At 40.2% G+C, this 243,565-nt stretch overlaps 2 protein-coding genes, 2 long non-coding RNA genes and 1 other non-coding gene across 5 annotated transcripts; 3 read left to right on the plus strand and 2 right to left on the minus strand.

The window, feature by feature from the left end:
• Positions 1 to 40,890: 40,890 nt before the first annotated feature.
• Positions 40,891 to 43,558, minus strand: LOC125013671. Its single transcript, XR_007113395.1, has 2 exons — positions 41,817 to 43,558; positions 40,891 to 41,738 (listed from the first exon to the last, which is right to left on the minus strand). It is a non-coding gene; the product is annotated as an uncharacterized LOC125013671 (long non-coding RNA).
• Positions 43,559 to 55,384: 11,826 nt separating this feature from the next.
• On the minus strand, positions 55,385 to 188,086 carry LOC125014065. The gene is made up of 4 exons (XR_007113430.1): positions 185,066 to 188,086; positions 113,872 to 113,937; positions 59,062 to 59,214; positions 55,385 to 58,186 (listed from the first exon to the last, which is right to left on the minus strand). It is a non-coding gene; the product is annotated as an uncharacterized LOC125014065 (long non-coding RNA).
• A 3,290-nt stretch (positions 188,087 to 191,376) lies between these two features.
• On the plus strand, positions 191,377 to 208,732 carry scn2b (sodium channel, voltage-gated, type II, beta). The gene is made up of 6 exons (XM_047594261.1): positions 191,377 to 191,628; positions 201,514 to 201,674; positions 201,756 to 201,972; positions 202,757 to 202,949; positions 204,188 to 204,255; positions 204,748 to 208,732. The coding sequence occupies exons 1-5, from the start codon at positions 191,553 to 191,555 to the stop codon at positions 204,195 to 204,197; spliced, it is 657 nt and encodes a 218-aa protein (XP_047450217.1). The 5' UTR covers positions 191,377 to 191,552; the 3' UTR covers positions 204,198 to 204,255; positions 204,748 to 208,732.
• Positions 195,781 to 195,854, plus strand: trnat-agu. Its single transcript has one exon. It is a non-coding gene; the product is annotated as a tRNA-Thr (tRNA).
• Positions 208,733 to 213,544: 4,812 nt separating the features above from the next.
• On the plus strand, positions 213,545 to 232,066 carry scn4ba (sodium channel, voltage-gated, type IV, beta a). Its single transcript, XM_047594475.1, has 5 exons — positions 213,545 to 214,287; positions 223,717 to 223,880; positions 224,114 to 224,333; positions 224,421 to 224,550; positions 225,406 to 232,066. Exons 1-5 carry the CDS (start codon positions 214,200 to 214,202, stop codon positions 225,497 to 225,499), a joined length of 696 nt encoding a protein of 231 aa, XP_047450431.1. The 5' UTR covers positions 213,545 to 214,199; the 3' UTR covers positions 225,500 to 232,066.
• Positions 232,067 to 243,565: the final 11,499 nt, after the last annotated feature.

Genomic DNA, 243,565 nt, shown 5'->3' on the forward strand with positions numbered 1-243,565 from the left:
TGCTTCGGTGCATAACTGCTCGAAACAAAACCCAAAGTTACTGCCAGAGATTGTCTGTGAACATAACATTAGCTTGCCCTAATGCTCCCAATTGGTCAGCATTGCACAGCTACATTAAATTTCACTGGTCAGTCTGGCTCAGTGGGAACTATGGTGAAAAGGGACCCAGGCGGAAACCCTTCAAAAGCTACACAGATGGAATCTGTGTAAAAAAATAAAAAATAAAATAAATAAGTGTCTCAAGAATTCTAAAAGTCTTGAGACCAGTAAACTGGTAGATTTCCAAATTCCAAATTCCAAAGTTTTCTTGCAGCTTTTGAAAGCTGAAATTGTGATATGCACTGTACTTTTAAGACACACTGCATGACCAGTAGAGCTTCCAGCAGAGCATGTCCCCACACAGTGCCTTTTTCATCCTTAGTTCTTGAACAGTGCTCTCACATGTGCTCAGTGACAAACTTTATGTCATTTTGCCTCTCAATTCAAAGGTAATGTTTAGGTTACACAAGGCCTGTCTTTTATTAATGCATGACAAGATAGGAGCTTTTAAACTGGGCTTTGTAAGACTGAATCTGTTTGCAAAAGCGTTGAGGAAACCCCAGTACCAGTGTGGCTGGGATTTTTCTGCTAGGCATCTCATCCTAAAAACTTCTACCTTCCTTAACCAAACAAACACAAATGGAACCCAAGAATTGATGTGATATGAGTCTCTCTTTTTTTTTTTTTTTACATAGTTTTACAACGTTTAGACCACCTTCTTAATAATGCCTTGTCCTTCCAAAACAGCTGTGACTCACCAGAGGATGGACATGGGTCTTCTGAGTGTGTCCTGTGGTGTCTGGTAACAGAATGATGGTAGTCGCGGTCTTTAGGTCCTACGGGGTGAGGGGAGGAGCCTCTGTGGATCATCCCACAGATACTCGATCAGTTCGGGATCTAGTGAATTTGGAGGCTACAAACTAGAAGGTTAACACATCAAACACATCGAAGTGTCCTTGACCAAGACGCTGAACCCGCCATGGAGCCCCAGTTGATCTCAGTGATCAGCATCTACATGTGAATGTGTGTGTGCGTGTGTGAGTGATGGGTGGATGTTTCATTGTGACTGTAAAGTCTTTGAGTACCAATTGGGAGAGAAGCACTATGTAAAACAAAAACATTTATAGTGTAATTTTGCTTACTTGGCTTACTTTCCACAGGGTCTTTCGCCTTTGATTTGGTTCAAATACATATAGCTGGAGCCTAAAATTATACCCTACCTGCATTCCTCTTTTCCAAGGTTTAGTTCCAATCTCAAAGTCATCTCCTGCCACCATCGCATGTTGTCGTTCTTCTTGAGAAACTCACATAATTATTATGACACCCTTTATTATGAATGATGGTTATCCACAGAGTCAGACAGAGGGGATGTTTGTTGTTGAGCCAGCAGCAGGATCCACCTTAAAAACTTCTTGCACCTTTAAATTTAAGAGCTAAAGTAAATCTGCAAGTTGCCAGTATAGTGGGCATTCCTTTTGCACAGTCCAGCTTAATCAGTACCCCATCACCAAAGCCAAAATGTTGGCAGGCGTACTAAAACGGCAGGAAGGTGTTACAATAACTTTAACCCAACGTGATTGATGAGGTCTAGGTGCCAGCTGTTTTGAACTCAACATCCCTCTAAATCTTCACCTATTCCTCCATCCACAAGATTCATGTTGAACTTTTCTAATGCGAGACAAGGGTGCCCTTGATGTATGTCTGTTGTAATGACATATTGGTGCTGACCAGTGATGTAATGTTACTGGCCTAATCATTAAGAAATGGAGAAGCAGAAAATCTAAGGGACTAGATAAGTACTATGAATAAGTAAATAAAATGTAGAAATTTCAATTATGACAGTTACCTTGCACTGAATTCTTTATTTTAAGACCACAAGAAACCGAGTTTCCCTAACATCAGCTGGGAGCTAATTCCAAGGAAGGGGGACACAGTAGGACCAGGCTCCATTTTCGCAGGGTGCTGTCTTAGTTCCTGAGTTAATGAGGGTTGCCTGCTGAGATATGAAGCCACATGGAGGAGGAATGTAAGTTAAGGAGGCTGGGCCATGAAATGTTTTACAGAAAAAACCTTCCAGCCAGAACTTGCGCAAACTAGCCAGTGTGGGGAAGCCCAGGCTGGAGGTATGTGGTCAAATCCATGAGTCCTTGTTAGAATGCAACCCACAGTGTTTCCAATGAGGCAAGTTAACTGGAATAGACCGCATCGAGCAGCTACAGCTGGATGTCACTTTTTCAAAGGAAGTCAATGTCTGCAACTTAACAAGTAAAAGTTAAAAGAAATGTCTTAAAAACAAAGAAAATGGTCTGATATATATATATATATATATATATATATATATATATATATACATATAAAGTGGTTGAGAGACTCATTTATTTGCATTTCATTGGAGAATAATCTGTTATTTCATATTTCGTTTTTGGAGCTGGGTAGGTGTTAGGGTAGCATGCCCTGCAAATTTAAAAACCTAAGCATAATACAATGTTTCAACTACATTGTTGGTGCAAGCCTACGCTATTCACAAATAAGCCCAATGGACAGGATAATTATATGGCAATAAAACCATCTATTGAAACTTTACAATGCTTTATGTACAGACTTTAAGTTTCTGTGGGTTAGCAGTGGCAGTTTTCCTTTCACTGCTCGTGTTGACTCAGCGGCAGGGGGGCAAAGAATGTTTACTTATTGCCTGGATCCAATTTCACACTTAATATCCAACATTATAGCTGCCTGTGCTTTTTAATTAATGTGATTTTTACATAGTTTTTAAAATTATTGTGTTCTTTGTTTGCAATGAATCGGCAAGCATCTAGCATGTAATCATTTTTGTTTGCCTCTCAGGGCATTAATTCAAGTTCATTTGTTGTCACAAATAGGATAATTAGAGCACATGGAGATTATAAGGGATCCTTGGAATCACTTTAGATGCTTGATATGCAAAAGGAAAATTATGATAACTGTCGTTTATGATGACAGAGAACAAAAGCTGCCCATAATGTTTCTCATCTGTGTGTAAATAATTTTCACACCACACATAAGGTTTCAATGAATTTTTGTCACACCTAAAATTTAGACATGACTTCCAGCAGTTATTCATAGGACACCGATTTGGCCGTACATCTACGGAAACGCCACAACTACATGGTTTTAAGCTTGGCAACCTGGATTGTTGTAGGACTGTATGTGTCAATGTTTTTGTGATTTCATGTACTAAATCTGCCTGCCCCACCAGGTGTCCTCACTAGAGATAACAATGTGAGTCAAGTTTGTATTTGTGTCAGTGGAAAAGGATGTCATCACCTGACTGCAAAACAAATCTACCTACGGGTACAAATAGAGGAACCTGAACCTGAGTTAAAAACACATGTCCCATAAATAAGATTCTGGGTTTGAATGCACTGGACCGATGGACCATAACCTTTCGAAAAGACATTCATGGTCCCCAAAAGCAGCTGTTGAATGGACTTCCATGTGACTTCCTCAGTGGATGTCAGGAAAGATATCATGGTCTCAGTGGGTTTATCTTAGCTTGTTTAGCTTCGCTATTATGATCTGCTATTTTGGATGGATTTCACTGGAATTCCTAACGTCACATCTTTTTATTCCGTGATCATTATTTAGTGCTAACTCTTGAGCATCTATCCCTAATAGATGCTTCTTCCATGACGCAGGAAGCCATTGTGTTATCTCATCTCATCTTCCGTACCACATCCTGCACTAGGGTCGCGGGGCCATTGTGTTATGAGCCTATGAAATTTGTATGGACACAAAAATGTATGTTTAACATAAATTTGGGCATAAATATATATTTATAAACATTGATGTTTGCAAAAGGACATATTTTTTTTGACAGGAAACATTTTATATAGACATTCAAAGCAACTGAGGGAAAATACTGTACAGCCAGCTCTCGTTGTCAAGGAGAATAATTATATTGTGGGCATTGTTGAGCTCTAGCTGAAATGAAGAGCTTCCTGACTTGTTGCTGAGGTGAGGTGGTTTGAATCAAATGCATAATGTGCATTTCGAATGTAAATGCACATCTGCTTGTTGAGGTGTTTTAACATGTGCAGACTCATATGCACGTGAAATTACTTTTATCTCCATATTCCTCCATATATATTTCGTAAATGTGTGTGTGATGACTGTGTGTTTTCTCCTGCTAAGCCACCAGCTAATTCCATCCTTCTCTACGGTCTGTGGCCCAAAAGCAGCAGCACTGGAATTATTGATGAGGTCCTCTTATCAATAATTCAGCCATACATCTGATTAGCCAATAGGATTGATGATAGGGCTCTGCGCTGAATCCTTACACATCAATCCCTTACTTGGCCCTGGGCTGTTGTTATCTCACCCTGCCTGTCTCTGTCATTCTGGCTGTTGCTGACTTTCTCTCTCCACTTTTACGCTTGTTTTGTTTTCCATATTAGTATATTGTTTTACCTGCCATCTTCTTTATCCTCCATCATTTCCCTCTTTTCTGTCCGATTTCCCCCCAACCACACTTTACTGTCGGAGTGTGTTTTACAAGTCAAGTGTGACTGGCTGCCACTTTAACCTGACAGAGCTCCACTTACACCAACGGGTGTCAAATGTCACTCTAGCCAGGAGACAAGTGGGAACAGCAGAAGAAGGATAGGGGTGACACTGCAGGGGTAGAGTGTGGGATTTAGAGTATGTGTTTGTGTCACGCTAGAGACAGAGAAGAGTGAATAAGGACAGGAGAGAGTAGAGAGAGTTGAGGCAGTGAGTATTCGAATGGAACAGAGAGCCTTTTTCCAGGACAGCTAGGATCGATACCTGCGCTGCCTGTGCTCACAACCCCCGTGACCACAGTAGAGGCCCGAGAAGTAAAGTGTGTGTAAATTTGTGCATGGGTGAATCTCTCTTTCTACCCCCTCCCTACGGCCAGTGGTTTTGTGCTCGTGTACTTGATGTTGTGCAAGCGAGTGTTTCTTGGTCTGTGTCTGCAGGGCAGCAACAGAGAAAATAAGAAAGGCGGGAAGAGAACTTGCCAGCAAAGAGCCAAAGTGTTAATTACTTATTGATCCAATTTGGTGGATGACTCCCTAAAAGGCGGAGGGCAGCTCAGTGCACAGCTCAAAAGGAGGGAGAGGAGACAATCTACTGTTCAAAAGTTCCTCGGACTCTCATCTCCGCCTCACTAAATGTTTACTACCAATTCCTGGCCTCTGGGCCGTGCCAAGCTGCACTGCCTGCCGCCTTCTTATCACTTTCCAGCTCCCTCGCCTCTTCTCTCTGTTTTGCTCTCTTTCCACATTGCCTGCTTTTGTTGTACCCTTCACATCTCGTCCATGTCATCTCACCTTTCACTTTATCCTCTGTGCTTTCTCTCCATTCCCGGATCCCGAGTGAATCTTTGACTTTATTAATGTTGCCTATGCTGCAGCATTTCTGACTTGAATCTCTTTGTAGTGTTTCCATCTCGATCTCTTTCTCTCCCTGTTTCTGTCTTGTTTTCTCCCTCTGCTGCTTTCAAGAAATAGCTCTCCACTGTAAAGGTTGGGTACAACAGCACCCTGCTGTGGACTGTTTGCTCTATTCTTGTGTTTTGTCGCAGAGTTAAAACCATTTTCTCCAGGAATACTGTTTGTGTAGGTACTCAATACTCCAGCGAACAAGTCTGAATTTGCAATTTCACTTTAGACACTGCAAATTTTTTTAAATTCTCTTGAAAATGCGTTAAGTTTTGTAGAAGTGCACCACCTTTTGTAAATAGATAGTGGGAGAATTAAAGAAGGAGAGATAGGAAATATGTTGGCCCAATCTATAGGACTGGTGCGAGGTATGAAGTTAGAGGTGCATGACGTGACCATACCTCTTCCACCTCTTTTTTCATCTCTGCTTATTTTTCCCCTCATACTCAGCAGTTTTCTGTCTTCCTCAACACATTTTACCCACTACATGAACCGGTGCTTCCGGGCCTCTGCTTCTTTTATGTCCAAGTCATGCACACCCAAACACAGTCGAACTCAAGCATGTTGCCCGTCCAGTGCAAACACTAACTGAGCTGCCTGGGTGGACAATACATTACAGTATGCCAGAACACTCCTCACTGTGCGCGTGCACACTCTGAAGCCCACACATGGTTTACACAACCGAAAAATGGTTGGGAATGTTATTTATCTCAACTATGGCTTTCCTTTTATTTCACCCTGTCCTCAAATGAAACGGCCACTTACAGATTTGCCCTTTCTGTGCATCTTTGTTTCTTTTGTACCCCTGCATTTATGTGTCTGAAATACACACCTGTGTGCTTACACGCTTTCCTTGTGCGGTCTGTTGGCAGTCAGGTGCATTACGCTGTCAGAGCGCAGAGCCTGGCTCATATCTTACCTCTAACAGCCAGATAGGAAAACCACTCCACTTTTGATTTGAGGCAAGAAAAGTAGTTTAGCACACCTCTCTCATATATCTCACCTTCCCTTTCTCCCCTTCCCCACCCCTTTTTTTCACTTTTATTTGTCAATTTCCTCTCATCCTGGCTGGGTTGGGTAGTCTGACCAACCCGTGGCTCAGGCTTCATTTCAGCTCTCAACAGAAACTGAAAGATTTGCTTTTGTTTTGTTTGGGGTTTTACTCCAGCACCATCTCTAATTTTCATATGACAGTATGCTAGGTTAACTGTGTTTTGTCAGATGAATATTTGAAAGTATTGCCCAAAGACTGTATAATAATATGGACAACGTCTTGCCAATTCTTTGCATTGGCCAAACTGACACTATTTTCCCAGGGAAATGGGCAGTGCCATCTTCCAAGTGTAGTATGATATATCGATGACCCATCCACACTTCCTCCGGACTTGCTTTAATTAAGCATGGCAACTGGTAGTCACCATTATGTCAAATCCTGCTTTTATGTGTCAAATAACTTATCTATAAAAGTAACACTTGAACACGCATCAACATTATATTACCTATGTAAAATGTCAGAAACCATCCGGAACAAAAAAATCTTGACATGTATTTTAGCGTTTGGCCCAAGCCAGCCACCAATGGGAGGTCTACATGCTTTGGCTCCACTTTGAGGAGTTTTTCTGTAGTCCATCTTTATATAGTCTGTTATTTTCTCAACAGAATTTTGCTGAAATTTCCTTTTTGTCTTTTTCATAAAAAAAACTGATAGTCCAAACGAGTTCTTATGTGCAGATCATCTAACTCACAGAACTAATGAGCTCTTTTTGGGGTATGGTGTCCATCATTGCTTGTGTGTTCACAGTAATAATGTTGCTGCCTCTTGGTCTTCTTTAATTCATTCACAGTACAGAAAAATCCAGAGTGCCAATTTCTACTTCTCTTTCAAAAGGTGTCCAAGGTGAAAGTTTTTTTTTCCTTTACCTTCAAGTTTTTCTTAGAGAGAGACTATCACATTCTGACAACACTATGGAGCCTCATTTATTTGTTCCAAACCACTTAATGGAAATGCAATTAATTTGCTACAAGTTTGCGTCACATTCTCTCAAATTTGATCATTACACACCCATGGCAAGTACCATTATTCAGCCGTCTCTCCCGGAATGGTTATTTGCATAATTCTAATTGGCAATATGTTTAGAGAAAAATACTAAATCAACCAAATTTTCCCTCTTTTAAATCAACATAATAAGGAACATGTCTGGAAAATGCTCAATGACAACATTTTTTTGTTATTTCTTCATACTATATGTGCTGTATGAGCTCAAAACCTTTAGATATTCCTTGGTATGTGAGGCCATAATGACAAAATATGTACAATAATGTGTATAACTTCAGTCTGGTTATGATACAAAATGCTTGTTACCTTTGAGTAAGCAGAAGAAGAAGAAGAAGAAAAAAACTTTGCCCTTTCTGTCACCCTATCACACTCCCTGTCATTTTGTAGTCGCAGAGCGTGGAATTAATATTATTGTAGAAGGATAAACATGACATGGTTCCATCAAACGAATGGCTTATCCATTGACTGTAGAGCCCAATGAGTCACTTCTATTCCCTGCTTTTTATGTAATTGGATTTAAATGTGCACAAAGGACGAGTGTTTCCAAACAAATAATTATTATGTTGCATTGGAATAAAGAGTGGTACTCAAACTCTAATGATAATGAGACTCTCGTAAATAATGTGTTTATATAGCATCCAGTAATTGTATCCGTATAAAGCACAACAAACAGACCTCTAGTGAGCATACAGTAATGATTCTCTGCAGACACAATATATGATTGCGGTTTTGTGTACTTTTTGGATTCAACTTGCATGTATTTTGTATTGTTTTTCTGCGGGAGGAAGTCCTGATTGCTTTGATATGTTTCACACTTGGGTTTTTGCTTCTTTTGGTAGGTGGTGGTTCAGAACACCTTCAACAGACTAACACAATTAATACTTCTGGCCTAGAAGTTTCTGTAAAATCATTGGATCAAACACCCAATTAGATGTATTCTACCCAAAAGAAGAGCAGTTACTTCATTATTTGACGGTGTCACAACAACTCACACTCCTGCCTTCTACCAAAAACAACAGTAAAAAGTGAAAAGCCCCTTAAAACTCCCCACACATCAATTTGCAGCATCTCTTTTAAATGAATTAAACATATTAAACTTCACCACTTGAAAGTGGGCTGGATCATAAAAATTAACATTCTGTTTAATAGCAAATGGATTACAGGTGGGTGAAATAATAGCCTAAATCATTAATAAGGACAATTTTAAATGTGAATTTTCGTCAGAAACAGCTTCGCAGATGAGGATACGTTTACTTTGAAGGAATCAAAGGAGCCACCTCATTGTCAGGCTATTGTGGAAATACCTGTAAAAAAAAGATCTCAGACATGATAGATTGTATATGCTGGTAAGCATATTTCAATGGACTGTTTTGGCAAGAATGGATGAGGAATATTCAGAGAATATACTAATACACTGACACACATTAAAAAGTTGACTCTGACTGATGGGACTACATTCACCTAGTCCTACACTCTCACTCACTGGTTGGACAATTTGACCAAAGGAGGAAGTCTGGTCTGTTTTGTCAAGTGAAGTGAAGTGCCAAGTGTCATGTGAAGCCAATACCATAGCCCTACCTTGACCATATTTAACTGACACAAATATTCATTTCAATAACATGGAATATTTGCTAACACAAAACAAAATCAATCACACTGTCCTGGTGACCCTTTAAATAAAATAAATTGATTGTCTCACTCCAATCCTTTTGTTTAATCACCAAATCTAAACCAAAGTTGGCAGTGGCTGGTATGTGATAAAACTTAAAGTTAGTGTTTTTGATTTTTCAGTTTTGGCAGCCATATGTCCAGCGAAACGACATTTTCAAAAAGTCATCTTGCTGAAAGTGACAGTGTTTGCCTCAAGCTTTCCTTTTACGGATACTTATATTTGTTAAACTGAATTGTACTAAATTTGTTTTAGTATTACTTGCTGACAAGTAATGTGCACTGTCATTTATTTATTTATTTTACAAATGTTTTCACAAAATACATGTAAAAATCCTCTTTCACTTTCCACCACAGCCTAAAAGTACTTGTACAATGATGGCAGTCAAAGCAAACAATTAATTAAACAAGATGTGAATAAGAAAATTAAAAATGAAATGACTAAAGTAATAAATCTTATTAACTGAGTCTTTGAAAAAAATCATTTTTGAGTGTTTTAAAATGAATGCAGAATTTGTACTTCACCTTCAGCTAAACATTTAAAAATCTAATTTGAGAGACTACTTTTCCACAATTCAGCTGCTTACTCTTATCCTATCTTAAATGTCACTTCAAGTGCAACTTTTCATGGATATGTTAAACCTTGTCTGTAAAAGCTGCTTCAAAAGACACTGAAGCTGTCACGTCCATTGCTACACTTCAGTAAATTATTATCCACATAGTAAAAAAATAAATAAAATAAAATAAAATAAAAATGTTCATGATCTGTCAGGTTATTAAATGTCAATATTTGTAACAGCATTATCAGGGAAGCGTAGAAAGTTTGCCAGTTGATAAGGATGATTTTGTAAACCCTTCACGCTATCAGACACCAGGAATGAGTGCTGATTTTCTGCCTGGGCTAAGTGTAGTGTAAATCTACCTTATTATCCTCCGATGTGTTACTAGCTTTTCTTTGTCGTGCCCATCGACAGTGTGTCGAGTTGGGCATTCTGCCATGGTCGGCTTGATGAACACCCTGTGAAGCACTCTCTGTTGTCTCTACTCACTGCATGAAAAGTTCAAAGTATTTCACTTGTCCACCAATTTTCATTATCAGTTGGGTGGACATGTTTTTTGCGAGGGGATTGTTGTCATCTCCCAGTCCACTCCTGGATCGATGCCTGAGTCATCACGCCGTCGTGGAGCCATTCTTTGGCAGAACACTGACAAATGATACATCTAATACATAAATTCATGAACCTGTGTCATGTGTAGTGTGGCTAATCAGAACCGGCAGAATGTTCTCCTGTCTCCTGATTGTTTTGTGGAACGAGATGATGTTTGTTTTTCTGGAGTCGCATTGTTTGCCTGCGGCACATGCGACAGGCTGTGAGTCTATGGAGCCTCAAACCTCCACGTTTCAGGCCCGTGTAAATAATCATCCAGGAGTGCCCTTCTCATACATGTTAGATGTATGAGATGTGTTGGCCTCGGCCAGCAGTCTTCATTAGTGTTACCACGGCATGCTTTCACCAGCCAACTCTCGATTTTGCTCTTTCCCGCTCATCTGTGTCTCAATTCCATCTACCCAGTGTAGACATGGCGCTCAGTAACAAATTGCTGTAATAAAAGCGATTATTAAAGGGTGCTCTATGTTTTGGAATATAGGACTGTGCTATTTTTCTAGGAAATAATCTCTTATTCTCCTCCCTTTTGGCTTACTCTGCCTTCTTTCTTTGTCTTGCCATTGGCTTTCCTCTCTCCACTTCGCTCCATTTCTCATTGCCATTACAAGCTTTATGGGTCTGAATGTTGATGACAGTCGGGAGTGTGGCGGACGGCCAAGAGCAGGGAGGGGATGAAGAGATGGAGGAGAGGAGGTAGAGATGGAGGGAGGGGCGGTGGGTGGAGAGGGGGACGGAGATTTGCAAACAAATTTAATAACTAGCCTGCAGAATGGAATCACTTTGCTAGCTCCGGAATTGCTCACCTCCCTGAAAGTGTGAGTGAGAATCGGGATATTGAAAAGAGAGAGGGGGCGGCCGGCATGGGGAAGGGCAGATGCTGTATTAAGGGCTGGAGAAAATTTGAAACGTGTCACATCAATTTCAGCCAACGCAGTTATCGGGGGTGGTGTTTGCTTTACACCTGAATACTTGGGTGAAAGGGAGAGAAAAAGACAAGGAGCAGGGATGAGGGAAGGAGAGATTGAAAGTGAGAACTGGAGAAAGGTAGGAGCTAAGTAAAGACAGAGCTAAAGAAAGAGGAAAGGGGGAGATGGAAGCTGACAATTCAAGCTTTGGAGCAGATCTATAAAACTAGAACATGCACATATTCTCATCAGACTATAATGAATGTAATTTGAGCCACTGGATTCTGCTCACTTGGAAAGACCAACATTCTTGAATAAAATAAAACAAATAATCAGTCAACATCTTGTTCAAAGGCCTAAATAAGCCTCATTGTCTGATCAGTGAATTCTCAAAATCATAATCGTCATTGCAGTCACTGCAGCATCAAAGAAAGGAGGTTCTAATCAGTGCTTAAAAAAAAGTATTTATTTTAAATTACTGCCATTCAATAAACCACAGTGACTGAAAAACACTATATGCTCAATGAACAAAATTGTGCTATTTAACAGTCAGATTTTTACCATCATTTCACATAAAAAATCTGGTTCGAGTCCGGCTCAAGCCTTTCTGGATGGAATTTGTATGTTCTCCCTGTGTCTGCTGGGGGGAGTACTCCGGTTTCCTCCCACCTCCAAAGACATCCTGGTTAGGTTTATTTGTGACTCTAAATTGACCCTGAGTGTGAGTGTGAATGGTTGTTGGTCTCTGTGTTCTACCTGTGATAGACTGGTGACCTGCCCAGGGTGTACCCCGCCTCTCGCCCAATGACAGCTGAGACAGGCTCCAGCAACCCCTGTGACCCTAGTGAGGATAAACGGTATGGAAGATGAGATTTAAAATGTCCTGAAAGACATGTTATGCAGTTACACAGTTACATACATCAAGCCCAGCCCTACATCATACAGGGTTTTCCATGAGCATATCTCACTTCATATTACATCCCACGCTCTCACTTTTAAACCTGACTCAGGTTACTGTACACCATCAAAAGATTTTTTTCTTACTAGCTTCTCAGGAGCTCAGATGACTGTTGTTACAAAAGTAGTAATGATCCCGCGCGGCACATATTTATGAAGGGTTGGATGGAGTCAGAATTAAATAAATAAAGGTTTTCTGAACCGGCCTAATTTCCATTTCAAAAGAGACAGAGTGGCTAAATTATTCTCTCACCTCTTTTTGAAAAACTGTAAAAAAAATAAAATAAAACAAAATAAATAAAAAAATGGGGGGGCGGGGGAGGTTCTTAATTATAATGTCCAGGTAAAAGCTTTATCGTTTTGTGTTCTGATGGCTCAAGGCATACATAATGTTTTTTGGAACGTGTTATTTTACCAACATCTGACTGAATTTCTGTATTATTTATGCCCTGTTTCGATGGTCTCTTGGATTCATGGCTGTAATAAATCGGTCGTAGTGTTAAAATCACAAGAAAATGTTGCTTAACCCCAGTCGTTTAACCTCTTGCCTTTCAGCAGTGATGTAGTAGTGTGCGTAGTGGTTTGTCAGTACACTGAAACATTATTATTAAGTGTTGCTAGAGGTATAATACAGCACGCTTCTAATAATTATCATTATTTAGAGCTAGTTTAACACTTTAAAAGCAGTGTGCAGGGTGTAGGCATTAAATATAGAGATGGAAAAACCATCTATGTGGAACTTTGTGAAGGGTGGCTGTGGCTCAGTAGGTAGGTAGAGTGGGTTGTCCACGAACCATTTACCATTTTAGTGTGTGGGGGGGTGTGGTCATTGCTATTTTGGCGGTGCCAAGTTGTGAGAATTTTAACAAATGGTGTCTGAATAGATTTTGTTTAAAGTGGCTCCTTACTTTTGCAGCATTGGCCCAAATGCTAAGTTACATTCACCACAAATGGGATTGCTTTCTATTTCTGTACAGAGAATAAATTAATAATTACACATTCTTGTCAAGAGTGATTCACAAATAAATTAGATATGATATGATAAATGTGCAAGCTCTCACGGCCCATTAATGTGCAGGCTGGTCAAATTAGCATATTCCAAAGACAATTTATTTTTGTTCACAACTAACATACTGTATGGAGCAGAAATCCCATTAGTAATAATGGGACATTTGGGTTGAAAATATAATCAAAGTCAATAATAAAAGTGCACACATATCTTTATTGCAGCTCTCCACAACTTCTTCTCAGTGGCAGATGTTTTGATTCATTCTTTTTTTGGACCCTCTGACCTGCATGTATGTGAATTTTGTTTTGTCAAAACTATCTATGCAATCAGCCGTGTCTGGTTTTATATTTATGGGCTGTTACATTGTGTCAGAGGTTTTCATTTATAAAGTCCGTGCAAATTCAATATAATGATATGATCAATCATAAACAAATAAAATTCTCATTGTTTTACTTCAACAAGTGCCAGGTATATATGCCAGTATATCGTATTTTCATATGCTCTAAAGTGGGCCTTCAATGAATCTGGACACTTTGGCTACATCCTGTGTGGACTCCTGGGCTACATACGGCCCATAATTACTCTGAATTCTCTGTAATTATTTCCCAGCCTGCTTAATAACTCCCTCCCGTGTAACCATGAATAAAGATTATTTTACTGGCGCGGCATTGTGGCCATTTCATTGGTTGGTAATCGCGATAGTGTCGCCAGTCTGGTTAATTGCTCCTCTAAAATCATTTTAATAAGAACAAATGCCCTTGGTGGGTTTGTTCTCTCTCCCTTACTCATCTTCACATGCTCTCTCTCTCTCCCTCTCTCTCTCTCTCTCTCTCTCTCTCTCTCTCTCATTCTCTTACTCTCTCTCTCCTCCTGCAGACACAGTGACTGAAGGGAAATAGATTGAAATGTTCCTATTAATAAGATATTAAAGTGTTCCCTCTTTCTAATTATTCTCGCTGATTACATGCAAAAGTCATGGGTTTTCCGAGGTTACCAAAAGTCTATTTACTATCCAACATGGGTGAGAGAGAGAGAGTGAGCAGCAACGGACGAGCTGCTCCTCTGGGGTACTTGCCAGACCTTCTGTCACTTTAATGAACAGATAATCTATGCACGATGTATACATTAAAGATTACTGTCTGGCACATGCAGATAAACATCGGTTTCTATAACTAATGGGCAATCGATATTGGAATTGCAAGAGTAACTTTTTATAGTTCCATTGGGGGTAGATATACAGTACGTGTACATACCATGCATGTTTGTCTTTCAGCATCTTGTATTTCATCAAGTTGTTTGCTAAGCCACAACAGCCAACAGCCTTTGAGACAGCAGTTATGTGTAGAAATAATTCTGTCGATCTAAATAAATATGCGATATCTTATCTTAAAATAGTTTTATGTCATACCATATTCAGGTCCTGATCAAACATGTTTTTGCTAAGACATTAGTTACAATGGTAGCTTCTACTAATGACACAGTCATTTATAATTTAAATTATGTTTCTGTCCTAAATTGTTCCATCATTTTGCTGTCATGGACATGAGTCATTCATGACTATGCACGTACACACTATAAAATCACAAAGTCAAAGTAACATGTTAATTATTTTAATGTGCACATTCACCCACGCTGAAAAGGGAACACTTGTGTTACATTTCTAAAACAGAAAGCACTTGAGGGTGGACTGCCGAATTATGCTAATTTCCTTTTTTATTTTCTTCTGACTGCTTTGTGTGTGTTTTTGTCAACTGTATGTTACATTAAAGCTTCATTCATCAATACTTTGGCCCTAATATTAAATTAAAATGCCCCTTGTAGAAATGAGACCAATCTCTTTGAGAACCGACTGTGTTTGCTGGCCCAGAATTTCATTACACTCAACACCAATTTAGCCTCATGAAACAATTTGAAAGCCCTTGAAACACAAGAACAAAGCTGCTACTGCTAAACTAGCAGCTCAACATTGTTGACAAAATACAGACAGAAAAATAAGTCCTTTGAGCAGGCTAAGAAGAAGAACCTAATTCCTATGAGGTGACCAGGTTGCTTAGTGTTTGTAATGTGCATGTGGTATGTAAATTTTGTTCAAACACATTTACTTTACTTCTGGCCTCAGCTTTAAATAACTTCTTTACTTTACTGAATAAGTGATTAGTTTACCTCTCACTTTAACAGAGATCATCTTGTCTTGCCTTTGACGTTTTTCTTTAGTCTCTTATTTAACACAAACACACCTCTTACTGTGCATTAATTCTTACTGAGCTTTCATTTGAATCGATAAAGCAGCAGTTTACATTTTCTGCCCCATCACTTCCTCTCTTTGTTCCTTTTTATTACCGTTTCACTCTGTGTAAAGATCAATAACATATGGACCTTTTAATGGCACAGCACTATTGCTAGTTTTGCCATGTAAGAAAGCGGTTTGTGTGTGTGTGTGTGTGTGTGTGTGCGCGCGCGCGCGCGCGTGTGTGTGTGTGTGTGTGTGTGTGTGTGTGTGTGACCTTGTGCAGGACTCTGTCTGGACTCTGGAGTTTATTGATGGTATCCGATAATGTTGCTTGCCTCTGCTTTGTCAAAGAGGATGAGCAAAGACAAAGAGCAAAAATGAGAGTGGAAAAAGGACCTAATAGATTGTGAGCAGGACAGAAAAAAAACTGTGAGATCTCTTTTGATGCCAGAAGCTCTGACTAAATCAAATATATGTGTATCCAATAACAAAATAGTAAAAACAAAAACAAAAAACAAACAAAAAAAACAACAGCAACAAAACAAAACAAACAAAAAAAATGAAATTGTAAAACCACCATGTGCAGTCATGTAGTTCAGAAAGTAGTAGTGTTTGTCTTCAATTCAACTGCAGTTACTGCGTCTTTTACTGTCCAGTTTGTGCAAGGACCACATACTTACTTCTTGACTGTGCATGCTATTGATTAAATTGCTGTACAGACATGAATAGGCCCTGAATTAGTATTTTCACTTTACTTCACCTTCAATTGCTTCATTTATTCAAGATATCTTAACAACCAATGCCAAGTTTGCATGTCTATCAAAAATTATCAATAAATGTGTTGCATAGTTTAATATCGTGCTAATGTCAGCTTTGTTTCAATCTGCATTCATTTCATGTCATACAGAAACGATGTCCCACAGGGCACAGAGCTGGGTGCTCTCATTTTCAGCTTTATTTAGCATTAAAATTGCATTTTCTACCCACGTTATGTCTAGCTGCACTCATTACCATTTCACTCTTCACAAATTCAAAAGTTATTTCTTAGTTTAAATGTGAAAAATCCATAGTCCTCCCATACCAACAAATTTGCAGTAATATTCCAAATTTGGAGGTACTGTCCTGGCCGCTAGTCTATTGCAGGGCTAATACAGAGACAAACACCCATTCACACTCACACTTAGGGTCAATTCAGAATCACCAATCAGCCTAACAAGCATGTCTTTGGAGGTGGGAGGAAACCCACGCAGACACAGGGAGAACATGCAAACTCCATCTACAAAGGCCAAAGCCTTACTTGAACTCGGACCTTCTTGTTTGAAGGCATCAGTGCAAACCACTGATCCACTGTGCCACCCCACATAAAATATACAGAATGAAAATCTAAATGAACAAAATGTCACAGAATAAGTTCAAAACAGATACAAAATAAACATTCTGGATTGAGAGTAAAATAAATAAAGTCATCCGGTTTACTTCGCCTATTGCCTATTTACCCTAACAGTCTGGTGGACGAAGCTGTTCAGCAGTCTGGTGGAGCGGGCCCAGGATGGCAAAAGACTGAAGAGGGGATGTAAGGGGTGGTTAGTGTCACTGGCTGAAGGTTCTGTGAGTGAGGCGGGTATGGAAAATGTCTGTGAGGGCAGAGGGGCACTGATGATCTCGCTGGCTGTGTTCATTATGCATTGCAGTGTCTTTCAGCAGGAGGCATTGCAGCCTCTGTACCACACTCCGTGCCCCATTAGAATGAACACACGATGAAGGATGGGACTTGTGCTCTTCGCAGTTTGAGAGGCGTTTTTGAACCCTCTTGGCTATTGATGTTATGTTGTTAGTCTTCGGAGATGTGCACCCTCAGGAACTTGGTACTACTAACCCTTTCCACAGCAGCACCTTTAATGATCAGTGGGGATGCTGGGGTAACCTCTCCTAAAGTCAACAACAATGTCTTTGGTTTTCTCCACAATGAAGATGAGATTGCTGTCTTTACACCACTGCACCAGTGGACTCACCTCCCTTCTATAGGTGGTTGTTCAGGGTTGTTGGTGAAGAGGCCTACCAAAGTTGTGTCATCCACAAACTTGATGATGTGCTTGGTGCTGTACAATGGAGCACAGCTGTGGGTCAGCAGGGTAAAGAGCAGCTGACTGAGCACACACCCTTGTAGGGCCCCTGTGCTCAGCATGATGACCTTTCAGGTGATGCTGCCAACCAGCACAGTTTGTGGCCACTCTGTGAGAAAGTCTAGCACCCAGTTGCAGAGGGAGATTTTGAGTCTGAGGTGGACTAGTTTTGGTATCAGTTTCTGGAGAGTGATTGTGTTAAATGGTGAACTACATGTGAGTTTTTTGAGTAGGTGGGTGAGTGCTGGGTGGTGAACAGTGGAGATAGCATCCTCTGTGGACATGTTTGACCTGTACGCAAACTGATTCGGGTCATGGGATGGATCTGATGTTGTGCTCAAAGCACTTCATGATGGTGGTCAGAGCTATAAGTTGCAAATAGTCATTGTAGCTGGATAAGTGATGGGTCTTTGGGACTGGAATTATAGTAGCAGCTTTGAAGCACTTGGGGACAATGGCTTGGCTCAGAGAGATGTTAAAGATATCATTGAGGACATCTCTGAGTTCCAGTCCCTTAAAACTCAGCCAGGAATGTTGTCTGGTCCAGCTGCCTTTCGTAGGTTGATCCTGGAAAGCGTCCTCTCTGGCCTGCTCATCTAGTTGGAGGGTGAACTTCTGTGCTGTTGTGCTTGTCAAAGCAATCGTAGAAGCCATTGAGGCTGTTCAGCAGTGTGATGTTGCTCACTCAGGTCTGTGGTGGAGAATTATTGTGAGGGTTTGAATGCTGCACCAGAGAGACTGAGCATCTCTTGTGCGGCTGAAGTGTTCAGATATTTTCCTGCTATACTGTCATTTAGCTTCCCTGATTCCGTGGGACTGGTAGACTGTGGCTGTTGCTATGTCTGAGGGGTTCACTGGCCCTAAAGGCTGCATCTCGAGTCTGCAGGGAGACTATGAACCTCTCCTGTCAGTTATGGCTTATGGTTAGCGGTTAGCATGAATCGTGATGGTTTTGTTTACAGTGACGTCATCTATGTATTTTGCAATGTGTGCTGTGACATTCTCTGTGTCTTTCAAGCTGCTTGCTTTAAAATGTCCCAGTATGTTATGTTGAAGCAGTCCTTGATAGCACTACACTGAAGTGTACAGTACATCCCAAACACTGCTTACTCTCTCTGGCACTAAGCAAAACAACTGACAGAGTGTCATCAGGTTTAAGTGTAAACGTTAACTGCACACACATTTTGACAACTTGTCTCTCTACATTTGCCTTTGCGTATGTTTGTGTGGTCAAACACAGTAAATGTGATATAAAATGACAAGAAATATCTACATTTTATGTCTTCAATTGTCAATTGCAAATATGCATATCTCTGTATATGTGGATGTGTATGTGTTTGTATGCATGCCTCTGTTTGCTTGTGAGAATAAACTGTACTGATTGACTGAACAAATCCTTGTTGAGACCAAGGCGACATGACTAATCAGTCCTCCTGAGTGTAAGCTCACCGAGCGCTTTAGACTGCATAAACTTATAGACTAAATCAACATGGTGGATTGGACATGGACCCTTGCCTTGGTACAAGTCATTAATATGCCCTCCACCACACACACACACATACACACACACACACACACACACACACACACACAGAAAGACACACAAATTATTTTAGAATTCATCATATCATATTTGAACCTAAATTAGAACTGATACAGGTCTCAATCTCAGTTTATATTTTGTGCTTTGTTTGAGACATCATCAGCATCCTGGTGAGCATATAAAATTGTTTCATTTTTTTTCTCCTCATTTCCCACTATGGTTTATCTTAATCAACACTCCAAAGTCATGAGGTGAATCTAGCTGTAAGTGATGACATTAATCACATTACTGAGCGCTATGATGACACACAAACTGCATATACAAATAATAAGCAAAGTGATACACTGTTCGCTTGGTAAACTCACTCAGCATTGAGGATCTTGATTATATATCACTACCAGATAATAAGCACTGTGTGTAAATTATACCATTTATCACTGAGATCGGTCTGACATTGATATTGATATTGTGTGCCTGCATACATTCCCGCTCTCCTGGAGTCTTGGGTTTATTGGATTATTCTAAGTGATCTATCGAAAGCCAGTGGTAATGCAGCTTCCTGATTTGAGGGTCTACAAATGGCTATTAACAATATCAGAGCGGTGAAATGCAATTTTTCATGAACCGTCCTTCACAAGTGAAGCACACAAGTGCTATTGTAATTCCGTTTTCTCATGTTTCAACTCGAGTAAACCCCATACCTTCTACTTGGTCTTTCGAGTGACCAGTCAATTCCTTGTTGCTGAAACAAGGATCCGTCCCACCTTGCTCTCTGGATTTCAAGGAGATTGATCTGCATCAGTCGTCTGTCTGACAGCTCCAGAATTAAACTTTGTTTAGTGGACTCGACAATTTGACAATTTGAACTGATTGAAAAACAAATGAGAAAGGCAGAAGGAAGGAGGCTGTGAGAGATAAAGTGCATGAATGAAAAGGACAAAAAAACAAAAGACAGAAGAAGAAAGACACATCGTTCAGTCAGGATAGCTTGGGTAAAGCAGAATGACTGTATGGACTTCCCGGTGTCTGATACTGATATAATCTCTCATCAAGACAAATCAAATAGACATTTACTTAAAATAACTATAAATCATTTTTTTTATAATGGAATAAATAACAGTATGTGTACAATGTAAGTGTTGAATTATGATCTGAATCCTTAAAAATAGATTCATATTCATTTAGTTCTCATTCTCACAGTAGTTTTCACGAAAAATTATAATGTTTACTGGTTGGTCAGCGCAAAAGAGCAGAGAGACACACAGCTCTTAAATCTGTTGAACTCAACAGCCAGTTATTTCCCTCAGCTGGTAAAGACTAAAATTGGAGGTAAAAATATTGCAATCATCAAGTACCTATAACTGCCACATATAACTGTCCATTTTTCCTCAAGCTCTGAAAATTAACACTATAATGATAATGTCAACAAGTGATAACAAAATAGGAACCCTACTGCCTGCTATGTTCACCTGTGTGTGTGCCAAAAAGTTGCACTCAAACATACCATGATGACTACAGCACAATGGCCAGCTGGCACATATGTTTTAAGCCTAAGAGAAAGACCGTGAAACCTCAAGAGCTACTGTTGGCTGGGAGGGTAGGAAGCTAAGAGGAACTTTACAGTTGTACAGAGCTGGTCATTGATGATTAATCCTGATCAACAGGTCGACAGTTTATTCATCCTACATGAATATTGTTGTGAAAAGCTGCTTTTTAATACATGATCTGACCTAAGCCCAGTACATAGACCTTCTGGTTGTAATGGGTTAATATTAACCTCAGTTAACTTTCTTTTTGCAGACTAATTGAGAGTTTGAGCAGAGAGACAGCAAATGCATAATAAATGATCTCATTGAAAATGGTGGGACACTTGGAAAGGTTGAATTAACCCTAGAGTGTATGATGTAAAAAGATTAAATTACCATATATGGTTCCTCGCCCCATAGTAGAGGGTTATGTGATTTTCATCTCGCCTTCCGAATAAAAAGTGGCCATTGTTTTTGTTTGTTTGTTTGATTGTTTTTGTTTTTTTTACTTTATTCACACAACAATTTGTTGGCATTTTGCAAGATGATCATGATTACCAGATGTTAGCACACTGACCTATCCTTATTCTCTAACTAACGACAAATGAGTAGGTCTGCTGTGTATCATAGAAAAGGTTGAAACAAATGAAAAGTGGCCTGCTTGTGTGTTTGTGGTACTTCTTTGCACATTTGGATAGCTCCAATGAAATCTGACATCGGTTAAAAGCAGCATAGAGCATTTCTAAATTCACATGAGAAACTGGATAACATTAATATGGTGGTTGCTTTGGGCTGTTTTGAAAGTCCTGTGTACACTGTCAAGTAAACTGTGTTATTTGGGTCAGTTTGTCCTGAAGCATAAAACATCAGGGAATATCAATGTCTTCCATTCATCCCTTGGTCTTTTTTTATTTATAATAGCACATTTGCTAACCCTGTTTGTCCTTTTCACAAAAAATACCATCACTTTTTTATTTCCCCTCTTTCCCTTTTCCCCCACCTACACACCAATAGGTTGGTAATAGGGGATGCTTTCAGACAGGCCTTTGGACTAAGTACTAGCCAGATGGGAGTTTGGAGACTGTGTGCGCATGCTGCTTTGTCGTTTAGCCAGTACGTTTACTGCAGCAAAACGTCATCTCTGCAAAAACACCCCTCTCCGAGAATTAATTTAACAACGCTTCCAAGTTAGTCCCAAGCTGTGGGGCTGTTTACGGCTCAGACAGTCCGTGTGTGTGTGTGTGTGCTCGTCATTGGCCTGCATCAGCTCAGGTCCCTTTGAATTGTTCATTAGTCCTGTCTGTGCGGTTTAATTTAGTCCTGGCACTCATGACTCACCGAGCACACATACACTACCACACGACCACAAATAGTCAGAAACTTCATGGAGTTTTGAAGTCGCTGGGCAACAGGCAGCTCACCGGCCATCTCTCTCAGTAAAGTGGCGAACCCCTGCTGGGCCACTAGAGCATGCTGGGAGACTGAGCTGGCTCTGTAGAGGAGCCAGAGCAAGAAATTATGAAAAAAAACAAAAAAAAAAACCCAACAACAACAAAAAAAACAACAACACTGCTATAAGGGAGCATCTCGGTCTTTAAAAAAAAAAATACAAATAGGTTTAACCCATGAGGTGCAGCATTAACATCAGAGATAAATAATTAGTGAACTCATCATACTCTGATTTACTGATTATTAAAATGCCTTACTTAAGGCTCTGTTACAGTCTGTGTGTGCTTTGTTGAACTGATTTCCTTTGGGTAATATTAACATTAATAAAGTAAGGTCTTACAGTGCTTTGCACAATTTAATTGTGATCTCACTTCTAAATAACAGTTTTAATTAAGGCAAACAAAGCCTCTAAAATGGTTTATGTGTACAGCCTCAAGCATAAGTAAGACATCCTCTCAATTTGTTCTTTGTACTCATATATCAGCATGTTAACAGCGTGTCACAGAGTCACAAGTCTCTGCTGTAAATCTAAAAAAACAAAAAAACAAAAACAAGCAAAAGGCTGCATGACAAAATCTAAAAAAAAAAAACTAAAGGCTCAGACTGTCTTTTACTGTACTCAATAACTAAGAGACCCAAGTCCCCTCCCCTCCCCTCCCCTGTAAGCATGTAACTGTGTCTCCATATGTGATTCTCCTGGCCGGTGCCTCCGCTGGTCTGGAATGATTTTCTTGTGTGAAGTGGGCCAGTTCAGTGATCCATTTTCCAGCTCACAAAGCGAGTGTGGCAGATCGGCACATCTGCTCTCTTTACAGCTACAATGTGTCACTGTGTGACACTACAGTTTATGGTTCCTGTTAAATAATTAATTAGAAGCATTAACTTGTCCCAACGTCTTGTAAAAAAATCCACTTAGGAGGCAGGGACACATGTGGCCTCAGGATTTGTAAATACAGATCCGTGCACCGGCATATGTATGTGCCACTCCCCAGTCCAAACAAATCTGTAGTAGGGTAGATAGAAAGGGCTGTTAGGGGAATTTGTGTACTTGGTTTATGGTTGTGATTGTCAAATATTCCAAAATGTGGTCATCTTTCTCATTTTTTACCCAAAACAGGTTTTCCTGTCATGACAGAGATTTAATTGTCCTTTCTCCTCCTCTGAGCATTCGAAGCTGTGCTCCCTCTCTTTTGGTGCTCTTACACCCGCCCCATAGGTGTAGGGACTGTAGCTAATGACAGATAGAGGTAATCAATGCACTGCACGACTCCCTCTAAGCCCCTCTATCCTATTCTCATGCATTACTGGCTGGTCTCCTTCATTACCTATTCAACTTCTCTGGTTTGCTGCATGGCTAATCCTTTCTTTAGCTTTCCATCCGTCTCTCCCTCGGCCCATACCTCACGTTATCTCACTATCCATTCCCTCATTCCACTTCACTCCGCCTCTATTATACTGTAATACCCTACACACACCTTGCTGCTCTTTGCAACGTTCCACCCACAGCAGTTTTTCACCCCATCATCCGTAAGCTGTACCTGTATTTTTATGACACTGATTTCAAAAAGGTCACATTGGGGGGCACTTTTAATCTAGATTCCTCACTAATTGTGAGAATCATTAAAAAATATTATCCTCATTTTGGGAGTGCTTCCACTGTTCTCTGCATATGGATGTGGATGCAGTATCGGATCCATGTAAAAGAGCCCATTGTTCTTATCTGTCTGGTGCTGAATTTGAATATCTTATCTCCTTAACAGTAGTCTAATGAAGTTCCACACAAGGCTGAAGAAAGGAAATATTCACCCTAGATTCCCTTAACCAGTTTTTCTCTGTGTGCCTCATTAGATACTTATTTCAATGCCATCTCTATCAACAGTGTGTGTGTGCGTGCGTGCACCCCCGTGTGAGTTAGCACTTGTTTGGATGCTCATAAACTAAAGCTGTGCATCTTTTATGCATGACTTATATGCTTGCACCTACCCCATCCATTTATACTGTGTGTCCAAATATACATTCTCAAAAGCATGGATAATATATGTGTGTGGGTTTTATTTCATGAGGAGGTTATACAATATGTCGTCTCTAATTATAATAACATGATATCATCCCTAAGGGAGAAATAAGCTACTGTGGTTTTATTGTACATCACAACCTGTTTCAATGATTGACATCGTAATTGTTCTGCATCTATTTTCATTTCAGTTTTTATTATTATTTTATGATTGTATTATTTTGTTCTAGTGAACCTATTGCCCAAAGTAAAGGTTGATCATCATTATCATGGGTTCACTTTGGGTCACTCAAGACGTAATCTTTGTTTAGCCGTACATATGTTGACTCTTAACGTGATTGTATGACCTTCTTTAGTTCACTAGGTGTAAAATATATGTGTTTCCCCATTGCATTGTGTGTACATACAACACTGTGTAGTAACAAAATAAGAATTCAAAGTACTGCAGTTTATGTCACGTAAAAACTATTTATTTACAGTCACTTTAAATAGGTGCTAAATATAGCACAGTATTCTACAGATTACCCGAAAGGATGTGTATAGAATTCGAAATATAAAATAATTACAGCTATAATTTATAAAGTTGGTATTCAGAATACAGTTATACTCTTAAAATGTTTTATTACATGAATGGCATTTTAATAGTAATTTACATTATTTGCTCTGGAACTCAAAAGGCTTCCTAACCTAAACGAAACTTCCAATATATTTGTGCACCTTAGCAGGTAATGCAGACAGTGTAAGCAACCTGTCAACACATGACACGAGAGGATGGAGACGACAAATTAAGGGACCAATTTATGCTTATAGAAGGGGAAACAGTAACAGTCACAATAACAGTACAGTGTGGCATCTCTTTACCATGAAAAAAATGCTTACTTCTTAAAAACAAAAATCTTTGCTGAATTGCTCAGCATAGTAGCTAAGTTGCTAATGTAGTCAGCTAACAAACCCACCTCTGGGTGTAGAGTACTTCACATTTATTCACACTGGTGTGCAATAAAACAGAAATCCTAAGTACTGCAATCCACAATACAATCATTTTAAAAGCAACTCTCCTAACACTTTTTTTTTTTTGATGTAAAGCTCATTTCATTTCCATTTAATTTGTACTATGTAAACAAAATGAAATGCCTTTTGGATTACCATGACCTGGATGACTGAGAACCTTCACAGATACTTGACTTGTATTCCTGGTTTCAAGATGACGCCGTTTTATTTTTGCATCAAAAGTATTTCTCACTTAGCTTTATTTATCAGGAAAATCTCACACAGAGCAATAATGCCAGTGTTCTAGAACAGGCGGTCACACTGAGTCACACGGCAGCCTGCTACTCACCAGTCACAAACAACAGCTCCCAGCAGCCTTACTGCTTAAGTCTTGGGCTGGAGGATTTAAGTGCTTGCTTCCTCCTCTATATACTACTATAATCAACTGTGTGCTTTGAGTATTTTAGGCGTTGGATATTTTAAAGCATACTACCCTGATATTCCGGAAGTGATGTGGGTGTTAAATAAAATCCTTAGTCAGCCATGCAAAGCCTTAACTCTAGGCTACAGTAAACTGATAAATCACCAAATCAATAAGTGTTTTTACGTAAATTAGAATGTCAATGTATTCGAAACCTGCACATTATTTTTACAGTAAATGAGCACAATAGCTTTATCAATTTGCAATAGGCTCTCTTTAGCTAATGTCTGCAGGTAGCCGGAATCAGCAGTAATATTTGCAAGTTAGCAAGCTAACAGACCAAGCCCTTATTCTACTGCCTGACATGGGTACATTAAAGGCCTGTGCTACCTTTTTCACATCCAATGTAATAAGTAATAAGCATTAATTCATTTTCTGTTCTCACTGAATGAGTCCCTGTACAAACATTCACAGGAGAAAAGTGCACTGCTAAAGTTAGTTTGTTGGTTAAATAGCTAATTTGTTTCCCAGCTGTACACCTGCAAATGTCAGTTCAGTTAGATGCTGATGTGGTCCTTACTCTTCAGTGCCACTAACAAAACACTGCCTGCATGGCATACAGGCTACTGTACAAGTTTGTTGCATTGTCTTTCACCCCCTGCAGTGTAACACAGATACACTGGCAGCTAGAATACCAAAAGAAATGGCTAAATGTAATTTCAGTAAGACTTTATTTCTCATTATGAGAGCTCATCTCCACATGTCCTTTCTCACAGAGGCTCACAGACCGGTTCAAACTCAGTGAATACAATTATGACCGTTCTCTCTCCTGCAATGCTACCTCCATCTGGCATTTCTTGAAAAGGAATTGACATATGAATACACATGTGTCTCCTAAAAACACACACATTTTGGAACATTATCTCTGCAGCTTCAACATGCTGTGTCCACAATTTGTTTATTGTTTCAGGATTCCTACCTAACTTTTACCCAGCATTTAGAAAATACTCCACATGACAGCAAGGACCTGTGCAAATATGCAAGCAAAGCACAGGCTAAACAAAGATGTTTGGAAGCCAAGACAGATAATTGACCAAGCACGTCATGATAACATGTTCCTCAGCTAAGAATATAGGAAATCCTATACAGTAATCAGGGAGCTTCCATCCATCAGTGAGTAGTGAGTAGTCGTTCGTGCCAGTTTGAATGTGCCACATGCTGAAGTATCCTTGAGCAAGACACTGAACCCCCAGTTGCTCCCATTGTGTGGCAGTGCTGTGTGAATGTGTGTGTGCGTGTGTGTGTGTGTGTGTGTGTGTGTGTGTGTGTGCGTGTGTGTGAGCGATTGGCTAGATGCATCTGTGACTCTAAAAGTGCTTGGAGTACTAATAGGTAGAAAAGTGTGATATGAAAGCAAGACCGTAAACAAAGACATCAACTTCCAACCGTTGCAGCCAAGAATTCTGAGGTTGCAGTTTTACTACACCTAGACACATTTAGACAGATCATCATGGAGCTTGATGTAAACAGACTCTCAAAAACAAAAGAATCTAACTGAAAACACTACTTGCGCATTAGCCATTCTCAACATAGTAAAGTACAGGTAGAGGATACTCTTATGGGAAGGTATTTGATGCAATTGCATTATTTACCTTTAACAAATGGCAAGGTGCTGTTAATGTGTTTTGATACTTCCAACTGTTGCTATTTTGGGTCATAAAGTAGAATAATGATTTGAAATGTTTCTTCAAACAAAGGTAAGGTAAAAAAAAAAACAAAAAACAAAAAAACAACTGTTTACAAAACTATTCTTGTCAAACAAAGTAGTTTTCTTTTGAAACTTGAGAGGACAATGCTGTACTCAGTTGCCAGCACCACATTCTGCATATAGCTTCAAAACCAAAACCAACTTTGATTTATTTATTTTATTTATTTATTTATTTATTTTGGTCATCGGAAAACTCTAAATGTATACACCTTGTTTGTTAAGGGGTTTACACTTGAAATTTGTCTAAGTGAATAGGAATGTTGCAGACTGATTTCCCAAATTTGAGACACTTCAGCTTTTATGGCTATCTAGAATCCACTGAGACATGTCCATAGGTGTCAGTTTGTGTAGATTTGGTTTACTGACATAAATACATATGAGAAGTTAACTGAGGGCAGGCTCCACAGTGTGCTCCAACTTCCTAACTCAGCAGTTAGTATTGTTCCTTGTTCATCTGTTGTTCTCTTTTTTTACAGACATGACATAAAGCACAAACTGTTGTTTAAGGCTGTGTGTTTGTATTTTCACAGCAACATGTTTTCAAGCAGTTGCTTCAAGGTGAGTTTTGCCATTTCTGGTAAAGTGTTATTCCAGTAAATCCAGTTTGCTTCATGTTTTTCTTTTCCAAACTTGACACCAGCTGGTATATAGGTTGACATTTGTTTAAATTGTTGAATATAAGTAAAATGATTTATTTTATGAATAATTACACAACAGTTATGTTCATATTCATATGAGGTACTTACACTTAACGTGGTTTTGTTGGCTCAGCACAATTAATTCATGTAACTATATTATTTTAAAAATTAGTTGCAACTACTCTAATTAAGTAACTCCTTATCATATAAATGCCCAACAGAATGATGTAAGTATGTTACATTCACCCTAACAAACCTAGTTGGACTTAATCCTAGTAATTAAGTAACAGTAATGCAAGTACCTCAAGTTGATCCAATATATTTACATTTAGGTCACTCAACAAAATTGTTTCTTGCTAAATTAAAGCATTTTATTTAGGTGGAAATTATTTCCATAATTTTATTGCTTTCTGCAATAAGGTTATTTTTTTGAGTGTGGTTGGGAGTCCCTTCATCCACAATTTATCTATCTTATTCTAATAGACTAAGATCGTTGAGTTCAATGTATGAACTTGCAGCAGACAAGTCTGGAATGTCAACATGGACTAGAATCTCCAAGGAACTTTTCCAACATCAAGGGAATCTCCGTGTTTGAACAGTGTTATATACAACTGCTTAGAGTTTGGCTAACACCCAAAACGACTGTGGAAGGCTGCGTGGGAAGTTGCTGGGAGAGTTTTAAGGGAACTACAGAAGGTCATTACAAAGTATGTGGTTGGAAGATACTGGGTTACTGTAATTGCCACAAGAACCCAGTACCAGACAATGGTGAATGAGGCAACAGTCACTTGGTGTCAGTAACAGGAAGGGGAGAAAACTGTTGGGGAAACTGTCTGGGAAAAATGGCTGAATGGGTAATTTGTTACACATTTCCGGTAACATTACTTGGCAGTAACCAATTAAGTTCAACCCAGCGCCTTACATAGGAAGTTGAGTTTACTGAGATATCAGTGCCAGAAATTCCATTAGATATACTTGAAATGGGAAATGTTAGTGTTGGTGAATTATGGATGGTGCAAACCTGGTATCCTGGTGCAAACAAGGTGTTGTTTAGGTACAAACCAAGTGCTAATGGCATTCAGATACAGGAAGTAGTGAGAAAAACAGGTAATTGTTTCAATGAGATAGAATCGAGGCTCTCAGGAGGCTGACTTACATCTGTTTGGACGAGAAATGATTGTTTGGGTATGTTAGCAAATAGAACTCAAATGTGTATTGTTACTGCTTTGGGAGAGAATTAACAATTCCCCTTTGTAAGTGGCCCCTTTTCCGTCAGTCTTTTGAGACTATAGGTCAACAGCAGTCCAAAAAAAGACTAAAGTGATCCTTGTAGGGCTGGCTTAGCTGGTCAGCTAAGTCAAAAACTGGAAATGGTGTATGTCAGTATTAATTATTGATGGTAACTTAAGATTGCAGAAAATTTTATGTGCATGTTTAGAAAACAAAGACACATTGGAATCCAGGTGAGGATGGCTTTTATATGTACTGTATTAGTATATGACATGAAGAAAAGTGTTTGAGGTGTGGTGCTTCCCTTAAATGTCAGGTAAAATCATTCCTCAGTTATTCATGTACACAGATGATGGATACACGGGATGGCTGAATGTGGCAGATACACCTTTAAAAGGTTAGATTAAAAACATTTTCCAAAATCTCCTCTCAAAATATAGATGCATAACTTAGCAGTGTAAGGATATCATGTTTGTATTTTTAACTAAGCAGTCCTGATTTTAAAAAGGCAGACCTGTCCTCCACTCCGAGCTCTATTTCCATCTTTCCAGCTGCAGAATCCACCTCCATCTGTACTCAGGTTAATTGTATTAGACTGCATGCTGTAAAAAACAAATAAGAGGGATAAGGAGTAGCAAAAAATAAGTCAGAAAACAGCCTAAAGTGGTTTTAATTATTCTGTCTGGGTATGGCAATGTTGGCTTAAGATGACGTTCAGTTTGTGTTTATATTTATAAAGATATATTTTATTTGCCTCTGCTGGCAATTAAGGGCAGATGGTGCTTTATTGAGAAAGTAGTTTGTCCCAGGATCAGGAGTCAATTTTATGCATGAGCAAATTAAATCCTGTTTGCAAGAAATTGCACTTATGGCTTTCACTCTTGTCAGAGATATTTGTGCTGATTTAAAGCATTGCTATAAAATGAGAGCTTTACGAATCAGCATGGTTAAATTCACATCTTTCTATGATGCTCATATACATTCATTTATAAGGGGCTTGGAAAGGCAGGCAATTTCTAGGATTGTCAACTGAAAAAAATAAATAAATAAAAGCGGCAGGTGGCTTATCAAAACATGGACCTTTTTGGAAGGAAATCAGCTGTTTGTTTTATACCTTGAGTCAGCAGAAACAACATACTGACTGCATGAAAACATGTTCCCTGCCTATTGTTTCTGTAAAGAAAATACATTATAGGTTCATGTACACATCATCACCATCTTCCTTTTAAATGTCAACATGCAAATACACATTTTCTTGTGATTGGTACTGTGCCTTAACACAGCAATGACATGAAACTCTAGGCATGTCTACACGTTTTTGCTTTCATACCATTTGGATGACTGTCTTATTAAAAATACAGTGTCAAAACTCTTTGACACTGTATGCCATACATGTCAAACTCATTTTGCGTACACGTGAATGATACTGCAAATCCCAGGCTATTAATCTCACAATTTCTTATTAAAAATCATATGGGTCCCAGTTGGTAAAACAGTGCAGGGAGAAATATTTAGAACACAGCCACAAGTTTTCTTCTAAATTCTTTATTGTGGCTTGGAAAACGTTACATTCCTATTTCTGTATAAATGATTTCTGATACATCTGAAAAGACAAATTGCATCTCATTTTCAGTAAATATCCTTCTGGTAGGCATGTTGGAGTCAGTAATTAACTATTATTTTTGCCCCCTCTCTGATCCGTATGACACCACTGTTCTATACCTTATACCAATTACTTTCCTTAAGATTTTTTGTTGTTGTTGTTGTGTCCAGAACAAGCTCACCCTAAACAACAAAAGTCAACAGTTATAACTACACTGAGCTTAGTCAAAGCTGTGCATTGGTATTGGTGCATCTCTGAGTGAGATAAAACCAAAAGATCCTGCTGTTCTGTTATCAGTTCAAAGGGCTTTACAACTGCTTGCTTCAGTGGCTTAGAGCTCAGTTTAGTCTATGAGCAACACGAGGACATAACCATTTCAGATTTGCTTCTTGCCACTATCTTTTACTAGTGAGTCCCAATTCCATGGAAAGAAAGCAGGTAGACACCCAATGAACAGAATAAAACTGATCAGCCACATCTTGCGACAATTCAGTTTTCTACTGGGAAACTTTTGGACCAGGCATTAATGTGGATGTTACTTAGACATGTACCACCTACCTAGACCAGGCACCCACCCCGTAGCAATGACACTCCTTGACGGCAGCAGCCATCCCTGGCAGGATGCAAACTGACACAGACACACAAAAATGGTTTAGGAACAAGTCAAAAAACATGACCTGGCCTCCAAATTCACCATTCACAATTGGAAAAAACTGCAACTGCACACTGCAAAAATAAAAAAGTGTACAACTGGATATGAAAAATATTTTTTTATTAGTTTTAGTGTTTACAGCTATTTTAATTCCTCCCTTCATGACATGGTACAGGTGTGAATTTTTACTCACCTCAATGATTTACATTATATCATGGCTTAAATTTGAGAACTCTCTCAAAACCAGGGAGGCACACTGAGACCCCACTTATCAGCCACTTGCAACAGAGTCTGCTCCCAAAAAGCTCATCATTTACAGGTTAATCTGGACAACGTCCTCTAATTACAGTTGAGTATTGGGTTAACAGACCCTAGTCACCACTCGCAGATGTTTCTAATTAAAACATAAACTCCCCACACACCATTTAGAACTGAAGAAACTACTTGGATGAGTGATGAATTGTACTGTTTTATCTTTGAATATTAGTTTTACAGATAGAGTACATCAGTACAATAAGAATCACCCGATGATATAACAGGGCTTAAAGTTATGCACAGTTAGAGGAGTGAGTCTTTGAGGGAGCAGGTAGATTGGTCTCTGCCAACTTGCCAACATGACAGCAGGTTTGTTTGTCTTTGTCTACAGTGATCTTTGAAAATGATGCATCAGTGAAAGGATAATCAGTCAATGGGAGGTTCTTGCATGCTGGTCTAGTAGGTGCATCATATTCTTCACAAAGTGCAGCTTTTGGCTAAATGTAAAACAAATTTTTATCCTTACATTTCCCATGATGTTAAAGAATCACACCAGCATTTTTAAGCATGTTATACTGTAAATCCATTTACTTCATTTCATGTTGGAAAAAAACATGAAGTCAGTTGGGAATCGGCTGCCTACAAGCACCATAAAACATGTTACTGAATTAAAAACAGCCTTCTAGCAATGAAATTTTAATACTGTTTTTTGTTTTATGCGTAATCAATGAACAATTTAATGAATGCTGTATGTTTTTGTCAGCTCTCACATTCAGCTGATGGAGTGAGTGACCCAAACTATGGATTTACTATCCCACTATAGCTGTCAGAGACAATGCAGACGGATGCAGAGAAATCTTCTGGGGTTCTTTCCTGCAAACCCAGTACAACATCTACATTTCCCAGAATGCAATACTTGAAAGTCATTGCAAAGCTCTTAAATCTTATCAAATTAATGTATAAATGAGGACATTAACTGTGCCGCTGAAACACAGCTGACAGGATAGCTGAAGACAATAGCTATAGAATAAAACCTGCTATATACAGTATACACATAATTATTCTCTTGATGCATGCCCCATGTCTAACACGACAACCAAGGGTCTGTTATATTTATCACTATTAAATATAAGGCAGTGCGTTCAGACATCTCTCCCACAGAGACCCATGAAGTCTCACCGAGATGTATGCAATGCTTCTCCATCTCTCTGCACATATTTGAATGTCATGAGCTTGTGGGGTGGGATGGTGTGGGATGGGTCTTTATTAAGTCATCACATAAAGAATGAGCGATTTAGATAATGGGAAAAGACTCTACATTGTGTATGTGGTGATCAAGCTTTGGTTTAATACGGGATTAAAGCCTTTTGCTGTGCATGATATTAAACATATGTACAATGAGATATTGAGGATGACACTACTGACTTGTGTGTCATAGAGCTAATGAAAAACTAAATTTTGCATTTAAATGAAGCCTGGTCCTTATAATGTCATTATTTCATCATTATTATTTTTTAATGTGTAAGATGCAGTATAATTGGAAAGAAAACAACTCGTATCAGTAAGATTTGCTATGTACCGACCAAATTATTACAAACATGCAATATAGTCTTTCATGAAAAATTAACAAAACAAATACAATGTTGGGAACATATAGAGCAGCTGACATAACTTATGTGGTAACATCTTATCATTAGCAATGTGGAGAATTATGAAGCTTCGGACCTCTTCTGTTCATGAAAAACACGGTTGAACGTGCTGAAGTAATTTTAAAATGCTGAATGCACAAACTCCTCTCTACCCATTTTCTTAAAAGCTTCAGTTAATCAAAAGGTTAATAAAACATAAAACAAAAGTTTTTGATGTAAAGTCAATATCTATAATTGTGTTTTTGTTAAACACATGTTTTAACGACAGCCTTTTCAACGGGAAAGTGTCAAACTGCATCTACTCTTTTTGAAAAGAAAGCTCTTGTCCCTATGACCCTGAAAAGAAATAAGTGGGTCTAATAAATTCATTAATAAATGAAAACATTGATTGGTAGATTAAGGTTATTTAGCAAGGGGATATTATAAATTGCATTCCTTTTTTCAAGGGCTTCTTGGATTTTTTATTTATTTATTTATTTTATTTTTTTACTCTGCACTGATTTATTCATTCCATGTATTTTCACCCCAAGCGCCACAATAAAAACATACTGTATACATACAGTATGTACTGACAAGATAGCTATGCCTGAGAAAATACAAGAATAATAAACTCAACTATGCAGCATTGGCTTTTCCAAGAACATAGTCACACAAACACACACTGGAGAAATGTGATTTTTTTTAACTGACTGGCAAAATACAACCTTAAGATCGAATAAAGAGAAGAAATGTAACAAACATCCCACAATAATACTTTAAAACTTAATACAAAATAAGGGTGACCATTACTCCTTTTCTCTGTCACAGACATTTGCTGTGTGTGCAAAAGCTGTATGTTCAAACAGCATCCAATATGTGTATCCGTGCATGTCACCATCTGTACACAACAGTTTTTTTTTTCTTTTTTGTGTATGTTCATACACAGAATATGTCATGGTGATACCGCAATACTCCAGTTTCATTAATTTGTCCTTTGACCTCAATATGAAGCTCTTATGATGTCCATCAGCAAAATCAATATGGGTGAAAGATTCGATCATTACATGTTCGCCCTTTGGTGACCATATCATTATCTCGTCACCTTTTGTCTTTTGCTTTTCAATTTTCTTATATACGCACTCTTTGTCCTGCTTCTCTGATCTCCTCCTTTAGTCAGCCTCTTCATTTCTTTCTCTTTCCTGTTGTTTGTTCAGGTTTCTTCCATTCCCTCGCCCACCTCCTCTTCTCACTGTATGCTATAATGGAAGTAATTGTGCCTAAGGCTGTTGGCATGCTGTTCTTCAGTCTCGGCCTAACATTTCATACTATTTTCTGTCTTTCTTCTCTCACAGAACAGACTAGTTGGTGATGAGTTACTTGCAGAGAAAAACTGTGAAACAACTATTATGGGTCCCCAGACATGATTGGTTCAATTAAGCTGAAGCTGCACCTTCCATTCCACGTGAGACTTAGTGTTTCACGTGTTAAGTCACTGTACATCAAATGTGTTAGCTGTTTTTTGACAAGAAACATCAGTGGATAGAGCGCACGAAACCTAAAACCACTAAAATGATATAGTGCTCAACCAGTTAGTATGCTAATGGACAACATTGACCAATTTACTTAAACCTTGAAACCATGCTGTAGTTCACTCTCGTCAGCTAAGTACAAGATAAGGATTCAACGGCCTTACGTTGAATACAATTGACAGGTTTAAGTAAACCTGAACAATCATGAAGAGATATTTTTATGTGCCCATTGTAGTTGCACCTCATGACATATGAGAAAAATGGTGTTCAAAATTAAATTGAATACATCAGACTCTCAGAGTATCTCTGAATCCACGGAACTCCCATATTCTAACTCCATGACAGTCCAGAAGTTATGTATAGGCCACTGAAAACAAAATAATGTGGAGGAAAAACATAAAAAGTGGCAAAATTGCAGGTTTTCTTTGTTTTTCCTTTCCTCTGTGAAATGTTCCTTAGGTTAGTAATGCTTCTGTTCTTTCTAATCCCATTGTATATATGACATAGAAGTCACTGGTACATGTAATGTTAAATATGTCTCAAGGGCTCCAGAGATACATTACATTTCCAGGTTCCATTTCCATACTCCTTGTTCCCCTTGGAAGAAAAACACAGTTGTATGACTTTATGTTTATCCCAGTGGTCACAACATACGCCTCTCCTTCCTCTTCACACAACAGAAATTATGTAATTCAACCCCACTATCTCGTTCCCTGCACCTCAGGAAGCTCAACAGAGCACTATAGGATCTCATGTAAATCCCTGTAGGGTTGCCATAACACATATACCTGCACTCTATCAGAACTAATGTCATATTATTATTGACCACCTGAGAGATGATTCCTGATGGGTAATTATCTGCATGTATCACAAGCACGACTATTGCAGAAACCGGGGGACAGCTCATAAAACTACACAACGTAATAAACAGGCAAAAGGTCTTCCAACGGGGCCATTTAATGACACCATGAATGTAGAGACAATTTGGAGGAACAAAGTACGTGCAGTGCTACCACCACAGCATGAATGCAAAGGGAGGGTAGTTCATAACAGCAGATGGATAGATTATGTGAATGAGTCACATTGGCCAGGGAACTGAACAACTGAATCTATTATTAGGGCAGCTAAAATCAATGGCAAGGCAAGCATCTCACAGTGTGCCTTTTTTAAGCGTCTTGTCATGACTAGCCCTTAACAATTCTGCCAAACATAAAAACAGACGTACAAAATAACAGCATTTTAAGACCAACAGACTCCCAGTATGACTGATAGATGGGCAGAACAATGCAAAAATCCATAAGTAGACAACCAAACGCAGAGCCAGACAGGTGGAGACGGAATCATCACAGGGTTGGAGCAAGGTTGTCAAACAGAGCGAATCATGGGCAGTAAAACAACGTGTGTTGTCATGTCCATAACTCAAGATTCCCCTGAGTTTTGTTCCTCTGAAATGAAAATCGGATGTTGTAGTTCCTCTGGTGCAGTGTCAGAGAAGAAAGGCTATTCCTCTTCCCGTCTCTTCTCCGATCCCTCCCTAAATCTCATCTGGTTTAATCATAAAAAAGGACAAGCTGTTTTGGTAAAGCATAGGGCTTATGTCAGCATGGGGTCTGGATGAGACAAAGGCAAGTGCATTACAAATAGAGTAAGCGTTATGTCAATTATGAAGCTTAGTTCCTGTATCTATAGCATCAAATAACTAACTAAAATGAAATGTATCAGAAACATTTACACTTGAGTATGCATCAGTATTATATTTACTATCGAAAATGGCAGTAAACACCCTTGAAAAAACTGTATTTGACGTCCTCCGCTAACATGGAGGAGGTGGAGTTTATGACCCATACTGCAGCCAGTCACCAGGGGGAGCTCTACTTGCTTTGACATCACTTCACTGAGCTGTTCCACCATCCATCTTTATACAGTCTGATCCAAACAGGTGACAGGTGCACAGACCATGTAGCCTTGGCCTGAATATATGGGTATTGGCCTATTACCTGATATCTGGAGGCATCAATACATCAATAGCCCCAAAACATGGGCTGATGCACCTGGAAGAATTCATCAGATGAAGCTGATGGCTTCCCAGATTGCCCCTGGGCTGGCTGGCCTAGAGTAGACAGTGAATTGTCTGCATAAGGTATATTTAATTGTCTCCTTACACTGACACAGTGATTTTCACAAACAGCTGAATTTGTCAATTACATTCTCACACGGCCACCCACATACTCAAAGAGCCCACTATTGGTGTCATGGTGTACACAGAGCAATGTTTAGAGCCATTTAAGAGTCCAGAAACATGCTGCAATCAACAAGTCCATGATTACTATGTTCCAAGGTAATGCAAGTCATATTAGCAAACATGCATCATGGCTCTGGATTATATGTCACTTTGGCATATCTCCATTAGTATGCAATTTAATAGAGCGCCTCCATTGAGAAATGTACTCCACCATAATGAGTTTCATTTACCACCACCCTATCTTCCACTAATGATTTACCATGGTAATCTGATTGTCTACACTTTCTCTTGGGAAACTTGTAGCACAATTTAATACACATTCATTGAGAGTTATGTTTACCGGGAGAATTATATTGCATAGAGGCCTTTAAAGGAGATGATAAAGGTCAAAACCAGCACAGCACAGAATTGAGCCGAGCTTTGTTCACAGCAGTATTTCACTAGCTTACCTATGTGTCTCTATCTATCTCTGTCTCTCTCTGTGTGTGTGTGTGTGTGTGTGTGTGTGTGTGTGTGTGTGTGTGTGTGTGTGTGTGTGTTCTTGGGGTTTACTGTCAATATTTGTAGGTCAATTATTACCTAATGCTGAATTTTATTTCATAATTAAAATAATTTTAAGGAAACTGATAGCAAGATGAACTTTTTGATGCTTTATAAACAGCTCCCATGAGGCATGAAGTAATCAACATACAGTTTTAGAATATATAATTTGGACTGCTTCTTTGAAAATAAGTGCACTTGTGGTTTGTTCCAGTTCTTACTCATATTCAAATGGCAAGGACCTCCCGTGGCTTTGTAGACCTCTCTTGATTGCCAATTTCCTAGAAGCAGTACACTGTGGTCTCTTTTTACATCACCACAAACCCTCCGTAGCCTTATCTAAATAGTTTCTTTTGTGTAAATGTAGTAATCCTAGTGGTGAAGTCACAGACAAACAATACTGAGCAGGACCAGACCAGAAAAGTGAAGCTACAGCATGCAATTTTGGATGTTTAGAACATTGCTACCCTATTAGTTTTGTCATTTTGCTGTAAGGCTTGGTGGTTTTTTGCTTTCCTGTCATAGGCTGTAGCTTCATGTTCTCCATTGTCATCATGTCCACTTTTTAACTGTATTTATTTTGTGCGTGCACATGTGTGCTCATCTGCTGCAGAGCAGCAGCAGTGAACCGGGGCCAACCTCACCAAAGGATTTATTTTTCTTTTTTTAATCCCACATAGTTCAGTGACCTATGACATATAGTAAATACATTTTTCATCCGCACTGTACCTTAAATAGACCCTTCTCAGTGAGACTCTTACATTAATAAAACACAGGGATGGAGAGAAAAGCTACTGTACAATATTTGCAGAACCTGAACCACTTGATTAATTGAGGATTTATTTCATGTAACTCAAATTGTGCCTACATATATGTGCCACTCCTGTTGACTTTGGATTCCCACAAGACTTTGGATTAACAAATAAAGTCAAATTAAAATTAAGCAAAGTCTTTTTCCATTGTCCCATCTTGTTTTGTTTTTTTTCACTAACATTAACTTAAATTGATTAGTCAGTCTCTGAATTGGAAATGATATTTCACAAACGTCTTCTGTCAGTGTGATATTTAGACTTTGAGAATGCGACTGCTGGTTTCCATGTGTATTTTGGGACTGGCAGTTTGCATCTTGGCCTGTCTATCTTCCTGCTTATGGAGGCAGTTCATTAACTTTTACAACTACAGCATTAAATCCTTTACAAATGTCCCGCCAGCCATCCAGTGTTATATCACTTCTTATTATGCTCATTGACACTGATGTTAGTATTGACATATATAGTGATTACATTTCACTGTATAAGTCCTGTAGAGACAAGTCTTACTTTTCCACGATGGCTCCAGTCTGTTCTACTGTAAACCCAATCCTGTTGCATTGACACATACTGTATTTTACTGCAAGTTTTATAGCAAATCTTTTTTAGAACTAACAACAGTTCTCCACACCCTGTTTTGCTTTTCTGCTTTGATTTTTCCTCTAGAGATGGCAGTGTGGTAAGGGCAGAGGTTGAGGCAGATGGAAAAAGCAGCACAAAGACAGAGCTTAGGTGGCTTTTTTAGGGGTGCTAGTTGTTGAAACTGTTGTGCAGTGACCTCCCTACTATCTCTCTATCCCCGTTTCTTTTACAGCCTGCTATTCTCTGCTACCTCGCCTTCTTTTTACCATCTCCCCATCTGTCTGCCTACTGCCTTATCTCCCAAGCAACCCTATTGACTTCAGGCCGACTGCGCAAAATGTGTTCTCACACAGTGGTGACGGAGGTCTAAGATGGACAGCCAGGACTGTGGCTTATAATCTCCTGCTGTTTTGCATTTTAAACCAAGTGCACAGGGGAAAATGACAGCCAAAAAAAGGAAAACACACATTCTCTGTGTGAATGTGTGTGTGTGTATGTGTCAGACAGAAAGCGAAAATGACAGAGAGCTATCCTTGACCTCAAAGACCAGACACAGAGTACTTACTAATCCCCTTCACCAGTTGCCAAGGGAACATAGACAATCCAAATAAAATCTCAACAAATGAGAGCTTTCCTCAGTGGTTATTTACTCACAGTATTTGCCCCGCACATATACACAACATCAGCCGAACCGTACAGACTTTCTTATCGACGAAGTCTATAAACGTGCACATATGACAAATACACGTGGACGTTTTCTGTCTCAATCCAACACCATCTGCTATAGTTTCAGTGTCTGCATATATAAATATGTCACAGGCAGGAGCAAATAAGCAATTTTGGCAATTAGGTGGCAGATGTGGATTAGTGGCTTGAGAAGCAGGCCTGAGACTGGAGTTCGATTCCCAGAGCTAAAAGGAAGAAATGTGTGAGGGTGGAGGGAGGGGGAGGATAAGCATTGATTTCCCCTTGGCATTGATGGCTGAAGTTCCCTTCAGCAAGGCACCCAACCCCCCCTGCAAATGAGGCCATTCACTCCTCCGTTTGTGTTCACTACCCGGTATTTGTACGAAAGGATGGGTAAAATGCAGAGAAAAAATGTCCATGTCTGTAAAAGTATATAAGACCATAGGATATATTTAGAAGTTGGAGCTCACATGTGTTCTGCATAGTCATAAGGCCGTTTTCCGCATTTTCTCTCTTTCTCTTTAAACATGGTAAACAGAAATCATGTGTCATCAAAGATTGATGATTATGGGTGTCAGCTTTTATGGCTGGACATTGGCATAGTAGCTTTGTCCAGATAAGCTGTTTGGAAACTAAAAGACAGACATAAAGGGCTATAGAGGAATGCCAGCTAAATTAACAACTGAGCAGATAACAGGTCATCTTAGTAGAGGTTTTTACATCCATTTTAGGAAAACATTAGATTTAGCAGATTCCTGAGTGGATAGGTGCATTATCCCCAAAAAAGTGCATGCACCAGTTTTGCTGACCTGACCAGACTACACGCTGTTTAACATAATATTTTTCTGATAACAAAGATCTCAGGAGCCTACTTATTTGTAAGAAAAAGAGCTTTGGAAGATTTGCTATAATCACAAAGACAAACTTCGGACTCAGTCAAGACTGAAGTAAGGTCATCTTATGATCTTGCTCATGATACATATTAGATTTCTTTCATTAGGGATGTACATGTGGCGGGGCGGTAGGGCTAATAAATTGTACTTAGTTATTTTACACTGAAATCAGTATACTTGTTGCCAGACAACGCCACCTCACGTACTCACCCTAAGGACATTACTATTACCAGATCTTCGGTTTTACACAATACAGGTCCGTTGCTCGGCAAGCAAGAGACGTGGCCCATGAAATTAGTCACAATAATATTTTATTAATACAAAGGATCCAAACAAAAGAAAATGCAAAAACAAAAGTTAATCAAGGGCTTCGGCCTAAAAGTAGCTAGGGCAAGCGAAAGGAGGGGTCCCCAAAGTAAAAGTTCCCCCAGACACACGTGAAAAGAGCACACCCGTGAACGACCCACATCCCTGGAAACGGCACAGCAGACAGGAGGATCTCCTACGATCACCCACACCACTACAGGCCGTCAGCCCCTGAAACAAAAAGAAAAGCACCAAATATAATCAGCAAATATACAAAGTTAAAATATCACCAGATGAAATGATAAAACTGCTAATACAAATCAAATCGCCAGCATCAATTAAACACAATCGGAATTGAATGAAAAACGAAATCCGAAAGTGTGAACCAGATAAAAGGGGTCACGAAACCCTCACTAAAAAAAGAGCGGACGCTGGCAGCCGAGAACGGGCTGCTACGAGCCGTGGCGAAGGCGAACGACCCAACCACAGGTGGGCGACCAGCGCAATAGGACGGACGGCAGCAAAGCACCGCAGCACGCCGGAGCCAGCCAAACCCGAGCCGGGAAACAGCTGCACGGACGGACAGGAACTTGAAGCAGGACAAAGCAGCAGAGGTCATGCAGACGGAAGGGAGCCAATGGAGGTGATGGACTTGATCCTTATGGTACAGCACCTGTTCATGCAACCAGTGAGACGAGGCAAGAGCAGCGAGCCGCTACCAGCATTTACCTGTGACCACACTACATTAAACTACTGATAACGAGAGATCCAGCACAACGAGAGAGGATACGCACCAGACAAGGAGACCACATGGAGCCAGAATCCACCCACAGCCCCTTTGTCACAGCACAAGAAATAGTTAATACTCCCGCAAATACAAAACTGGCAAAAACGTACGCGGCCCCCGGAGTTACCTGTTGCAGCCACACAGGACGTCCCGGAAATTACGCCAGCGGGAGACAGAGGGAGGAGGCGTAGGAGGGGCCGCTCTTTTATCCACGACCCCATCATAATTGGCTCCTGGCCACGCCCAGCCGCATAATTATATGCTGCTACATTCAGATACCCATAACAGTATAGGGTACTTTTCTAATACGATACAACTACAAGTGATACAACTTGTTATCCTCTTATTAGCTGTGCAGATAGGTGGCGGTAGGTGTAAGTCTGTTAATGAATGTCTGTTATGAGGGTCTTTTAGTTGGGAAATTTAAAGCATTAGTCCTTGAAGCTCAGTTAGGGTACTATAGGACATAATAATTCAGTTTGATTTTATTCATATACGTATTTTTTTTTTCAAATATTAATTTCATATTTACCACTATTCATCTCAACTCTTTCTGTTACAGGCAGCAGGCCTGCTATTGCCACAATATGCTGCTTTTTCCCACCCACCTTTTTGTATTTCTTCTCTTGGTCTTTAATTTTATGTACAGCTCTTCGCCCTCTCTGGAACAAATAAAGTTTTTTTCCAATTCTAATTCTAATTCAGAATAGATGCCATAACCTACGCACGTAGCCGATGTTGGTGTGAGCCATTTATACTTGTGCTCTTGACAGTCTGGCTTTCTCCATTTTTGTTTCTACGTCCCGCGTCACTGTCCACTTCCTTCTTCTTTTACAACAATGGCACCTTAAACTTTTGCCGAACTTTTGCCACAATGTTTGTATCTCTGAAACCTTTCAGTTAACCTTTCCTCGATGTGTTCCGTCTTTATTGATTGATTTGAGGCACCTGTATCAACTGTAATTCCGAAACAGACAATGACCATGGCATGTAGACAAAGAGGAAACCTTTGCTGCAACTGACAAACCACACCAAAAAACACCCACTCCACCATACCACTGCACATTAGTCTGTGTTGATTAAGTATGTGAGAGAGAGAAAGAGAAGAAAAGAAAGAGCGTAGTCACACCAAACCTAAAGTCTCTTTGATGTTGGTTATAAAATTGATTTTATCTAGTCATTTAATGCACCATGCTGGCACTCTTACTGCCTTAATTCATCTACTTAGAAATTAAGGATGGTTTTTGTAATCAAAACACTGCTATAGAGGTGGTAACAGTACTTGGTGAGTATTAAAATGGAAGCGCTCTGACAAATACTGGTATTGGTGAAACCCTACATTTTAGTAGTTAATATTTTTATTTCTTTTTACCTTGAACATTTTTCCGCCTCAACTGCTGTATTAAAATTGAATTTATGAAATTAAATGAAATAAGGGATTTTATTTCGGTTGGCCATTATGAAAGGTAAACTCTATGCAGAAAGGAAGGGTTGGCAGTAACAATGGTGTTGTGGACCTGTGTGTATGAGACACGCGGATTCAGAAAGATGCTCGACACACGCAGGTGAGGAGAGGTAAGCAGTGTGTCTAGGGCATTACACTTAACAGGAAATGGCAGTCACGAAACAAGACGGGGGTTCCTATCTTTGACCTGCTCTTCCATCCCACCATTAATGCATAATGGGACATAAAACCTGAACACTCAGCAAATTCCTTCTGTCAAACTGTTTTAGGTGCCACTGTTGAAACATCGTCTCTTTAAACTGCAGTATTTTGTAGTAAAGATGACATTCCACCAGTCTGTTCTGAAAGACCAAAAATGTATTCACAGAGAGAGCAGTGATAATTATTATAATTATTTCCTCCATTCAAACAGTAAACCGAATGCAAAATGTTTTTAACAAGTTATTGGTAAAAGAAAAGTTATCTAAACAAAGGAATGACATATAAAATATGCAATTTGAGTCATGCCATGTAGATATCCTCACTATTGTCTATTTTCAAAAGTTTAGGTCACAAACTTTTTTATGCAGCTCCAGGGATTGGTGAGGTTGTGAATGGCACTGAGTTGACTGCCCCTTGTGAAATGGCAAATTGACATCAAAGTACAGTGCTTTGGACAAGTATGCAGCTTTGGCACGGCAGTCTCAGTTAACAGAAAAGCACACATATACTTGGAGGAGTGTGTATGTGTGTGCTTTTGTGTTTATCTGATAGACATCAGTTCCTGCGGGTGTACACCTGTCTAACTAAAAAAACTGTCTCACACACGTTTAGTATCTCAAAACACAAGTAATCCACAAACAAAAGAGTATATTGACTATAAAATACAGCACCAAGCTTTGGGCTGTAGAGCATTTTTTACACATGCACGCACACACAGGGCTGCCCTCTGCCCGTCATGGCAGCCTCATCTATCTTCTCAGTATTTCTTATTATTTGGTCTGTGGGTCACAGACCCTGCAGATTTCACGGGTCCCTGCTCCTTATCAAGATCAATTCCATTCAACTTCATAGGAGCTGAGGCCCCTTATTACATAATTGAATTTGGGTTGATAATGAGAGCAGAGCAGAGCAGAGTGCCAGCACCTGTGATCTGTGGGGATGAAGGGTGGACCACCTGCTGCAGCTGCTAACATAAGACAAACCAGAACAGAGAGGTACTCTCACATGAACTTCAGTCACACCGAGGACTTCCAGCTACTGGTGTGTGATACCGCTAGATTTGGTTCTGATCTGATACCAAGTGAATACAGGGCCAGTGTCACTGATAACGATATTGATACTTTATTAATAATTAAGGTGGACGCATCATCAATCTAAATCTGAATGAATTTTCATGACCTTCAAATGTTTTTGTGATTAGCCTTTTGGATTATTAATCAGTTAAAATCCAGAACCGAATTTAGGAACAGTTTATAAATAAATAGAACATACTTAACCCTAACCCTAACCCTAACCCTCTTATCGCCAAAAAAGTTTTTGTTCAGAAACAACATAAAATTATCACTTGAGAACAGATGAAATCTTGAAACTTTTTCAGGCAGAGTGTTCTGAAACTACAAGTTCTTTCTGTTTTTTCTTAAAGTGTACAAAATTATCACTTCACAATAAATGTTACACAAAATTTAAAACAAATTATTTTTTCCAGTAGTATGTATGTTTAGCAAGCACAATACAAACATAAGGCATAATTTCTCCACTTCGTTGCACTATTTTTCTGGATTCTTGCTTAAGTAAACAAAGTGTACAAACTTGTCACCCCAACAAAATGAAAGGCCTCTGCCAATGACCTCTACCTCTGGGTCGGGGGTCTGTTGGGGCCAGGGGGCCGGGGAACTTTCTCCTCCTCCCTCCGTTTGTGTAGCTTTCTGTTTTCTTTTCCATGTTTTTTTTTAATATATATATCATTAGCCTAATAGCATAATTGCAGTCATTTTTTGACTCACTGTTACGATATCACTAAAAAATGTAATAGGCTTGTTTATTTGTGTTTTTTTCTTGTTTTCTGAAAATGTTCAAATAATGCAATTAGCTCAAGTTTGTGTTGTTACCAGTTTATCTTACAGCATTTTTACAAATAATACAACTTGCTGTCAACTTTGTATAAGAGAGAAACTAAATCGATCAATATGGATAACAATGTTGGTATTAACCCTTTGGATCCCAGAGTCCGCCCTACTTTTTTTAAATGACTGGCATTTACAAACTATTTGTCCGATCTGAAAGCTTTAATATATCAGTATTTGTATTCATCCTCCCATTACTTCCAACCAAACTGATATGACATACCTATGAACAGAGGTAGTTGTAGCTTGTGAGGAGAAGTTAGTGGGGTTGTAATATGTTGTTAGTGGGGGTCCTATGGGTTGAGAGGAGGGACCTCCATGGAATATCCCACAGATACTTAACAGATCACTCAGTTTGTGATCTAGTGAATTCAGGGGCCAGGTCAACACCTTGTGCTGTTCGTCATGTTTTTTGAGATGTTCCTAAAACATTTTTGTGTGTTCTTGGTACATGGTGTCATTTCTATGGGGTGGGGTGCCTGGTCCAGTGGTGCAGGTATAAGTCATATCCACACGAATGAATGCTGGGTACAGAAGTTTCCCAGCACAACACTGAACTGCCACAAGATGATCAGTGTTAATTACTTCTCCTGTCAGTGCTCATAATGTTAGTTTATGCAAAAAGTCATGCATAAATGAGGAGCTGGCCTCTTTGCATGACAAGTGATGCCCTCAAAAGTTGGTAGCTGGAGCTAGGCTGATTCAGGCAATGCCAAGACAGCTGCCACTGACCTGAATCCTGTGTGTGACTTCACAAAGAATTTGTCCGTCTTTATATACTGTATAGTCAATGCTGATAACTCAGTTCTCCCAAATTACTTTGAACATAATGAAATAAATAAAACGCTGCACAAGACTCTTTGGGAAATGCTGTTGAGTTTGATCTTCAAAGGAAACCAGTTGTGTAAGGGTGCAGTATATATACATATGCACACACGTATGACTGTAAGATGATTACATATACTAAAGATGAAAATAGCTCTGATATTGAAACCAGATTTAGCTCTGCTTAGAAAATTGAGTCAATAGGAGATTTTGAATGCTCAGTATTTACATCAGCGACCCTCCAAGATGGAACTTTTATTATACCAGCTGATGTTCTGTCTTTTGTCAAAAAGTGAAGGGACATTATACATGTGTTTTCTCTCCACAGTGTTCTGGCCTCAGATGACAGAGCTATCATGCTGCTAATACAAATGAGCTGTCTTCTTTTTCTTGTGTGCAGAAGTACTCATTGTCCCCACTTATGAGCTAACAAATGAAACGGGGTAAAAAAATAGATGAATGTCTCTGTAAAGCAACCTTTCACTTGGAACGTTTGATTCACACTTAACAGTGACATTTACATGTTTATTAACAATAACCGTAAAAAAACAAGAATGTGTCCTTATCTTAAGCTCGGGAAATGTAATATTTTTTTCCACACAACTTGATGAAACTTGATTTATCTCTTTCCATCTCAGCAGTTGTACGGTACAGTCCTTTGGAGTCCTTCCTGGACCATAACTGTGCACCATTTGTTTGACATTTTGGTCCCTTTAACACAGGACACCTGGCTTTCTTCTACCTGAAATGAGTCCGGATGTGGCTTTAGGCTCAGTGAGGTGAGAAAAAGTTCATCCTAACAATAAATCCCATGTGGGTATATCAAGAATATTTTAGGCATGAAAATTCATTTCTTACTTGTACTCACTCCTCATCTGTGTCTGCTTTACTTTCATTTTGTGTCTCTTGCCTTTTCTCTCCCTCCTTTCTTTCTCTCTTCTTCTCTCTCTGTCTCTCTCCTTCTCTCTCACTTGCACCCTATTGAAACAAAAAACAAACAAGCATACATACAAATACACATACACATTCACACACGGCACACACAACTTTTCCCTTGTGGGTGAGTTACCCTCAAGTCATCCATTATCAGACACATTATGAACATTTTCTTTGCATGGGAAAGAGGACTTTTAGCCATGAAACTGAGGCAGTAAATCTGACTATGCACTGTATCGTCACAACATGGTCAATGTTATGTACTTCTGCTGTCAGTGGTCTTAATGTTATAATTTGTTTAAGTGGTCTGACTTGAACTTGTGAAACTTTTATACCTCATTACAGCATTTGACCTTCCTTTATGTAAGGTTTCCGAAATACCATAAAACCAAGCTTCTTTAACTTCTTTCCTCAATAATAATGTAACACTCCATTAATCCCAACTGGGAAATTGCCTTGTCACATTCCTCCCTAAGTTCAGTGCAGTCTGTTGGAGCATAGCAACGCCAGTTAAGATGTCAGGGTGTATATGCCTTGGAGGTCTTCTGTCTGAAGCATTTTTTTCTGAAGCAAACTTGAGAGACGCACTCTTTGGCAGAATGTTTTCTCCATCAAAAACAACTGTTAACTATTGTCTTTTGTGCTGCTTGTACAAATATGTCTAAACAGAGGAAATGACTGTAATAATAACATTAGTTTCACTGAATGGTAAGGTGGTGATGAAGACTGAAGTGTGGGTGTTTATTAAGGACGCAAGTCATGAAGGCTACCGGTTTTATATTAATCAGAGAAGATTCACATCCATTTAGTGTCTGTCACACTCAAATTGTTATTAATTACTTAATTAGAATCAAATGAATAAAAAGAAAAACATCCCAGTGTCCAGGTTCAAAGAGTCCTGGAAGATGTCCTTAGTCTTTCTTACATGATTAGCTTCAATTGCTTCAACAACTGCATGTGCTCTGTATCCATCAACTGTCAGTGAGCAGTTACATTTACATTACATTGCTCTCTTGAGTGCATGGATGTGTGCAACAGCAGAACATACAGTAAGGTGAAAAAATAATGAAGGTTCAGTAAAGAATGGAGGATGAATTACGCACCAAGACATTCTCAGATAAAATTCAGAGAGAAACAAAGAAAGAATCTTGTAGGGAAGTTTAAAGACGGATGGCAGCCTTTTTCATTGGTGCCACATTGCATGTTGTCTGTCAATGCATGTGTGTGCAAAAGTACGCATAAGAGTGTCTGAAGCAGAAGCTCTTGGTGCCCTACCGTATATGAAGCAGTGGAAATCACAGCTTAAGTATGTACGGTTCCTCCTGTGGGAGCCTCTGTTTAATTTTGCATGCCTGCAGAGAGTGTCATAACACATTCACATCACACAGCTCAACAAGCGCACAGGGTCACACTAGAGAGGAGAACTGCCTCTGTGCATCTACATTTGTGGATTCATTCAATGTGTCTCCATATGTGAATGTGGACAATGTATGTTGTGCAATTTTATGTACTTGCTTTTATGTTTATTGATGCGCAACCCCATATGTATCTCCTCTGCTGTTATACTGGCTAAGGTCATTCGTATTGTTGCACAAGCCTGAGTAAGACAAAACTGAATAAATCAGTTAAAAACATGTATAGTTAACAGAAAGACCAAACAAGACCCAAAACATTTAAAGATCTAGTTCAAACCAAAACATCAACCTAAGGCTAAACCCTCCAACACAAGACAAAACATGGAACAAACAGGTCTGTGTTTCTTTTTGTTTCATGCAAAACACATTAATATTAGAAGTTATTATGCTTCTAAATGCGAAAGCATGTTGATTTAATGTGGAGCTGCTAAGAGTTCGCATACATCTTAGCATGCAAGCAATTATATGAACACATCAGACCTTTAGTTTGACCTTTCACTTAACAAGAAAGTGGCACGATTTGTTTGCAATACAAGGCATAACAGTTTTAATGATTCCTCAAGAAAACATCCCACTTCTGACTTTGAAGATATTTTAGATAATAATTATAAATATGGTTAAGTTAGGCTTTATTATCAACAGTGTATACCAGCTTTGCAAATCATCATCCAAAAATAACAAGCAGAAATACATACAAACCTGCACAATGGTACACAACAGTGTACACATCCCCATGACGTGTCACCATCAAGGGAGGGATCATATTTTTGCTAATATGACCCTCTGCCCCTGAAAACCAGAGGACACTACAGTGAACAGACTTTTAAGTGGATGGTATCATGTGCTGCATTGTTGCCTAATATTAATATTTCTTTGTATGGCTTAATATATACAAAATAACGGGTCCAGTCTAGTTTCTAGAAATACTGCCTCCATTCTTCTTTAATATATATGTTTTTATACTGTTAAATAGTGTAATTGTGGGGGCCATGCAGAAAAATCTTATAATGCAATCCAGAAATTTCATAAGCAGTACCCTCTCAACAAAAACACAGGAGCAAGTGAGAGAGGGGACCACAGCACCTGAAAACAAACAGGTGACAACAAAATTGAAGCTGAATAATGCCATCACACAAAAAATGCCATTCTGACAACATATATTATCTTATCAATAGAATCACCAAACAGCAATGTTTTAGATCTCAGTATATCAGATACTCACGATCGAAACAATAATGTGACAACAATAAAAAACACAATGCACGGCTCACATCCAATACACAGCAATCAATATACAAAGTCACCACACACAATATACCACAGACAGCCATTTCAGCTCCACAGAGTCACTGTGAACAGCTCTGTGAGGATCCAAGGTTGTGTTCCCCACACACACATGCATCACCAGTTACATGACACAAATTCCTGCCCAAACCCAAAGTATGTGCAATACACGCACATGCACATGCATTAGTTCACTGGTCTACAACACTGCACACAATGGCCATCTCCTTCCCCACAAAGTGGAAACAGAGACGCAGCACCAAGCATAATGAACTATTCAAACACAACTACACTACAAAAAGTGTCTACGGACTGATGTGTGTTCGTCAAAGGGAAAACTACGGACATTTCATTAGGGACAAAGTTGAATTTATTTTTAACTTACACCGGAACACTTAAAAATTGTATAATCCTCCCCTGCACAGCAGCGCCCTCTGGCCTCTGCCCATGTTTTAATTGAAGTGGTCTTCACCATGAAGCACATGTATGTAAAAACAAAATACAGACCAGTCCAGACACATCCCTAAAGCACTTAGTGTCTCACTTAAACACTCCATTGCAGAGTTTGTTTAATTCATTAGACACTTCATGTGCCATGGTATTTTCTGCACATGCACCAAGTCATATTCTGTATATATAGCATGTGCATGGTCTTACACACAGGACAGAATGAGGCCAGTCTACTCTAAACTTTGGACTGCAAGGAGATAATTAACTGCTATTGTTCACATCTCTCACTATTCTTTTCGTTTATTCTGACAGTCCTTGGCTCTTAGTGTCATCCAGAGACATTGATAATATATAGAAACAATGAATACCTTTTTCATTTTCATTTTTGGGCGTGTGAGAGTGAGACTGTAGATGGTGGACATGTGAGTTGGCGCAGAGGTTTCCGCACATAATCTTCACAATCCCTTGTTTCCATTTTTTGTAGCTGACAGGTAGGCTATTCAATAGTTAGTTTTTTGCTCATTTGTTATTGCTTGGTTGGCTTTTTTATTTTTTTTGTTAAGTTGTTTTTGGGAGAGTGCAGTTCTCCTGAGATGCCACCTCCATCACTCCAGGAAGGAATAAAGATAGTCCCACTGTATAACAGCGTCAGCGTGGAGTAAGACACATTCAGCAGATAAGGTAGACTTGAGACTATGGCAAGAGTGGGCTTTTGTCCTTAGGCATGGTACAAATGTGAGTGACTGTTCTGTTTAGAATAGCTTCAAATGCGACTTTCCTGTTGTTATCTGAGATGGTCAAAGGGAGAAGCAGGAATTGAGAGTTCTGTATTCAGTATACTTGGGTGCAGGTAAATAGTTGGGTAAGTGCAGCAAAACTAGATTGAATATACATCTCCCAAAATCTTGGTTCTAGGTTAGGCTAGGCTAGTCTAGTACCATTAGTCCAGTTGGTTTTATTGACCATCACCTTGATCACTTCACCAGGGGAAAGTACTGGCACTTGAATAATAAACTACTTAAGACAGGAGATTTTGTCTAAGTTTTAAGATTTTCAGGGGGCAGTGGAGTAACAAAATAAATTATTTCAGCTCAGTGATGGATTACTGTTGGGTTGAAAGGCACGAAAAGAATTTTATTGCATTACGATATGAGTATATGAAGAGTGTATGAGAGTGTCATTGGGTGTACTCACTTGTGACTTTAACAAACTTAAACTATCAATGTTTACCTCAAGCTACAGTGCAGCTCTGTTGTGACTGGCTCAAAACTCAAGATAAGCCTGTGCATGTCCTTTGTAGGTTACAGAGAAATGTTTACAGAGCAATTTGAACTTTGCATGTTCTTTGGACAATACATTTTCTGCCTGCATTTTTCTGTTTTTAGGAGGTTTGGATGCTTTTACATTTGCCTGCCATAAATAGGGTATAATTTTCTGCCTGAATGAGGCGAATTGTGTTCTCTATTAGAAACTGCTGCAACATTGCCAGTCTGAAACATGTATATTTGAATGTGTGTAAATTTGAGGTAAATTTTGAGCATTGAACAATTGCAACATTGTGATGTTTGAGTAGCTCTCTCCATTTGTGTGTTTTCTGCATACAGTTTTGCAACAGTAGTGTAAAATCCGAATTATTTCATGTACCTATGCCCACTTTTTTTTTAGCCTCACTTGCCCTACTGTTTTTGTTTAAAGTCATATTAAAATGCCTTTGAAAGTACTTTCCTGCCATCTGTGGGAAGAGAGCACAGCTTTTTAAACATTATCGTCTAACACATAGGACTTGCTTGGTTGTGTGGCAAACAAAACATACAGTTTTTTCCTTTTGCATGCGTAATACCTGCTGCTAGATTTAGTTTGTTTTTAATTGGAATTGTTTTACCACAAATATATTTTAAAATTTAATATATTCATATTTGTTTTTTATAAAACTAGAATTTAAAGTGCATTTGACTTATAACAGTTCTGACTGTACTACTTTTAGTGTTCTTTTCTATTACCATTTAAATAATTTAACTGTATATAACTTATCGTATCATTATATTATGTTAAAATTCTTCTTATTGTATATTTATGTTGACTATACTTGAACAAATTAGTTTTCTCTACTGCCAATTACTAGTAGCAAATTATTTGAGGCAATCCCTCGACACAAATGGTTTAAGTACAATCAGCTTATCAGGGTTTACAGTGTATACCTCAAACTCAACTGCTAGGGTCAGAGCTGCTGTTGCAGAACTTGAGGAGAATATCAAGAGAATGGAACAGGATTTCAAGAGAGACTCTGGACTGAGATTGGGATGCCAGGCGAAGTGGCTCTCCAGACCTACACATACATACACATATGGACAGATATGCAATCACCCCCTACCCCCTACCCCCACATCCAACACCTTCGCCGCTTTTACTGCCAGTGTGACAAGCAGGTGCAGGTGGCAGTAGGAATGGATGGCCGCTTGCTTGCACTGGGTTACATGTACATCAAGTTTTCCTGGAATGTTTCAAAGCAGGAACTCTGCCTCTCTCCTGCTACCCCTCTTACCCAAGAAAGGAGTCCTGGCTTTACTGGAAGCCAGTGGTTGCTTTTTGTATAGACCAGGATTCTAAGGCCATATCTATCAGACTTAAACAATTCCTAGGACTTGCTGTGAATGCAGATCAAGGACAGTCATTGATAATATCTTTCTAATGTTTTGTTGTTTTTAAATATCATTATGTTAGTTTTGGCATTGTTTCACTAGATCAAGAAAAAGCTATTAATAGGGTATATCATTCTTATTCGCACTAAGGGCTTTTGGATTTGGTGATATTTTTTTTTTTGTTTTTTTTGGCTTGGGTTGACTTATTGTACAGTGGTGCCAAGTGCAAGATGGGTGGTGGGCTGGGTCGACCAATCCCTGTACAGCAGGGAATAAGACAAGGTTGTCTGATTTCAAGGCAATTTTATAGCCTAGGTATTCAGCCTCTGCTGTGTAGGTTAAGAAGTCCACTTAGTGGTGTCTCCCACTGCCAGGGTCCTCCAGTCTTTGTTGTTCATTAGTTGTGTGAGCTTATGCAGATGATGTAAATATCTTCACAATTATTCTAGGGGATATTCACTATCACTAGGAGATGTGAGCTCTTTACGAAAAGGCCTCTTCCACATGGGCAAAAATGGAACTGCAAAATGGAGGCCTTATTAGTGGGACCACTGGGAAATCAGGGAGTGCCTGATTTGCCAGGAGGACTTGAGTGGGGGAGGATGGGATTGAAAGTGTTCAGAGTGTCTCTGGGCTCCGAGGATTTTCAGAAAAAGAATTGGGAGGGAGTTAAGAAGACGGTGTCTGTTTGGTTGTCTAAATGGTAATGGTTGCTGCCCCAGAGGGGAACAGTCTGTTTGTCAATAACTTGGTTGCCTCAGCTCTGTAGCTCAGACTTATCACATTGACACCACCGAGAGGCCTGATGGAGGACATCCAGAGGGTTATTTTGGACTTTTTTTGTCTGGTCTCCACTGGATTAGAACCTTGTACATGCCTGTGGCAGGGGGAGGTCAGGGCCTGATTGTCATTTAGTCAAAAATAGCTTCTTTTAGGCTTCAGGCTGCAAGGAAGTTGCTCTACGGTTATGGTGCCTCCTGGATCAACACTGCTCAACTGCTGCTAAAGCAAGTTGGTAGTCTGGGCTACTATAAATAGCTTTTCATTTTAAAAACTGAAGAAGTGGACTTACTCCATTCTATAGTTCTGCAGGCTTGGCAGAACAATAAACCACCTGTGTAACTGACTCCAGGCATATGGCTGTTTGAAGAGCCCTTTAACATCATTATGACCGCCAGCCTACGTCTAGGGCTACATGATTATAGACAAAGTTTTTAGCAATATTGTAGTCATGACTATTAATCACGATTATTTGTCATGTTAGGGAAAATATCTGGATTTTTATTGTACCACTTATAAACAAACAATATTTGAACGGCAGCTAAAATCGTGATCATGATTAATCATTTTGCAGCCCTATAGGCAATAGCTATAAACAGATACAAAGCACAGTTAGATCCAAATCTGTGGGAGGAATGTCCTTTTTGTTTACAGAATGAAACTGGTACATTTATTTGGTAAAATGTCCCCATCTGACTTCACTTTTTGAATGATTAAAATGATTGTTCAAGGGTTTTTTCTTTTCATTTGTTTATTTTTGGCTACATGTTGTAGGCCAAAATGGTCCTTGCAGCACTGTGGGTGGAGCACTCTTATTACAGGATGGTAGATGATATCAAGGCCTTAAGTGATAAATGGGCGGTTCGTGTGTTTTCTTTGGGGCAAAACAAAGAGCTAGTTGTCAACCTCTGAATAATCTATGTTGGTAAGTTAAGAAACTTGATTCAGTTTTTTCCTTTTTCTTTTCTCTTTTTTGTTAGTTAAAAAAATCTTTTACTTAAAAGTGATTGTTTTTGGAGTGATTTGCGTTTTCCTGTAGTGGGTAAATAAAAGGATTTGAACCTCTAACCTCTCTTCTTCTCTTCTTTTTCCTTCTCCCTGTCTATCCCTGTGATTGTCTCACGTTAGGAGGTGTTTGTGTCATATTTTGTTGTGCCGCAGGCCTGTTCTCTAGCTGGCTTAAAAAAAAAAAAAAAAAAAAAAAAGTCCACGGGGGCTCCTTGCAAGCCTTGTTCTGATTTTCTGTGTCTCCAGCTATTCCCTACTCCCACACAATGACAGGGTCGAGACCCGCATTCGCCTGCCCCGAGAGCCACTGCAATACACACAACTGTGGAAGCGCACTCGGGCACACAAGACACGCGTTCACAAAGACCACACATACACTTGTAAACACTTTTTCACTCGGGAGTTTTACCCCGAAGGAAAGAACTAATTTACTCTTGCAGAGGGTTCAGAGGTGTCGCAGAGTGTTTATTTGACTGTGCGTGGGTCTGTGTGTGCGTTTGTGTAGGTGACCTAACACAAATACGTGTGCAAAGAGTAAAAGGTGGTGTGATTATTGATCTGGACTTTTCACAGGGTGTTTTGGAAAAGGCAGTTCTATAGAGACTCAGCATTTAATTACTATATTACTATTATTCTTCCTCCTCTCATTCTCACTCTCCACAATGCTTTTTCTATGTGTCAGTCAGTCAAAAAAAGAAATACTATAGGTTTGAGCATGCCTTGGGCCCAAACATACAGACTGCACAAGCAGAGGAAACCCACTTGAATAAATGGACCAGTCATAGGCCTTTTTGGTTTTCGTGTGGGGAATGCAGACTGGCTGAGCATTACCCAATAGCTATCAGAGTGAGGGCAATCAGTCACTCACAAAGACCAAATGGCAACGGACATTACATTTAGGGGTGTAGTTAAGGTGCTATTGATTTCTTGTGTTGTAAAACTGCAAAATTCCTTCTGAAATACACTGCACAGGCCCAGTCAAAAAAGGATTGTTATCTATGTGATAACTTCTTGAAGCCCCTAAGATCTTGAATGCTTAATTCTAAGTGATTTTCAGCTTGACACAAGGTCAATAACTCCATCCTGTCACCTGCGAGGCCATATGGATTAACGGCTAAATTGATTGTCCCCTTCACATCTTTTTCTGCATCTGGAAATCCCTTCATCAAACTAAATAAGTTCGGAATGGGGCGCTCAAGACATAATGGATATAGATGGACCCCCCCATTTCTCAAAGAAGGACAAAGTTATGTTACTGTAAACGCAGCTTTCATGTTGTATCAGGTTGGGAGAAGCTTCATGAGAGACAAGGAAGCTTGTGTGCGTCTGTGTGCGGAGGAAGGAATTAAACGTGACACCTGCTGGGCCTGTGGTAGATGTTCCTGTTGTAAAGCTTCTCTCAGGAGCTGAATCCATCATATAGTTGTCCACACCATACATGAACACACCCCCACAAATACATAGACTTGAACTCAACATAACACTTGCCCATCCCTCATCCTCTAAGTGTAGACATAAACAAAGAAAGAGCATTGATGCCAATTTTTTCCATTAAACTGTAAACGAACAAAAAAATAAATAAGCATTTTGAATCCAATCAAACAGCATAAGGACACGCCACACTTCTGCAGATTGTGGTTATTATATTTACGTCCTCCGTTATCGCAAACAAACACACGTGCATTTAGCGACCCGGAGATCTTCACGAAAGAAACACACGTGTCCTCCCCATTCACAGGTCAAAGTGGATTATTTCACATCACTTTGTCTCCCGTCATGCTATAAGATAGCAACATATCAGCGCAGCATAGATATTCCAAAAGAGTGAGGTTTGCGCTTCAACTAACACACACACAAGGAAGAAAAATAAATCACACACCCAAGATACCGCAGAGGCACAAAGGCACATTATTAAATTAGATGAGGAAACATGCGCCTTGTGCCTCAAAGACAAGACTCTTTCTCTTTTCACCTAATCCCAACAAAGGGATTCTTATTCCTTTGTTCTACACTCCCTCTCGTCTCCGTTCGGACAAGGAATGAGGGATCCAGGCAAGGGAGGAGTTCTTGCCAAGTCCAGGCGGAGAAGAAAAATCTTTCTGTTTCTTTGTTTGTTTAGTTTTCCACAGTTAATCTCAGCGCTGCTGATTAGCGGGTGGTACAGCACCCGGTCGTCTTCTCCTAGAGGAAGGGGAAGGAGAGGGGGGAAATAAGGGGTAGAGAATGAAAACAAACAAATACTTCCATCTCAAACCATCTCAGGAGATACAGGCCTTTGCCACACACATAAGCAAGCCTGTGCACAAATACACACGTTTTCTTGGCCAGAGAGAATACATGAAAGAAAGGAAATTAACAACAACATTAACAAGAAAATGGAAAAAAATAAATCTGCCACCCTGGGGACTGTCCATCACTTCAAACAACATAGGATTAATATTTCTAATCTGTTTTTGTATTTAATCACATCCACCAAGGCTAAGTAAGCGAAAACAAAAGTTACGGTAAAACCGTGTCCCAGTAAAGAAAGGGCCCTTAAAACTTGTAACACCCGGACCGTAAGAAAAGATGATCCTGGAGTGGAGACAGGTGAGACTTTTATTTGTCATGGTAATAATCACAGTTCTGAAACATAAGAATAACCTGATAAGTATTAACAGGACAAGATGCAGATGAGAAAACGAATAAAATGAACTGGGGATTCTGAAGAATTAATGAGGCTGGTAATAAACATAGTTAAGGACATGGGGGAAAACAAACTGCCAGAACGGGTGTAAAAAAAAAAAAAAAAAAAAACAACATCCCAGCTCTTATCAATATTCATGCATTAGTTAGAAAATGAAGAATTGATATGGGACATGTTGGGCCTGTTTTTATTCAACTCCGTTGTCCTGACTGTGACCTTGTAATCCAAAGTGCTTAATCAACCAACAATCTGGATGACTACCCTGCCTAAATTTGCACTGCTAGGTGGATGAGGCAAGAATACATTATCATTGAACATCCACTAGGAGCCTGGCCATTGATTCTCAGTCAATAGTGAACAGTAATATTTTGACGACCCATTAACCCGAGCCTTGTGATGTCATCGCTGTTTAAGATTGTCCCATGTTTTTAATCTTTTAAAACAACAGTGTTGTTGATAATTCTGCATATGTATCTAATCTAATTTGCACAATACTTTACATATAAGTGTATGTTCCAAAGTCAAATGTTACATTTATATTTTATAGTTGTATTTAGATTGTTATTGTTATATATTTATACTCATATATTGTAGCCCTTTCAATTCCAATCCATATTGACTTTGACTTATATTGACCTTTTTTATCTAACCAATTATACTGAGGATCTTGTATACTGAGCATTGTACAACCTGTGTTCTGCAACAACAATACAATAAAGGATATTCTGTTCTAATGGATGTTTTTACTAACAATAGACGCACAAAAGTATATTGGCTTACAGGACCTGAGGGAAATAGATGGAGGGAAGAGAGGGCTCAAAAGCAGAGATGGAGGATGGTCTCGAGACGCAGAGAAACCCAGACCATGAGTCTCAGGAAGCATTAGCTCCTCTCCCCATGGATCCTGTAATGATAGAGGGAAGAGGGAGCAGAGAAATGAGAGGGATGGTGTGCTGACTTCCAAAGCAGAAAGCACACATGTCTAGAAACATGAGGAAATAAAATCCACAATATTTACAGAACACTTTTTTTTTTTTTTTTTCTCGAACCTCTGTTGGCAGAGGAACAACAGTTCTGCGCAGGAGCCTTTCAGGCACAGTACTGAGTTTCTGCGTTGGTTTCAGAGTCCAGTACACAGCTGTTTACAGAAAATAGATTCAAGTGTAACCACATGCATTAGAGGCATATAATGCAAGCAAAGTGACAGCCGTTCCACTGCTTGTCTTGACAGCTGGCCTGATTAAAACACCAGCGTATCTGTTCCATTGGACGCAGATGAGACGTGGCAGAAATGCTTTCTGTGTAGACATGCCGTAAGATTTCAGTGAGCTGTAGAGTAAGTATTATTTGACAGGGGCAGAGACGCTGCTTCACTTTTTTCAATCTCTGAAGTGGCTGATCCGTATTTGTCATAGAGACAGAAGAGCAGTTCTCAATGTTTTGTCTCTCAGTAAAATTGAATTAATCTGCAGGTCATTGTAAAATGAAGATAAATATATGACATTAACAAAAAGATCAATGTACGCACAGTATTAGTACTTTTATAGTTTGGTCTTTTTGTAATCAGAGCCTGGATGTAGACTTTGCAGCTCTGCTCATTGACTTGTTTCACTCTCCAGACTGAAGACCTCCTTCATAACTGACAAAGGCTTGCTAGCTCGCCAATTGTCTCTCCCACAAAACTGATGCATGTCCTTGTGTGTCTATAGCTGCGATTCATTTTCCTGAAGCGTTTACACTGTCTACAGGACGCAGAGTGCTGCAGCAGCCTTGAATCACCTTTCTGTGATTGGTTTCTTGCTCTGGAGGGCTCCGCTGGTGAAAATCACTTCGGCCTGAGTCTCGCACATCCCATCGGTGGTATAAGTGGTATCTGGAGGACCGGGAGCGTGAGAAGAGCCATCTCTCAGTGCACTCTTGTTCCTCCTTCATCTGTGTAGCAGACACGTGACAGGTGTTAATGCAATCACCTTTCTTTGTCATCTTTGCCCATTTTGGTGAAAGGCAGTTATTGAAAGGTTACTTGTCACTAACTACGCATTCAAAGAAAGCGATAAATAAAAATAAAGATATCCACTTCATTTTTTACAGCATTACTGGGTTATATGTGAATTATAAAATTATATTAAGTTTTGTGAGAGGCTTCTGCCACTGTTCATTTGAGTAAAATTACATACACTCAATCCAGCTTTACAACAGATAACTCCATCCATGGCATTGCACCTTACCGTTCCTATACATATTTAATTTATCTCTTGTCAAATTGTACAAATGCAGGCAGTTTAAAATTTATTTTGCTAAGACTAGACATGTTATCTGAATCAGGCTACAGCCGATCAGTAGGCCTAGACTCAAAACATGGGACTCTTTAGAAATCCCCCAGAGCCATCGGGAAAGTTTGCACTGCTTGAATTTTAATTAGACCAAAGGATACTGTAGGTGACATGGCTCAGGAGAATTTGATGTAACAAACAGTGATAAAAATACAACTCAGCACCCCATACTTTGAATGTGTCACTCAAACATGTCACTCAGTTTTCAAACATAGCGGTAGGCCCACTAATCGCCAATCAGTCTTCTCTTTTTCTTTTTCTTAGATATTAATTAAGATGTACAGATGTATAACACCCAGTGTGTTACAGAAATTGCAACCCAGTGTCCTCCCCTCAGCAAAAATATTTCCTTTGTGTGCAGGTAAAATGACAACATTATTAGCAGCTAAAACTGAACGCCCTCCACACTCAACACGCTTCAGATCATTCTGAGGCGATTGGCTAGATCACAAATTGTGTTTTGTGACTGAGACTGTGTAGTGTCTGCTAGTGGAACAGTAGTGATAGCGTTTTTTAATGAAATCCAAATATGCCAGGAGAACAGTGCTGGGCATTTTCAGCAGTGCCATTTGCCAATAAAATTCTGTATGAATGCCAGTGAAATAACAAGGGCATAGCAATAGCCACTTCTCAGTCTTTGCACAGCTGTCATTTTGAGCTCCTCAACACTCCCCATAATACTGTATATTTTTTTAGCCATGGATGAAAAAATCTGTGCAATCATATCTAATACAAGAATAGCATAATCTAAAATGTATTAAAAAAAAGTTCATAAGAGCACAGTAAATGGACTTTTAAACACAATTGTAAAGCCCTGTCAGTTGGCTGCTGCTGCTGGGTGGTTGGGTGGGGTGGGGTGGGGTCTTCCACGCTCCTTTTGCCTTAATAATTTTCTTGCATCAAATGTAAATGTATGATTTCACCATATGTCAGTGGATAGATTGAGTTTAATTTGGTAACCACCAACTTCATGAAAGGTTAGACCAAGGTCTTCATAATCATCACAGTGATAAAAGGATTGGTCAGAAAATCCATAGTAAAGATATTAGAGCACATACTAAAGAATCAGATGGGAGGGTGGCCGGAGGTCACCATAGAGTCTTCAGTGTAGATGCTGTGGAGTGAGTGTGAGCACAGGTGAAACCCTGATTTTCTTGCAATGTTTTTTTTTTTTTTTTTTTGGAATCAAGGAAGCATTTATCATCCCGAGCCTATAGCAATGTCAGACTGAAGAGACTCCGCCCCTTGACTCTTTTTTGATCCCTTTTGTTACTGGAGACACTTCAGTTGGGCAGCTGCTGTCCTTTCCTTAATGCCGCTGCTTCGAGAGGAGAATACTCAGCAACACAACATCACACACATAGACTCACAGCAGCACACACACCAGTTACGGACAGACCACACACAAACACACACACACACACACACACACACAGCAGAGTGTGAAGGCCTGCAGTCAGTGACACTTCAAAGGCCCAGTGCTTGATTGGGCCACCTGAGGTTTGAGGGGAAAGACAGGACAAAGCTGCTCCTTTGAGAGGAGATTGGCTCACTTTTTTGCCCCACTTATGGCAGTCATCATGTTAAACAGAGTTTGAGGGTTCAGAAAATAAAACAAAAAAAGATAATGGTGTAAACATTATTGCTATTTATGAGATTTCTCTACATGACCTTTTTTCCAACTTTCCCATCACTTTGACTAATAATGTAAAGACTCTCCAGAGCCTCTTGAGGAAATTTTTGATGATACTAACTTGGGAGATCTTGACTTAACCATTTAAATGTTGCTCATGTTTGTTTATATTCTTGAGACGTGGGGAGTACACATGGGAAGTGATTAGCAACCATGTGTTGACAATATTGTAGCAATGATAGATGATAGAGACCTGACTGTAGCATTATTGTTGGACTCTGGACTGGACAGTTATTTATATCGGTAACTTGTCAATACCAAAATAAGAGATTTAATAATCAGCAAAGTCAGCCTGATTAGCTGCTTGCTACTTGTGTGAAAAATGGCATGAAAGAAAGGAAACACCACCTGTTTCAATTTCGTTCTACATATTAAATTAGTTGGATTTGAAACACATCATAACTCAATATACATAAAGATCAAATCAATGTGTCCCCTGTGATCTCTGGGGACCCCAGGTTGGGAACCACTGACCTAGGCAACAAGTTTCAGCACAACCACTGTTGATCAGCTGTTGTACCTTGGACTAACCAGACTCAGTTCTTATCAGAATAAGTTTATCTCAGTCAGTAAAGAGAGAAAAAAAATGAATGGAACACCATTTTGCTCGAGCAATTGGATATTCCCACAACCAATCAGCATCATTTTGTTGTAAACAAATTCAACTCCGTAGTGCTCAGATGACTCCAATGAGTACGTCACTGTTAATTTTCTGTCCATCCCCTCATAAAGCCCGCCCAAATAATTTCATTGGCCTGGCAGTTCCCAGTGGAAGGATTCCAGACCAGCTTTCTGTCAGCATGAATTTGTGGGCACAGAAGTTCTTCGGGCCTCCAGGCTTCAGCTGTCAGCTGCAAAGTGACGATCAAGCAAATCCTTTTATATGTGGACAGGGATTTAGAGGTGAAAAGTGGTCAAAGAAACGTGAGTGTGCCAAACATAACTTGAGTCATTTGGATCTCAGAGCTCATTAAAACAGTGATTAATCTGTCACTGTCTCCTGGCCTCTCACTGTCATGAGAACTTTGTGTCAATCTCTCCAAATGGCAACTAGATTTAATGAAAGGTAACATCTGCATGCGGACTCATGCATGTTGTCAAGGTTGTATGTGTGTGTGTACACACTGCTATGCGATGCTGCATGCTTACATCTGGCAGTGACTGACAGAAATGGCTGATGGCAGAAATGATAACTGATATGACTAATCTGTTTTAACGTGCTTGCGGTTTTCTGTTTTTCGAGATTTTTGGATTCTTATCACATCGAAAAACTATAGAGAGCTCTCACTCTTCCACATTGTGATTACTGACATTGCATTTCAAAGTAATCAGTAGCAATCACAAATATCTTATATAATCCTATATAAAAGGCATAGCATATGATTATAAGGTAGATGAATAAAGGGGGAATTAGAATAATAGACCGCCGACTGTGTTTTTTATGTGCTACTGATTTTACTTCAGTGTTCATTTTCTAGTAACGCTGATGAGGATATAATCAAATTGTTGTCTGTAAAGACAGACCAGCCTGCGTCCCTTCTGCAAGGTATGTTCATTGTAGACTTTCTGCCTCAAAGTGCATGTTAATGTGGTATTGGTAACAACATTTTTAAAACATACATTTTTTCCAGATCAGAATGGTTGCGTATCAATGAATCAGGGAGAATAAAGTCTCCGCTGCCACTGTAACACTCAAGACTTGGTGACTGGTGGTTGTGCATCTTGTCAGCTGGTCCACTGGTTTGGAACAAGCCGGGATAGTTTCTCCATTTGCATAAGGGAAGTTTAAATATAAAACTGGTGTAAGGCAGTGCAGGATTACACCACTCTGTCAGCAAGGAAAGATGTTAAGTACCTGTGGAAACTAAATCTCCAGTGGATGAAGTTGCAAATATGCACTCACAACTCAGAAATCACTCTTTTAATCCATAAAACTAATTTTGTGATGTGTAGCCAATATTTAAATGTATACTCTTAGAGCTGTAACTAAAATTAAACAAACAGTTCAAAACGAGGTCTGATTGCTAATGTTTAAAAGAATGAAAAACAACATAAAATCATATCTGTTGATTGTACCTGGGGATTGTTGCAATAAAAACAGTTCATTTCCACCTTTTATTTTTGTGGGAGTCCTCTGGGGCCTAAGCACTAGTTTTGAAGGCTAATGGCAACACAAACTGGAATGATGCCCCATAGTTTCTGAAAACCACAAAATGTATTTATAGCCATGGAGTTAAAGACTGTTCCAGGCAGTTATTGGTCCTGACAGGGCCATAAAAGGAAACTAAAACACTTGGTTCACAATGTGCTACTGCCTTAAAACTCTAAAGGTATATAAAGAGCACAATACTTCCTGCACCGCCACTACATAGTAGTATTGGATTAATTGGTGCCATGCATCCTGACGTGTCATTCTGGAAGATAATGGTCTGTGTAATGTTAAAAAAAGCATAGACCATGAATGTGCTGTATGTGTATGTGGTTTGAACAATATTCTTATTGAAGTAGAATGTTTCTACGAAGTGTGGCAACACGAGGGATAATTTACTCAGTTATGTCTCAAAACTCTTTTCTCTTTTGTATACAACCGACAACGCCACCTTGGGTTAGGGCCCAAGGACCCGTATTAAAGGTCAATTACCAACGATTACAAAAGGACACAGGTTCGTTCAATCAGGGAGAATAGGAGACGGAGTTCAATTATCACATACAAAAACTTTATTTTTGGCACTCTAAAATAAACAAGGCATGGGACAAAATGAAAATAATAAAAAAAACGGAGCCAACTGAGAAAAAGGATACGAGCTGGGGCTTACCGGCTGGAGGAGGAACCAACATGGGGAGTGACGTCCACAATAAAAATGAAAAGGGGGGCACCCCACTCACACAACCAAAAAAAAAACGTGAGGAGCGCACAAAATAAGCAGGGACCACCACACACACACACACAGGGGACCAACACCACCCGGGGAAGAACCACCACCACCGTCCACCTCCAGCTCTAGGGAAAATAAAGCACAGTCAACAGGGCTCACAATTAAAGGAAAACAAACAATATCCCACAATATAAACGAATTAAAGAATAATCAATTAATACACTAAGGAATAATACAATTAGATTAATCAAAAATCAAATTAACAAACAGATTAAAAAGTCTCTGGCCAGAGCTATCTACTCAACAGTAATCGTAACTAATCCATTTCTGACAAGTAACTGAGGGCTGAAATTAAGAAGTTTTCCCCCCAAATAGAACGTAAATAATTACAATAAACTCCCAAAATGACACCTTACTCAAGCAAAGCAAACCACTTAACCACAAAAATAAATAACCACAATAAACTTTACTATTAATCAGAAAAAAGAAACAAAATATAAATAAATGAATAAACAAAATTACACCACACCTTGAGAATTACATTTAAAACGCACACACCCGCAAACACTCACACACGCACGCAATCCAAACTAGGGGCTGGGGGTCCGGACTGGGCTCGTAATGTCCAGCACAAGCGGTAGCCACACACCCACGAACGCGCACCGCCACACGTGCAATAGCAGCAAAAAAACCCGGGCCAGCAGCGCGAAGCAGGCCGACCCAAAACGGCCGTCAAGAACCCAAAGTCAGGAGCAGCGAAATAACAGGAGCAGCGAAATAACAGGAACAAGGAAGTAGCAGTAGCAAGGTAGCAGTAGCGAAGTGGCGAGGCAGCCGTGGCTAATCAGCCGGAATTATTCAGTACCAGTCTTACTCTGCTTGGCGTCCAAACTACCGGCCTTTTATCCGGTCGGTTTCGGTCTCTACCAAAAAGGGAGAGGGGTGAAGAGGGTCGACGTAGCGGCGAGGGACAGCCACCACAACACCAACAATCCGCACTGTTAGAGGGAGAGGAGTGGAGAAAGGAGGAGGCTCAACACCTGGCCAAGACAATTAGCAGCAGCACACCACAACTCACCTAAACGCAAGTGATAGCGACCCCAGTGCCCTGCCAGGACCGCGTCAAGGATGCCGGATCTATCGGAAAGGTTATGTTTGAATTAACTGACACTAACAAGTGTGCACTTTTACCGGCATGCTGATGCGTGCCTACCTGTCCGATGCGGTGAGCAGCGGGGACAACCTGGAAGTGGGCGGGCCGACGAGGCAGGAAGCGAGAGGACGGGGGGAGAAACCTCTCCTACTTTTATCCTCTCTGTGTGACTAATGATTGGCCAGAGAGGGCAGGGTGAACCAGAAGTATTCAAGACAGTGGTGCCTCATACCACTACAATCCATCCCCCCCATTTTCATCGTTGACCCAACGATGCTGAAAAAAAAATCGACTCTAAGACCATGGTCTAAAGAAAGCAGACACAGAATTAGACTGAGCGGCTGAGGGCACGGCCTGGGCCGCCTCATTGGCAGGCCTGGGTAAATGATGGGGGTTTGAGTGTTGGCCAGCTGTAGATCGGGCCGTCCGTCGCCCAACAGGTTCACTCCTTGAAGGGGGACCTGCTGAGGACGTAGCCCTGACAGAAGACGGACACACCATCTGATGGGCAGGCAGTGTCAGGGGTAATGGTGCCATAAGTGGCACAAAAGTGTCATTGCTCCCAGAAGCAGGAGCGGCCAGAAGGGCCGAAGAAGCAGAGGACAACGGGACTGTCGAGTCAACAGGGATTGCAGATGCAGAGGCTGGTTGGACTGCACCAGCAGGATAACCCGCTGGCAGGGGAACAATGTCCCCTACCACAGCCATCAAGTCCTCGTCATCAGATGAACTCTCAGACGCTGCAGGCCGATCAAGTGAGATGCAAGGGGGAACAGGATCGTCACCTGAAGCAGCCATCCCAACTATGGCTTTAAGCAGTGTTCGATGTACCCGTCTGACCTTTACAAGGTCGTCCTCTGGTGCAACGGTATACACCGCACCATTGCCGTGGGGAGCTTTAATCACCCGATACACCACAGGTTTCCACCTGTCCTGGATCTTATGACGCCCCTTCCAGCCAAACTCCTTCAACCGAACTGCCTGGCCCACCACCAGCGGCTCTGACCGGACAGACTGATCATGATTTTCCTTCCGACGTTGGGCTACCTCCCTTAGCCTGTCCCGTACGCCTTCAAAAGCCAAGTGTAGCCGGGTCTGATGCTCCTGCACCCAATCATTTACTGTCCCCTCAACGGGGTCCTGCACCCTTCCCAGCAAGAAGTCGACAGGGAGCCTTGCCTCACGACCAAACATGAGGAAAAACGGAGACTCCCCAGTGGACTGATGCGGTGTGGTGTTGTAAGCGTACAATATCTGAGGTAAACAAGAGTGCCATTCACGCTTTCGAGAGCAAGGCAAAGTGCGGAGCAAATCATGAAGAGTGCGATTGAAACGCTCGCACTGACCGTTACCTGCAGGGTGGTACGGTGTAGTACGAGATTTTTCAATGTTGTAAAGACCACACAACTGCTGAATGAGTGCACTTTCAAAATTCCGACCCTGATCAGAATGAATGCGTGCTGGGACACCAAACTTTGAAAACCACTCTGTGACGAGCACCTGCGCCACTGTAGAGGCATGCTGGTCACGAGTGGGAATGGCAAGAGTGTATTTACTGAAAACATCAGTCAACACAAGAACGTTCTCCAGCCCATTATGGGTTGGTTCAAGCACAGTGAAATCCATCGCCAAGATTTCATTAGGCTCTGCAGCAAGCAAATGTCCCATAAAGCTACGAACCGGCGGCCCCGAGTCCTTAGCCACTTGGCACCGCTCACAAGTATGACACCAACGCCTCACGTCTGACGACATCCCCGGCCAATAACACCGCTGTCTAAGTACCTCCAAAGTCCTACCCACCCCCTGGTGGCCGTGATTTTGATGAACCTCCATGAGGACTTTATCCTTTAAAACAGCTGGCACAAGCACCTGGAGAACTGCTTCTCCTCCATCAGAGCGAGAGACTTGTCTGTACACCACCCCAGCCTGCTCAATCAAACGGCCCCACTGCTTGAGGAGCACCGAAGCTAGTGGGGACAACTGCTTGCGTTCCTTGTAGCTCGGATATCGTTTATGCTGCCAAAACACAAGGACTTCCCGGATCACCGGGTCGGCTCGCTGGAGTTCCCCGATGTCAGCAGGCAGATGCTGAGGCAAAGCCTGGACAGCAGCCTGATGTGCTACAGGCTCTCGAACCTGGAGAGCTTGTTTCAAGGGTGGTGGAAGCTGTGTCCCAGAGATGATCGTTTCAAGATCCACAGATCTGGATGGATGCAACCGAGACAGAGCATCTGCATTTGTGTTACTCCTGCCGGAGCGGTAACGGATCTCAAAATCAAATGACGCAAGTTGGGCTGCCCAACGCTGCTCGAGGGCTCCAAGTTTAGCCGACGAGAGGTGGGTAAGCGGATTATTGTCTGTAAAGACAATACATTTGTGGCCAAGCAAGTACTCACGAAATTTGTCTGACATAGCCCATTTTAGTGCCAGGAACTCGAGCTTCATAGAGCTATAGTTTGCTGGGTTGCGTTCAGTTGGCCTCAGACTTCGGCTGGCAAAGGCTATGGGCCGAACTTTTCCTCCCTGCTCTTGTGAGAGCACAGCGCCCAGGCCCCCATGGCTGGCGTCGACTTCCAAGACAAACGGAAGGGAGAAGTCAGCGTATGCCAATACGGGTGCAGTGGTGAGCTTAGATTTTAAAGCTTCAAAGCTCTGCTGATGTTCTCTAGTCCACTTCTCCAAAACCTGCCGCTCAGACCGTCGGGACTTTGATGCCACCAGCTCCGCAACAAGGCGATGTAAAGGGGCAGCCAACTTGGCGAAGCCCTCCACAAAGCGGCGATAGTAGCTCGCAAACCCAAGAAAAGACCGCAGCTCCAAGATGGTGATGGGAGGCTGCCAGTCGGCTACCACTGCGACCTTGCTGGGGTCGGTGGAAACACCTTCGGCCGAAATGATGTGGCCCAAGTAACGCACCTCTTGTTGGAAAAACGCACATTTAGACAACTTCGCCTTCAGACCTTCATGCTGTAACCGCTGCAGCACCAGTTCCAACCTCTCCAGATGTTGATGAAAGGTGGAGGAGAAGACCACAATGTCGTCCAGATACAAGAGCAACGACTGACACTGCTGATCCCCAAAAACCCGTTGCATGAGTCGTTGGAACGTGCTGGGTGCATTACACAACCCGAAAGGCATGCGGTTCCATTCAAAAAGCCCGAAAGGAGTACAAAATGCGGTCTTGGGCCGGTCGGCCTCTGCCACCGCAACCTGATGGTACCCGCTGGCTAAATCCATAGTGGAAAACCAGCGGGCTCCAGTGAGTGCATCCAGCGATTCCTCAATCCGAGGGAGAGGAAATGCGTCTTTTCTCGTTCTGCTGTTAAGTTGCCTGTAGTCTACGCACAAACGCAGACTTCCATCCTTCTTTTTAACTAGCACAATTGGTGAAGCAAACGGACTGCAGCTCTCCCGGATGACCTGCGCACCAAGCAGCTGGTTAATGTGCTCTCTGACCGTTTCATATTCCGATGGCGGAATACGCCGGTAGCGCTGACGGACTGGAGTTTCATCAAGAAGTGGGATTTCATGTGTTACCAGGTTGGTGTAACCCAGGTCACTGTCATGAGAAGAGAATACAGAAGCGTATTTCCACAGAAGAAGTCGAGCCTCTTTCTGCTCCTCAACGGACAAAGCAGACAAATCAACTGCATCAATTTGATCTCGCAGTGTAGGAGTCACAGCCTGGGACGCAACCGTAGCCAGGTAAGATGGAACTTCCTTAATCCCAGAAGGTGAGCTCACCACACAAACCTCACGTAAAGCGCCAACTTCTGTACGAGGGTAAAGCAACACATCAGAAGTGCCCACATTAACGACAGGTATGTACACAGTCCCTCTCTCAACTCGAACCAGTGCTGGAGATGTCAGCAGCCCAGCGGGGAGGCCCTGCTCAGAAGGTTCAAAGAGAACAGTAACCCCAGAATACTGGGTAGAACAAGTGGCTGGAACAAACTGCATAGTGCCACCAGCAATGCGGCAAGCTTTCTTGCCTCGCAGTTTGACTTTACCAATTACATCAGGAGGTGAAGTCAGAGAAGCTTGATGGCATCTCTGCAATGCCTGCACCACAGACTTTGGTGCTTCTGTGACAATGGGCAGATCGAACAGGGCGGAGCCATGTTGCCCAAACAAAGTGCTATAGCACCTACGCAAGATGTTCATCCCTAAGACACCTGGGGCAGGAGGAGATGCATCAGCTGGAGGATCCTTGACAACCAATAGTCCACACCCTGGCAAAATCCTACCACAGAGCTCGACTTCAAGCTCCAAGTAACCAAGGTATGGAATGGGCAATCCATTGGCCGCCTGAAGCTGAAGCCAATGGCAAGACTGGAGTTTCTCTTGGCCCCAAATTGCAAAGTGTTGCCGAAAAAAGCTTTCTCTGACAGTGGACACCATGGACCCAGTGTCCACTAAGCACGGGACCTTTACTCCCCCCATAACCACATCTACATGTGGGCATGCACTGATTAGCTTAGTCTCTTCCCCACCCCTTAGTCTGACTGGTGAGCCATTGGCTGCTCCCCTCGAACTTTGGCTCCGCAGTTCGACGGGCGCTAGTTTCCCGAATGCTGAGCTGGATCCCGCTGCGAGGCTGGCCGCAAAGAAGGAGGCAATGTAGGTGGAGGAGGAGCACGCCCCCCTCTGCACTCCCTGGCAAAATGGCCAGGCTGTTGACACCGCCGGCAGATTACCGGACCACGGTAAGGAGGATGATTACGCTGCTGATTGATCTGCAGCTGAGCAAGAGTTTCGGTGAGGCTGTTGAGCTGTTCCTGTTGGAGCTTCAGCATTTGTTTCACCTCCTGCAACTCTGAAGCCTGGGGCAGGCTAACCAAAGGAAGAGCAGTCTGAACACCACACTGCAAACCCATCATTGAAGGGACTGAGTGGCTTCGGCCCCGCACACCCCCTGGCAATCCCTCTCGCTCCCACCTAATTGCCTCTGCCCTAACATCCAGCAAGGAGATGGTAGGCTGCCTGCGTGTGAGCTGTTTTAATTCGCGACGAAGGGAACCATCAATTACATTTTCAATAAACTGGTCACGCAACAAGACGTCTGCATTTAGCATCTCACTTGGAGCTCTTTGTTTTACCGCAGACATCAAACTCATCAACGCGAGGGAGAACTCTTGAAGAGTCTCTCCATCTTGCTGTCGCCTTGAGAAGAACGCCTCCTGTAGGGCAACATACGAGTTGGAACAACCATACAGCTCTCGCAACACCGCAATAACTTTAGCTGGATCAGATCTATCTGTGGCCGGGCGATATTTTATTTCTTCACGTGCCTCTCCCTCTAAATGGTCAAACAAAAAGAATGCTTGATCGAATGTGGACAGGTAGCGAGCCCTCATACAGGCTTGAGCCTCCTCAATCCACTCCTCTACCCCTATACCTGATGTACCCCTAAACACTGGGCACTTCCTATCTCGGGGCACGAGGACCAATCGCTCTGCTACACGAGCGGTGGAAGTAGATGGTGCTGGAAGAGGTTCAGCAGAAATGGAAGGTGCAGCACTAGGGCCAGGCACGGCAGCAGCCTGCTCCTGCTGCAACCTATCATTGTCTGCTCTCAATTGTGCCACCAAATCCCTCAATTCCTGTAGCTCTACCTCCATGTCTTTAAAGCTACAACTTAGCTGTGAACACTAATGCTGAGTCTACAAAGTTACAATACATTCGCTGCTGGTTTTTCTTAAACTGCCATTCATTCACACTCACAACTAACAAACTGAAAAGAAAACAGGAAAGAAAAAAACATAGAACACACGTCTCCACCTCCACTGAATTGATCCTGCCGACAACGCCAAGTTTGTGGCAACACGAGGGATAATTTACTCAGTTATGTCTCAAAACTCTTTTCTCTTTTGTATACAACCGACAACGCCACCTTGGGTTAGGGCCCAAGGACCCGTATTAAAGGTCAATTACCAACGATTACAAAAGGACACAGGTTCGTTCAATCAGGGAGAATAGGAGACGGAGTTCAATTATCACATACAAAAACTTTATTTTTGGCACTCTAAAATAAACAAGGCATGGGACAAAATGAAAATAATAAAAAAACGGAGCCAACTGAGAAAAAGGATACGAGCTGGGGCTTACCGGCTGGAGGAGGAACCAACATGGGGAGTGACGTCCACAATAAAAATGAAAAGGGGGGCACCCCACTCACACAACCAAAAAAAAAACGTGAGGAGCGCACAAAATAAGCAGGGACCACCACACACACACACAGGGGACCAACACCACCCGGGGAAGAACCACCACCACCGTCCACCTCCAGCTCTAGGGAAAATAAAGCACAGTCAACAGGGCTCACAATTAAAGGAAAACAAACAATATCCCACAATATAAACGAATTAAAGAATAATCAATTAATACACTAAGGAATAATACAATTAGATTAATCAAAAATCAAATTAACAAACAGATTAAAAAGTCTCTGGCCAGAGCTATCTACTCAACAGTAATCGTAACTAATCCATTTCTGACAAGTAACTGAGGGCTGAAATTAAGAAGTTTTCCCCCCAAATAGAACGTAAATAATTACAATAAACTCCCAAAATGACACCTTACTCAAGCAAAGCAAACCACTTAACCACAAAAATAAATAACCACAATAAACTTTACTATTAATCAGAAAAAAGAAACAAAATATAAATAAATGAATAAACAAAATTACACCACACCTTGAGAATTACATTTAAAACGCACACACCCGCAAACACTCACACACGCACGCAATCCAAACTAGGGGCTGGGGGTCCGGACTGGGCTCGTAATGTCCAGCACAAGCGGTAGCCACACACCCACGAACGCGCACCGCCACACGTGCAATAGCAGCAAAAAAACCCGGGCCAGCAGCGCGAAGCAGGCCGACCCAAAACGGCCGTCAAGAACCCAAAGTCAGGAGCAGCGAAATAACAGGAGCAGCGAAATAACAGGAACAAGGAAGTAGCAGTAGCAAGGTAGCAGTAGCGAAGTGGCGAGGCAGCCGTGGCTAATCAGCCGGAATTATTCAGTACCAGTCTTACTCTGCTTGGCGTCCAAACTACCGGCCTTTTATCCGGTCGGTTTCGGTCTCTACCAAAAAGGGAGAGGGGTGAAGAGGGTCGACGTAGCGGCGAGGGACAGCCACCACAACACCAACAATCCGCACTGTTAGAGGGAGAGGAGTGGAGAAAGGAGGAGGCTCAACACCTGGCCAAGACAATTAGCAGCAGCACACCACAACTCACCTAAACGCAAGTGATAGCGACCCCAGTGCCCTGCCAGGACCGCGTCAAGGATGCCGGATCTATCGGAAAGGTTATGTTTGAATTAACTGACACTAACAAGTGTGCACTTTTACCGGCATGCTGATGCGTGCCTACCTGTCCGATGCGGTGAGCAGCGGGGACAACCTGGAAGTGGGCGGGCCGACGAGGCAGGAAGCGAGAGGACGGGGGGAGAAACCTCTCCTACTTTTATCCTCTCTGTGTGACTAATGATTGGCCAGAGAGGGCAGGGTGAACCAGAAGTATTCAAGACAGTGGTGCCTCATACCACTACAGAAGCAAAGCATTTAGTCATTAATTTAAGTTTTTAAAGTCTTACAGGGAAAAAAGAAGAAGAATGACAGAGTGTGTGACAGAAGGAAACATACTTTTGCCATCCTCAGTTTTCAGATTGCGTAGACCTCGAAGTAGTAGAAAAGATTGCTTGGATTACCATCCATCGCAACCAGCGCCATCCAGCATACTTTACAGATTGTCCATTTGTGCTCATTTGACTTCACTTACCCAAATCTTTCATTGGGCCAATTCACTTTTTTCAATACTGTTTGCACCGTCCACCCCACACTTACCAATAGCATTAGATAAATAACCCAAACAAGTTCAGCATTGGTCTGAGTGGACGTTCATGAAGTAAAAAAAAACAACAAAAAAAACAATTTTCTTCCTCAAAAACATGAGATGAGTTAAGTTTACTGCCACTGCTTACTTCTAAAGCCCTGAAAGCCCTTGCAACAATTTATATCCCTGACATTTTGTTATCCCAACTGTGATGATTGTGATGGAGTCTTCGAAGTTACAAGTCCTAGACGTACCCGAGGATATAAAGGGTGTAAATTCATTTTAGTTTTTAATATACCTTTAAAAATACATGGAGTTGTTTTTATGTGAATAATTTATTACTTCACTGATCTTTTATTCTGTTTTATTTTTGTGTTTTTACTTGTGCCGTCTTTTTCATTTTTAATATTTTATTGTAAAACTGCAATTGAAAATAGCATGCACCATAAAAAGGTTATTATTCTTATATTATGTGTAAAGAATCTAATAAACTTAAATGGCAACAAGTTCATCTAAGATTTAATGTAAGATGTTTTCCTTGCGCTATATCCATCATCAGGGGTTTTATATGGGCATATTAATGAAGGTGACATCGTTTCGAAGTGAGAAAAAAAAGATAACACGATTAAGAATAAGCAAAAAATAAGTACTATACAGTATGTGATGTAAGAACATCACAATGGAGCCCTATGCATTTTCCACCTAGGCTTTCAATGCCCTCCAGCTTTATTCAAAACACATCTTAATATGATGCTGCTATAGAAAACATCAACATCGGAGGATATGCAATAAAACAGGACGCTGCATGGTAGCCAGATATCTCCTACAGTGAGATGAATACCATTACAGAAGCAAGAAACTCAGAAGTCTCCTCTCCCTCACCGCATACGTCAAATCCAGCAGAAGCCTCAATGTCAACCAAGTAAAATGGGAAAAATATACATAAAATATGTAAATATCATTTAATTTGCTCACCAGAACTTAAGAAACAATTTAGAGTTTTCCTCTAAACATGTGAGCCAGTGGTACAGCTCATGGTTAGTGGACTGAAAGTGGATGACAAATCCTTATCTGGGACAGGTCAGGCCTGCTAGCAGGCCCTGGTGTCATCAGCTCAAAATCTGATTAGTTAAAACAACAGTCTGATCAACACTTATTTTATGCCATACCCTCCCAACATATCACTTCAATCTGAAAGTGCAGGGTTGGCGGTTCGAATCCCGCTCTGTCCCGGTTACTGCCGTAGTGTCCTTGGGCAAGACACCTTACCCAGCTTGCCCCGTGTGAATGTGTATGAATATGTATGAATGTGGTGGTGGTCGGAGGGGCCGTTAGGCACACATTGGCAGCCACGCTTCTGTCAGTCTGCCCCAGGGCAGCTGTGGCTACAAAAGTAGCTTACCACCACCAGTGAGAATGTGTATGAATGAATAATGGGTTCTGTAAAAGTGCTTTGGGTACCACTCTGTGCGTTGAAAAGCGCTATATAAATCCAATCCATTATTATTATTATTATTATTATTATTATTATTATTATCTATCCATTCAGCTCTGAGGCCTCTCTAGCATGGAACCAACTCCCAGTTTGGGTTCATTAGGTAGACACTCTCTCTAGGTGTGATAAAGCTTATAGTTCAACCCAGTGAAGCTGCTGTAGGCCTATGCTGTTAGAGGACGGTGCACTGAGCACATGTCCTCTACTCTCTTCTCTTTGGCACGAGCTTCTATCCTCTAATGTCTTCTCTAATTTTTACTACTCATGCATTTCTGTGCTACTACTGTACAGGATGTTAACTGCTGTATGTCCATTTCTCCATCCCCCCTCTTGTAGCTTGTATTCTGCTCCATCCATTTTCCCCTCAAAGCTTCACTCTGCTGCCTTCAGATGCTTGTCAATCCTTTTTCTGACAGACAAATCATTATACAGGTGCCCAGCTGGAAAAAACAAACACACATGCTCAATATTCTGCACTGTGTACAGTCAAGCAGTGCCTTGAAGAAGGAAAGCTTGAAGAAATTTCCTACACAATTCTGCATTAAGGCCACAAAAGACCGAATGGGATATTCAAGAAAATTACAGGGCGGATGTGAATTAGAAGAGGGACCTGTTTGTCTCACGTTGGAAGAAATGGATGGACTATATAATACCACGCAGGCCAGACTCAGCTAACCTTAGATAATACATCAGGTGTATTACCAGTGACTAAATCTCACTCCCTAAGTGTCCGTGTTCTTGTTAAGTTTGTTTGTTTTTCTTCCATATTTATGTTCTTTCTGTCTTAAAAGAAAAAGAAAATGGCATTCAAGACGATACCCTGTAATTATTAATTGAAGTTGATGCTCATAATACATTGATTGTTGAATGTCAATAAAAAGTCAATTAAAAAAAAGAAAGAAAATTACAGGGAGTGCTGAAAAAAATCCATTTGAGGCCAAATGGAAAGAAATGTATACAGACGCAGCGCCATCCAGACAATAGCTGAGACACAAAGGACGGCTGCTTCTCTAGGGAGAAAACGCAATAATTACAGCTGCAAAATCGCGATGGCTGGAGCGTCTTTCTTTACCAGACATTCACTAGATTGTGTGCTCACAGCGAAGTTATCCAGGTTTACTCATTGTAACGGAGCTCCTGCCCCCACAGGTCATGAAAAAAACAAGACTGATGTTTTGTTTATTTAATTCCACAAAGAAAATCAAGTTGTGTTGGGGATTCTCATATAAACTACAATGGCTCTTTTTTATATCTCATAATTTGTAACTGTTTGCTTGTGTGTACATGTGTGGTATACACTACTTTGTTTTTTCTAAGAGCCCCAGTGGATCTTATTGTGCTTCACATACACGCTCCCAAAAGGCACCAGTTCCTTGCAGCATTTATGATAAAGTGCCCACTTTACCACACTACACTGCTGCTCATCTGCCTCCATTTAATCTAACTTATATAGTTTTCTATAGAGTGTGTGTCACCCTCAGGGAGAGCTTTATGTTCTGAGATGTATGACCCTCTGTGACCTGGGTAATCATTACAGCCATAAGTCAGCCAGTGCATGTTCTGCTCTGTGATGATATTTGCTCATGTTATTAACGCCACATGAATTGTTCTAAACTGCTATAAGAGCTGATACACCTGTGTAAGCTACTGTCCATGAATGCAGACGTTTGGAGACCAGTGTTGGTGTGTGATTCTGTGTGTGTTTTGTCCGCCTGCTCAGGCTGTGAAGATTATAATGGCTCCAATATCTCCCTGCATGTTTATTGGCTAATTATGAAAAATGGCGAGGCTGTATTTCGCCCAAAGCCACCCCTGCACCCGTCACCGTTTCGGCCAAATCAAAGTTGCATACAAATACCCAAGTTCTGTTTTCTACTTTAAAAGTAAAAAAAAAAAAAAAATGAATCTCCCAAACAATCCCAAGCAAACAATTTACATCAGCCCAAACTAAACCTAAAACTATCCTTTGCTCCTTTTTTATAGTAGTGCTCCTTTTCTTTCTCTCTTTTACAATCAGTACATTCAATTTAGACTGCGACAGTCTGTGGGGTTGAAGCAGCCGAGCTGTCACAATGAATTTGTGTACCCTAAACAAGATTAACTACTGCTATTTGTATCCCCATATCTCTGAAAGGGTAATCAACGCAGGCGGTTTGGCTTGCTAATGTTCACCATGGTAACCACTTGCAAAAGCCCATCACAGCAAAGAGCCAACGGCATTTGTATTGTATGTGTGCTTTTTGCACATATGTGTGTGTGTTCTGACCGACTCCAGCCGTAACTTATGAAATCATCGGTCATTACTGAGTAGAGTATCTCACAGGTATTCCTGAAGTGCCACCAAAAGGGATCAAGCAGTAGCTCTGGTTGATGGTGGCACAAATTTGGACCTCTGCCGTCTTTTGGGATCCAGTCTGGATGCAAAGTAAAGAAAAGCAAACAAATGAACCATAAGGAGCAGAAAGAGACTTCAGCACAGTATGGCCGCAGTGAAGCTGGTACAGGGGGGCAGGCTTGTGGCAATGTGTGATTGCGTAGTCTTGTTTTAATCTTGTTCAAAAGCAGATAATCTGTGAAATTTCTTCTCATGTCAGGTGATGCAACCTGATTTTAGACCTGTGAGGACTTCAAACCCTTGTGAGTCCACCTTGATTACAGGTGCATGTTTGAAGGTATTCAGAGAGCCCTAACCACTATGAAGTGCTCGACAGTGCAAGGTGTCTGAAACAACCTTGCGGTTTGAGAATTGTGTTGCTGATATTTTCTGATGCAAGCATCAAGCCTTCTCTTTTGTATTATTAACTCTGCAAATGACCACAGTTTGTACTTGGCTAGAATGCAATTAACACTAGCTTTATATTTCAATTAATAAGAAAGAGAAGGTCACAACCCATATTTAAGAGCTAATTTAAGAGTTAGGATTTATTAAAAATATTTTCAGACATGCGTTAGATGATGACGTTAGGCAAAATAAAGTAAAATGAATAAACGGGTAAAGAGAATATAATGTAATATAAAAAAATATTTTATTTGATGTCCTATCATACCTTAGTTAATTCCATTATTGTGTATGAACATACTGTAATGGGCAAGGGAAGGTGTTTTTCTTTGTTGCATAGAATTCTGTTTTATTTTATCGTAGATTTCCTAAGGTACAGAAATATTTATGAGGCAAAGCAAAAACATCAGCTGGTATCATGAATGATGAAGTGTTTTCTGTCCACATTTCTGAATTAAGGCTACGGGTTAAGCAATGTATTCCAGACTTCTCCTTACCACATCTCCTGCATCCCCTTATTTGTAAGGGGGAGATAAAACACAGAAACATCTTTAAAAATAAATAGTTTAGCTGGACAGTTTGGAGCAATAAAATAATTTAATCCTGTTTATCTGTATAGTGTGTTTTTGTATGTAACGTTCTAAAGAATGAAAATGTCCTCACTTATAATGATGTGTTTATCACGAAATCAAGCCTTTCAAATCATTCGTTTTTGCCCAGGCCTCCTGCACTTTAATGTGTGCACATTTCCTTGCGGCTCATTTTTGTGAATGGGTAGCCATTAAACTTAATCACTGTTTGGACTGGAGTGAATAGAACAGAGTGGAGAGCTCGTGGTTTGACCTGCAGTAAATTGTAAAGCCATAACAGGAGAGAGGGACGGCTTTCAGCATAAGCCCTATTATTGTTTTGCCCTCTGAGAACTCAGGAGAAGTCTCTAAATGACCCACACTACGTGCTAAAAGCCCATTTGAGAGTATCAGTGTGATTTCCTGTGATGTGGCACAAGTGCAGAATTTCGAGGAAGACTATTTGCAGTTCATCTGTCTCTGTCTATGTCTCAGTCTCTCGCTCGGTCAGGATAAACGCTGCCATTCCGATGCCATTTTCAGGGAAAAATATAGTTTGCCTGTGGACATATTACACTGTTCAATCTGCAGAAAGTGAGTGCTTTGTACCAAGTGCCACTGAAACTGTGTGGTGATACGTTGGGAGCTTAAAAGTGTCTAAACTCTGTAAGAGTTGGCGGCTTTATACTCTAAAATACACACTCCACACAGAGGCAGGAACAGGAACAGTTTGGTTCCTATGAAATGGAGCTGGATGAGGTACTTACCAGTCAGTGTATTACCAACAGTAGCTGGTGTAATATGCTGTTATCTCAATCTATGCTCCATTGAAAGCTACCACTCCACTGAAAGAAAAATGTCATTTTACCTCACAGAACACATGGGTTTCTGCCTCGGCGCTGCCTCTATTGGTCACACAGCCGTGAACATTTCTGTGAGGTACAATTACTGTTTCTATCAGTGTCTAGTCATGCAATAGCTTCAGTTCCCTGTCAGAATATTCTAGGTAAAGGGGTGGTGATATTATAAATATAGCATACCCTTAAACTGATATTGACTTTTACACTGTAAAATAGTTATGTAAAATTTACATTAACTTACTGGCAACCATTATCCAGCAGATTACTGTAAATATGTTTTACAATACATCTACTGTAAAACATACAGTATTGATAAATAAAATACAATTAAATACTGTGATTTCAGTTGTTTTTTGCAGCAGTGTTGAACTGTAAAATAAAAACAATGAAATTATTATGATTTATGTTGTTTCTACAGTGCCAGTTTATTAACTGTACAAATAAAAACTGTTACGCACTGTTGTTTTATAATGTATTTGTATATGGCAATACAGTATTATTAACGGTAAGGTTGATCATAAATTCACACAATGTCACAATACAATTTAAATACAGTTTCACTGTTTTAATATTACCCATCAATTAGGGAATGACCCATATTCTAAAAAAACTACAGAAAACAACAAAGTTGTTGACCCAATTATTTATTTAATACATTACACGGGGGTTGTAATAGATTACACAGGGTTCATGTCTTAAACGTTTTTCAGACCAAGGACCCCCAAACTGATGGAGATATTAAGTAGGGACCTCCTACTTATAATATCACCGTGAAATGGTATGCTGTTCAGACAGCTCCTGTATCTCTGAATGAGTAAAGTACTGACTGAAATATTTATCCTTTACTAAAATTTAAACAATTTAAATTTGTGGGGTAAACTGTTGGGAACGTTTTAAAAAATATATAAAAATGTCTAATCAACCAAAGATTTTGCAACCCCTACAGTACCTCTGTGGACCCTAAGCAAATTTTTATTTTGGGGCCCTCTAGTTTTGTCAATAATATTGATTGTTGATCATGCACACGCCTACTATAAACTCATTGCAGCACTGATTTTCCAATTGTCAGTCTGTGTTATATGGTGAAATGATGCTGTCATTTCAGGAGTAATGAAGTTTATATCCGTTGCAACTTGACAGGGGGGACAGTCAAAACTACTCTGAAACTGTTAAAATATACAAACATTATACCGTATTTTCCGCACTATAAGGCGCACCTTCAATGAATGGCCTATTTTAAAACTTTGTTCATATATAAGGCGCACCGCATTACAAGGCGCATAGAATAGACGCTACAGTAGAGGCTGGGGTTACGTTATGCATCCATTAGATGGAGCTGCGCTAAAGGGAATGTCAACAAAACAGTCAGATAGGCCAGTCAAACTTTATTAATAGATTACAAACCAGCGTTCGAGTTAGCTTTGATGACGACGCCGGCTGGAAAGTTTTCTTTTGGCAAGGTCTTCCTCTTGAAAATAGCCATGGGAGAAAGTTTCTGGCCATTAGCCTGGCAAGCGAGAACTACAGTGAAGGACGACTTCTCATTCCCTGTGGTGCGAACATTTATCGTACGTGCTCCCGTTTTATCCACAGTGCGGTTCACAGGAATATCAAAGGTGAGTGGAACCTCGTCCATGTTGATGGTGTGCTCTGGCCGGATATTTTTTTCAGTAATCTTGTTTTTGCAATATGCGCGGAAAGTGGCCAGCTTTTCTTGGTAGTCTTTTGGCAGTTGCTGTGAAACAGTAGTTCGTGTGCGGATGGAGAGATTACGTCTTTTCATAAACCGAAAGCACCAAGAAGCACCGCCTTTAAATTCATTAATGTTAAGATCGCTTGCTAGCGCTGTTGCCTTCATTCGAATAGTGATTGTACTGACACTTCTACTTGCTGCTCTCTTGTTCAACAACCCACTGTTCGAGTTTGTCCTCCAACTGCAGCCATCTCGCTTTGTTCCCTCGGAAACTCTGTTTAGTCTTCTTTACTTGGCGCAGGTCATCTTGTTGCTTCCTCCACTTCCGCACCATTGATTCGTTAATGTTAAATTCTCTCGCTGCTGCTCTATTCCCGTGTTCTACTGCGTGACTGATCGCATTGAGTTTAAACTCTGCGTCGTAAGCGTGTCTCTTAATAGGAGCCATTTTGGGGTCTTTACATAAACACACAAATGGAAATGAAACGGCACGCCTCGCGCAGTCATATATCCCAGCATGCATCGCGCGCTTCTTCTTCTACGGGGAAAAATGAAGTCGGCGGTTGCTTACCGTAGTTGCGAGACCTGTTGTGGCTTAATATTGGTCTATATATAAGGCGCACCGGATTATAAGGCGCACTGTCAGCTTTTGAGAAAATTGGAGGTTTTTAGGTGCGCCTTATAGTGCGGAAAATACGGTAATGTTTAGTTTATTGCTTTTGGTTTCAAAAACTGCAATATGCAAAAATAATTTATAGTGTACTAACACTAATAAAATGCAATAACAAATACAATTACTTAGATATATAAAAATAATAAGAAATAATAAACACTAAATAATAAACAATGATGTAAATGAACAAGTCTCTGAAACAAGGTAACAAATGGTTTAAAAAACAATATAAAGCTGAGTAACTAGGTCTTAAAACTAAGCAAATGTATGTAATTATGAGCAAAAGCTTTAGTAAAGAAAAAAAATCAAAATAAACTACGTTAATCCACACGTTTGCCTTTTTTCAGTGTTACTATGTTCCTATGTTCTTCCTCAACACTCCACCCACTCATTACAACCTCAGCTTCCTGGCTATTCTGGAGGCAAAGCCAATTTTGTTGTTAATACTAATCACTGCCAGTCCACTCAGTCATTCAATAGCCATGAAAGATCTCAAGTAGTTAGTTATTTATTTATTTGAGCTTTGAAAAGCTCCACCCTGCAGATGCAACAGTCACGGGGAGAGTGCAGACTATGTGTAGACCTATCCATCAGTGGACACAGTGTACAGTTCAAAGAACAGTGGGAGACAGAGCTCTGTAGAGGATGCAGATGAACCCAAGATGAAAAACATACACACATTTTAATGAGGTACTTTGACTTAATCAATTTCCCTGGGTGTAATTCTTCCTATACGTAGAAATTAAATGTATACTGTATGGTGACAGTATGTCCCTTATCTGATACATTACCCACAGTTGAGTTTGAGGAAGGACTGATACTGGGCTGATTCTGTGCCTCCAAAATACTTCAACAGTGTCCTGGGCAAGATTCACGTGAGCTGATGTAGAAACTCCATGTTTATTTTACTTACATAAATTACCATGCTCTGCAGTAAGCAACATATCTAAAAGTGGGGGTGTAACGGTACACACAAGTCACGTTTGCTAGCATAACATATTGCTAACAAACGTCACCGCGCTTGCTAGCACGTTTAATATTTGCTATCAAACGTTATGGAAATAGACTATATAGGGGCAACCCTGACAATCAACTCAATCACAGTTAAATGTCAATATCACAAAAATACAAACAGGTTAGCATGAACATTAAGCTATTTAACCGGCCAGTTAAATTTCTCTAGGTTGCTATTAACGGCTACACAACTCTCTTTGATAAACATCCTATTACCAAGACATGCAAACAAACTTTTATCTTGGCATTTTCTCCTCTTTCTCTTTCTTCCTCTGTATTACATATGCCATGAAGGTTATGTCCATTTGCGACACTCTTTTGCCTTCAACTACCTGTGCTTTGGACGTGCAAGAGGCCACATTACTGGTGCAGCGGAGCTTTGGAACATTTCAGACACACAAAGAATGGCTAGGCCTACATCAGCCGGTGCACTCTGTTGACATAAAATTGTGTTTTGTACAATAATATAGCTGTGGTAATATAGAAACCATCACTCACACATCCAAAAATAAATAAATTACTGAATTAAATAAAATACTTTGTTGATTGCCCTTGGGGGGCTCCCTAGTGACCGCGGGGCCCTAAGCCTAACCGGTTAGTTCGCTTATGCCTTGGGTCGGTTCTGTGAAGATGTCTGTTGAGCTGAGCTGCAGGCCGCGCCCCTCTCTGACTGAGTGCATCAGGTTTGGGTGTGTATTCCAGCCTGGAGGCAGCTTAGTGCACCAGGTGGAGACAATGGGTGGTCTTTTGGACTCACTCACTCATATAATGTGTTTTACAAAGTATTCAAGCTAAATAAATATGATTTGTGTGTATTTACAGAAGTCAAAAGCTGCTAAAGTTTGTAAGGTTAAAATCATTAAACAGTGCTTTAAAAATGTATTTAATTTATTTGGGGTACTTTAAATATGGGTATTTTCTACTTATTTTGAAGTTGATTGCCAGTAGATTAAAAATGAAGTATTGGATTTTTAATCTACTTTATCAATCTTTATTTTGATGTTGATTGATTATGGTTTCTTGGGTACATTTATTTATTATTATTATCTATTTGTGTTTATATTTTAAGGTTTTTCACCTGAGTTTGGCATGGACAATTTTCAAAAAAAAAAGAAAGAAAAGAAAGAAGTCTCAGTCTCGGTCATTGAGTGAATTCCAGTCTAATGTTCTGAGAAAGTTGCCTTTTTAAGTGGGGGGAGCTGCAGTTTAAAGCTCACATACGTGAGAGCCACTTGACAATGTCTCCATGCTGTCTGGAGACGTCATCTCTGTTGCTGTTGCTTGCCTCCTCATTAAAAAGAAAAAAAGAAGAAACAAATCAACACAGACGACACACACATACACAAACGCAAAAAAACACAAGCACAAGACAAAGCCTTGTGTAAACAACCAAAGCACAGAGGGAGCTATGCTGTACTGTCACAGCTGCAGGTGCCGTGGCCGTGCGTGGTTTCTGCCCAGTTTTGCAGCGATGTGATTGCCCCAATAGAAGCACGGCCGCTGAACTCGGCTCTTTTGATCCTCTTTGATCTTTCTAAAAGCCCAAACCGTTTGGTTTCCCAAAAAAAACAACAACAAACGGGCATTTTCCAATCACACACAGAAACTTGACAGGGTAACAACAGTGACTAAGGGGGGCTTGATACAAAGCAATAGTCCGATGAGTCAGTATGAGTAATGAGATAAGCATTGTTTATATTATGAGATACTTTTTAATTTAAAACAATAAAGTAAAAATATTGTAGGTTACTTTACTATTTACAGTACTATTCTGGCTGTGATTTTCTTGACAGTAACCCTGTGTCTACTGTGATTTTGTCTGGACAAGGTTCTACTGTGAAGCATTCTACTGTAAAAAAAAAATAAAAATAATAATAATAACACAGTAACGTTGTGTTTACTGCAGTACATAACTGTAAATTTCACAGCCATTTGTTACAGTGTAGGTGGGCGATGTTTACCTTTGCTGCTATCCGTAGCAGTTCATTATTTGACTCACAACGCTGGTACTCTTGTCTGCTTCACCAAACTAGGGTCATGCAAATAACATCTACTGTAGGTAACACACTAATTATGGATAGTTCCCCCATAAAACCCCACTTCAAAGAAAACAAACTATCCCTTTAATCTGCGTTCAGAGAACATCTGACAAGAAATATTCTTGAGCTGATTCAGGCAAAAACTGAAATATTAATTTCCCTTTTCTTTGGTGTACTATACCGCTTTCACATGGAAAATAGTGGGTTTACACAGGACTTTCAGACCCGGGCTGACCCGCCTTGGTGTGCTTTCACACTCTGTCAGCAGTCCTGGGTCTGACCTTCCGCTGTTAGAGCTAAGTGCCTGTTTTTTCCTCCCTCTCAACACTACACAACAGCACTACACTGCGTTACGCATTTTTTTACAGATTTAGTTTGATGATGACCTGCTGAATGGACCAGTCAAACACCCGCCCTTTCAAAAGGCTGCTGAAATTCACATAGATCACTGTTTTCCGCGCAGTTCCCGATATCTGCCATCGCGATTAACGATTGTTATATGATTGTTAATGGATGTGGTGAGTTAGCCCTGCGTCATGTTTGGGAAATCGCACCATCGGGGAACACATGTACAACTGTTTATATACAGCTTGTATAGCGACATTGACATAAATGACAGGAGGAGCAAGAGCGGTGTGAGACACATACCATGCTGTCCATTGTTTACCTTGCAGTGTTCCAGTACACTTATATGTGTAGTGATGACGCGATGACGTATGAGAGGGAGGAAATATACAGGCACCCAGCTCTCACAGCGGAATGTCAGACCTAGGACTGCTGGCACTGTGAAGGCACTCCAAGGCGTTGACGTTTGAATCCATTGTAAACTCATTATTTTCGACGTGAAAGCAGTATTACACCAAGAAAAGAAAAACCCAGCCTCTTTTTCTGTTACTTATATATGTGTATATTACACATGTATCACTGTGTGACACATAATAAGTGGCTGACCAAAGCAACAATAGGCAGAGTGACCAGTAAGAGTAGACTGAGTTTTTTGGGTGGGTGGCCATAAACAGGCATATTTTAAATATGTTAACATTAATGACCCACAAATCACCCCACTGAGGACAAATAAATCTGTTAATTGATTGAAACCCACAAAATATATTTATCAACTTGTAACTGAGCAAGATAATGGCCCCTCTAAGATACTTAAGACTGCTCTTTAAATAATCTCTCAGCTTTACGTATCTAGACTGTGCTGAACTAAGCATTCCCATAAATGGCTGCACACACAAAACTAGCCCATAAAACACACACACACACACACAAACAAATAAAACCAATCAAAATATTATGGCAAACACCTACAGGGACAATCCACAGACAGGAAAATAACACAGTGAGAGTGAATTAAGGTTGTAGAGCTGAAATGAAAGTAGAGGAATGCCAGACACAGAGAAGAAAGACTGCACTTTGGTGAAACACTGAAACTTACTGTTATTTTTTTCAATGCAAGTCATGTATGCTATTTTTTCCCCTGTAACTTTTCTCCTGTCTGTCACTTCTTCAACTGATATATTTCCCTCATTCTTCTCTACGTCATCTTTTACTGTCTTCCATTGTGCTTGCAGTTGTCTGAGAGGTGAGACTTGACAATGTTGTGGCATAAGTGAGACAAGTCTATTGCCCAAAACACAGTAAATGCTCAAACATTTGGGAGCCCAAACAGAGTACAACAAGTCCACAATATCTTAAAATATGATTTTAAAAATAAGTCTAGTAACTAAAGTGTGGGACAGTTTGTGAAGGTCATGATATATCCAGAAATGAAGCTCAAACAAATGTGGACTTGTTGGGTTTCAGGAACATCTGTGAGCAGCGGTGAACCTAGTTTCCAGGGGATCCCATGCGAAGACGTACATGTGCTGACCTGATGGTGTGTGACGGTCTGTGGGAGGCGCTCACTATGCCCTGTACAACAAACATACACATAAAGCACTAGCAATTCAGAGGCCTAATGATGTGCCGATCACAGATTATTAAGGCTGTATGCAATTAAATGTAAAGGCAAGGAAATGCCAGTATGTCTAGACTACACATTGCATCCTCTCAATGAAGAACTGTCTATAAAAGTTACGAAATAGCAGAAACATTACAAAGACATGACAAAATGTCTGGACCTATATAGCAGTTTTCACATTAGTGGAAGTCAAAGCTCCTTACAGTATTTCTCATTAACTCATTGACAAACACACATGAAGGCACTAATGGTTGTCCAGGGACGTAACCACCCACCGTGCAATTAGTGGACAACCTGCTCTACCACCAGAGTCACAGCCGCCCACATGATATGAGTACACTCACTCACTACTGAAGTGGGTGCCACTGATCACCACCAACCACCGACACTAAGTGCCACCATCAACTGACACTAGAATTTAAGGAATTTATGGAAAAAGAACAGCAGTCTAACAGCTACATCTGCATTTCGTTCTCACCTCTCTTATTTCATGTGTTCCTTTTGTTTTCTGTTTGGTTGAGGCCTCGCCAACATCTTCCCTTTTTCACCATCCCTCTGCTATATAGCCTGCATGTCCACATCTGAGAAATGTAACTGTTTCTGTTAAGCTCTACAGAAAGATGACACAGTTGGAGTATCTTTTCTTTATCTGTTTAGTGTGCTTTCAGTGCCAAAGCTACTCACCCTGTTCATCTATTTATTTTCAATAAGCGCAGGTGCACCAGTAAACAAGAAATGCAAGCTATGCTCTCCCAGGCGATTACAGCAGGTAATGCAAATGTTGCTCCTTTTTTTCTGAGCCACCATGAGTCATTGTGTTTTACATAAATAAACCTGTGATAGAAACAGATATATATTTACAAATGTTAAGGTGTGCTTGTCCCTGGCTCCATCTCAGCTGAGCTGCGACACTAAATAGTCTATTTCTTGAAACGTTTCCCTGTATAGACGAGATACTCTGATTCATAACGTTAGAATATGTGCAATCAGTCCTTCGTGCTCCAAGTTTAGTTTGATGCTCGCAAGCGAGCTACCACAGTGTTTTAGAACAAATGAAAAATTCTATTTTCCGAACACTGTCAATTTTGGGCTAAATTCAGGAAACTTCAGAAGAGTTGCTAACTCATCAGACGTCATCAGGACTCATTTTTATTGACAAGGAGAAACAAAAAGATGTTACTTTTGACTTGGCCACAACAAAAGTCATTTTATTTTTACCTCCAACTTTCCATCTGTGGTTCTGCATCTCTAGTTTCATAGCTGGTTTTATTTTCATTCAGCAGGATGTTGGATATGTGACAATGCAGAAAATAGAGCAAATCAAAACCGGAGCATGGAAAAGAAATGAGGAGCGCATGACAAGTGAAAGCAGTAAGTGACATCCCTTTCGTTCTCCTCTTCTTTGGGACTCTGTTGAACCGCTCACTATCACAGCTTTGATAGGAGTGACAGGTACAGAGGTAGAAAGAAGCGAGGAGGAAGAAAGGAGAGATAAGTGAGACTCCCTTAAGCGTTAGACTTTTTAAGACTTGTTACGGAAACCCATCCGTTGGCATCCAGCAGTTTTTTTTTTTTCTTTTTGGACACTGTAGACTGATTACATAATGAGAGACAGAGAAGGAGGAAAGAGCCATCCAATTAGGAAAACTGAAGTACCTCTAAAAACTCAACTCAGTGCCACATCCAGTCAACTTTGAAAAGTTAAATGACTTTCATGCTACTGGCTTGTTGCTTATCAAGTGTTTAGAATAAAGACTGCTGATTTTCCGTGTGATAAAAATATACTTTATAACAGGTGTGGGTTCAGCTAATTATATAGGACCCAAAAACACAGGTTCACTGCTACAAGGAACTGAGTCTCACTGTGTTACTGAGGAAAAACACCACAGAATTTCAGTCGGAATTCACTCTATGATCTGGGAAGACAGAATATGACTATGCAGGACCATTTTTTTATTATTATTATTATCATAGTATGCAGTTGTTTCTTTTTTTTTTTTTTTTTAAATCTGTTAAGAGACATTTGATCAGCAAGAAACCCTGTAATGGCAGTTCATAAACTCATCTGACCTACAACACTCACACAAAACAAAAAACAAGGCCTCCAGTGTGCCACTGAACACTCCACAGAGTTTTGAAAAACACCTCAAGTGGCATGATCATTCATACAAAGAACTTTGTATTTCACTACTGTTGCAGAACAAAAACCAGTGTGTTCATTCAGTAGCACATACATTCAAGCCACATAATAGGTGAACCATATCACAGATGTGTTTTGTGCTAAAATCAAGTTAAAGCACCTAAATGAAACACTACTGACATTGCACTGTTCTTATTATTGGACACCAGTTTTAAGAAATAATGATTTACGAAGATTTACATTCTTTAAAAAAAAGAACCGATAGGAATAACTCTTAGTAAATAACATGTCCTAGATGTTACATTAAAAAAAAATCACTTTAACCTTCTGAAATGCATCACAAGATAATGTGTTATGACAGGAACAGGTAAACTGTTGTGTCCTTACGTCTGAAGTGAACATCCCTCATCCTGCCTGGCGTCATCAGACTGCATCTGAGACATTGAAACGATTAGACCTTGCACCCGAAATGAGCCGGAAGAAGTGCTATTTCACATACATCTCATCTGTGGTCGGGTTTCAACAGAAAAACTACTTTGGTAAGTTAGAAGTTAGAAAGTAAGTTAGAAAAAAGCAACTGATGATACTGAAACATTAAACAATGGTGAGATACAGAATGCTGTGACAAAAAAGAAAAACAAAACATGTCTTTCATTTGAACTCACTGACATGGTAAGGGCCACATATTCATTGTACACTGCCTGGCCAAAAAACAAAGATGCCACCAGAAACAAAGGTCACACTCGAATATTTTGTTAGACCGCCTTTGGCTTTAATTATAGTGCACGTTCTGTATCTCTTCTTATCCTGATGCACCCATCATAATGGTTCTCCACTATTGTTCCAGTTTTTAATAATACGCTGTAAAGTTCTTAACCCAATTTTAGTAGTTTCTGTTTCAATCTCCTTAGATGTTTTCTGTGTTTGACAAATGCCAATGATTTGACCCTTCTCAAACAGACTAACAGCTTTTCCATGACCACAGGATGTGTTTTTCGACATGGTTGTTTAAGAAATGAGAAGCTACTCATTGCATCTGTAGGAGTTAAATAACTTGTTGCCAGCTGAAAGATAATTGCCCATGCAGTAATTGTCCAAAAGGAGGCTTGTACCAATTTAAATTCAGGTGGTGACTTTATTTTGGCCAGGCAGTGCTGATTGATGATAATAAAGTTCATGCCTGTATCACTTGCAATCAATCTTTATAAAACTAAATCCATCTCTGGAGCTCTGTCCCTATATATGCAGAGGATCGGTGCAGTACAGTTTTTTTTTTTTACTCTTATGGGCCTGAATGGTGGCTGTTGTGGAATCTGTAAATTAGATGAGTCATTGTTTCATTGTTTCTATTTTAACCATGAAAACTGTCCTAGCCCTCTGATGCATAGTGGTCGCTGCAGTGGACAGCTGTTTAAAAGTAATTTTCTCTAAATGCAATTGGTTTCTAAGGTAGAACTACCACCAAGTATATTTTCAACACAGTGCATGCATTTTCTTGTTACTGTTTTAAATGTATTCACAGAAACTGGCGGGTCAGGTTGGTCGCAGCAGCTCAGGACCATCTGACCACGTAATTCCGCTGTAAGTAAATATAGTTAATGACATTTAAAGCACTTTATTTAATCTCAAATTTGTTTTTGTTTCCACACACAAACTGGGAGTCTGCTGAAATATTCCTTGGTCAGTGAGTGTGGTAAACCAAAGAGACTGGGCTTCTTGCCACAGTTCACTTCAAACCTTTACTAATTCTTTTCCACCATCTAAGAGTACTTGTATTCTGGATGATCTGATCTTGTGATTCCCCCACTCTGATTAAAGCCTGTCAGGAGTGGCATCACAAATTAACATGCACAGCTTCATTTATTCCTCCTTTCATCAGCTGCAGGGACAGGGAGAAGCAAGAGGTTTTAGGGAGGGTAGAGGGGAGTGAATGACAGAGGTGTGGAAGTACAGGGTGAGGGTGGGTAAAAAGCAAAAATTAAATTAGGGAGCTGGTGCAGGTGTGAGATGTAGAAGCGGGAATGAAGAATAAGGAAAGATGATAAGAACAATTGAAGCAATGGTTGGGTGGAGGGGGGTCATTTGAAGCAAATTTCCTATCTGTTTGATCTTTGAATTTTGATTAAAACTTGTTAGGCGTCTGCAATTCCCTCCCCTTTCCCTTTCCTTTTTGTTTGGCTCCAGCCTTCTCTTCTCCTTGTCATTTCGCCTCCCATGGTTTGCTCCTTTGTTTCTTCTGTGGCACAATGGGAGTGCTGTGAGACAGGGTAAAAAGAAATAACTGAACAGGACAGAAAGAGCCCTTCAGAAAGGAGCAAAAAGCTTAAACTCATTTTACTCTTCACACCCTGTACAACAAGCTTACTGTTTTCACATCGTTGCGCCAGTAAATCAATGGATGGATTAGGCAAAGGCAGACGCCGTTTAAAGTAGGCTGTAAAACTGATCATTAACAGTTCTGTCTTTCACTCAAACATCAGCCTACGCCCTTATCACACCTCAGTGGACAAATGGACCATTCGCTTGACTGCTGTTGGCCTTTGGTTTGCCAAAGCATGAAATTATGGCTGAGGTCACAATTATAATTAAGATTTACCTCTCGATTCTAAGTCTCGGTCCACTTAATAGTTGTATTAGTTTTTCTCCTGACATCTTAAACTTGAATATCTGTTAACAATACTGTCTATTACATTTAACAAAACAACTCCATCAATAAAACCGTTTTTCCGGATGCATTTCTATAGTGCATCTGCAAGCATTTAATCAAGTTTGATGTGTTCCAACACTCCTGTCACCCCTCAAAACACTCTTACACACTACACAGATTCCACACGACAGTTTTGCTTTTTTCTTCCCTAGGCTCAAAATAACTCCACACAGCTGACACAATGACAGCACTGCTGACAAGTCTCACTCAACTTTCTAGCTTCTGTTCATCTGACACTTCTGCTCATCTGAGTTACTCACGACACATCTGTTGTTACTGTATGTCACTTTAGGTTTAGTTGAGCATTAATATGATAGTTTAAGCTCATCAATCATATGTGACTGCACTTTTTTGATATTGAATGGAGTGGTTTTGACCAGCATCAAATAGATGCTGATATAATGTCTTGAGCGAGGGTGCACACACCTTTTTGACTTGTAGGCTACTTTTAAAAGTCAAAGTGATCTATCTACATGCTGTGTGTCTCTGAACTGAGGACCTGTTGCCATAAATTGTTAAAAAAAAAAAGATGAAAGTTTGTCTTGTTGTTTATTCTGAATGTGTAACAGATAAATGGTAGACTAACATCTAAAACATGAACAACGGGATCTACCCGTGCTACCTTTGTGCTCTACGTACTTATTGGGCACCTCTAGTCTAGACAACCAGACATTGACTGTGGATTCTCTGTATGACTCCAGAAGAGTACTTTCGATGCTTGATTTGCGTGGCTTTAACCCAGTGTAGCCAGATTGAGTTCTTATCATAATATGAGTCTGTTAACACACCACTGGGGTTTCATTATGAGGGCGTGAGTCAACAAATACAAAGAAAAAACACTTCTGCATACATAGTCCTTTAACCTGAGCTATTTTGTTGTAAACAAATTCTACTCCAAGGCGTTCAATGACACGTATGACGGTGCTATTACCTAAGCAATGGAATCAGCCCAACAGATCTTTGCGGGAGCACAATCAGTTCCCAAAGGAGTTTCACTGTGAAAGTTTATCGGCTGGCTTCCAGCCTAGGCTGCATTTAGCTGTTGCCATCTTTCCGATATTTGACTCTGCCTTAATTCACACATGGTCAAAGAGATGGAGCATCAGTAGAGCTCAGATGGGCAGGAACACCTATGCAGACAACTGGCAAGCTGCCCCAGAAGAAGCCTAAAGTGATCAGTACCTTAATTATACATAACTTTATGTTTTAATTAAAATGGATGAGTTACATAAGAATTCACATGGAAATGCAATTTGTGGCACTTCCACATTCCACTTCCATCATTTTACCGACCTGAAGATGGTTGTTTGGTATTAGCTCGATTCTGCCTGCTCAGTGTCCATGCTCAGGCAGTATCAGGTATTAGTATGAAAACATATTTCACATTTGTTCAGAAGTCTATTTTCCTACTTCTACACATGATAAAAAAGCACTCCAAGCAAAGTTGTGCATATTCCAAGCATCAATAGCCAACCTCAACCTGACGATGCAAGAAAATCTGCTCAAAGCATGCCGACTTTCAGAAACTTTGCCACGAAGACATCAATTAACAGGCAGCTTTCCAGGCAGGAGGCACAATACGGTGAAAATAATAGTGACTGTTTTATCTCTGCCTTGTAACAATAAGGGCATTTCATGCCCAACATTTGACAGAGTTGACAGAGCAGACATTGCTGTTTGTCCTCTTTGTTCTCTCATTTCTACTTTCTGGTGATCCCATGAATCCTGGAGTTGAGAAGTGAGAGGTAAATAAAGCTGAGATAGTTGTGATTAGTCTTCCGTGCCAAAGAGAGTTTAAGTTTGACTAAAGCCACTCTTCTTCCTTGATGTTCTGGCTTCTTCACTCCTGCTCTCCATCTCTCTTCCCCATCTCATCCAACAACTTGGCTGTCCCCTGGCTGAACCACTTCTGTTTAATATGAGTGCATGTGTGCAAGAGAGTGTGTGTATGTCTCTATGAGAGCAGTGTGTGTGTGTGTGTGTGTGTGTGTGTGTGTGTGTGTGTGTGTGTGTGCACATGCTAAGCTATCAATCGATTGTCAGAGTGTAACCGTGGATGCTGCTTTAACTCAGCAGTCTTACAAAGTTGCTTTACTTCAAACATTAGTCAGCGTGCAGACTGGGAAATAACCGTATCTACACTTTATTTTTGTATGGTTCCTTTTTTATTTCCACCAACCTTACAGTTAAGTGAGCATTCCCATGCTAAAAAAACATGTAGCTTCTAGATACTGCAAAGGAATAAAATGAATTAATAAACCAAAAACAACAACATCTACAAGAATGTAATTGCTTCTAATTGTTCTTCCTTTGTTAAGTGTGCAAAAATGAGTTGTGATTCTCTTTCCATGAAGATGATGGACCCGAAAGAGAAAGTCTATATCTAATTGTTTTCTTTTTCTTGGCTCAGACTACAGGACTTTCTAGCTGCTTTTTTTCCCCCAGTTCAACCCACTGGACAATTGGAGAAATCCAGTCTGGACATCGTTCAGTACAAAGGTTTGGCCTGGATTATCAGGTAATGTGAGGTGTTTGTGGATAAACTCTTGAAACTCCTTGCAGACGTATTGGATATGTTATTAACAACTGCTTCTTTGTGAGATGAAGTGAGGTGGGTGCATTCAATACTCCCCAGTTGCTATGATAATCTCAAAAACATCTTGTAGTGTGTGTTGTGATATCATTTTTAAATCTTGTAGTCTGCACAAGTTTGAAATGAGAGAGAATCACAAGCTGGTGTGATGCAACTTCATTTCGAAACTGGTAAGGTTTTAAAAGGCCTGTTGAGTAAACTGCAAAGCCAGCTCGAATCTCTGCCTCCCCATTTCCTGTCTATCTCCACTGCACTTTCAATTAAAGGCTAAAATGCCTAAAAATATACTTGGATGAAATGCTGGATTCTACCGTTTCCTGGATGCAACTTGACGATGGGGATATCAACAGATGTGTTCGATGTCCAATAAATGACATATCTACTGTATCCAAATTCAAGGTTAAAGCAAGGGGCGACTTACTGGGATCTCAGCACTTTAAGGACGAAGGACATTCTTTTTAGGGCAACAATGTACATATTTTTGGGGGGTGGTTTAATGGAAACGTAGCCTGGACATCCCACACCCACAAAATTTTGAAAAGCTGATCTGGAAGTGAATCTGATTGGTTATAAGACTATCCAGTCGCCAGATGGCGTGTTACTAGACTCATATTCTGATAAGAATCCTTATCGCCCGGCCAGTATGCATCTTGACCTGGATGACTGAAGACCCACGCTGACACGAGGTTCTGTATTTGCAGTTTGATCTAAGTCAACGTCTCCCCAGATTTCGATACAACTGAAATCAATTCATTCTTATTAAGGATTAAAGAACCTGCAAACATGCCTTCTGCTGGTGTTGTGTGCTAAAATTCATGAGCTTAATGCAGAACGTGAGGTAGCCTCCTGTCGATATGCATTTATGTGTTGTTCGATTGCAGTGGGTATAATTTACTACGGTATTAGGAACCTGAATTATTGATAACCTCCCGGGAGGCTTCATCATCAAGATTGGTGGACCACTTTGTCATTATTTGAGACAAAATTGCTTTTTCATTGCAGTCATGTATCTTTTTCCGATATTCAATATATTTTAATATTTCAGTAATGGAAGCTTTGTTTTTTTCCCCTATTTTATTTTTTAACCCACATGTGTTTTGGTTATGATGACAGTCAGTATTAAGTATACATTTTGTCTTATTTGTGCTTATTCTGATAAAACCAAGCTGCATTATAATGCAACATTTTGTGTCTTTAAGTTCAGAGCACTGGGGCCTCATTTTTAGCTCCACATCATGAATGCCTTTATCTGCTTCTGTGAACGTACCTCTTCACTGTGACATTACAGCAACCTAGATGTCCTGGTGACTACTCCGAATGTCTGATTGCAGTGGTTTTGTATCTTCCTATGGGCTACTGCCTAACTCACACTGTTTTAATAATTTAAATTATGTGGTTCATTTCAAATTTTATTCCAGATGAAACATCATTGGAGCTCTATTAGAAGAGTTTTAGGTAATTTGCCGAGACTTTAATGTAGAGCAAGAGTGTCCAATGTGCAGTCCACGGGCCAACAGCAGCAGCAGATGGCCTGCAAGTGAGGGCAGAACGTTTCAGACAAATAGAAAAATGAACATTTCTTCACAGAAAATGGGGGGAAATGAAACTGATGCTGTGTTGAAAGTGTATAATATACGATGGCACTATGAAACCAAACGTCAGACCTATGCTGGGACCAAACAAGAGCAGGAAGTTAAACAAATGGCAGCTAGTCTGAAGTACTACCACTATTTAAATCCATGCCAACAAAACACAGGGAAATGCCACAATGGCCACTTCTCAACTCAATGCCTGACATGGGAAACCTTTCTCAGACTGTGACTTCATAAAAGAGTGTCTCACCAAAGGATTAAAGCGCCTGTGTAAAAAGTCATGCGTGTGTGGCAAATTGAAGACTAACTGACTGCATGTGATGGGAGCACGTATTCCACAGACACCACACAGGTATTTTTATTGGGAAGTTCAGGATCATTTATTTTGCATTACAGAAAAGCAAACTGACAACCAGACTGACCAACAGCTTTGTCAGCGAAGTCCTTCACAAGTTATTCCTGCCCAGGCAACCATCTTTTAGTTCAGAGCCCAGCATCAGCGTTCCCACTGAGTACAGCAAAGAGTAAAAAAATATATTATACAGTTTTCAGGTGTTAATAACTCCAATTACTTATTTGCAAAACACTCTTTTGTCCGTTTTCTCTTTACCCCTTACTCTGTCCATCATCCAGATCTGATTTGTGAATGGGCGGCCAACTCTTTGGTGAAACAAAATAAATGAAGAGTGTTTTATAGGAAGCTGTGATGTAGAATTTCTTTCTTTTTTACATCATTATAATAAATCTAGCAGAGTCTTCCTATATTTATTTGCATATATACCTCATCTGAGAGGCCCAGCCCCTCCTATAGTTTTCCGGATGTGAAATTAAGGACACTCCAAGAGTTATGGAGCCTGTATAGTTTCATGAGATCCATGAGCTGGGCTGCAGAGAAAGTCACTCAATGGTGATGGATCAAGACTGCAGATCTACAGGCTGCTACTGCTGGGAAATAAGTCAGGGTCTGATGAGTCCCACCTGTGACACGTGGATGAGGTACTGACTTATGATTAATGCATCCTGGTGCATCCAGACAATAAGGCATTCAAATTACAACAAAATTATATTTTAATAGTATAAGATGACATCTTTTAGGGTGGGCTTTTGTCACCTTGCCTGTTTAATGTCTATATGGATGACCTATCAGACCAGCTGAGAAGATGCAAAGCAGGATTTTATTTATTTATTTAATCAAATCCACTGGGTTCTAAGGTAGTGATAATGCTGATGGACCGTTATAGGCTTTTTCATGGCATATCTTGATGGTAAAAAATCTGTAAATCTGGTGAGTGAGATCCTGAAAACAAACACAATCCATCACTGTCACCAGAGGGTTTGATATCACCCGAACAGACCAAGTTGAATGCTAAAGTGGTTTCTTATCACATTATATGTTAGTAAAAATAAGTTACACCATTAAGGAGACAGGCGGAACTTCAGATGGCTTGCCTCGATTCTGCAAACTTTTTCGCATTTGTCCAACCTCCTCTAAATGAAGCCCAGTTTATACCCAAAAGCTCTACATCATGTAAGGTAAAAGCTGATGGGGCAACTTGACCAGCCCACGAGGACAACTCTGTAATCACTGAATTATGAGAAGATTTGAATGCCAGTCTTCATTTCAAGTTGATATTTGTCCTTTAGAGATTTACCAATTTGACAGTTTTCCTGGCGTGAAAAATAACTTTCCAGGTAAAATAGATGGTCCAGTAGTTAGAGGATTACAAACAACGGTAGAGACGCATAGATTCTTGAAAAAAAAAAAAATAATAATTCTGCAAGTTATCTGTGTATTGTGAAGAAAGTGTTTCAAAGAAGGCACAGTGGAGTGTGGCAGACTGTTAACGATTAGATAATGTATGTACCTTCACACAAATATGGGAGAAACACATGCATGCGCACATAAACGCAGACACGCATGTTCATGCAAACTGAACACACGCAAGCACTTAGACAGGAAAGGCTCACTCTCAAATGATCTGGTTAAATACCTTTTCCAACACACACATGCAGCCAGATGGGTTTTTAGGTCAGTGCTGCGCCTGGAGCCGTGCAGAGGGTGTGAACCTGTTCTTAAAAAATAAAAAATTAAAAACCTGTTGACTGACCTTTTCCATGGCTGCCCAGTGGACGGTGAAGTTCACAAGCAGGATGACTTTGATCATTTGCTCAGAATGATGAAAAATGAGCACAGATTACTGTTTTGTAACATTGTGCTTACTGCTGTCATAACTGATCGTGTATGCAGAATTCACACACTCTGGATGCCCATTTTCCAAAGTCTGTTCCCTCATTATTTGATGTTTCTTAGTTCTGTTATCAGGAAAATAAAGAGAGGCATGGATGGGGTTGGAGGTGGGAGGGATATAATTGTCTCCTCTCAGATTCAGGTGGCAGCATAGCTGTATGGAGTCTAGAGATAAGAATCAACAATTGATGATAGAAATGGTGGAAACCTGGGAAACATGGTGAATGCATTCATTCCTTGGTGACCCAGTTGATTACTCTTGTGCTGATGGTCCTTAGAGGCCTAACTAAGGGAACTGAGGGTTAAAAGCATTTCTGAGGTTAAAAAGATTTCAGTTTAACTTTTGATCTCATGCTTGCTTTTCAAATTGTTTACCAAAAAAAGCACACAGCTGTAATGCAAACATTCTGAATACATATCTGGGTAAACAATAAAATGTTGCCATGCCTTGGAGATTATACAAAGGTCTCTGTATTTCTCAGAAATATCTACAAAACTACTGTAAAACACTGTCCAGTTTGCTCATGCAGCTTAAAATAAAGAAAACCTGATGTTATTGATGTAATCCTTGAAAAAGAAAGCTGAGAAGTTATTCTGACCTTGCTTGTTTTCTTTGCCACCTTTTACTCTTGCAAAATAATGTACTTTCTATTGCAGCGCTGACTAATTGGTTCACGTAGATAGAAAGGGTAGGCTTGACTGCTCTTTAGTTTGTCAAGGTTAGCACAGCATTTCATTGAAAGCTGTTAGAAATTAAACACTGCAAGAACAAAAGGAAGAGCACCCACATGCTCATATGTACGCTGAAGGAGTCATCTGTAGCTATAAGACGCACGGTGCAGTGCAGCTAAAGATAATGTGAGGTTTTAGCAGCCTAAGCTTGACAAATTAGGTAAGTACATTCCAAATGACAGTTCCTTTGGAATTTTCAACATTTCTTTACTTGTACAGCCTTGGCAGAGCAATGGCAACACAAAGACAGAATTTCATACAAAAAAGCAGTGACTTTGGAGGATATCGATTTGGTTTGCCAGTGAAGACAGCTAAAGCCTCATATTAGTCGTGGGTAAGGTTTAGAGTGCACTTTTGTCCAGAACTGCCCACACTGTGTATTTTTGCCCTCTATTACTCACATAGGTATTTAACAGGGAATGTGTTTGTAAGCAGGTTGGACAGAAAAAATATATAGAAAAACATGCCCTAAGTGTATACTGTATATGCAAAGGCAAGTGTGGAGATGGCGATGTAGAGACTTTCATTTTATAATTTCATTCTGTCATATAAGTGACTCTAATAGTTTCATCTTCATTGGTGTATGAGCAGTTTGCAGTCATACTTTATCAATCAGTCAATCAACAAATCAATCACACAAACACTAATCAATCAAGCAATGATGCAATAAATCAATCAATCAATCAATCAGTTATTCAAACATTAATCAATCAACCAACCAATCTTTTACTCAATCGACAGTCAAGATCCACAATAATATAATTCAATGTATTAGAATTACTCGATTTGTCAAGTTCCACATACATAATATTGTACTTTAAATCAGTCAATCCACGAAACTCCATATTAATATAATCAAATGAAATTAATTTTTCTTCCTCAGAGTTGCTGCAATTTGTAAGTCTCACATTCTAACCATAGCCATCAAACAATAAATAAGAGTATAACCTGGACTTTTTCTAGAGATCAATACATACAGTACTTAATATTCATTGTAATTATGGGATTTTTTTTCTCATCACAAATCTCCTGAAACAATGCTATACTTCTTTTTTTGTTATTTGTTTGTATCAACATTTTGATGACGTGGTGGCGCATTAGGTTTACATTTAAAAACATATGATGAGCCTGACCTTTCATTGTACCATATACTGGATGACATGTTCTTTAAGCTGTGAGAATGAAAACTTATCTCTATGATAGATTTATTATTGCTGTCATCTTTAAAATGATCTAATTGTTTGCTGTTAAAACACCACCACAGATGCTCAAAGGCTATCCAGGTCCAGCATTTAAAACTTTAAAAAGCACAGCACTTCTTAGTTTCCTTCCTTCCTTTCTGACTTGTTCTTACCTGTTAAAACGTCGTCTTGTGTTGCCATGTAAACAGAACTGAGCCTCCTCACTGATGCTTCTTCTCTATGATCAATCTTTAATTAAGTTTGAAAAATAGCAATTACAGAGAATGTAGTAAGGCGTAATTAAAATAGATTTAGAACATGTAAAATATTCATACACAGTGTGGGTGAAGTGAGACCAAAAATATGAGCCACAGTGAAGAAAATCTGGCCTGATTTTCACTAAAAAACATCAGAAAGGGATTTAGGAAAAAACGGCTTCTGTTCCTCCTTTGGTGCATCTGCAGCTCTTTTATCTATTTTATGATTTTAACGGCATACATAAATGAACTTTATTATCATCCATCCTCTGTTTGATGAGGGACTATTACTTTAGTGCTGAGTTGCAGAGCTGTCAGACTGAGCTGAAACAAGCTGATCTGAAGGTGAACTGACCTAATTGCCCCCTAGGAGGGGGATGCACAAGATCCCAAGTCTGACAGAACGCATTCAGGCCAAGACCTTTGACTTTTCATTGATAACATGGCAGGTCACTTGGAACAATAAATTGATTGGTCACAAATTGCCTTTCTGCAGCCAAGAGGATGGACAACAATCAGAATACAGCGTGAACAAAAAGGGCAAAGCAGTCGTATGACAAGAGCATAGGATACAGGATAACTTCTCAGAGGAGATTACAAACAATCTACAGAGAGATAACACAGTTAATGGTTTGTTACACCCGACATCATTGCTGATGTATGAAAGATATCTTAAAAATGTACTGAATGGTTCCTTCAAACTGTCTAAAAAACAGCGTTGAAATGCACAGCTGAAGAATGAAAGATGTTTGAAAACTGTTCTGAATCATTCCTTCTGTCACAAAAGGCAGATAATCGCCATCAAGCAGTCATCATTAATTATTGTATCAGAACTTATATATATTTCCAAACCTCTGTCCTGTGTTGATACGCTTACTGCAGTTTTTGACACACAAGCATTTATTCTCTAGCGCTCAGCATGCCTGTAGACACACATGCTTGCTCTCAAAAGGAGGAGCACGCTATTAATCATGTGCCAAAACAGAAACATGACCACCACCCCCTCAAACACCTACACACACACACACACACACACAGAGAGAGCTCTCCCACAAGTGTCCCCTGAGTTTAATTTTGGTGGGAGGTTTTGTGGACATTTCTTGGAGGGATATGAAAGGAAGGGGTGTATTCAGGAACAGCCGCATAGAAATAAAGGAGATTGCCCCAGTTGGAAAAAGGTAAAAGAATGAAAACAAAAGGTGAATGGGATTGATGGAACAAGACAGAGGAGAGTGGTAAAGGCGGGCCCGTGCTGGGGAGAAGCTGAATATGGCTGCGGCACAGGAGTGGGAGAGATGAAGCAGTGAGGGAGAGATGTGTGAGTGAAAGAGAGGTTGAGGTTTTGCAGCCTCTGCATTGCAGGTCCAAATGAAGTGAACAAAGTAAGGACGAAAATGAGTGAATGAATATTGTCTAATCCTCTGGACTTGTTTTCCATTGTTCTTTCCTCTTATTTCTGTTTTTCTTTAAAAATATTCTTAATGTAACACTAGAGTCCTTTGGATATCATCGCAACCGCATAGATCAAGACAGTTTGAATTGTTTCCCGACGCTCAACTGGTAAGCATGCAGCTTTTATTTTGTAACAAATATAATATATATTTTGTTAATAATTAGAAGTAATTGTTTGGATTTCCATGCCAAATCAAGGTGTACAGCTAAAGTGACCTAACTGTGAGTTCATGAGGACATTTGGAGGAAATGAACAGCATAGACATAGGTAAAAAGAGCTTGTGGGATTAATGATATGAATTCCAGATGAAGGAAGTAGATAGGGACAGGAGTCTAGATGCTGGTGATGGTGGAGCAGATGGGCTGATGAGGACTGTGGTTGAGAAGGAAAACCAGGATGAAGGGTAGATGGGAAGGAAGGATGCATGCACGTTCTGAAAGGCAGTGTGAGTGACGGAATTTCAATTTTTTGTATTCAGAACTGACTGATTGCCTCAGGGAATGAAGCCATGCAGACTAATGGTGATGTTCAAACTGAGAAGGAAGGGCAGCAAAAATATTTCAAATTGACCTTAGAGGAATAGTGATGGAATGTGCGAACAGATCTTCAATAAGGGTGTGGCACATCAAGCTGATGGTCAGAAATTGGCCAGTGTTGGACAGTCATGAACATCTTTGATCCTAGCTTTGCCATGTCTTCTCTAGCATTCAGTGCGTTTACATGCAGAGCTTAATCAAGCTTGAAATGCTCGAAATTTGACTTTCTGAAACTGATCATTGTCCCAGTTTACATGCAATGGAGAAAATCGAATAACCAACGTCCACACCCTCCTCCACACTAGGTGGATCTGGTAATTTGTTTATGCATGTAAACATACTGAGTGCTAGCAAACATCATGGTCAGCAAAGTCAGCATGATGAATAGGTTGGAAAATGTGTTCTTGAGAGACATCACTCCGACTGGCAATCAGAAACCACCAAGAGAAGAACGAAAGTAAGCAAGCTGCAATGTCCAGGGCGTACATACAAAAGACTCTTCTTATTTTACATCTTCATCTCATCTGAACATTACAGATGACATAGTCAGAAGACCACCTGCACCTCTGTTAGGTCTGTACCCTCAAGTGAACTTTCATATAAGCTTCATTTCCCAATCATTTTCAACTAAATTGAATTGTGCGGAACAATATATTTTCAGTAAAACGACACAGATGTTAATTCCCCACCTGTATCAAAGCCATATATGTGAGTGCAAGTGATGATTCCACATTGTTCTCACATAATTATAAGCCTTTTGAAAGCAATGAATTCCAGACAGATTAATGACGAGCCTGTGGAGAATAAATTGGAGGCTCATTTTTGATCACTTATATATCAATTATAACCCAACTGGTAACAGATTAGTACATCAATTTTTTGAAAGAATGGTTTAGCTCACTCTCAATGTTCATCAGTTACATGATTAAAAAAAAAAAGGCTCAACGGAATACACAAAGTTTAAATTCATTCATCGTAAATGATTTGTGAGGACAGATTGTTATTAGCGGAACAACCGTTGCCATGACAGCGTCAGAGAAAGGCTACAAGAGCAGTTATTTAGATCATGAAGAACTGCACAAATGATAAAAATTGGTACCTTGAGTCTCCATTGATCTGTGGAGTGATCTGAATAGAATAACCACAAATAAAACAAAATCACAAAAGGCTATTTTATAACCTATTAAACTGTTACACTGTAGGCAGTTTATAAATGTAGCCATAGTGGTGGAGTAGCAGTAGCTCTGCTTTGCATATCTTAGATGTTATACTGTATGTGTATTGCTTTCTTTTCTTTTCATCTGGTATTAATTATTAATGTGTGTGTAGTTCATGTTAAACTGTGTGAGAAACTGCTTTCTGAAGACACTCGAGATTTGCAGATTTCCAGAAAACTTGCTGATTACCACAGTCACTCTTAGTAAGAGCATCCAGAAGCATTTGACACAGTGACTGACTGAGTTCTAAGCTAAAAGCATCTGACACTCTTTCACACTTCACATCATATGCTATACTATCAAAGAGTAATGCCCAGACCCTAATGGCATAGCCTGACGTGCACCTCCCCAGAAATGGAACTACAATACATGTCACATTTTATTTATGGCAAAAGTTTCAGTTTCCATTGTTGAAAGTAAAGCAGAAAGTAGAAAGTGAATCAGGAAGTAGACCTTATTAGCCAAAAAAAAAAAAAAAACAACGCCGACCAGCGTTTGGGTGGTGTTGTTACAGAGCAAGCAAGACTGATATCTACTCTCTACTCTTTATGTACTTATGGCACTGACAAAAAAAAGAAAAGAAAAAAGAAAAATGGGCAGAATCATATAAATCATGCATTATAAACAAAAGGCTAAACATTCATTATTGCTGAGGCCCTTTTTTCCCAACGGTCAAGACCTGCTTCTAAACAACAGCTGGACTCAGCAGATCAACAGCAGCTCTCATCTCCCATGGAACAAAATTGACGTTCACATGAATACATTAACTTTTTGTCTTTGCAAAGAAGAGGTGGTGTGTATCTGATTGTAACTGATATGCTTCAAATCTTGTTCAGCTATCAGTAAGTCTCCCAGGAGGCAGAAGTCTCTTTCGGAGAGAACTGAAATAGCTGCTCGCTCAGCTGTGGTTTTAGTTGTCTGTTCAGAGGGAATCGCCAAGGTAACCAGGAATAAGTCGCATTTTAAATTGAACATCATATCATCATGATTGGTGAGATGCCTGTAGATCAAGTAAGATAAATTTTCTTCTTCCGGTATGCTCTTCTTTCTCTATTCTTTTGTGTTTCTGAGCACCTAAAAAAAATGTGGAACTGTATACTACACGTGGGGAAAAGGAAATGTAGACTCAGATGCTACAGTCTGACAAATCTCAAGAAATATACCACGCACTAAAACAAAAGTTGGAAATAAAAAGTTCTACCAAAAGAAATCTCTCAAAAGTGCATTCCAACTGGAAGACAGGCAGGTAAATGAAAAGTATTATTTAAAGAGAAGAACTGAAGAACTAAACAAACCAACAGGTTAGACAGTCTGATATTACATTATCATGAGTGAACTCATGTTAAGTAATCTACAAATAACAGTGGGAAGGAACAAACAAACAGCAACACAACAGCTGAGACAAGCTGCAAACATACCGATAGCGTTTATAAAAACAGTCAGGTTAACGTTATTCTAACACTATTAATGTTACACAGGTGACAGGGCAGTAATATTAGTGTTACTTTCAGTCTGATGCCTACTGTGTTTCTGTCAAAGGGAAAGAGCCATTTCCTGGATTAATGACCATGCTCCAGCAGTGTAAATCATCATTTAGGTATTCTCTAAAGGACTACTGTTGGATAACTGTATTAATGTCAACCAATTTAGCATCTGTTCCCAAGCTATGCCAGGTACTAAACAGGATTTTAGTGGACAAGTATGCAAATATCCTTCTGAAACCTGTGGCTGACCTGCAGAGGAGGAAACAGGTAGTTCCAGTACTGCCAATGTCAATGCTAAGTGAGGAAAGCCAACAAAGATAAAGCGGTTCTGTGGAATGAGCGAGGGAGGTATATTAACACAGAGTCTCTTCAACTACCCTTGCAAGGGACCAGAACCACACTTGAAACAATGTTAACAGTACATAAAGGTGGTGACAGCAGCAAGCTCAAGCTGCTTAGAAGATATTCATCCATTATCTGTAACCACTTGTCATCTTGAGTATCATGCTGGTGGGTGAGGGGCTACCCCAGCTGTCCAAGAGACAGACGACCATTCATGCTCACTTGCACACCTATAGCCAATTTATAGTCACTCATTAAACTAACAAGCATGTCTTTGGACTGTGGGAGGAAAGCCTAATATACACTACTGCACTGACCTATCAACAGATGCTCCACCTGGATGAGACATTTATACTTGTGCGTTTGTCAGTCTGGCTTGTCAGTCTGGTTCACTAGTCAGCGATGTGTCTTTTATGGGACAACATCTAAACTCCACACAGAAAGGTCCCCGCCGGCCTGTGGGGTCAAAACCCATGTGAGGCATCACTGCTAATCACTGCACTGCTGTACCGCCCACTCAGGCTAGGGCTTTGAAGATATAAAAATTACGGAATGCAAACTCAAGACAAAAAGGACACAGACAAAACTAGACTAGCACAAACAAAACATCAAATCTAACTAACTGTCAAAATATTGAAAACAGGTGATAGAATAACACATTGAGCTTAGCATTATAAAGTTGAACGGAAACTATCTTACCTGCACCTCCATCATTTGTTTCTTTTCTATTGTACATCTCTTAACTATTAAAACCCCAACCCTGTTTTTTATATAACACTTTTCTGCTATCTATTGGTACTCAAATGGCTTTACAGTCACACGTCTATCCATTACATTTCCTCACACAAGCACACACACTCTGGGAGCAAGTGTGGGGTCAATGTCTTGCTCAAGGACGTGATTCCAGAGGTCGAACCGTTAATCCGCTACACGGGCAACCACATTTCACTTCTGAGCCATAGTTGCCCATTACCACTAACTCTCTAGAGTATTGCATGGGGACATTTTTATGGAAGTAAGTTTATTTACCTTTAAATGCAATTTGTTCACAGTTGTAAAGACACTGCAAACTGTGAAGTTATGACCACTTACAACATAGTCTTAACATCTGTACCCAAAAGGTTTCACCTTCATTCACACTTTGCATCTAAAGATTTCTGGACATTATTTGGGCTATTAGAGTACCAATAATTTCCAAAACATAATTCAGAATCAAACCAACCACTTGCATGAGTGGTGTGAAGTCTAAGGCAAGTCCAGTTGTTTTTGTTTTAGCTTTTTTTTTTTTTTTTTTAATATGTACCATGACCTGGATAACTGAGATAGTGTATTAAAAAAAAAAAAAAACATGTGTCTACCATTTTCTGCCTGATGAAGCTCAAAACAAAACACCACTAACTTTGGCAGCAAAGCACGGCTGATAAAACAGCAACAAAAGGCAGAAAGCACTTTAGGAAGCGTACAACGTACAACCCGCTCCAGAGTACATCTATGAATGCAGCAAATCAGCCCCTTGCCAAAGCTTTTCATATTGTTTGGTAGACTCTCAAAAACAAAGAAGACTGTTCAGCCTTTTTTTTCCTCAATCACTGCATCTGCCAGCCCAAAGCATCTCTGCAGGAGGTATTCATTCAGCCTATTGAAACTTCACTACTCACACATTACTGTGCAAATGCACAATCTGTTTGCCTTTCATCACTGTTATCCTAAGTCAGTTTTATTTATTTTACTTTTTTAAATTTTTTTTTTTAAATCTATTATGTCTATACTGTATGTGTGTGATTCATAAAACATTATTGAATTGAATGGTATAATTACACCATTATTAAACAAATTAAACCTTTCTGTTGAGTCTAGAAGGCAAATGCTTCGAGATGGTAGCTAGACATTTAATCAGTTTTAAAACCATTGAACCCTGCTCCATTTCCAGATGACAAGCATTACATTTTAGGAAGTGCTTATTTAGAAAACTTGATGCACAGGAAGTGCAAAAAGCAGGAAATTTGCCAGCATCAAAACCTGACAACGTATCTCACTGCAGGCTGACCTTCCTCCTAACTTGGCTTCAACCACATGCACATTTACTTCACCTCTCTATTAGAAAAGCACCAGTGCCACCTTCTGTTTGCCTCTAAGGTTCCATTTTTTTTTTTTTTTGGCATCAGATCCAGGATTCTTAATCCTGAGAGCAAAAGAGAAATACTTTGTGTTCATGTGTTTCACCTATTCTACCATTTCCAGCCTCACTCTTCATGCTGTCTGTTTTCTTCCAGCTGAGCATAAACATAAACTGCAAACCTCTCTATGGCATTCATTTCTCCAGATGTGAGCGTAATGAGTTTGAACATCTTCTGCATGGGATATGTTATTTGTTTAATGACCCTTACTTAGAATGACTAACACAATATGGTATTGCATTGAGCATAAGCCTCAATTTTGTCCTTTCACGCTGGAGATTCTTTTGGAAAATGTAGTGACATCAACAACTCCTATGGAATCTGGACCATCCTTGAGCACAGTTACACACACATCTGGTGTAAATGTGTCAGAGAGTCATGTGGTTCATCACACTGATTTGTAAATGAAAGTAAACAAGTTGGAAAAAAAAAAAAAAGAATGGACTGCAGAGTGAATGTCTAGAGCTATATCTAATCTAATCAATGGAGAAAATGATAACAATCCAGGGGAGGGGAGCCTCTGGGGTGCAAGGAAGAGCTTTTTTCTATGAGAAATTACACCCATGTGAGAGCAAGCACACACACACACATGCAAATATAAAAAACTCTATTAAAAGGCTGTATTAAACCATCAAAAGTCAGATCCCTCTTATAATCATCTGCCACTTAATGGACCAAATTAATTCATCATATTTAAAGCAATAGAGAGACAGGCAGGTGGGGTGTGACGGTGTAGCGAGACATTTAGAGACAAGGTGAGAAAGAAAGAGAAGATGAGGAAAAAATTGATTTTTTTTCTTCTTTTTTTTGTACAGAGATGGCAGCTAAATGAAGCTGTAGAGTGTGGTACAGACGGAGAATCGCTTCAGACACAAGGTAATTATTTCCTGGCTGGTGGAATGGAAGAAGCAAGGGCTCCTTCATTAACTGGCTTTTCATTACTGATGGATAGAGGGATGGGCACGGACGCACGAGCATGTGAGCATGCACACAGGCTCACTCCCAGCCCTCACACACTTTATGTATATTCATTCAGAACTATTAAATCAGCCTCAGAATATTTTTTAAAATCACAAGTAGGTCTGGAATGCTAATTGAGTGTTTCAGACGTAAAAAAAAAAAAATAATAATAATGTATTATTTTCTGTCTACTCTGGAAAAGATGAATATCTTTTCAAAGTGAAGGTTATAACCTTCACTTAATTAAAACAAAATTAAGTAAGGTGAGAGAAATGACATTATTGTGGGTTTTTAAATAATAAAAATAAAAAATAAAAAATAGTTTTGGGGAAAATACATGTTTGCTTTCTTGTCGAAGAGACACAGAAAAGAAATGTGAAGCTCTATCCAGACTTATCCAGACTTTTGAGGTAGGCTAAGTCGGGCTGTCTTAGTTTAACTAGCACACTTTTCCTACCAAGAACTTTACATGGAAGCCTTTCAAGAAAGTGAGAACATAAAAAATTTGGTCTGGTCTAAATAGTTTTATTGTTTATGACAACAGGGAGGTGCTAGGCTAAGTTAGCATTCTGATGCTAATAGTTTCGTATGAGTATGGGCAAAGAGAAAATCTCCTTCTCAATATATTATTATACTTTTCTTTTCAGGAATTCCACTTATTTATTTACTTAGTTCAAAGCTGTAGTGTTTTTACTTTTGACATGAAGTCATTAAACTCCCTGACAACCTGTAGAGTAATACACTGATAACAGCGTTCAAGGGCCTGTTCAGACCTGGCATTGGGATCTAGCATTTGCGAGCTCCGATCAATGACCACATCTGAACAAATTAAAATGTTTAAAATGATTACATGATTGTGATTCTGTGTTAATTATTGATGGGGTCAAGTTGATGTATAAGGACCATATGTGGTTGCATATCTGCTCAATCACCAGTGTGATTATTTACTTTTATTGCCAGAATTTATGGTGAGTATGGAAACTTCCACGATTGGAGTGTTTTGCTGTTCTAAGTAATGAAAGGGGGGAGATCAATAAGTAAGCCTAAATCATGATGCATATACATTACACAGTGCTGTGTTTCTGTTGTGAAACAATGGTAGAGATCCATTAGAGACAGTGACTGTTAAAATATTCTACTGCTCCCCAGATGATGTCGGAGTTTATTTGTATACAGATCGCAAAACTGAGATTGGATCTGGAGACTCATGTTAATGCCAGGTCTCAACACATGTACCTACAAGTGATCATTTGTGATCAGCCCAGATTGGATCTTAAAGTAAGGTCTGAACAGACCTCATGATCATCAAGTACTCACCCGCTGCACTTTTTGTACATGTGCGTGGAATCATGTTTCAGCACAATAACGCCTCCAAACTAGATGGTGTAATCTGAGTAATTTGAAGTACAAGTCAGAGATAAGTGGGAAGTCAGAGCACCGGAGTGTTAGGTTGATCAGTTTAAAATAAGATTTGAGACTTTACGTTGAAAGCTTGGACAGAGAGTTGGGAGGGGCGATAGAGCTGCCTTGTTTATGCCTCTCATAAAGGGCTTGTCAACTCTGTCAGCCCAGAGGAGAGAAACCAATTTGCAAGCTGACACCTTGTGATGTGTGTGTGTGTGTGTGTGTGTGTGTGTGTGTGTGTGTGTGTGTGTGTGTGTGTGTGTGTGTGTGTGACCAAGCCCCACAACTGCTTTACCTGTTAGCACCTCCCAGGCCCTATACTGCAAATAGATATGTGCTCACACATGTATGCACATACAGAGCCAAGGAAACACATGGATGCCGTTTGGTACATGTTACACAGAGTCTGTTAAAACAAATCTTCACTAACGGAAGCTTCATACACATGTTCCCTCTCACACACACAATCACACTTAGACAAACAAGTCATGAATTTGAATGCAAATGAGTGTCTGGATGGAGGTTGCTGCAGGCTGTCCATTTAGGAGAGTCATCACCCCGTTTCCATCTATGACACCTGGAGACACCACAGTCACTTCTCATCTATCTCAGACACCTCAAGACATGTGGACAGAGAGAGAGTGGGAGGGAGGGGAGGGCACGATCACGGAAAATGAAAACCAGGGAAAGAAAAATAAATATGAAGCTACATGGATCAAGTGCTTGTGTGCATAGGCATAAATCTACACATTCATCTGCGTCTGTGTTTGTGTGGCCACTTTATCGTGGTATTGTATGTAATTGCTATGGGTAAAAGGTCGTCTCATTATCATATCTATAGACAGCAGCGCCTTATTTAATGCCAGTATAGGAATCCGTCTTTGAAAAGAGACAGAACTGCTCTTCATTTTAAACTATTGCTGTTTTTACACTACATTTCAGGGCAGTCACAGACTTTCACATATTTCCTTTACAAGTTGCCCTGTCTCTAATGTTGCAGAACTTACTATCAAGCACATCTTTTTTCAGCCCTGTACAAAAAGTTCAGACATCCTGAGACAAGATTCAGAAGATTTGTTTTGGTTCCTTGAAATACTGAAATCCATCTCTTTGTAAGAAGAAAAATGAACATTGTAAATGAACATTCCCCAAACATCATCAAGGAAAATTCTACCTCATATATGGAGAAAAGTTAAATAACAGTGTCTTTATAACATATAACAAAGCAGTAAATTGCTGTGATAATATGTGTACAATCGTGGATATAAGTTAAATGACTCAAGTAAAAGTTTATGGTTAGAATGGAAGGGGCTGGGGAATAGGGATGTAGAGATAATAAAAGTTGCATCAACATCTCAGCATTTTTCTTCTGTTATAAAAAATAAAAAGGATGGCAGTGCCTGGCTAGTTTTGGAAAAACTAAGAAAATGTGTCCTAGATTTTGGAATGGACCACAGAACCACCCTGGTGTAGCCTCACTCTGTCCTGATCAGGACATCTGGTAACATGCAACTAGGAATTCACTGTGGGGCCTGTTTCATCCAATACAGAGACAAAAATATATACTTTTGCATACAATGTGATTGTCCAACAAGCAATCACAACCATTTTTTTTTTCAAATAACTTTTCAAAGAACAATTTAGGATGTGTCAAGGGGTGAAAGGAGCAAGAAACTTAAATAAAAACTGGAACAAAATGTGAAACAAAAACCATTGCAGAGTAGGCAGGTAAAACCCAAAACACACACCCAGAAACAGGTGAATCCCAATCAGGAACAAATTCGTTTGTTCGTTTTCTGTAACCATTTGTCCTCTAGAGGGCCACTCACACTCACACCTAGGGTCAATTTAGAATCACCAATAATCCTGAAAGCATGTCTTTGGACAGTAGGAGGAAACCGGAGTACCCGGAGAAAACCCACGCAGACACAGGGAGAACATGCAAACTCCACCCAGAAAGGCCCCAGTCGGCCTGGATTCAAACCCAGGACATTCTTGCAGTGAGGCATCAGTGCTAACCACCACAGCACTGTGCTGCCCACAAAAACAAATTACTTGACAAAAGTTGTCCAAGTAGGAGATAACAGCAACTCATCAATCCTGCTTGTCTCTGCCTGCTTTCCTACTTTACTTTTAGAAAAAAGTTTATTCTTTTTCTTCTTATTCTAGTTTTATATGGTGGAAAATCTGTTGTATCAAACTTTATAGTATGATGTGACCGTATTTTGACGTGAGATACGGCAGACATAAAACTAAATAGCAGCCGTATAAAATGCTTCGTCATATTTTTATCATTTTCTCATTAATAATTGCACAAGCTAAATAAAAAGGAGCCGCATCATCTCCCCGTGGCAGCAGATTTGTGGCGCTGTGCATCTATTTGTTGAGTTGGTGTCATTGTGCATCACTTTGACAAGCATAGCTGTTTGAAAGCAGTGAAACAAGTGATGTGACTGGAAGAGAGTGACATTATTAATCACACATCCTGTAATTCATATTCTCTTTCACCCAGGCCTCATTTAGTGGTGCTAAAACCAAGATAAGCCAAAATAACATGCACACATATACTGTAGATGCCCACGCAATTCATGCAATAACTTTGCACTTTCTTGTCCAGACTGAAGCTCACATAAAAAATAGTGATGTAGAGATGTCATCCATTGTTGGTTCAATTCTACCTACATGAGAGGAGAGGCCAGCGAAGGTGGTTTCCTCGTACAGCCAGCTCCAATTGTGTTTCACTCAACATGTATAGTTCTGGCTAACCACTAATTTCCAGAAATGGTTCGATTAGAAGTTACAAGGGCCCACTTTGATGGCATTTCCAAGTTGGTTCAAGACATTTAAAAAACATTATCTGAAAGTGAACTAGAAGCCAATGAACTGCTGCCAAAATTGTTGGTTTTTTTTTTTTTTTGTCTTGTATTTTTGACACCAGTTAAAAGTCAACCAGGAGCATGAGCAAGTGACGTGGGCTTAGCCCAACATAAAGAGCATTGTTGTGGTCTAAACTAGTTGTGATAAAAGCATTGATGGTTAAACTTTGGCCAGTTGAAAAAAGCTGGACTTGACCACTGATTTACCTGTGCATCATGTTTGAGACCTTTGACCACTGTCTTACACCCAAGTTTGTTGCTGTATGTGTCAAATGTCAACTTCGGTGGCATCACTTGGCTCAAGTTAGCCAAATTGCACTTATGTAACTGTGTATTTCCAGGTTAGCAAACATGGTGAAAACTATAAAAAGTAGCGACATTGTTGTTAAATGAAAGAATTCAAGTGATGAACTAGTGGTAATGCAAATAGGAGTTGTACATCAGAGTTTAATGAGAGTGTCATATGAAACAGTTCTTCATGCAGTATTTCGCTAGGGAGGAATAATTGCTGTAACCACCTGTGAATGTTTATTGCCTCCTGTGTACCACACCTGAAGAGGCTTCAGCAGTTTGCTGCAATGTATTGATGCGTTTGTTTCCAACTATTTCTGGAAAGAAAAGCAAAGGAACTATTTTTTAAACTTGTGTACAACTGGATGTCCCTTTCGCTTTTTCGGGATTCCTGTGTAATTCCTGTGACTTCTTAATGTACACACACATCACCTTGCACGTTGCTCTGATGGTGCCTTTGGCGTGGGAGTATTACCACATGCTGCAGAGTCAGGAGGTTATATTATCAAAAGGTGGTTTGAACTGGAGAGGACTGCAGCTGACTGTAGTGCCACCCGCCTGAAGATTCTGTGACCATGGTTCTAAACCAAGGTAAGTGAGACATGTTGAATTAATGAACACCTCCGAGGCCTTTCTCACAGGTGAAGAGTAGCGGCATGAGACAGAGCACAGGTTATGGGGTATTGCTCCAGTAATGTTGGCTTTGTAGCAGACTGAGGTGGTAAAAAGAGAGCTGGGCTATAAAGAAGTACTCTTAATTTCCTGTTCAATTTTCATTCCAGCTATCTTCAATCACTCGTGGTCACAAACTGTGAGTAAGAAATCAAAGGGTGAAACTGTGGCTAAATTGGACCAAGATGAGGTTGTCCTGAAGGATGGGCAGTGACTCAGGATGTCACACAACCAATGCACCTGCTCGACACTGAGAATATGACGCCTAGGTTGGGCTACACAATAAGCGCTGCAGATCTGGGCACGGCTGGCTTTGTAGATCCCCCAAAGAAGTGTGACTAATGCCCATATGAGAAGGACCAAGACAAGGAAGTAAAAATGATTCATGTTGATTTCTTGTCTAATATAAATTCCCACTTGTCCTCAGTTTTGTACGTCCCATCTGTGCACATGGCAGTGACTCATCCTTATTACCTCAACGTGTCTGAGTGATATTGTCTTTTGTCAGGTCTCAATAAAGGCAATAGAGAGCATATAAAAAACTTTAACAATGAACGCTCACAGTCACTGAAAGGACAAATTCAGATCAAAGCCATCCATGAACTGTTATTGTCTACGTGGCTCTCGTAGACTGACAGGAAATGCACATCCGCAAACGGACATTAAAGCACTGACACTTACCATTCTCTTTCTACCTCTGTTTCCCCATACATCTCAAAGGCAAAATATATATATACACTCACCTGCATTTGATTTCCCCTTCAAGCTTCAAAGAAGGACCTGGAGTGACGTCGAGGACAGGGATTAATCTGAGGAAGCATCAGAAAGCTGCATTATCCACCAAGATTACCACTCCTGCTGCTCCAGGGGCAAAGAGATGAATGTGTGTGTGTGTGTGTGTGTGCGTGTGTGTGTGTGTGTGTGTGTGTGGGTGTGTGCATACAGGTATATGTGTGCATGTGTAGTTTGTGGATGCGCTGATTTTATTTTATGTTTTTTTTTATTGAAAGCAAGGTAGTAAACACAACCTTATGTTCTAGGACAAAGCCATGACAGAAGTTGGAGATAAATAAGGCGACAGTAAAAGTCACAATAAACTTTTAGATTTCTTTCTTCTTCTCCTGCATGCTGGAAACTTTGTTTGCAATGAGCAAATTTAAATAAAAAAAATAAAAAATCAAGGTTCAGGGAGCAGGGAGTTTCAACGGCAGTGCCTGTTTCCAGTTTGAGAGTGTTATTTAAATATGAAATGGGATGAAATGAACTGAATTTCACTCAACGGCAAGTACATGTAACAGCAAGCTTAACTTACAGAGGGAATCGCTTGAGAGGAAACTCTATAGCACAGTCAGTATGGGTAATGCAAATTGTGTAAGTTCACAAAATGCTATGCACATTATAATGACCAAATCATTTATAGGCATTCAGGGTTTTCAAACGCCACCACCTCCGTCTGCATAGCGATATATAATGAGCTGCAAGTGTAATGCATGTGTATTAATTTCACACAATAATAGATGAAGACAATTAAACATCCTCAAGTGAAACAGATAGAGATCAACGATGGACATGTGAATGACGATGAGATCTATCACACAGAGTCTAATTAATAAGACGGATGACGGCGAGGATGATTTTGACAAATAAGGCTTGGTAAAGGATGGAGCGATGGAGAAAAACAGGGTTATGAAAGCACAGGTGCGAGCAGGATGGATAGCCTGGGAGATATTGCAATCAAAGATGATTAACATGAAGGCTGATAAAGGGAAAACGGACGGTATGTTTGGTTAAATTAAACAATTAAATTTAGATTTTTTTTATGGTACCAACATCGCCATTTCAGGAGTTAGTTTTAGGATTTTTATTTTGTTGTTGTTATACAGGGCAGCAGCAGATGCAAATGCATCCATAAATGTGTACATCTTTAAATGATGTTTTTATGTCAATAATGTAAAAGATTTGAAATTCAAGTGGATTTAGTTTGCAACTGGGTTTGCGTAAGTCAATCATTTTTGCCTGGTTAAATTTCTACTGACTAATACCAATCAACATACAAACGTTTCCAAGATGGTTATGGGTTACACTCTGTCAACTGCCTTTTCTGTGTGGAGTTCTCACTGTGCTTGCGTGGCTTTTCCCTGGGTACTCCAACCACCTCCCCCATGCTGGTATAGGTCCCAGCCCCCTGTGACCCTCTACACAATAAGTAGTCGCAGAGAATGGAAGGAAAGTCAAAACGTCATGTAATCATAATCTAGCTACAACAAAGATTCCCAGTGAACTGCTTAAATATAATTTCAGCAGCATCTTGCAAAGGCTCAGCGAGTGGCAACCCTGACTGAGTTGCCTGCACTCTGCCCCTGTCAGATGTGAAGGACTCTCTGCAGAAATCAAATCACAATTAGGACTGCGCTGTGACCTCATCTGGATTAGGACTGAGAGTGACGTGGCAATGGGCACTTTCAATTTCAAGAGGAATTTGCTGCAATGAAATAATGATGAATAAAATGGTAGCTTGGTGGGCCAGCAGGCTACATCCAAGGCTGCACAGGTCTAGCTGCTTTAGAGTTTCTGAGATCTCAGCAGCACTCACATAAGCAAGACTTATGACCTGTTGCTGACCACTGACAGGTGAAGTAAATAACATTGACCATCTTGTGACATTTCCGTGTTCTGCTGGGAAACCTTTGGACCTGGCATTCATTCATGTGGATGCTATGTAGACATGCAGCAGACACCCCCACCCTATAACAATGACACTCCTTGATCTCCAGCAGGATGCAGCCTGACACTGACACACACACACAAAAAAAACGTTTAGAAACAACTCAGAAAACACAAAGAATGGCACAAGGTGTTGACCTGGCCTCAAAATTCACTAGATCACAAATAGACCAAGTATCTGTGGGATGATAAACAGAGGCCCACAGACACCACAGGACACCCTCAGAAGGTCCATGTCCATTCACTGATGAGTCCCACTACACTACCCATTACAGATGTAAGAGGTTAGAGATGTTTTAGTCTACCTTTTAGCAGCTGACAGTGTGTTTTTGCTCAGCTTACTGTAATCATGACTACTGATTAAACCATCAAACTGATTTGAAGTCGCTGTCATTCTCCTACCAACCTAGGCGTATCCTTGCATTTGCAAGTTTGACGGTTACGTTTTAAAATGTTTAAAATGAAATATTCTTAATCAGAATATTAATATGTTAATAAATATATCAACATACTCATAATAATCTATTAGTATTAAAATGTTTTACACCTGCATAAAAGTTCAAAAATATGCTAGCTTATGATGAAATTTAAAAATAATATATTTAAACATACCAACAAGGTCAATACCTCAATGTCATGAGAGCTTGCAAATCTGTATTAAATATATGCATGTATGTGAGTAAAGATGGTGGTGGTGGGGGGGGGGGGCTTTTACGTCTTTCATTGCCTTTGAGCATTGCTGTGTTAGTAAAGGCAGTTCACTTACACTTTTTTAATGTGTAATGGTTTATTGATCCATGTGAGCTTTGCTCCTCACACTATATATACGTAATTTTGTGGTGCATGTTTGACTATATAAATGTCAGTTTGGTGATTTTACCCTCGAAGTCTGACCAGTAGGTTCCCTGAGGAAACACTACCGGTTGATTTGGGGACTAAAAACCGAACCAGAGATGTGTCAGTAACAACACGGCCACTCTTTGCACTTCTTGCGGAAAAAAAGGCCTTGCTACGCTTCTTTGTGAATAATTCCTCACTGCAAGAACCCAGCAACACTGCAGAGGAAAGAGAAACTGGAATCAAAGCAAGGCCACCAATAAGTCATCTCATATCTCAGCCTCTTGTCCCAAGATGCCCTCTGTCTGCCTCGCTGCCTCGTTTTATTCTTCCGACAGCGCGTTCTTTCGCTGCCTGCTATGTGTTCTTTTCACTTTTCTCTTGAACTCGTTTTGCGATGAGCAACGGACCCCTTTGCCGCACAACAAGCGTATGCGTGCCTGTTCTTGTCTGTGGCAAGAATTTCTGAGTGTGCACGTGTCCAAGTTCTCTCGCCGGAGCATGAACAATATTTCATATTACTGCACCGCGCGCTGAAGCTCCTGCGTCGGTGAGCAATCACGGCCGCAAAGCAATCAGTCAGAATAAAGCAGATGCAGTGACTGCTCCCCTCAACAACGTGTCATCTTCATTTTATCCACTTCTCGCATTAATATTCACTACAGAAAACATTACATCGGCGTCTCCTTGTTGGGTGAATAAGATTTGTTTGTGTCTTGTGAGGACACAGGGTCAGTGATCCATCCATTCAGCTGTGCTGACAATAAGAACATCATGTGTCATAATGGCCTCTATCTTTTTTGCTGCTTTCACCCAAGTAATTCAATGCAACTCAAGGTTAAAAGAAATCTGTCTGATACCTAAGATAATGTATTGTGATGGCGGCTTGAGAGGATTTTAAAACCATAGAATAACAAATGCATGGATGGACATGTGAGTGTGGACAATGGCTCTTAGTCCTGAGCTCCATCCTGGTTTGACTAAGCATAAAGTAAACACTTCAGCCCTCTTCTGCAATTCTGCAAGTTCCTCTCACTTCTCTTTCTCCCCAATCACCGGTCCCTTCCCGAGACCAAAATTGGATCCCTTCCCCTCTGGATAACGTTCATTAGGATGATGAATCTCTCGGGCCCTCCTAAATATTCCACTCAGACTCTAATGAGAAACATACACAGGCACGCATGCACACCAAAACAAATCTTGGGGCGATGGTGTGAAGATGAAACGTGTGAGTGGGTAGATAATGCTTCCTCTCAAAGCTACCACCAGAGAGGGGCGCACGGATTTGCACACAAAACCGCATCAGGAGCACCTTCTCAAAATAGTACAGGAGTAACGTCAAAACAGAAGAAAATTCAAACAACACAAAGGGATGCAACACTGCAACACAAGTTACATAAACTTGACGCACATCCACAGATCCTTTATTTTCGATCTGTTCCGAGTTCAACCCTTCTCCCATCACGCTGAATGGCTGCCAAACCCCTGCATGCTGAGATGCTTTTCACACAGTTAACGTCTCCCCCGTGTGTCCCTTTGGCAGATTAACCAATGTCAGAGTCTTCACACAAATTCTCCCATAGCGATGATGTTTCTAAAAGTGCAGATGGGGGAGTCGTGGAGATTTTGTCATCCAAATCCACTTTGGACATAGACTACAATTCACCTTGCATACAGTATGTGGTTGTCATAGCCAGATGAAAGGCAATGTAAAAAACGGTCCAGAGTACAAGTTTACATGACTAATCTACCTTCCTGTCTGACTGTTATTTTAACACTATGAATCACTCTCCTCGAAGAAAGCACTGAAAACAAACTGTCAAACTGTTCGAAATAAATTCAGGTTTTATCCTTTCAAGGGCACCTGACCACGTGTAGGGTTATATGTGGCCTTCTAAGTGACCATGAGTATTGCCTGTTATCTGAGAATATGTTTGATAAGAGTAGGCATTGTCTGACAGCGTGAGTAGGTTTTGTCTTCAGTGCTTCCTGCAGTCTGTGGAGAGACACTTCTTCAGGGTCACCTCCTAATAAATGTCTGAGGCAGAATATGTGTTTCTGTCTCTCCTCCTCCGCTTCCTTCCTTCTGCCATCCAACAATACGGGGTCCGCGCAGGGAGGACGACCCTTACCTGCCACACTGTCCGGGGACAGATTAGCTGTGACACAGTGCTGCCCTGCCACCTCTGACCTTCCCGAAAGTTTTAAGAGGGCAGACCCCTGGCTCACTCCTGAAATCCAATTACCCAACCAAGCAGGGAGGCAAGAGAGGGGAGACCGAGGGAGTGGTAGCCAGGGATTGTGGAAAAAAAAACAAAAAAAAACCCAAAGTTTGCAATATTGTGGCCCTCAGTCAAGCCCTCTCTATTACAATTTCTCTTTCATTTGTCCTTTAACTGCCATTAATTGTGCTTCTTCCTTTCCCTTGCTGTTTCCTTTGTCCCCAACTCAGTTTCTGTTTATGTATTTGTCTCATGACACAGAAGGAAAAGATGCAGTTGGGTGCAGCACAAGCAAGATAATCAGCTTTATATTGTTAGATACAAGCCACTAAAAGTTTCAAGGTAATCTGAGAGTGCTAATGGTTTGCACCAGAGAAAACAAGATAGTCAGTCAAGTTTCTATAAGCTTTAAAAAGTTTGCATCGGCATTGCATATTCATGAGTATCATGATTGCCTCGGCAATCTCTGAAAATCTGCCTTCTGAAGGTTAGAAAAGGGTTTTTTTCTCATTTTAGCCCATCTGTATCAATCAATGAATCAGAGTTCAGGTAGCTTTTATCAAAGGTGTGCAGCGAGACCCTGATAGAAGCACTGATAGCCAAGGCCTGCATATCTCTCCAGAGAAGCATGATTATCAGCACTATCTGCAGGAAGATCAGTTCTCTTGGAATACAATAATCACCTCCAATCCTGTTAATCAAGATGAAAGATCTTTTGGTTTTACTTGTATCTTCCTATGTAACAAGTTAACAGGTCTATATGTAAGGGCAATGGGTAAGCCACAAGGTGCGCCTCATTGTACATGTGTGTGCGAGTGTGCACGCAGCCATATATATGTACATCCCAAACTAAGAGACAGACAGGATGAATGATTGAATGAATGAGTATTTATTTATTTATTTTATTTTTTTTGGAAGAATTATTTTCCTCCCATTCAGCGGTTTAGCATGTTACTCGCAGTAGTATCATTGTGACCAGAATAAGATAAAAAAGTGAAGAAAGTTGTCTATTTTAAGTGTAGTAAAAATAAAGAACGGATGCTTGAGTCATTCTGACATGCTATACACCGTCATCTGGTATTAACTACCTCCATCTGAATGCAAATATGACGGTGTGCTATTTGCTAAAATATATATTTTTTAAAGCATCTGTTGTTTTGTGAAACTTATCAGTGTAATAAGCGTAATAAATCACTGTCAGATGTACCCATTCAAACTGGAACCAGCCAATCTTTCACATCATTCATCTAAAGCCAGGTGATTAGCAAAGCATGTTAGACAAGGGTCTCTTTCTTTCTTGTTGTTGTAATCTGAACATCTCTGGGAAATCTCGTAATCCGTCGTTCCTGCTACATTCCTGTCCAGGCTGCTAGTTTTTGTATGCAAACACTCACACATGCTCGTAAGCAGATACAGGTCACGGAACCTAAACAGGTTTTGTATCCTGGGGATATAATCTGACTTTAATTCCAATCACTTGCATGACTAGCCACATCGACGTAATTCACTTCAGGACACACACGCACGCACACACACGCATGTGCACGTGCACACACACGCATATACACACACACACAAACACTTCCTAGATCGATTAATAGCATTAATGTTTTGAGCACATGTTTCCATTTTTTAGTTTGCAGGGATATGTGATTTTATTTGCTTTAACTTAACTTCTGTCCTGTTCCTTCAATTCTTTCTTACTTGTGTCTTTGGTCCTCAGTTTTGCTCCAAACATTGTTAGCAATAAAGCTTAAACGTGTCTCAAACCGCTTTTGATCACTAGTGGCGACACGAAAACCAGACAGAGTGACTATCACATCAGAAGACTAAAGGACAGCGGCAACTTAAGCAAAAGTTAGACTAAGTATTCGGTGACAGAATAGGAAATATCACTCATCCCGAGCACCATGGTCAAGCATATTGATAAGGCTTGAAGATAATTCACTTTGGCTTTTTCAGAGACAATGGTGAGGATGAAAGGAGATCAAAAGAGAAAAGAAGAAAGTGTCTCGATAATTAAATTCCAGAATTAAACTCGATATGGACCAGAACTACAAAGGGTACAAAACCTGTACATTGAAGCTTGGCTGCGACGCTGCCTTTGTTGTAAAGTGCTCCCAAGTCAATGTCAAACATTTAGAACATATGTCATGAATGCAAATTCGCAGAAAACGACTACTCTCAAACAACTAGCACACAAGAAAGTTTCTTTTTTTTTTTTTTTTGATGGGATAAAAGAGGTACAAAGCCTGTATTGCATTAGCTCTTGTGTATAATTACAGACTTTGGCGACACACCAGGTTAAAGGCCGCTTCCTCTCCTTCTCAGCGGTGGATCAGAGAGGAGATTGAGACGTGAGGAATGGGATTGTTCGTGACACCTCCTCGAAACAACACCTGCTACCTTGCTAATGCGTTTAGCATAAAGTAATCAAACTTTTCTCATTATCTCAGCAATGCAAGCCAATTAGACATTATACACCAACAACTCTCCAATTATCTACAATTACAACTCATTAAGCTCTGATTTACTTATGTTTTAATTAGCTGGCGCCGCACTTTGCATCGCCCGACAATGTCCTCGCGCCGATGGGGGCGGCTGTTGTCGTCACTAATGCAGCTGATGTTCTTTGTTGGATTGTTGCACTTGGCTGAGCTCGGTGTACTCGAGAGGCCATCAATCTCCTCTTCATTGCCTCAGTGTTGACTCTCAAACCTCTGATACACTCAGTCATACAGTACACCGGCCTGACTTTTGAATGACTCGCAGAGTGAAGTGTCTGTTGGTGCTTTTGACTGGATGCTTTCATGGACAATATTTTTCCAAAGCAGATTGCATTTTGCCAGTTTTTTGTGGGCTGGAAGAACCCCATTACATCACATTTATCTCACTGAGATTCACTGTCATTTATTTCTTTAAATGTAAAATAAGCCCACAAAAGGGAAATATAGCTTATTTTAGTGGTGTGTCTAATGCAGTAAATAGAGCATGGCATATCCCTACAAGAGTGGTCAGCGTATCGTGGAAGCAAACCCATTATGTGCTGGCTTTCCCTACTCTGGTCCTTAAACATCTTTGCATGAATAAGGAAGTGACAGAGAGAGTTGAAGAGGAGGGGAGAAAGATGGATTTAGAAAAGCTCTGTAATTGTTGGAGGAATGGACTGGAGAGAGAAGAGAGAGAAGAGAATGGGATTGACGCCACAGATTACCCGTTCCCCCCATTGCGGTCCGTGAACGAGTAATTTAGTTATTTCACTTTAAGCTCCTTTCATTTCTCCCCGGCAACATTTTAAGCATTTTTAGTATCAATTGTCTCTTGCCTTCATGACAGAAAACAAACCAAGCCAATTTTCTCCCTGTTGTTTTTGAAGAGGCAATCAGCGAAGTGTCCTTGGTTTGATTAGATTCCGAGCTCTTCTCTTCCTTCCCTCCATTTACGCACTTTCTTCTTCTGTTGTCTTTTTTTTTCTCCTCTGAAAGGAAAGTGCAAAAAGGGTTCCTCTTAAACTCTGTGGAGATTACATGAAGATGAGAATCCCCCATGAATGCTTGACCCAAATACTTTATCTTTCATCGCACGTGTCCTCCTTCATTCCACGGTGCGTTGTCTATCTTGAACCTCGTCTCTCTCGGAAATCAAATTACCACCAAGTGACGATCTCTGTTTATGTTGCCACTGGTACATGACTGTACCACTCCCTTAAAAGGTGCATCCGCGTTGCCCTTGAAAATCTACTCGGTTCTGTCACTTTGCTTCTAAATCATGTTGATCTGTATCTGATACTAATCATAACTGAGGCTTAATTGCCTTTCAGGTCATCCGAAACAACAATCCACTACAGAGAAAAAATTAGGCAGTTAAACCTTTTGAAATTCCAAAATGAGTAGGATTTCTTTAAAACTGTTGTTGTAGTTATAAAGCAACATTTGTGTATAACTAGTTTTGATTATTCTACTGACAAGAAATATATTTTTTTTGGTTTCTGTTTTATCCTTCAGTTCGGTTTATTGGGGTTTGATCTTGTAGGGTAAAATTCTAGTTGTCTACATAGTACTTAAATGAGTTTGTTTGTTGATGACAATATGTGGGGTATGTGAGTGATCTTGACTGGCTAACCTGACTTTCAACCTTAGAAGTTATGGTCAGCAATTGTTACAGGTTGTTCTACCTGATATTAGCAGATGTTTGGTCTGTGTTAATTGTAGTTCATTCAATAACTAGTCAAAGCCAGTATGTTTCCGCCAGCCAATCAAGTTGCAGTTTTATAGTTACAGTGGACAAACTAAATATTTAACACATCACAATTCTTCATATATTTTCACCTATTTCTAAGGGTGCTATTGACATGAATTTTCCACCAGGTGTAACAACCCAAGTAATCCATACATAGAAAGAAACCAAAACAAATAAGTGCAGGGGAAAAGTATTGAAAACATGCAGAAGGGAGGTGGAAAAAGGTATGGAAAGCCAAGACACCAGCTGAAATCTATCAGTGATCAGAAAGCCATCCTCCCCCTTGTCAGTGCAAATGAATATCACCTGGTTCAGTCCAAACTGATGGCTTATAAAAAGGTGTGTCATTAACCAAGGTGACACACAAGGAACATCGCATGATGGGTAAAAGCAAAGAACGCTCTCAAGACCTTCACAACCTTATTGATTTAAAACATTCTGCTGGCATTGGTTACATTTCTGAAGAAAAAGCATGTTGAAGCGTGTTTAAAGTTTGCTGCACAGCATTCGGATAAGCCTGTAAAATACCAGGAGGACATAGTCTGGTCAGATGAGAGCAAAATTTTACTCTTTGGATGCGTGGAGCTGTTGGCCCAGCCAATCACTGGATCCAATTGAAAATCTATGGAAATAACTAAAAATCAGAGTTCATAGAAGAGGCCCACGGAACCTTCAAAAGTTAAAGACTGTTTGTGTGGAAGAATGGACCAAAATCACACCTGTGCAATGCATCCATACAGGAGGCATCTTGAAACTTCATTACCAACACAGGCTTTTGTACAAAGTATTAAATAAATATCAGTAAGTGTGTTCAATACTTGTTCCCTGCGTCATTTCACATTATTACACATAACTTTTCTGATCTTATTTGTTTTGGTTTCTTTCTGTATATGGACTACTTGGGTTGTTACACCTGGTGGAAAATTCATGTCAATAGCACCTTTAGAAATATATGAAAAATTGTGATGTGTTCAATACTTATTTTATCCACTGTGTATATATATATATTTTGACCACAAGAATGTGCAGTATATTCAAACCATCAGCTGTAAATAAAGATGGACAGCAGAACAGCTCATCTAAAGTGAAGCCGAAGCAAGAAGAGCTCCTCCTGACGACTGTTAATATAATACTGATGTACACTATGTTCAAGTGTCAATTTTTCTGATAAGTTTTGTTTTAATTACTTATTTGACACTATATAAATGGGATTCAACCCCATGATTACTACCGGTTGACATGCCAACTACTCCGTAAAGTAATCCCGTAGGATCGTGAAAGTAGCAACAAATTCTTATTGAATTAGTATAGTATATATTCAAACATTGCTTTGTAAGTAGTGGAGGCAGAGCAGAGAGGAAGTGAGGGCCACTTAGACATCAATAACACAGCTCCACATGGTTCCACGTGGCTCCACTCTCAGACTGTCTGTATCCTTGGGAAAATAGTTTGGCCAATGCAAGGGAGCGGGGATGCTTTGTCCATATCTATATACAGTTTGCGTTTCTAACCCAGAACCTTCCTGCATGAGGCGACAGTCCTAACCACTGCCCCACCATACCGTCCCAAATATAACTACTTCAATGAAGTGTCTTCCATCCATGACGTGCATACACTGGCTAAAGAGAACCAAAGTAAATTTTAACATGTTTGATCTGTTATAAAAAGCCAAGTCAGTGTCCCACCTTTGCTGGAGTGTTCCTCTCGCTTTTGTAGCAGTCTATCATTCTTTTATTGGTCTTTCTGAAACAAGTGAAGGGTACATCTCTACTGACACCTAAAACATTTATAACTAATTAGTTTGTCATTTTGACCCTTCACTGGCACCCAGTACTTTTTACGATTGATTTTAGGGTACATACAAATCATTAAATGAATAGCCCCTCAACACATCTCTTACAACCACTCCCCTTTAAGGTAATTTACGTCTGCTACTTACTTCTGTCCTGAGAACAATGTTGAAATGCAGTCGGAGCCTCCAAACTCTGGAATAGTTTTCCTCTGTATGTTTAGCAGAGTTTTAAAATCCCTCATTTTTATTCTTTGGCATTTATTTCGCTGTGAGAGTTACTTTCTAACTGCCTGTTCTCTTTTGTGTCTTTGTGATCACTTTGTGTGTCAGAAAAAATGTGCACCTCCCACATGAAAACAGCTTGTATTCCAGATCAGTAAAACTCACCAACACCATTTTCTGAAATCATTTTCATCTTTCCAGCTACATTGTCTGTATAGTTGTTTAAAAAACTATAACTATATATATATATAACTAGTCCTCTAACCCATGAGTGTCCACAGCAGAATTTGTTAAAGGTTGCTGAAGATGGAGACATTGAATAAACAGCAAGTCATGTGATTAATGGAAAATGGTCCTAAAACTCCACCATCACCTCAGCTCTGTAGTAGTGTATAAAGACGTGATGATGCATGCATGTGTCACTGAGAGAGACTTTTGTGCAGCATCTCTGAGAGTCTCAAGGTTAATTTCATTAACTGCCAAGGGATCAGAGCTTAGACTGCAGAGAATCATTAAGTATGAACTGAGTCTGATTTGCGAAGGAAAGGGAGTGAGAGAGAATGTGTTGGAGTATGAGAGAGAGCCATGAACTGCATAATTACAGCATCCTCATTATTGCATTATTGTCCTACTCTTATCTGCCTCACCTCCTTTTTTTTCTTTCCATTTTTCCATCCCTTCATTCCGCACATGAGACAGAGCGATTAGAGTGATGAGAGGGACATTGAGGAAGGGATGAAGGGGAGGATGAAAACCATCGAGCTCCTGCTGACAGGGAGATGCACAACAATTCCCAGTTAAGGACACAAACACATTTGGAATACAGAATTAGCCTGCGAAAGGTAATGAGACACCAAAGACAGAAACTCGGAGGCGGGAGAGCGCTGATGATCTAAATTAATTGGCAGAGGTACCCCCGCAGATATTCTAAAATGGCAAAAATAAGATTATCCTCAATTTATTCTCACAAAGCTGAGAAATGTCACACACCTCATCTCTCTGTTCGGTGGGGGAGTGCTGAAAGGCACAATGGGAAAAAAAATACTTCTTATTAGGAATTAATACAGCAGAGGGCTGAAGATGGCAGCGAGTGACCCTGGACATTCCCCGGTTTAAATAATTAGTCAAACACTCCACTCACACAAGAGAGGTATACTCAAATATTCACTTTATGGGGGCTCATGAGTGAATGCGTGTAATCCTTTCAGTTTAATAACTGGCCTATCTGTGGTGCGAAAGAGCCTGAAGGAGATTTAGTGCATACATGTGGGGGAGTCTGTCAACTGGGTTCAGAATATGTGCAATCCAGATTTATCCATGTGTTTAAAGCATATGCGCTCAGTCTGTTTTCATTTTGTGTCTATTTTTTTTTTCCTGTGCAGCTAACACAAATCTGAAACTGGCAGCAGAATATGCTGTACGAATTAATTAGGCGTGGAGGCACCAGCATCCTAAAGTGAATAATCAGGACGGATGATGAATGGAGGAGACAAACATCCCCGACGAGCGAGCGCAGCCAACGATCCGCGGCAAACAGAGCCTAGATGAAGCGTCACTGGACTTACGGTTGATGGATTTAATTCCTGCTGATGGACTCTTCAGAAAAGTGCTCAATTCAAAAATCTGCATAATGAAGTCAAACTGGCTATGACAGTTATTTATTTCTTACTTACAGTCTGTTTGTGTTCAAAACCCAATTATTTATTTATGAGGCTATTTGCTCCAATGTCAGAGATGCCACTTTGTTGTTACTGTATCTTTTTTTTCTTTCAATCTAATTCTAGTAACATACAGGCAACAGGTGGGCACTGCAAGGTGCTCCACTTTTAGGAGGCCCCCTGTTAATATTAACAGAGAGTTCCAATAAAATTTGGATATATTTTGTTCACTAATTGTCATATACCGTATATGGACCATGTCACAGTTGTCGAGGCGAAACAGAATCCAGAACAGGGGCGCAAACTTAAAGGCTGTGACTAATGATGAATGTCCTGTCAGGGTCAATTAGAGCCAAAGACAGCACCGCATACAACCTGCCTGGAAGGCTGCCCAGAGAGACAGGGAGAGAGAGGGAGAGAAAGGGAGAGAAAGGTAGACAGAGGATGAAAATTTAGAAGATAATAGGACACGGAAGGGAAAGTAGGCACAAGAAAGCTTAAATAGGACAAGAATGAGAGATTTAGGGTAATGTTAAGAATGCAACTGGGAACGCTGAAGTCCCCAACATTAAAAAAACAAAAAACAACTATATTTTACTGGCTGCATTAAAATAAAAAGAACAGCTGTAGGCCTAAATGCCAAAACAAAATCAATGAAATTACTCAGCAAACTAAATTTACTGATCATTAAAACAAAACAGAGCCAGAGGAAATTAGCTCCAACATTACTGTAACTAAACTAAAAACTAAACTAAAAAATAAAAAATTACCCTCTCATTACAGAATACAAAACAATTCATCATTTTGAATTAGAGAAAAGAGGGACATAGTAGTCATCATGACTTTTTGAATGAGTTAATTAGAGCTGTGTTTTGTTTTTGTTGTTGTTTAAACCCAGCACCCAATTTTTGCAACTACATATATAAACAAGGATTCAAAAACGGGTCATCAGAAAGATTTGACACATTAAAACTTAGCTGTGGGCAGATTTAATCAATGGTGTTTCACAGCTATAACTCCCTTTGGTATTTCACATGGTGTACACTCAGGTGGAGGGTGATTCCTGATGGAGCCACGGTGTCACTTGTTTTGGGAACATTTGGAGTGGGAGGCACAGAAGAGGGCTACCTAGGCAACCAGAGCTTGCCACTATCTGTCAGCTAGAAAGTGATGGCCAAGGAGCTAAATCAATATGCACACGGGGTGTACGACACAATTAAACACCGATCAGCCACAACATTAAAACCACCAACAGGAGCAGGAAATAACATCGACCATTTTGTGTACAAGACATACAGTGTTGTACTGGGAAACTTTTGTACAGCACAAGGTGTTGACCTGGCCTCCAAATTCACTAGATGCCAAACTGATCAAGCATCTATCCATATATGATGCTGGCTTAAAAGAAAAATGATAAATACTTTCAGTATGTCTTTGAATGGGAAATTAAAAACCCAGTAAGAGAGGCATGGACCCACATGCCTCATAGAAAGGTGAACAGAGACAGAGCCAAGTGGAAAAAGTACTGAATACCCAAGCAGTGGTTTTGTCATTTTGGAATCTCCTCACTACTACCTTTACTGTCACTCATGGCTGTTTCTATGGCAACCCAGGGATGAGTTTCCCAGTTCGTGACACGTTTTGTAGAGTGTGACCAATTTATCACCCCATCTATGACTGCACCTCTGTCAATGTCACAGCAGGTCAAACCTACCACCACACACACACAGTCCTCTATTGTATGATGCATTCATATAAATATGAACACTTATGCTATGCCCATTTACCGAGGTATGTGGTTCAGTCATGCCAGTAAACTGTGCTTTATATTTATGATTTAAGAAAGTTCCTGCACTGATCCACAGACCAAATGTATGTCCAAACAAAGGCCACTTTGTTATTAGGTACACCTTGCAACATGTTGTACTGTTTTTGATCACGTTTTGCTTTCAGATCAGTTGAGTTTAATTGGCATGTTAGTTAGAAGTTCTAGCACACTATCTTCGTTTTGTGCTGCAGATCTGTGGGCAGCATGACATAAATCTCCTATTCCTCCTCATGCTCTGAGTGCCACTCATTGTGGTCTTCTGCTGCTCTAGCCCCATCAGTGCTTGATGTAAATTTATTCTAAGTAAACCCTAGAGACAGCTGTGTGTGAAAATCCCAGTTAATTGTTTGTCTGTCAGTGTATAGGTTTATGTGGCTAAAATCAGTCACACAAATCTGCTGTGTTTTAGAGAAGGTGAGGATAAATGTGAAACATCTATTACCTATGCACAGTACAACAATACAAATTTCTAAATTGCTAGTAGTATAGTTAATGATAGTATATATAAACAACATTGTGCTGATTGAAGAGGCTTGAACTCCTACTGCTTGGAGAAAAGAATAACATTATGCACAATGGTTCATATTGAGTCATATTGAATCATAAAGATATTTCCCTGGTTGTAAGACTTCAGGCTTTACTTTTGCTACACTGACAGCTCATCAGTAACAGTCTCACAGAGCCCCGCAAATAACACACATCGTTCCCACTAACTGACTATAATTTGTTACATCCTTCACACATTTCCCTCTTTGAAATAGAATTTGAATGTATAAATTTGGAGGATGATATAGAATACAATAATTTAATGCCATTTACAAATTAAAAAAGGGAGCAACTGTTTGTATTGATAGTATCCCTTAACTGCACTCAACAATTTTAATTACACACGCTCTGAAAATGTTACGAAGATAAAACAAATGTTCAGTGTGCACTATTATGTCTATTTTCCATGACTGGTTAAAATTCTGACCTGAGCTGATCTGAGCTGAATTATGCTCATATATAGGTGAACCAGCTGAAGAGAAATGGTTCAAATGGTCAATGGACTTTGGATCGGCTGGATGAAACAGACCCCCAGTGAAGCTATCACTCTTGAAAGTCACACTTTTCCTGTGGGAACAGTCACAGCAAACTTAATCTTGTATTGAGCAAACTGTCAGACATGTTTCCAGCCTTGTGGGTCTCTAAAATGCGTCAAGATCTCAGCAGCGCTTAATGTAATTTCCTGCAATTTGATGGAACGATGGAGTCATGCATACACACATTAGAGGCCTAATACACTTTTTCGGTAGCTCTTTCAAAACTTAAAAAGCGCCTTTTTTTCATAAGCTCTCCTTGGCAGTGACAAGCCTCTTGGATTTAGGGATCGAGACGTGGAAGATAGCTATAAAATTGTGTGTGTGTGTGTGTTTGCGGTAAGCTCAGGAGTTGTTGATTCAGCTAAATGTTTGATCCGAAGAACTCTCTCTTCAGACTCAATCATTAATGAGGCTCATGCACCAACGCACACACACTCGTGTTTCTATCTTTGTGAGGGCCATCCACTGACATAATGCATTTCCTAATACATTCACTGAAGTTCCTAACCAACCATTAGCCTTACCTGAATCATATACAAATTCTAATCTTTACTGTAAACCCAAGTCTCAACGGGTTTTAACCCTGTATGGCAAAATGTCCCCACAATGTTAGTGTTCCATGAGTTCTTTGCCTGCACAACTATATAAAACACGCACTGCACAAAACTCACACATATGATTTACAAGCTACTGTCGAAACAGATGCCAAATTGCACCCTGCCTCATTGTCAGCAACACTTTCTCTGGAAGCCCTCGTGTACACCTCACTCCACTCTCATGAAAAGCCTCTTACAGTATAAAATAAAAGGTCAGGCCTATCAGAGATCAACTGACATCCCTCTTGTTTCTAACAGGACCCTGTTAGCCTCCCGCCTCCTGACTCACCTCACAGCCAGCTCTTCGGATGCGCTCAGCCCACCACCGCTCACTTCCAACAGCCAGCTCAGCAGGACACCAGCAGAGAAAAGTTCAGCGTGAGCTTGATATAAAGTAAAGCGTCTCATATCTGGGCCATGTTTCATTACAAAAGATTTCAATTTTCATCCTTCAGTGGATCCTTTCTTGCATTCAGAAAGGGGGACAGAACTTAATCTTACAATGTATGAGGTATATAGTTTGTGAATAATATAATTTATTTCTCTTGGGATAAGAATGATTCCCTTGTGTTCAGAGAACATATTCAATGTGTAAAGGGACGGAAGGACAGGGAGCGAGCAGGACCAGGTTAGAGGTGAAAAATTAAAGAGAGCTGATGATGCAATTTCACTTTTTTTCTTAAGTTCTGCTCTTTCTATCAAACCCTGTCCAAGCTACAGTGTTACAACGACTAAAGATCCACAGAAACAAGGCACAGGAGAGGGAAGAGTGACAGAGCTCGCACAGTAGATGAAATGTAAGAGTAACAATCCAAAAACAATAAAAGTTCCTCATGTTTTCCTTATTTTGACACTGCTGTATTTAGTATACCACCCCCCGACTGTAAACTAAATTAACTGCAAGCATCTTTGATTGCAGTGAGTGAAAGAAGTACTTTGTTACTGTTGGAGAAGCTTTGATACAGAATAGATAAAAATCAGGGAAATTTTACTATAACTTGGAGCCCCTTAGTAAATTTCATTCAATTCAGTTGGGATTAGTTGTTTGTGTGTTTTTGCCTTGGACTAGTTACTGTGTCCTACGTTGATGTTTATTTGGAAATTGAAAATTAAAGATAAAAAAAAAAAGTTCCTTTTGTTCTACCTTGCTCTCTTTCCGTTAGTGAACAACAATCTGCTCGTCTCTCACCCTCAACCCAGACACAATCCCACAAGATGAGTCGTCCTGAGTTTTGTTCAGATGTGAAAATCACCTCAACACTGCTGATTGTGACAGACCGATTTCCTGCATTCCACACATCTGGGTCGGACGTGGGTGGGAACAATCCCATTTTCAGTTTAATTAGTTCAAAACAGAAATACATTAGTTGGTAATATATTCATGTGCGTGACATTGTTGATTAACAACCTTTTGCTAACAAGGGTGCAAAACGGCTTTAAAAAGTAGGAAAAGAGGGGCCAATTTATGAGTTAATGCGGGGATAAAAATGAACTGAAAAGCAATTAGAAGGGAACAATAAAGTGTGTCAGCTTGAAGTATGGTGTAATTGAAGACTTTCATTCCAGAGGAGATAACTAGCGTTTATGAAATGGGACACCTGTTCTGACAAAATAATTGCTAAACATAAAACCCCAAACAAATCACCCATTTTTGGATTTTATTATTTTTTTCTCATGGAGTAAACTGCGTCGCTGAGGAGATGCATTTTGCGTGTTTGATTTGTTTGCCGTCAAAGGAAAAGTTTGATGTAAACAGGTTTTCATATGGTAACATATAGGCTTGACACTTTTGGTTTTGGTTCCTTTGGCCTGGCTAACATCAGTAAAGTCTGAAGTCATTCTAATGACCACAAGCAACCCATGGCTCTCTTCAACTTTTGTGACCGCTCCAATGATGTAGTGATGTATCAACCAATCATATGCATTTGCTTCGCCCATTCCCACGTAACATATACAGTCAGTGTTCAATGACACAGGCGGTTCCAGTGATCCCTTAACAGCAACCAATGGAGCTGGCAAAACTGACAGGGGTGTAGCTTTTGTAGCTCGTAGTCGGAATTCAACCTTTAACCTGGTAGATATAAATACATGTTACACGTGGACCTCATGACAGAGTCACCACTCTCTTTTTTTTGAGTGCACAATCACTAATTAAACAATTGTGTCCTTGAGTCGTGTTCATTGGCTGGAAGCAAAAAGTAAGGATATACCTGTACTTTTACATGCTGACAAAATAAAGTAATAATTTCTACTCTCAAGGGTTAGTTCACAGCTTCATAATGTAGTTCACAGTTTTTAATGAAACCTAAATTTACAATTTCAGACTCCACACTTCAAACTGTGGTTGGGTAATGTGAGAAAATGCCGAGGGTCTGCGAGTACACTTATATAAGTGTATTTAACAGTTACTGGGGTAAAACTGGGTTGAGTTGGACACTTTAATGGGATGTTGACTGTGCAGGTACCTGCACACTGTACACTATTAAGCACTAAGCATTTAAAGGAATAATTTCATTCCTTTTTCACCTCTACTTTGATCTCACCATACTGACAGTATGTTCTGTGCCCACCTAGATTAACCGTGGACTTTTTTTTGGGGGGGGGGGGGCAACCCTGGTGGAAAAACATGTTTCAACTTTCTTTCTTTCTTTCTTTCTTTCTTTCTTTCTTTCTTTCTTTCTTTCTTTCTTTCTTTCTTTCCAGTAGCAATTGGCATATTGCATTTCCCATAAGCCTCCCACAAGTTAAACACACAAACCATTAACAAATGCACTGAGAAACCAGAAAAGCAGAATCCATCCTAGTGATGGGGTATTGCACTCTCGATCCCTAGGGCATAGATTGTAGGGACAATCCGTAGGCAGACAAAGTATTCAAATCTACATTTTGTAGATTATAGTTTCATCACATCTACAGGTCAAACTTGGAAAAAAAAAAAAAAAATGAGTTAGAGAGTGATCATGCTTTACACAATAAAAGCGCAACATGCAGAATCAAGGGTGCATTCCTAGCAGGCAATCCGTACCGTGCCCGCACTAAAGATCCGTTGACTGGCATCTTTAAATTTCAGTTAAAGTGCTTCGGATGCCACTTGTCTTTGTGTCCAGCAATTTCAGGAATTTCTTCATTTCAGAACAATAAAACAAGTGTTTCTAAGTGTTTTCTTTCAAGCAGACCTGTTTTATAGAACTGCTGCATGCCACAGTTGTGCTTACTTCATCAGCACTTCTGATCTTTGAGGGCTATAAGGGCTATGAGGGCTTTGAGTCCCAATTCATACTACAGGGAAAATTTACACTTTAAGTGCTCTTTCTATACCAATTATACCACCGACCTGTTCAGCATACTGTTCCTTGGCCCACTTGGATAGCACAGGGCTCAGTTGGTCTCACCTGATACGATTGCTCTGTATGCCTAAACCTGACCACAGAACTTGGATACAAATAAGTCACGAGGCACAAAAAGTGATGACGAGAGAGTACTCCAGCACAGAACAATGCAAAGAGTTCAGGCCAGTGAGAGATTGGGGACAGTAGTAGCAAGCGTGACTACAAGGCCCTTCTGTTGTCTGCAGTCCGTCTTCCATCATCCAGACTCAAAAAACTACTAGCAACTATCATAAACCGCACTATGAGACATTCTTTTACAGAGATTGTTTTGTATCATTATGTAGTCTTCTGATATCAGTTTCAGTTTAGAATATTCTCTCAAAGACATCTCTCCACATGCACTCCTGCTCACATTCAATCTATATGGCTCACGTTCGCTCTATGGCAAAGACCTAATGGAATTACATAAAGACACTGAAAAGTCGACGCTCCATTTAATGGAGATAGAAAAACCATTCTACACTCATAGATCTCTCATTATTTCTTGTGTGCCATTCAGTCGCTAGTATGCCAGAAAAAAACACTCTGCCTATAAAAAGAGTCTAGGTCGCAGAAATGAGAGAAACAAAGAAGGATTTTTCTGTGCCAGAGGTTTTGACAGCGCAGTTTAATTGTGGCTCTAATAGCACTCAAGGGGGAAATAAATGTTATTGTTATTAATATCCAATGATTTTCTAGAAGGTTTCATCTTTTCTTACTTATTCCAGTTTTCAAGCTCTTAGTCATAGTAAATGAGTCTTTTGCTCTGTCCACCATTTTATATAATGACATGCAAAGGAGTCAAAGGAGTCATTTGAAATAAGTGGATAAGGGATTAGGCATAATTAAATCATATTATTTGCAGTAATAGGTCTTTTCCGTTCTGATACTTAATTGTTTACACCAATCACTTAGAACATTATGGCCACCTTCCTTATATTGTGTAGGTCTTCCTTGTGCCTCCAAAACAGTTCTGATTCATCAGAGAATGGACATGGGTCTTCTGAGGGTGTCCTGTGGTGTCTGGTAACAGAATGTTGTCAGTGGGCCTCTTTGGATCCTATGGGTTGAGGGGAGGGGCCTCTGTGGATCATCCCACAGATACATCATCAGTTTGGGATCTAGTGAATTTGGAGTTCAGGTCAAGACCTTGTGTTTCACACAGATGTTTCAAGTAAGGTTTATCCAGCTGCACGTACAATATACATTTATCTGCTTGCTTTTGCTTTTTCTCTCTCCTATCAGTTGCTTATGTCCTCCCTCTTTTGTTTCTATCTCTCTACTCGACCAGCATCCATCAGATGGGTCCTTCCATATGAGCAGGGTACTGTTCAGTGCTTCTTCTTGTTTAAAGGTTGTTTTATGTTACCACCATCCCTTCATGCTCGACCTGGGGGCTTCAGGCTCTCGTATCTTTATACTTCCTTTGTCGTTTATTCAGTTTTGAAGCAGTTCCGGACACTTGGCAGCAGCTGTAGAATTTTCCTACATACTTGGTAAAGAATGGATGGAAGAAGGATATGGTCAGATGACTGCCATCTGCAACCTGATCACTAAATGGCAGTAAATTGTGAGGTCCTAGTGGACCTTTAACACAATACACAGTTTCAAATGTGATACAGCCAGGTATCAATAAGGAAAGAGTGGCCCATGAGCTGAAGAGTTGTTCCGTGCCAAATAAATGCAACATGCACTGTTTCATTCAAGGAACAATACAATGCAACTATTCAATTCCATTATCTATAATGAGGTACCATGTGGGTTTGTGTCTATCCCAGCTGGCACTATACACGAAGCACTAATAGACCCTGGACATGTTGGCACTCCATCACAAGGCTAACACAGAGACAAACTTTTTGGTCGGTCTCCTTATTTACTTAAACAAGGTCCGAAAACAATAAGAGGAATAAATAAATACCAAGCTTTTAGTATTTCGTCTGATATGTATGCTAGAGTGAGGTAGAACCACAGTGGAGAGGAGGATTGCCCTTTAATCACTGGGTCTGGGTTCCTGATGTTTTGCTGCTCTGTCTTGCTGCGTTCCTAAGCATCTCCCCTGCTGAAGTGCCCTTGAACACTTTACTGAAAAACTGCTAACCATGAGGGCTAATGTTCTGTAACCCTTCACGCCGAACAGTATGGAGGAGGTCTGGGTAAAATGGCAGATATACTGTGCAGCAATCATTTTCCACATTATGGAGAGATTATCATTACAAGGTCATCGCCATCTCCATCCTTTCCTCCTTATCATCATTGTAGATCATCAGATGATGTCATCATGTTGCCACTTTTGCATCATAGCAGCCTAGAGAGAGATCCTGGGAGTGAGGTACCATTTCATACTACTTTACCCATGACATTTTTATCATTTTTTTATTCAACCTCACTCATCTATAGTATAGCCTCTTGTAGCATGCAGCCAGTGACATGAGAACAATGTTAACCATTTACAGCACGAGATGTGACTATCCACAGTGAGCCTGTTTTAACTTGTTGATGATGGTTATGTGTTGATCAGTTTAGTAGAGTTCATGTTATAGGCAAACATCAGTATATCTTCAGCTTACATTGCTGGTTTGAGCCCTTGTCCCACTTCAAAACCAGTAAGTCAGTCTACCATACAGTATATGCAGGTGCTCTCACCCGCTGAAATTACTTGGAGTGACTGTAGCGGTAAACCATTTAATAATGGTCTTCACACTTCGATGAAAGTGAAGTGTGATTTTGGCAACGAGATGAATAGATGTTATTTGCTCGTCAACCTCCACTGTCAGTGATACACAAGATTGAGGAGCTGAATCAGGGCTCAGACAGTCAGAAGTCGAAGCAGTTCATTCAGCTGGCACAGAAATGATAGAAATAAAAGTGACTACAATATTAAATGTGGCAGCCCATGCCTCCATACTTCATACTTAGTATAGACGGAATTTTCTTGTTTCGAGAACCAATATTACTAATAAGACAAAAAAAGAAAAGACAAATAGAATGACTAACTGACTAAGTTTAGTGGATGTTGGGTTAATGTCGGGTAGCTATATGGTAGATACACCAACTAAGAATTACCACCACAGCCGGAAGTCATCCAGCTGCACACCATTTCCAGCTGCCCTCATAGGGCCTTTGTAGATGTCACTGTGAATACAGCCATTGATTCGTTTGCAAGAGATGTGGCTTTCCTCAATGAAACAGATTCCAGTAAGTAGCCAGGAGACAGTAATAGTACAGAAGGCTTTTGTCTTTTTTTTCACAGATTTAGAATAGGGAAAGAAACCAAGTGGTTTCACAGGGTTTATTTGCCAGTCGTTAGAGAACAGTATGAGGGTATATGGGAATGAATCAAATGGACAAAGAGAAAAGACTGATCATAAATGTGAAGAAGTAAATTGGATGATGAAAACTCAACTTGGGCGGTCTAGGAGTTTAAGTTACGAGCAAAAACAAAACGGGGAAGAAATGCAAATGTGAGAAAAAGATTAAAATGCAGCGTCACAAAAAGAGGTGTTTTGGAGCTTTGGAGGAGAGATGGCAACATCTGCTGCTGAGGAGGTGTTGCCAATTGGGGCTTTATGTATCACGTCATTGCATGGGATATAAATCCAGCTGTAGTGCTAGCAGTACCACACCTGTACAGGCCCTGTCACAAGACAACCAGCAATTCTATGTGGCTGTAAATGAACAGTAGGTTGAGGATAGAAGTGACCAAATAAACTAAGCTACAAGTACAATGTACTGTAGGTGTGTGTCCATACATCAGGACCTGCATTTGTACAGAAAACAAAATGTGCAGATTCCACATAAGCATGAGCACAAGACATCAAACACTTAGTCAGTCTGTATGTGTCTATGTGTGCATGTCGGTATTTGTAGAAGTGTATGTTACCTCACCCCAGAAAAAAAAAAGAATCTAAACAGTCATTTGAGCTGTCAGGACTGGAAACAATGAGCTAAAAAACAGGACTAACCCCTAACAGCAGTTTTGATAGAAGAGCAATCAATACAGCTGTCTCAAACTGAGAGAGCGCATGGATGACAGTTTAACGTTTGTGTTTATGTGTGTGCACGAAGCCAGACACAACTGAACTCTGGATTGGTCGTAGTTATTGACTCAGTTCACTGCAAGAGCAGCAAGACACTGAGTAGTGGAATCATTATTTTGACAGTTACAAACAACCTGCACACACAGCCTTTCGCAGACACACTATCACAAACCACAACTTAAACGGATAAGAATGCACAGAATAACATGCCTTGTGCCCTCTCACAGTCACCAGCAAATGGCTTACTTCCTGTGGAGTAAATGTACATCTTACATACAAATGAGTGCACACATGAAACCAACACTTGAGTTCACCACATACACTCACACACACACCTAGAGCCAGAGTTCCTAACCTCGTCACAGCCTGCTAGCGCAGCTCATCGATCACTGTCCCCCGCAAAGACAATGAGGATAGGAAGGAAATAGGAGGAGAGCAGAATAACAAATGGAAGACAGGAAAAGTTTACAAACAGCTATAGCATTGTACTGCGTGTTTGACCTCCAGATCAAAATGAAGTTTCACACAAACACTGAATTGTTAGTGTAACCTCTGGGCATCCGGGAACATAGACCTGTAGCTTAAATAATGATTGCTCTGAACATCAAGTTTAGATCTATAAAATGATTGATTAGTTTCGTAATTCTGGCAGGCCTACTCTAGGGTTGACCTACATTTCACAATAATCCTTTGCCTTCAGGTCTTCATGGTGTTATTGAGTACTTGATCACAACTCCACAGCGGGCATAAATGGGGGAATGCTGGTGGGAAGGCAGACGTGGAAACTAAATTTTGGACAGATCACATTAAGTGACAAAGGGAAGAAGGATGAATAGTGGAGAAAAACATTACAATGTTTCAATGAGACAAGACTGGTGAGAGAGGAAACTGGCAAGAGCAGAAGAAGACAAACATGAGTGAAAATAGAGTAGAGGCAATTTTATGTTTGAATATGATGGATTTTATGTCATGGAAAGGGATGATGAGCATCGGATGAAGGTGCGGACACATGACATGGCGTCTCAAAGAGCAGATGTTTTCAAACCTAAATGCTGGTGACATCTGAGCTGCTACCTGAGTAAAAGCTGTTAAAACACTTACAGGCTTCCATACGGCCAATAGTTTCCAGATCCACAGTGTACTAAGATACACATTTGTTAAAGTTTTGGAGCAGAAATAGACTCTGATGTAGTCAGTGGGTAAAATGGGAAAGAGTAGTGAGACTTTGATGAGAGATGAGGTTCAAAGGATAGAGGAAGAAAGACCACAATGAAAAAAAGAAAGTGGGTTCACAGGGTTTATTTGCCAGTAGTTGGAGAACAGTATAAGGGTGTAAAGAAAAGGGGAGAATGAATCAACTGGGCAAAGAGAACAGATTGGTCGTAAATACAAGGAGGTAAACTGGAAGAAGAAACGTCAAGTTGGGTGCTCAAAGGGACTATAAGTTGTGAGCAAAAACAAAACGGGGACAAAATCTAAATGTGAGGAACAGCTGGAAGTGCTGTAGTACAAAAAGAGAAGCTAAAGAGCTAAAGATGAGAAAATATAAGGAAACATATCCCTCAAGTCACAAACGAACATGTCCACAAATTAGATTATCATTAGTTCACTCATTAAAGTGTCATTATCAGCAGCACAAACACAGATGCCACTTTATTTGTCTTCCTCGTCTCTCCTTTCTACTACATTGTCTCCTGATCATGATGTTTCTGAGTCGAAACTGATCAGATGACCCCGAAAAAATAAAGCCCACGGAGCTTTAAAACTATTAATGCCAAGTTATCTATTTGTAGACTTCTCATCAATTGCTCCCACAATAAGTTGTGACAGTATGACAATGACTTGCAGATGGACCTAAATGCAAACACATAAACAGAGCACAACCCATAAAATGTGTGTGACATGAGTTTTTTCCTTAGTTACATACAGTATATATAACACAGCGGCAGTGTAGGAGGTCTGACCAACATGAGGACAACAGGCAAGACCTAAAAGGAGCTAAGAAACCAAATATCATAGCCCTATCAACAAGAAGCAAGCTGGAACAATAACCCCAAAACAAGCAACCATGGGGAAAGAAGCTTACTGGACAGTGAATCAAAGGAACGGTATGTTGGAACACTGAGTTCAGAGCAAGAATTACAGAGTTAAGGCTAAAAAAAAATAGAAATCATGCCTGGGGAAGCATCTCTTGGCCTGAGAATGTTGTCTGCCCATGCAATGAACTGAGTTTAACAGGCTTGGGTGAAGAGGTGAGACTTACAGGCTCAAGCTGACAACTGAAAGAAATGCACTTGGGAACAAATGTCAAAGAAACACTGTGGGGTAGATGCTTAGGAGACAGTACGGTCAGAAGCAGGAGAAACACCTGCCACTAAGTCACTTTATACAGTCACAGAACAATCAAATACAGGAAAATGATATGTGGGAAGCCAGGACTATTAAATTGTCGGAGTCATCAAGTGTCAGATGTACTACATCTGACTTGACAGTTGAATAATGTAACCACCCCGACCCCTCTCTCCCGGGGAAGTTGGCAGTTTTGGGGTTGAAGAAATGGACTGTTTTGAATCCATAATGCTTAAGAAGAGACCCTGCAGATTAAGAGGATGCTGTGTTGAGATGAAATGGCACTGGTTTGATGTAAGCAGCAGAAGGCCCCAGGTGACACAGGGATGTGAAGGATCTTGGCTGTACAGCCTCAGTGGGTCTTTATGACTCTTCAAGAGTCATAAAGACCCATTGCAGGAAAACAAAGGCCTGTGCAAGAGGAGAAGCAAGGAGCATTAGTCCACTGTTAATTCATAACATAGATTTAGGGCCAATAAGCTGAAACCAAGTGGAAAGAACTTGTACTGGGGTACAGGGCTGCCGTGGGGCACCATGTCAACTGGTTGTGGTGGCAGGACACTCCTCCAGTGTCACACAGGAACCATCATCTGGAGTTGGTGTGCCGGATGAACGGCAGCCAATCAGCTCTGCCAACACTAATGACTGTACTTGACGTTCAGAGCCATGCTTACTGCATACGGATTGACACCACTTGGTTCTGTGCCCAAACCTGTCTTGGTAAAAGCATTGGCAAGGAGGAGCTGCTGCCATTGTTTTCGCTGGCGGTGGTGAAAAGGATTAAGCGGCGAAAAAAGGCATTGCCAAATATCCTTCAGGAAAAATTCAGAAGCCTCAGCCAGAACATGGCAGTCAGTGGTGGTAGTCTGACCAAAGAAGCCCATGCTCGAGAAGGGAGCTGATGCAGAAATAAATGGACAAAGAGGAGGCTCATGCTCTCCAAGGAGATCCAGCATCATGCCTATGAGTTTAGATACCTAGCTATTGCAGAGACCTTGCAGATAACTGAGTTTGTAAGCCTATTCAGTGTGCCTTCCATGTCTGTTATTTATTCTATTGCAGAGGAGCTTTGTGGAGCCAACATGGCCTCTGTGGAATACCCAAGGGCTGCGTCCAAATTATTATTATTAGCAGTATGTTGTGCCATCCAACTCGGCTTCTCATCTGGGGAGGACAAAACTGAGGCTGAAGACTCCCAACCTCCGAGCTGTCTCAGGAAATATCTAGCTTATAAATGTCAGGGTTATTACAGACACAGACAATTTCCCTTTTTATTCACTGTGCTTAATACAATAAAAAAATAAAAAACACTAAAAGCAAAACCTACTCACTTAAAGGGATCATCTATAACAGTGGGTTGAATGGACGCCAAAACACCAGTTATGGTGGATTATGTTAATAAAGTATTTTGTTTATAGACATTATATAGACATTTTCAGCCTGTGCATAAAACTGAACTGAGACTCTACAGCCTGCACTAATTTTAATCTGTACTAAAGTTAAAACAAGAAGAACAGATAATTTAAATATAACTCACTAACAATAATATATAACTGTGCCAACAGAGGTAATATTAAGACACTATATCCTTTGTTTAATTCCTTAACCTAACATTTAGTTACGTATTAATTGCACAGACACATTATCGCCAGACAGTTCTGATGTATCAACCATATAACTGCTAGAGGATGCAGCACACAACTTAAAGCAGCAGAGTCTGCACAGTCACCAACATTCAGTTGTAACGAATTGTACAGTCAAAGTCTTTCAAAGTCCTCCTCTCTCTATGTTTATTCATTCTTCCATTCAGCCTCTGTCCCACTGCACTGCTCAAAGTTTTAAAAATCTTTTGAAGTGGAAGACACTCCACTTCCAGAAGCTCCATGAGCATATTAACTAGACCTGCTCTCGGTCACACAACAGCATGAGGATGCGTGATCTGGTTCACATAGCGTGCTTGTCGAGGTGTATCAAATCAGTCTGCGTGTGCCAAGGTACAGAAATTGGAACCGCAATCTCCATACTGATAAATCATTTGTGTTGTGTACCTCAAAAAAGAACAACAAAACATCAGACACCCATTTGAAGTTTTCTTGGATTTACCCCAATATACTGTAGCTGACTCAACATTTAGGTGCAGACAATCTCCAGCTGACCATTCCCATATGTTCTGATTCTGTCCCGTGAAAAATGAAACAATGGAAGTCTTCTCGTTGCACTCAAAGAGTCATAATCAGCCCAGAGTATTTTTATTTTCCCCTTTATTCAATGTGAGAAGCTCATCTAAGTTAATGGTTTTGAAGCCGTGCAGGTGATAACTGGGAGTGACAGAGCAGAATTGGCTGTTCCCTTTGCAACTGCTAAACAGAACACAAATCAATGTCCCCAAATTAAACCCATGAAGAGCAACCCAATCCCACATGTATACCACTAAATTAAGGGCAATTACATTTGCAGTAGTACATCAGATATAAGTAGAAATACTGTGTGTCTCTTCTATGATAAGGACACGTAAACCACAATGACACTAGACTGAGCAGAGACATCAGGTATGAAAATGAAATACAACACTTTTCTACCTTTGCAAAGCCCACAGTATTCACAGTAAGTTGTCAGTATATCCAATGCGTACGTGAAAACAATCCGGGACTCCATCTGTCAGTGTAAGCATCTTCTCCACCTCCACTTACTGTCATCCAACAGCAACAGTAAGTGATGGTGACAGCCCAGTAGGAATGCACTTCCTCGCACGACTGCTTTGGCTAAATTGTAGATGAGGAGTTTGAGTCACTTCAGATTTTTAGGAGGGATTACAGCAGGAGCAGCAGAGTAAAATGATCCCTCTTTCCTCACCAGCGGAGAAAAATTTGTTCCTACCTCCCGCCTGAGAAATGGGCCCAGGTTTAGGCTCACTTCGCTATGCTAAATCAATTATACTACCTGCTAAAATCAGATTTTTACACAACAACACACAGCTTTATTTTTGCCTCGGTGTATTTCTCATGCAGACTTTAATTCCTCATTCCTTACACGCATTTGTTGTCCATCGCTTCTTCCCTTCAGTTGTTCCCCTTTCTCTGTCCTTCTACCCTTTCTCTCTGGTTGTTGAACAACAGGCCAAGGTGTGGTGCTAGTGCCATCTTTTGACTAAACAGAGCCTCTGATGGTGACACAGTCATACAAGAGCTTTCTATACATGTAAAAAGCTGATATAAGCCCACCATCATTCAAGATGCTCCCTCCAGTTGTGTCAATTATTTTTCTTCTTGACTTCAGAGAAATGAACCTTTCAACCTGGTGCCCCTTCCATTGAATGACACAAGCAGATGGGGGTCCGCTTGTTTCTTCTGTGCATTTTCTTCTTCCTATTCTATTCTCATTTATTATGGGTTCTTGTTTGCTCTGATGTAGAAATATGGTTGCTTTTTATTTTGCTCTGACATCGACTTTCTCTTCAGAAGATTCAGCGGCCCTAGCGGAGACAAGATATGTTGCAAAACATTTTTGCCCTCACATCAAATCTAATTTTAATTCAACCTTGATGCAAGAAGAAGCAAAAGAACTCCACAAGCTGTAAGCATCCACAGATAGACACGGGAGCACACACATAATATAAACACAAGCTCTATAAACAGAGCCTTGATAGTGATAGCGCATTAAAATGTTTGCATATTTTCCCATGCATATTATTGCCCACCAGTGTGGGCAATTGAGATTGTGCTGCAACATATGATGTGGTATACAGCCACTGTTGACCCTGATTTGCTCAGTGATCTATATTCATAGAAAACACTGAGGTCTCACAAACAAACACACTTAAGCAAACAAACATTACTTTGCTTGCAAGGATTGTCCATGTATTTATAGCCAGTCCCAAACCTCTGAGTAAGTTAACCTGTGAAAGTTAAGTACATACTGTAAATTAAGAACGTGCATTCCCATTAACCAAAGACAAATACTGTCACTGTCAACCGGGAAAATGTTGTCTTCCTGTATTTTTGGGGACAAAAACCAAAAAAGCAAAAACACTAACTTGAAGTTTTATCACATACCAGCCACCGCCAGTTGCAGACAACACGATTAGACGCGATTAAAAAAAAGGATTGGACTGAGACAATCATCAACAACTTTCTCTTTGCAGCGCACATCAGGTAAGATGAATATTTAATACAACATTATTTTCAGTCTGGACAACGTTATGGGTTAGACTAAATTGTGACTGACATTACGTCATGTTAATCATTACTTGGAGGATTCTTGACACATGCTAAAGCTAACCATGAGCTAATGCCAACCGCGAGCTAAGTTGTGTGTTTTTCGGGGTGTCCACGCAGAAGCTGCATTTAGTACGTTACCCTTCACAGTGATTTCACTTGTTTCTTGTAACATCTTTGTTGGAGAGGCTTCATTTGATAAAGACAGACCAGACTTTGTCCCCTCTTTGTCTTTCTTTGGTCAAATCATCCATCCAGTGAGTACGAGTGTAGGGGTAGGTGAATGTAGTCCCATCAGTCAGACTCAGTTTTTTAAAATAACACTGACGGTCTTGGGGAGTGAGTGTATTATTATTCTCTAAAATATGGGTTTTCCTCGCCCATTCTTGCCAAAACAATTATGGTTGAATTATGGTAACTGCCATTTACAAGCTACAGTGTTTGAGCTGTTTTGCCTCCAGCTAACCCCCGCCCTCAAAAAACATCACATTATTTACAACTTCACAACTGTGAAGGGGTCTATATAATTTTGAAATATTTTGATAACCTTATAACCTAATATTGTGTAGTCTATTTGGAGGTCAGGTCAGCACCTGTTTTTTTAGTTATTATCCTAACTAAATGTCTGTGTCTGCTGCTATCAAGGAGTGTCATTGCTGTGAGGTGCAAGTGCATGGTCTGGTCTAGGTGGGTGGTACATGTCTAAGTAACATCCACATGAATGGCAGGTCCAAAAGTTTCCCAGGAGAACAGTGTATTGTCATAAGATGGTCAATGATATATACTTCTTCCATTGGTGGTCATAATGCTGTGGCTGATTGTTGTATGTTGTTTAATGTTTTCATTGATAACGTTCTGTCTGTCTTTCTAAAGTTGAGTATGTGATGGCACCAGCCTGGAAGAATTTTTCTGAAACTTTTTAATTTCCATATGTCCTTCTGAAGGTGTTCGGATGGTGCCTGAAACACAGGGCAAAAGCTTATTATGAACACAAGAACACAAAATTTCAAGGACCATTCCAAGGATGATAAATGAGGCTTGGTGCCGTTATGTTACACATTTTCTCACACACACACACAAAAAATGATGACCAAAGATGACCTACGCTTCACACACATACTTTGTGATTTTATAGTGTTACATATCATTAGCCTAATAGCATAATTGCCTAAGTCATATTGCAACACTTTCGGAAAACAAGAAAAAACACAGTTTTAACAACCACATTGGTTGATATTGTAACAGTAAGTCAAATAACTTAGACAATTATCGTATGTTTAACGATATAATGATATAAAAGTTAAGAGATTCTGGATCTGTGGCTGCTTCTCAGCAACTAAGTGTTGTTTTTACAAGGAAGCTTGTGTATATAATGTCTACATTAAATTATAGAATACCATATAAATAGAAAACCACTTCAGGCATTTTGTGTACCAGGAAAGTTTTGTCTTTGTTAAATGATATGTGAGATGGCAAGGGTTAGCGCTAAGGACACAGTGAAAGGGGTCTTTCTCTGGGACCACACAGCATAAAACACAAAATTCTAACTGGAAACTTGTGACTTGGTGTGTTATTCTTATGCTATATTCACATCACTGGCAAAAAAAAAGCTATGTACAATAAGTCAATGGATGCCAGTGATATGAGGCTACAAACTGATGCCAGACACTCGCTGTTTGATGTATGTGATGTACTGCATAATCAAAGCTCAGCTGGCTACAACTTTTTTTCCGTGCTCCAATGATGCAGTAACACACCAACAAAACATATTTATTTTTGTGGTTTCTTTCATTAGTGCATATTTATCTTTAAAGGGATGTCGTAACTAAGTCAACCAGCAACATTTCAATAGCATTTTGTAATGCTGTTGCTCGAAGTGTGACTATAGCATTATACGTTACTGCTCTGTGAAACTTACTTCAGTACAGAAGCGCTTTATGCTTAGTGCTAATATCAGTGTGTCATAATGCCTGTGCTAACATGCAGATATGAGTAATGTAAGTAGTTCAACAGATCAGTATTACATGCACAGTACAACCTTTTTATGCACTTTACATGTATTTTTAGCATTACATATTTTTGCCCTTCCATTCCACTGAAAATTGCTTACAGTAGAACAGCAATAGAGGTACAGTGTTCCAAAGGTCCAGGTCACCGTCAAAAAGGACAAGTGCAAATCTCTCCCTCTGCTGATTTAAATATATTTTACTAGAACGAGTGCAAGCAGGCCAACAGAATGATTTTAAATTTTTAAATTAATGCTTTCAATTTGCACGGAATCTAAGAGAATTTAACATCAATGACCTTAGAAAGTAATGAAACTAAATTTTGAGGCTATTAAACCATGATTGGGTCATCTACAGGAAAGACGAGACGAACAAGGTGAATAGTTAGAAACTGTAGCTATTCCAGGGCTCTGTTTACTGCCCCTTTAATGGAATTGTCTCAAGTAAGTTTTTCACTACTTGTGACAGTCAGAGTAATCTTCCATGCAATCCATGGCATGTCTTAGCACAGTGTGTCAGAATTATATATTATGTTCTTAGTTTCTCCATCATACCGGTTGTTTGCTGCATATTGGTTTGTACCAGCCCTAGCTCGTATTCATATTTGTGGTCCAATACACCCACTGAACCCTGATAGCTTCGAATGGTCATGTGCAGAAGAAAGTGGGGAACTACACCTGTGTCCAAATCATCACATTGTTATTACAACATTGCGCCAACATTGCTACCCTCATTTCTTCTCCTTTTTGAGGTAACTGAGGCCAGCCAGTAAAGTCGGGGCAGAGTTCACTGTCTGGGATATGCTGCATTAATTAAGCATGATACTTTCAATCAAAAGCTTTGGACATGGCAGCCAAAACAAGCACCACTGCAGTTGGCTTTGATTCTGTTTGACTAAGCCAGGTATGGATTTTTCTTAAGATTTTTACTCTGAGAGTTTACTCTGAGTATGAGCCTTGCTGCTGTAATGATAGATAAGCATTTATAAATGGACCTCCTGAGCTTCGGTTTGAGCCCTTCTTGTTTCCAGATCTCAGTAGCAGATACTAGCCTTTATTAGATGTGCAATGACAAAACCAATGTCCTGTGCATACTCCTAAGCAAATATGTCATCAAATGTACTTATTTTTTAATAGGGCTCTGGTCTATTTTACCTGTACTGAAGAGGTACAGTAATTCTGTTAAATGAGCAGATACAATGTCAGGCTGTATCAGTTCTGTTATCTCATCCAAGGCACTTGGATTCCTTTTGGCCACATACTTACTCTGTGTCATGAATAATCTTTTGAAATCAATTTCCCCATTATTCCAAATCCTTTGTTGTCAAGTTGTCATTCTAAGAGCTGTTAAAACAGACTTATGAAACATCTCAACCTCAGATTGTATGTGCACATAAACAACAAACTAGTCAGTAACGGGCACGCATCTACCAAATAAAGCCTTCTTTGTGGGTCACTAAAAACTTCTAAAAGTTTCTTTTGAAAATTTCAGTCTAACTCTAGACTAGAGTTCTAGAGTTCAGCAAAAGTACTATGTATATTTTATAACTGGCAACAATAAGAGAGCAAATGAGCTGTGGCAGTTCATATGGCATAGAGGTTTTAAATATATGCCAGGAGGATGTCCTTGGTGGCCAGCTGGGAATCAGCACTGATGTTGTGTTATTTTTAGACTTTCAGTCCCATCCAAAGACCATGATTATACCCTTGGAAACATATTATTCATCCTCCAACCATCAAACAGTACTCACATTAACCCACCTACACAAGCCTCAGTGTGTGTTACATACACTCACTTGCCACTTCATTAGGTAGTAAAAGTTACAATATACCTGTCCTGCATTAAATATTCATGAAGGTTATGGCATTCAGTTTTTGTAACAAAAATGACAGAGCTGTTGATTCAACTGTGTTTTCATTTTAGAAGCTGTATTTGTAGTACTATTGAATTGGATTGTGTAGTCGACACTTGTTTCTATTATTTTGATAATCCCATTACAGACAGTGGACTAGGCTAAATAACGGCAACACTATCATGTTTAATTCTATCTAGTTCAACACTGTGATAATCCAGTTTCTGTACCACCTCTCTGATGTTGTTTTAGCATGAACTCAACATCAGTCAGGAGGGGAGATTTAGTGTTGTATTAGAACGTATTCATTTTCATTTATGTACCAAAGTGGCCGGTGAGCGTCCTCACATGCACCATTCCCTTGTGAAGCAACGTTAAAGCAAATTCAAATGTCATCTTGTGCCAGTGGCTCATACGATATGTTTGAAATACAGCCACATGACTAATTAGGTAAAGGTCGCAAACCTGACAGAAGGAAGTTGTCAGACACCAGGCAAGAGTCTAGTGTTTTTAACATGCAATATGACACCAGCTTTTATTTTTCTCTTTTGTTCGTAACTGCTTGTGTCTGAATCTATTAACAGTAGAAGTAGAATAAGTAATACTGTAAAATGTTTTTTCTGAAACACTATTTCCAGTATACATTAATGATTACATAATAGCAGTAGTAAATGATTTTGTTTAAAGCAACCCTAAATGTGGCAATGAATTCTCTCAGTATGACAAATATTGTGTTAATATGTGCTGTTTATCTAGCGTGTTGATCTAGCGTTTCAAAGTCAAACTGGTGAAAAAGGACCCCTTCATGGCCTATGTCACAGTGACATCACAATGTTAGCTAGAGGCAAAACAGGGAAGCTTGAGCATTTAGAGTACTGGGTATTATAATAATTTGTAGGGAACCAATATGTATGGCACTACACCTGCTGGTTGACTGATTAATTCTTACATCAGCGCAAAGGAGAAACAATGTGTAGCACATGGAGTACTGCTGCTTACCAGAGGTGGTGCGTTTTTTGACCTACTGTTAGTAATTTTCTGTTTATAATGTGTGTTTATTAGTGTACCATGTGACGATTATTCATAGTGTTTAGCCTGTATGTCTGCTGTTCTGTGAGTTTGCTACATGTTAGCTAGCTGCCTTGCTAGATGTTAGTTTTCTTGTCTGTTTCTTTCAATAGAAGGCGCTTGATTTATTATATGTTTAATACGGTTAACATTTATCCAGTAATATGGAGTTGATTTTTATGTTAATTATATTTAATTTCAGCGGTTTGGTGGCAAATGTTTACTTAACTTTGGACTTGTTAACCACGTTCACCATGTGTGGCATAGACAGGAGAGGACAAAACACTTGATACATGGCTGAAGAACAATATAAATTTCACCAGGCAATGACAAATGCTATTTTCAGATTTACTGACTGGTTATCCAAAACGGGGACGGTCCCCAGAAATCAGGGACATCTGGTAACCCCCAAAAAACCCACAGAACTGACACGGCACCTTTTTTGAAATAAGTTCTTCCTTGTTTTCATGGTCTTCTTGTTCTGCCGCAAACTTTCCATCTTCACCACACCTCGCAGTGACGCAGTCGCACCATGTGTTTAGAAATGCTACATTCACTGCGTTTACATGCAGAGCTTAATCGAGCTATGCTCAAAATTCGACTTTCTGACTACAGTCCTTGACCCAGTTTACATGCAAGAAAATCAAATAACTGTTCTCCTCCTCCACACTAGGTGGCGATACGTGTCTTTTCAGCGGGATAATACCACGATAATACGTCCCATTTTCCGGTTGACCTATTACGTGATGTAATAAACAAGAGTCGTTCATGTGGCAGATCGGCATTTCAAACAACAACCATAGGATAATAGTAAATTTTTTAATCTCGTACGTAATGTTCACGCTACTTCTGGTGCAGGTAAGATCCGCGCTATCCCTGAGACGGTTCTTCTAGAGCAGGCATGTCAAACATACGGCCCGCGGGCCGGACCCGGCCCGTTGGGTCATTTAATCCGGCCCGGCATAAATTTCTGAGTATGTCAAAAAAAGAAGCGAGTCTCTAGCTAATTTCTATTAAAAGTTGTAGTAAATGTGTAAAAGCGCTCACGTCAAGCATGCGGCACTAACACGAGTTAGTCACAGGAAATAAACATTCGCAACGTGATGTGTCCAAGTAAAAATAAACCGGCAATCTTGCTTCACCATTCACCACTACTAAACAAGTTATCGGTCAACACACCCTTCCCAAAATGGCACTGTCAAAAAAAAGGAGAGTGGACACGGAGTGCAGAGTTTTCCAGGAGAAATGAACCGAGAAGTATTTATTCACAGAAGTGAATGCAAAACCAGTGTGCTTGGTATGTAATCAGCAAGTTGCAGTGTTCAAAGAGTTTAATATTCGGCGCCACTCATCATAAAGACAAGTATGTCATATTAAAGACAATTAATATTGTGCAGTATATTCTCAACTTCAGTAGGCCCAGCCTAGTAGTTTGATCTGATGTAGTCTAATCCTATTGCCCATGCACTGCTACAACTTTTTTATTTTTTATTTTATTTTATTTTGTATTTCTTTTTTCATTTATTTCAAAGCAGTATGACAATTAAGGCGAAAATATTTTTTTTATAGCTCCCACTTGAGTTTGTTTAGTGTGGTGAGTTGGTTCAGGTGTAAAACTGCATTCACTCAACTGTTAAAATAAACCAGTTAACACATTCACGGCCAAACATGAAAAATCATTTTTTTCCCATTGGTTTTGAATAAATGTGTTGTGCTTAGAAAAGATCCCTTGTTATCCGTGATTATAATATGTAGGGTAGGCTACAAATGTAGGCTGAATGATAAAGCATAGTACTGAAAAACAAAGCTAAATATTTGGAGTTGACATTCTTTTGCTGATCCGGCCCACCTGAGAACAGAAAGTCTGGATCCGGCCCCAGAGCCAAACTGAGTTTGACATGCCTGTTCTAGAGGCTCCGTTTAGCTTCTTCTTCTTCTGCGACTGACTTTCTTGTCTGTTTTTGTTCCGGGGTCACATGCCAGCTCAGTGGTTGTGGAGCTTGCGCACACCCATTATCCGATCGGAAAACTGCGGTCACCGTATACATGCCGGAGAAAATCGAATTCCAGTCGCAAATTTCTGGGTGTCTCAATCGGATAGTGAGAACTCTGATTTTACATGCACTTCTTCCTGTTGTAGTCCGATTAAGGTAATAATTAGTTTTTTTCAAAAATGATCTGGTCTGAACCAGTGTCTCATGGTGCAGCGTTCTGAACGCAGTGTAAAAACACCGATATTCGGTATGAACGGTGTACCACCCAGCCTTAATACAAATACATAACAATCCACAAAAAAAATGATGTTATCAAGGCCATTTCTGGCCAGCCTCTGTGTAGGAATACTGTATGTTATTTTTAAAAATGTTATTTTTTAAAAAAGGTAATTGAAAATCACAATATTGTGTAAATTGTGTAACATAAGTGACACTGTTGGATCTAGCTGCAAAAGAGTTTATTGTGTCAAGTGATTTTGACTTTACTCGGTTTCTTTAATGGGCAGTGTGACCTGAAAAAAACACACGAGACAGAGATTAACCCTGTGTATCAACAGCTGACAAATCGATTTGTCAACCTAGCGCTTCCCCATTTAGATACACATCACCTCGGGGTCAATGGAGACATTAAAGACACATAGACCTTAATGATGCAAGCGGTAAGCACACTCACATAAACGCAAACAGGTAAATATACACACCCACTCAAATGCTTAGTCAGACATACATGAATGGGATGTCGCATGTTTCCTGGTGACAATTGGACTGCCGTGAAGGCTGTGGGTGTACAAATCAATTACAGCTCAGTGACATGTCAGAAGTGAGGGAACACATTACATTGCTTTTCGCCTTAATTGGTTGAAATAAAGAGCAGACAAAAAGCAGGCATGTTGTATGTACAGGCACTCCACATTTAAATGCCAATAGGATTCATTAGTGCTGTTCTTTCTACTGTATTTAAAGTGCTCTTTTGTGCGTTAGGACATTAGATATGGCTATACTGTCTTCAAACTGGACCTTCCAGTCAGAGACACAGAGCTAAATGAAGCATTTAGGCCAAATAGCTTTCAGCTATTGTGACGGCACCAAACGGCTGGACGGAAATTGGCAACGGCCATTGACATCAGCTTCCATGCTGTTCCACCTTGGCTGGCAGCAGAATATGTGAAGATATTTTTTGTGTTTCCCTGAAATAACCTTTTGAATGACTTTTCATGAAGTTATTGTAATTTGGGTTCAGGAACAAGACCACCCCTTCATGTATTTCTATGTATAAATATCTAACCCCTCTCTCTATCTGTTCCTGTTAGGATTATCCCTTCAAAACGTCAGTGTGTCCAAAATATCAACATTTACAGAACTTGAGCCCTTAAGTCATGCTCACGTATTGATACAATTGAATGATGAAAAGAAGGCTTGTTCACTGGGTTTTTTTCGCCAAAGTTTTAATTCTGTTCCACAAAAGAATCTCTGTACTGATAACTGGGCCAACGCAAAAAGGTGCATTCAAGTCCGAAAATCACCCTTAAATATTACAAGGACGGTTGTTATGGTTATATGGTATGTGGTATTGTTGTCAGTTTAATTTTTATCACTGATTAGAGCATCTAGTCACATTCACAGTTGCTTCAGTCATAGTCATCACTACTCTGCCTTCATATTGTTAACTTCACCAGCTTTGTTGTCGTTCTTGCGTCATCTGTGTTATATTTTACATAACCACGATGACTAAGCTTGTGGGTGCACATCTACAAACTTTTCTCTAAACTTCTCTCTTGTGTATTCTTCTGCCAATTTTTCGTTTACAGGAATAAGATTCAGATACACATGTCCTGGACACCCGGCACAATACAGACTGAGGTGAAAGCAGGCAAGGAATAAAGACTTCATATTTTTTACAAGATCCTCTCTTTTTTTTTTTTTTAACTTGTTATGCAATCAAAGAAGCCTTTTGAAAGCACGAAAGAAAAAAAGAGGATGTATGTGTTCTACAGTAAAACAGCAACCTGCCAGTTAATGATATTGTATACTTTTTTTTATTATTATTATTTTTCTATTGTTGAAGGTGATAATATCTTGACCCCTGGGTAATGTTGGTTACAAGTTGTGACTCAGGGTTAAAAAGTATAGAGGTAAAAGTTCCCTATCTGTAACTGGCGACAAAATAAAAACAACATAAACTGAAGAAGAAACACTGACATGAAAAGAGCGCTGTAAAAATAAATAGGATGCATTCATCTGTTTCAGCCAGTCATCAGGACCAGTTGGTAAGAACCATCCCAGCAGACTGAGATCTTGAGGATCCAGGCAGAGGAAAGTAACCATGGATAAAAAGTAGCTTTTGATTGAGACTGCATCCACTTTTGTCCTCTTTTTCTGTATGTTTATGGCTTTGGTTATGACTCTCACTTGTGGGGGAGTACGTAGAGACACAGATGCTTTGTCACGCTCTTTCCCTGCCTGTACCTTGTCTCTCCACATTTGCCTCTTTTTGTCTGCTCTCTGCCTCGTTTATCGTGTCTTTCTCTCTAAGTGTCCCACATTCTCAGGAGTCTCAGGACTCTCACTCACAAGCTTTCCCTTTTCCTTTTCACTGTTGCAGAGTGAAGAACCTCTGGAAAGTTTCTGAGTGTGTAGAGAGTAGCTGGATAGTATGGATGGATAGTATGGTGGTTACAGATTAGGGTTCAAATCCCAGTCAGGGCAAAAAGCACACCCAGTGAGGACCCTTAGGAAAGATCCTTAATTCTACCAAGGCCTACCTCAGGAACATGAGAGCACACAAAAATGACACACCGTTCGGGCATCACCCAGGTTAAGAAAGTCTGTGTCAGGTGCTAGGGAACCAGTGCAACCTGATGAGAAAAGGAACAAGACATACCTGGACAAGGTCAGAAAATACAGAGTTGTTGGAATACTACTATACAAGCGATCCCAGAGAGAGGGAATACATGTAACCAATGTGGGTCCAATGGATACATTAAAACCCACAATCACGGCTAACAAAGAAACTGCTGTTAGCCCAGCGTTCTAACATCCATAATTGAAAACTACTATCACAACTAGACAGTGATGAAATACTACAACAATGCTACAGCAAGGAGGACCTGGACAGGTCAGAGATTCATCAGAGACTGGGTACCAAGCCACAAGACCTCAATACAAGAGCTGCTGACCTGAGAAGGAAGATCGTGGCCTAACTAGAAACCTGGATCCCCTGACGAATACCGAAGTTGAGTTGTCAAGTACCTTCAGAAGGTCTACTAGTGGATGTGAATGCTGCACTAAAGACACTCCCTACGGGAACCGTCACTGACACCAATAAGCTGATGCACAGTACAGAAACAGTGATCCTACAAGTCATCAGACACCCTGCTAGGATCATAAGCTGGCCAAAGGATACTCAAATAAAAATACTCAACACCTTAATGGAAACTCATTACCTAAACTTACTTACTTAAATTTGTCAAGTATTTATAAATTGAAATTTACTGTTTTTTCAAGCTTAGATGTTCACATTTTCTTTTTGTAATTAAGCTCACTGTACTTTACAATTACATTTTATATAAACTTAAAAGCAAAAATAAAATATGTAAGTTCACAGTTCTCAGTGGACTGTACTTAAAAAAATAAAATGTATTTAAATTTAAATAATCTTTTTTTATCTTTAATTGAACTGCACTTTAATATTTAGAGCTTTAGGTTTTATCTGTTTGAGTTCAGGTTACTCTAAACAACAAAACACACCTTCAGATGCACCAATGAACACTTTTATTTAATTGAGACACAGAGAATGTGTGTACATCTCTGTGCATGTATGTGTGCTGTTGTGTGATTGTGATTATGTGTGAACATGTCGATTGCTACATGTCAATCACCGAAACAACAGCTCTAAGAAGTGAACATCTTAAACACCTGTTACGACTCTGCTCGTAGGATCCCTGACTTTGTTTCAGGTGTGTGCTGCGCGGAAAAGTTGATTGGTGTGGGAGGCTCCGGTCCTGGATCCCGATTGGTTGTGGCTGATGGAAGACGCCTATATAAGGATCCAAGATGGCGGTCGGGGCTGGCGGCAGGCATTCTCTCATCTCCCTCTGCTCCCAACAGGCCACAAGGTTTAGTCCTTTGTTAAGTAGCAGGGTTGGACTGCCACCCTATTTAGTTAGGGAGGTAAGTGTTCTGTCATTTGTTTGATTTTGTTAGGTTATTGAAATAATTTCAAGGTAGGGTTGTTTGATTTGTTATTTTGGCCTTGGTCCTCCCTGAAGCCATCATTTGCACACTTTCATTTGTTTTCCTGTTGTAAATAAATAACCTTTTGTGTCTTGGTGGCTACATGGGACCAGGGGAAGAGTGGAGCCTAATCATGTTGTGTCCTAGACTCCCTAGATGGGGCATAACAACACCTTAAAGTGGCTAATCCAAAAAAACAAACTTCAAATGACAATGAAAAGATAAAGTGAATACATAAAATAAATAAAAAGAAAACGAACTTATCAAAACAAGAAATCAATAAAGACATACAGACATGACCTAAAACACAAATTGTGGAGCCATGGCAAAGGGCTAACACTGAAATAAAGACCATGCTTTAAATGGTAGTGCCTGACTAACTGTAAGTAACTATGAGTGTCAGAGGAGATACCACACAGCTTGCACTCCCACTCCATCCATCATAATTCAAATATCAGCAGCCTTTTGAAAGAGCAGGAGTTTGACCGATCCATTCTTCAGGTCGTCAACAAACTGAAATTTAAAAAAAAATAAAAAAAATACACCATGCTGTCCATTGTTTACCTCACACTGTATTAAATGTGTAAATGTGTAATGATGATGTTGTTGATGCGATGATGTATGGGAGGGAGGGAGGAAAAAACAGGCACACAGCTCCCACAGCAGGAGGTCAGAGTTCCTCAAACTTTGAAACAATTTCAAGCTAGAGCCAGCTAACGTTTGGTTAAAGTTAGCTGAATTCAAAAAATGAGTGCGAGAAGATGGGAAACATTTTACAACCTTACAACAGGAGTTCTGACAAGTTTTTGGTGTACTTACTGTACTAATGCCTCTGTGAGTTCAGTTAGTGCGGTTCCCGCTGCTGTCCTGCTGTCTCCACTCACATCGTAAAAATCTAATCTGGCTGCTGTATATTTTTGAGAAGGTGAAAAGTAGAGGGGGCAACGTCATGTTGTTGATGACATCAGTGTATGTTGATAAGTACGGCCAGAAAGGGAGAAGGTGTGTTTGAGTCATGAGTCACCACAACGCAAGGATTGAAGAGATAGAAAAAAGCCTGCATCTGTTGGAAAGTCTTGTTTAAGGACTTGGACTTCCAGCATCTCCCACCTTTGTTGTCAGTCACGTACAATGCCCTTACAACTACTCCCGCTCTCTTACACACACACACACACATACTTACACACACACTCGTGCTACTGACTGGCTCTGATTTCATTAGTGCTCTTGGACCCGAGTCATTGTCCCTTCGCTGTCCTCTGAGGCAGCAGCCAAAACCGCTGGAGGAAAGCAGCCGCCGCACAACACGTCTCAGACAGATTGTTAATCAGCCGGCTGCATGATATTCTGTAACCAGTTACATCTCGCTCCCTCGGCAAGTAATCACCGAACAGTGTTATGCATTGATGTCTCACAGGGTCAGAGGAAAGGGAGCTGTATGTCTCCGTGAAAGAGACACATAAAGTGAGGAAGGGAGAGGAGAGGAAAGTGAAAAGAGATCTGATGTGTTTTCCAGAAGCAACGAGCTCATGCATCAAATGTGATGAAGTGATCATGCTCCCTTCATGCGTTTTGAGGTAGACCCAGTCACCCATCACTGTCTCTGTCACACACAAACACATCACATATTGACCTGCCCCTGTGTTTTTAGTGCATCGGAGCCTGAGAGGCCAGGCGGCAGCAGCAATTAACTCCTCACTGACATTTGCTTCTCCAGCTGTGATGGAGGGCAAAAGGGAAATGGGAGGAAAAGAAATGAATGCAATCCATCTAAGACTCCCTCCATACACACACACATACACACACACTTTTCTTAATTTTCGTGGGGGTGGACTCTTAATTTCTCTCCGAGCTCAAAAAAAGTGACCTTTCGTGTCGTGTTATGAAAATACTGAGCTTACCCGAAGCGGTTTCAGCACTCTGTTTCAAAACAGAAAATAACTACATTCCCGTGCAAATAAAGATGCGCGTCGGGCTGTGAAGTGCAGTTTATATATCAATTGTGGCTCTGAATTTAGACTGTCAATATGGCGTGTTTGTGGCAGAGCAGAAGGCCTAGCCAGGCTGGTCCAGACAATCTGCTGCTCTGTCTGTGCTGGAGCCTCCTCCGTCCTGTATACGTCAGCAGAGAACACACACTCACACACAGTGCAGCATGATTAGTTATTTCTTTTCACACATTGATACGTCATACTGTTTCTAGTCTCTCTACTACCAATACTGCACCGTAACACCGTCGAGCAACACCGGCATTTACAGGGAAAGCTGCAGCTTACACACCAAAGTCAATCCAAAATTGGCCATTTTTGACAAGAGTTGTGTGAGCTGCCCAGACTAAATTTCTACCACTACACGCATCGAACTGAACCGGGTTAAATATATATCTGGTGAATATTCAACTTGTACACAAGTGAAGATATGGTTAAATTAAACACATAAGTGCCATCACGACAACAGACACTTAAAGAGTGTGAAGACACATACTAGCAGCATTTATTTTAGCCTAAACTGAGGATTATCTTATACAAGAGGACCTGGAGCTGGGCTAATGGACTGGTGCTTATTCCTTTGAGGGACAGAGGGTAAAAAAACAGATGGAATGGGAGGTCACAGAGGGAACAAGACTGACAGACTATATGAAGGAGAGAGAGACGAGGTAGGGCCTTATAGTGGTTTGCTTCACTACTACACATCTCACTTTGTCACCACCACTCAATGTCATAGCCTCCTCCCTCTGAAGAGATGCTAATGCACATGTCACCAGATAGACATTTCCACTTCTTCCGTCCTGAGCATCCACTCTCAACGCTCCTTTTCTCTGTCATTTACATATCTCTGTCACCAAGTACCTCCAATCTCTCTTTTCCCTTCTTCAGCTGCTTCCAAGTAAAGCATCTGGTCCTCACTCTTATCCCACTCATACGACTCTCTGTCCTTCTAAAGTCTCTACTCGCCCCCGTCCGTCTGTGTGTCTGTCCTGCTGGTTAAGTTGAACTGAGGTCTGCAAATGTCGTACATTATGGGGTCTCACACACAAATACATAGAGTAGGTGGTCACCAGCGCATGGAAATGAATTAAGTTGGGAGAGGGGCTGTTAGGCTATAATTTATTTATCTGTAAAACCTTGTGCACTCTAAGTAGAGTGCATTCACGGGGTCACATATGTCCCACCCGCTCTGTGGATTCAGTCATATCCTTTTGAAATAAACCGTTATGTCCGTACTTTTCAGTCTTTTGTTATATCGTCCTTACCATTCTCTGCCACACGCCACACTAAATTTAATTTCAATCTGATGCAAAGTAGCACAGGGAATCACCAATGCATTTTCAGAAGTGGCAAATATACTTCTATATAGGGAAGAGCACTGTGTTGAATGGCCAGACAGGTCTGCACAGAGCTTTGTCAGTGCTTCAATGGCCTGGCTGTACCTATTATCTGTCTTGGAAAAAAAAAAATATCTCTTGTTTGGATTTCTATAAATACAATCACAATCACCAGCAGCAGTGCTAAGCTCAAGTTGCAGCCAGCAGTGGTAACCAATGCAAATTAGTTTGGAGGGGAATGGTTTTGCTAGTGCATTGCTAATTCACTGCTAAAGAAAATACCACGAAAACAGTAAAAGAAGCACAGAATGATGACTGTGTGATTCTGTATTCTAAAAGATAAATATTACTTGATAACTGGTGTACCAGAGGTGAAAGCTGTGTACACTTCAGCTCTGGGGGAGTTCTCTAAACAGAGCCAGAGACGATTTTCTCGCTGAATGTGGCTCTCGCCATAACTTATTAAACACACATCACGCAGCCTTGTGTTAAGTGGAAAGACTGGGTACGTGGGTCAAGTCTTACTCACTGACACATGACACACTGGGAGTAAAAAGATGTGCCAAGTCAACTTAGCGGGTCACATCAGAAAATGGATCAGGCAACAAGGTCCTGGTTAGATAGAAAGCACTACGATTATACATCAAAAGAATCTGGCAACCCTGACTTATTTTACTGAATCAAAACTTCAAAACCATTTTCAGAGTGTTTGTAGCTCAGTAGATGCTCTTGTGTCCCATAGACAAGATTTTGAATGTACTGTATTAACAAGGGAGAAGTTATATAATAAGTCTGAAATGAACAAGGATGCTGTGACGGTTATCTAGAAATGTATGCAGCAAAATTTGAGTTTGTGCCAATATCCAAACAAGGAAGTACTGGGCATAGGCCTCAGTAGTTGAGGCATCCAGTAGTAGATGTATCTGTCTGTTAGGTTGGAAGCTATTGTAGATAAGTCAAAGAGCTGAAATGAATGTATTTCATAGGTAACTTCAGGCTAACATAGAACTCACAAAAGAAACTCTTTTTAAAAGCTCTCGTGTTCATATCTTGTCCTGGCAGTGCACAGTTGTGGCTCTCCTTGTTCTTGCTGCCTGGATCTTAACACACCACTCACCAAAACCCTGCGCTGCCATTTATGTGCTGAGAATGCTACTGTATACATCACACTATCCTTCACCTTAGCATCCCCCCACAGCATGTTTATCTTTCCCGACGGAGGAAGTTATCATCATTACTCCCCACTCCGTGCCACACTGAGCTGGGTGTATTCATGTGTAGAGCAATGAGGTCAAAGCCCTTGATAGCCATCCTCAAAGCATACTCCTGATAATTAGCTATTCCATGTCAGTCAGCTCACCTCGTAAAGGTTGTTTTCAACAGAGATGACCATGTCCTTCACCACAGTTTACCTTACCACACGCATACCTTGCACGCGTAAGCTTGGGGTTGCATGCCCATGACATTTTGAAGTGACAATATCTAAATTTAGAGTTTTCATGTATGAACCTAAGTAAAAGATGAAGAAAGAAACTCTATCAATAACTGGGTATGTGCCGAAAATTCCAAGGCCTACTAAAATTGTAAGTTCTTCAGAACCTCATTAGGTCGCTAGGCTTTAATTGTCATACTTTATTAGAACTTGCTGGTGACTCAAGAGCTTGATAAATTCTCTGACTCTTCAAACGTTATGGAAACACTCAGCAACTGCTCTTTGAAGCAACAGACTAAGGATCTGAATGAAGCAAACTGGGGCCTACAAAGCAGGAGAAGGCTATCAAAATATATCAAAGCACTTCTAGTTTGAAATTTCCAGTGTCTCAGATGTCATTGAAAGTGGCAGTTAAGTAGACAACCAAGATGGAACAACACATTTGTACAGCAAAAGGCAGAGAGGAGCGGGGGGTACCAAGTACTGACCACTGGCCGTATGTACTGACATGCCAAAACCTTTGTGTATGTACTTTAGATATTTACTTTCTTTGGTGTTGTAATTAACAATTAAATCAAGTCCAGGATTTTGCAAATGTCTCATCTCATCTTCTACTACCGCTCATCCTCACGAGGGTCGCGACTATAGGCTCCAGCAACCCTAGTGAGGATAAGCGGTATGGAAGATGAGATGAGATGAGATGAGATGAGATGCAATCCTATTACAGGATACCTCAGTAACTTTTTGTCAAAGATGTTGGCGTGCACAAGTTGCCCTTGGGTGTATTTAGTAACTACATGTAACCAAAAATCAGTTAAAAGTCTACAGATAAACAATGCCCGTGGACTGTAGCGTAAAATTGTAGTGGACAAAGGACAGACTGGCAAGCAACTTTGACAAATCAAAAGTTATTGATTCCCTGGGAACACATCAACGCACAATTAACTTGCCTGTCAAATTCCCACTTGAAGTTTTAAATCTAAAGGCCCGCCTACCTCTGTGTCTCTGCTCAATACAACACATTTGCAAGAATACACATTCTCACAAACAGCTTCTTCATCTTGTGGATGCTGCTCTCTATGCACCGACTCTGTTTAAACTATGATGAATGCGCTTTAATATATGCAGACTTATTTTCTTTTCAACATTTGTATGCAATGTCACCTTTAGCCAGAGAAGACAGAAGTTGAACTCGTGCAAACTGTCCAGAGCAGCACTGAACACTGCACCCGCCTACTGGCTCGCACATCCGACACGTTGTGATGGCGCAACAGGGACCTCTACAGTCCACATGTGGAAGAGGTCCTTTCACCCAACACTGGCGTTCGATTGAAAGCTGAATGCTTTAAGACATTCCATTCAGTCACTGACACAGTCACAATCCATCTGTCAGGAAGCCTCTCGCTGTCTCATGGCTGCCCGTATAAGACACTGACACACACACACACGCACACACAGATCTCGTAGTCTGACATGACATGTACGGGAGGTGGAATGAGCACATCAAATATTTAAAGCCTAACCTTGCAGAGAAGGAATCAAGAATTGTTTGAGTGTGAGTTTCGCTGGTGCTTTTGAAGATCAATAAATGACATATTAATATAAAATGACTTGTATTTGCGACCCTGCAGGATGCATGATGATCAATAGTGCTTATGGCACTTTCTTTTTCTTTTTTTTAAATTCATAGTATTGCAGAAAAAAAAAACAGCCCTTTTTTTTATCTGTCAATATTTGATACTTGCATGTGATTTCCTTTCTATACGGTACCCTTTCCCAGCCTGGGGCTTATGGCTCTCAATGACGTTTCATGATACATTTGAGAGGTGGTAATGAAAGAAAAAAATGTCTTACTTCTATATAAAATCATGTTTTGTTTCTTTGGGTATTTTAAGATGGTAATTCTTCTCTTCAGGCTTTTGAATATTATTCAAATGAAACAATTGTGGATAGAAAATTACTCTCTACTTGAGCTGCTCACACAAATTTGTGACAAGGTGACGCAAGGGATGTGTTTTTTATTTTTTAAAGGAGTCACAGAGAAAAGCATTATTGATGCAGTTAGCATATACTTAAACTTGGCTGGCTTTGACGAATCGTTGTGCAGATAAAGAGGCTATAATTCTGCGTCACAGAAAAAGTCCAATAGACTTTTGTTTAGTGTCTCCAGACTTTAAACTGAAATCCCATTCATTTTTCTTTGTCATCTTTGTGAAAGATTCCATTAAAGCACAAAATATGACAGGCTTACAGCCACTCCATTGTGGGGCGTATTGAATCTGTGTTTCACGGAAAGTTTACAGGTTTGTGGCAACTTTTCACAGAAAAATTCATGAGAGGCGCCTGGTTGGACCACTCTTGATTAAGAGACATGGAAAAGGCCATGATTGCGCATCTTTTTTTTCGTTTTAATTAAAGCTCACTTTGATGTTTGAGGCATATATTGATGACATAATTAGAGCATGGTATTTGGATATCTCTGTGGAGGTTATTACACCCCATCTCCAACTCGAGTAGATGTTTCCTAGACTGCGAGTGACATTTGCCTTCGTGGTTCCTTCTCTTCCGTTTTCATCTCTTCACCTCATAAATAGGTGCCTTAATTGGAGCTTTTAGTAAACACACAACTCCCACAGTCTCACTCTTTCTCCCTTTTTTGTCGATGTGCTTCAGACTGTGGAATATATCAGTTAATTCACATACAGCCTACCTGTACAATGTGATTTGCTCAACCTATGAAAATGTATGTATCCATGTATTAATAATAATACATTTCTTGTGTGTGACCCAACTATCGGTTCACGCAGTACTGACACGGTATTTCAGGGGTCTCTGGTTTTTTGATTTCACCAAAACTGAAAATAAACCTTTTATTCTCTTCTTTTATTATTATTATTGCTATTCAAGTCAAGCTGAATGCTTACATATTTCCAAGACCTTTCTGGAAGAGTTTTTAAAAGCTTACCTTTCTCTGAAGTATGTATATGGAGAGAAACCGCCTTCAAGGTATTTTTGGTCATCTTTTACAGGACAACCGTACAGAAATACAGAGAAACCGTTAGTAGAAACGTTGTCGCCTGAAACGCAGTAAAGGTCCATGGCTTAAACTGATTTACCCCTCACAATGACACAGAGCCTCTAGAGTGGAGGTCTAATGATACAGAGACCCGAACACCTGTTTGTCACACATTGGTTGCCATCAATTAATATTGGCATCTGTGTTGGACGGGGGTGGGAGGACTGATTGCTGAACTGCTGAGGCGGTGGCAGCAGGGCGTGTTGTGCGTTTAGATGCATTGAGCGGATATTGACACGTGCCACTGGTCCATGCGAAGCTGCTGCGATTTGTAAACACTTTTTTTTCCTGTGATCTCTCAGCCTGATGTTTTGCTGAGGATATGGACATAAATAAATTATTTTTTGTGTGTAGGCTTGCGCGCATGTATGTGTGGGGCAGCCCACGTTACAAGGCCTTGCATCACTTTTTTACGCCTATGCAGTACTAGAAAACAGACCGCTTGGATTTGACTTTCATTTTCGTCTTTTTCCTGCCTCAGAAAATATATTTCTTTCAGTGTAGCCCCTACTGCTCTCTGTCTAAAGCGTTTTCTTTTACTCCCCCCCCCCATCTCCCCGGGTCCCGCAGATCTCTGCTTCAATCCTTTCAAAACTCGCTTGCTTCCCTATTCTAACATTACAAGTTTGATACAGTGTCTCCAAACATCATAATGTTTGAGCTCAGCTATGTGATTCTGGGCACAAACCAAAGGGTGCGTTCAAAAATGTGGCTTACTTGCAGATTCTTCAGTTTCAAACCCACAGCTCTCAAGAATGTGACAAGTTATTGTTATGCTTTATTTATTCCGGTTCTTTCGGTGAAAATTGCCTATTTATGAATATACTTCCCATAAAATAAGGTCTAATCAATGTTCAAATATAGCTGCAAAGGAAAGAAATTTCCTTAACATTTGAGTTTCAGCTTCACTGATGAGGCAAAAAAGAAATACAATAAAAACATGCTGTATGTAATTTGCAATATTGCACTTTTCAAAAGCCACTGTACGTCCTATGAAATGACTCACCCTCTGAGTGCTGCTGAAGCTGTGCAGAAGAAATGGGGGAACACCTTCTCTGTGGTTAAAGGCACAGATGGGAAAGCCTGAGTTCAAGAGGATAACATCACAGCTGAGTTTGTTCTTCAACCCCTGGAAAATATTGCATCAGGTTAGCAATAAAAGATCAAAACAAGCCCTCTGTGGAATGTGGACTAACCACAATGACTTGATTTTTGAAACTGATTCTAAATATGCTTCCCATGAACCAGCAGTGGGATAAAACATTGTTTTCTTCTACAGATGAAAATTCTTGGGGGAAAGTTGCCACTGACTGAATACGAAGACCAACAAACCCTCCTTAATCACCCATAGGTCTCCAGAAGAGAGGTGGCACTGGTTGTCTCCATCTTGCCATTGCCTGACTCCACCATCAATAATGGTCTAAGAGGTGGCCTGTGGGTGAAACAGACATTTTAATATCAAGTGACCATCCAAGAGGCTGTATAAAGATGGATGACACAACAGTTCGACGACGACAACAACATCATGTCATTTTTTATTTTTTTTTTTAAGGACAGTTTCTGTCATTTTAGCTTCTCCGGGTACTCCGGCTTCCTCCCACCTCCAAAGACACATTGGTGACTCTAAATTGATCCTAGGTGTGCGTGTGAGCATGAATGGTTGTTTGTCTCTGTGTTAGCCCTGTGATAGGCTGGCAACTTGTCCAGGGTGTACCCCGCTATCCAACGATTCAGCCTTGCTTTGTTTTTGGTCCACGTCTAAAAAAATAAATACATTGACATGTGATTTGGTTGTTCTGTTTTTTGTACCAGTGCCAGTCTTTTACATATTTGAAAAGAAACTATTGTACTGTCACTTTCATAGACGTGGCTTCTTTGTTATATAAAATATCTGCAACAAATATTAACTATAGAATCAAATTGTATCATTCTTACACTGTATGGAATCGATTCGTATCGAATCGGTTTGTAATAAAGGGACATCATTTCTGAATCGAATCGTAACCTGTGTATCTAGATGTATATCGAATCGTTTATCACAGAGAGATGTGCAACCCTAGTATACATGCTCTACCTAGACTCTGGCTCCAAACTCGCATGATAACATCGCCCATATCCCATGAAAAATAGCCTCGGCAAATGCAAGGAAGTAGGGACACATTGTCCATATTTATATACAGTCTATGGTCAAGACATAGACAACTAGCCTGGAAATCAGACAAACATTTCCGCCCACAATTTTTTTGTGGAAAGAAGCGGTTTTGGAACCCCAAATATTGCGAAATGATTATGCCCTGGCAAAGATCTGCAGTGCCAGTCAAATTAGTCACACATATCACCTGAACACCTTGTATTCATTTACAACAAAACTGACTTTGTAGAACTGTCCGATTACAATAGGAGGCATTATTTCTGCTGTACTGGTTGAAACACGCCTCATAATGAAATCCGAATTGTTATCAGACTCGATTCTGAATAACTGAGTCTGGCTATGTCAGGCTATAAGACAGCAGGAACTGACCAAACCAATCCTACTGCTGAACTCAGAGAAAGCACATCTTTCTTAAATATTGTACCCTCAAATTGGGAAGTCTGTCCGTCTCAGTGATAGGTTTTTAGAGATTGGTGACCCTAAACACTGGCTTCTGCAGTGACATTAGGTCCATGGGTTTCATATAGAGGATTTCTGTGCAGCCATGGAGGGCAGAAACCAAATGCCACAGACGCTTCTTCATGGAACTCAGTGCAATTCACTCATCAGAATGGTTCCACAATTTCTATTTCACATAAAAGAATGATTTCACCAACACTAAAACCACCACATTTAGTGCCTCACCAGCCCTTGAATGAATGGCTGAATAGAGTATTTTCGCTTAAAATCACAGCACTGAGCTGTCGCTAATGTCTCGTTTGGCACATACCTTTCTAATTCAACACATCACATCGTCACAGAAAGCAAGGTTAAATAATGCTGAGCGGCGTTTGGTTGCCCAAGCCAAAACAAAAATCAAATCCATTTTCTCTGTGTTTTGTTGGTAGCAGTGACCGTTTGTGCACGGGAACTCACTTCACAATGAAAGCATCACAGCAGAAAATTAGCTTTTGCTCAAATGCATTCACAGTATGGTGAATATACAAAAGTTGGTTTCCTTTATATGTGTAACAAATGTGTAACAAATAAAAGAAAACACCATGGGAGCACCACCAAATTTAAGATCATTGGTTTGTTTCTGTGTGAAGTCTATATGCATGTGTCTGTGAGATGCACACTATATCGCTATATCATCAGGTCGTGCTCCTCATTGTTCCCACCCCAGCAGCAGGGCCTTTAATATCTATCAATATTTCAAGGAATCGAATTGAGCAACGACTGTTCCATTATGCAGCCCTATGTGAGGGTTCAGATTTAACCCCACTTAGTGTGAGCAGGTATGTTTTTAATCAGTCACTGAGGTTGCTTATGCAAAACAGGAAGATCAAGAAGCCGGGGGGTTGCCAATTCTATCGTCATTCCTCTTTCTGGGGAATCCAATTCAGCTCTCGTCTCTCGTCCTGCCAGCAGAATGCATTATAGATCAATAGGCAATCCAGCCTAGCCCCAGTTGGGATGTGCTGTTCTGTTGTGGATGTTGTCTGTCAGTAGAGTGGCTGCCTGTTGAGAATATAACCAACAGGTTTCCGCAGTAACAAAATGCAAATTCACATTTTGTTCCAGTGAGAGCAAAAAAAAAAAAAAAAAAAAAAACGTAAGAAATAAAAATACTAATGAAAAAATGCAGTCAGTATAAATTATTCAGCGTCCATATATGTATACAGCAGACAGAACTTTCGGGCCAAATCCTTCATAATGTATTTATGTGCATTCCTTCATCCTACATATGACCCTGCTGAGCCTATAAGCAGACATGTGCATGTCCTTGGTGGGAGGGGGGCACCTGACATCCAGCAGAAACTTGGGTAACATGCAGAAATCTTGCATCCACAGCATTTCGTGGCTATCCACCCTGTCTTGCTCTTGCGTACCTCCTCTTCTGGTGATAGATTTTTGTTCAAGCCTTGATGTGAGGTACTGACCTTTTCCATGTAGTACATTCTCTGTTTCCACTGTTCTTTCCATTTCAGTCAGACCCATGGCGTTGTCCTCTTCTCACAAACTCCACTTACTCATCAGTTATCCTTGAATGTTACCAGGTTGTTTTTGGGATGCAGCTCTGAGCTGGTCGTTGTCTTCAATCTAGGAATCTCCAAGCAGAGCTGTCTGTCCCCTGTTGAGTCAAAGTAGGATGAGTTCCCCAAAGGAAAGCGATTTCCTTTTAGTTGACTTGTTTTATCTCCTCCTTCTACCTGTGTTTGATGTTCAATTAGCTGTGTTTGCATTCTTTGTTCTCCAAGGCCTTCTCCGTGTTTCTGACATTTTGCTAAGTCAGTGTTCTGTGAAGATTTATTTTCACTCTTTCCTTTCTTCATCCTCCCAACCGAGTTCCTTGCTTTTTGCCAGTGTCGTCCCTCAGGGCTTCATTTGTGAAGACTGACTCCATGGTTAGGGCTTGCTTAGGTCCTTTCAAGAGTGAGCTGGAAACCTGTTGGTATGTGTGATGTGTGATGTATGCTGCATGGCGCTCAGACAAATGCCTGAAAGGCACACGTGGTCCAAAACGCTGTGAGGAAGATACAAAGAACATTAAGAATCTTGAATAGAAATTGATGGGAAGAATTGGTAAGCCACAGATGGCAGTTTTACGACACATGCCAACCCTCCTCCCACAACTCAAACAGAGAAACATAAGCCATTTGTGTTGTTGCACCAATGCAAGTATACAGTTTAAGTTCTTTCCAGCTTCTACTGTGTTATGGTAGGAGCAGGTTCATAAGGACTACACGTAAGTGTTGCTAACAGGTTTATAGACGTATTGTATGCGTAACATGGATTATGCGTAACATGCATGACTAAGCAAGTACTCCAGTAGGAGTCAAGGGCACTGGTCTTGTAATGACAGTCTGGGTTGACCTATCATGGAGCCAATAAATGTGATGCAGTAAAGGCATTTATTTTGGGCCCAAATTACAAACTTTTTAAATGTTTCTTCAAATTATTTTGTAACTGATCTAAGGAGTAGTTTCTCATTTCTTAAACAACCATGTGAATAGACACATCCCATGGTCATGGAAAAGATTTTAGTCTGTTTGAGAAGGGTCAAATCATTAGCATGTATCAAGCAGCAAAGACATCTAAGGAGATTGAAGCAGAAACTACTAAAATTGGGTTAAGAACTGTCCAACACATTATTAAAAACTGGAAGGATAGTGGAGAACCATCGTCTTTGAGAAACAAATTTGGTCGAAAAAAAAAATCCTGATTGGTTTTGATTAAATGTTTGGTGAAATCAGATCTAAGTAAAACAACAGCAGAACTCAGGGCTATGTAGTGAAAGTAAGAACATTTCCACATGTAGAACATGAAGGACTCAAGGGATTGGGACAGAACAGCTGCGTAGCCTTATAAAAAAAAAACACTTATCATTGTTGAGGCTAACTGGGAAAAACGCTTCAATTTGCAAGGGAGCATAAAGATTGGACTCTGGAGCAATGGGAGAAGGTCATGTGGTCTGATGCGTGCAGATTTACCCAGAGTGATGTGGCATCAGGGCAAGAAAAGAGGTTTTCTTCCCTAATGGTGTGGACATATGCCAAGATGGCAATGAAAGTATTCATGGGGCTCAAATAGTGAAAGAATGGTTCAGGGAGCATGACGCATCGTTTTCACACATGGATTGGCCACCACAGTGTGTCAGTGAGTCTTAACCCCATTGAGAATCTTCGGGATGTGCTAGAAAAGGCTTTGATCAGTGGTCAGACTCTCCCATCATCGATACAAGAATCTTGGAGAAAAAACTGCTCATTCAGAAATAAATCTGTGACATTGCAGAAGTTTATTGAAAACATGCAATATACTGGTCAATCAGAAACAATGTATTTCATCAAATGATTTGTGTGCTGTACAGAAATTGTCCCTCTTTTTTGGAACGGACAGAGTAGAACTAGAAACATCATCATGGGCACAATTTTCTGTCTTGTATGAAGGTGCAGCGTTGGCATTGAAAGACCAGTGACGTTTAAATTAAACAGGATCCTGAGCAATCACTAAAACAATGGTTACATAAGGAATAACTGCTTTTGAACAGGAAAAAATCTTGAGCAGAACACAGGTCAAATGAGCTGTGGAGAGAGAGAGAGAGAGAGAGAGAGAGAGAGAAGAGAGAGAGAGACAAAAGAGGGAGATGGAAAGAAAAGGTTGCAGGAGAGCAGGAGAAGATAATTAGAAGCAAGCAAATAGGTTCATGCATGCAGTATATTTACACATGATAGAAAAGAGGACAAGACACTTGGTGATGAATGACTCTTTGGAGATTGAACATGGTTAAAAAGACAGCAAGTTTAGGTCTACTATGTACATATTTAAACCAAAATGTTTTTCACATCTGCAGTTAAAGAGAAGGAAAACACATCTCCGGTGACTGCCCAGCATTGATGAACATTTTGTTTTTCTCCACTTTGTTCCCACACACAGATATTTCTCAGGTCATTACTTTTATCAGTCTTCACCACGAACACTGCTGAGCGTTAGTTGATGAGGTTCAGAACTACTTTCAATCCAGCTACAGGTAATAGTCGTTTTCGATAAATGGTAATGGTGGAATAACACTACAGGCTGTTGATAATTTTTCCTTATCCCCATAATTGTTTTTGCAAAGGAAACCAAACCTGTGCATGAAACAAATTATAGCATGGAGGCCGGGTTTAAGAGAGAGAAGGGGGGGGGGGTATCAATGCTCGAACGTGAACAGAAGGCCAGTCTATTCTTCTTGTAAGTGAACACAGCAGTTTCTGATGTTACATTCACATCAGCCGTCAAGGAGAGTTTTGAGTTAGTGTGTGTGTAATGCGCTTTAATGCTTCTGTTGGATGGGCCAGGTGGCCGTCCAGTTGTGTGGGAGGAAGTAAGTCTTGGCAGACAGATACGATGGGCACAGCTTTCAAAGAGGACACTCAGATAAACAAACTCATACTTCGCGCCCATTACAGAGCCTAGCCGTGCAGATGAGGGCCAGAGGACTACAGCTCGTCTAACCATGGTCAGAGTTTTTAAAGGACACTATAGTTCTCCGTAACGATACTATTCCAATGCTAATTGGCATCTCAGTGATTGTTTTGTTTGGTTCAAGGCTTTTTCTTTTGCCTCTTTTCACTTAAAAATTATGAAGATTGCGTAATAAATCAAAGTTTGGACAGTTGTTTGTGCAAATATATCAAATTTGGACAGATTGTTTGTGCAAAGTCAAGATGTCGCTAAGCCATTCACAGAAAAAGCAAGCTCAAAACCATCAGACGAACTAAATGGCGAAAGACGTTGATGTCGATGTGCTATGTGGCAACATTTCGATGTGTAAGATTTTTTTAGTGATTTTTCTAGTGTTCCACGCCTCGGTAAAGGACGGGCTGATTTAAATACTGAGCTAGTTCATAAATTCTCCCCACGGATTAACACAGTCTCAACATATCATGTCTCATGTTGCAAAGTAACTAACCTCTGACATGTAGTGGAGTAGAAGAGGAAAGTAGCCGAGACATGGTACAACAGATAAAGTCAATAAATCTGAGTTAAATAAACAGTTTACTTATCCTGTGTGAATGAGCCACACCAAATACAGACGTAGGAGGATCATTTCCAAATCTCATGACGAACCATGCTAGCCCCATCCAAATAGTACGAAATGCAGAAGACATTTTCATCAATTTTCATTTCAGAATCAAGCATTTCTGCCCAAAAGAAAAGCATCATTTTACAATAAGCATTACGCATAAATACACTGAGACCAAAGATTTAATCCTTATCCTTCTATCCTCGAAGCAGAGCTGAACATTAATGTTACTATTTCATATATGATTTAGAATCACATATTGGGTTTTAAGGATATTTATTCTGAACATATTGTGCGTGCAGTATTCAGATTTAGGCTGTTTAAGAAGAGATTAGGAAATACCACGTAAGCAAAAGCCGCTTCTACAAATCATGTTACAAAATAGAGCAGTAGAAAGAAGTGCATTCATTTCACTGCGAGTTATGTAGGTACATACTCTGGTTCATTGTAAATGCAATTCCACAAAGCACAAAGTGCTGTCTTGGCTAGGTCATGGACAGATGCTTGAGAGATGAACAGGGTGTTCAAATAAAGAGCTGCAGAGCAAAACAGACGTTTACATTCAGGTAATTTAGAAATAGCAGTAGAATTGTATTAAAAGCTGAATAAAAATTTAAATATACACATACATATTTATAGTACATAGATTTTTAAGATGGATATAAAAGAGAAAACACACAGCACAGCAGGATCATACAACTTGCCCAAAGCGAAAAAAGTGCACAACCCTTGCCTTCTGTATCTCTCTCTCTTTCTCTCTAGCACTCAATTGAAAATATCTGCAGGGTTTCCTCTTCTTCTGTCAAACAATTGTTGTTCTCATTATTATAACTCATTAATCGTGATCAGACTCAATCCCACTATTTGTCCCGCTGTCTGTTTTTTCCCCTTCTCCCTATCTTTCTCTTACACACACAGTTACGCACATTCATTTGTTTGTTCCTCTATTCATAATTCATGGGTTCTGATCAGACAGAATGTTTGATAAGGTTTACAGTCTGGGCTTGCCCGGGCAGAGAGGGAAACAACAAAAATAAACAGTCATAAATATATACATGGTAATACCCGCTGGATGATGTAGGAGGCAGAGATAATGTAACAGTACGGCTGAGGCTATTGAAGTGACTTCTGTGCTGCATTCTCTGAGTGAAGGGGATTTCAAAAACATTCATTAAACATACTTCTATATATAAATTAAAGACATATTCACACCAGTGCATATCAGTATTTATTCTCAGTGTAAACATAACAGAAAACTACTTTTAGCTAAAATACGAGAAATGCTTGTTCAAATTCATTGTCGGGCTCCCGGGAACACAAAGTGAAGTGGATCAGACATACAGTTGGCAAGAAGAGCAGAGAGCACACAAGCTAACACATACGTTCTGCACCGATGTGAGAGGGCCCTTCACACCAGAGGCTGGCAGTAGTCTGTATTCGTCATTCACAGGGGGAAACTACCCAGACTGATAACAGCTCAGCAGGATGCAAGAAAGAGCTACACAGTGTCATAGAGAGCTGGCCTCTCCTAAATCGTGCTGATCTGCTGCTCCGCACTTTGTTAATTCTACATGATCGCGCTGTTCTGAAAATATCCGTGCACTCGGATGTTCAGATTAGATGACGATTTTAGATGAGAAGAGAGCTCTCTGTGTTTACCTTTGTCACCTCTGTTTCTCGTCATGCTCTGGTTCCCCAGGCTGAGCAGCCAATCGGAGTGATCCCTCTGACCGACGCCACCAATGGAACATGCTGAAGGTGCTGATAAGCCACTGACAGCGGTCAGCCACCCAAAATTAGAGCCACAGGCTCTCACCAATGGCCAGCAGCTGATTGTCGGCCCGGTGTGTCGTAGGCCTAAAGGGTTTCTCGCTAAATTTCAGTAAAATTTCATAGTCTGTTGCCGCTGCCAGTCTCTTCCTGGGTACACACCGATTAATTTGATTATAAAGGATAAAAGAGGTGCCACTACAAGGACTCTATGTTTTGAATTTAGTGTATGGTTTATGGTTTATGCACAAAACACTGTATACACATGGTTGATAAATGAGTGCCCTTGGTCAGTGAATCCATTTACATGCAAATAGCTGATAACAGATTCTTCACATGGTTTATGCAGATTGGCACCACTATGTACCATTAAACAACTGACTAACAACCGAGAGGAAAAATGATAAACACTCAACTCAACATAGCCTCATCAGAAGGAGGTTAGTGTAGAATCCAGGGAAAGACAAACAAGGGCCCTGTTACTGTGTTGAAAACACACAGCAGTGGGGTTAAGAGATGTAATCTTAAGTTAGCCTTTATCGCTGTGCTTTGTCAGAATTTATTGCCAACACTCTTCCTAAAAAAAACATTGGACAGCAAGGCAGAGAGAGGCAGACGCACATACAAAGAGAGCAAGAGAGAGCTGCTCATGAGTGTGAGACAGAGATTGATAGGAAGAGCAAATCCATCCCAAAAATAAAGACTAATCCAAACTGAGTCTGATGGATGAGTTCGTAAATTGCGTAAACAAACTCATCCCTCTCTTCGTTATGAGGTGCCAGGAAAAATCTTGTCATACTAAATGGAATCCAAAACAGGTCGGTTTGGTTCAGATGGGGATAAAGTTGGACAACCACCAACCAGTAAGAAGGAGCAAATAAAAAAAAAGAAGATAAAATGACAAGAAACCTGCCAAATAAATGATGATCTCAACTCAGTTTGACGAGCTCAGAAACATGGTAGCAACAGAAGCTAGACCGTATCCTGTCGCAGAGACAGACAGAGAAAGGAACGGAGACGTGAAGAACTGAAGAAAAGCAACAGAGAGGGGGAGAGAAGGGGTGATGGAGTGTGTGAAGCCAGCCAGACTAATTACTGGAAGAGCAAAATGCTGTGATAAGTATTTAGCTTTGGTGGTTGCAACATGGGAAGTTGTAGCTTAGTGTTCAAGTGGTAACGTCAGATAGAAGTCATGAAAACAATGATGACAGGCAACTGAAACAAATCATCAAGCTAAAAACTTGGTTACCCAATGTAGGGAATGCACAGAGAAAAGACGAGGTGGGAGGGAATATCAACAATATATTAAAAAATAAACCGATCAGGCATAACATTATGACACTGACAGGAGAAGTGAATAAATTTTTGACCATCTTGAGACAATACAATGTTGCTCATTCATGTAGATGTTACACACACACACACACACACACACACACACACACACACACACACACACACACACACACACACACACTTTAGGAACAGCTCAAAAATCACAGGGTGTTGACCTGGCTTCCAAATTCACTAGACTACAAACTGATCAAGTATCTGTGGGATGATTCACAGACGTCCCTCCCCTCAACCCACTAACAACATTCATATTAACTTAACAATCTTTGTGGAAGCATCAGCAAACACAGCGCATCTCATGGACTCTAACCTTTCCAAGGTCGTGACACTTTTCTTGTGACCACTGTAAACAGAGTGAAGAACAGTCAGAAGCCTTGTTAGTCCCTTCAGTATCAGTCTCAAAGGCAGACGTGACATGAAGCAGTCCAGAACTCCAGCTGGAATCTGTTGCCAGTGTTTATGGGTACAACGCACTGCAAACTAATTTGATGAAGACATATCACAAGGGAAGGTTTTTCACAGGCCACTTCAGTTTCTACACTCAGATTTTGCTGACGTGGGAAGTGCATCCCTGGGTCACTGATGGTAGGGATCCTGTCTGGCTTGTGGAAAGGAATGTAAATGCTATAGATATTTCCATTTCACCTTTATTTAACACACTGATTAGCATGTTTTACACTGCAAACTTAAGACGTCATACTACAATGCATGCACCATGTATGACATGTTTTGTCATGAAGTGCTGGAATCTCCAAAAATGTATACACTCAAAAACTCTCTTCCATCAAGAATAAAACAGGCAAAAACAATATACTTTTTTTTCAGTCATAATTTTGTGTTTGGTTTTCTCCATCTTACTGTATATCTCCTTAATTTATATAACACACACCATTTGATTCGGTACACAAACAGTCCAACAGAAAAAGTTTCATCCCTCCAGTATGAGTAAGGATTGCGATATATGCCAAAGATCGTCTGCCATATGGAAATCCAATCCTTGTGAAAAGTATGAAGCCAGTATAAATATAAAAACATATAAAAACAGCATGTGCGTGTTTTATTTTTCTTCACTCTGAAGGGGAGAAAAAAAGAATGGCGAAGTTTCTGATTATTTGTTTTTTTTTCCATTAATACTGTTCCTGACTGTGCTGGCTTTTGAACAGAGAAATGCATCAGCAACCGAGAGTAGAAGGAAAATCTGTTGATTTTTCCCTCATTTACACTGGGACCCTTTAAGGCGAAGCTGAAAGCGAAAGGAGACATGTGGCTGTGGCAGAAAGGAACATATGGCATCTGCTCTAGTGGAAAATCTTAATACGGGGTGGAGTATTGGCACCCGTCGCCTCGCTAGTATTAACATACTGTCAGAGTTGTTCTGGCAGAACACTAAGTGGAGCACACTAGCCCAGCACTGTTCCTCAGAGTGTTGCAGCATGTCGCCTCCCAGTTGTCATCCACCCTGGGCCATGATATCAGTGCCGTGATAGAAAGGCGAGAACGCAAACATGCTGGAGGAGCTCTGTTTATCAGATCTTGGGCCAAAGATCCAGTCGTGTATCGGCACGACAGTCACAATAACAGAACACTGTAATCAAGTCAAAAGTCCACAAATAAATGAAGACTATGGACCATGACATTATTTCACCTGAAGCCTTTCTCTGAAGTCCAGAACAAGTTCCAGATCAAGACAGGGAAGACCAGAGTGAAGTCACAAGCCAGGACTAACAAGCTCAAGCTCTAAATTTTGAGCTGTAACTCAGTTGACTGTATATAATGATGGAAAAACTTGCTTTTGAAGCCTTACTCTCATGGGAATTCAGCTTCCAATTTTGACGCCTCTGTGTTGGCTTCATCATTCAGGCCATGTTCAGCTGTGCTTGGCACTGGCAAATCTTAATGTGCCTTTTGCCACTGTGGGATAAATTAAAGGATTATCTTATCTTATTAATTGGTACTTAAATCCGTTTTCATGTATTTATCTATATGCAGTTTTGGGTGAGAAGGAGAAGGTCAGGTTAAGGTAGGCGGTCCTTTGTGGAAACTGCAAACATGACTCATTTGGACCGTTGGTTAGACCATGTAGGTACTTATGTTTGTTAACTTGTTGATGTAAGTAACATCAGAGCTCTGACAATGATTCTCAATAAATACATACATTACATTTTTCATGGGGCTGAGTATAGTTCAATGTACTGTAGTTACAAGGTTTTTTTTTTTTTTTTTGACAAGGCAGCTAAGATTGCCTTCATTGCTTTGATGCCTTTGGACAGAAGTTTTACAGCAACTGATGCAAAGGGATCAGAGGAGCTCACCTGTTAAGATTCAAGAGTCACTACAGTGTCTTTTCAAGAAGTCTCCAGTGGTGAACGGTGAGACGATGTGGGAGTTCATAATTGGACCAAAATATTTCCAGAATGCACTTGTGTTCATTGAGGGGCTGTGGCATGCAGTATTTCTGAATGTCTTCCAGGCAGGAGTGGGCTAAGACAGAATGTTTAAATTTTCATGTGCGACTGCCACTGCAACGCTTCTCTGAGCAACACAGAGAGCCATGGAGTCCAAGTCCCACTCACAGCCTTGATCATCTTTTTAGTGTTGTCCCAGAACGCAGCGTGAACATTTAGGAATGTCCCACATCTGAAGTATATCATCAAACACACCTGCTCAGTGGAAATAAGCATCTAGAGACAACCTGCGGTCTGTAAAAATATCACAAGCTGTTACCTGGTGCGTATTGATGACCAGCATTTGTCAGTTGTAGATAAAATAGGACTGCACCACCTTCTAGTTTACCGGTGCTCAAGAATTACACTCTCTGCCCAGGTCATGCTTGCAGTTTCCACAAAGGACTTCCTTACCTTACACTATGTTGATGCAATACAGTCATATTCTTATATTACATATATATATATATATATTTAAATATATTTAAGTATTCACTAAGCATTCAGTTTGGACATTTGGTCACAAAATTAAAATTCTATCTTTTATAGTTGATCAATTTCCCGTCATTAGAGAAGGAAAACACAATCTGTTCTTTTTAAAGCAAATGCTAAATTCATTTTTGATTAGGGTCCCTTTCAAACCCATTATATATTATAACAAATTAGTTACAGCTATAATTAAAACGAAGAGAATGTATGCAAGTGCAGCCTTTTTTGAAACCTGCAAAGGAACTAAATAAATATACATCTAAATATCAGTCTGAATGAAAAAAGACAGTCAAGTGTAAATCTGACTGTGGTAAAATAAGCACTGGTGAACTTTAGATGAAGGTCCTTTGACAGAATGTTAAACTAGAGAAGTTAAGGTTACACTACCGCTGCTCTTTTCATTACACATTTTTCAGGACTGTAGACAACTGCGACCTTGTGACTCTGAGAACAAAGCACTTTTTTAATTACCGTTGCCTTTCAGCATCAAATATCCTTTTAATGAACACACACGTTGCCCATGCAATGTTCAGTATTTATCAGACGTCACTTTTTGATTAATGAACTTAGCCAGTCAGACTAAACCAGAAGCCATCATTATGAGAAGGGCCTCTATTTTTATGTTAGGGGAAAGAAGTAATGAAAGGACATCGGCAAATTGATCTATAATTGTACTATACTTTTTGACAACTACATGCCTCCTAATTTTCTCTTCTTCTTCTTTTTTAATAATTTAGTATTTATAATATCTGGGGCTTCTCTGTGCAGAGTTTGCAGTTCAAGGTTGGTATGGAAGGTTGATTGTTGAGTCTAAAATGGCTCTTGGTGTGCAATTGAACAGACTGCAGAAATGTGGACACAGGAGAGTGACAAAAGTCAATCAAAAGTGAAGTCAAACCAAGTAGAGCTCACCTTGGTGCTATAGAACCCTTCATGGCCTACATCACTGTGATGTCACGATATTAGCTGGAAGCAGAACAGAGGGAACTTGAGTTGAACACTGTCACTTTCAACCATGAAAATATCGTCTTGCTGTACTTCTGGCTGCTAAACCCGAAAAATCAAAAACACTAATTTGAGAAGTCTTATCACATACCAGCCACTGCCAACTGTAGACAACTTCGGTTTGGCTTTGGTGATTAAAAGGAAGGATTGAAGTGAGACAATCAACAATGCGCACACTTCATATCAGGTCAGAATAATTTGTAGTGCATCATCAGTTTCAGCCTGGACAACATTATGCGTCTCAATCGTGGCTGAAATTACGTTAATCAAAAACATCATTGTTTACAAACGTGAAGGGGTCTATAGAAACAAGATGCAGCATCATGCTGATTGACAGTTGCCATTGAAACTCTGTGCTGCAGTCCCATAGGCCAGCGCAATGATCACATGGGACTACTATGAAGTGTGGGTGGGTCACTGATAACGCAGCTCCCCTCTCGCATCATACTGCTTAGATTCTGGTTTCAAACTGCCCATATCCTAGCGTCAGTGTGGCTAATGGGAGGACGTGGAGACGCTTTGTGTATTTTTTTTACAGTCTGTGACTAGCCTGGTGTTTGACTGGTGACCCGTCCAGAATGTACCCTGCCTCGTACCCAATGCCTACTGGTATAAACCCCATATATAATATTATACCAGACCATTCAGCAGGATGTCACAAACCACAGAAATAGTCAAATATTCTACTATGCTACATTATAGTCTCCTTATGATTTAAATCTTTCACAATAAGTAGCATGTTTGTATATATTTTTTAAGATGCAATGAGAGTTTGTGCTGCTAGGGAGGAAACTTTTTTAGCAGTGCTGCAGTCCATGGCCATTTGAAATGCATAGTGCGTTGCTGGTTTAAAATATGCCTCTTCGAAACAGGCTTAATGTGGCATTATTAGAAGAAACATGGCACCTGAAAGCTCTCTTGATTGAAGACCCAGGCTTACTGATACTGAAGACATTCTGTTACTGAAGAAAACTGTGGTTAGCCGAAATCCACACATCTTTATACTACAACCATAAGAACTATGAACTAAAGAGCTGTGGAGAAAAAAGGAATGAGTGACCCACAAACGGAGACTTCTTCCTTTATTAGTGAGGTTGAAGCTACAACTGTTAGTGAATCTACACTGACAATATCAGCCATCTACCATAAAACAGCTATTTATTTATACTTGTTCTTTGGAGCCTTCAGGCAGTGAGTTGATACTAAAACAACAGATGCTTAATGGAGTAGTGTCCCTTAGGGAAAGACAACTTTGAATCAAAGAATCAAACGCAGACAGGTTGAGTAAGGGGTAAGACTGGCGTTCAAAGCAGAAACATAAGACGCGCTGATGTGTCAGTATACCACAAAATGCTGATGGTACAAATTGCAGATGTTGCTTTGCTGTGGACCTTTTAACCCCCCACAACGGCTGAATGACGCCGCTCCCTAGGAACCAAATTGGCTCTCTGCTCGTCATTATGACATTAACTCTGCGTCAGCTGTCAACAAAGGGCCACAGTATAGACACGCTTCTTCTCTCGCACACACACACTCGTTGTCTCTATTCTACTTGACTAATCTCCAAACAAAGCTGCGAATGTTAGCCTCTAAAATCCTTTCACTTTGAGTTTTGTGGAAAAAAAAAGTCCTGGGAGAAAAACAAAACAAAAAAAAAAAAGGGCGGTGCAGGCAAAGAAAGAGATGAAGGGACGGACGGCGCTAGCCAACTCCTGCTGAGACCTCTTTGATAGATGCAGAGTTTTCTAAAAGGGAGTTTGGTTCATTTGCAAATCTCTTCACAAAGACTGTGGGCAATTTGGGTGTCTGTTTGCACTTGTGTGTGTGTGTATGAGCTCATTTTTTCAGTCACTACGTGCATATGGTACATGCTTACTATAGAGCAGTGCAGGCTTCTCTTTGTATCCTGCACGTATCTACAGTTCTATGTGCTTTTTTTAGACAGCCCCTTGCGTCTGAATGCCAGAGTTCTCATTGTGTAATCTGTCTTGTATCCTTCGGAGAGCCATTAGATTACCTTGATGTTTTACAATGCTGTAAATTGGGTTTACTGGAATCCCACCACTAATAAGATTAAGCTCCTTTTCACTGTTAAAAAAGTGAAGAAAGTGAGAACGTGTACTGTTGCTTTGACAAATTTAGGGAGTCCTGGTTTTACCCTCTCCACGTGGCAGAGAAGTAATCAGATCACTCAAGTTTAGGCCCAGATTTAAATGAACGCAGAACAAACAGGGAAAGCTTCATATTTGAATACAGCTTCTATCATCCGCTCTGCCCAGAATCAGTAGAGAAGAGAAAACAGGAGAAGAGTGTTCTTTTTTTATTTTTAATTAGGAAAAGAAATATAAGTTATACAATCAAGAGCTATGTATCAGGTGACGAGTAGTGACACAGAGGTTTGAAACAGAAAACATGAAAGCAGTTACTGGGGCTTAGTATGAAATCTTGGATTTTTGTTTGGTAATGTTTGGCCTAAAGGAACATCTGCAAGGCTGTTTAATGTCCTTGAAGCTGCATATCTGCTTAGGATTTATCTATGCAGAATTTTCTTGTAGCATAATTGTTTTCACGGATTTAGTTCGGATTCAGTGTTTAAATCTGAGCAGACTTCCCCTTGCTGGAGTAAAGATACCTCTTGCAAGGCTATTAACATTAAAATAAAAAGAGGTCATCACAAGCCATGGTTCATCCACTTGTTACGTATCACCTTGTCTTCATGTCAAACAAATAGAAACACTTTAGAAAGTTTAATTGGCGTGTGTTAAATCCGCCACATAAAGCAAATGAAGAGTGGAGTTAAAAATGGTTGAAGTTAGGTATAGATTGAGTATTACTGTGTTAAAAGTTAACACAAGACACAAGCCTTTATTCTTGACTTGAACTTAGTGCTCAGGTAGGGTGGCCTCTGTCGGGGTTTAGGTCTGACAGTCCCGTTTTGAGATGCCACGTCCATCTAGCGTCGCAGCTTTGAGGCGGATGCTCATTTGTCCTGTTTTTGAGATCGTCTCTTTTAGAATTTCTGGTGATAGTCTATTATCAATAAATATACAGGCCAGAACAAAAAAACAAGTTAATGCATCGACAAATAGGATTTGTTTTATACTACAGGCAATCTAGACTATACAGTGAAATAGCTTTTACTGGTAGCCTGCGTGTGCAGAAAAATGTAGATGAACCTGAAATGGATGAAGGATTATAGTATTCATGTGCAGGACATCCATTGCAAACAAAAAGCTTTTACAAGCAGCCAAAAGACCGAGAGAAAAGAACAGAGATTACATATTGGCATTCATTTGTCACAAACTGTCCTCCTCTTTGGTGTTCTTTGGTGTTATGGATCTGGCCACTCTGCACTAAGGAGCTCATCAGGTCTAATCATGTACCAGAGTCAGTCAGACTCAGTGAATAACAACACCAACAACAACAACAACAATAATATATTTTATTTATAAAGCACTTTTCATTAAAAATCTGAATCTTTAGATTATATGACATGTCTGATCAAACATCCTGCTAATCAGAATCTAATGCGTCTAATCTTGAGTTAACCATTTGATCAGTAAAGCATGTATGGGCTTGTTAGGTAGCTATCCAAACAACTATAAAGTTGTTGCAAAGCTGTTTAAGGTGCATTACGACCACCTGCTAGGCTGGAATGAGGTATACCCACATTTGTATTTAGATCATTAAACAGCAAGGCAGAAGCAACCTGATTGGAGGTGAGGTTAACTGGGATACATACATTGACTTTCTTTCCGCAACAGCACCACCCACAGTTGGTTCTCTTACTTAACATGTTGGAAGCAGCAGAGACGTTGTCGTGCTACTTTGGCTCTTCTGTGTAACTCATGGCAGAGAGCAAACCATAGCATAAGTACCGTCTAAACTGCGTCTTCGTCCAGATAGGATAAATAAATGTAATGCTGCACTGTTACTACATCAATCTGTAATGACATTCGAGGGGACAAAACTGGAAATCTAGTTCGTTTTCCACCAGTGACAATATCAGTTCTCTACTCAGCAGTGGAGGGCGGAGAGAGGATTTCATGGAAAGCATCACGTGATTATTCACCACTTCACCCTTGTGAAGGACAGAATGATCTTCCTCCCAGATTAGCACAAGTCAGATGTTTCCACTCTCTCTATTTCTGGGTCTCTTGTGCCACTATTTGGATTCATAGACGGATGAAAAGACCACCGTGGCTGCGTGTGTTTGCCCCTGTGTTTCCCAGATAAATGTGTTGTTTCTTTATTTGTATTTGTATTTTATTGTAATCTATTCCATCTGACTATTTTAAGAATGTGTTGTTGTTTTTGAGACCAGGTTAAACCTCTATTGGCCTCGCCCATGGCCACTCCAAACTCAGCAGTTAACCTGAAATTGAACTCAGGAAGGCACAAAGTCAATAAACCAGCAACGGAAGAAACTGGCAGCTATACTTCTTGTCACCTTGACGGATGAATGACACGTCTCCTTGTTATCCCATTGAACATTTTTACTTTCATCATTCCTTTGCCTCTATCTCTTATCCCCTCTACCTCTGTTATCATGTATCTTTATTTCCATCTCTTGCTCTGGGTCTCAGTTGTGTTCTCTGCCGAGCTCTAATAAATTCTTTCTTGTGTGTTTTATTTTTATTACTTCTTCCAGCCTGTCTTTTGTGTTTTTGCATCCCCAGTTTCTCTTTTGTGTGTTTGTCCTCGTATACCTGGTTGTTTGAGGACGTGGTGCGTCGTCGTCGGTGTCTCAGGCCACTGGAGGACTTTTAGAAGTCGACAAGAGAGAGATTGCCGTGGTCTTCCGGCAAACACACACTGATTCACGCACAAATTCAATCACACACGCCCGCGTTAAGCTCTCGAATTCCCGTCAAAGAGCTGCACTCCCACAAGGCAAGGAGCCACAGAGAGAAAAACAAAGAGGCTGCATACTCTCTCCCCATCCTCTCCGTTCCTCCTCTTTCTCCCTTCTTCTCTCGCTGTAGTCTTCAGTAGTGCTCTGCAGTGCAGTGCAAACATGCTGCGTGATCAAAGAGTGTGGGGTGTCAGGAGCGAGGGACAACTTGGGACGCGCATGGAAGGCAGGATGAGAAAAGATGGCAGTGGAACAGAGCTGTCAATCAAACGTCCCATCACCCTCAGTAGACCTCATATCCCAGTGGTTCACCTGTGGACTTCTGAGCTCACCTGAGGGACCATCACTGTACCGTCATTCATCCTGCTTTGTTGCCATTACTGTGCTTTATATGCCTTCATTTAGGCACTTATAGGAATATTGCCAGTGTTTTCCCTTTCTAAATGAAAATCAGGTACATTAACAAGAAAACTATGACACACTCTCTGTAGCCTAAAGTCAGCTTGATAGTTTAGTTGTATTTTTCTTCATGGCTGATATAATATGAGGCAAAGTAAGAAGTACACTCATTAGGGAAAACTAGCCTAGACCAAATTTAATTCCACCATTAACCAACTCAGTCACTAAATTTTAAGGAGCATCTTATCTGCGGCTTGAATGCTGTTACTGGTGCTTATTAAGTTCAAGAAAACTCACAGAGCAAGTTTGCTCAGGAAGAAGTTCAAATTAATAATGTTTAAATGATGGCAGGTTTATTGCAAGGCATTGCCATGTGAACCGTGAAGTCACAGCACCCTCTTCTGGATCCACAGATGAATACATTTATGGTTTTGCGCATCTGTGTGCATTTATGGATCCACATATTTGGAAAAAAGTCATGTCTTATCCGTACCGTATTCAAATCTGTGACATCATGTGGTCATCAAAGGAAGGTTTCTCACTCCTCTGCATTGCTGTTCTTCCTCAGTCCTCCTCTATTGCTCGTGCTACAGACAGGAAGGCTGCTGTCCATGTCCCAATATGTGTCAGTGATCAGTCTCACCATCCACCTGTCCTTCTTTTAGTGGGGTTTAACTGAACAGGGAACCCTTCACACTGTGCACAGTACCCCTGACAAACCACTGATCAGTCTGCATAAAGAGAATAGGTCAACAAGGATCGACATCTGTAGATCCTGATAGTACTGAATGCAGATAGGGTTGTGGGGGCAGCAAACTAATAACTGTTGACATTGTAATAAAGAAGTCAGACAATAATTGGTATTTTCCATCATTATTGAGCATTCGTGACCTGATTTTGAAGCTGGAGTTGTGTTCCATTACTCCCAGTGATATTTCAAACTGATCCACAGACAAACAAAGGACGAAAACAATTGCTGTCTTGTTTTGGATGATCAGTATAAGTATACACCAAGTTCAAAACTCAGTTTTGCCGCAGTGCCTTTAATTACTTCATAGTGAAAATCAGCTAGCCATTGGATTCAGTGACAGGTGCAAACTGAACATTTCTGACTGCTGAAGCTTCACATTAACCAGGTATATGATACTGTATATGATTACAGAGATTACTTTAGCAGTATTAATACAGCATTTTTCCCAAGAAAGTTGTCACAGACACATGTAGCGCCTCTCTAGTGTGTTTGATTATTAGTGAGGTGGCTAACCTCGGCTCTTTCTTTACTCTCAGAACAATAAGATTGGGTTTCTAAAATAAACTTAAAATACACCAAAATTTCACCTTTAAATCAAGTTTTTAAAACACCAACAATACTCTCATTAACTAAAATACCATTTAAATTATAGTACTTATTTTTTAACCATTTTTAACTCAAAATTTCTATTAATCACCTTGACGAAATTAGAATATTAAAATCAATAAGCAAACTGTTTTAGGTAAATAAAAAATGAATTGTTTACTCACAGATTAAATTCCACAGGTACACCTTTTTGCACAGACCTTCTCAAAGTGCAAACCACATCACATTATGACACTTTGAAGAGCCCCATGAAAACAAAAACAAAAAAAAAGTCGGCAATTAAATTAAATCTCTGTTTCAATATACTGTTCAAACGTTGCGGGCCTGGATGCAGCTCGGGTAGGTGTGGCCTCAAAACAAATGACTGCTTCGCCACGACACGGCCAAAGAAAAGAGAAAAAGGTACCTTACCCCCCGAGTGTCGCGTTCACACACACGGACTGCTGCTGGAGGAGAGATGGGGTGAGAAGAGAATACGCCCGGAGGACACGCCACTGCCAATCCCACGACGCTCGGCTCTGTCTCTGCCGCTCCACACTCACTTTTCCCACAGTCTTTGCCGCCGAGGTAGCTGGCCGCTAGCTTAGCAAAGTTTGTGGAAACTGCTAGCTGCTGGGCTAACTGCTAGCTTCACTCCTTCGTCTTTTCTCGAGTTGAGTACTCCACTCAAAACAGACAGGAAAGTCACCACAAAGTCCTTTGAAGCGTCCTGGTCGAACACCTCCACGACCCTGTGACAGATATTCACTCCACAGTCACTTTCCTTTACCGTTCACAACACGCTTCTCTCGTCTTCGGCCTCGGCCATTCCCTCTCTTTTTTCTCCCCCTCCCTTCCTGTTTACCTCTACAGGTCATCGGCGTAACGAACCCTTTCAAAATAAAATACATTGACCAATATTCGTGTACCTCCTCCTGTACTTTCACTCATAATGAACACTCCAACTACATTTATAAACATGAAATAATTAACATATTAAAGGCACTTTTTAATACAGAAACATCATTTATTAATCATTTGTTTTAACTTATGCCCTTTTTACCTTCATGAATTTTCACAGGGCTACACACACTTGAGAGTCAGAACATTATTCATCGGGCTATAGACTCAGTCATTGTGTTACCTCATTTGGTGATACTTTAAAGATATTTATTTATTTAAACGGAAAGTTGAAGATTGCTACTTTAAAAACTATACTGTACAACTTGATTTAACACTTTTTTTATGCAGCATAGCTTGCCTTATCATAGCATCTTAACTCAGGTGATCGGTGAGATGCAGAATTCTCCATGTCTGGACATGGAGGTCAGTGGAGAGGAGGCCCTTTTAATGTTATTTGTATTGTATGTATTGCAGACTGTTGCCTTTTATTCTATTGCTGTAAAGCACCCCGTCCATTTCCCGCTGTAAAAGTTTACTATTAACTTCCTGGGAACATTTTTTGGAGCTTCGTTTCATGGTACAAATTGTTGCATTTCAAGAAAGCATGATGAGATAATGGCATTTAGAATTTACGGTTAATATTGCATAAATTCCAATTATTGGAGTGGCTCTGGGTGTCCAGACTGCTAGCAGGAGCAGTCTGTTTGAGCCTCATTTTCATTCTTTATAATGCACTTGTGAAGTGGAGTTTCCATTGGTGCAACTACAGACTGTTAATAAATATAGCACATAATGTGTCCCCACTTCCTTGTATTGGGCAAATTGATGCTAGGATTCCATGGATACGGGTGCAGCCATCTTGCTGGTTTCGAACCACAGTCTGAGAGTGGATCCACGCGTTGTCTATGGCCCAACCACATCCACTGTGCTCCGCTCTACCTCCACCAGTTACAAAGAAAAGTTGTGCTATACACTGTACTTAATTAGCTATTTTCTCTAACTCTCACAAGCCAACGGGACTGTGTCACAGAGTGGTTGGCATGGCAACAGGTAGCCATCATAACATCACATCCTGTTTGTATAGCATCAAATAACTAAAACTTATTAGAAAAATATACTTGAACATACATCAGTAAAAATGTATTAGGCATGTAGTGTTTTTGTTTGGCTGAAGACCAGCTGAAGATCATCTACAAGTAGATGGACCTTATGACCCATACTGCAGCTGGTGTACTTGCTTTAGCTTCACTTCAATTCATCTTTATGGTTGTAACTCATATAATATATTTATTAGTGGCAGGTGAACACCCAAACAATTATATGTATTGGAAACATTTTCCCAAATGTCATGTATTAACAAAGACTGTGTGGAGGTCTCTGAGGTCTCTGAAAGAAGCCAGGTCACTGGGTAACCTTGCCAATGAGTGGACTTATCTGATTGGTGAAGGTTGGTTGTCTTGAATGGAATAACGATGCCAATAGTGTTGGCTAGTGTTGACTTTCAGATGATTATCATGGCTTACAGCTGAGAGATAACTGCCATTTCGTGAACCTTTTGCTGCAGTTGTGTGCGAGTATAAAAAGTTTATATATTTTGCATAAGCTTAGCTGGAGACTTAAGAAAAATATTTCACAGCAGTGTAGTATATGTTGCTTCTGACAAATAAAAGTCTTCAATCCTTAAAGCAACAACGTTTATTTTCCACAAACACACACACACTCCAAACTCACTGTGTTGCTGAATCAAGACAATCTATATGGCCTAGAAAGAAGAAAAACAAGCATATGACATGTCAGTAAAATAGTTAGCAAAATAAAACACTCATTTTAAATCACACTTAAAAAAATGTGTTTAAAGATTGTTTTTAAAACTGGACCCTTTTAATCCTGTAACCATTATGTTGGAGACCCTTTCAGACCATTACCTTAACAGATCTCTTACCTTTGATGTATATATAATACCAGCAAACCAGCACAGCAGGGTTGCACTCTCGCATAATATTCCTGCTGCCTAGCAACAAAGGGCCACTCTTCATTGCAGCATTTCTTCCCACAGCCGAGAGACAGAGAGAGAGACAGGAAAAACAACAGTTCTTACTTCAAGACTAATAGATTCAGTTTGAGAAGTTTTAAGGGGAAAATGTGTAACCAACCATAATTGTCTACTAAAATTGTTGTACGTGTGGCAAGAGTTTTCATGTTGAGCAATAGTCACTATGGAATAGTTTAACACATGTCGATTTGCAATGAGTATATTTGACTGTTTCTGCTGTCAAACTCTGAGCATTGCAATTTATAGAGCATATTGTCTCTAATGCTCCTCTAGATGCTACAATGGATTTCAACGCCCCCAAATGAACAACAGTAATAATAGATATATGCAAAATTAACTGAAAGTGAAAAAGCACAAAATGAAACTTACCATAGAGCTTTGTTATTTTGTTATTTTTTCAGTACCTTCAAAACTAAAATGTGAATTTTGATATGAAAGTACTAACTATACTGCACTAGTTATCATGCTAGAACAAGGTTAAAGATAAGGCACACAACATTATACATTATTGCTAATACTTGCTGGTCACTCATCTTTATTCAGTGATGGCTCAGACATGTGAATGAGTATAGTGACACCCAGCAGGAGGACTGGTGGTGACATTGCAAACTGACACAGATTTGGAAATGATTGGTAATGAAACTGAAAGAGCTATAACAAATCTCTGTCCCTGCATTATTTAAAAAAAAAAAACTATTCAACTATTTGGTTGAGACTAGGAATTTATGTGTTAACGTGCTAAAATGGAACATCTTGACATGCTAGAGTATAATAGTATAATCTCGTTATAAAAGTATAATCTTGAGAGATGCAGCGAGTCTAGTCATCCATGACTCATTTCAATTCACTCTGAAGACAAGTTCTGCTTCTGCCACAAACAACAAACGTCTTCATTCACCATGGTGCAACAGTGCAGCCATGGTCGGATTGTGTGCGCTCTGTTGAACATTGTGCTGGGGTAAGAGTAGAGGAGAGGCTGCATTAATGATCAGTAGAAACAATAATGTGAAGTGTAGTGAAACACTGTCACTTGATTTGTCTTTTATTTCTCTGTCTGTCTTTCTTCAGTCATCACATGGCTCAACACCTGCACCAGCTAATTGACAACACTGGAGCAGCTCACTCCTACTCGGCAGGCAGCTGGTCCTCAAGGAACTGGTTTTGCAGAAGGACTTTCTGAACATATGGACAAAGATTGTCTCTGAGAAGGACAGATGCTCTCTGGACAAGATCCTGAAGAACACCAAAGCATGGAGGTTGGACAAACTCATACAGAAGGCTGGCTCTGTGGTAGGGGCAGAGCTGGAGTCCCTGACATCAGTTGCAGCTCAACACCTGCAGAAAAGCTTGTTCAGTGACAGGTTAGTGTCTCTGTCCTGTTCCATGGATAGATTGAGAAAGTTGTTTGTCCCTCTGGACATAAGACTCTACAGCGCCTCAATGTGAGGATTCCAATTGACTGTGGTCATTGCCTATAATTAATATTAATAGGAAGGAAGCTGTTGATCGATTAAATGCTTGGAAAGAGGATATTCAAGAAGAGTTTTCTTTGGATGACTGGAGTGTGACACGTGCCCAGCCACACAGACAAACAGCAAACACAAGGTTACATTTATTACAATACAACTGGCTGATGCACACTTATATATCTCCAGGTAAATTACATCAGCTCAACAATAACGTTCCGGATATTTGTATTAAATGAGAACACTCCAAAGGCACACTTTTCATTGCATGTGGAAACGTGAAAAAAATTGAAACATTTTGGGGGGGACAAATAATACAAAAAATAACTCTTAAAGTAGCTCTATAGATATGTGTTTACTCCGAGCGAGGCATTTGATTGCTTTGTCGTGGAAGAACTCTCAGAGGAATAATGTGGGCCAATGGCTCAGGGAAATTAATAACTTTTATTTTGAAAGAGAATAATGTTTAAGAACGTTTAGGACCCTATGTATGTTTATATTATAATGTAATTCTCTGCAAACTTTGTCTTTGGATGTGAATGAATAAATACATTTTGTTTAAAAAAAAATAAAGTTAAAGGCAAACCCCTTTTTTGTGTGGAAAAAAAAAAATAGGCAAAGCAGGATTTCACACAAATATACACAGGATATGAAGTCTGCTAAGTGACGGTACATGGAAGAAAACATTGAAGGCCCCACCGAGGATTTGGAAGAGTCCAAATGAACAAACTTGAAAGTAAACATGTTCTGGAGGCTCAGGGTTCACTAGTTGAGATGTACTTGATAATGTTTTCAAAATGGTAGAGGCCATGGAAGTTGTTTATTCAGTCAATGTATAGCAATGTATTTGGATAGTTTCTTCTTAATTTTTTTTTATATGTCTGAGGACATATGTTGATATTCCCAAAGGCCTTCTCTTTTTGTTGTGCCTTTGCTCTGTTGTTAGTCTGAGTGGCATCTACAGCGGTGTTCTCATGATTTACAGCTGATGTTACCCAGCCTGGAGGCCAGCCACAGTTCCTCAGGCAGTTCCTCTGCCCACAAAATTTTAGTGAGGAGAACTCTGGACTGCAGTCTCTCCTTTCACGGCATTTATTAAGAGGCAAAGATCTGCCGAGCCAATCAAATCATTTGGCCAGGCTTTAAGTGGTGATGGACAGAAGAGTATCATGAGTGCCAGTGAGTTGATTTTGTTTACAACAAAACAGCTGCAGTCTCAGAAGTGAGATTTTTAGATCACATTATGACATTGACTGCAAATAATTCAGTTTAAAGATTGAGACTAAGACTATTCAGTTGCACGTGGATGTACTTTTTACCTACAATAAATACCTACAGTATATCATAACCACCGGTGAGCCTTAAAACTGGCATCAGCATCAGCAGTCACACACACTTTAACAGCCAACACAGCTAATAGACTCTTTAGGTGGACTATGTTTATGGCTGCTACTTCATATTTTAAACCTCCACGGCTTTGACTTTAGAAGTGCTTTCTTATTGTAGTCAGCTGTAATGCTAACCACTGAGTGGCAACCACCCCTGCACTCTTCCTCCACTCTATGCTTAATGGATTCATGCCTTTAAACCAATCTCCTACTTCCCCTCCCTCCCTCTTCCTTTTCTCTAATTCACCTCTCTTCTTTTTATCCTGACATCATTTTTTTTCAGGAAATTGAGATTATCTGCCCTCCCATGTTTCATCCCTCACTCCGTCTCACTCTGGCCCATGTCTCACTGACAAACACATGGCACACTTGCCAATAAGCGAAGTGACAAACGGAAAGATGATACCTGTGACTACCAGTGAGCGTTTGCTTCCGTTTTAAACCACTCTCCTCTCCTCCTGTCTCCCACCCTGGTAGGATGGATGGAGGCTGGGGATGGTCCCCATGCTTAATTCTTTGTTTGTCTACACGGCAGCCTAATTCCTCCAAGCAGAGCCTTTTAACACCCAAACAGGGACAATACCAGACCTTTCAGAAACTTAAATATAAAAAAGTGCATCATCTTTACACAAAAGCCTGAGAAATAACAGCACAAAATTCTATCACGCACATGACCTGCTGAAATGACATAAAATCTGGCGAATGTGAATTCTCCTCATTTCATGCATACCAGGGTGCTCTTTTTTTTTTTTTTTAAACCACAACTGTCTTTAAAATACACCTTTTATATTATATATTATATATATATATTATAATTTTAAGCTCAACTGTTGCACTTTAATACACTGGGTGCTACATGTTTGTTTATACGCTCTCTCTTCTCGAAGTGTTTTTCTGCCCTCCTCTGTCTCCTCCATCGCCAGCAAACCGACAACCACGAGATCAACCGTCATAAGGCTACAGACACTGCCAGCCATGTCCTGCCTCTAAAACTAAAATAACTGTTTTAACGCACACGACAAGATCAGACTTCTAGCTCCCTTTTTTGTAATTGACTACTTATATATTTATAGAGATATAATTTTTTTTTTTAACCAGAAGGAGAGAAAATGTCTTCCCCAGCGCAGGAGAGGAGACCTGGCGTTCAGCTGGTGAGCGCGCTGCTGCTGCTGCTTTCGCTCTCCGGTAAGAAACACAGCAGCCGAACCGATCGATGCTCTGATGCATTGGTACGCGGATCAAAAGCCCGATGGGATGAGATCTGCTTTCACCTCATATTGTTTCAGTGTGTGTGCGTACGTGTGCTTGTTGCGGAGGATTACAGAGAAGGTTGGCTAATGGGTGTAATGTGAGATCACGTCGGTTTATTGCCAGCGTTTTCCATAGCTCGACGAGGCCGCCCATTAAAAACAGATTGTTGTGGCTTTCTCCCATGAACGAAGCCGTTTTCTGATCGGTTATGATCCCCCACCGCTGCGCCTATGTGTAACTGCCGATGACAGCTAAATTGGTGCCACGGTGCATCGCGGGCTTTAAACGGGATCGTGGTGCGCCATGTAAAAATAAATATTGGCTCAGTCTGCGCACGTAATAATAGTGTTCAGCTGGGTGACTCAGTGTTGTGAGGGCTGCAACTGATGGATAGAAACAGGCCTTTAATGAAGCGCTAACAACGTGCTGTTGATATTTATAGTTCTCAGAGGCATTCATGTAAACATTAATATGGGTGTCATATCATTAATAGGGACAAAAAATGTACATAGGGTCCATGTGGCTATATGTTTGGATAGTGACACTTGTATATTATCTATTTATCAAATCATATTCATGTTACAGTTACATAATCATCGACCATAACCATCAGTGTGAGCTTTGGTGGTAGTAAAATCCACATGGGAGGAAAAGGTTTAGCAGAATTCCTTTAAGAGGCAAAATGGGATTGGACAGTTAGTTTATAAGCTCTTTCATGGACCAATGTGGGCTGTCCTTTTATTATTTCTTCAAACAGGCGACAAGCATTTTCATCTGAACACATTATGATGTCAAACAGAGCAAGATGGTATGGAACCCAGATTGGTCCGTGATAATTAAAAAAAAGGTTAGCTACCAAATTACAGCATGCTTCCACAAAATGTGGCCCACACACCATCACCATGGAGGCCAAGAACGAAATATGAGACCTGCACTTCAAACAGTCTAGTCCTGTGTTGAAATCATAGGCTGTAAATAAAGATGGGCCACGGAACTGCTCCTCAAAACTGAAGTCAAAGCAAGTAGAGCCCCCCCTGGTGACTGGCTGCAGTATAGGTCATAAATTCTACCCCCTCCATGTTAGTGGATCGGACTCAGACCAAATTAAAACAGGAAAGTACAAATGCATTTTTTTCAAGGAAGGTTTCTGTCACTTTAGGTAGTTAATATATACTGATGCAAACTCAAGTGCCCATTTGTAAGATTCAGTTATTTGACGCTACAGACCCCTTCACAATTTGTAAACAATATGACATTGTTTGAGGGGCGTGGTGGGGTCCGAGACCGTGTTATTTTAAAAAGTTGACTCTGACTGATGGGACTACATTCACCGACTCCTACACTCTCTCTCAATGGATGGATGATTTGACCAAAGGAGGACACAGAGGGGACGAAGTCTGGTCTGTCTTTATCAAATGAAGCCTCTCCAACAAAGATATTGCAAGAAGTAAGTGGAACCACTGTGGAGGGTAACGTAGTAAATACAACTTCTGCTTGGACACCCATGAAACACGCAAATAATGTTGTGTTAGCTCACTGTTAGCATTAGCAATAACGTGTAACAAGAAGAATACAGCAAGATGACATTTTCATGGTTGAAAGTGACAGTGTTCGCTTCAAGTTTCCCTCTGTTGTGTTGCCTCCAGTTAACACCGTCACATCACAATAATGTAGGCCATGAAGGGTTTTATAACAACAGGATGTGACATCATGACGACTACAAATCCCCACAGCAACCGCTGTATGAAGTAGTCCAGCGTGCAAGTTGGAAAAAATACATGAATAAATAGGTACAGTGCAATCCAACATTTCTTTGTAAGTGGTGGACGTAGAGCAGAGCACAGTATTAATTAAACAGGAAGTGTGGGTGAGTCACCATAAGATATCACAGCTCTGCGTGGTTCCACTCTGCACAAATGATGCAGCGCGTATCTCCAGGGAAAATAGTATCAGTTTTGCCAATGCAAGGAAGTGGGGACGTACTATCCACATTTATATACACTCTATGGTTGTATGGTTGAGACGTTAAACATAGACACACTAAACCAACATCAAAGAAATACAGGCAACCAACTGAGGTCTGGACCAAAAAGGTGCACTTGAATGCTAGACAAACACCAGCTAGCTCATGTGCTTAGCATGAGATGAAATACCGCCTCATTCCAGCAAGCAACAGTAGTCTGCATTCGCTACTATTTGGCGGGAAGCTATGAAGCTAGAAGCTCTCAAGCTGCTCTCCTGTTGGTATGTCAGTTGGTGTAAAGTTACATTCTTGATGATCATGTCGCTCTGAAAATATCTGTTTATTTAAATGTTCACATGGTTAGATGAAGATGTTAAATGAGAAGGATGAGCTGCTGTGCATGCACTTCCAACGCTGTCACTTTTACTCTGGTCAGTTTTCATTTCTCACTTTGTTTCAACTAGAACAGCAAGACAGCTAATCTGAATGTGGCCAGTTGTACATTCTGAATCAGCTTAAAAGCTGCTAACAGGGGTCCAACTCGTGCCGACTCATGCCAAAACTGGGGTCACAGGCGCTCATCAACAGTAAGGCACTGGCCATTTGCCAAGCATTGGGTTGGTGTGTCACAATTTTAACACAGTTTCCTGCTGTTTATTGCAGTAGTAGTAGTAGTAGTACTAGTAGTACTGACTTGCAACATACACTAGATAGAAACAAGTTACAAGTAACTTCCTCCTAGTTCTTTAAACAACAAGTTCTCACATCTTTTGCATAGATTGACACCACCATTGTAAAACTACTTCATTAAGTAATACTATTTGTGGCAGAAAGTGACATTTTAACTACTTTTGCTTATAGACTACACATTTATTTTAGGCTCATCTAAGTGGACTTGAGTTGATGAAACGGAGCAGTAAACAGGATGTTGTGTTGGGTCATTATGCAATGAGAGATCATTCTGCAGTTAAATCAATAGTACATTAAGACATAGAGGTATTTTTACGGCAGTATACTGCAAAAATAATTGGAGAGAAAATAAAAAATGCATATTCATTTCACTGTCACTTTGAAATCTCAGTGAAGAAAACTAAATTGCAGTTTGGGTAAGAACAAGTATGCTTATGTTCATAGTAATATCCCAGATTTGTTAGATACTTTGAATCATGTTTGGGCTATGGTCAAACATAGAGAAACATTGGTATTGATTTGCCTGTATATACAGGATTATTGCATAGTACAAAGAAAAGAACTTTCTTCGATGTGTTTTGTCAGGCAGCTCTTTTTCACCTTTGCCAACTGGAAATAGCTTACTGTTGCTAGGGAGCCTGTTGCATGGAGATGCTCCCAAGCTACTAAGGTATGAGCTCTGTCATTTGTTTTTCAGCACGATGTAGTTGATGCTTGAAGAAAAACGACAATGACGACATCAAGATTTCCTTCTATTCCTTTTCTATATATAAGCTGCTCTATTCTTATAAAAATGGAAAAAAACACTGCTCACTTTTAAGACACCACAGAAAACAAAAATCTTATATAGTTAATTATGTGAACTAAGTAACCAGTCTTAATTCAGGTAGCCAAGGCACTGTGTAGCATGCTGCCACTCCGGGCTGCCTGAGTAACAGGTGTTGCCACACCCTGAGCTCACTTAGGAAAACAGCTGTTGTTAGTACAACTTGCACTGGACACATGGGACAAAGGAAGGGTCATTTTGCCAAAGAGCAAGCAATTATACGTTGATTCATTCATGTTAGCACACTGTATTGCATTCAGGATTTAATCCAGACTGAAGCACCCATTAGTGCAGTTATAATAACACAGTTTTCATGCTTCGTATGTTATATTGTGAAGGACCACATGTAGTCAAAGCTAACGGCAAATATGTCACCAATTCTTCATATCTATCTCTAGCCAGTTGCTGTTTCTTCAGAGAGGCACTAGAGGGCAGCAGCACAATGAGAAGAGGAGGCATGCACTGTAAATACATACACTGACAAGGACTTGGGACATGCCAGTGTACAACCTTGCATTATACAAGAGCATCAGAACAACAGCAGCTGAGTCATAAATCCAACACATTGTGCATCCCGGAAAATCTGAAGGTCACCTTGCAGGACAGTGGCGCTGTGGCTTAGTTGGTTAAAGCGCCTGTCTAGTAAACAGGAGATCCTGGGTTCAAATCCCAGCAGTGCCTTTTCACCAATTTAATAGAACCAAGTCTTTCAGAGGTTGAGCTACACATCAAAAAAGTGTCATTTAAACAGATCCACTTTCCAGTCTAAGCTGTGCTTTATATTTAGACAAACTACAATACAACAAACTAAAACGTTTTGAGCAACTATCTATATTTAGATTATTAAAATTCAGTGACAAGCAAAACAAGGTCTCATGCAACAAAAGAAGTAGGGAAAGATGTCCTTTGCCAAGGTTCGCCAAGTACCTTGAAAAATTTTACATGTAGCAGAAAGTGTGTGTGTTGTTAAAGAGTATCCCTATCACATTACACGAGTTAACTGAACCTTAATAAACTATAATGAATCATATACTTCTGAAAGTTTAAGAGAACGGCTTTGATTCATTGATCAAGATGCTGTTTCTTCATGTTGCATGCACCTTGTTGTAACCAGTCCTAATATGAGTAAAGCTGCAGAAATTCCCATCTTTGCAAGGCTTTTCAACATCTGCTGCGGTATTTACTGAAACCCTTTGAGTGCTTTTTGAAGGTTTGCAAACTGTCTATAAAGTGGACCTTAATGCAGCCAGACTTTGTGACTCTACTACAAGCAGACATGGTTGTCAATAATGCATAGTAGTAAAAGAGTGGAAAGGAGGACATAGAAGGGGAAGTACCTTTTAAACTATTTCCCTCAAACCACTGGTCAATATTTTCCATGCTGTTTGATATTTAGTCGATCAGAAAAGCAGCAGCTGTTGTTATACCTATAGTGTAGTGGAACGAGGTCAGGGTTGACAGTGTGTTCCTGCCTGCAGGGCTGTGTTTTTATCACCCATATGTAGTTGCATGATGCAGTAACATCATATAAAGATGCAGCCTTGCACCACCTCACTTGTTTACAGGGTCCTGAGCACTCTCTCCCAGTGAAATCATGACAACATCAGGGAAAAGCAACTCTGTCCTACAGGATTACTGCAGCTCCTCCAGGAATTCCCCACATGGGCATCATTTTTTTATCAGCTGCATTGGCTTCTGGCTGCTGCAGTGTTTAGAATGTAGTGTGGCTTTCTCCAAAGCAGGGGGCACTAGAGACAATCCCACTAGCACAAGACATCAGTTCAGGAGTTTGGTGTTTATATGAAGGCAGAATAACCTGGTTGTAAGATGTCTATGCTGCTGTTAAACCAAGTGTAATACTCAACATCAAGGGCATGGGCATTTGTAATTTGTCAATTGTTATTTTCAAACTGAGATTTTTCAGTGTTGCACCTTCAATGTACAGGTGCTCAGCATATTAAACATAATCTATAATGATAGAGATATCTAAAATATTTCCCCAAAAAGATTGAATATTCAACATGAAATTAAATGAATAAATTAAATTACACTGACCAAAAACTACCATGTGCAAAATGTGCCAGGTACAGTCCAGTGTCATCTGTCACACACAGATGAGGATGATATCCTGTAGAGAAGTTGTTCGAGCCTTTGGGAGAAAGCTAATAACCACCTCATCACCGGAAGTCAGCAGCAAACATGGATCTAGGATCAGGTGCTTTGTGGAATTAAAACCCACTTGAAGTGGGTTGCAGATGTCGTGCGATGAACTTGACAGTGTCTCTGAAGGATGTGGAGGTCAGAGGCCATGGTAAAAATAGCATCAAAATCTTCAAAAATATTCAGTTCCCTCTGCATGCTGATACTTTCAAGGATTGTATCAGCGATTCCTCAACAACGGTGCCATGAAAATAAGCTCAAAGGCCAAATATTTTTGGAACATCCTTTAAATACTTAGCTGCAGCCCTTTGTGCCGCTGAAGCAGCTTTAAATCACTTGCAGAGGAGATGATGTCTCTGGTTTTGTCAAGTTGGTCTTTGGTGGATTCTCACTCTGAAGAGCTTTGTCCATGTCATGCAGGCCTAATTGGATTAAGATCTGGAAGTGTGAGGGTTTAGTCCAGTCTGGAGTCAGAAATACATATATAAGCCCTACTCGCATGGCACTAGTTTTACCTGGGGACGTCATGTAATTTGGAATAATTACTGGGGTCATCTATGATCTTACCCCTGTGTGATTCGGCCATTTCTGTATTTCATAAAGTACATATTACACTGCAAATTACTTAGCCTATTCCTCCTAACACAGAGGTCCTGTGATAAAAACCTATCCACATTTTATTTTTTAAAGAGTTTGAATCACAGCTTTGTCTCCTTTCACTTAAGAATTATGAAGGATGCTATAAATCAAAGTTTGGACAGACAGTTATTGTGCAAAGTTAAGATGTCGCTCACCCATTCATGAAAAAAAAACAACCTCAAAAAACAAAAAACAACTCAAAACCATCAGATGAACTAAAGCCTGGAGGATGACGAGATGGATGCTGTGAGTGGCAGCATATACTGATGTGTTTGGTTTTATCAAGTCCAGAATGAATGTGTTCCTCACAGTTCATCACATCATCATCATCATCTTCAAAGGAGGGGCTAATTTAGTTCAGATATTCTCCCAAATTGTAATTTGCAAGGTTACTAAAGGTGTATAAAATGTCCTCAATCATACAGCAGAATGAAGCGGGAAGTAGCAGAGACATCAACCAGTAATTTGAGTAAAACACAGAGTTTACTTATCCTGTGCGAATGCAGCACATGGAACTCAGATGTAGTGGGATGATTTCTAAATCTCATGATGTCATCATTTTAGCAACCATGTAAACACCAGGCAATACTAACCCTGTGCAAATACGGCTTTGGTAAAACTTTGCTGGGGCTTTGGTAAAGATGCATAATTAAGGGTCCTTTTTTTCTTAAGTTTCGTTTCAGACTGATGCTATAGAAACGTGATGTGACATCTTGATCACTACAAGTTGTCTGTGAAGGCTAAATAAATAAATTCATATTTATATACGGTCTATGTTCAGCTTGATTAAAATATTAAGTTTTTACCAATATGCATGTTTACTGTGGTCGCTCAGAGTTGGGTAAATGGCCACAGGAGAGATGATGTAACATGCCTACCTTCATCTTAGCGTTTCTTTTTTCATGCATTGACCTTGTGATACAAGAGAACAATTGTAGATAAGAGAAAGGCGCAGAAAAGAGAAACGCATGGGAAGTAAGAAGAAGATGGAGCAAGGTGGCACGGGGGGGTGGGGGGTTGCAAAGACAAGGTTCTGGGAAAGAGGCTTGAGAGGAGGCACGGGGAGTGGACAAAGACGGGTGAGGAAAGAGGGAGGGGCGGGGAGAGGGAGGAGTCGCATGAGGGTGCTTCACTGCAGTATTTCATCTGTTAGCAAGTCTCTGCATCTGCCTCCCTTTCTCGCTATCCACAGAACTGCTGAGTCAGCAGGAGCAGGGGGGGGCTGCACTAAACCGTCTCTCACGCCGCGTATCTTCTCGTAACACATGCTCATGTGTGTATGCAGCATTTACGCCTGTGGAAGTGACAGCGGCGGCTGCTTCAGCGCTGCTCGTGTGTGGATGGGCTCAGTAAGCAAGGATGACATTGACGTAGCACAGCTAGTGGGGTTAGCTCACTGCTGACCATGCACACCTTGAAGGAGGGTGTGTGCGTATGTATATGTCTGTGTTTCTGTGTGTGTGTGTTGTTTAGTGGAGAGAGAGAGGATGAAACAGGTGCTGCACTGCATCATAAGACACAGAACTGTGGTAGATTGTGTGCATGGAAAATTGTGCGTGAGTGCGTGTGTGTAAATTATATATATGAACAGTGGGTGTAGCGATGTAGAAGGTGCATGGGCGTGAGTGTGTGTGTGTGTGTGTGGTGCAGAGAGGCAGGCCTGTGTAGTGGTGCAGCAGCAGTGGGAAGGGAGCCAGAAACACTCGACTGCAGAGGAGAGAATGGTGCAGAGTCCCGTCACATACGCACACACACACAGATTCCGTCTGGGGAGTATAAGCCCATGCCGAGACCTAATGTTAGAAGGGAGGAGGAACCTAAATGATACTTTCATTTCAAGTGATATTTTATTCAGTTACATGCATTTGACTTTAATTTTAGAGCGTTAAAACACTTCCTAAAGTGATCTGCTGGAGCTGTGGACTGCACTCATATCATGTGTTTTCCTCCATTAAATCACATACACGGTTTATAGTTACTTCTTGAGACTTTGTCAGCAATAACTCATCATCATTAGATCCAAGAGAAAGGAAGTGGCTACACGGCCATTCTGACACTTAAAACCCTGTGAACTGTAATGACTTCAATGCCATTTAAACATGAGCACCCAAAATACAGCAGTAACATTTAATAAGTTTCCACATCTCAGTTTTAAAGTCATAATATGAAATATTAAAACTTATGCAGCCATTATTCTGTGCAAGACAGAGCAAATAATATCGAGACAAAAATGCACATGTATTTTATGTCAGTTTGTATGAGTGTATAATTATGGTGCAACAGTAGGTCAGCAATGCACCTCGGTAGCCACTGGAAGAAGAGTTAGCAGCTACATTGAAAAAATGAAATGGCCCACTATAACTGAAACAGCTGAGGGACTGAACTTTCAGTTTTATTAAGCCTTACTTTGAATTAAAGTTTGAACTCTAAAATATCAACACTTTATATATAAAGAGTGTTTCTGTGCTGACATTAACGTCAGTCGCTACGTTTACATGGACTTTTTGTTTTCCACTAATAATAATTAGAAGGAATTGAGGGGATGTAAACCTTTAATTATCCATTCAAAGGGGAAGCATTAGCAACTAAACACTTGAGCCAATAGTTTCTCTCTGGTTGGATTAGGGATTTTCTTTCTGGGCTTGGTTGACCCATGTGGGGTAAACATCATGTGTTCTAAGGGGGGAAAGAAACCATGATTTTACACCTGAAAATGAAAAAGACAAATTGGCTATAAACCGTTGAAAAGGTGAACAAAAGATGAGTCAGTGTTGAAAACACAGGTCTGTCCCTGGCCTCCTTGGATTCTATGAATGAATTCAATGTTGTCAGTTACGATGGGGCAAAATACTTATACTAATATTATGTTCAACACTTAACATCGGGCATAACTAGGTCAAAAATATTGATATTTTGGGTATATGCATATATCTTATGACATCATTTTAGCAACCATGTAAACAGTCAAGTGGAAATCTTACATCTTTCATCTGAAAAGAAATAAGATTCTGGTTGAGCTTCTAGTAACAGAAAAAAAGACCAAATTTAAAATGTTTCTTATTTTAATTTAGAGTTGTGACATTAGTGAACTAATCAAATCTATTGACCTGCTCTGTAAAAGAAACCATGGGAACTGAGTCGCTGTGATTTAGCCAAGTGTAATATTCCTGGTTAATGCAGCGGTCTTTACCAAATGTCCATGCAATACATGTATCTACATAGAATCCATATTTCAGAATTATTAAAGTCAGGTAGCCCACCAATAGAAAATAGAATCTTGAATTATTCTGATCCTAATCGTACCCTTTTATTCACACCCAGTTATTGATTCCTCAGTAAAGTGAGTTACCCCCAGGATGGCATCTTGAAAATAAACAAACATCAAAATGAGCCAGCCTGTTGAACAGCTCTTTAAAAGGAACAGATCCACAGAATCCAGCTCCCTCTTAAGAGTTATAAATCCCATCGCTAGGATAATGCAGACAAATCTAAATTGAGTCAAATGTATTCATTTCTAATGCACATATGGTTTTATTTACAGGTTGTTCAAGCATGGACGTGCTCGTGCCCAGTCACATAAATGCACTGAATGGAACAACCATCAAAATACCCTGCTCATTCACCTCCTGCTATAAGATGGACGCCTCCAGGTTTGCCATGAACTGGACCTACCAGGAATCTCTCAATGTTACAGAGGAGATGGTAAAATGGCTAATTCCTACACACTGAACGTGTACGTCTCAAATCTCCGAGCCGTGCGTAACCACGCTTCTCTCTCTACAGTTTATGACATACTATAGGAAAAAAGGAGTGGTGCCTGTGCGGTCAGACCAGTTTGGAGAGAGGGTCATATTTGCCGGGAACCTGGATAAGAACGACCTGTCAATCACCCTATCAGATGTGCAAGTGGAAGATGAGGGGATTTACAACTGCTATGTGAAAAACCCCCCAGATCGCAACCAGGGGCACGGTGTCATACAGCTCATTGTTGTCACAGAATGTAAGCTTATCCTCTGCAGATACCAAATTATTAAGCAAAAACCCATTTAGCCTTTACAATGCACTCACTGGTTTCTTATTGCTAACAACAGCAACCCAGTAATCAATGCGGTAGATCATAGACATTATGTCTGTTGTGACTGCATCAAAAATAGTACTCTTAGTTATTTGAGGAACGTTACTGTTTTTGTAAGAGAGAATATTTCGCTGCAAGCATCATGACTATCTCATGGCTCATGAATAATTTCCATAACTATACCTACTGCAAATACACCTCATATGTACACTTGCTCTCCAAACTGTTGGAGAATTATCACACGAGCACAGAACAACAAGCTACAAACAGTTGAAATGTGTGGCCATATCTTTGCTAAAATACATCTGTGAAAGGCTCGTAGGCATACTTACATAATGGTACATGAAATATAAAAATCATATATAACATACTTGTATGAGACTGTGTGTGCTTCCTAAGGTCTACTGGTGATGAGTCAGATTTTTACTTATTAATGTCCAACAAGAGCTTGAACTTAGTTTCTCAGCATCTCCCTCTCACTGACACACACACACACACACACACACACACACACACACACACACACACACACACACACACACACACACACACACACACACACACACAGAGGTATGACCAGGGCTAACTCAGCAGTACTTTCTTTATTTCCACTCTGTTTAATCAGCCCAGTAGAGCTTTTAGCCAGTGTTGGACTTGTCTCCATTCTTATGTCTACAAAATAGTTGACCCTCTCCTTTCCTTTCCTCAGTGCCTCCTCCAAGGGATTCGACCATTGCAGTTGCGATTGGTGCATCAGTGGGCGGAGCATTAGCGCTGCTGATCCTTTCCATGGTGGTGGTAAAGTGTCTTCGTCGACACCGGAAACAGGAACTGATTTCAGAGGAAAAAATGGAGGAGGAGGGGAAACTGGAGACCGAAGCTCTTGCAGAGGAGGGAACCAAGTAATACGTTTCGCCATTACATCCTTACTCTTCCATTTCAAACTGCCAGAGGCGCCAAAATCCAAAACGTAGCTCGTTCTATACAGTATCGCCCATGTTTTGATTGCAGGTCAATTTAGTCTAACAGATAGTTTAGCAGATTCCACTTCACTCCATCATTTACTGACTTGTACAGGCATATTGTGCTGCTGATTCCAACAATAACATGGACAATACTTTGCCAGCCTCAAACTTCCAATCTCTTTTCCACGTTGTTTTGTATTGTTCTACTCAAGACTAAAACTAGCTAATACTGATGCGACATATATGTGTAAAGGTAGCAACTGTGTGTGAAAGTGAATCATTGCATTGCTTAGCTGCCACAAATACTGCAAGTGTACACAGTATGTGTAGTGTAAATTTTCACAAAACAAGGTTAAAACAAAAAGAACAAGTGAGCCAGGAACCACATGAGGAACAACAGCACGGAGTAAAGGCGAGAACTCCCGCAGAAAAACAGACAAAAAGTGTCAAAAGGAAGGACAGGCTATATAGAGAACTATGCAGTATACGCATAGAGTTAATGGGGAAACAAGACATAGATGGAACCAATTAGGGAAGAGGTGGAAGCTATGGGTAATGCTCTGCAGTGAGTATTGTGTATCAGCCGATAAACAAAATTTCCGTCCTGCTTTTTTCTTGACTAATTGTATTCTTCTAGAATCAAGACAGATCACAAGTGCATTGTGCGACTCTATTGTGTCCAATAAATAGCGCTGTCAAAGCTAATGTAGCGTGGAGAGGTTAGCTTGTACCTTGGCTCCATAAGCTCCAGTCTTCTTACAAGAGGAAGAAGGAGATGTGTTGATGCCACAGGGACATGCTTTTTAAAATAAATAACTATAACTAATTGGGCCTGGCTGAAGTCTGATACTGATCCAGTCATTTTCAAAAGACCTACTGTACACTATCTCCATCGAGACATCCCTAGTACAGTAAATGTAAACAGTTTCTGCTGGTAGAGAGTGACACTAGAGCAGCAGCAACAGTCTCCAGCGACATCACAGAAGAGCGCAACATATGCCACTAAATTAAAGCCCATCTACATCCACATAGTTGAGTCCTTAAAGCTAAACAAGGGCTTTCTCAAAAGAAGTAACAGACACAACAGTTGCTACAGCTTAAACACTTAACGATCATTTTATTGAAAGCTAACCTTGTTGCCATGTTGTCGGTTCTCTCTTCTCTTGTATTTATAGACAACCATAGCTGGATCTTGTGATGGGACCAGCGGACATTAGAGATCCTGCCCTCAACACCTCATCTGGTAAACACCTGCTTCTGTCAGCTGGATTGTTGTCATCCATTGCAAAGTTAGAGTGGTGTGTAGCGAAGCTTACCTTGACCTGAACAGCATGGGAAAAAAAAACATGAATTTCAGCAAAGACTAAAAATATAAAAATCTGTACCAGCCAGTGCTGAACCAAACGGATTGGGCACTGCTACCTTAACATGGTTAGTTTTCATTTAGTCACACAGAGAAAAAGGATGATAACAAAAATAAATCTCTCTACAATGTTGGAATCCTCTCTCTAGCAAAAGAAGATTGTGGATGTGCAGTATCCTCATAGGTGGTATATAAATAAGAGCTGTGTCCACGGGTGTCGGTGTACGTGTTCCTTTGTGTGTGTTGTGCCCCAGATATTTCTACATCCCGGCGTTATCTCTTGAGAGATTTATTTATTGGGGCATCTACCAAGCATGTTACAGATTTAAGTCAAAGTACTGTTTGTTATTTTCTCTTTTTCTTTTCTTTCAGACATCTGCACCCCTTCCTGAAGATCTAGAGTTAACCACTCCTCGAATCGTTGCCCCCTAATACCTCCATCTCTTCTGCATGTGTGTGTGAGATGCACACAAGTGCTTTTTGCGTGTGTGTACTGAATGGTGAATGTGTCTTATGCGTGTTTGCATATTTCTATATGTCTGTGTGAGTTGTGACTTGTTCCTTGAAATAAGCCAGGGAGTACTAAACACATTTTACTTAACTTCAAGTTAAGGTCAACAGCATTAGAAGTCTTTCTTTTCACACAGAATGCCATTTTCATAGCGTGATGTACAACAGGGTAGGGTTGGGCGGTATGACCTAAAATGTATACCACAGTATATTTTGAATTTTTGTACAAAAACACACACACACACACATGTGGAATTTCACTTTGACAATTTCAACATATGTGATTTTAAATTCAGTGCAAAAGAATTGTCTATAGAGCTTCATACTTAAAGTGGAAGTTAAAACTATGTCTACTATCACACATTCAGTGTGTCGTGTGTATGTCTTACATTAGCTTCACTATCTTACACATCCAACGTTTTGGGTGAAAAGTTTTGTTGTAGCACATTGATCCAACTTTTTCTTTAACATTGCCTTAAAGCCATGTCTTTATACTGCCCGTACATGTGCCATGTTTTAACATAGAAGCAGTTTGTACAAATGAACTGTCCTTCTACGGCCAAGGACAGCAAATAGTAACTCAGCAAAGCCATGTTTACAGTTGTCATCGTCTACCTGTGTCTTAGCCAGAAAACCACTTAAACATTCCTTACACCCGGACTTTTGACAAAAAGAAAAAGTCGCTCTGCGTTCTAAATCCACTGTTAGTTCTAAGTGTATTCACTAGACTCCTTCCAGAGCAGACATTCTGATTTGTCACAGCGGGAAAAGCACATGTGCTGCTAATCATATTGACAATGGCTCCATGTCCCAGTGACACAGTAGCTGTGTGAGAAATCACTGCCTATTTATATACTGTAATAATGAAAAACGTATGCACTCGATCAAACACTCAAATATTTCCACAGCAGAATAATAATAATAAAAAAACATACTAAAGTGTCACTTCAAAGATATCGCCATCACCACCAGTCACTGGTTACTCACAAAGAATGATGTAAAGTGTTTGGAATTTCTATATATTAATTCACTATAGACTAAATGAAACTCAGTGGAATTTTGTCGATTTCATTATTTACTTTTTTTTATCCTTTTCACCCAACTCTGTCCTCTGTCGGACATCCACATCCACTTCTTGTGAGCTGTGTATTGTAGCATAAAGCAAAGTAGTACACTAATGCTTTCATTGTCCTGTCAGCAAACTTCAATGGATGACTGCCCTGGTTTCAAAATCTTTATATTTCTACTGTATGTCATACCGTCCACTCCTACGATAAGAATTAGCTGGAGCCTGTATAATAATTACATGTTAGAGCTCAAATTGCAGTTTCTGATATTTACGGGGTTCAAATAAGCATCATGAGCATCATAGCAAAAAAATAAAAAATAAAAAATACTTCAGATGTCTATAACTGCCATACATTGCACATTAATTAGCACATACACATACAGAAAAAGAAAATCGGCTAATCGGTGACAGTGTGGAGCTTTTTCATTATGAATTCTTTAAATGCAAAACTGATTGCAACCACAATTGCAGTTCATGCCAGTCTCAGTCTTTATTAATATTCATTGTAGAATTTAATGAAGGTTATTCAACAGAGACTAAGCACACACAGACAACAGTTATTACCCACCAATATTACCCAGATCACGAGTCCCAGAGGACAGACATCAGAAAATAACATCACATCAGCCACATTAACGTACAAGACAAACACTGGGTTATTGATCTAATTTAGTAACTGAAGCATGTACTGCCATGAATGCATGTAAAACATTGCATATCAAAGAAGAAAAAAAATGTAATATAATGGTGAAAAACATCATTAGGTCTTTTAATTTAATGCAGTGTGAGTCATGCATGTCCAAGCTTTGACTTTCTGGCTCTATTCATCAAACACTCAATCAAGAACTGATTCAGATTTATTTATTTTGGTGGAAACATAGGCATATGTTTGTAATATTGAATTTGTCAAGTCAGATTTATTTTGTCACACTTTAATATGTTCTGTAATACAGAAATTAAAGCTACAATGCGGAACTTTCAGCTCCCCCTTCTGGAAGTGAGAGTTATTACACAAACATTGTCAATTTACCTATAGTATATAGTCCCTCAGTCTTTTGCTTTGTAGTTTTGGATATATTTTGTTCCAATTCAGGGAGTAATTGATACAATATTTTTACAACTGTGGTTCCGTTTTGCGTTCACAAGGCAATCAAGACAATTCTGACATACCCTCGACACTGTGCGCTTACAAACAGTTTAGTGATTGGTCTACTTTTGCAGGTTTCAGGATATTTAGGAAATTGAAAAACAAAAAATGAGCAACAGCAGCCTGTGGCATTGATTGCTGATCTGTGGTTTATGCGGCAATGTCCTGGATGTGGGCAGCATGTTCAGTTAGATTGAAAATCTAGCCAATGTGTTCTGTATTTAAAACAAACAAATCATAGAGTCATAGAAATGCTCAAAAAAAAAAAAAAAAAAAAACTGAAAGAAAAAACCTTCATTTCATCCTTCCAGACTCATTGGTTACATTTGTAACTCTGGTTTCTCTGCTGGTTCAGTTACTATACTTAACCCTTCTCCAGTTCTGCCAAACAATAATTGCAAAAATGCATCACTACCGGTGCACGAGGACAGGACTGACACCGCACCACGGTAACCTGAAGCCGACTATCTAACTTGTTTGGCACGGGCTGGAATGTAACAGACATCATGTATATGTTCAAGTCCTGCACTGTAGCTTTGACAACTAAATCTGTTTAATTGAACATATGCTTCCATACAGATTCTGACAGGAGTTCTACCCTATTTTATTGAGACAGAAAAAAAAGAGATTCTGAATCCTTGCACCTCAATACATACACTTTTAATGTGTATATAAAAACTGAATAATATATAACATAAATTTAACAATAAGTCTCCAAAGTAATGCCTTTACCTCAACTGTTGTATGTAAAACTATAGATATAGTTTACACATTGACATCTATTCTAATATATTTATAGTGGCGAGCATGTGACTATAATGGATGTGAGGAGAACGTATAAATTACACGAAATACGTCAAGATGGTTGTAATTATGTTGGTTGAAGCACTTTGAATGTTTTGAAAAAATGTTCTTATTGTCACTATTTAATGTCCATGTAGCATGTGAGCTTTACTAATCTCTGAATGTCGAATGATGTTTTAATTGTACTGTGATAACAGGCCAGCTGTGTCACAAAGGGATGGTTAGTGCTTCCAAATTTGGGGGCTTGGCCCGCCCTGGTTTCTGACTTCGCTAGAAACCGTGCACATGCTGTGTTTAGATCTTAGGCCTTAATTTGTTTTACATTGTTATTTATGGTTTTATAATTTGTAGTCCAACATTAAAAGCACATCTTTAGCATTACAATGACATTGTCACAGTTCTAGCTTCTAACTGCAGAGATGTTTGGTTGAAGAAGCCCTAAATCTGTCACATTTCCTGGGACACTGCTGTCTGTGTGTAATCATGCATGTTTAAGTTGCAGGGCTCGCAGACCCATAAAGTGATGGCAGATTAACATTTGGGGCAAATTTAATTATTTTTCTACTTTTATTGATGCCATATATATTATTGTACAATGTGTGTGCTGTAACTGTCTTATCAGAGAGAAAAAATGGACATAATACTATCATGTACTAGACCTATCATTGTGCATTACCATTTGCCATCTCCAGCTATGAATTTGCCCTGAATAGTTGCTGTTGTATCACTTTAAATATTAGTGGAGACCAAACCAATGCTTGCACTGTGCTGCCTCTGAACAAGCAGCCATCATTACATTCTGTATTTTAAATAAAGATTCAACTCGATTTTGCAGTTTTTGCCCTTAATTAAACAAACAACAAAAAAAAAAGCATCCATTCATTATCTACAAATGTTTGTCATATCCAAAGTTACATTGGGCTAAAGCAGCAAACATCACTACATATGACCAATCCATTGCGGAGCTGACACATATAGACAGACATCTGTTTGTAACTGCAGCCCATTTGGAGTCCTTACATTACCACACTAGCATTCTTTTGCACTGTAAATACATATAAAAAAAACCCGGCAAGATGGCTGGAATTGTGCCCATCAAACAGCTACCACTGCGCCACATCACATCTTTCACACGTACTGTCTCATTTAGTTTAATATTATAGTTTATTGTCCTCCGGGGGACCACTTACAATAAGCCCACACTTTGTGTCTTTCTCTACATTACCAGTATACAACATCTTTTACACAGTGTGTCACTGTGTATAGGTATAGGTAGACTGCCCCAAAGAATGCACATGTGCTTTATCTCTGACACTGAAATTACTTTATGTGCCGTATTCGCCCTAACACCGGTCTCAAACATAGAGAGCAGAGCTGCACTCTGATCTCATCAGGGAGGAGGACCCGGTGCTGCTCCGCTGAGAATCTGTCAGAGGTGACTTTGTGAATGTAGAGTATGTATTTTCAGACGCAAAACATGATTCACTTTTGTTCTTGACTACAGCCAAAACTAAAAACAACCCTGCGTCAAAACAATACAACTTCGGGGGAGGAGGATCTGGTGAGACAAAGAAACGGGACCCAGAGGGGCCTGTTCGAGCAATTAATCTGTGCGTTAGATGGCTTATCAGACACCAAAACAGTGCAAACACTCTTAGCAACTCTGGAACAGTTCTGAAAGTAATTTTATCTTTTATCGCAACAACTCTGAGACAAACAGCATATTGAACTGCATACAGATTACAAAGCACTTGCACAGCTTTGTGCAGCCCCATTCTGCACGTGGCACTTCAGACAATATAGATTTACAGAAAAGCGGGTAACAGTACAGAAAGTTCATTGTGAAAAAACTGTTTTATATAAAAATCTAGCAATATATTTAACTGCAACTAAGCAAAAACAAATAAATGATCAATTCACTAAATGTGTGTGGCTAATAGTTGTTGTGTTAGTAGCATGACATATTCCATACTGTGCTGTAACAGATTTTATGATTATAGAAATCATTCTAGGGAAGTCGGAGAAACGGCATGATAAGATGTAGCAGTAGGACACAATATTAGAAAATAACGTTCAAAATCCAGAAAGTGTATTTAAATGTTATAGTTTATGCAGTTTTTTTTTTTTTTTTTTTTTTCCTTATCAAAGCTTTTCACCAATGAGCCAAGACTTGCATATTCAAACTACTCTTCTAATGTCCAACTACACACTGTGTTCCCATGCATGGCTGAACACCATCAAACCTCCCAACACACCATCTCCAACAACAGGCCATCTGAATGTTCTGCACAGGTTTCTTTACATATCAGCACTGACATCTGGTACTTCACAACTTCCAAAGTAGGTGTATGTGCCGGTCTGTGAACCAGTATGTACTGCAGACCTGCTCTTAACTTTAGACAAGACTCACCTTTAGATGGTCGCTGTTCCCCCACCGACAGACAGATGGATGGACAGACATAAAAACTACGGGAGGAATGTAACAGACAGACAAAAAAAAGAGGACTGGACAAAGCATGCAGAGACATTTGAAAAAATACAAAAAGAAGGAAAAAACACAGATGGGCACTGGAGAAACAAATACATTGACCCGCTCAGGTAAAGAAAAAGAGGAAGGACAGGCAAAAAGGAGAAGTAGAGAGAGGCCCTCCCCACTTGTCCTCCTCCTCTCAGATGCGCTCTGGAATCTGCTCACTCACCGGCTGGTGCAAAGAGAGGGAGAGAGAGAGAGAGAGAGAGAGAGGGAGAGAGAGCAAGAGAGAGAGAGAGGAAGGGGGTTGGGGTAGAGCAGGTCGAAGTGGGGTGAGATGAAGGTTAATCATGGAGGTGGAAGTGGTGGGTGGGAGAAGACGAAGGTATAAAAGAGAGAAGGATGAGGATGAGAGCCCAGGGTTCTCTCAGTGGCCATGTTCGGACCAGCTCAGCTGTGTGGCTTCACTGCAGCATTTCACTGCCTTGGCCGTCCCAGAAACAGATCCTCCGCTCCCTCCCTCTCTCCGCCTCTCTTTTCACCTCCCTCCTTTGCCATCTCTCCTCCTCCCCTAACTCCTGTCAGCCCCCCCTTCCCCTCCCCTGCTCCCCTGTCCACTCTACCCTCCTTTCCTCCTGTACCCATCCTGTCATTCCTAACCTTGAACTTCTATATCGTCTCACCCTTATCCCGATCTCCTGATCCCTAATGTTCTCATTAGTGTAACATCCCTTTTCTTTTCTTTTTTTGCTCCGCCTTCTTTTCTATACACAGCATCCAAGGTCACCCTGTCCTGAAGCAGGTGTGTGTGCATGTGAGTGTGTTGGCGTGCCTATGCAAAGACGCATGTGCTCATGTATCACAACATGCCTGCGCCTCATTCTCCTTGTCTTCATTCCCAGTGTGTGTCATTACAAACTAGTTTCTTTACATGTATGCATGTAGTCTGCTGGACTTAGATACAGCATGTATCCCACCATCTATTCCCCCCCCATCACTTGAACTTGGAAATGACATCAAATTCCAAGAGATGGATCACCTGACAACGCATGCAAGTGTGTGAGGGCACGCGTAGCTGGATGTGCGAGAGTTGGGTAGGTCAAGCATCCATCATGTCTGTATGGATAGTTAAAAAGGACACACACACACACACACACACACACACACACACACACACACACACACACACACACTCCAGATAAAAAACTATAAAGCCATAAGGGCCAGAAAAAATTGGCTACAATACATTCTAATAAAATTGCTACTAATGTGTATTGGCTACTAATACAATTCTACATAAGGCATTATTAGTGTGTTATGCGCTAATTGAGAAAACACGATAACAACTGTATGACACTATGTGCCAAGTCAAATGTGCAGGATAAATTTGAGAAAGAAGAAGAAACTGTTTACATTGTCTGTATGACCTGGATGGCCCAGATGGTTGGCTCCGGTTAGAAGATATTCTGCAGCATAGTAACGTGTTCATACTGTAATCAGTTCATCTACCAATGATCTATTCTCTTCACGCTAATGGTGAGTAACATGAGTCAGAGGCTAAATGTCTTGGTCTAGGTTTACCTTTCCTTCTATCACTTTTGTATTGTATTAGGCATAAAAATACAGACTTCAGATGTGGCCCTGTGTGGCTCTAACGCCAGTGAAGACACTGTTAATGTGTTTGTTGATTGGTGAGGAAGCCATGAATCCTGAGAATGAGGTCAGGCTGCACATTCAGACTGTGGACTTTGGTGATCCTTCACTGCCACGGGGTTGTGTTGAAGGGTAGGCTCAGATTGATGGAAGACATGCTAGGGTTGTGTGACGTAGTGAAGGACACACTACAGTCCATGTTCTGAACGCCTTGCAGATAAAAAGTGAAAGAAAGACACGTTTTTTCTTCTGGAATTTTTCTGGTAGCTGTTTGTAGTCTCCTTTAATCCGAGTAAAACTGATGAGTCACATTTGAACGGGCTTCGGTTACATGCAAGTAAACAGTCCATGCAGAGAACGGAATGTCCTGTCAACAAGCAAGCTAATATGGCAGGACAAGGCAAATACTTTAAAAAATAATGCGTGTTAGTATTTCTAAACAGTTAACTTATTGTCAACTGCACAGTTGTAGATATCAGCTCTTAACGTTTACTCCACTCATGCAAAAGTTGACCAGTGGACAGTTTGGATATGTGTTTAGACAGGTTTGTGCTTCTATGTCAGACCTGTGGTGTAGATCTGCTACGCCATAGTCTATGGTGTAGCCTACACAGTAGCCTGACATGGATCCTCATCAGAAATGAAATTACAGATCGCAACAGCTGTGCATGGTCTGATCTGCATAGACGTGTCTCAGTGGCAGCTAACACACAGTGAGTCCTTCCTCTTTCTGCCTCCTACACACCATCTACTCCAACGCCTTCTCTCTATTATGCATAACAGTGTGTTCAGCATTTATTAGTGCCAACATGAGCCCCTCAGTTCTTACAGCTGTTTTAAGTGGAAAGTCAGCAAGACTGAGCAGTCGCCTACTAGTGTTTTAGCGGAGTAACTGCAGAACAATGTCAACACACCAGCGAACATGCAGAAATGCTCAATACGGCATACGCCTCTCCCACGGGCTCCAGTCCAGGCTCTGTGTGTTTCCCTTGCTGATATATAAACCAAGATTTAGTCATCAGAATAAAGCTCTTGGTTCTCAGATTTTTCCCCTATCGACTCAACAGTTTATTTAAATAAGGCAGGTGTCTTTCAAGTCCCACTATACGTGTGAACGGGGAAAAGGGAAAGCGAGAGATAAAATATGAGTCATTGGATAGAGAACTTGCCAGGGGACAAAAATCTCATCTTCACAGTGCATTAGCCTGCCAACAGAGAGGTATCGTAGAAGCATGAAAGGGGAGAAGCTTGAAAGGGGAGACAGAAGTAAAGGATGCCGTGAAGACGGGGGTATGTGGTGTGGGTGAAGCACCCAGCCGTGTCCGGCTCGGAGACCTTCGTCAGTTAAGCTGACTCAGCCTTAGTGGCTGCGTATGAGTGTGTGCATCCATGTGGCAGTCGACATCACCTCCTCCCCTCACCCCAACTCACTCCCCAATTCATTCTGTCCCCTCCTTCTCCCTCTCTCCCCCTCTCTCTCCCTCTCTCTCTCTCTCTCCCTATACCTCTACCTCTGCAGTAGCCCTCTCTCTCTCATTCCTCCCTGTGCCGGCTAGGGAGACACGCACTTACTGCTTTTCTGCCTGGCTGCTGGCTCGACTCCAGCATATCTCTGTGCCTCTCGTGTGTTCTCCTCCCCCCTCCAGCCTATGTCTACCCCCCCTATGGGTTTTCTTGGCCAGCCTGCTTCCCTGGCTGTTGATGCTGCTGCTGCTGCTGCTGGAGCAGTGGAGCTGCTACACCGCTACCGCTCTGCCTCGCTTGTCCTCTCTGTCTTGCGCCTCACACTCTGCTTTGCTGGATAATCACTACTGAGTCTGCCACCGACAGCGGCAGAGGACAACTGCTGCATTCAGGGAACAACTGGACAAGAGAGAGCTGCCTGAAGGAATTCATCCTACTCTCTTTCGAGCTTCCTCCCTCTGTTCATTCCTGGGACAGAGTGCAGAGGAGGAGAGGAGAGGGAGGGTCTGAGAGCAGGACTTCAGACTCTGAATTCAGCTGCACAGCTCAGTGTCCCACCTTGCTCCAGAGGCACATAAGTCAAACACACAGAGTCACTGGCAGACGGGAAGACAGACTGACTAGGACGCACACTCTGAACACACAGAAGACAGACAAGACCCCAAACAGACAGACAGACAGACAGACAGACAAGTGGGGACGGTGTCATGGCGTCAGTGGACAGCAGCGGTTCGAGTGGTCGGCTGAGATCAGGGGATCTACTTCACGCCGGTTTGGCAGTTGCTCTGCTGCTGGGTGAGTTATACCCCTCTCCATACCTTTAGGCGCTATGTCATTCCTCTCTCTTCCACCATATCTCTACATTACACCAGGACCTTCCATACCAGCTTGTGGTTAATCTCATCTGGTTGTGTATAAATTTAAACTTCTCTCTACGCCTTCGTCTTTGCTCTTTTGTTTTATTTATTTTTTTATTTTTTATTATCATTATTATTATTGTTTTTTTTTTTGTTTGGTCAAGTCATTTACAGCTGCCTTAGAAAATCGGTAGCTTTTTTGATTCTACCAATACCAACACCTGCTGTACTGTTGCCTCGACATCCGGTCTTATGTCTACTAAAATGTATGGTCGCTGTTACAGGTGATGTTTATTTGAAGCACAGAGGGCATCAAGGTCAATAACATACAATCTTCAGCTGATTTGAGCCTGGACATCTTCTTTGTCTTCATTTCCTGGGCTAAATGATAGCTGGACTTTGAGCATGTACTTAATAAAGTGTCCTTTTCCAGCAGAGATTTAAAAAAATGGATAAAGTAAACTTTTGATTCCTAGAATATACAAAAAGGCATTTGTTGCAAGCTGTTTATGCATTTGTTCATTCGTCCGTGTGAAGGTAGTGTTACTGGTAGTGACGTAGTGGTGCAGTGGTAATCCATGCTTTTTGCTCATGCCCTCCTGGATTTCATTATAGTGTCCAATAGTGCCCCCACGTCCTGGAATCTCCTCCTAGTTCTCAGTTGTTTTGAAAGTTGAGCACTCATGAGCCTAATGCCTCAGAACAAGACCAAATATGTGAAGAGCATAATGTCCGTATCATATCTCGATTAGGTGATTACTGTTGGAGAAATGTATATGCCTGCATATACATACATGGAAAGACAGTTATAAGTTATTTATAAGGAAACATTTAAAACAACAGGTGAGGAACGATTTCACACACAGGCAAATCATGTCCGGTCAATCTATTTAATCCCCCAAGAATGAGAAGTTCCAGACACAGAACCAAAAGTTAGTCAAAAACAGGAAAATGTAAATCTGTTGTCAAGAACAAGTTGAGCAACCAAAAGAACACAATACACACACAAACATTTATCGCACACATCCATGGCTCAGCACAAAACATGTAACAGACACACTAAGTCTATAGAAAATACAACCCAGGTGTTTGTTGTTGGTTGTTCCACTGTGTTATCTGGTACAGTTGTGTTCTGTGAAATAAAGTCAGCAAGGCTGGACTCACAATCTGGCCTCCTTTTGGTTTCTTGACTATACATATATCTGTTTTGTTTTTTTGTTTTTTTTGCTTTAAATTCAAATCTTTATAGCTCTTAGTAAAATTTGCACATTGTTGTCGACTAAATAATAATACCTTGGAAAACGTAAGACCTAGTACAGTAGACTTCATCAAAGCATGCAAGTCTTGGCAAATTCTGAAATGAGTGCTTCTACATGCTATTACTGTCATTAGTTAAAATATTTTTTTTTATCATTCAACATATGTAAAATAAATAAAATATTCTTCTAAAAAAGATGAATAAAACTGATTATGGACACAAGGCTGTACCCATTGTTGTCTGTAAGATTTTAAAATCATAAACAAAACAAAAAAAAGACCACCCAGGACACCAGTCTGGAAAACACAGACCAGGTTTATTTCAAATTGTAGGTTTCCCCACATTAAAATGTGCCTTTTGAACATTACTTGGCTTTGGTCTCGTTGGTTTGTTTACTGTGGAGCTGTCTAGTTTCTTCTCTAGTTGTGTTTCCTCTTTGGGTGGAGGCTTAGGCCTTGCTCTAACTCTGTGATGCACTCTGTAATAAACCCCCAGCGGTGTTCCAGTGGTGGCCAGTTTGAGTGCTTCATTCGCCTTAGTCAGTCATCAGTGGTACCTTGTTTTGGTACTGACCTTCTAAATACCAGGGAAATTAATGATAGAGGCTATCACACATTTTGTGGCAACCATCTCGGGGTGTCAGTTCAGAAGAAACCATTCCAGTGTTTGCAGTCTTTTGGTTTGAGGGCCCCATCACTATTTAAGACATACTTTCCATTTGTGGCAGCATTGTTAATTTCCTTTCTCTGTTATTATGTCAATCTGTGAACCCACTGGCTGTCATCTGATGGCTTAGTCTCTGTCGGCAACAGTCAATGCTTTGAGGGCTTTTAGTGTAGCCAGCAGATATCCGGATAACAGATGTCCGGGATGAGGCTGCCTATTTTGGGCACCAGTTGTAATTTACAGTGCAATTAGCAACTTGAGATGGGGGAATTAAGTTGGAGCTTAAAGACAACATCTATGACTGTACAGTTACAACTCAATTAACAGTTTAATACCAACACACCAACCCTGTTAATTCATTTGCTTGACAAATATTAGCATTCTTGCAGACAGGGTATGACGACGTATTCTATGTCGTTTGTTCTCTACCATGGCTGTTTACCTGCATGGAAAGAAAGCTTTTGGTCAATGGTCAGACAGAAAACTGAACTAGGAGAAATCCCAAACCTGAAATCCTGTCGCTAGCGTATAGATAAAGCATAGTCAAATGAAGATGCCTCTACAGTGAGTAGTGTTACAGCACACCTTGTATTTCCTCTGTATGTTCAGTTTTGTAATTGTTTCTGCTCTTTAAATTATTTTCTACATTCATGTAATACTTGCCAATACACTGCAAAATGGCCTCAATCAAAGCCAGGTGCAGAGTGAGGGAACATGGTAAAGCAGAAAATGTGAGGGTATTTATTTTTACCACTTTCAATTCCGTTTTATTTATATAGCCTCAATAACAGTACAAACTGTCCCAAGACGCTTTACAAAATGCGGTCTGAAACCCAGCCTGAAAACCCCAGAGCAGGCCTCAGTCTGTGTTGACATACACTCCCTGGCCAGTTCATTAGTTACACTAGTGAAAACAAATGCATTCGAATAAAACAGCCCTGCACTAAATCTTATCTTCATGGCGGTTATGGTATTCAGCCTTTGTTTGAAATGACTGAGAGAGCTGTTGATTCAACTGTGTTTTCATTTTGGAGGCTGTGGTTTGCAGTAGTATTGAACTGGAGTCAGAAGGACAGACGAAATAACAGAAACAGCACCACAAACTACATCCTCCAAAGTGATCGCCCAGTTGAAATACCACATTTCTGACTCTATTTCAACATAAACTGAAACTTGTAACAGAGCAATTACCAATAACATGTCATCAGTCTGTCTATGGTATGTAGATGTGATGATTATGCCTTGTGTTGTCACTTGTTTGGCTATCGTATTACATAAATGTGTAGCCGTACGTTTAGCGTAAAAAGGGAACCCTGCTGACACCAGCACCTCCGTTGATTGAGTTACTTAGCTGCTGGTGTAATTCTCTGCTCTGCTGTCAGTCATTCACCTTGGAGAGGACATCTCACTGCCCTACTCTCATACACGTTCCCCTCTTCTTCCCTTGTGACCCCTTCCATCACCTCCTACACACTGTATCTCATCCATTACCCCGTTCATCTCTCCTCCCTTCTCTCCCACCATTCCCATCACTTCTCTCTCTCTATCTCTCCCTCATAGAGTTAATAGTGTCCTCGGTCAGTTCTCTATGGGTTCACTCAGAAATACATTAACCCTACAATCTCTGGCCTACTTAAAAAAAAAAAAAAAAAAAATCTCACCTTGACAGTCAGCCAAGGACACACACACACACTCAGTTGCTTTTCCTACCACCAGTGATTCAGATATTGATGTTTCCCAACTGGGACAAAGAGAAATTTGATAGTGCAGCTAAAAATATACATTCTAGCCCGTTACACATGCACGCACTCACAAGTGCACGCATATGATAGGAATTCACAGACACACATGTAGTATAACCACACACATTAAAAGACAACCATGTATGTAGTACAGGACTACCACAGGACACTATTAGAGCATGTGAATGTGTGGGTGTTGTCAGGACAAACTGTGAAGATGGTACAAGTGTAAAGAGAAGAGCAAGGGGACCAAGAGAAAAGTGATAGGAGAGGAACAGAGGTGTAAAATCTATTTCTAGGCATGAGGGGGGACACTCCTCTCAGATATGGAAACCACCATCAAGATTTACAGTAATGATGAAGATTTGTTTTTTCAACATGCATCCCTCTGGAGCTCTTGATTTCACAAATTGCACACTGGCACACAGACAGTAATTGTTATTAGAGGTTAAAAGTTTGTACATTAATGCACTTAGCAAGGAGTTTAAAAGGCCGCCGCAGCATTTCAAGCATCTAAGCCTGAAGCATCACTGATTCCTATAGCCTGTCTCAGACCAAACATCTACCCACACGGGCTCCCCACATCTCTCGTCTGCTCATTTAGTTATAGCTTCCCTAAAGAGCGAGTTCTGAGAGCAAGTAAAACCAGAAGAGAGTGAGAAAAAAAATAATATATATATATATATATATATATTGTAAGAGCCCGTTAAAAGAGAGCGAAACCAGAAACACAAAAGAACAAGCAAGTCCCTAGATGCTTCTGAAAGAAGATGAGTCAGGATGACTATTGAAAATTAGCAAATGCTGAGAACAGACTGGAAAAATAATATATAATTAACATACATTTTACGGGTGTCCACATTCTACGCACTCACATTATAAGTTAAATACCTTGACCTTGTTGCACATGCCTTAATGTATATTTTGTCCTTTTACTTGGTGATATGTGTACTGTATATTAATGAATACTCATTGCTTCTTATCTATTTTCTATATTGTAGAACAGCCCTGAACACATCACAGCAATGAAATAAATCAAAGTAGTTGATCCTCGATGATAAAGTTGCACAGTAGCTTTTAGCTTTACTTCATAAGGTCATCACCTGGGATTGTTTTCAGTCAACAGGAGAGCACTCTCAGGCAATAACATAGTGGTAGTGGTGTAGGTGTACAGCAAATAATCATACTTAACTACAGATATAACTGATAATGTGGTAAGAACAACCAACTGCCACTTTTAAAAAGTGAACATCGGTCTCGAAAATAACACATACTTTTATTGATTCTTTAAGTGATGTGACAAAACCTTTCAAACACTACAGACTTCCCAGGAAAAGAAGACAAAGAGTTCATCACCTGTCTTAGAAATCGCTCTTAATTCCAGCTCAGATTAGAGCGCGCGTCCATATGTCCCAGAGTTCTAGTAGCAGACACGTCTCAATTGGTCAGAGACTTTATGACTGTATCATAGGAAGAAACCACCGCAGTGCGAGACCGTAACAAAAACAGAACTTCTCGAGCCAGGAGCCTGAGGAAAGGATACAAATCAGTGGGGATCTGCTTCGGCAGGAGGAGTCCAAATTTGAAATGTTTGGTTCAGACCACAGCATCTGAGTGGGTTGATGGATGGTATACTTTAACATTAGGCACAATTCAAGGATATGTAAACGATAAAGATGTTTTCTACAATTTCATAACCCCTCAGCGAACAATTACCCAATTAAGAGCCTTGAGAGATTTTCCTAGATCCCTCCATCGGTTTTCAAAACCCCACACACAACAATGACAGGCAGTCTGTAAGTACTACCGTACAAACAAAAACAAAACTATGAGTGTGCCTTTACCGCACATCAACAAGAACTGAACTAGCAGTACATATGGTAATAAAGTCAGGAATTTGTGCATGTGCCTGTTAATGTCAGATTGAATCTATCTGTCTATCTGAAGATCAGAAGATCAGTGCACTGCTTGCAGCTGTCCAAAGCATATTACGACCAAATTCCCTTAGCAACCCAGGATGATCAGAGAGATTCCACTGTGTATGTTTAGTGCAGAAATTCTTCTATACAGATGTACAGTGCCACTTAAAAGTTTTTGTAACCCTCAGAATTATTTCAATTCTTCATGAAAATGACTCAAAATGTCAGTGAAGTCCTGACGAACAAATGAAACATAACTATATCTTCAGCGGCTTGGAGAGATTTAAATTCATTATACATACAATATACAATATATATATACACACATATATATAAAATATATATATTTATAATATAAAATATATAAATATATATATATATATAATATATATATATATATATATATATATATATATATATATATATAAACAATATACCTGATATTCTTTAAACCAAATGGGGCACTAAACCACACCTAAGCCTTAGTACATTGAGTAGAAACACTTCTGAACAGGTAGTCTTGAAATTAACTTGAAATCACAGAGATGCACTTACTTTTGCACTTCCCAGATGTGTCATGTTGGGTCATTTTCCTGAATAAACAAATATCAGCATATAATATGTATGTTTCATTTGTATGGTCTGCTGCTTTCAGTCATTTTTATGCTGATACGTACAAAAGCCTGAGGCATGCAAATACTTTTAAGTGGCACTGTATGTCCTTCACAAACACATAGGGATAAATGTATTCTAAGCCCTTCTGTACCATGTCCAAGTGCAATGTGATCCCGAGCAGGTCAGTGTGCTGGAGAGGGGTTATAAATAGACCCCAAGTGTGTGAGAGACACCAGAGCAACAATCTGAGAATTACACCAGCTGTCATTGCAAAGCCAACGTAACCTGTCCAGCAAATACAAATAAAGATGAGCTGTCACTTTTGGAAATGAAGGACTTTCCGTGTTTCCTGCTTTGCACAGCAATAGTAACTTGTAATGAACTGGGTAGATGTTTTTGTTTTTATTTTGGAGGCATTTTTGTCTCACTCTGTTGTAAGTGATTCAGTTACCATAAATTACCATCTCAGTCTTACACACAGTTCAGTCGCGTTGCTTGTTGTGAAGCACTGAAGACAGTGATAGCAATGAATAAATTACCAAACAGCATGGAATCTATCAGGATTGTGACCTCAAAGCACATGACTATTCACTAGTCATAAATTTGAAAAACTGCTTGCCAGTAGTTAGACAGTCGTGAGTTATGAAATATTAAAAGTGTATATTATCATATTTACATGAGAAACCTCCCTTTTAAGGAAGTAAAAGTCTGATTAAACCCCTTCCATGCCTGATGTTACTATATTGAGACAGGCCATAACTTACAGAAAAAAAGCAAGCTGTACTAATCATTAAAGAGGTCATTTGGTACTAAGTTGTACTTTGGCTAATAAGGATATACTATTTATCATGCTTCAATTCTTTTGCATTATGCTTTGAAAAATTGCTGTTGAGAGGGGGAAATTTCCCAAAATAGGCTTTAGGGGGTTACAAAAGCATTCATGGTACATACTGGGAAATATTTAGAATGAACTAATGCCTCACATCAGATACTTTATAGCCTACAGTAATAATTAAGTAATTATTTGACACGGTGGACATAATCTGACAAATATGGATATGTCATAGGCTAGTCTGGAAATTCAAACATAGCAAAGACGCTTTTAAGTTCTTGACAAAAAAATCTGCAAGCATAGTTTCTATCTAGTGCTGTCATTTACTCAGTGACAGTTAATCTCTCTAAAAGATTTCTCTAAAATCTTTCTAAAAACTATCTGCATATGCATAGAATGCAGAATCCATTGTAGTTCCTGTTGTCTCGGCAGGTACCAGTCGAGTCAAGTCTATTCTCGTCTTTTAATTGTACAATTAACAATGACAAGTGTATGGAACACAGAGTCTTGTGTGCTGTTCACAGACTGAGTACACCAAAGGTCCATACCATAGGCCCGTAGGTCTCTATATTGTCAGTAGACCCACAATATAATGCATTTTCAGTTAGGAGAAATCGTCTGGAAGCAGAGATTGTGAGATAAAACTAGTTGGTGGTTGGACAAGGGTGAGAAGAAACAGGGTTCTAGATGCAGATAGGGATATACACTTATTGACCACTTTATTAGGTACACCTTGCTATTAAAAGGTTGGACCCCTTTTGCCTTCAGAATTGCCTTAATTCTTCGTGGCATACTTTCAACAAGGTGTTGGAAACATTCCTCAGAGGTTTCGGTCCATATTGACATGATAGCATCACACAGTGCAAATTTGTCGGCTGCACATCTATGATGAGAATCTCCTGTCAGTATCCCAAAGGTGCTCTATTGGACTGAGATCTGGTGACTGTGGAGGCCATTGGAGTACAGTGAACTCATTGTCATGTTCAAGGAACCAGTATGAGATGATTTGAGCTTTGTGACATGGTGCATTATCTGCTGGAAGTAGCCGTCCGAAGATGGTACACTGTGGTCATAAAGGGACGGACATGGTCACCAACAATACTTAGGTAGGCTGTGGCATTTAAACCATGTTCAGTTTGTACTAAGGGGCCCAAAGTGTGCCAAGATATAATATAAATATCCCCCACACCATCACACCACCACCAGCAGCCGGAACCATTGATACAAGGCAGGATGGATCCATGCTTTAATGTTATTTACACCCAATTCTGACCCTGCCATCTGAATGTCACAGCTGAAATTGAGAATTGTCAGACCAGGCAATGTTTTTCCAATCTTCTATTGTCCAGTGTGAACTGTAGTCTCAGTTTCCTGTTCTTAGCTGACGGAGTGACACCTGCTGTGGTCTTCTGCTGCTGTAGTCCATCTTCTTCAAGGTTGGACGTGTTGTGCGTTCAGAGATGATATTCTGCATTCTTTGGTTGTAACAAGTGGTTATTTGAGTTACTGTTGCCTTTCTATCATCTCCAACCAGTCTGCCCATTCCCCTCTGACCTCTCACATCAACAAGGCATTTTTGTCCACACAACTGACAGTCACTGGACTTTTTCAGACCATTCTCTGTAAACCCTAGAGATGGTTGTGTGTGAAAATCCCAGTAGATCAGCAGTTTCTGAAATACTCAGACCAACCCGTCTGGCAACAAGCAATTGAACAGGTGTACCTAATAAAGTGGCCAATGATTGTATACACTTTTGTTTTGCTGGTGGAGCTCTGATGAACTCCTAGACTGATGAAGACTTTAGCTGACAACCAGGAAGAGGTAGAATTTGGGAGGAGAAATTCTTCACGGTAGACGGTCTGATAGGCAGAGTGACAGAATTTGAAGACATTTTACATACTTTGAACTGATTAGCTCAATGAATGTGGACAAATACAGTGGCACTGAAACTGACGCTGACAAAGAGGGGATTTATCGGAGCAGCAGAAATAGGCCATATTCAACATAGAGGAAGATACAGAACAGATCTAGCTTTCTGAATTGTGCACACGTTTTGCGCTGAGTAATGAAGCTTATGCATGTGCTTCATTACTCATAAAGTGCTCTCATCATTTATAGAAATCCTCTAAGGACCACAGTCCCAGTGTGAAAACATTTCTTTGCCTGTGATTTTTCCTAAAAATATATTGACCTGAACTAGAATTGTATAGTTGTTTTGGTCTGGACTGAATACAGTATTTGTATTTTTAACTAACTTCTTTTTTTATGCTAATCAAATCATCTTTTGTGCTTTTGTTTGCTTTTCTTAACCTTAATTCCTATCCTTTGGTTCAGGTGTGTGGAGTGTTGGTGGACTGGAGGTTTCAACAGGTAAAGTGTCTTCAATTGAAGCAATGAACGGCTCCACAGTTCTGCTGCCCTGCACCTACTCCTCCTGTATTGGAATCAAAAACCTCTACTTCAACTGGCAATATAATGACAATGGAACCTTAACGAAGGTACACATGTCAAAACACAATCACTAACATAGGCAACATGGTGACGCCTTATAAAAGGCTTCTACGGACTTTTATGTGTTGCATGCTTCAGATCTAATCTTGGACTCTGAGAACGTGGGGACATACCTAACTACTTATGTTGCACATCTAAGTAGATATGTGTGTGTGTGTGTGTGTGTGTGTGTGTGTGTGTGTGTGTGTGTGTGTGTGTGTGTGTGTGTGTGTGTGTGAAGTTATGTGAAGCAGATATTCCTATGGAGGGTGCGGATCCAAGGCTCACGGTGAGCCATGACCGCGTGGAGTTTGTCGGCTCCTCAAAGACGAACAACATTTCCATCCTGCTGTGGAACATCACCTTTGAAGATAAAGGAGAGTACATTTGCTTCGCCAGAAACCCAAAAGAAAAGAACCGCAACCATAGTGCTATCTTCACTCTTAGAGTGGTGGACCAAAGTATGTGACAGATGCATACACTTGCATACAATTGGCACTGAAATCTACAACTTCTACACAATGTCTTTCCCTCTCTCCTCTTTTCAGTGAAGGAGGTTGACAACACCTTGACAGTCATTATTGTCTCAGTGGTGGGTGGAGTCATTGGCTTAGTTATCATTGTCATGGTGATAAAGGCCTTGGTTGTTCACTTCCTGCTGAAGGGTGATGAGAAGAAGTGAGTAGCTAACTATGGTTTCAAGGGCAACAGGGGCAAGTTCAGAATGTCTTTTGTTATGGACCGTGGTACATTTTTGATTATGAGCAAATCAATTCTGCATTAACCCTTTTGTTAACAGCAGAGCTGTTGTTTGATGACAAATGGGCATAACGTCAGACAGCATTGGTGCAGCATTAATCAGAGTTATTGTTATATGGATTGAAAAATGCTGTGAAACTCACAATGAGAGACATGGATCAATAATTGCTGATTAGCAGATCTGAGAGTAAAATTGCCTTCAATACTCTGACCAAAAAATTGAATAGTTATTACTGAAATACTGTATTAATGTCTACTTTATCTTTACAGTGTCATACTTTTATTAGGAAAATATGAAATAAATCAGTGACACATACACCGATCAGACATAACATTATGACCACCAGTCCAATATTGTCTATGTCACACTTGTGCCACCAAAAAAGATCTGACACATCAGAGAAAGGACATGTACCTTTCTCAGGGTGTCTCACAGATATTTGATCCGTTTGGGATCTAGTGAATTTGGAGGCCATGGCCAACACCCTATGCTCTTTCTCATGTTATTATAAATTGTTCCTAAACTATTTTTGTGTGTGTGCCAGGTTGAAAGTTTTCCCAGAAGAACACTGTATGATCACAAGGTGGTCAATGTTAGTGATCACAATTTTCTGCCTGATCAGTGTATGTTAATGTTTCAGCACAATCCTAAATACTCATTTGTGTATATATATATATATACACACATATATATATATATAGCGCTTGTCATTTTGATATTTTTCATTCTATCGATCCAGAACTTAACTGTTGCCTTTTTCTTGTCCCACGCAGTAAAGAGTGCCTGGTGAGCTCCTCAGGGAATGACAACACAGAAAATGGACTTTCAGGAGCCAAAGCTGACAACAAAGGGACACCAAAGGCTTGAGCAAAATGCAACGTATGTCTGTATGTTTGTATATATGTTAGACAAATGTACACGCTCAGAGAAAAAGCTGTTATCAGTGGACTGTTTTATCTTACTAGTGGCTAACTAATACAACTTGTAAATGTCTATTTTAAATCATGCTTGAGATTTGGGAAGTGTGCACGGGCCTGGATCACTCCCTCGCCTATATGGCAGCCCATTTGTTGTGCAGACTACAGCCTGTGTTATTGAATTCTGCTCTCTGACTTACTGAGTCTTTTAAGATAGACTTAAAACTCCTTTAAGAACATTATGTTTGTGGTTGAAGCTCAAGTCTCATCAACCACTATAAGTCAAACCTGGACCCAAGCAAACCTGACCAATGGGAACACACTCACTCTGGTGCCATGATAAATTGCCATAATCTATAAACTGCCGTAATGCCTATTGAGGTAAATCCAACCGTGAACATTCAGTCATTATCAAATGAAGTTAGTTGCAAACAAAACAGGCAACATTTTGCCCACTTCTGCTGCCTGTTTGTAAAATGTGATTTTAACTTCTGGTCCTGAACAATCCACCGTAACCTCTTTCAGCTTGAGATTCCATGTTTACTGTTGGGTCCAGGTTAGACACACTGTTGGGTGTTCCTCAACTGCTAATGGGAGATTTTAAGTGAACTTCTGACTAGTCAAGGATGACAACTGGGCTTTCCTAAGGTGACTGAGAGATCCAGCTCTGCGCAGGTTTTATTGTTTTTGCTTTAGATAAACACAGGTGCCTGTTCTGCTTCTGCTCCCCTTGCTGGTGGGAGGATAAAAACACAGAAAATGTATAAAAAAAACAACCCTAACCCTCATCAAAGACAATCCCCTGACTGCCCAGCTCCCTATAGAAAGGAATGAACTTAACCATGCTGCTTCTGACTAATAACCAATGCATTTTTAGCATGTGCGCATTTTATATAACTTCATATATGTTGCACCACAGTACAGGAACATTTCTGTGCGTCTCTGTATAGTCACGTCACATCAGGAGCTCTGTCAATGTCCCTCCCAACATTGCTAGTGCTTAGTTTTACCCCCTTAACAGGTCAGGGTGATTGAAAAATAAGTTATTATAGTGGCGTGCAGGTATTATTAGGGAAGTACAATTGAAAGACATTTTACAGGTATTTAAAATGAAAGAATGTTTTAATAACTAAGTTCATGCAATTGCACATTTCAGTTACCATAACTTTATGTCACATCAGCAGGATATCCTGTTCTGGTATCCAGGTACCAGTTTCCCCTCAATATTTCCACACTTAGAGCACCTCCAAGAATGTCCTGCTTAAAAATGATTCAAAACATCAGTGGATTTTCATGCTGGTCCTGAAAGTAGTCTTCACCTCACAAATATGTAATATTGGCTAATTTTTCCAAATTAAAACCAAAGTATAATATTTCTGTTTCATTTGTTTTATTAGTTTTTCTTTGTCTACCTTCAGGTCTTGTGTGAAAATCTACTATTGAAGAATGAAATGTCAAAAATTTTGAGGGGTGCAGATACTTTTAAACAGCACTATGTATGTGGACTGCACTATACACACTATAACTTCAAAAAGACACCTTAACAATACAGCACATATTTGTGACTGTGTTATGGGTACACACACGGATACAGTCTGAGTAGTGCAGGTGAAGATCACTACAAAAGAATGTAAAGACACTGTCCCTAAAGTGTTCATTTAAATTACAAACATTATATCCAGTATATTACACAAAGAAGTGTAGTAAATGTTTATTTTATATTATTCAATTTATATTCTATTATTCTACAAAAATCTACAAGTAGCCAACACTGGTGCTGCATTTACATGGACAATAGTTTTTCCACCTCCGTGAAATAATTCACATTAAATATTCCAATTTACGATAATATTTACATGGACTTTAAACAAAAATATCTGATATAGATATATACTGTATGATTACAACAGAACTTTACTGACAAGGAATTCATTCAGGAGAAGAGGATGACTAAATGAGGCCATGTTAGGGCTCTTTTATTTTTATTACCATCATGTTTATTCCATGCAGGTCAGATATGCCCGGAGAGAATGTATTTATTCCAACCAGATCAAGCATTTACATGAATGTTTTCCAAAAATTCAGAATGGGAAACTGATCTATGGGGTGTTTACTTGAGGTATCCTTGTACAAATTGGGCTTTTATTACAAATTTTAATCAAATAGTATTGCCCATATCAACACAGCAACTGTTTTACTCAGCCCAGAGTTCAGATTAGCAAACAACTACGTGTTGTGACTGTGTTTAAAATGTTTTTTAACAGGTGTCAAAAAATTTGATAGGTGTCGTTAAGACACATACAAAATACACAAACCTAAATGGTGGAATGTGCCCAATTACACATTTTTAAAAGAAAGTAGTAGAGTAGGGAAAACAAAAATGGCATCACATCTCTTCTTCACTCTGATATTAGCCAGGGACGATGACTGTGTGCTAAAATGCACGCAGATAAACTAGAACCCCCCCTCTTAGCAGCTTAAAGTTCACTTCTGTGAAGCTGGCAGCCGCACACAGACACACGTGTACTCACATTGTAAAAGCCACTTGATACCAGAGAGAAGTACACTGGCCTTGCATACAAACAATAGAGCACTTTGGTAGGTGTTGTTATCGGTGTTCAAAGTGGCTTCTTAAAACAGGAAATCATAGAAGTGACCTCATGTTGTTTGTCATTTTCATTGAGTACCTGACAACAGCACTGTGTAGAAATGGTTTTACAGCAGAGTACATGTTGTCTCATTTGAACGGAGCTCTATGACTAGATTTTATTTTATTTTTGTAATGGTTTACTTCCGTCAGCCTGCTGCTCTCTAATACTGGAGTGCATTTCACTTCTTGCTTTCAGTGGAAGCAATAAGACAGACATCAGATTATGCAATAACCTGTTATAAGGCACTTTATAGAAATGTACAGGCTGGCTGGCAAACCTGTCTGTCCAAGGCACTGATCATTGTACTGATGTATGTATCGACACTACACAAATGTATTTCAGGTGGACTAATGTATCGACATCGGGATCATATATCCAAGTTAGACAGATTTATCTGCACTGGATCAATCTACATTAGGTCCCATTTACAATTGGCATGAAGTTCTCTGAGCAGATGGATGATATATCATGAACTCGATCTCCAAACAACGTGATAAAACACCTCGGGTATATTAGCCCTTCTGCACCTCATTGTTTCATGAAACTTGTATCTGGTCTGAATTCTGATACATTTAACCCTACTGTACCTATTTTGAAAGTCTGATGTACGGTGTCCCTGAAAGCTCAACACAATGTACTTTAAAAAACAAAACAAAACTCACAAGTAATGTCAGAAACCTTCTTCAGAAATCTGATAAGACCTGTAGTGCTTTGAAAAGACGGTGTCTATTTGCAGTGCATAGCATTGCGTTGCTCTTGGGACTACGGTACTAATGATTTCCAGAAAGACTGACTGAAATCTGATTGCTAGTTGGCATATCCAGAATAGACATCTGTTGTGTTATACATTGCATATTTCTGCGTTTAATATACAAGGGGTGACCGATATGTCCATGGCCTAAGATAGATGCCGTCAATTTCAGCCCCCTCCTACATTTACAGACTTCTGCTGCCGTCAGATGTCATCGTGTCTACCAGCTCAAGGGCATAGACTCTATGAACAGCCCCCTCTTGTGGTAGCCGCAACTTTAAAAAAGGAAATACTGTATTTCTGGAAAGGTCAGAGTTCACGAGTTGTGACTTGTTTGCTTAAGTTTTCAGACACGATAAAACTTTGAAGTACCGTGTCTGATGAAAATGCTGGTGTTCCTTTGTTGGTGTGTCCCCGTGGACGTGCTTGGAAAGTCGGTGGTGTTCGTTTTCTCATTTAGTGCTGGGAATTAGAAATGACCCCAAAAACCTTCCAGTCCTCTGGATAATGACTCAAAAGAGCTGAACTGCACGTACATGTAGAGCTCATATCTGTCTACGTTAGGCCATGAACTTATAATCCTCCCTCGTCACAGAAACTCTTTTTACAAGCATACAAGTCTTGGTAGTCACAAAGGTCTTGCAGAGATGGATGCATTTATAATGTGGACGAGTGTGTCTCAGACTACCCACCGACCGGCAATCAGATTTCACTCAATAAACACGTACAATGCAGATACTTTGGCAGCAGGAAACAGCACACTGTAAAATGGGTCATACATTGGTTTGAATGTTGCTCACATGGACAATGCCAGTGCTCATGAGATTTGAAATGGAGTTTTATTGTTGGCTCTACATGGCTTCTAGTATGATCTATTTTCATAGAAGGGACAAAATGGTTCATTCGTGCTGAAGGAGTAGTGTCACAGCTACTAACATTGTAGTGTCACTTTACATTGTTAGAAGTCATATGTGATGTGAAAATGTGAATGTTGTGGATACAAGGAAGCACTACACACACGCACACACGCACACACGCACACACACACGCACGCACACACACACACACACTTACACACACACACCTTGTCAAACCACACGTGGCGATCCCTCTGTAAGGAAGGGGCATGTATACATCCAAAGTCTTCCTATAGGGAAAAGCAATATTGTGAACTTAATCTGTCTGTTAGTGTACTTTCCTTACCCCATACCTTAAACACTCATATAACAAAGCAAATGCAGATGTTGGTTTCATGTAGGGATTGTGATGCATAACTTGAACATGTATATTCGTGGCCACAGTTACCATTGTTTTTGTTTTTTAGTGTAATCCTTAACGTTATGTTTTATGTGAAGGTCATTAACTCTGCCTGGCAAATAACATCTTATTTGTTCTAAGTTTATGAAAACTAAAGAATAAGACAAAAAAAATTCACTATCAATGTAAATACAGTATGTATAAATATCACTACAAAAATCTGACAAGCAAAATATATTTATGATATGGAAATGGGGAGGGTGTAAGGGTAAGAATGATGTGCCATTTTAGTGAAGGCTAAGCATACTGTATGACTGACACATAAAATAAGGCCACCGAGTTTAATTAATCCACATTTAATTGTAGTACGGTTCACGGCCCTGTGACATTTAGAAAATAGTTATGAAAGCAAGAAAAGCACGGACAGTTTTAGCTGTTTAAAATCTACTTTTGTTTTCTCCTTCTGATCAGTCTTGTCTTCCTCCAAGAAACACCTGTCTTGAACCTTGCACGACTCTTGAAGTCAGCCACCTGCTTGCAGTGACTGCTGCAGTACAGAGTATGCACTGTACAGAGCTGAGTGCTCCTCTGCAGTGGCGCAATACAGCACTGTAAATACAGTATGAGTGCCACCTTGTGGTAAAGGCACACAGCCAGTCGTCTCCACTTCAGCACATCTATTGCATTTTAATTAGAACTAGACTTGCATGATTAATAAACCGCATCATTTAAAACCACAGCTAAATGGAACTGTGGGATAAAAACAGCGCTGTAGCCTCCATAGTTGAAACAACAATACATCACATAGTACTGCAATTATTGCTACAGCTTCATACAGTGCAACTAGTTAAATTCTTTATAAAATACTTTAATCCATATGCCAAATTAAAGGATATCTACATCTAATTAGGCAATGTTTACATTAACAATTTGTACAAATGTTGTGAGCTGACAGCTACAGTGAGCATTACTACTGCAACATAATTCATTAAAACAGCTGTGTTGGGATTTCTGATTGACCAATATGATTCCTTAGAGTTAGTATTGCTCTTACTGCCAGGGCGGCTGAAACTCATACTGCCAATCCAAGAGTCTCATGTCTGCTGTAGTTACAACTCTATTACAATAGCACACAACTCACTTATTACACTTAACTCTCCTAAGATATGTTGTATTGCCGTCTGCCTCTGTATTAATGGCATTTCAGTACTAAATTGTAAGTGATATCGCTCTGTACTACTTGTGTATTCCTAGCAGCTGAAACTCACACTGCCAAGCCAAGAGTCCGTCATCTGCTCTCCGCCTCCCACATTCCACACCAGAGCTGTAAAGATTAGTCAGTTACTTGATTAGTCATCAGAAATTAAATTCATTGGCAACTATTCAACTATCAAAAAAGCCTAAATTTGGATGGTCCTATGCTCTGAAGTGCGAAAATGTGCTGAAGACCACAGAATCACTGACAACTGAATCGATAGTTGCAGTTGCTCCGTACCACACAGATCAAACGATCAAACCACTGATCTGATGATGGATGACACGAAACAGGAGACGCATGCACTTATTCAGGCACCAATGACTATTTGAATTTTGACAATTATGAGATGGTTAACTATGATCAAATTGTTAGTAGAGTGCATGACGTAATCTATTACAATATGAAAGTCCACGCCTAGTAAACTGCCTCTTGTAATTGTGCGACAGATTTTCTAAGACGTAGGTTAGCTAGAGGTTTGAATTATATGCACAGGCTGACACAGACCTCTCCACATTTTCACACTGCAGTCCTGCATTTTAACTCTTTCTACAATATTTTTACATATCTACACATTTAATCTTGAGCTGTCTTAGCCCACTGGCACTACATAAACAGTAGTAGTTTATAAGTTAAAACCATGCAGCAATTTCCTGCATTTGGCTTACATCATATACTACATTATTCACACATGCAAAATTAATCTGCAACGCCGGGTTTCTCTGGATCAACTTTCCTGTGAATGTTCAGCTGTTTGTCCGTGTTTGTGACCATGTTGCTCATGCTCCCTTCATGACTATGCACCTCAAACTTTTGACTTGTTCAACAAAAAAAAAAAAACATACTGAAAATAAAATGGTGACTGAATTTCCCAAAGCACTGTTGAGTTTCTGTGTCTTTGTCCAACTTTGGAGAAAGTTTAGAAGGTTATACAAAAAAATGCAATAACTCAAGGTTCTGTGTTGATATTATTTAATGCAGTGTACTCCATCAGTATTTGACTCTTTTATGGATTCAGATGTCTGAATATCTGCTGATACAAAGTACAGAAACAAACAACAAAACTGCTGATCTACTGGGATTTTCACACACAGCCATCTCTAGGGTTTACAGAGAATGGTCCAAGAAAGAGAAAATATCCAGTGTGTGTTGATGAAAATGCCTTGTTGATGTGAGAGGTCAGAGGAGAATGGGCAGACTGGTTGGAGCTGATAGAAAGGCAACAGTAACTCAAATAACCACTGCTTACAACCAAGGAATGTAGAATACCATCTCTGAACGCACAACACGTTGAACCTTGAAGAAGATGGACTACAGCAGCAGAAGACCACACCGGGTGCCACTCCGTCAGCTAAGAACAGGAAACTGAGACTACAGTTCACACTGGACAATAGAAGATTGGAAAACCTTGCCTGGTCTGACAATTCTCAATTTCAGCTGAGACATTCAAATGGCAGGGTCAGAATTTGGCATAAACTGCATCCTTTTGTATCTGTCCTGCCTTGTATCAATGGTTCAGGCTGGTGGTGGTGGTGTGATGGTGTGGGGATATTTTCTTGCCACACTTTGGGCCCCTTTGTACAAACTGAGCATGGTTTAAATGTCACAGCCTACCTGAGTATAGTTGCTGATCATGTCCATCCCTTTATGACCACAGTGTACCCATCTTCTAACAGCTACTTCCAGCAGGATAATGCACCATGTCACAAAGCTCATATCATCTCAAACTGGTTCCTTGAACATGACAATGAGTTCACTGTACTCCAATGGCCTCCACAGTCACCAGATCTCAGTCCAATAGAGCACCTTTGGGATACTGATGGGAGATTCTCATCATAGATGTGCAGCCGACAAATCTGCAGCAACTGTGTGATGCTATCATGTCAATATGGACCAACCCGTATTCACTGTTATGTCAGGGGAAAAAGAGCATGAGTTAATATGCTTTAACAAAATTAAGAAAATTAAGAAAAAATAAAAACAGAATGAAGAAATGAGAAATAATTTGGATGATAATTGGGTGAGAGAATGATATCCTTTTTAAAAAAAAATCAACAACAACAACAAAAAATATATATATATAAAATAAATAAATTTACAAATCAGGTGTAAGGTGAGTAGGTTGCCTTGCTGGGTTTCAGGTTATATCTTGCTCCATACAGCCATCTGGTGGAGATTTTGCAGACCTCAGCCATGTTGATTTCTGCTTAAAGCTGTCTTAAATGCAAACCACATTTCGTCAGTTTCTTTAACCAAATGGGTTATTACTTTTCCGTGTTTTTTTTTTTAAGTAATTTCTTTCTTCAAATAACGTTACAATAATTATATTGCGTGAACAGATACAGTGCAGAAGTGTACGAGTGTCCACTAACGGAGCAGTGTGCTACGTGTGCGAATAGGGCAAGTTAGATAACACCGCCGTTTCACTACAGGATCAGTCTATATTAGCTTGCAAACACGGACTGAATCATCATTGTGTAGGCCCAGTGGTACAAACAACAACCAAACACAAAGCATTAACGGGGGGTTCTGTCTGAGTGACGTCGTAGAAGGAGAAGGAAATACTCGTCACAGAATTCATGCGAGTACGCTTCTTTCCAAATCTGTGAGCGGCATGAGCTTCTCTGTCCTCACCTGTAGTAAAGGGGGATATGGACCGAGTTTGATACTCAAATCCTAGCATCACAGCAGTATCGCACAGCTATAACTGATACCGTTATTGAAATGCGTTGGCATTCGGAAGAGAAAACAACTACAAGGGGTACGGAATCCAACGGGTGACGTCACTGTGGGTTTAGGGCGTGGCCCAAGGCGACAGTGACGTCAATGCATACCCTCTATAGGCGAGGTGGTCTTAGTGGTTTTTCCAGCAGTGGGCTTACAACACCTCTTTCTTTTCCCATTAACACGCATGGGGATTAAACTTATATGTAGGATTCTAATTAGATTTAACTTGTCAAACTTAAACTGCTTACTTTGGTTGATAGTTGCGTACTATCTGGTTGTGCTCGATAAATTCTGACCGGGCTGCACAGGTACTTTAGTTCCGTTTTGTAGTTACGTTATAGACGGGCCACAGGATGGATGTGAATAAAGCAGCGTCTGGACAAATGTATTGAGTGCCTGAAGATCGTCCTGTAATTGCTGAGTGAAGGAGGAAATGTATAGATCTAAGGATTATCACATGAAAGGGAATAATTTTAAATTAACATTTAGGCTATGATTTTATTAAAATACTTGATATTTAAATATTGCGTTGAATTTATCCCTGCAGAAAAAATGTGAAATTACTGGTGTATGATTACGTAAATTCAGTGTGCGAAATACACGTCAATATTCGGGGAGTTAGCGGTTAGGATGTACCATAGATCCCTGTGCACGTACACCCAGGTATCATAAGGTTTTGCCTTTACTCCCTGTCTGTGCCTGGGAAGGACACCAACCCTCAAAGCGTAAAACCCTGAACTTGTGTCATAACACTTTAAGTTTTGCACGTGACCAGAAGGTACAGAATTATAGCGTCCAAAGATTTGTATGCATGCAAACTGTCCTTCGTGTACACACCTGGTTTATCAATTAGATAATTCTACATTTCGGGCCAACTTTGTTAGCATTCACTAACATTATGACCCTTCTCCTGATATCGGAAACATCCAAAACAACCGTCACAACCTGGTAAGTTGAGTGAAATTCACGGACATTTCAGCAAGTGTTTTTCTGATACCAGCTTTTGCCCCCTGGTTGCGCGCGCACCTAGCATTGTTAATATACAAGAAAGAGCGGAGTTAGAGTTAGAGCATAGCAGCGGAGAAAAGCATCACGTAAGTTTTCTTTGGCCAAGTTGTCCTAATACAACACTTACTAACGAGTAAGTTACAAAAGAGCTAACAGACTAGCTGCTCAGACTATGAGCTGAATGTTATCCTTGACATTATAAGCTGTTGATACAGTAACGGTAGTGATTTAGCGGCTAATCAGTTAACGCTGAGTTCTGAACAAATATTAGTTCACAAATATTAGAGAGGCTTCTTTTAATCTAGGTTAAGCATTTTGTATTCCAATATGAATGAACTGGGAAGAAATCCATTCTCCTTTTTGCCAGTATGAATGTAAAATGGGTCTTAAATTGTATTCATTACGGTCTTAAAAAGTCTTAAATTTGACTTGCTGAAACCTGCAGCGACCCTGAATTCCAGTACAGCTTAAGATTTTGAAAAAAAAAAAAAACATACACATTTGACAAAGTGGGTCAGACCATTTGTCTCATTATTACCATCTTTAGTTTAACCACACTTGTTTGTTTTCAGTTATGTTGCCAACAGTAATCACCATTTTGCAGATACAGACTATCCCGGGTTTGTTTGTGTTTTGTATTATGTTTGGTTATATTTGGTAGCTTCACATCTTGGTTAAAATAGACACTTACACATGTTAGATTTAGTTAAAGTTTATTGATTTACTTCTTGTTAAAATAAGTTATGTATATATTAATTTGTGTTACTTACCATACTCACCATGTGGCCAGAGTCAAAAGGAGGGAGTGCGGCCATATTTCCTGCTTTTATACTCAGGTGACATGATTGGGGGCAGGTCATTGGACTAGTCCAAGTGGGTAAGGGTAAGGGAAATTACTCAAAAGTATTATTTAGGTTTATTTGTTATTAAATGAAGAAATGGTTAAATAGGGATTCATCAGTAATGTAGGTAAAGGTGTTTTACTGTAGTTAGGTAGGAGATTAGCTTTGTTAATGGTTTTATTAGGAGCCAGTGGACTCTCCTCACATAGTGGTACAGCCAGGGAGGCTGGGTTACGAGGAGGAGAGGGTATTTAAACAGAGGCCTTTTGTCGGTCGGGGAGGAAGGACAGTGTGCATATCAGGTGTAGCTATTTACACATGATTTCAGTTGAATCTTGCTTTGTTATAAATTGAATTTTCTTTAGTTTAACTTGGTTAACTGTTCAGTTACCTTTTTTTGTTGTGTATATACTTTTGTTAATCAGGCAAATCTGGAAGCACTTGTAAATAAACACCTTGCGGTGATTTTTTTCTAACCAAACGGCCTTGAGTCTGCCTCCTACTTATGCCGCTCCGGTCAGCTTCCCAACACACATATGTTTTGAAATTGCTTATTAGTGTCAATATATTGCCATTGTGGAATAAATAAATAACCCTTGATTTTATAAGTCTTGCTTCCTCAAATGCTAGTAAAAGTCACAGTGGCTAATAATTTCTTTGCTTTATTCCAGTAAGCCATGACACTGCACCAGGTGGCATTAATAACCCTGTTGATAATGGCCGAGTTCCATTCAGTGCACCAACTCTTGCCAGCCAGTAAGTATCCACTATCTTAAGTGTCAAGTGTAGAGTACTCCCTGGAACGAAATGGGGTTATCGTTACTGTTCTGAAGGACATCTGTGATTTTCACGACTAAAGGTCTGCCATTAAAGGGCAATGTTGATGTAAAACAGATGATGTGTGTCCAACCAGTACTGACATTATTAACTTCTCTACACCTGTTCTTTTTCAAGATTCAAGTCATTGCAGCTACTGCTGCACAAGTGTTTCTACTACATTACATGTTACAACACAGACTACACAAATATTTGTAAATAGAATCTATAACTGTAACTCACTATACAGTGAATGTACACTGCTATTGCGATCTACAACTACAAAGGACATCCTTAAGAACAAAAGCTACCTACGAAATGAATGAATCAATGAATCAGTCAATCAATTTTGCTACAACTGTGCAGACGAACTATGCGTACAAGATTTAGATTATTTTTGCTCAAATGGGTGCAGATGACAGTGCTCAAGAGTTGCCACTGATGCATGTAGTGGAAAATATCCTGAATATATTTGTAAAAACTATACAAATAGTTGTGTAATATTTGTCATGCAAGTGTTCATGTCGACTGAAAGTGGCTTGTGCAATGTTTGGGAGTTTGTGGTTGTATGCGAGTGTTTGCTGATGTCGGCGGGTCAGTGAGTCTGTGGAGCAGGGAGGGAGTGTAGGAGGAGAGTGTTCCTGAAGGAGGAGTCTGAGTATTCAGGCCTGGGTGCCACGGAACCTTTTACCTGAAGGCAGAAGGGAGAAAAGGCAGTGGAGGGGGTGGGACAGGTCCCCTAAGATGGTGATACTTTCTCCTCTTTTTATTTTGCATTGGGTGCTGTTGTCATACTTAGCTTATTTAAAGAGGCCTGCACATGTAACTGGACTGAGGGTCCACGTGTGTCAGGTGGGGAAGTCTACTACTGTCATTGAAAATTTAGCACTTAGCATTGTCATTGCTGTAGGTTAATGTTTGTCAGCCCTCACGTGGGTCCCTACTGGCCTGGGTCCCCAAGCAGCTGCCTCTTACATGTTTCTGTTTGAGGCGTGCTCATTATATGACAGTCATTCTGTTGATGCTCAAGTAAGTAATGACATATGATATCTTAATGTAGCTAATGTTTAAAGAAAATGACACACAAAAACCCACACAATTCATGGACCGTGCGCCTCATTTCTGATGAACTTGATATCTTGACAAAGCCTGTACTTTTTCACCTTTTCCTCCCAAGTCAGTTGTCAGGTTTTGCATGACGGCACGAATGAGGAAATAAAGTATTTGACATTAACATTAACACAAATAACATTCAGAATCATACACATACATACTTAAGGATTCTAGTCAATGTTTGTTTGTTCTCTGAGTAGGTTGGTTGGTTGAACTGTTGTCAGATCAAGTCCAAATCTGCAGAGTTGCAGTGATAACAGCTGACTCTTTATCCTGTGGCAAATACGTTATCATTACACAGTATAGACTGCCGACCAAAAGAAAATTTGCAACCTGGATTTTATTAAGTAGATAGATAGATTCAAGCATGCTACTAGATAATTACAACAAGGGAAAATATCTTTCAGCCGGCAACGAGTTATTTAACCCCAACAGCCAGGTGGAAAGACACATCCTGTGGCCATGGAAAAAAAATGTCTGTTTGAGAAGGGTCAAATCATTAGCATGTATCAAGCGAAAAAAACATCTAAGAAGATTGAAGCAGAAACTACTAAAATTGGGTTAAGAACTGTCCAACACAAAACTGGAAGGAAAGTGGGAAACCATCATCTTCAAGGAAGAAATGTAGTTGGAAAAAAATCCTGATTGATCATGATCAGTGATCACTTAAATGTTTGGTGAAATCAAATCGAAGAGAAACAACAGCAGAACTCAGGACTGTGTTTACTAGTGAAAGGAACAGCATAAGCTGTGTAGCCTTAAGAAAACCACTAATCATTGAGGCTAACGGTGAAAAAAGGCTTCAATTTGCTAGGGAGCATAAAGATTGGACTCTGGAGGCATGGAAGAATGTCACGTGGTCTGATGAGTCCTTACCTTGTTCCAGAGTGATGGAGTATCAGGGTAAGAAGAGAGGAAGATGAAGTGATGCTTCCATTATGCCTAGTGTCTACTGTACCAGTCTGTGGGGGCAGTGCTATGATCTGGGGTTGCTGCAGTTGCCTGAGTCTAGGTTCAGCAGCATTCTGCCCAAACAATGAGGTCTGCTGACATAATTTTCACACATGGATTGGGCACCACAGAGTCCAAACCTTAATCCCATTGAGAATCTTTGGAATATTAATGCAACACTGGATGTATTGCGAACGTGTGCTGCAACAAAATATTACAGTGATATTACAGTAATCTGCTCTTTTTGGTGGCGACTGTTTTTTGGCCAGGCAGTGTATAAAACAATTATGACTCATCAGAGAATGGACATGGGTCTTCTGAGGATGTCCTGTGGTGTCTGGTAACACAACGTTGTTGGTGGGAGCCTTTGGGTCCTATGGGTTGAGAGGAGGGACCTCTGTGGATCATCCCACAGATACTTCATCAGTTTGGGACAGTGCGACAATGACATGACAAATGTTGGCAGTGACATGACAAGAACAGCTCAAGTTGCCTGAGATGCATTAGTTTCCTAGGAGTGTAGATGTTTCCACCTCCATCTTGCTTACTCAGAAGTGTCTAGGGCTGATCAGGTAGTCTCTAACATGACTGTGGAGTTCAGTCACTTGCCTTGTCAAAGAGTTTGAGAGACGATCAGTGTCAGCTGAAGTGAGACAGCAGCTTGGTTCAAGAGTTTCACGGATTTTCACCATGGGGTTGACCACACATGTGACAGAGACGATGATAAATCTTTGCTAAGCTCTAAATTTATGAAGTCAACAGTATTCATCCAGAGCCATATTTCTATTTTGTGTCAAGCTCAAATGAACTGTGCTGCAAGCAGTCAGCAGACACCCTCGTAGATTATTGACTGTGTTTTTTTCTTTTCTCTGTGTCCTAAGCATACCATCCATCTGTATGTTTGCTTTAATTGCCTCTGCAACCGGGAACCTGACAAGGATCCCACTGTCTGCTGTTACTGGAAATGGAAATAAATAAACCCTATTGACTGTCCCATTGATTACTTGTCAAATCTCTCTGTTGATGTGACTGGCGCAAAGGGAACATCAGCCGGAAATTGATGGGATGAGTTTGTATCTCGAGTGGGTGGAACCCTCTCATCAAGCAGCCCTCAGAGATAAATGCATCCACGGCCAACACCAGCCCTATCAATACTACTTCCACAAATTGTCTCAGGAGCGCATCGTAATCTGTCTCCCATGCTGGATACCGAATACAGAAGCAGTTGTTAAAATGCACTTTGCCTCAGTACAAACCAGGCAGGCTCATTAATCTGTCATTTCATCCACTGCTTTTGAGTTTGTTCCCATAGCAACATGTTAGACCTGGTTTCCCAACATGCGACATGCAGTGCAGTATATTTCCAAGAACTTTTGTTTATTGAATTAATTATTGTTATTATTATTTTTACCTTAATAATAAGAGAGACCCGTGAATCTACAAGGCTGGGCCATTATTAGATGTCATCCACTAGAGGGGGATAGAGTATCAAGTATTTTCAACAAGAAGTCTCTTCAAGTTGACGTGGCCCCGGGCAAGAAATAGCAGAAAATGCACCAATGCAAAATGAATAATGTTATGATTCATATCCCGCGATCTTTATGATTTTAATTCATCTTAAAACACGGAAACAAATTTATGACTTAATTTTGTTAAGTCATAGTAATCTATGCTCTGTATTCAGTCGCTCACAATTAAAAGAAATTTTAAACTTTTTTTTTTTTTTTTAACCATCTTATTTTCATGCTGATAATATATAAACCTTTTTCGGCTAAACAAATACATTGGCTGTTTTAACTAAATGATTCTGTCCCGTAAAAAACATCCACAATTTAATGTATTATTATGTGAAATTATAAAAATGTAAACCCCAACTCTAGCATTGCATTCTTACCCCCCTCCCCTCCCAAAAACAAACAAACAATAATAATAACACCACACTGTAAAACACTTAAATATCAGGAGATTTTGTGAGACGCGGAAGTTGCCTCACGCTCTCTAATATAACCGAGGTTACTCAGTGGAAATATATGTGAAGAAAATCTGTCCGTATTTAACCTAAACCTTATGCCGATAATTTTTCGGATCTTCTTCGCATAAAAATTGCACGTGTTTTTAACCGTGGTGTATCCAATTTAATTCAGCTGGAGTCGCTTTTATTTTTGATTTAGCTGCTGTCAAACAAATACAACATGAAACCCCGTCTAATAAAAAGTTAAATATGGATGTTGAGTCAGATTGATCAGAAATCCGTCCTCTTGTAATGTCGTGTTGTCTTGCTTTAAAATTTCTTTCAACTTTAATTGAGGGCTATTATCAGCTCTGTGTCCAGTGAAGACGGATTAATGTCTTCGATAGAGTATTATTTTATTGCGTTAGCTGTTCATTGGAAGCTACTGCGCTTGATTGAGTCGATAATTCTCCACACAGGGGCAGCGCGCACTGGGCCACATAAATCCTTGCATTTTTTTAATGCTACGCACGATACGCAGCATGGTAACAGATGCAGAGGATGTGATTAATAAATGAAATAAATAGTAACAAATATAACACCGTCTAAATTAGTTCGAAATGTGGTATAGGCCCGTGAAATTTAGGGCAGCGTGGCGAGGACAAAATAAAGGCCTATTTTATTTTCTGTCAGACATTTAAAGAAGATGTGATAATAACTTATTATTATTATTATTATTATTATTATTATTATTATTATTATGGCAGGCCAACTGAAGAAGAGATGTGTTTTTTCAACAAGAAACTTAACATCTTGAAATATAAATATCCTCTTTTAAAGCTTTTATTTGGTTCCTAGAAACAGGTTCGGTCGGACAAAGCAGTGATAAATATCCCTGTTGATCACTTGATTGATTACCTTGCGCAAAGGTCAGGCTGGCGCTGGTAATTTCCTTGCGCCGGAGGCTCCTTTTTCACTTTTAGTCTGCCTCCCGAAGCCCCCTGTACAGAACATGTTATTTTTTAACCCCTTCACAGCTGAACGCGCGCTACTGTAATTCAGCAAAAGCCACAGAAGACTTCACGTCTGAATGCAGATCAAACAATCAAACTCATTTATATGTGCATTTCAGTGCAGAGGCGAGAGCGGGCAGCGGGGGTCTCGAACCCAATTAATTTCTAATAATTACAACCCACGGGACTGCGGGGATCCCTGCGCCGCTCCGCTCTGCCACCGGGTTCAGTGGATCGTAATAAAATATGTATCGAGAAAGTGCTCTAGAAGGGGAGAAGAGACGGAGGAAGAGAAGAGTGAGTTATTGCGGTGAAGGAAAACTGTTTCCATTTAGGCTAATTGAGCGCTCTCTCTCTCTCTCTCTCCCTCTCTCCCTCTCTCTCTCAGTGTGTTTGTGCGTAAGCCCGGCGCGCCACCTTCTCAGGCACGGTGTAAAGGCTCAACCCACTTAATAGCACCATTTATGTCATTACAGTAGAGGTAGAGTGAGGTACAACCACAATAAAGTATCATTATTAACCTCCTTAAACTGGAGGTAGAGCCACTCTGGGATGTCCCGGCTTAGTTTAGCCCACTTTTTTCTGGCAACTTTGACAACTAGGTACATATTAAAAATGTTAATTGGATGAGAAAATGCCCGTGAAATACATTTCTTGTGGTGCTGCTTTAGCAGTTAGGTATAAATCATGTATACACATTTGCAACTTTTCAGTGAAATTCAAGCCATATTTTTTTCTTTAGGTCGTTGAAATGGCCTCTATAAGACTACTATAAGTGAAGTGTGCGCACTGAGAGAGTTTACTGCGTTGAAATTGGCCTTGTCATATTACCATACTACATGTTTTAATTTTCTATGGGACCCCCCCGCCCCCCCTACCATGACATGACATGTCACGAGTTCAGTCAATTTCAACACACTTTGGAATCAATAGCTTCAGTTCACAACCCATTAAATAGTTCATCTGCAAGGTCAGCACAATCTCCTGCGGATCTAATTCATTGCCAATACTTTAATGATATCCCGTCAAGTAGGGGTGCACCTTTATGATATCAATGTATGGACTGTTAGGTTCTTTTTGTTCTCGTGTTTAAGCCATACACTGAAGAAAAAATACGATTTGCACTTTTGTGGCTCACTCTTTTTAAAAATACATCCATAAAATGTTTATGTGATAACAGAAGACATGCAGTGATTTTACTGACTTTTAGTGCGTGGATGGCATGCGTTTCTGAGTGTGGCCTTTGAAAAAAGAAAGAAAGAAAAAATCCGGAGGAAAAAAATGGATTCAACATTATTCCACCCGCTGAGATGAAATTCTTTTTCTTTCTTGATGGAGCTGCTCTCCTTCCAAGTTAAATCAAGTAAAAACATCCTTCTCGAGCCCTTAGCAATTACCAAGTGATGAAATTCGCGCACTGTAACAGAAACGTCTGAAACGGTCATTAATACTGAGCACTTAACATATTAATAATTGTCAGCAGAGAGAGAAAGAGGGAGAGAAAGAGAGAACCCGGCCACTCTCATATTAAAGCTGTCAGTCGAGGGTGCCCAAGCTTGAGAGGGAGGGGGAAAGTTTTTCATTCATTTTTCCATATTCGGTTTAATAATCACAACACAATTAAAATATATAAAATCTTTAATGACCACACCCTTGAAGGGGACATTGATTGATGTGACTT

The sequence above is a fragment of the Mugil cephalus genome, chromosome 9, assembly GCF_022458985.1.
Source record: "Mugil cephalus isolate CIBA_MC_2020 chromosome 9, CIBA_Mcephalus_1.1, whole genome shotgun sequence".
Taxonomy (NCBI): domain Eukaryota; kingdom Metazoa; phylum Chordata; class Actinopteri; order Mugiliformes; family Mugilidae; genus Mugil; species Mugil cephalus.

Excerpts from the sequence above, each read along its gene's own strand:
- scn2b (XM_047594261.1), top strand. The coding sequence starts at position 191,553 with ATGTCTTCCCCAGCGCAGGAGAGGAGACCTGGCGTTCAGCTGGTGAGC. Across the intron at positions 201,675-201,755 it reads TCAATGTTACAGAGGAGATG|TTTATGACATACTATAGGAA; the intron begins GTAAAATGGCTA and ends CTCTCTCTACAG. Across the intron at positions 201,973-202,756 it reads GCTCATTGTTGTCACAGAAT|TGCCTCCTCCAAGGGATTCG; the intron begins GTAAGCTTATCC and ends TCCTTTCCTCAG.
- scn4ba (XM_047594475.1), top strand. The coding sequence starts at position 214,200 with ATGGCGTCAGTGGACAGCAGCGGTTCGAGTGGTCGGCTGAGATCAGGG. Across the intron at positions 214,288-223,716 it reads GGCAGTTGCTCTGCTGCTGG|GTGTGTGGAGTGTTGGTGGA; the intron begins GTGAGTTATACC and ends CCTTTGGTTCAG. Across the intron at positions 223,881-224,113 it reads ACAATGGAACCTTAACGAAG|TTATGTGAAGCAGATATTCC; the intron begins GTACACATGTCA and ends GTGTGTGTGAAG.